We start from the raw sequence: 240,779 nt of genomic DNA on the forward strand, positions 1-240,779 counted from the left end.
TTCTTCAAGCGAATTATTTTTCGTTTTACGCCCTTTTGAAGGGCTGAAACTTTGGTAGGCCCTAGCAGCCGCAATAAATTTTTTTCGTCAAAACTGAGCTCAGATTTGGAATCAGAGACCTCGAATTATCCAGAAAACATTTACGGCACTTCAATATAAAGTCAGATTCTTTCATTTTGAACGAAAATATAAAAGTAGTTGTAGAGCACCTTGAATCTACTCGCATATGCAACACATCATACTCCTCTGCCATACTAAGCTTGTATGTGCAGTTGCAGACACTGGTTGTCAGGGGCTGAAGAATTATTAGGCAAAAACAGCCAAAATAATTTTTTTTCGTTGAAACTGAGCCCGGGTTTGGAATCAGTGACCTCGAATTATCCAGGAAATAAACACAGCATACCAATATGAAACCAGGATTTTTCATTCTGCCCAAGAAAAAATAAAACACTCTTATGTATAAATATATATTTACGTTTATTCTTAAAATAGTCATATTTCACATTAAATAATTATAATTCTTCGAAGAAGGCCACTCGTGACTTAGTCGAACCCGACTTGCTCTTTTTCAAGGTGGAATACTTATTCTCCCCCAACTTAATCTGTTCGTCGTGCAACTGATCGAAATCCGTCTGTTTGTCCCCCACTTTCAACACCGCAATCTCAGACCGGAGCTCCCTGAGTTGGTTCTGCAGATGCTTCGACTTCTCCAAATAATCAACCCTGAAAAACACCTCCACTCAAACCTACTTCCTTCCAAACCCCCAAACAACAAGCTCAAAAAAAGCCAAGCTGAAATAACACTTTACCTCTCTTTCTCGATCTCCAGAGACAATTGATCGGCATCTGCATTCTGCAAGAGGTCGTAGGAGTTCAAACTTAAATTAAGCATCGGCGAACTGTCCTGATCTAACAGATTGAGGTCTGGAGTGAGCGGTGGACTTAACGGTGGTGCGTATAAGGTGTTCAGCGACTAAAAACAAAAATAATCGAGATTCATGCGAAAACAATGATTTAAAACGAAAAGTGATTCAAGGATATCGAAAAAAAAGTTCAGACTCACCGAGGATATTGATCCAACTTTGTTATTCGACCCTTGGTAAGCGTTCCGGCTCAGGAACTCTAAAAGCTTCTCTTTGGCTTGCTTCTCGGCCTCTCTAGCCCTGATCAGTTCCTCTTTCAATTTGTCAGCTTCCGATGCCCTCCTTTCGGACTCCTCAACAAGTCTAGCCGTTAACATCTCGGCTTCTCTGGTCTTACGCTCCAGGGTGACCTAAAACAGACAAAAGTTAGAAATCGAAGGTTTTAAAACAGTTTCGGTCACCTTTTCTTCGTCCCTTTGCATAGCTGTCAGTCTTAAAAGTGCTATTTCTTGTTCGGCCTCTGCGGCTTTTTGGCTTAACAATATGGCTTCCTCAACGGCTATTCGGCTCTTTTCGGCTAAGAGGTCAGCGCTTTCCTCCGATCTCCTCTGAAAAACGAAATAACCAACAAAATTCTCCACCGTTCATTCAACAACTTACGAGAGCTTCATTAGCCGAGGATATTTCTTTTTGATACTGAAGCAGCCTCTGTTCCAAAGCTGCCCTTTCCTTCTCCGCTTCCTCTCTTAGTTTCTTCTCGCGTGCCAACCTATTCCTCTGTTCCTGCCTCCTTTGTTTCTCCTCTTTAGCTGCGGCTTTCATCTGCTGTAGCTCCATCGAGTCGGGCTTCCGTCTCCTCATGAACAGATCGTGATTGCCCATACACAGATCTAAAATCTGACCAAAAACCGTTAGAAATCCCCCCGGAACCAGGCAGACGTGCAACTTACCAACTTATTCATTCGAACTTTCTGACTGAAGAAGATGAAATTAGGGGAACTCTTATCCACAGGCTTGATCATGAATTTCTTATCATCGAAACTGATATGCCTGATTTCGGCCCATGTAAAAGTCGTCTTTGGCTGTAATTTATTCTCCTTCTCGTAAATATTCAACCCCAACGCAGTCACTCCCAGCCAAAGCTCAGTTTCTTTTTTATTCTGGAATAAATTTTAGACGATTCAACTTATCTACGAAAATAATCGACCAAACTCACAGCTATAGGGAAATAGTTTACGCCGTACATGTCTAGATCCTGAGCTATCTTCAAATATTCCATTTCTGCCTCGTCCCTCGACATCCCCCTGTGATCGGCATACCAGACTTTAATCTTGTCTTCCCACATGGCCGAGGTCATCTGATACTGGTCTATCACCCTTTGAGGTAGTAAATCTTCGCTGGCGAGCATACCAGGTTTGTAGGTGTCTTCATCGAAATCTCCAAACTTAAACACGATAAAATTGAAGAATTTACGGATTCAGACTGGGACTATGCAATTACCTTGGCTTGTACGGCATAACTTGCGAGCAGGACTGACGCTTCAGGTGGGCAATAAACATCCATGGATAAAATGGCTTGTTTCACTTGCAGAAATAGAAGATGTTGTGTAACTTCCTGAACTAGCTCTTCTGCAACTTCCTCAGGATAAAACTTGGCAAGAAACATAAAGGAGGCAGTACTGTGATGGTCTTTTTGAATACTTTGATCCTGCACTAGAAAATTCTCGAATAGAATATTTTCTTTTGATGATGGAGAATGAAAATTGTAATTGAGCAATATACTCTAACAGAATACCCTATTTTAGTGGAATAATAGGGCAAACCAACCTTTTTTATCTAATTTGAGCCATGAAATGAAGCCCTTAGAATCCTCATATTGTAGGCCAAAATACCAAGTTTCCCTTATTCCTGTTGTCCTGCAGACTAATTCGAAAAGATCCCTGCCAGTTGCTCTCCACTAGAATGAATCATTCATTAATGTTTTCGTGGAGTTGCAAATATTGGAAAGTGATTCTCACTTCCAAATTGAATTCCAGCTCTGCGTCTAACGTGCACACTTTCACTGGAAAACTTTTTCCGCTTTTTTTTCTACGGAAATGGGGCATCTTGTGTAACATTATTACTTGAAAGTTGTTGAAAACATCGCGGAAATAAACAAAAATTACAGAATCACATCAGGGACCAGTACACTGACAGCCTTCAGTGACAGCTCTTTGCCAAAGACAAAGGAAATGGTTGATTTGTACTACTCTTTGATTTTACTGCTGTGCATTTCGAAACAGGTTTAAAATGGAAATAAACCAATATGTAATTTATTCACAATAAAGAGCTATTTTTCATTCAAATTAATTTTGAATAGAGTAAGTGTCATTTATGTAAAACTATTACAGGTCGAAAGGCTGCCGCCATCTACTGGAATTGTAATGATCTACAATATTTCTAAAGAAGAACACTCTAAGCAAATCTGCAATTTCTAGCAGAACTTTGAGTACTCCAACAGAGATGGCGGTAAGAAATTGTTTCGATAGGAAACTGTAATTTTTAGAGAGTTTCTTTTTGCCATTATGAATGTTGGGAAAAGTAATAGGATTTTGCATCCAAAATAATTATTTTTTATCAAAACTGAGCTCGGATTTGGGATCAGAGACCTCGAATTATCCAGAAAACATGTACGGCACTTTAATATCTAAAAGTTGGATTTTTGATTCCGATCGAAAAAAACGCAAGACTATACCATCATGAAAATTTTCGACCAAAAATGCTTTTTTTTCGTATCGTCTTGAAATTCGAAGTATAGTTTAATTAGGCTTTTCTCTACTAGAAACTGCAATCGGTTCTTCTTCAAGTGAATTATTTTTCGTTTTACGCCCGTTTGAAGTGCTGAAACTTTGGTAGGCCGTAGTAGCCGAAATAAATTTTTTTCGTCGAAACTGAGCTCAGATTTGGAATCAGAGACCTCGAATTATCCAGAAATCATGTACGGCACTTCAATATCTAAAAGTTGGATTTTTGATTCCGATCGAAAAAAACGCAAGGCTATACATCATGATAATTTTTGGCCGAAAATGCTTTTTTTTTCGTATCATCTTGAAATTCGAAATATAGTTTAATTGGGCTTTTCTCTACCAGAAACTGCCTTCGGATCTTCTTCAAGTGAATTATTTTTCGTTTTACGCCCGTTTGAAGTGCTGAAACTTTGGTAGGCCGTAGTAGCCGAAATAATTTTTTTTCGTCGAAACTGAGCTCAGATTTGGAATCAGGGACCTCGAATTATGCGGAAAATATGTACGGCACTTCAATATGAAGACAGGTTCTTTCATTTCGAACGGAAATATAAAAGTAGTTGAAAAGCGCCTTGAAAACACTCACCCAGGCAACACATCATACTCCTCTGCCTCACAGTCCTTGTATGTTCAGTTGCAGGCACTGATTGTCAGGGGCTGAAAAATTATTGAGCAAAAACAGCCAAAATAAATTTTTTCCGCTGAAACTGAGCTCGGATTTGGGATCAGAGACCTCGAATTATCCAGAAAACATGTACGGCACTTCAATATCTAAAAGTTGGAATTTTGATTCCGATCGAAAAAAACGCAAGACTATACATCATGAAAATTTTTGGCCGAATATGGTTTTTTTTTCGTATCGTTTTGAAATTCGAAATATAGATTAATTAGGCTATTCTCTACCAGAAACTGCAATCGGTTCTTCTTCAAGTGAATTATTTTTCGTTTTACGCCCCTTTGAAGGGCTGAAATTCTGGTGGGCCCTAGCAGCCGAAATAATTTTTTTTCGTCAAAACTGAGCTGAGATTTGGAGTCAGGGACCTCGAATTAACTGAACACATGTATTGCTTTCAATATGAAAGCGGGATTTTTTTTAATATGATAGAAAAATCCAAGTAGGTAAGGAGCAACATTTCATATTGGTTGACCCTGTGGTTGTATCCTATTTGACAAAAGCAACGGAAATATATAACGAAACACAATTTTTTTTTCACACTTTATTCACATATCTCAAATTATATTCACATGAGCAATCTTACTTCACACCTATCCAATACTTAGCACAAATATATTTTATACACAAGAAATCTGGACCACAATTTTCTCTAAACCACCTCAAACTTTTAATCCCAGCTAATATCAATGAGAAGGTACTTAGTTGAAAAAATATCTGACAAATCTCAGTTTGAGCACTAGCAAAAACGATATATACAGCTTATATATAGGCAGTTTTCTTCAAACACTTCAGACACGAATCTTCACTAACAGAATAAAAGAAATAAATAAAATGAATAATTTCGATTATGAAATGATCGAATGAAAGATGAATTAAACTAAAGAGAAAACGTTACATTGTTGATAATTGATAATATTGTGTAACAGATTAGGACTAGTTGAAGGAGAGATTTAACAATATATCTGTATGGCCTTTAAAAGTAGAAATAACTTAGTCTATCTGGACGAGTCCATTTTATTTTCTTATTAATATCTCATTCGCTTCCTAAAATCACGTTCGAATTAATTTCGTTTTCGTTAGTGGGCGTTTTCTAGCCTTTTCAGCACTTTGGTAGGCTTTGAAAGGCAGTCGTTTATCCATTCTACGTCTGGAGCCACGTAACCTCCAATTTGGTTTTGATCCTTGCAGCCGGTATCCCACGAGAAGATACCAGAAAGGACATACCTGCTCTGGTCATTTGTACACGCCAAAGCACTTCCATAATCCACCTAGAAGCAGAAGAAACCAATCAGAACTGAATGTAAATCGAATAGAGAAGTTTTTATCCGAGCACATCTCTTTGGGAATTTTTCGTAGATCTAAATGTGATACATATTCTGAAAGAGCAACTCTTCTAGTTGAAAATCTGAAAATTTTATGGAGATCGATGCAGCCGTTCGGATTTGACGATTATTTAAGTGAGGCATTCCAATTGGAAACACCCTTTGGTCTTCTTTGGTTCATTACCTTGCATTGATCCTTCTCAGAGAACCCACACAAAGTGTTTGGGCTGTAATTTGGCATCATATCCTTGTATGTACTGCTTAGTGTCTCTCGGCATTGCTCGTTGTCCATTATATTCACACCAATAGATCTCATGACAGCACCTTTAGCGTGCACTGAAAAAAAAACAAGAAATGAGATGCTGCATTTCGGAAACTTGCACCGTCAATTCCTTACATTGCAAAATCCTCTTTCCCCATCCTGTGGCTATACAGTTCCTCGTAGGAATCTGGTTAGGTTCTGGCAAACAAATAGTACCGATGTTCTTGGCAGGTCTTAGTTTTTCCTCGAGGATCAAGAGCGCCAAATCATTCACCAAAGAGCCAGCCTTATATCCTGGATGTTTAACAATGACAGAAACTTTGACAATTTGGAATGGCAAAGGTTCCTCGTCGATTCCAAGTTTCCACTCACCACCCTTCACCAAGATGTCGCTGGTCGGAATTCTAAAAGAAACAAGGGGTGTAATCAAAGGAATCTTCAAAAACCAATCTTAACTCACCCTTCCACGCAATGGGCATTGGTAAGCACAGCGTTCCTCCTGATTATAGCTCCACCACACAGCAAACTCCTGTTGGAATCACGAAGGATCATTGCCTGCCATGGGATTTCAGCGAAGTTGGTGTTCAAAGGACCTGGACCCTTCGGTGAGGTATTCTAACAAGATAAAACGTGTAAAAATTGGACTGCAATGACCAAAAGTGACTTACTTGATGTCTAACACCGCAAGATTCTTCTTGGGGTTTTGCCAAGTTCTCGTTGGAGCCTACAGGTCCACTTGAAATCGCCCTTCTTGAATTTGATCTTGAAGGCCTGGATAGGTCCCTCCTGTATTGAGCTATATCGTTTTGAGCCACGTTGTATTGTCCTATACTATCGTCTTCTTTGTATTGACCATCATCGAAACCATTCACCAAATTCGCAGATGGCCATGGATCCTTGTAGTTTGGATCTCTGCAACACACACCAGTGGTACCAGACGGGATATCTCTGCAGACAGTGGTTGGTACCCTGCTCAAAGCTTGTTCTTTAGTTAGAACAACTGGTACAGGACTAACAACACCTTCAGCTGTACAATAAATCTCTTGGACACACTTCAAAGCAGCTGCACAAGCAGATGGTGGTACCACATTCTCATTTTGAACCGTTTGGTCAGGTCTAACATCAGGCTTTGGCCTCACTTTAACCGAAGTGTCTGACGTATCCGAACCTTCCTTGTCTTGTGGTGGTGGAATGTACTGATTGTTGTTGCTGGTAGGTGAACCTACATCTGGGTACGCAAAAGTAGGTGTAGGTTTTGGATAGTTGTACCCAGGAGTTGGTTGGGGTGTTGTTGAAGGTGGAAGGTACTCAGTTGGTCTTGGTCTTGGCTTTTGCTTGGTTGGGTAAGGTCTAACACTGGGTGAAACGTTTGTGGGTGATCCAGTTGGAAGGTTAAACTCAGGCGTTGGCTTGGGGTAGTCGTATCCAGCAGTTGGTTGAGGTCTTGGCGTGGTTGTGACTCTCTGCGTACTGATGAAGGTGGGCGATGGACTGGGCCTTGGGTACTCATACCCGTTCGTTGATGGTCTATAGGTGCTTTGTACGTTGAAACTAGACGATGGAATCAAGGGTCTCTGGGTGGTTTGTGGTCTGCGTGTTGGATAACCGAAAGTTGGAGTGGGTTTAGGGTAAGTATAACCTGGAGTTGGTTTAGGTTTCTCGTAAGTATAACCAGGGGTTACTTTGCTGAACGTACTTTGAGGTATTGAAGGACTTGGTTGGTAGATAACGGTTGGTTTAGGTCTGGGTGTTGTGGATGGAGGTTGATACGAATAACCTGGGGTAGGTCTGTAAGACTGCGATGTAAACGGTGATGGTTGGTATGGTTTGACCTTAGCCGGTGTCCTTGGCGGTAAATACTCAGAACTGGTGGTTTGAGGAATGAAGGTTGGTGGTGGACGAGGTCTTGAGGTGGACGGAGGACTGTATGGCTTTTGAGTGCTCGGGAAAGGTCTGTATTGGTTGTTGACGTTGCTGCTTGACGTTGGGACTGGTGGAAGGTATTCCCGGCTAGTCGTTGGTTTTGGACTGTATGGTTTTTGGGTGGGGAAGGTTTGGGGTGGGACGTATGGACTGTAGGGCTTTTGAGTGGGGAATGTTTGGGGTGGAACGTATGGACTGTATGGTTTTTGAGTGGGGAAGGTTTGGGGTGGGACGTATGGACTGTATGGCTTTTGAGTGGGGAAGGTTTGTGTTGGAACGTATGGTTTTTGTGTGGGGAATGTTTGTGGTGGTACATAAGGTCTCTGTGTGGGGAAAGGAGAAGAAGGAGATGGTTGTGGTCTGTAAGGTGGTGGTGTGGGTCTCTTGGTACTTGGAGGAACGTATGGCCTTGGAGTAGACGGCGGCAAATAGTCCTGGATGAATGGTTGCTTTGGTTTCGGCGTGACATACTGGTTATTTATACTGGGGCTAAAACTAGGAACGAAAGGTTTTGGCGTTGGTCTCTGGGTGGGGAAAGACGGCACGTAGGGTGACACTGGCACCTCCAAATCCGGAGAAGACTGAGTTGGCGGGGTCGGTCCGTTCAGAGGGGGTAGATACGCTGGTCCTTGTATAGAAGAGGCGAACCTTACATCCTCGAAGTTGTAGTTGCTGTAATCAGGCGTGCTGCCAAAGACGTTGTTGCTGCCGCTTCCTGATATCTCCCTCACGGGTTTCTGGGTGCTCTCGCCTTGGTGGGATGTTCCAAACTCACCAGCGTTGTTAATTTCGACAGGCAGGACCTGGATGAGACCCGGACTGAACCCTGCAACCCCACCGAATTTGATGAGGGACTCTGGAACGGAACTCTTGCCCGCTGTTATGAAAGTGTTGTTGTTTCCAGGTAGCACGACTTTTAACTGTTGAGAATTTTGGTTGTTCGTGATTTTGCAGCAAGCGTTGTTCCTTAGGTCACATGGCTCGTCCTGCAAATAGAGGTGAATGTTAAGATGGAGGCTGGGGAACTCAAAACTCTAGGAAATGATGGTGGTAAGCGAAGGACAACTCTTTGAATGAAACTAGATATATAATTCCACCAGTTTTTCTTACACAAAAGCATTTTCTACAAACAATTTTCAATATTTATACCTTGGCTTCCAAATGTTGGGAAAGAAAATCAATATAATTTTTCTAATTTTGGTAAAAAATGATTGAAACTTCTTCGTATAGTGTTGATATACGAGGATGCATTGATATCTAGTTATCCTAGACCAGTTCCATGAATGAAACAAAAATTGCTTTACCATAACAACGAACAATAGCTCATTAGAAGTGTCAGTGTGAAGTTTGAGGTCAAAAAAGTAAACCAGAGTTACGCAATGAATTAAAATAAAGAAGATGTCCACCGAAATTGTGAAAATCGAAAAATTGGAGTATCGAGCCATCATCAAGTACCTCTATCTAAAAGGGTTAAGAGGTGAGCAGATTTACGAAGATATGCTTAATACCCTTGGTGATCAATGTCCTTCGTATGCGACCGTGAAAAATTGGACTGCAAGCTTCGAAAGAGGTAAATTTTTCATTGAAGATGATGACCGATCGGGAAAGCCAGTTTCTGTGTCAGTCCCCAAAAATATCGATGCAGTTCATGAGAAAAATTGCTGCAAAATGGATCCCCAAATGTTTGAATGTTGACCAAAAGCGTGCAAGGGTAGAAGCATCGCGTTCGATCTGTGCTCGATTTGAAAACGATGTAGACTTCTTAAACCGAATTGTTACTATGGATGGGACTTGGGTACATTTTTACGATCCAGAAACAAAGCAGCAATTGATGGAATGGCGACACTCTGGTTCTACAAGACCTAAGAAGTTTCGTGACCAAAAATCTGCTGGAAAAGTTCTTGCTTCAGTTTTTTGGGATTGCCATGGAGTAATCAGGATTGATTTTCTGGATAAGGGTAGAACAATAACCAGAGATCACCATTCGACATTACTGATCACTCTACAGGAAAAAATTAAAGAGAAAAGACGAGGAAAGTTATCCAAAGTTGTTTTGTTTTTGCAGGACAACACCCCTGCGCACAAATCTCATGTTGCCATGCAAAAAATTCGTGATTTAGGGTTTGAATTACTAGGACACTCCCCTTATTCACCAGATTTGGCTCCATTAAACTATCATCCCTTTCCTCAACTGAAAAAAAGTTTAAAAGGTCGTAAATTTTTTTCCAACGAGGAGGCAATAAAAGCTGTGGAGGTCTGGTTAGCAGAGCAAGAAGAAACATTTTTTTTAAAGGTTTAAAGACGTTGCAGGTTCGCTGTCATAAATGTATCCAATTAAGAGGAGAATATGTTGAGTAGTAAAATATTTTGACATTGAAATTTAGTTTGGTTCTATAGCAGGCAAAAAATTTTTAATATATCCTTCAGAACCAAGTTTTGAGTTATTTCTCATAGATTTTATGGTCCATCCTTGGAGTCCTTTACAGGAGCAGTTCGACGTTCAAGAAATACGTTTTCCTTTCACCAGCGCATCATAATATCGAACTGGATAATTCTCGGTCGTAAAATTGTTAAATTATTAAGGTCGAATTGAATTCATGGCATCATCAAACTGCCCACCGACCAACATAAAAGAGGAATTTATGTAAAACCTCCCACAAATCGTGAGGAGGCTCTATATACGGCTGGCAAGAATTGGATTTCAAGAAACATCGCGTTTGCATCTGCAAGAACTTTCTCTCTTGCAATTCACAATGTCAAGGACGATGAGGATGGACAGACAGGATGATCTGGTTCGCAAACACTCTTTTTGAATCGAGAAAATGGTTCAGATCTTTGGTAGATTTTCAGCAGAGGATTTGATGTCCACAATTTCATATGCCAACGTTTTGGTGGACAAGGAAGGACAAAGGAGAGTAAAACAAGTTCTTATAGAGTATAAGAACCAGAAGGAATAACTTCTAATACTCGATTTTTGTGGATAGATGCTGTTTCTACTCCTGAGTCTTACTGAAAGGAACAAACTTCTGAAATCATCGATAAATCTTCGACTGAACCTCAAATTTCAATTGCTTCATATGAATATATTCCCGCTCAATCTTCTAACATATCGAAATACCCTTATTACCATCGGCTGACATTAAAACTTCTGATATTCCATGAGAAATTTCGCCTGTCTATTCATCAAACGACAATGTTGTCCAAATATTTCACGCAACTGAATATATCGGTTACAAAACTCCAAAAGAGTACCGTATACCAAAGGCAGGAGGTGTCAGAGGTCATCTCTTAACAAATTACCATCAGTTTCTAACACTCGACTGATGAAACTGTTGAATTATTTCGATTGAAATAAGATTGAACAATTTTGCAACTTCATCGTGTTAACACCTATCGAAAAGAATACGTTCAATCGAAGACTAACTTTATCTGGACTTTTGGCTAATTGTTAACATCGCATATAAATCTGGGTAATCTCTGGATTCATCTCGTATTTACGAGCTTTGTACTGTTGTAATGTAGACACAATTGAATGGTTACTACTAGAATAAATTTCACGGTACGTAGTTAATAGCTGATGCTATTGCTAAATTGTCTGGAACCCACAAGAAGAAGATGTCATTGTGGAAATGCGATAGCATCAATTACACGGATTTTTACAAGTTCCTTACTATTTATTCGTTTGTCTTCAGTTGAATCACGTTTTGAGCCATAGAAGAATGGTATCTGGATAATCTACGCCACTGGTGGAAACTGTAGCTTCAAAAAAACACCCACTCCAATTCCAACTTGCTTTCTTTCATTAAAACTTCAAAGAGCCAAGTGTTATAGTGTATAGAAGGCCATATAAGCAAAGACAGAATGGGCATTATGATCATGAAATTATTGAACTCTTCAATCAAAAATTATTCAGAAAGTTTGATACCAGATTTCGGCAGTGCTCCAAAATGATTCTGCATCTTCGAATTCTTTCATTTTAAAAGCAAATTAGAGGCTTTCCACCATCAATTTCCTAAAAATTTTCCAATTTTCAGCATCTTGAGCTATATTCCTCATAAAACTTGCAATTAGATTTGATTTTGTATCGAAAAAGCTTGAACAGTTATGTAATATTTTATTCTTTATATGACGATTTTCATTAATCACTGTTTTTCTTTGATTTACCGAGATTTGCTTGCTGTTTTCAGTGTGAATTTGATATTCCCTTCAAATGAACAACTAAGAACGTTGTAAGACTATCAAAAAATCGTTTTTTCTCACTCAGTACCAAAAATTAAGACGAACGAGTGCAAAATTCGAAATTAACAAAAGTTAATTTCCAAATAAATCCGTCCCAGCTCTACAATGAACCCAAGACTTCGTGCTGAAGAGAATGTAAAAGTGAAATGACTCTATCACAAGGAAAGTGAACAGAAAAAACCTTGGCTGTCAGTTACGTCCATTATTAAGCCTGGGGCTTCAAGAAGATAATAACCACCTCGTAAGATTTACATCTGTTCCAAACTTACCGCTGTCTTAATATTGATCTGTCACGAGAGAAGTTGCAATTGATATTAGACGGTCGTATCACACACCCGAATATAAATCAGGTCAATCTTCGGGCCATAACAAGAGGTGATTTCGAAATGCCTAATGGACGGATTTAGATAATATCGATTAACAATTCCTTAATGAATTATTGTTCGTTTAGAATAGCCCAAGCTGAACCTTGAGGTTGTAGTAGGTGTTGGATTTTTTTCGACACCTTTTTAAAAGTAGGTTACTGATGACTGAAGCCACAGACCTAAATTTGCAGATTTTATTTCGTGCAAAAAACAGCGAAGGGAAAAGAAAGAAGAAATCTCAATTGTATTTCAGAAAGATAAGATGAAATTTCTGCCCATATCAAGTTCTGCATGAAATTATACCGATTGTATCTTCGAAGAAGAATTTAATGCTTCAGTTCAGTAAAACAAGTATCTATAGATATCCATAGAGCGATCATAAGTCAAGGAGTACTGGAAAGTTTACATGGTTGATCATCTTCTTATATCGGGCGCCAATACACTGGCTGCAATTATTATTCCATGTAAACTTGATTGCGATGGAAGCTTCAAATGAGTTCGTTTATGCTCTCTTTCTTGAAAAACTTCAATTAAATTAATGAAAAACAAGAGGTCTGTGGTTTGAACATCTGTGTTCATCGTGACATAAGAGAAAATCCATGATTTCTTTCGAAAAAACAAAAAGAATAGAGCTCTAAAGAAAGATTGAGGCAGTATCTCAGAGTGGACTTCTTTAAGATGACAAAACGTATCTTTTTCCTGTTAAAAGAAGCAAAATTTTACACATAGACAAAGTGAGTAACCTCAAAATGGAGTTTTTCAAGTTTTTATTGTGATTCCTGCTCTGCTGTAATTTTTTTCTGATGAAAGAAGCACTCAATACTTTAGTCATCAGTTTTAGAAAGAAGAATCAGTACACTATAATTCTTATCACCTAAATAAAGCGTATTTCTGAATCAAAAATGAGTCGAATAGAAGACTAGTGGATTTTCTGGGTTATTTCGAATTTCAACCCTTGTATGCATCAAGATATACGTGAAAAACCTTCTAATTATATCCAGTTATCAATATGATGTTGTTCACGTGAAGAAATAGGGAGAAATCCAAGTTTATCTTGGAGACTTCAACTAGCGGTCAAGCGAGTAACCTCTCTATGTTATTCACCGAATTATTTTGTATTTCAACGCTTATATCCATCAAGGTATACATTGAAAGTCTTCCAAACATATGAAGTTATCAATTTGATGTTGTTTACGTGAAGAAATAGAGAGAAATGTAAGTTTAGCTTAGGAGACTTCAACGACCGGTCAAGCGAGTAACCTCTCTATGTTATTCACTGAATTATTTTGTATTTCAACGCTTATATCCATCAAGGTATACATTGAAAGTCTTCCAAACATATGAAGTTATCAATTTGATGTTGTTTACGTGAAGAAATAGAGAGAAATGTAAGTTTAGCTTAGGAGACTTCAACGACCGGTCAAGCGAGTAACCTCTCTATGTTATTCACTGAAATATTTTGTATTTCAACGCTTATATCCATCAAGGTATACATCAAAAGTCTTCTAAATATATAAAGTTATCAATTTGATGTTGTTTACGTGAAGAAAGAGAGAGAAATCCAAGTTTAGCTTAGGAGACTTCAACGATCGGTCAAGCGAGTAACCTCTCTATGTTATTCACTGAAATATTTTGTATTTCAACGCTTATATCCATCAAGGTATACATCAAAAGTCTTCTAAATATATAAAGTTATCAATTTGATGTTGTTTACGTGAAGAAAGAGAGAGAAATCCAAGTTTAGCTTAGGAGACTTCAACGATCGGTCAAGCGAGTAACCTCTCTATGTTATTCACTGAAATATTTTGTATTTCAACGCTTATATCCATCAAGGTATACATCAAAAGTCTTCTAAATATATAAAGTTATCAATTTGATGTTGTTTACGTGAAGAAATAGAGAGAAATCCAAGTTTAGCTTAAGAGACTTTAACGAACGGTCAAGCGAGTAACCTCTCTATGTTATTCACTGAATTATTTTGTATTTCAACGCTTATATCCATCAGGGTATACATTGAAAGTCTTCCAAACATATAAAGTTATCAATTTGATGTTGTTTACGTGAAGAAATAGAGAGAAATCCAAGTTTAGCTTAAGAGACTTTAACGAACGGTCAAGCGAGTAACCTCTCTATGTTATTCAATGAATTATTTTGTATTTCAACGCTTATATCCATCAAGGTATACATTAAAAGTTTCCCAAACATATAAAGTTATCAATTTGATGTTGTTTACGTGCAGAAATAGAGAGAAATCCAAGTTTAGCTTGGAGACTTTAACGAACGGTTAAGCGACTAACCTCAAAACGACATTTTTTGATTTTAACAAGAATCCCGTCTAATGGTCGTTTAGATTTTTGAAAGAAGAAAGCACTGAAGGCTAGAGTACAAGCACAAACAGTAATAAAGGGTTCACTGATAATTTTTCTCGGAAAATCATAGAGTTTCAGTGGAAGTTTGATGTATTTTCAACAGAAAGCTCCAAATTTGAACAATTTGGAGTGAGCATGAATCCAGTGAACCCATCAGCTACCAAAACATACAGAGAAACAGAATACACAACGTATTACATCACGATCGATGTCAAATTCTTTGGTCGGACTACAATCAGCGAAATATTTTCAGACAAAAGGATCTGATAAAGTACTTGTATACGTTATGCTTGTAAAAGAAAATTACCCTCCCTCTGTAATTGTAAAGTAGAAGTTGGTTTCGTAAAAGACTCGTTAAGAGAAGAATAGCTATTGAGATTCTTTCGACGTCGATTCAAGATATCGAATTGTTATAACATCCAAGATCTGAGATAGATGAGATCGTATTGCGTCATTTTGTTGTTGGTTTGGAAGACTAAATGAGTCAAATATTACGTCTTTTAATAGCAATCCATTGCTATATAGAAATATAGCAAATGAAGTATCTACATAGAAAAGTGATATTCTTGTGGCAAATTTCATAACTCAACCAAGGATCTTTGACCCTAAAAGAAGAAGAGCAGTGTCCTTCTAAACCCTATTTGATTTTGTTTGTTTTGTGTGTCAGACTTCCACTGATATTTTGTAACAAAAAACCAACATTTGGTTGAACTGTTATTGGTATCGCAACACTGATGATAAACCAATAAAATGAAAAATGTAAACTCCGATAATAAGATGCAAAGATATTCGACCTTACAAACAAACTTCTGATGCTACATTCCGATGGCCGATAAAAAAAATGCAAACTATTTATTCGACTGAATAAACTTGACCGTCCGATTGCACAAAATTGAACCGATACTTATGTAACGAAGAAGAACCAAACGTTGCACAATAACGAGCAAGACCAAACGTCAAACTCTTGACATTTGGACGCGTGTAATTCAATTTAAAAAAAAATGTGTCGCAACCCGAGAATAATGAAGTGGATGGTTAAGATGACATTTTTGACCGAATAACTAACAATTCGTCGGACGTATGGTCATGATGAGCTTGAGTTGGATTGACAGCTGAAGAAATCGTCAATTCCAACAAAGAATTCTCCAAAAAACTTTTTTTGTTGTTGTTAATACTAGTTTTCGTTCAGTTCATTCATTTTCTGTGATGGTTTAAAATTTTCGATGAAAAACAATGAACGTCTGATCTAAAATGACGAAAATATTTCTCAACAATGACCTGATATTTTGGCCTCTTCTATCAAAGTATTGGGAGATCTTTTGGGTCGTAGATCATATTTAATTATACATGTATTGATTCTTATAATTTATTAAATGGTGCTTTTAAACATTGCGAAATATTTACTGGCTTAAGATAATAAATTATAAACAAATCGTTGAAAGCCTTCACTCATATTGATCTTGATTTAGATGTAGCTTTTATTGATCAGAATTTAACTGATTTCAGGAACTAAACCAAGTATAGGGCACCAATTATGAAATTTCAGATAAGGAAAATGAGTTTATTAAATTGGTATATCTCTATACTACTCGTACTCATTCAATTTTCGTATTACATAATGATTTCTTTAATTTCGAACCCAAAGATGCTGAAGCAATCATCATTTAAATCTGGGCATTCTTTTAAATGTCAAAAATTTCACTATACATCATGATATTCTAATATACCAGTAACGATAACGATACTCATCCCAACTCTCAAAATACGTTTTATATAACACCTCGTACATATCTTGTCTAATTATAAGTAGAATTCAGGGTATTTTTGATGAGATAAGACGTCTGAAAATTTAACGTTTAACTACAATGACAAATAAGATAATTCTTACGACAATCTAGGAAGTGTTGATAATTGCAGAATTTTAAGGATGATGTACAAAAAATTCTTCAAGGTTAGCCTTTGAAAAGGATGTATTAACGAATCTTGAAAAACGTGTATTTATACGGTTGAGGAAAGAATGCAATTTTTATTTGTAATTTGAGTGGAAGATATAAAAGATTTGAATGAGGATATGGATAATCAAGTGCAAAGACAATTGTCTGTGAAGATTTTTTTTCCAAAATCTTTAATGTTTACTTAGATTAGGGTTCATCTGGAAAAATTGAGTTGATAATTCGTTCAAAAAAACCTCAAAATTATATGGACTACCGTAAAGTAACAGAATGTGTTCAACATCTTATGTTAAGGAGCATCATAGGTTTCACAATCTATTGTTCTTTGTTGGCAATGACATTAATAATTCAGCTAAATGCCATTGATTCTATTCATCTAGAATTTATTGTTTACACCTTAGAACGTTGTTCGTTTTTAGAAATAGCGTCTAAGGTCAATAGAGACTGGCGTTCGTTCAAAAAAAAAAAAAAATTGAACAAGTTGGAAGAGAACAAATCTTCAGCTTTCAATTATTTTTAATCGCTGATATAAGCGTCGAAAGCTCGCACAAACTGTGAATTAAACTTACATAAATACTTTCTCGAAAGCGAACAAGAAAAAAAGAAATTTTTCGTGCAGTCCATCCGCTATCTACCAAAGATATTGGGTAACCCTTCTTGTACATAAATAAACGACTTGTTCACACCTTATTAAACATCGTTCAGAACAAGTTGGATCGGAAACAGGAGCGTACCTACTTGAAATTTCGATTTTTTCAGGATAATACTCACTGACAAAAGTCACCAAAAAAATGATCTAATTTTACTTCTACATCTGTCCTATTCAATTCGAGATTTTTAAATGGATAGGCTTGCAGAAACGTTGATTAATATCTGAAAATCATGTTGAGATTTGCTGCAAAATTATGTATAAAAGTGTAGATCATTTAATGAAAATAATGTTGAAGTCTGAAGTCTTCAAACAACCGTTTAAAGGCCAGCATTTCACATGAAAAAAATTAAATGATTTCCAACTGCTTCATCCTTATATAGAGTGGTAATAAAATTTTTAAATGTGTGGTTTGATGAGGAAATAAACTTCGATTAGTTGTGATAGCAATTACGCGATTGAATAAAATTATAATTGGTTGAATATCTCTCATGAAGGATATGATTTATCTATTTTTGATTCATTACAGTATAATCTAACGTTATTATTATGCATTGCCATTTTGAACATATTACATACTTCTGTTGTCTCTGAATATCTATTCCTTATTCTGAGTCTCAAGGGATTCACCAAAATTAAAGAGTTTTCATCAATTGTGGACTTATCATAAAGGGTGAGTATGTATTAGGGAATCTACTCACATTTTTCCTTAATCCTTGAAGACCATTAGCGATATACTCTGGCAGGACACCATTCTGGCACTGACTCACTGGCACACAGACGAAATCATCCCCTTGACACTTCCTAGTGTAGCTGGAAGGGCTCAAAGTGTACTCATCATCGTCCCCGAACTTGCTGCTACCCTGCCCTTCCAAGGGATGCTTGGTGGAGAAAGGTTTAGGTTGCACCCCTATGAAACTATCCTTGGCAGACAGCTGGGAACCATTGGCGGCGTACATGTGCTGCAGGAAAGGGTTCTTGGAGAAGTCCACTTTTTGCTCATCCTTATTTCCAACAATCTGAGCTGGATGGGCTGTGGGAAACACAGGCTTTTGATCCTTGTTAAAGAAGGGGTTCTTGCTAAGGTCCACTTTCTCCCCCTGATTGGAGAAACCAGCGTTTGGTGGTAGTTTTTCGAAGCCCCCGTTGAAGAAGGGGTTCCCAGGGTTTACGCCAGTGTTGAAAGTGACAGGACTCTTGATGTGGGCACCCTTAAATGATGCTTTTTTGAATGGGGACTCTTGCCCCGTCCACCAATAGCAGTTAGGGTCGTTTTGGCATTTTGTTTTTAGGTCTGCCTCCGGGGTGGATAGTACTGGGGATATCATCAGTATCCCCACTAAAAAAAGTGGCGACATCTTCAGTTTACCTGAAATTAGGAAGTTGGGGTGAGTTTTTGCCAAAATTAAATGGTTTTGGAGACTTTGGGAAGACATAATTTGTTATTTACATTCAGTGGAGTTTGTGAGAAACACGGAAGACGAAGAATCCAACCAGCTAAACGAGATATACCTTGAAAAAATTATACAAACGATGATCTGATCGAGTGGGCGTAACGTTAAAAGAAAGGTCACGACATCGTAATATCTAGAATTTCATCTGTTGATCCGGTTCTGGATCGCGATCCGGGAACGTTAAACCCGCGTGCGCAGCCGCCTCCTGATGCTGAAATCGAAGCTTTGGAAGCCGGATCTACTTACCATAGTTTTTTTTTTTGGACGGACCGCAAAGTGGGCTTTCCCGACTTGAGTTGTCCTCGAAAAGGATCTTCTGTCGAATTTGCGCTATTTTTAGACGATGGGAATATAGTGGAAATTTATTCAGATGCGATAATTGATGACCTAAGAGAATGCCGAACATTATAATCCTTTTGGGTGTAAGTTTTTGGGTATCACGTGTCGGTTTCTCGCAAATTTGTCGTGGATTTGGTCGGATCTTGAAGGAATAATATTCTAGAGAGACAATGACGTCAGGAATTTAGCCATGACTGAATTTGAACAGATTTTTTTTTAGAAGAAGTGAACAAGTCACTTTATGTTATGAATTTATGTTCCTGAATATTCTTTTGATCTTCAGAACAGGTTCCTATCTTTATCTTCAGTCTTTATTCGAATTTTCACAGATGATTCCTCAATAAATCATCAATTTTCAACATTTACAGTCTAATTAGCTGAACATCCAAATAATTCCTTTGCATCCGAGTATAATCAGTTAAAGAAATACTATTTGCTTCAGGACATTCTTCACGAACTCCATAGGACAAAATTGAATTTGAAAAAGTGACATTTAATTCAAGATTATTTGAAATATTTCACAATTTAATTGTAGGAACACTATTCTAATGGTCACTCCTTTATTTCTAATCGAGTTTGTCAAAAAAAAACGTTTCTTTTTGTACTGGAAGATTATAAATGTTTTTTTTTCTAATACTAATACTCAAATTAATTTTTGAATATGTTATTTTGACATGTACTTAGTTTAGAATACCATATTTTGTTTCTGAAAATGATTTGATCCTTGATTGGTTAGTTTGTCCAATTTCTCTGACTAGAAGAATGAAATAGTTGAACTTATGGAATTCGAATTTTGGTTCTCAACCATAAAATTCAAAGAATTCGAAAGAATAAAGAAAAAGAACAGGAAAATCCTGATGAAAATACAAGACACTCATAGTATGATATATTATTTCAAAGGATTGCACACTATTTCAACCATTTCATATCAAAATCGATTTATATTTAACCGTTAGATTGAATTCAAACAGATTTTTCCCAGAAGAAGTGAAAAAGTCAATTTTCTCGCACCAAATCAATTAATTTATGTTCTTAAACATTCTATTAACCTTCGTAACAGGTTCATATCTATATCCTGAATTTTTCTTCGCATTTTCACAGATTGTCTTCACAATTAATAATCAATTTTCAACATTCACAGTCTAATTGGCTGAAAATACAAATAATTTCTTTGCATCCGGGTATAATCAGTTTAAAAATTACTATTTGCTTCAGGACATTCTTCTTGAACTCAATGCTCCAAGATTATTTGAAATATTTCACAATTTAATTGTAGGATAACTATGCAAATAGTCACTTCTTCATTTCCAATCGAGTTTGCCAAAAAAAATCGTTTCTTTACCTGCTTAAAATCGTAATTCTCCTGTGGTCAAGCCAAATGAATTAAATTCACGGTTATTACACTGTTTAATTATGAGATAATCACTGTTTTATTATGAGATAACAATTATTTCTCGTCGTCTGTTCCACTATGTTAAAGCGTTTAATTTAAAGGAGTGTCTGAAGCGTGTATACGAATTCTATAATGGAAATATGAGATATGATGAGCATATATTAATGTTGACATTACTTAAAAGCTGAAAATAACCTAACCGCGGTATCGAAAGGTCATTAGTGAGAGGTAACAGGGATAGAATATATCCATTCTTTATTCACTACCTAAATATGTTCATTCGACTCCAAATCAAACAGAAATAAACGATTTCTATTGCCTTTTTCGATGAAATTCTTTAATAAACAGCTCAAGTTGATAAATTCCATCGATAAAAAATAAATTACCCATAAAGAAGTTGATTTATATAGCTACAAATTTGCTCATTGCCTTCTGTAGCCTAAGGTGATATATTGAGGAAGAACACAACTTGAATTAGCCACCATAGTCCCCAAAAATGATGCATGGATGACATTATTATACGAATTATTCGATTGGCTATTTAAATTGTAAATTTTGAACGTCCACTGACCTCGCAAATGGATCCAAAGTGTGAAGATGATGTATACACATGTGAAAATGCCATAGAAGATGCTCACCTTGGGGAGGATGCTGCCTGTGGATGTTTGGAAGGAAATTTTGAGCGAGGAAGATCTCAATATCAACAGGATTTCACTCACAGGAAACCAATATTCAAATCTGATGTGACTTCGATCAATCAAACTACTAAGTTGCTTGTGAAAACGGGCAAAATATCATCTATTATTCGATGTGAACTAACTTTTTTATTCAAATGAATATTCAACAATATTTCCTGTGTTATTATCCCATATGATGTGGGCATTAAGCTAATACCTTCCCAAATGACTCATCAACGGATAAGTCTCAAATTCCGGCTTCAAGTGTCAAGATACAAACGAAATTCAAGGATTTCACGTATCGCTATAAAAATTATAAGCAATTGATGCGTCGTCATCAATTACTATCGCAGTTTGCTCTACGTATAAGAAGAATTTGCACGTTAAACACCTTCAACAACTACCGTTCCTGAAGATGACTGAAATAAAGGTACCCACACACATCCAGATAATCATTACATAATCATATGTGGGCTGATGGTTTACGTCTATCCGATCTACACTGAAATTCCACCAATTCGTATTGTACACTGGTCAGAATTGATATCTTAATCAGCTTGATCGTTAAAAAAGCTCTCCTCTTGAAATAACTCGAATAACTAACCTACATTACTATAAAAGTCTAGCGGAGTCAGTACTGAACCTTACGCAATGGATTCCACTTTCTTCAACCAGTTTTGAGACAAGAAAACACGAAGGATCTGATGTACAGGGAGGAGACACCAACCAGCCATCGAAGCAGTAACTTCATCTCGAAATTCTCTGCACTAGTTGGTAATTTCAGTGATTAAAACATATAAATCGATGAGAATCACAAGGGACATCCTGTGTACTGATGCTACCTACGCATCATCCAACAGAAAACCTTGACATATAGCTGATTCATAAAGCTATGATCTTCTCTTGCTCAAATTGTTGATACTTTTCACTTTTAAGGTTGTGGAATAGTGAATTAAATAAGGATCTTGAATTCCAAACAAATCTGGGTGATCCTCATTGAAACAGAGCAAAAATGCGTATAATTGATGCAGAGATGATTAAGAGGATTCTGGAATTCTTTCACGTTCTTGAATTCGCAGAACACATATTTTACTACATCACAAACAGCTATTTGAATTCCAACAAGATACCATGTGCAAACATTGAATTTCACGATGCATCTTGGATCTGGTATCAAATTCCAAGAACAATATCTGAATCTACTATATTTAATTGTTCAGTTATGTATAAAAATCCATTCTTTTTCGATCTAGTTTGCGAATTTCTCAGTATAGCCAAAAGGCCAATTCTAATGTTACAGCGATGTATTTGGTAATTTGGTATTTTGGTGTTATATAATAACAAGTTTTACAGCAACAAAACTAATGGGATCTGCTACATCTCAACCTTTACCGAGAGTTGTAATTATGTTAATGTTTATCTCTATTTGTGCCAGCAATTGAAAGCTTAGATTCATTTTAACAAGTGTTATTGTACGAATGAAAAATAGAAGTCATCAGTTTTGACAGGCTTTCTCGAAGAAAAGTATGTTTCTATAGCTTTCTATAAGTAGAATTTTAGTAATTAGATCAGATCATCAGAAAGAGATCCTAAAAAGATCTGTTCTCTATGAAAATTTCTCAGTTCTTGACAGTATCTCAAAACCAGACCTGGAAGCATCATCTATTTTATTTATATGCACACTTATTATCCTTATAAAGATGTTTTTGAAATAAAATTTATGCTGAATTTTAGATTCTACTTTAGCATTGAATCTGAAATGATTTTAGAGAGGACAAAAAGGCTTATAAGACAAACTCTAATCAACATCTCATGAAGATATTTGGAGGAAGATATATCAAATATTTCAGTTAATCTGGATGGTTAAAAAGACAAGCATCATATTTCCCAGAAAAGTTGCAAAGAGAAATATTGATATGATACCCAAAATGCAGGAATAAGAATTGGAGGATTGTTATCTACAGGATGTCTCAAAAAAATCTTCCTTGGCGCCTCTAACCTAGAATTTTTTTTCGTGTCGTATTTCAGGAGTACTTACAGGGTGTCGCAGTCCACCAGTCAACCAGGAAACAATAAAAAACAATACACGGTGTCGATCTGAAAGGATTCACGTTGTACTGAGTCGCGTCGAAACTGGACAGTTGCATTTATAGCGTGCGCATCAGATGATATTCGCGGATCAAAGCACGAGAGAGCCTATCCCACCAATATATACACGCCGATATATAATCGAAGAAGGCTATAGGGATCAACGAGACGATGGCACTCTCGATTGTGATATTTTCGTGGAAAATTAAGAAGGAATTTATGATATCGCAACTTTTTGGCATTGAGTCGTACTGACGCCTGTTCCTATAGTAACGGCAGAGAGAGGGTCAAGGAGGCTGAGGAATTCTCGACAATTTTCTCGGAAAATTTCAGCGTTCCTTGTGAATTTCGTTGGAGTTTTGTTGTCGTTTCGTGTCGGGTGAGTCATGGAGGTCTGTGGAGGCTTCAAGGATGCTTCTGAAATCTACTTTGAATGTATTGAATCCTGGAATTTCCTACACCTTCACAAAAGTGACAAATTAGTTGTGAGAAACTACTGATTCTTAAAATTCACCGAAAATACACTGAAAAACAGTTGAGGCAATCTCGAATTGACGCAAATAAAAGCATTTTTTCAAAGACCAGAAGAAATTTGAGCCATATTCTCAGATAGAATTTGAGGCATTTTCTCCGTTTGAAGGGCTACGTTGAAAGAAAAACAGTGTTCAATACACTAAAACTATAGTGTTTGACCCACCAAAGGCCTATTACATCTCAATCTTCCATTAGTAGTGTTACGAGATTAAAATAAATGAAGAAAATCATGTTTTACGTGGAGACTTCAACGATTGGTCAAGCGAGTAACTAGTAATTCTTATAATTCACTAAAAATCAACTGAAAAACAGTCAAGACAATCTCAAATCGACGAAAATAGTTCAATCTTATCACAAGAAGAAAAAAATGTTTAGTTTTGGCTTATGAAAGCATTATTCTGAAGAACCAGAAAGAGTTTGTCACATATTCTCAGTTTTAAGGGCTACGTAGACAGAAAAAAAGTGGTCAATACACTAAAACTATAAAGTGTTTGACCCACCAAAGACCTATTACATCTAAATCTTCCATTAGTAGTGTTACGAGACTAACATAAACGGAGAAAATCATGTTTTACATGGAGACTTCAACGATTGGTCAAGCGAGTAACTACTAATTCTTATAATTCACTAAAAATCAACTGAGAAACAGTCAAGACAATCTCAAATTGACGAAAATAGTTCAATCTTATCACAAGAAGGAAATACTATTTAGTTTTGGCTTATTAGATCATCATTCTAAAGGACCAGAAAGATTTTGGGGCATATTCTCAGTTTTAAGGGCTACGTAGGAAGAAAAAAGGTGATCAATACACTAAAACTATAGAGTTTGACCCACCAAAGACCTATTACATCTAAATCTTCTATTAGTAGTGTTACGAGTTTAAAATAAACGAAGAAAATCATGTTTTACGTGGAGACTTCAACGATTGGTCAAGCGAGTAACTACTAATTCTTATAATTCACTAAAAATCAACTGAGAAACAGTCAAGACAATCTCAAATCGACGAAAATAGTTCAATCTTATCACAAGAAGAAAATACTATTTAGTTTTGGCTTATTAGATCATTATTCTGAAGGACCAGAAAGAATTTGGGGCATATTCTCAGTTTTAAGGGCTACGTAGGAAGAAAAAAGGTGGTCAATACACTAAAACTATAGAGTTTGACCCACCAAAGACCTATTACATCTAAATCTTCTATTAGTAGTGTTACGAGTTTAAAATAAACGAAGAAAATCATGTTTTACGTGGAGACTTCAACGATTGGTTAAGCGAGTAACTACTAATTCTTATAATTCACTGAAAATCAACTGAGAAACAGTCAAGACAAGCTCAAATTGACGAAAATATTTCAATCTTATCACAAGAAGAAAATACTTATTAGTTTTGGCTTATTAGATCATTATTCTAAAGGACCAGAAAGAATTTGGGGCATATTCTCAGTTTTAAGGGCTACGTAGGAAGAAAAAAGGTGGTCAATACACTAAAACTATAGAGTTTGACCCACCAAAGACCTATTACATCTAAATCTTCTATTAGTAGTATTACGAGTTTAAAATAAACGAAGAAAATCATGTTTTACGTGGAGACTTCAACGATTGGTCAAGCGAGTAACTAGTAATTCTTATAATTCACTAAAAATCAACTGAGAAACAGTCAAGACAAGCTCAAATTGACGAAAATAGTTCAATCTTATCACAAGAAGAAAATACTATTTAGTTTTGGCTTATTAGATCATTATTCTAAAGGACCAGAAAGAATTTGGGGCATATTCTCAATTTTAAGGGCTACGTAGGAAGAAAAACAGTGATGAATCCAGTAAAACCATAATGTTTGACCCACCAAAGACTTATTTCATATCAATCTTCCATTAGGAGTATTTCGAGAAGAAATTAAACGAAAAAATCATGTTTTACTTAGAGACTTCAACGATCGGTTAAGCGAGTAACTACGAAATTCTTATAATTCACTAAAAATCAACTGAAAAACAGTCAAGACAAGCTAAAATTGTCAAAAGTAGTTCAATTTGATCAGAACATGAAAATACTACTTAGTTTTGGCCCATTAGAGCATTATTCTGAAGGACCAGATAGAATTTGAGGCATTTTCTCCGTTTGAAGGGGTACGTTGGAAGAAAAAAAGTGGTCAATACACTAGAACTATAGTGTTTAACCCACCAAAGACCTATTACATCTCAATCTTCCATTAGTAGTGTTACGACATTAAAATAAACGAAGAAAATCATGGAGACTTCAACGATCGGTTAAGCGAGTAACTACAAATTCTTACAATACACTTGAAATCCACTGGAAAACAGTTAAAACAATCTCAATTTGACGCAGATAGTTCAATCTGATCATAAAATGAAAATACTGTTTGGTTTTGGCTTATCAAATCATTTTTCTTGAAGACCCGAAGAAATTTGAGACATATTCTCAGTTTTAAGGGCTACGTAGGAAGAAAAACAGTGCTGAATCTACTTAAACTATAATGTTTGACCTACCAAAGACTTATTCTATCTCAATCTTCCATTAAAAGTATCAAAAGATTAAACTAAACGAAGAAAATCATGTTTTACATATGGGAGACTTCAACGATGGGTTAAGCGAGTAACCACTGATTCTCATAATTCACTTAAATCCAACTGGAAAACAGTAAAGGCAACCTGAAATTAATCAAAAAGTTCAACAACAGAACAACTGTTATTTTCCATTAAAAAATGCAGCAAAAATTCGATTGCTTATAGATAAGAACGAGAAATAACTAAATTTTTTTAATCTGCGAGAACTTCCTGGAATTATTTTGTTTATTCTCATGGTTGTGCTTTGTAAACAGTTCAGGAAAATACCAAGCCCAATTTCTGTCTAATATTCTATAATGAATCATTCGATTCTGTTTGTGAAGTGTGGTTATTTGTAAATAGAACATGATCAAACTTCAAACTGTTCTCTCCCCATCCAATAATCCCTTTTCTGAACCGGTTACTGATGACAAAATTAGTCGAATTCGTCGAAATCAATCTACCTCATATAAACATTCCAAAATACCGATAAATCCACAGACCCACCGCTGTGCGAACACCGGCATCAAAATACTTGAATATTCTTCATATCAGGTCCCACGAACAATTCAACAGAATCGTCCATCCGTATAGACCCGGAACTGTATATACGGATTTACAGGAACCGAATTATTTGCGAAGGTTCCCAACATAAAAAAAATAAGAAGATAGCTTAGAACATCTCCCGATTAATTGGACCAAGACTCGTTTCAGGAAAAATCACGATATCTATGGTTATATTCGGTTTATAATTGAATGATTACAACGTCGATTGTAACGTGTAGTCTTTATGATAGTTAAAATCCTATTTGTTAATGTGGTTGTTGTTCATTATAATTATCAGGATACAGCGGCATCCTTGTTTGTTCTTTTCTTGGAACGCCGAAGAAACTGGACGTGGTATTTCCTCTTCAGTCGGTCAAATTTTTCCAAACTTGATAAGTTATGATAAGGGATATATTAGATTAGAGAAAGATTCATCAATCCCTTCAAAAAACCTACGAAATAATCTTCGATGAGAAGTCTGGTTCTATTTCTCTATTATCAGATTTTTCTTCTCTGTTTTGGTTCTTCTTCTGTATTATCATCTTCTGCTCCTCTATTTCTGGTTCTTCTTCTCTATAATCAGTTTCTTCTTCTCTATTATCATCTTCTTCTACTCTGTTTTGGTTCTTCCTCTCTATTATCATCTTCTGCTGCTCTATTTCTGGTTCCTCTTCTCTATAATTAGTTTCTTCTTCTCTATTATCATCTTCTTATACTCTGTTTTGGTTCTTCTTCTCTATTATCATCTTCTTATACTCTGTTTTGGTTCTTCTTCTCTATCATCATCTTCTGCTTCTCTATTTCTGGTTCTTCTTCTCTATAATTAGTTTCTTCTTCTCTATTATCATCTTCTTCTACTCTGTTTTGGTTCTTCCTCTCTATTATCATCTTCTGCTGCTCTATTTCTGGTTCCTCTTCTCTATAATTAGTTTCTTCTTCTCTATTATCATCTTCTTATACTCTGTTTTGGTTCTTCTTCTCTATTATCATCTTCTGCTTCTCTATTTCTGGTTCTTCTTTTCTATAATTAGTTTCTTCTTCTACTATGTTTTGGTTCTTCTTCTCTATTATCATCTTCTGCTTCTCTATTTCTGGTTCTTCTTCTCTATAATCAGTTTCTTTTTCTCTATTATCATCTTCTTCTACTCTGTTTTGGTTCTTCCTCTCTATTATCATCTTCTGCTTCTCTATTTCTGGTTACTCTTCTCTATAATTAGTTTCTTCTTCTCTATTATCATCTTCTTATACTCTGTTTTGGTTCTTCTTCTCTATTATCATCTTCTGCTACTCTATTTCTGGTTCTTCTTCTCTATAATTAGTTTCTTCTTCTCTATTATCATCTTCTTCTACTATATTTTGGTTCTTCTTCTCTATTATCATCTTCGGCTCCTATATTTCTAGTTCTTCTTCTCTATAATTAGTTTCTTCTTCTCTATTATCATCTTCTGCTCCTCTATTTCTGGTTCTTTTTCTCTATAATCAGTTTTTCCTTCTCTATTATCACCTTCTTCTACTCTATTTTGGTTCTTCCTCTCTATTATTAGTTTCTTCTTCCCCAATATCATCTTCTGCTCCTCTATTTCTGGTTCTTCTTCTCTATAATTAGTTTCTTCTCCTCTTTTATCATCTTCTTCCACTCTGTTTTGGTTCTCATTCTCTATTATCATCTTCTGCTTCTCTATTTCTGGTTCTTCTTCTCTATAATTAGTTTCTTCTTCTCTATTATCATCTTCTTCTACTATGTTTTGGTTCTTCTTCTCTATTATCATCTTCGGCTCCTCTATTTCTAGTTCTTCTTCTCTATAATTAGTTTCTTCTTCTCCATTATCATCTTCTTCTACTCTGTGTTGGTTCTTCTTCTCTATTATCATCTTCTGCTCCTCTATTTCTGGTTCTTCTTCTCTATAATCAGTTTTTCTTTCTCTATTATCACCTTCTTCTACTCTATTTTGGTTCTTCCTCTCTATTATAAGTTTCTTCTTTCCCAATATCATCTTCTGCTCCTCTATTTCTGGTTCTTCTTCTCTACAATTAGTTTCTTCTTCTCTTTTATCATCTTCTTCTACTCTGTTTTGGTTCTCATTCTCTATTATTTGTTTCTTCTTCTCTATTATCATCTCCTCTCCTCTATTTCTAGTTCTTCTTCTCTATCATTACTTTCTTCTTCTCTATTATCATCTTCTCAATAGATTCCTATTCTCTATTTTCGGTTCTTCTATACAGGGCTCAAATTAGAGGGAATGGAAGGAAGAAGTTCCCCAATTTAATGTCCTCCTAACTGGATCGTGTAGAACGAATGGCAAATCCTGTTCGATCGTTCATAAACGCAGTTCCCGACGATATCTGACTCCGTTTTCGATCGAAGCTCGGATTCTCTAGCCTCGTTTCACACGACAATGAAAGACGTCCTTGCCAAGGCTGTTCTTCGAGAAACTCGTAAATGGCGTCTTGTTCGATATTTTTATGATACATCTGCGATTTATTCAAAATTATTCTAACATTGTTTTCGGTATTCCCGAGCGTTCATCTAGATGGCGGTGACAAATAGCGCTCATTACGTCATTGATGGCATTATATGCGAATGGCATTCATGGGAAATTGTTCCAAGAATACGTTGATAGTCTATAATAAGTGATCATCGATGTTTCTGATGAAGAATGAAGCTCGAAACAAGTCAGATCGATAATAAAATTTATAATGACGCGTTGGTATTGAAATATGACTTAAAAAACAAACAACAAGAGTCCTCACAGTTTATTCCTCCAATTAATTGATGAGAAATCGATTATTTTCGAAGAAATTGAACAATTGGCATCTTGTTGTGGCGTTATCTACCAAAAATTACCATATGACACCAGCAGGCAAGCCCTTCAAAGGTAGATACTGTTTATGATGAAATACAACACTGTCTATCTCCTATACAGGGTGTGAATGGACAGTTTGACATTCGTCACGTTAGTTTTCGAGGAAATTAAAAGCGATAAGCGTGAAATTTCAATCACATAACATCTCGAACCTCAGGCGTCATAATCCGATCTCTGAAATACCTAAATGCGGTTGTGTTCTCTCAACATCAGTAAAAATATTAATAATTCCCGAGGACTTGTAACCCAATACTCTCCCATAACACGTTTTTGGCATACCCACCTTCAATATAAGATGGCTGTTTATGTAATAACAAAATTTATAGCATTCTTATTTGCTTTCGCCGATTGTTTATTGGCAATTTCGGTCAAATAATGCATTTTAATCAACCTGAAACATGCGCGAAGAAGATTATTCATTTAATTTTGTTTTCGAGGAACCGCAAACCGCTCAAAGTGAAATTATCGGTGGTAGTACCGAAGACAGGCTGAAGTCAACAGCCTTCAGAGCTTGTTGTCACTTCTGAATTCACCACATAGATCATTTTTCGAGTATTATATATGATAGACATTACTGTTTATTGTGCAACATTACATGTCACAAAAAAGATTTTAAAAAATGTTCTGCTTTCACAGAGACACAATTTTTTCACATAGCACATCGGAAAGGCAACAAAATCAACATCACAAACTGCCAAAACTTTGCGTTTTCAAATCTGCTTTTCCTATAGGTACCATTTTTCTATCAAATGGACAGATCTCGAATAAATCTAGTCGATGTACAATAATTTTCGATCTTCTACTAATAGTTCGTCAATATTGTTTCGCAACCTCTATTACGATATAATCCCAATCCTCATTTTGACCGATCTCCAAACGATATTTCACTTAGATCTCCATTTACGACTCATTAAATCTCAATTTGAAATATTCAGCGGCTCTATTGCCTAAATATCAATTAAAAATTCGTCGTAGTGTTAAAATTCCATTTGTTGAATCGTTAGCTCGACTATATTACATTATGTCGGTAATTTCATCTGTCTTAACAAGAATTTTGATGCTCGTGAGAATTATCATTCACTCAATTGATTCTCCCTATGTATAATTTGAAATATTTTTGTTTCGATAGAGAAGTGACGTTAATATGTCATCATTCTATATAGGCTCAAACGGTTTTTATGAAACGTAGATGAGCAGATCTGTTGGAATTTCATGAAAACATGCAGACCAGTGTGAAACAATGGCAATCAGTAGGCTTGAATCGATTTCTTCTAATTTCAACCTCGAAATATTTGATGAATAATATCCACGTTCATCCAATTTGACTACGAAAATAGGTACATCTTCTTGAACAAGGTTAAAATCGAATATTCTACTTATATAGGTATAATTTAGTGGATAACGACAAGAGATTTATTGCCACAAAAACGTTTATTATGAAAACGAAGTTTCTTGGTATCCGTGAACAGTTTTTTATCAACAAAACAGGATGAAAATCTCGAGGATAATTATTTTTATTTCGGGAATTCTTTCACGATGACACAGACAGACGTCATGATAACTAATTACCAATGTTCAATCGATACAGAAAGAGTGGTGTCGTAAAATATCAATATATGTATATTGAAAAGATCTGCTTTGTTGATCCTTATTAAAATCTCCTCTCACTATAATCCTGTTCCTTTTTTATCGAAGTACAGCAAAATAATAGCATCCTGATCAATTTTTCACATCTTCGTGAAAATGCAGTCAACAACTACAAAACAAACGTGACTCAATCGTTTAATTAAAACTTCTTCACATCTCCATCATCTCCAACTTTGAATAGAAGGATAATTACCAAACAAATCGAGGAAATATAAGGTATCACGCTGATCACCATTAAACGTAATGTTCTTTTATTTCGAATATGCATAGATTATCTTTTGTTACGTTGTTTCGTTGACGTCTTGATGAATGACATCTGTCAAATTGCGTGTTTAGCCGCGGGTAGGCAAACAGAAGATTTGGGTACTGGGCTCAATTTCGCAATGGAGGTTAGAGATCTTTCACTTGAAAAATTTAGGGCTTCAAAGGATTGGAATGGTGTTCGTTCGAAAAATTGCTCGAAAAACAAAAATATATAAAAGATACACAATATTTTTTGAGAAGGACCAGAACAGAAGTTGATGGACCATGCAGGGAAACAGTTTCAGTGATTTTATTACTGTATAGACAGATCCTCTGGATGTTTTCTTGCAATTTCTCCTTATGATATCTTGTTTCAACTTAATCAAACATTCCAATCGACATTGCAACACTGCACCAAGTGGAGGTTTCGTAATAAACGAATTATTTGAATATTTGGCGCCTAAAACAACACTCCATGGCAGAGAATGTGAATAAATAAATATACAGTAGCCAAAATCGATTAGGCAAATACTTTTTATGATACTTGATCCCATTGTGATTGTGTTCTATATTGCGTGGGATTTAATGGTAGGTAATTCATTTGAAGCGTGGGTTTACCAGTGAAAAAATGCTCGATCTATATACTCCCACGATTCGTACATTTTTGTAGCTTTTAATTAACCGTTGACTGTTTTTCGGGCAGCCATATCTTCGTACTTTTCACGAGTGTTTCAAAATGATTGATTACTTTCTTGAAATTTATGGTCAGGATGAAAAAACTCGTTCTTTCATTTGAAGAAACTTAGAAAGTGTATTGGGGATTAGAAAATATTGAATCGATCCATATCTTCATCTAATACAGGTTGTGTCATTGACTCGTACAAATATTTTAACAGTAGCTTCTTGTGGTCGAAAGAAACACTTTTTCCTTTGGTATAGGAAATAGTGTTTTGTTTGACCTCAAGAATCTACTGTTAAAATACTTGTAAGAGTCAAAGATTCGCCCTGTATAATTGTTAGATGAAAGTTACTGATGCGTTTCTAGATATTTGTGGTAGCAATTTTTCGTTATATACAAAGTTCAAGGAAAACCATGAGTTTGGACTCAAAATCAACATATTCAACATATTATTCAGACATTCCAAATTCACCTGACCTATGTTGAAACACAATGAGTTGTAGGACAATGCGAACACAACAATATCAATCTAAGGATGTGCTGTTTCAGCAATCTAAAATCATCTATAAAGTACAAATTTATTGTTATCTCACAAATGGAAATTTGGCACATACAATTCGAATTTATTAATGTAACCGTAAAAAATCGGTTTAACAATGGAATCCATTGACATAATAAACGTGAATTGTGTAGAATTGATATTTTGCCATCGGATTCTCTTGAAATATATTAATAATTCATGTGGAATCTTTAATTCGGCATGTTATATTTCTAAATCAACACGAATTTGTTATAATCCTGCCTATATCGGTTGTTTATAATTTGTTTCTATGGCGTGTTGAAATCATGGATGATATGTTGGGTGTTTGGTATCATAAATTTGAAAATTATCATTACTATCCCTGATTGACTGTTGAGAAAATTGAGGTGAAACATAATTTTATATCCAGTTCGTTTTGAAACATATAACTATCAAAAAATACTGAAAATTCCATATATTACCAGTTATATCTATTCAGTTTTCTTAAATTGACTGAAGTTAAGAAGTTCAACAACATTCACTTGATTTCTTACCAAGTATTGATGAAAATAGAGAGCATAGTTAGAATTTAAATTCAGAAATAGGTACATGAATAGTTGAACACTCCTTACTTTCCTAAAAAAACCTATCAATCTTCTCATCTTATTCAATTATACCATAACTGAAACTAAAATGAAAATCATCGAGTTAATTAGCGAATAATACAAGCCAAAAAAAATACGCTGCTTGGAATTCTTCAAGCATTTATATCTATCGTACAAAAGAAGAAGCCTCTGGGCTAGACTTAATAGAACCTAATAACTTCTTCATTCTTCTAAATGTTAAGGTCTCCTTAATTGTTTTTTATTGGTCCCAGTTTGGCTACAGCGTATTTCGGTAACTACCAGCCTCAAACTTCCTCAAACAGAAGAATATAATCAGAAGATTCAATTCAAGATGAACAACAATTTTGGAATTTTCAACGAAGAAAAAACTGTGGAGAATTCACTGAATTGGTTAGTTTTTTAGCAAGTATTTTTCCAATGAAGAGTAGAAGAGCTAAATATAATATTCAATAATAACAAATGAGATGGTCTAAATGATATTTTAAATTATTCATAATATGTATTTACGAAGCATTCAGCTCATCTTCTTTTAATCAAATCAGAAAACCTGTTTGAGGTAGCATAAAATTTCATTCATTCTCGTCTCAAAAGAAGAGAAAAACATATTTACTTCTTCACTGACAGATTAAATTTTTTCTGTACTGAAAAAATTAGACATTACACATGATCACCAACAGAAAATATTGAATATTCTTTTTAATGATTTGAATAATGAATGGAAAGCTAACACACGTCTCAATAGGTGGATAAATGCTCAACTCAATATATTTGGTGAATGCGCCCACTTGAATTTCTTATTCAGAATAAAATTCTTTTTTAAATCATACTTGATGAAAATGAAATTGCTTTCGAAAATTAATCTCAGCAGAAAATGAATTCAAAATAGTAACAAATGATGTGATTCTAAAAGAAAACAGGATAAAAATTACAAGCATAAGTTAATTTCCTGATTTTTATGATACCATCTACATTAAGGTCACATGAAACGTCCAATTCGCATATTCTCTTTAAAAATGTATTGTAGGACCCTCATTTTCATCTGTCACAATTCCGTCATTTCCCACCAGGTATACATCCTTCAATTTTGGAGCTTTTTCTTGGATACCCCACAAGTTGACTTCCACCATTTGTTTCTTCGTCAAATAAATCTCGGTCAACTCTGGAAGATAGGTTAGGTTTACCCAGGAGAATTTGCTGAATCTATCTGTTTCCAACTTGAGCGTTTTAAGCCTTTTCAAAGGCGCCAAAACATCCCTAGGCAGTTCGTCCAGGTCGTTCCAGCTTATCGACAGCTCTTCCAGTTGGTACAAATCGTCAAAAACAGCGTTCGACAAATATTTGATGTTGTTATGATCCAGGGAAAGACACTTCAAATTGGTATTCCTAAAAATATCCTCCCCCAGTTGCGTTAAATTCTGATGGTCGATACTGAGTGTCTCCAATGGCAAAGTACCGATCCCTCGTAGATCCTCTTCTTCCATATCCTTCCAGTTTGTCACTCGTAACACCCTCAACGTAGGACAACAACTGGAGAATACATCGTCCTCAGTTTTCTGTATGCTCGAATCTGATATCGTCAAATTTTGCAACTGAGACAAGAGTTTCAGTGTACCCTTTGATAAATCACTGATGTTGCTGTTCTTTATCTTCAAATCTCCAACTCTATCAAAGTAGGTTCCAAGACTATGCTCGTTCAATGGTCCTGAATGGTTGGAGATCACGACACTTTTCAAAAGAACTGTTTCTTCTATAGGTTGGCAGAGAATGGGTGGAAGAAAAAGCAAGAGAAGGTTTAAGGTTAGAGAAAACCTGGAAAAATGAGAAAACTGACATAAAATCCACTAGTGGACTGAGATAAAGAAGATTTAGGTCAGGGACGATAAAATAAGTTGTAAAATATATCGTCATGGGTTTAATATTGAATCTGGTTCACAAAAAGTTGAAGAAAAGCATATTGTATAAGAAAAATAGATAAAATAAACAAAACAAAGTGAACTTATGTAAGAAAGAACTAAGCGAATATATACAAACAATTCTTTTTTGAACAAACAATCATTATATTCATTTCAAGTCATCTCCCTTTAAACTAAAATCTTTTTCCCTGGTGAGTTTGTACATTGATCAAATGATTCTTTCTCAGAAACTTAATTTAATCTGAATTCTGTCTAGAACAACAGATTTCGAATTGTAGGTGTAACAAAAAGAAACATTGTTGAAAAATTTATTTTGACAATAAAAAGGTTCATCACATAAACAACAGAGTCTTCATTAACCTATTCAGTGGAACCAAATCTTCATACAGAAAAGTTCAAATGAATAATAGAGACCCCTATGCATATAAATTTAATACTACCATAATCGATGTGGTGATCTATGAACTTGAAGAATTCGAATAATACTTACATAGCGATGAATATCATCGGTTTACAGGTCTAACAAGAGTAGACTATCGAAATTTAACTCACAATTCAACTCAAACAGTCCCTAGGTTGATAGTTTTAATTCTGCATGACCTGAGAATGTCCAGAAACAATAGACAATATCGAACTATATTCAAATCGAATCGCAATAGGTTAGAGTATGCGAAATTGGACAATTCAGTTTTATTTATAGAATCAAAGCTAGGAACAACACTCTTGTAATTGTTAAATCGCGAATTTTTTAGCTGGAAGTAATATATCAGATCGACTGTATCATCTTGTGTAGCTCTGGAGGGTGTTTATCTGGATTAATGACCACTTTTCCAAAACTACGATATACGTAGACTACAAAAACTAACAAAGTTACTGAAACAATGAAGGCAAACTGGTAAAAAATGAACCTCAACAAAGCTTCAGTTTTTGTCTCCATTGACGAAAAAAAGCTGGACATATTATAAGATGTTCTATTCATAATCAAATATTCAGGATCAAATATTGGTGGTGAGATCTTTGTGTCTGAGAAAGAATTTAAATAAATGGTTTTTTCTTGGATATTACAACAACTCGTATCTTTTTTTACAGGGATACATACTTCCCCACCTGGAATATTTATATTCGTATGCTTGAAGAACGACAACATATTTTCGAAGAAATCACAATCGAAATTGTTTTCCAAAACATCGATCTCCGTCAAAGATGGTGCAACTTGCTTGATCAACGTATAATTCAGACTTGAAATCAGGTTATTTCGTAAATTAAGCGAAATTAGCTTCTTCTGGGAGACTATTGAAGCTGCGTTGAATGTGGTTACAAAGTTATTGGAAATATCTAAAGATTCCAGCCTATTCAAAACTGTGAAAATTCCTTGTTTCAAGTTGGTTAATCTGTTACCATTCAGTTTCAATGTTTTGAGATTAGGGAAGTATACGAACGCATCTTCACTGATATCTTCGATCTTGTTGTGGTCCAAATGGAGCTCTTCCAGACTCCAAATCCCATCTTTGAATGAATTGGAGTGCAGTATTTGTAAGTCGTTGTAGCTGACTATGAGAACCATCAAATTTACCAGGTTTTCACAGCCTTGGAGATCCCTTAGATGATTCCCAGACAAATCCAGATATTTGATGTTTGTATATCCTGCTGAAACTTGGAATCCTGTTATATTATTTTCCTTGAGTAGAAGTGTTTCCAGGCCTACGAAGTGTGACAGAGAAGTTAGAGGTACTTCAGTCAATCTGTTCTGGCTTAAATCGAGTTCTTCTAAGTTGACGATCTTGTTTTGGACGAAGGAGATATTAGTGAACTTATTTTTCGACAAATCCAAAGCATAAAGACGATAGAAAATACTTTGTTTCTGGGAAAGTATCTCAGATTTCACTGTTGGCATCGGTATATAGTCCAAATCGTTCCCAGATAAGTCTAGATATTTCAGAGCTGGTTCAAAATTGATAAAATCCTCGTCTGATATCTTCAAACCATCGGAAATTTTCAATACGCTCAGTTTATATCTGGAGGATGTTCTGAAGATTTTCGTGAGATCTGGGGTCCAAATTTGGTTGGGTATATGTTTAATCCATAGACCGCATCGGTGTTCTAAACTCTTCGTGTAAAAGTGTCTGGTTGTTTTGGAGGTGAAGGAGTATAAGTCGATGGTTTTGATGGGTTCTTGGCACCAAATGTCCATGTATGTTTCTATATTGAAACAATTCGTTGCTGCTATGGACACAAAGAAGAACATCGCTTTAGTTGCCTGCAATTTAGAGGTGGCACTTCAGTGATTGGATGGAAGAATAATCAAAAGATCTTCAGTATTAGAGAAATAGAGTTTTCAAATGAAGAAAAACTTACCATATTTTTGTACAACTGTTTCGGGAACGTAAGTGAACTGCTCGAAAGACTGATAATGACTAAAAGAAGAGCATTGTTTTGTGCCGTTGTCTTAAAAATATTTCATAACAGGAAGACCTGGTTTTGTTGATAAAGCTTTGCAGATATATCCTTGAATATTTTGATACGAATGTTTAGGTAGATATCTGTGGTAAGTGTTACGTAAGGGCTTCATATGGATTGTGGATTAATTATCAAGAGTTTAATATGCGTTTTGCAACCTTCCAAGTTAAACGTAAAATGTAGCTTGGAATCACTCTCACCCTAGTAGAAGTGCTGATATACTCTTGGGGGTGGAGGGGCAAGAGCTAAAATCAACTCGTCTTGAAAATTTCAAATTCACTCTTTCAAGTTTAGTAAAAAAAAGTTGAAATAATCAGAAAAATGCTCAATTTTCAGGTCAGTTGTGTTGGTGGACGTTTTGTATCAATCACCATGTGTATTCGATGTTTCAACAACAGAAAATCACCCTATTCTGCATCTGAATTTCCTATAAATTCAGGACACGCCTCACATCTAGAAAGAAACCAATCCTATGGAATAGATGACTTTCTTGCCACTCCTACAGGATCTAGGGATATTTTTAGAATCTTTTATTACTTCATCATAGTCTCGGACTAGGATGGACAGGAATAGAAACACATTCTACTTTTGTACCTTGTGATAAACGTACATCTACGACAAAATTCCTGGGATAAGACAAACATCGTTTGAAGAACTTGACTTTCACATGATGATTTGACAATTTTTTCCACAATTTTTAATTCAATATTTCCCTCAGTAAACTGTTGTTGATTTTCTGTATATATTCCTGTTCATTCTATGACAGAGGTAAATCCAGGTGAAACAATACCATCTGATAAGATTCAGATTGAACCAAGGAAATGATAGAAAAAATGATTCACGTAAAATCTTACACTTCCTATTCACTACGATCAATGATTTTATTCTTACGCAGGCAGTCATTGAAATAAAAGCTGTTGTTCACTGAAAATCAGTCAGTTTTCTCAACAAACCGAAGATGAACATTGCGTTCATATTGTTTTTCACACTTTGGTCATTGCCCAATCTCCAAAGCAAGAAAAGGAAGTGTTTACCCAGTAAGATATTTCTTGCACCCAAAAAATCACTCTCCCGAATTCGTTTTGGGGCTGAATTGATGATATCTCGATTTCAGAGAACCACTATTGGAAACCTTACGTGGCAACTGGGGCATATCCAAGGTCTGCTTTTCCTGTTGGGGTACCGAAGAATTACAGCAGGACCTTTGTCGCAAGGGTAACAGTCCCTTACAAGAAATGGTCAAGGGTAAGATGACTTTCGCCACTATATACAATACCCACAAATGTTTTTAACTTGGTGGTATTCTATTGTGAAGATTCCATTTGAATAACTGTTGGTTGAATCTGATTTTTTTTGATGCAGGTGGTTCCAGCTCAGCTGTTTAATGATCACGTGGAATCTGCTTCTATGTATGGAGAAAATAAGACTGTGGAAAGATATACTGATGGTATAGAGGTAAGTTTTCTTCCCTTTTGGCTCTGATACTAATGTAGAACCAATGGGAACTTGATTGAGTGAAATTTACCCTTGAAATATTGTCCTGCAGGATTGATAGAGATTTCGTGGATACTTCTGGATAAAATCGACAGTAGACAGAGCAATAGTTGCGGTTTTAACGGTGAATCTTGGTTTGTCGCAACTTCCTGGCATTCGAATCAATTTTGGCTACAAAGCTGTTATCGCAAATAAATGCACGTTGACTGTTTCGAAATTGACCAACTCACTATTCTCTGATTATATAACTTCCTCAACTGAACGAATTCAAAAATGAAGAAGGTGAATTTGGAAGAATAGAAGGTGTGGAAGCTTTCCATACTCATATTCTTCAGAGGCAATTTTTGCCTCTAGAAATAAGGAATATTTCATAAGGACCAGATGGGATATTTGTCCAGTCGAGAATAAACAAATATTTGTTTGGAAAAATTGTATTTTTCGATGAATTTCAGTATTTATAGCATAGTAATTCATATCAGTGGTTTACATGCACAAAATGCAATCGAAATTGTTCTCCAAAACATCGATCTCCGTCAAAGATGGTGCAACTTGGTTGATCAACGTATAATTTAGACTTCCAATCAGGTTATTTCTTAAATTAAGCGAAATTAGCTTCTTCTGGGAGACGATTGAAGCTGCGTTGAATGTGGTTACAAAGTTATTGGAAATATCTAAAGATTCTAGCCTAGTCAAAACTGTGAAAATTCCTTGTTTCAAGTTGGTTAATCTGTTACCATTTAGTTTCAAAGTTTTGAGATTAGGGAAGTATACGAAGGCATCTTCACTGATATCTTCGATCTTATTGTGGTCCAAATGGAGATTTTCCAGACTCCAAATCCCATCTTTGAATGAATTGGAGTGCAGTATCTGTAGGTCGTTGTAACTGACGATGAGAACCATCAAATTTACCAGTTTTTCAAAGCCAAGGAGATCTCTGAGATGATTCCCAGACAAATCCAGATATTTGTATATCCTGATGAAACTTGGAATCCTGTTATATTATTTTCCTTGAGTAGAAGTGTTTCCAGGCCTACGAAGTGTGACAGAGAAGTTAGAGGTACTTCAGTCAATCTGTTCTGGCTTAAATCGAGTTCTTCTAAGTTGACAATCTTGTTTTGGACGAAGGAGATATTAGTGAACTTATTTTTCGACAAATCCAAAGCATAAAGACGATAGAAAATACTTTGTTTCTGGGAAAGTATCTCAGATTTCACTCTTGGCATCGGTATTTAGTCCAAATCGTTCCCAGATAAATCTAGATATTTCAAAGCTGGTTCAAAATCGATGAAATCCTCGTCTGATATCTTCAAACCATCGGAAATTTTCAATACGCTCAGTTTATATTTAGATCGAGTTCTTCTAAATTGACAATCTTGTTTTTGACGAAGGAAAAATTGTAATTTTCGATGAATTTCAGTATTTTTTTGTATATAAATTACAGCGTTTTATAGCATAGTAATCCATACCAGCAATAACAATTATCGATGGAGATATTGTCAGCTATTTCATGGATGATGAATATTCATTATACAAAGCTGTTTTGTTATGAATTTAATCGATTTAATATGCGGTTTTAATGATTGTTCCGAACTCCATTGTTTCCTGCAGCCAGCTTGTCTGAGGTAACATGAAATATTCCCAGATCTCCCATTATTCGTACTTGAATCAACTTTTCAATATCGCAGACCATACCATATCGAGGGGTTTACCTTTCAGCTCATCTCACACACACACACACGAACAAAATATGGTCCTCATACTCGACACCCAAACCTTCCTTCCAGATTCTCCACGTGACAGATCGCAGCAATTACGAATGGATGCCCATAGAATGGCACGATTGCCCACACCACGACTGTCCAGATCACCAGTGCCCAGAACATCCCCCCAAGTGTCCCACAGACTGCGAGCCCACCTGCCCTTCCAAATGCAGACCGGAACCACCCGCATCTCCAAAACCCACGAAGTGTCCCGAGGCAGCAGGCCCCCCAGGCCTCCCCACGAAGAAACCCCAACGTCCCCCCACCACGACAAAAACTAAACGTCCCCCAACCACCAAAAGGACGAAACGTCCCACCACGAGAAGGACCAAACGCCCCCCGACGCCCACGCGTTGTCCTGGGAAGAATGAACCCTGCGATTGCGATGATATGATAGAGGATATCTGCAAGAAGCTGCGCGAGTGCTGCTGTTTCGTTGAGGGTGGAATAGGGTGGGACGATGAGGGGGCTACGCAGATATACCACGTCGGCAGGGTTGTCGACCAGGGGCAGATCAAGATTGGAAGGTGTTTGACTAGGAAGTATAAGAAATTTGGGGGTGAAATCGGTATTTTTTACCCCTCCGGTATGAAGACGAGGAGCAGAAAAAACGGTTTTGACGTTCTCACTTACGATTGCGACAGAAAATCCCCTGAATGCCTCAAATTATACAGACGTCTGCAGGGGAATGCTAAACCGAAAGGGATGTTTTAGGAAGGGATGTTTGAGGCTATGTAATAATGATTCTACAGTCTGAAAGCTGTTGATTGATCGGTTTTTATATGTTTTTTAATGCTTCCATATGAATTATAATTCAAAATAAACTTTGGGTTACACATTTGTGTTTTTTTTTTTCATCTACACTGCTCAAAAAGTGGAAAATTTGCGAGCATGTATAATAATTAACAGGGTGAGTCTTTGATACGTACAAATATTTCAACAGTAGATTCTAGAGGTCAAAAGAAGCACTTTTTTCCTATACCATTTTTTTCTGATTCGGCCCTGATAAAAAGATAGAGCCATTTTAAGTTTTCAAAAAGAGCTGTGCCACCCCTGGATACACAAAATTACCTTCAGAATAACCAGCTAGATCTGTGACTCTACACATGGGCGTAGCCAGGGTTGAGTTTCGGGGGGGGTTTTAAATGAAATTTTTCTAATTTTGACATATAAAGTGAGACTTTTTGAAAATGATATTATGTATACCTATATCATTTCGGGGGGGGGTTTGAACCCCCAAAACCCCCCCCCTGGCTACGCCCGTGACTCTACACATCTGTGGATCTTTTAAACAGAATTGTATTCAGCCCCAATCTTTCGAATTTCACACATACTTTTTTATTTTTGAACATCAAATTACCCGAAAACGGCGTATTATACGAAAAACTATGAAGAATACTTTTATTTTACAAAACGTCCAAATATTCATTAGATAGCCCTCAACTTAGTTTCAAGAGTTGGGATTTTTTGGTATTTTTATGGTACGTAATGGTCATAATGAGAAAACTGGAAGAAGTGGGTGATATCTTGTGTTCGAAAAAGATTCATCAAATAAATCAAAAACTATATTCTGAAATTCATTTCATTCGATGAAATCTTTAGTGAGATAGAACTAAAAATAACATTTTCATGGTTTTTCAACAGCCTGAATCATTTAAACCAAGCTGATTCGGAAAAATTTTTAAAGGACAAAAGTGATCCTTTTGGTCTCAAGAATCTACTGTTCAAATATCTGTACGGGTCAAAGACTCACCCTGTATTGTGCCATAGAAAAAACCTCGAACCATCCATACAATATTTTCCAATAATTTCGAATACAAATTCTATGAAATTCTCATTCAAAGAAGGGAAAATAGACAATCATTCATTCGATGGAAAATAGAAAATGATTAAAAGGTTAAACCAGCATTTAAAACCCGAAAAGTAAAATCGAAGTTGGCTGTTTTATAAAAGCTTTGAGCCCTTCTAATATTGGCGATATCATTCCAATTAAAAATCCATTCACTTCATTTTAACTACCTACACAATACTATAAAGAAGAAGCTGTAAAAACTACAAAAAAGTAGCAGATAACAGAAAAAATTCTCTGGATCAGAAAAGCTCGTTAATTGAGAAAACGAAAAGACTCTTTTCAGCTAAAAAAAACACGAAAGGGAACAATAATAAGGTAAATGAGCATATTTTCAATCAGCAATCGTAATCCAACCCACATCAGAGTGATGTGAAGAAGCCAGCCATCGTCTGAAAGATAAAGATAGCAACAATCAGCTGGGACATTCGTAAATAAATTTTCAGAAATTCAGGAGCTCATTCCCGTGTAAGAATCCGTCCTCGTGACATATGCTAGATGAGCACATGTGCCCTAAACATCTCCAACTATAAACCCGTAACATATCCGTTGACATGCGAGGATGAAGTACCCATTCCCGAAAATACTAACCGATCTAAAGGACAACATGAACAAACCCCAACTGTGCCAGTTCATCCAGAACCCTTTCGAGAACCATCAGAGGAAAGAACACAAATTAAACGCTGAAAGTGCGCAAAAAACCAACCCTTATTTCCTGCAGAAAAGTGTGGATCTAGTCAAGTTCCAACGGGACGTGTACGGTGTCCCTAAAGGTTCAGTGTTCGGTCCGGTGGTTAATTACCAGGTGCGTTCCGACGATTTGAAGGACTACAGTTTTCGGTACAGCAACGATAGTTGCAATTACAGGGGAGATTCCAGTGGTGGAGGTGATAGTTGTTGGGACAGTGACGAGGAGAAGGAAGTGAACCATGTTTTTGAGCCCCATAACAATGGACCGAAGAAGTGCTTGGCTTGGGCTTGCAAGGCCTGCAAGAAGAAGACTGTGGCTGTGGATAGGAGGAAAGCTGCTACTTTGAGAGAGAGGCGACGACTCAGAAAGGTTTGAAGCTTTGATGATTTATTCGTCTTTTTTTTCATTTTGAACGTTTTTCTTTGCCTTTGTTTAGTCCTCCGATAGAAAAGATACAAATATACGAAAATTCAAAGTTGTAAAAAGCTTTACAGGTCTTTGTTAGCAGTTTTTACGTAGATTTGCTTCTAGAGTAATCTATAGCAAATACAAATTGAAAGGAAAAGTCTTCAGAAACCATTCAGAATTGATGAATATATTTCTATTGACTACTGAACAATAGGTTGAGCTGATATAATAGAGTAGAGAGGAAAAGAAAGTGTAATTTTGGGCATGCATACCTATTTCAAGTTTCATTACATCATTACTCTAATATCCACACTTTTTCAAGTGATCATTGTCTGATGAAACTTGAGTTCCATCCAATAGTTTACTAGGAAAATGATTCTATTTTTGGAATTAGTCTCCCAAAATTTTCTTGCTCAAACTTACAGGTCTGTTTTCAGAAAAAATTAAAATTAATGTGATTGAAACCATTATTCCTTATTCATAAGTTTAGAGCCTGATAAGCAATCAGTATTTTGGACCTGAAAATGCAAGCTTCTCTCAGTTCATTTGTTGCATTCAAAGTTCTTGACTTTTATCCTCAAAATATAGCCAAAGTTACGACATTCTCTGTAAGTGTAGGCACTTTCCATGAAGGAAAATTCTGGGAATTCTAAATACGTCTTTTGAAACTCTATTAGCTTCTTTTATCAAAGGAGGCTGCATTTTCCAAGTAACTACTCTACTATTGAAAATTCTTATCTTCTTTCACTTCATGAAATGAGCCAATATGATATAATCACCCACGAAATTTGCTAAAATACAATTAATTTCAATTGGAAATATAAATTCAGATGTTTCAGCTTGTCCACATCAAATACTGGCTCACCCTGTATGAAAGAATACTTTTCTCTTCGCTATTTGAAGAATCCCACGTTGACTATACGTCACTTGTCTATATTATTTGATTGAAAAGTGATATTTTGGTTCAGGTCAATGAAGCTTTCGAATTATTGAAAAAAAGGACCTGTAGTAATCCTGGACAAAGATTGCCCAAAGTGGAGATACTGAGAAGTGCAATAGAATACATAGAATACCTAGAAGAACTACTGCAAGGATCAAAATCATCAATTGAAGCTTCTACTAACTTAACAATCAATAACAATATTATGGTGAGTAGATTTCCTTCACAAGATTTCAAAAATGATTCTAAATTTTTCCTAATAAAAAGAAATCAATCATGAACGCCTAATGGAACGATCACTCTATGTCCAATTCCAACGACAAGCTTGTGACATAATTTTTTTTGGGGAGATAGATCTCTCAGTTATGTCATTTCGGTTAAACGAACTCCTGTCAACGCATGTTTGGGTATCAAAGTCCCGGTGTCATAAAGCTGTTGTCACACTTGTCCGTCCTATTCGTTTCAAGCTGTCTTCCACATCTGCACAGCTAGTAATTCTGTCATCTCCAAGTTGAGATTATCATTATGCGGTATCTAATGGAAAAACCCGCCAATTAATAGAATATATTGCGGTTTTAATGCCACCAGAAGACAATTGATGGTTTTAAACGAGTAATCAGTTTACGTAATACGTATACGTATGGAGAAAAAATCTGAATAAGCTTTTGAATTGAATTCCAGAGTTACAATCCAAAGACAATTGATTATTTCAATGTAATGGTTAGTTTACGTTTTACGTAAGCGTTTGGAAAATGGTAATTAAAACTTATTTTCTCCAAAGATAATTGTTATAATGTGGAGTTGCATTTCCTGAAACTTTTTAGGGTTTTCACTCCTAATCTCTGAAACAAAATCAATTAAAAATAAAATAAACGATTTGCTACTGCGTAAATTCTTGCACTAATTTGTCAGGAGCAAATCGGTTTACGTAATACGCATACGTATGGAAAAAAATCTGAATAAGTTTGTGAATTGAATTCCAGTCTTTTAACAAAGGTTACGATCCAAAGGTAATTGCTTATTTCGAACTACTGGTTAGTTTACGTTTTACGTAAACGTTTGGAAAATAGTAGTTAATAATTATTTTCTTATAATACGTTTACGTTTGGATAATAATGCTGAAAATTAATGTCCTGAGTGCTAAATAATTGAAATAAAAGAACAACTGAGAAAGGTATCAACAGAAGGACGAAAATGATTGCTTCAAACGTCTGATCAACTTACGTTCTACGTTTACGTCTGGAAAAAAGGGCTGAAAAAGTATTTTCTTCGAAGATAATTGTTATAATGTAGAAGGTTACACCATAATTATAATAAATATTGTTTCAAACAACTGATAATGTTCCCATAATACCTTTACGTTTGGAAAATAATGCTGAAAATTCATTTTCCTAAGAGATAAATAAATGAATAGAAAGCTTAACTGAGAAAAGTTACAGCAAGAAGACGATTTATAGCTTATACAACCTCAAAAGCCTGATCAGCTTAGGTTCTACGTATACGTTTGGAAAACAGGCATGAAAAATTATTTTATCGAAAGATAACTGAATTGCAAGTTTAACTGAAAAGGCTGCAACACAAAGAAGATTAATATTGCAACAATAACTGATCAGTGTAAGTTCTACGTATACGTATGGAAAAGAATGATGTTTTTTTTTCTCGGATGAGGATTGAATTGAAAGGCTATCAATATTGTTCAGTCTATCGTTACATAGTACAGTAATCAGTGTACACTTTCAATTTCACCCGAATTATGTTCAATTTGAATATATTTATTGCTTCTATGGATGCTTAACTACGTTATCCAGAAAATATCCAAGAAGCAAATTCAAATAATTTGGTTGTAGCAGAGTCGGTTAAGACTCGTGATGCAGACCTTACATTTTTTTGTCGAGAAATAGGACAGCCAATGATTAATGTCCTGGTCTTCCTATGAATCCTAGCGTTGCTCCCATTAATTTCATTATGGAAACTGTGTTTAATTTAATCTTTGCCGTGTAAGCTATTAATCGTACTTGTCCAGAGTGCAGATACGCTGAAAGTTTCTGTTGAACGGTATGGGAACGTAGCCAGAAGAATTTCAGGAGACAGAGGACAAGTTTTAGAGTCTTCCCGATGAAAATCTAATTCAGATTCAGAGAGTTTCTAGAAGGAATTTAATGGAGCCGCTTCATATCTGTCAGTGCCGAAGAATAATCTGCTTTTTTTTAATACCACAACATTTTGATCTTGTGTGCGTGTTAAAAGCTCTTTTTAGAAGTTAAAAATCTTCATCTGAAAGGAATTAACAGAATATTATAATAAGGAAGCAGCTCTCAGCCTTGAATGCTTCAGCCTACTTGGTACACTAGTCTTTCTTGGCCTAGATAAAGAGGTTCGTCAAAAAAATTTCAACCTTTCTGAGAGATTTCTCGTAGCAATAAAGGCAATATCAACGTACAACAATTACTATAAATAAGTTGTTATGACTGGAGATTCACAATTATTCGTTTTTATGAACAAGAAAAATAATATAAAATGTTTTACAGAATAGCCAGGGAAATCACATCCTAACAGAAAAATTGGGCAGTTTTTCTGAACAAACCAACAAATTTTCATCTGCAAATGGTGAGTGGACTTGAATACCTTCACAATAGTGTTTTGAGCATTTTAACTTGAGCAGTATACCTTGAATATTTCTTTAACTTTGCATCACTATTTTCTATCTTGAATCATCTTTGTGGGAATTGCTAAATTCTGCCTGTTTCTGGTACTTCTAGTCTATCTAACCTAGAAAAACCAGAAAGAGCCAAAATCAGGAATTTGGGACACCCTGTACAGTATCGACTTGGAAATATTCAATAAAAATAGAGATGATTTGTTGTAATAAACTCTGATTTATAGCCCTCAAGTACAAGGTGTAGTAAAACGCTTTCAGTTATATCCGGTAGCACTCAAACCCCAAAACCTTCTTAAGTACCCTATCGAAACCCAAACAAGTCAACAGGAGCGGATGTAATATAGTGCTAACTGACACCCAAAATGGGCGGCACTTTGAAAGGTAAAAGAAATTCGAGTCTAGCTATATCAAGCTATCAATGTCAGAGGGAAGGATCTATTTGGAATAGATTTATTGCCTCGGTTTTATATTATTATTTGGTCCATTAGGAAGGAATTTGATAGGCGATACTTCTCGACCATCTGTTGAATTCATTCGTGGATTTTGTTCCTAGCGAAATAAATAAAAAAAAGAGTTTTTTATTTCACCAGAGAAATTCAATGTTGTGTGATTTCAGCAGATACTTCAATCTCTTCATTTAATATTGAGATAAATATTGATAAAAGAATGCTATCAATTCTTTTCTGCAAAAATCAAGCGTTTCAATGGTCTTAGATGTGTTGCCTCACCCTGTATATTGAACATAACTCGATTCTGATCGAATTCGAAGAACACTTCTTTAATGGGAGTTCAATAAACCCCGCTTAATCCAACCACCCATTCTGCATCCATAAATCAACCCCCTGTGAAAGGATGAAATTTATTAGTCAGATTGTCATCTGAGTAAAGACACCAGATGTTATCGAATAGGCACGTCCTTAATGTCGATTTCGTGTTCTTGAACGCTTTCAGGGATCACCAGTCAAAATAAAACAGAAATAGACAAATTGGGCAGATAGTGTGACACACAAAAACCGACAGATGTGTCTATCGCACTGGATTCTTATTCTCAGGAAGATTTAAGATGATATCTTCGATACGAGAGGAAATAAATGAAAATAAATCGACTGAAATTGATAAAAAGTATAGGAAGTGAAATTTAAGGGAAGTATCAACAGGGTAGAAAATTTTTCGTATTCTCAGGATATATTTGAATAAAATCAGTCTCTCAAATCAATTGCTAGTTATTGGAATACCAATCACATTGTTGGAAATTGTTTTTCAAAGTGTAGCTTTACTGCATAACAACCTTTAATGCATGTAAGATGATTCTGAGCCAATTAAAATTTTTATTATGCCATCTCCGATCATATATCATTCACACTTTGTTCGAGTTAGATCTAATTATTGTGGATTCAACTGAGCATTAAAAGCACGGACTAAATTAGAAACATGGCTCCACTGGCTCATTTACAACAAGCTCAATCATTCATTCTCTTTGATCTCGAATTAGTTGTCTGTTTTAGTATTGAATAAAACAAAAATACGTTTAGGTACTGTTCATCGAGAATGAACTAGGATCATTCAGTATACGTATATTACAATTTCAGAAAAATTACGAAAAAATCCCGAAGACTCCCAATATACAGGGTGTCGATGAATAGTTCTGAAAATATTTGAAGAGGGTATACATTTTTAATTTTTTTTCTCAGAGAGCAGAAAATAAAAGCTCTCGAGTATATTCCAAACAATTTCGTGAGTCTATCGCCCTTCGTTTAGATTTTCATCTCGGAAATGGCATTTTTCAAAAATTGCAAATTTCCATCTGCGATATCTCCTGTTATATTCGTCTGATCCAATTGGGATTTTCGGTTCTATGATCAGCATTGCCAAGGCTTCAACCCTAGCAGAAAAACTCGATTTCGAAAATCTCGATTTTTTTGGTCAAAAATGAGCAAGGGGTTAGACCCCCCTGAAATGACCTCTTTGCCCCTCTGTCTCAAAATCAGGGTCTTCTATTACTGTCTTAGATTATGGAGGACATAGAATTTGTATTGAAGATTCTAAAAAACCAAACAGTTGATAATTTAATAGAGAATTGCACTCCAGAGAGCTCTTCAAAGTCAACTCGAAAATGAAAAGTGGAAAAACAAAAAAAATTATTTTCTTCTAAACAGTGTCAGATATTGAAAAGTTTGGTATGAAAATATAGGTTTTCGAACACGCTGAATCTATTGCGAGCAATTTCGAAAGCGTATCTCCGTTCGTTTAGATTTTCATCTTTGAAATGGCATTTTTCAAAAATTTGCAATTTTCAATCTGCGATATCTCCTGTTATATTCGTCTGATCCAATTGGGATTTTCGGTTATATAATCAGCGTTTCCTAGGCTTCAACCCTAGCACAAAAACTCGATTTCGAAAATTTCGATTTTTTGGGTCAAAAATGAGCAAGGGGTTAGACCCCCCTAAAATCACTTATTTGCTACTCTGTCTAAAAATCAGGATGTTCTATTACTGTCCTAGGATATGGAGTGCATAGAATCTGTTTTGAAGATTCTAGAAAACCAAACAGTTGTTGATTCAATAGAGAATTGCACTCAAGAGAGCTCTTCAAAGTCAACTCGAAAATGAAAAGTGGAAAAACAAAAAAAATTATTTTCTCCTAAACAGTGTCAGATATTGGAGAGTTTGGTATGAAAATATAGGTTTTCGAACACGCTGAATCTATTGCAAGCAATTTCGAAAGCGTATCTGCGTTCGTTTAGATTTTGATCTTCGAAATGGCATTTTTCAAAAATTTGCAATTTTCAATCTGCGATATCTCCTGTTATATTCGTCTGATCCAATTGGGATTTTCGGTTATATAATCAGCGTTGCCTAGGCTTCCACCCTAGCATAAAAACTCGATTTCGAAAATTTCGATTTTTTGGGTCAAAAATGAGCAAGGGGTTAGACCCCCCTAAAATCACTTATTTGCTACTCTGTCTAAAAATCAGTATGTTCTATTACTGTCCTAGGATATGGAGTACATAGAATGTGTTTTGAAGATTCTAAAAAACCAAACAGTTGATAATTCAATAGAGAATTGCACTTCAGAGAGCTCTTCAAACTCAACTCGAAAATGAAAAGTGGAAAAACAAAAAAAATTATTTTCTCCTAAACAGTGTCAGATATTGGAAAGTTTGGTATGAAAATATAGGTTTTCGAACACGCTGAATCTATTGCAAGCAATTTCGAAAGCGTATCTAAGTTCGTTTAGATTTTGATCTTCGAAATGGCATTTTTCAAAAATTTGCAATTTTCAATCTGCGATATCTCCTGTTATATTCGTCTGATCCAATTGGGATTTTCGGTTATATAATCAGCGTTGCCTAGGCTTCCACCCTAGCATAAAAACTCGATTTCGAAAATTTCGATTTTTTGGGTCAAAAATGAGCAAGGGGTTAGACCCCCCTAAAATCACTTATTTGCTACTCTGTCTAAAAATCAGGATGTTCTCTTACTGTCCTAGGATATGGAGTGCGTAGAATGTGTTTTGAAGATTCTAAAAAACCAAACAGTTGATAATTCAATAGAGAATTGCACTCCAGAGAGCTCTTCAAAGTCAACTCGAAAATGAAAAGTGAAAAAACAAAAAAAATTATTTTCTCCTTAACAGTGTCAGATATTGGAAAGTTTGGTATGAAAATATAGGTTTTCGAACACGCTCAATCTATTGCGAGTAATTTTGTGAGTCTATCGCCCTTCGTTCAGATTTTCATAGTTGAAATGACATTTTTCAAAAATTGCAAATTAAACTTGGAAAATCTTCAAGACCGAACGGCTGCATCAAACTCCATAAAATTTTCAGAATTATTACTAGAAGGTTTGCTCTTTCAGAATATGTATCACATTTCCATCCACGGTTATTTTAATTGAGAGAAAAATTACTCTAACGGTGACTATCGAAAAATTTCCAAAAAGATGAAATCACTTAAATGATCGTCAAGACCGAACGGCTGCAAGGAGCTCCATAAAATTTTCAGATTTATAACTAGAAGAGTTGCTCTTTCAGAATATGTATCACATTTCCGTCTACGTCCATTCAAAGTCAATTCGAATATGAACATACCACATTATGCACTAAATTATGATGAAGATTTTTATACTTGATTCTTTCTCCGATGAATTTCATAGTCCAAATTGGAAATTGATAAACATCGAAAACATTTATGGATTTGGTGCCACCCACGAACATTTTTTTTTGATAAATTACCGCATTTTGTAGCTGTGGCTTTGACGGAATAAACATGCGACTTGGTTGTCTTGAACTGTTTATTTTAAGACGTTCCTCAATATTAATGTGCTTCATTCATCAACGATATGGCTGTTGACTCTCTTCGTTATAGAGTTTGGCAAAAAGCTTTATTTGTTTCATCGACACCTTGGCAAAACGGATTGGCATGGCTCGAAGGACCAAGAGCGGAATACGATTGTCCTAACCGACAATCCAGATCCTGTTTGATCAGAAATGAAAGACCCCCATGTGTTCTCATCGCGTTGGACAATGAGGCCTTATTTTAGTCGGTGCTGCTAAAACCCACATTATTCAGAGGATGCCAGAGACATTGTGGAAACAGTTCCAACTAAATCATTCGACTGTCCCAGAGTGTGGCAGATCTTATAATGATGATAAGGAAATTATACAAAGTCGGTTTATTTATATCTATAAAATATCGTCCCTGGGTATTTTTAGAGGTTCAGACATTTACTGCCGTTAGGAAATATCAGACTAGAGATGTGCGTTTAGTGTAAGTGATTTTGTATATAGACAGACAGGACTGGTTGAAGGATTTTTTTGACGTAGAAAGAATTCTACTAGATAAATGAGTAAAAGGAGATTAGAAAGCTCTGGATAGTATTTCAGGACACAAAATTAATTGAGAAATTAACAGGATGATCAATTTGCCACACAGAATCATTCTTATGAGAACATCAACGACAGTTTCAATGAAAACTTCGCTTAGTCCTTTGGGAGTATCCCTTATGATTCAATCAAAAACAAGGGGGTAAATAACCTCTAAAATATTCGAGGTACCTACCTTTGGATTACATTTTTGAAAAACTGTGTATTTTGGCTCCATTTTCCAAACACAAGGGCCAAAAAAATAGCCAAAAAAAATTTGAAAAAAATGTTGTGGATATACAAAGAAACACGTAAGTAAAGCTGTTTTTTGGCTTTATCCTAAAAATATATCTTGTATTCTCAAATTCCACAAAGAAATGGGAACTAGTCCAACCCTGTCCTTCTCGACGTGTGAGATTGACATTTTTTCGTGTCACTTGCTTCCATAAATCGGCTGTAATTCCGTTTGTTTATGTGACATCATCGTATTTGTTTTATGCCGCAGTTAAAAATGATCTCGGTTATAACTGAGTGGAATTAATGGATTATTTTGGGGTCTTAATAATGTTATATTTCAGGGAGTTTACACCGAGACCCTGTTTCGGATACGAATATATTATTATTACCTCGTAAATCCCCATTTTAACGACGATATCGATGCGGAAAACGATATACAGGGTGTCCTCGAAGAAAAAGTTCTGTCACCAATGAGACCTTTGTCAATTTGATTTAAGCAAAAAGATTTGCAGCTAATTTCTCAAAATTTCAATACCTTTCATAGCCAACTGCCCAAATATCTGATTTCTGTTCTGCTACTTCTGACAGAAAAAGGCGAAAATTATTTTTCCTGATATACACGAATGATGCCATACTCATGTTTTAATTTTTTTTTCAGGGTTTGATCCAACATCTTCACCTACAACCTCAAGTCTGGACTGCCTGAATTTGATTGTCCAAAATTTATCTAATAATAAAATAACCGAATCTATTGAACCTACATAGTTAATAATAAATTATATTACATGTTATAAGCCAGACTTTTATTGAAAAACACTTTTCTTCTTCATTTAACTCATGTATTTACTCGCTAGATTTTGATAGTGTAAAGTTCATTGAAGGGGTTACCCTGAATCTTCCTAGAACATTGAAATAATGAAGGTAACTTCTTCCATAGATCTGCAATCAACAATCCTTTCATTCCCCTTTGATTTTTAACGATAAGAGTGAGAATACTACACCACTTGGGAGAATTTCAGGTAAATTTCTTTTTTTTTTTGCTCGAACCAAGTCCATTTCAAAAAAATATAATGTATCAAGAAAAGATTTTCTAATAACATTTATATTTATTCAAGATCAACAATAGTATAATATCATCCAATTCCATTGACATATATCATCTGCATGGTATACCTATACACAATATTTTTAGGGTTGCCAAAAAGTTGCTTAGTCTGGATACTTTAGGCCTGTTTTTCCATTCTGGAAATGAAAAACCAACAAACCCTATATGGATAATTCTTGAGGAATCACCTCACAATTGTGATTGAGCCAGCAACTGTCTCTCGCGTTGCAATATCTGGTGAGCAGCCCTATCCATCTCCTCCTGCGTCATCTCCATGGCCTCCTGCATCTCCTTGGAGGTGTATCTGATGAAATCTGGATCAGCATACTCTCCCAAACCTTGCTCGGTCAAAATTCTACCCACCAAACTCTCAGCTGAACCTACCACCTCGAAGGGAGGTGTTGTATCGTTGCTCAAGGCTAGATCTCCTGTTGTCACGTTCCCATTCGGCCTCCCTGTATACAAGAAACAGTATCAGTACCAAATCATATCGAGGTTTTCATGCAAACCACTGTTGATCTAAAAGAAAACAAGAAATAGGTGCTCCTTTCTTTTTTTGAAGTGGATAAGGGTTAGTAGGTGTTAGATTTTCAAACATCAAGTGGTGTTAACTACTGACCACACCCTTACCCTTGTAGATAGGCTGAAGAAAGTCTGGTGTCCTGAAAAATTAAATTTCATTACGTCTGAAAGCTCCAAGATACCTTTTTTATTTTTGGGCAATGGCAGAAGATACGCAAATGAAATATTGTGGGTATTAGAATTGTACCCTGTGGAATACCAATGCTTAATGATGATTTGCAAGTTTTAAAAAAGTTTTAAGGGATATTATCAGGTCTATTCATTACTCCTTACTCTGTGACACCAGGCACACTCCTCCCCAATGGACTAACATGGTTGATTCCATCTTTGGTACCTCTTCGAACTGCATTGAAGGGTAAAAACTCTATGCTGGAATCGATGGTAGCCTGTTTGGGTTTGGTAGAGTTCATATTCAAAAACTTCTCCCTAAAACTGGCACCTCTTCGCATGGACGACCAAACACTACCAAACAGCGTATGGTTCCTCTGAAAAAAAGACGTTTTATGAATCCGTATAGTTACAAGGAAGGTAAACAAACCCTATGCGTTGGTTCTGGTTCTATCATCTCATCCAAGTTACCAGATATGGCCCTCTTCAGTTCTGGTCCTGCCTCGTGGAGTGTTCTTAGACCAGCCTGTAAAGTGACGGTATGTTGAGTTTCCTTGTCACCCCCTTTAAGCTCCTCCTCCTTTCTCTTCTTGAACCTCTTGAAGTAATCCTGGATCAAGAAGGTTGCGTAGAATTTACCGACTGTCACTTCATCATCTACACCTGGTGGAGGTACCACCTGGTCTAGTAACTTGGGATCCGTACGTTTCCATATCTTCTTGATGACAGCCCTCAGCTCGGCATTCGCATCGTCAATATTACCTGAGGATTGCAGCTTTAGTTTAGATCCAATCAGATCAATGAGGAACTTACCCTCCGTTTTGATCTTTAGTGAAGTCCTTACGACGGCAAACAATGTGGCGTTGAAATAGACTGTTCCATCGCTGTTTAATGGCATGTTCATCGACACCAATCTCTTGCAGGCTATCCTGTAGGGGCAGAGCTTTCCGAAGCCAAGTGGTGGTGATATTTTACGCAGAAGGGTGACCACGTCCAGATGTTTTATCCTTCCTTTAGCGTCTGGATCGTATTCGCTCCATAACCTGATGAATTCGTCCAAATGGTGGCAACCCAGTATCGACCAATCTCTGGTTAGATAGTCGAAGTTGTCCATGATGACGGCCACGAAAAGATTGATGATCTAAGTTGAAGAAATACCACCTGAATTGAGTCTTTCACTTTGATTGAGTGGGAACTGGATTACTTACTAAGAACGAACATAAAACGTAGAAGGATATGAAGTAAGGGTAGGATATATCAGAGCCACAATACTCCTGACCAAGCCTACTATCACATTTAGCCTTGGAATCAGCACAATCCATCATGATCTCTTGCCAAGCCTCACCTAGATATTCCAAAGATGAAAAACCAGGATGAAATCTATATCAAATTCTCACCAGTTGCTGATCTGAAAAGGACCAAGATAGCCTGGAAGAATGTTGCAAAATTCGAGTTCCTATTGATATTCCCTTCGCTGCTCCTGGACTCTATCTTGCCAAAAGTTTGCATACCAATGACAGCGTAGATGAAGAACAGCATCAATACTAAGAGTGCTACATACGGCAAGGCTTGGAATGACTTCAGGAAGGTCCAAAGCAGAGTCCTTATACCTTCGCCTTTACTCAGCAATTTTATCAACCTCATGACTCGAAAAAGACGGAAGAATTTTCCTGTGAACTTAAAGGATCCACCACCAGGCTGGAAAAGAAACCAATCAGGATCTTTCGAATTATTGAAATGTGGGAAAATGCTTACGAAAACTTCTTGGTAGACTATATCGATGAAACCACCCAAGACTATCACAAAATCGAACATATTCCAAGCATCTCTCAAGTAATTCTGTAGGGAGAAGTTGACAATTTACAGAGAATCAATACTCATATTGTGATATACTTACTCTAACTCTGAAAGCAGCCAATTTAAAGATGAACTCCATGGCAAATATGGCAGTAAATGCCATATTTGATTCATCCAGTATCATCGTGTAAAGTGGAGATGGGTTGGGTATCTTCATAGCAAGAGTAATAGTGTTTATCAAGATCAACACGAAGATGGCATACTCGAAAGGTTTTGATGTAACAAACCACCAAACCTAAGAAGCAATAAGTGGGTACTTCGATTTTTTAATACTCATCATCTCACCTTGTACTGTATACGTTCCTTCGGTATATACCTCCTTACAGGCTTCGCTTTCAAGGCAAACTCAATGCAGTTCCTCTGGTTCTTATCAAGATCACAGTTCTTATATTCCTGCTCTCCTTCATTCTGAAAGGTGACAATGACGAAACCAACGAATATGTTGACCATGAAGAAGGCAATGATGATGATGTACGTGATGTAGTAAACAGCCACCACCGGTCTGAAGTTCAAAATTGGTCCCTTGTTCTCCTCGTGGGAGTCTATGGAGACGTGTAGAAGATTTGGCCATCCCTCAAAGGTTGAAACTGTGAATAATGTCAACATGGCCTTGGCTACATTGTCGAAATGGAAGCGATTAGTTGTCCACAATCTCTCCACAATTTTTGGTCGGTTTATGTCACCCTCTTGGTATATTATGAAGGTTCCACTAGAGGAAAGAGATGGTAAATTGTTGAAGGTGGAAGCCCTCAAAAGGATACTCACTTGCAGTGGGCTGCCTCAAGTTTGGAATGATCAGAACATACAGAAAATTTCCCCTAAAAAATCGAGATTGGTTACATCGTATTGAAATTATTGCAAAGCTTACCTTGAAGAGCTGTACACCAATTACTGCAAACATAAATTGCAAGAGACATGTAACCAGGACAATGTTACCAATGGTTTTTATGGCAACGATCACGCACTGTACCACATGCTATAAATAAGATCGAATGAATAGTTCATTCATCTATCAACCTATCCATTCCTACTCACTTTGAGGCCTTTAGCTCTGTTTATAGCCCTCAGGGGTCTAAGAACCTTCAACACCCTCAATATCTTGAAGACAGACATACCAGCTTCCCTGGAAAACATCCCCTTAAGCGGTTCTTTTTAACATCTGGATATCCAGGATACTCACCCACTCCAGATAGAAGTTAAAGAAACGCAAACAACGATCAAATCGAGCACGTTGAAGGCAGACCTGAAGAAAGCTCCTTCGTGAAGAATGCATCCGTATGCTATGGTCTTCAACAACAGCTCAACAGTGAATATAGCAGTGAAGTAAGGGTCACATGTTGCTGGAAGCTGAGGAATAACTGTTATCTAAGTACCAAGGGAGGAAAATTGGACTTACACTTGTGAAGAAGTCGTCAGAGTCTGTTTTAACGGGTTCCTCCAGAGCCAAGAGCGCAGAAGATACGAGAATGCAGACAAGGATGACGTTGCTGAAGACGCTGTGATTGCAGAACCAATGGCAGAACACCCTGAACCTGAGGAAATCAATAGGTTATCAAGATTTTGGACGAAAGTCTAAGACATCTTGGAGTTTGTAAATGTTCAATTGTTAATTGTGGGCTAAACACCACGTATCATCAGAATGTTACACTTTGAATAGGTGGAAACATCAGATGACAGAATGCAACAAAAAACCTTGTGCATTTTGCATCGTGAATGGTGAAAATGTGAAGATGATGGTTTGAAAAGTTCTCCAGAAACCAAGAGGAATACAACAAGCTCTGAGGTAATGCAAAATAAATATACCTTTCTAGTCTACGTTCAAAAATTCAAAAATTCTGGCTCGACTACTAATCTGTAGCCTGAAAGTCTGGAAAAATTAAAAATTCAAATTCACTCAATTATCAAACTAGGCTGGGAAAAAATTGCTTCAACGACGAGCGAGGAAACCTTCCTCTGTGAAATGAAAAGCTCCAGGATCATCTGGTGCTCAAGAATGATCTGGCATGCCAATAATTCTGAAAGTTTTAGAGATAGTTCAAATTGAGGATTAAGGTTTCCTCGTCTTCCTAAGCGGATATCAAAAACCAATTTGAAAGTCTTTGGGGGGCAACCATCATCTACCACAACCAGTTTCACCTGTTGGTCGGTGAGAACACGAAGAAAGAAGATGCTGGGGGTATTGGTAACTGAGAATTTGGATTATCTGACTCTGGAATACTTGCTTCCTCCTGATCTGTAAATATTCAAAATAGGGAAGGGTTAGTTTGGATGAATTCACCACATGGCTGCAAGATTTCTCCATGGAAGTGCTTGAATCTTTGACGAGAACTATGTCACTGTTTATAAACTGAAAATTTTACTTCTTGCAGCCAAGTTCTGTTCTTCGACTTACTTGTTTGTATGAGAGAAAATAAAAAAAGATGTCCCTTTCGGTATTGGTTTGATTTTGTTCACCACGTGTATCTCAGAAAACCTTCTTCTTGGACGTGGTATATCTTCGATTGCCTCTGAAAATCATCAACACAACTACTGTGCATACCCTGACCACATCATCAGTTTAAAGATAAAGGCCCAATCTTATGAAATCTCATAAAATATAATGAAAGACAACCTGAATAAAACCATCTTCTGTAATGAAGTCTCACCTTCTTCTTCCAATTTATCCTCTTCATTGAATTCATCTTCGTACACTTCATCTTCTTCCTCCTCTAAATCGATCTTTGTCTCTGAACCATTGTCTTTTTTGCTTCCTGATCTATTTCGAAACATAAATCATAATCGTAACGAAAAGCTATATGCTTCTTTGTTGTGGAAAAATGAATACCTTTCAGATCCATACTGTCCTTCTTCTTCTGTCTCTTCCTCAACGCTTTGTTCCTCTGCTCCTTCTTCTAAAATAGGAGTAACAGTTCGTGATCTATTTTCCTCCTCTCCTTGATCTCCTTCTTCTTTCTCAACATCACTCAAAGACTCAGCATCGGCTAAATTATCGACAGCAATGGCCAAGAAAACATTTAACAGTATATCTACACGATGTTAAGGTTTAAAAGCACTAAGACTGCTTGAAAGATGAAAGAACAGACGTTATAATGAATCAAGGATACAGTTACCACAAATGAAGAGGATGATGAAATATATGCATGCCAAAATTCCAGGGAATCCAACTCCACCATACGCCTCTATGCCATTGTACATAACCACATTCCAATCTTCACCAGTGAGAATCTAAAGAATGGGACAGTTTTAGAAGACAATTTCCAGAAACCTCATGGTTGATTTTACCTGGAACACTGTCAAAAGAGCCTGCCAGAAGCAGTCAAAGTTCGATCTTGGCTTGTCCTCGTATTTGTTGTAATTGAATCTTCCCCCAAAGACTTGCATGCCAAGAAGGGCGAAAATAACAATGAACAAGAACAGCAGCAGCAGTAGGGACGCTATGGACTGTATAGAATTCAGCAGTGAGACCACAAGATTGGACAGTGATTTCCAATACCTGGAACGAAGAGTAGATATCACTCCAGGGTAAAATAAACATTTAGGATCTCACTTTGTCACTTTGAAAACTCTCAACAAACGAACACATCGAAGCACTGAAATACCCAGAGGTGGCATTATGGATTTTTGGGTCAGAACTGTTTCTACAATACTGCCTATGACGACGAAACAGTCGAATCTGTTAAACTGGGACACAAAATAACCCTGCAAGAAAGAAGACTTGGTTAGTTTGGGATCGAAGGAATGATATGTGAACTTGCCTGCAAACCTAAACTGTACATCTTCACCAGCATTTCCAGGGTGAAGAGTGCGATGAAAAATATGTTGGTGATATCTGAAAGAAGAGATCTCAAGATGTCATATCTTGTTCTGTTTGATGATGATCCTCACCTTGAAACTGATCCAGCCAGATTGGTTGACCATGATGTTCAGAAGCCAGTACCAAAGTATTCAAGAACACCAGTATGATGATGAGCCAGTAGAAAGCCTGAGACTTCACGGCTTTCCTACACATTCTCCTACTTTTCCTGTTGAAACGATCGAAACACTTTTTTCTTTTCTTGAACCAAGACTCTTTTTGGCTCTCCTCCTCCCCCAAACGATCAGTGGATTCCATCTCGTTTCTGGTGTTCACCTTGGTGTCTTGTGCCTGTTGTTCCACCTCACCCTCAGGCTCTATGTCTTCAGCTTGGGTTATCCAGTCCAAGTAACCCCTCAGATCCTCTTCTATCTGCTGTTTTTCACGTAGTTTTTGGAAGTCACCTCTTGATTTAGCCTTTTCTCTCTCTTTGGAGAATTCTCTGAGGTTATACGATGAGTGATTGGGTAGGTTTAGCGTTGGTTCTCATACTTACCCACTGAGGACACCAAGAATCAAGTTCATAACGAAAAAAGCTCCTAGGATAACCATCGATACAAAGTATGACCATTGCCATGTTCTTCCCAGAGCATCTTGAATCTAAAAATTGGAAGAATCAATGCCATATAATATGGAAGGATGAATTTCCTATAAGATAAACTGACTAACTCTTGATTTTCGAACATCCCTTTTCCCTTGTTGATTCAACAAAGGCCAATCTAATCGAAATAACATAACTACGTTAGCATAAAACAATTCGCACTGGCAATAAAGCGATAAACAAACAATAAGCTCGTTCAGGCGTCTCTTGCACGCATTAGGGGGGAAATTTCACCCCTTCATCAATTTATTTTTAGCCCCTGGACCAATATCGATTAGTCACTATTACTCACATTATACAGGACGTCAGTCCAACCCTCAAGGGTGATGCACTGGAAGACCGTCAGCATGGATAGTCCAAAATTGTCGAATGTTGTGATGCCATTATTAGGTCCACTCCATCCTGTTTTACAGACGTAAGTCTCACCCACATCCGTACAGTTGAAACCCGATGTTTCATTTTCCATGGAGCAAGGATGGGGGTTCTCCATGATCTGGTAATCTGTCAGCATGCGATTTTTTCGTGAGTTTTTCCAAGTTAGGTTTTTCGAAATTGGGCCAGAATAGTTATGCTTTAATAATCACTTACTATTTGCTGCATCGTAGCAAGTTGAGTTGAGTTTATCGGAGAAGAGCTCCAGTCCTATGATGGCATAAATGATCATCACGAACAACACCAAAAAAGCGATGTGGAGCAAGGGTACCATGGCTCTCAAGATTGAGTTCAACACGATTTGAAGACCTGCAAAAGGTTTAATGAACTCTGCAACCTTTGTCCAATGATTTGGAAAGTTTTCAGCCATTCAATTCACCAAAAGCTGACAAGGCTAAGACTTAATCAAAGTTTCAATATAAATTTGTATCTTACTTGGCACACCGGAAACCAATCTCAAAGGCCTCAGTACCCTGAAGGCTCTTAAAGCTTTAACATCGAATGTTCCATCAGTGAACAGTTGGATTAATGGACTGACCATACTGCAAAAAGTTACAACTTTGTTAACGAGTCTTATATCGTGCTTGGAAGATCTTACCCTATGACTACTATGGTGAAATCGAGTAAATTCCAACCGTTTCGTAGATAAGCTCCTTGATGCATCAAAAAACCATAAGCTACAATCTTCATTATGCACTCAGCAGTGAAGACAACCAAAAAGATGTACTCCACGTCTTCCTGTAAAAGCACCCATAATTATCAAGGGAGAAACCATGGAAACATTGTGAACCACCCACCAAATACGCGTTGGTTTGGTTGGAATCGCCATTTGGAAAGGGTGTGAACAAAGCTAAGGCCACGCAGTTTCCTAAGATGGTCAAGAGGATGATGTACTCAAAGGGTCTAAGGATAAATTAAGGAAAACACTTTGTTCTTCATCGAAAAATTTTCTTCTCGTAAAAAAGGATACTTCCAGTCTATGATGCTGATGCAGAGCTTCCTTATGGGATTTTTCAGGGTCAGACAGAAAAAGGCGCGTGGTGGTTTTTCTGGTATTGCTTTTGGGCCTCTTCGAGCAGGTCTTTTTGGCTGAACAGTTGTCGAGTATGGTCCATTAGGTTGGGCAGCAGCAGCTTGACCAGGGGTCATGGTTTTTGTAACTGCTGCTTCCATTTTGGTCTAGAAGGCTCTTGAATTCTGATGGTCAGAAGGTACTGCTGAAAGCATACTTCTCTGGAAAAAAAGGAAACAGGTGAAAAAAGGAAGAGTATAGGAAAATAGGAAGAACTATATTCCCAAATTCATTTCATTCGATAAAACCTTTTGTGAGATAGAACTAAAAATAACATTTTTTATGGTTTTTCAACTGTAGATATATTTTAAACAGAGCCAATTGAGATAAAGTGGTAAAGGCAAAAAGAGTTTCTTTTGACCTCAAGAACCTACTGTTGAAATATTTGTAAGAGTCAAAGACTTACCCTGTATCTGATGTGTGGATATTTCCTTGGTTAGTGATGCAATACAATATTCTTTCTGAATTTTCGCAGAATTTCTCACAAGATGAACAGTGATTTCAAGAGAGAAAAAGCTAAACATGTGCCCTATACTATTCAACAAGTGGCTATTTTAGATTGCGAAGATAAAGAGAAAGTTCTACTCAAAATTCCTTTAGATCGTCATACTTTTGGTTCAATTATAGACGTAGTTTAGTGTGGAATTGCTCTGGGATTCACTTTTGAAATAAGAGAAGAAGTAGATTCGTGATAACTTTTGAAAACGTTTCATTTCCAATGACTTTCAATGGCAGTCCTTACCTACATCCAAATGAACACTTTCGTTGCCTAACACCTCACGCACGTTGTTCTATTTTTGATGCATCTCACCGGTTTAGCACCGTTTTATAGCTGAAATTCCGGATTATTTCTTCGCATTCACCGATTGATATCGAAATATTTACTCACAACCCTTTTCCTACACTTCGCTTCTACGTCCCTTCGAATATGTTAACGCGTTTTAACTGATCTCATTCGTGTGTAACTTGCCCAAAGCTTTGAAGCTCTGTCAACTGATTCGTCATCCCAGAGAGAGAGTTAATTTTGGATCGGATTATTGGGGATAACGTCAGTGCTGGGACCAGAAACTTATGCTCCATAACAGCTGTTTTATAGGGAGATTCCTGCACACGCTTCCTGTTTACCATTCCCGAAAGTTCTGAGAGTGCAGAGCTTATTGTGAAAGCTTCAAATTAACACGTCGAAACATTACAACTTTCGTCATCTTCAAGATGAGAAAAAATTGACCAGAGCTAGCCCCTAACATATCAGCAGTTGTACAAATGGGGTGAGAAAAGTGTGAAGACGATTAAAAAAGTTGGAAAGCAAAATTCCTACTCAAATTCACTTGTTTCGAAGTGAACAGGAAAACTTATAGGTACAGGAAACGTTGGAGTTATTCTCCAAAAATACACTGCTGTCGAAGTTTGCTCTCTATACAGGGTATTCACTGAAAATGCGCCAAAATGTTTGAGTGATTCAAGCTCCAATAACATTCCACATCAGTAAAAACCCTGTATAATTCTCAATATCAACCTTCCTTCATCTGGGTCTTTGGTGAATTCCTTGATATCAATGATTAATCATCATAAAAACGAAAAAACTTGCATTTGGTGGAAACTCACCACATAATTGGAAAAAATGGGAGAAAAAGTCATCAATAGAGAATTAAAAGCTTCAGGCACTTTACTTGAAAAATCGATTAGATAAGGGGAATGAAAATTTGTCATATTATGTCTATCAATGTGTAAACATTGTCCAATAAGCAGTAGGTATAATATCGATTTCATGATTCCCTCTCAAATGAAAAAATGATAAGAATGTAAAAAAAAACGATGGGTTCATATAAAAAACGATTTTATCAATTCAAAATATTTCGTAAAACTAAGGTAATTAAATAACTCAATGAGGAAGTGTAACAATAACAAATAAAATATTCAACAATATATATATAACAATTCACTTAGGGTTCCAGGAAGTTGATCACTCAGGAAGATGATAAGCCGAAAACTTCATTGATTATATCAGCCAATTCAGGGTTTTCAGCTATGGTTAAATGATTTCCCTCGAATACTTTAACGTCCTTGATATCAGCACAAAGTTTTGACAGTTGGTAGTCTTCAGCGAAGTCCAGAACAGTTGCAGTTGCAGCTTTGAAGAGTCTAACTGGTGATTGGATCTTTGGATAGGTTGCAGAATAGGTCCTCAACTCACTCAGGCGTGTTTTGAAAGCTGTGAACACCTTCCTCAGATATTGTGGAGAATGTGTTGAGACCGCTAAACCCATTTCTATGGCGACGTCCATACGTTCTTCGAAGTCTTTAGCTTTATATATTTTTTCCTGATGATTGACACGAATTAGAAAAATTAATCTCAAAGAATCACATCAAGACAACTCACCTTGTTCTTGAGAATTATTTCGTAGGATAGATATGTAGACATCAACTGACATAGTACGAGGATTTCAATTTCAGTTTCTGACCCCCCTTTAATCTCATTTTTACACATCTCTTGGACCATACCAGGGGAACCATCCAAACAAACAAGATTTGCCTTACGTCCCTTCTTTTCCAAGATGGCCATAGTTTCTAGTGCAATAACTGACCCCCAAGAGTAGGCAATGATATTTAAGGGCTCATCTGGCTTGACCAACTTGTTGATCGTCTGCGAAATTTAGTCAATCGAAATAAAAACGAACATTCAAAATGCATCGTAACCTACCATGATAGCTTCTTTCGCCAAATCCTTATAAGTGTAGGTGGGATTTTCGAAGCAGAACTGGAGACCAATAACCTTGGCTTTCAAATTGACAGCTAGTGGTTTTAAGGTTGTAGCGAAACCTTCGATACCTGGGAAGCATATGACGGTAGGAGCCTCTGAATTTGGTTCAACCAAACTGGGTAAAGTAGTGAAAGGCTTGGAGAATGTGTATTCATCTCCCAGATACCTCAATATGAGTTCGATTCCAGTTGGTAGCTTCTGGTCTGCTCCTTCAGATCCCTTATTGGACTCTTTGCTTTGTTGTATCTCTTCTAACCTAAAGAGTAAAAAATAGAGGGTACTTTGATGCAATTTACAATGGAGAAAGGGTAACCCACCTGGAGAAGGTCAATGTTCTTATATCCTGAGCTGTCAAGAAGACTTCAAACTCTCTCTCTAGGGTTTGCTTGATCTCAACAGCCGTCATGGAATCCATACCCAGCTCTGCCAGCGTTGTATGTGGTGAAACACTTTCTTTCTTTATTCCTGTGAATGATTTCGTTGAAACATCGATACATTTCGATGTATAGTCAACACACTTACCTAGAGTACTTGCTATAGCATCCACAATATTTTCCATTCCGCCACTGCCACTTTTTTTGTCAGCTACAACCATACTGGAAACAATCACAGCTTCTTTTTGCTTCAGGAATGTGTCCATAACTTGAAGACAGCTGGATATTCTCTGCTGAAGTGTTCCACCAATTTCCATTTCAATGTGATCTTCCATCGTCTCTGCTACTAAACCAACCTGAATAGGATAGGGATGTCAGGGATGTATGATTTTAAAGAATGTTGCACTTACGTCTCCAATTGCTCCCCATTGGATGGCCAGGGCTGGGTATCCATCGAGTTTCCTCTTTTCGCAGATCCTTTCCATGATGGAGTTGGACATTCCGTAATTGGTTTGACCACCATTGCCTCTACCACATGATACAGAAGAAAATATGACGAAATCTCTGCAAATATATACAAGTGTTTTAAATTGCACGAGGAACACGAGTGCTTCACAACATCTACCTCAAATCTGGGCATCTAACTCTGGTTATTTCATCCAGATATTTGGTAGCCACAGCTTTAGGGCCTAGAGAAGTCCTGAAACTTTCTGGACTCTGATTTTCCAGTAGGGAATCCTTGAGGACCACAGCCAAATTGAATATACTCTCGATTGGGCCTAGTTCTTGAGCTTCTGTGATGAGCTGTTCGCAACCTTCCCTGGTGGTGATGTCAGCTGTGGATATTTTGACCTCAGCACCGTAAGATTTCCAGAGACTGAAATGAAATATACAATCTAGGAACGTTCATTCTTCATCGATGATCTCAAACTCACTTGGTTCTATAACACTGGTACCCTGTTTTGATGCCACTTCTTGATGTTAAAACAATTTTCCTTGCTCCTCGTATTATTAACCAGTCTGCCAATTCCAATCCAAATCCTCCCAGACCTCCAGTAACGATGTATGATTTCTGCTCCTCGCATTCAAACCTACAGAAAATTTACTGATGGAATTCCGATCCAAATTGAGTTGAGAAAAACTCACCTTGGGTGAGCCTTAGTTAATACTGCTGGTGGTATTGTCTCTTTAACAGGCTCCTCTTTCCTAACCTGAATCATCACTTTACCTTTATGCTTTCCACTAGCCATGAATCGGAAAGCTTCTTCTACTTCGCTCATCTTGAATACATTAGTGGTCAATGGTTTCACAGCTCCAGTCTTGATTGCTACAGTTAAACAACAGATCAGAAGGCGTCAAAACATTAAAAGTAGTTGCCTACCGTCACCCATCAATTCTCCAATCATCTTCTTCAGCGAAGGGTTGGAAACGAACAGTTGATCCAACATAATACCATGGAAACAACATCCTTTGGCGAGAAGCATCAGTGCCAAGCTGTTGTTGTTGGCCAAATCGAATTTACCAATTTCCAAGAATTGTCCACCCTTGGCCAAACACCTAACAGAGGCAATAAGCTTCTCTTCGGCCAGAGAGTTCAGGACCATATCTACACCACGTCCCTTGGTTTCTTTCTTGATCAGTTTCTCGAAAGATATGTCTCTGGAGCAGCCAATGTGATGGTCTAACAAAAATCAAATATTCATTGGATTGGTAGTTCTAAGGGTTCATCATAACATTACCTGTGAGTTGAGGGAACAATTTCTTGATGAAGTCCCTCTTTTCTTGTGTACCAACTGTGGTGTAAACTGTACATCCATATGCTAGAGCTATATTAATAGCAGCTTGTCCAACACCTCCTGTTCCAGCATGAATCAAAATGGAGTTTCCTCTCCTGATTTTACCACGCTGAGAAAAACATGAATTGAAATCAACTCGTAGATGATTCTTGTTTATTACTCACCACAACAAGGGCATACAAAACAGTTCCATAGACTGCAGGAACAGTAGCTGCCTGCTCCATTGTCCAGGAATCTGGAATATCCCAAAGCAGATAGCTGTCAGCTGCAACAAGCGTTGAGAGAGCTCCATGAGTTACCATTCCCATTACTCTGCGTCCACTGAGAAACGAAAACGATTTTAAATCAACCATTGTCCCTTTATAGGACCTCAACATTATATACTTACGAAGAAGTTCTTCCAGCAAATTCGATTCCTTGAACACACTCTTGTTGGGTCCTATCCATGGTTATGACATCGGAATTTATACGACCTGAGGCAGTCATTACATCTCTGAAGTTCAACGAAGCGTAGTACACCTGAAAAAATTCCTCTGCTGGTATGCTTGAAGGTTTCAACGTCGAATCTACTAACCTGGACGAGTTTCTTCTCTGGTGGAAGGATGGTTTTAGAGTTGAGACTTCCTTCTATCCATTTCAAACTAGACAAGTCACCTCTGGTTAATGGATTAACGAAGCTATGTTCAGTTTCTACTTCTTCCAACTGATCCATCAGCAAGTGTCTGTATGTGCCCCATTGGCCATTCTTGTAGATGTTGACCGACATGTTTCTCCTCATCTGGGCAGCGTAGAAGGGATGTTTGGGATCAAATGGAGGAGCATTTTTATCGAAAATGATGAAACACCTGACGTTCATACCTGAAATACAATTGTTAATTCTGTTCTAACATCGATATGAAGGGCTTATACCTCCAGGTTCTCTCCTGATGCAGTTGAAAAGACCAAGAATACCGCTGTATTCCTCGTTTTGAGAGTAAATAATGACATGACTATCATTCTTCAATAGGTTTTGTAGGGTGGGTAACCAAGTGAATTCCTCGTCTTCTAGAGAAACGTTGATGGTTTTGAATTGTTTAGGTTTCAATGCTTTTCTGAAGTACACCAGTTTTTCTGTACCGATATCATGCACAGATAGAATGTCGATGCCAGCTTTTTCTCCTTCTTTCAACGAAGAGATATCAAAATCTGGCTCTTCTCTGGACAGAATGAAACCTTCTTCTTTCAAAGATCCGAAAGCTTGTTGTAAAAACTGAAAGAAAACTTTTAAACATACGTTCAACTGAAAGTTTGAAACATCCTTACGATTGTTCTTTGAAGAATTTTGCTACCAATGATTAGATGCAGATCAGTTTCGTTGTCCAATTGTTTATTTTCCACTTTAACTTTGTCTACTTCGAGATTTTCCTTACTGAAAATGACCATATTTGTTTGGATAACTGGTTGGTCGCTGAAAACTTGTAAAACTAAAGGACCCAAAGGTTGGCTTCCTTCTTGTGTGGATTCATCTATAACCTCGACTGCCTTGATCTAAACAAACAAGAATTATAATACAATTCGCTACAATTCACTCCATAAAATCACCTTGGTGACATAAAGATTTTCCAAACCTATCTGCATGTTAACACGTATGGATTTTTCAATGGGAAGCTTCAATTCGTTTGGAACAAATTCATATTTCTCCAGGACAGGGTCACCCAATTGTTTCCTCCTTGGTATAGAACTAGCCATAAGTCCTTTTATTTCAATACCTCCACACCTAAAAGCAGTGATGTTACTTACAACTAATCTAGATCTCTTCAAAGTTTACCTTATGATGTCTGCATCCCTGTAAACATAAACTGGCAGAACTGGATTATCACCAAACGATTCAACATATTTCAGATGCTTCTTGGGGTCTATTGTCATCTTCTTTATGCAAGTTGGTACATACAACAGCCTGGTGTCAAGCTGCAGGATTTTAATTTGAAGCATATTGTCCATAAATGAGACCCAGTTTCCATCCCACTTCAACCAAGCTACGGTAGCTGAATGGTTACACTCTTCAATACCCCTGAACATTCCCCTACAAATAATCCCCAATGAAACATTTCTGTGAAAATCCCCTTGATGAAATCACATACTTGTAGTTGTAACCCCTGAGACGAAGTTCTTTGTAAATATCCTTATTTTTCAAAGGAAGAACATCAGGTCTAGCCTCCTCGTGAGGTATGGGTAGATCCAAATACTCCCTGTTACCATCAGCCAAAGGATACACCTTTCCACTTACTACATCTGTACCACCCTCAACGACCTAAAATAGATGTAATTACAACATTGTAAACCAATAAAATCGTTTGAATAAGGGACAGAACTGACCTCAAAGTTACCAGAGTGCCTCTGGATCATAATGGTGAAATTTATTGTATCTTTGCCGACGGTGGTTGCTCTGTTAAAACGACAATTTTCGAATACCAAGGCACACTCTTCCGTCATGGTATTCTGGGTAAGAGAAATAGTTTCCCAAACTGCATGCAGATATCCTGTGGCTGGGAAAAGGTTGCGACCTGTCAAAAAACAAAGTTAAAGATAAAGATAGAATGTTCTTTAAGAAACCATACCATCGATGACATGTCCTTCCACGTACATCCATTCTTCTTTCGTGAGGGATACACTAAGAATTCTTTCACCCTCTTTTAGGGAATCCTCTTCATTGTAGAACATCACGTACCAATCTTGAAGATGGTTCCATTTGATTTTTGGCGATATCATTGGTGTTGCCCTACTGACTGGATACTGAATTCTTGGATACAAGTTTTGGATCTGTGGGTTGTAACCACATTGGTACAAACTGAAACATTAGGTATATCATTAGAATTGGTCCTTTTTGGCTGGAGTATAAACAGGAAAACCAAAGGAAATCACCTTCCAAGTACATCCAACAAAGCTACCACACCGTCCTTCTTGGAAGCATCTTCAAATTTCACAACTTCAACTCTGGGTAAAACAGAATTCTTCAGCAGTTCAGCAAAACCACCAATACCCAACTCGAAGACGACTTGGTTATCCACAAAGTGACCAGACAAGTCTAGGAAGTTGATTTGGGACATAAGAGCTTTAACGAAATATTCTGGAGAAGCAAGGGTTTCAGATGAAACCGATATCCATTTATCACTTCTCTGCTTCGGCAGTGGGATGATTTTCTTCAGATTTTGTACAAGAGTCGATTCTGTAACATGAAATTTTCCATCAGGACAACCTTCAATCAAGGATCTATCCATCGACTTACCAATTTTAGAGATTCTTCTGGTGATCCAAGTGACTTCGAGAGAACTTATGTGTTCCACTACCACACCGATGTTTTTAACAGATTCGACGAATTTTTGAGTGATTTTGGGTGGTCCTGATATGGTCACACTTCCCTCACTATTTTTCCATATCAGCTCAATACTTGGTGGAATCAATTTCTTCACCTAAATCCAGAAGACATTGGAAATCGTTTCTAACACTAGAATTCACCTGTGCTTACCTGTGCTTCTGGCAGATTAATTATGTAAACTGAAGAAGGTTCGTTCACAGTCCTGATATGATTAGCGATTTCCAAAGATGCTAGGACAGTCTGCTCAAGAGACAAACTACCATCGTAGTAAGCACATCCAAGTTCCCCAACAGCATATCCCATCAAAAAATCTGGGACCAAATCTAGATCTTTAATGATCTCTACGATACCTATTTGAAGAGCAACGTTCCCCAAAACATTCTGCACAACTGGATCCACCTTTTTTGCTTGGTTTTCAATAATCTCAGTCATATTAATACCTGAACCTGAACTGCGTAAGACATCTTGAATCCTGAAAACAACCTCTTGATGTTAAAGAACTCTTCATTCATCTGGAACATCATTTACCTTTGAATAGCAGCGGCAAAAACTGGAAAAGCCAACAATGATTGCATTAAAGGTTGCCAAGAATCCTCGAAACTTCCAAAGGCCAACAATAAAGTTGGTTTCACTCCCTCAAAATTCCTCACAGAAGTCTTTATCTCACCCTCTTTCGAAGTTATGGTATAACCTCGGTAAAGGTGGGTTGGTATGTCCTTCCTGCAAGGACACGTTGAAAGACTCATTGAAATTCAGTTGTTTTGGAAACTCACTTGAAAATCTCGTGAAGGAGTTGGACATGTTCAGCGTCAAGCTTCCTCGAGTTGACGTCTTCAGTAAGTGAAGTTATTGATTCTGTTGTTCTTCCACTGATACATACAAGACGTGGAAGGTTGTCTTTAGGTTGACCACCATCAACTTTGACTTTTGTGTTCCATTTGAGTAGAATATGGCAGTTTCCTCCCCCGAATCCAAAACTACTGGTGGCTGAAACCATTGTCATTCGTAATTTACATACCTATAAGTTCATATTGATATTTAGACCTCACCTACGAGACCTCTATCATCCTGAAATGGTGTTCTTTCAGAAACCACTTTCATACGGCCTTCTTCCAATGGAGGTACTCCCTTTTTGGGCGTATTGAAGTGCAGGTTGGGTGGAATATAACCTTCCTCCATGCCAATTATACACTGAAAAGTAATTATAGGTAAAGTCAAGACTTAGTCAACCTGATAAAGAGTCTGTTACTTTTGCGATTGAGCAGAGACCAGATGATGGTTCAGAATGACCTAAATTTGACTTCACTGATCCCACTAGAAGGGGTTCACTCCTTCCTTTACAGAAAACTTCATCGATGGCTGAGCATTCTTCTGGATCTCCCACTTTAGTACCTGTGAAAACAGTTATTGAGATTTTAGTTCATTCCCAATATTGATTGTTTGCTGATCTTGCAAATGTCTACATTGACCTCACCTGTACCATGAGCCTCAAGAAAACTTAGAGATCTTGGATCGACGTTGCACTCGTTGTAAAACTCAGTGAGGAGTTTCGTTTGTGTTTCCCCAGAAGGATATGTGATACCTTGTTCTTTGTAACCATCACAGTTGGTTTTCGCGTGTAGCATCTTAAAATTAGACATCAGTTCAATCTCATATTCAAAAGGCTCAGATGTTATATAAATACCGTAGCGTATATTCTCCTTGAATCCTTAGCTTTTTGCAGCAATATACAAGCAATGGCTTCAGATCTTGCGTAACCGTCTCCAGACTCATCGAATGTCTTGCACCTACCGTCATTACTGAGTACGCCCAATCTAAAAAAATGTTATTAACTGAGCTCTTTCCAGAGTGAAATATATGATTACCTTGCAAATTGTAGAGAAACGAAAGGGTGCAAAGTTAAGTTTGTGCCACCCACTATGGCCATATCACACTGCCCAGTTCTTATAGCCCTGTATGCATTTTCCACAGCGTAAGAAGAACTGCTGCAAGCTGTATCTGTTACATGACTGATACCTTTCAGTTTTAAATAATAAGCTAATCTACGTGCTATCATCGACCTCGTGCATCTGAAACGATACAAGTTCGTTGAATGCAATACTTTCATCACTGGTCCATGAGGAATACTTACCCTGTGATGGCAAAATTATTTGGTTCCAGTTCATTGTAAAACCAATATGCCTCGGACTCAGCAAAGCAGCACCCAATGAAGACTCCTGTGTTCGTACCCTCCAACTCAGATGGGTTCAGTCCGGCATCATATATTGCTTCTATGGCCTTTTCCAGGAAAATTCTCATCATGGGGTCCATGGACTGAGCCTGCTTATGATGGATACCTGCCAAAGATGAAGGTTACAGTAATAATCCACCAGTTCATCAGATAGGTATAGTTTGGTAAGGGGGTTACATTTCACTGGGACCTTAGGGTCTATTGTGTCCCCATCAGGGCCCTTTTCACAACTGTATCTAAGAGGGCTTCAAAGAAGATAATTCCTCATTGTTTCTATAATTTTCTTGTCCAAGACATTCCTTGCAATGGCATGTCCTCTGAGCAAGATTGTGAGCAGTCGTAACTTATTCTTGCTCATATCCAAATACTTCCTAGACCTTTTTGGAATTATCCATTCCTGGATACCACCAGAGTGTAGCCTCATAGGCTACCCTATCTATCACTAGATGTAGAGGGGTGAGATCTGTGATGACCTCAAGTGCTCTAGTTGGAGACGTTGGAGATTGATGCAAGCAAAGGCAAACCTTTGTACCATTTATAGGATTTTAATCGTGCTTCTCTGCTCTGCTTCAGCAAACCAGACTACTGCCTCGTAGGTTATTATGGGTCTCACGATCATGACGAAGATCCATTACAGTATTTTAGGGTTAAAATCTCAAATCGTACCGGATAGATCATGAAGGCTCTTATCACACTACAAGGAGTATTTCTAACATGCTTATACCACAGGGTCTAGGGTTATTTGCAGATATTTGACCATCCTAGGATATATCCACTCAACGAGATGGATTTCACAGCTGAAAGCTGTCTTTTCCGAGTACCTAATAGGAATTATCGTGGTCTTGGGTTCAAATCAGATTATACATACCGAAAAATCCAGCGTCGAATTTTTCTACGTCGTAAACTTTTCCTGTTCTTTGGGGAATCTCCGGATGGAAGGGTCTCCACCTTCTGAAATCACCGTCCACCATGTCGATTTTGTTCATCAGGTTGTCCCTGAACTCGTGGACATTCCTTGAATTCGGGAAGACACCAGACAAACCTTGAAGGGTAAAATGATAAAAATTTCCGAGCCTATCGATTTTCGAGGGTCTTACCTGTGATGCAAACTTCCTCCCCTGGAGGTGGACTGGCGATGATCCTTCCGTTCAAGATGGCGAAATCATCTGTGCCGTTTTCAGTGGCTTCTTGTACGTTGTCCGCTTTGTAATTTGGAGCCATTTTTCGATCTGGTTTTATCTGAAAAGGGTGAATCTTTTGCAGGAAGGGAGGTTTTTTCATTTCTCTTCAATGCGTGTTTGGTTTCATCCTATTCTTCTGAAGTAGGTATATACAGGGTGAGACTCTGACTTGCACAAATATTTCAACAGGAGGTTCTTGAGGTAAAAAAAAATACTTTTTCCCCAAACTATTTCTTTGATTCTTTGATTCGGTCCTTATAAAAAAATATGATATAATGAGTTGTGCCAACCCCAAAATTACCTTCAGAATAACCAGCTAAATCTGTGACACTACACATCTTTTAAACAGAGTTGCATTCAGTCAAAGTAACCAATTTTTCGAATTTCACAGTTACTTTTTAATTATTGAACATGAAATATTAAGAATACTTTTGTTCTACAAAACGTTCAAATATTCATTAGATAGCGTCCAACTTAGTTTCAAGAGTTGGGTTCTTTGAATTTTTGGTATTTTTATGGTACGTTATGGTCATAATGAGAAAACTAGAAGACGTGGGTGATATCTTGTGTTCGAAAAAGATTTATCAAATGAATGAAAAACTATATCCCGAAATTCAATTCATTCGATGAAGCCGTATGTGAGATAAAACTAAAAATAAATTTTTTTATGGTTTTATCAGGACCGAATTCGAAAAAATGGAAAAGGAAAAAAGTGCTTCTTTTGATCTGTTAAAATATAAGTACAATTAAAAAACTCAAGCTTCTATGCTTATACTGAGGGTAGCAGTGGAAAACATTTTTTATTGACTCTCCCAAGAGAATATATAGGATGTGATTTGAAGGGCAGTTTCTGCGTGATCTTTTAATACATAGTCTAAAAGATATTCCTTCTGAGGATTCTATAATTTCTAGAAAATACAATATCTATTTCTCAGGAAAATTCAGCCTCGAAATTTCCACAAAAAAACGTAAATTCGTGTTAAATTTGATTGGTTCAATCTCTAGTCACCAAGGGTTAAAATGGATATTTAAAAAATATGATATCATATGGAAATTTTTACCTAGGCTATCGGAAAATACTTTTCTCCCAATTGGTTTTACTTATGAAAGATGTGTTTCGGAAAAACCACGTTTATATTAAAATACCTAACACCACAGGAAATCTGGAAACTGGCCACTTATCCCACCTTAAAGACACAACCACACCAAGCGATCCAAACGACTCTTTTGAAGAAAAATGCCGACTGATGGTGAACCGTAACCTAGAATCTAATTTCATCTGCAGAGTGGCATATTTATAGATAATATTCGCAATATTTCCTGATCTGAATACAATAGAGACAATGGCGACACTTTGAAATTCAATTTTTATCCCCGAATATTATGAATATAATGATATAATATTCAGATTAGTCTAGTCCCATCACGCAGTAGCCATTGTTAAAATGCACTCTAACGTTGAAGCACCACACCAGGAAGTGGGCTAGTTGAAATTTGCAAATTTTCGAAAATTCATCAGATATGGAGCGTCATTTCGTCATAGGAGACTACACAAAGATGATATTGATACTTGAGGGCAACTTGATATTCCTGGAAATTTATCGTAGATCTGAATATGATACATATTTTGGAAGAGAAACTCTTTTGGTGATAAATCTGAGAATTTCATCCATTTCAGCACAACCGTTCGGCCTTGAGAAAGTTTTAACTGAACCCAACTTTTTGGGAAATTTTCGTAGGTCGTCTTTTGAGGAATTAATCTTCCAGGAAAACTATCGTAGATCTAAACGTGATACATATTCTGAAAGAGCAACTCTTCTAGTAATAAATTTGAGAATTTCATCCATCTCGGCGCCATCGTTCGGTCTTGAGAAAGTTTTAACTGAACCCAACTTTTTGGGAATTTTTCGAAGGTCAGCTTTCGAGTAGTTTTTCTTTCAGGAAAATAATCGTAGATCTAAATGTGATACATATTCTGAAAGAGCAACTCTCCTAGTAATAAATCTGAGAATTTCATCCATTTCGGCACAACCATTCGGTCTTGAGAAAGTTTTAACTGAACCCAACTTTTTGGGAAATTTTCGCAGATCGTCTTTAGAGGAATTAATCTTCCAGGAAAACTATCGTAGATCTAAACGTGATACATATTCTGAAAGAGCAACTCTTCTAGTAATAAATTTGAGAATTTCATCCACCTCGGTTCAACCGTTCGGTCTTGAGAAAGTTTTAACTGAACCCAACTTTTTGGGAATTTTTCGAAGGTCAGCTTTCGAGTAGTTTTTCTTTCAGGAAAATAATCGTAGATCTAAATGTGATACATATTCTGAAAGAGCAACTCTCCTAGTAATAAATCTGAGAATTTCATCGATTTCGGCACAACCATTCGGTCTTGAGAAAGTTTTAACTGAACCCAACTTTTTGGGAAATTTTCGCAGATCGTCTTTAGAGGAATTAATCTTCCAGGAAAACTATCGTAGATCTAAACGTGATACATATTCTGAAAGAGCAACTCTTCTAGTAATAAATTTGAGAATTTCATCCACCTCGGTTCAACCGTTCGGTCTTGAGAAAGTTTTAACTGAACCCAACTTTTTGGGAATTTTTCGAAGGTCAGCTTTCGAGTAGTTTTTCTTTCAGGAAAATAATCGTAGATCTAAATGTGATACATATTCTGAAAGAGCAACTCTCCTAGTAATAAATCTGAGAATTTCATCGATTTCGGCACAACCATTCGGTCTTGAGAAAGTTTTAACTGAACCCAACTTTTTGGGAAATTTTCGCAGATCGTCTTTAGAGGAATTAATCTTCCAGGAAAACTATCGTAGATCTAAACGTGATACATATTCTGAAAGAGCAATTCTTCTAGTAATAAATTTGAGAATTTCATCCACCTCGGCACAACCATTCGGTCTTGAGAAAGTTTTAACTGAACTCAACTTTTTGGGAATTTTTCGAAGATCATCTTTCGAGTAGTTTTTCTTTCAGGAAAATAATCATAGATCTGAATATGATACATATTCTGAAAGAGCAACTCTTCTATTAATAAATCTGAGAATTTGATTCATCTCAGTGCAACGGTTCGGTCTTGAGGAATAGTCTACCAGATCGACTAAAATTCCAATTTCGTTCATCGAATTACAGAAAATTTTTTCTTCTTCTCTCGCAGAAAAGAGACAACTTCACATTCTAACTAATTTCATATTTTAAAATCTGCATTCCAGTCAAGCAAGAAGGATATGGGTAAAAAACAACCCCTAAAAAATATCTTCCTGTGGATCCACACAACAGTTCTGCACCAAAAATCTCATCATCCATACAGCTCTGACTATATTACAAATTTTAACTGAAAATCTCAGTAATTTCAGAAGGAATGTATGGAAGAAAACTTGGAATTTCAGGTTTGCCAGTCTTATTGTGCTTTCACCTTGACCCTTAGATTACACGAGTGACCCAATATTCAAATAACACTGATAAACATTTTGACTCGTCTGTTTTTAATGATTCTTTTTCTAACGAAATTTCTTCAGTTGAACATACTTTTCCTATAACTTAGGAAGAGTTCTGAGTTTTAAGACTTCTGGTTTTCATTTCCAAGACAGAATAATCATTACATTTTCATAATTAGTGAGTCTAAAATGTGCAAAAAAACTCTCCAAGGGTTAAATGTTGGTCATTCTCATAACAACCCTTCATATAGGAACAATTTGTTCGCCCTTGAGTGTCAATAAGTTGAATCGATGTTAAGGGTACTTGAAAACCAGATCGATGGAATTTTTATTCAGTCTAAACCTGCGCAAACATTGTTCAGTGAGCGGCATAATATCGATTTCTTGATTGTATTGAAAACAATAAGATATTACGTCGCTATTCGAATGTTTGCACGTAAGTGAAATCATTTAAATTTCAAATTTGCTACTATGTAGAGAAAGGTCAGTAGAAAAAACACGAGATTCGTTTAAAAGGTGATTTTATTCAATTCAGTATGCTTAAAAAACTATAAACAGCAGAAGGATAAAAAAACTGAGGTATATGGAAAATAATAAGATACAAACGATATATTCGACAACATTCTAAAAGTTCTATACGAAAATTAATTCATGAAGCAATTGAATTAATTTTTTTTATTTTACAATGGTTTTTTACAGGCTTTTATGAAAATTCCTTACATATATTATACATACAATTATTGTATGATTTCCTTCAAATACTTTCACATAATTCAAAATAGCAAAAAGTTCTGCTGTCATCTAAGGGTTGACTATATGAAGAATCTCACTGAGTATTTAGATGTTTGGATAGTTCTCTGTTAATCGGTTTTAATTACACCATTTTCCATTTCATTGTGATCTTCGTCTCAGCTACTAAACCAACCTATAGAAGAGAGAATGTCATCTTTGAATAATTCGAAAGAGTCTGTAACTTACCTCTCCAATATCTCCCCATTGGATTGACAAACCTAGTTAACCATCAAATTTCCCTTCTTTCGAAAATCCTTTTACCAATTGAAATGGACAATCCTGAATTGGTTTGGCAGACTGCAGAAAATATGACAAATCTGCAAAATCCATGTATTTAAATGTGAATTAAATACTGGTTTAAATACTGGTCATTAGCAGAAGCTCTAAGGAGCAAGATGAAGATTCTATTATTCTTGCATTTGCAAAAAAATTAATGAAATTTCGTTTGTCAATAGATTTTTCAAGGTAAGTTTTAACCAGCTTGGTTCCATTCAATGCAAATATATTCCTTTCCGAAATTTGTCAGTACCAAATCGATTATTATTCATAAGAATCTTGGAATTACTGCATATATAATTTGGAGGGTATACGATTAGAAAATATTTCATTCAGAATATAAAACACGAAAGGTTTTAATGAAGCATCAATTAGGGGAGATGAATCTCCATCAACTAGCATATCTTTCCATCTACATTGTAAAAAGATATGATTATTATCAAACGATTTAGCTTAGAGAAATAACAACCCATATGATGAGGGAAATTTGACTCTCTTTTGAATTAAATCTACCATATACTATATACTCAATAATGCTGCAACATTTTGTACCCCAGAAATATTTTTTATGGCTCGTAAAATATCACTTAAAACATAAAAATCGAATCCCAAATTCAAAGGGAATCTCTTCTTCCTAATGTTCATCAACTTCTTCGTAAATCCAACCATCTACATATATGGTTATTTTTTTTAATAGTTCCCTAATCGACAATAGATATTCCACTATCTACAGATTAACTAACAGCCATCCAAAATACTTTCGAATCCCTTCAATCTTGAAGCTTCTATAGCCTTCATTTCCCAAGAAAATATCCAGGCTTCTTTCAAAAACCATTGAAGTAAACTCAATGGGATTTGGTACAATTGAAATCTAGTATCAAACTCACGATCTTCCACATTCTACCACTGATTTTGATGTTGAAAATCGAGTAATAAATGATAAGAGATCCAATTAATATGGATGCTTAACTGATGAAATTTTTTTTAATTTTTATAGCCCTTTCCTGCTCGAAAGAAATAAAATACTTTCATCCAAAACCAAAGAGCTACTCTATTAAATATACTTCATATTATTGGAATGATACCTCGATAAGACTTACCTTCAGTTAAATATACAACTCTTTAACGATACAAGATCAAAGTTAACAAATAAAAAACCATTTTGAACCCAAACACTTCAAGCAAACCAAACGATGACAGTAAAGAAGATTGAAAGAACAAAGTTATCCATAATTTTCTTACATCTACAGGGTGGGATATTCAAATTTTTTCGTTTTAGTCCAATTTAAATACAATTGATGATACCATGACAATGATTGTTTGAAATTCTCTTTTATCACCGAATATATTGATGAATTCATTTAAGTCTGGGTTTAATTTTTGTATGTTGTAATTACGACACTTCTGGAAATGTATTACAATAAGGAAGATTGAAAACACCTTCATAATCAAAAATATTTTAATTATCCTAATATCAATTTGATATAAGTCTCATTAATCTTGAAACATTCAAATTATCCATTCCATGTTTTCCAAATTCCTCTGGAAAAGACTAGATTTTAACAATGAAATGCAACAATTAAAACCAATTTTAAACATGAAAGGACATTCTGTGGAAAATCAAACTAAACTTTCACTAAAAAGTTCACAAATCGAAAAGTTCTTCAAATTTGCTTAACTTCAACCACTTCCTTGGTCACCAGACCTTCAGTGAAGCTTTCCTTAGCATAGGTTTCGCTAATTTCGACCTTAGATGACGTATTCACTGCTCTCAGACCAAAAACTCCATTGATAGCTTCGGCAACCTCAGCGTTTTCAACAATTGTTATATGATTTCCTTCGAATACTTTGACTTCGTTGAAATTAGCACAAAGATCTGAGAGTTTGTAGTCTTCTGCAAAGTTGTGGACGCTCAGAGTTGAAGGTTTGAAGAGTCTCACTGCTGATTGGATCTTTGGATAGTTTGGAGAATAGCTCTTCAGTTCCTTTATACGTGTGTGGAAAGCTATGGCTACCTTCCTTTGGTATTGTGGAGAGTGGGTTGAATCTTTGGAAGCTACCTGTTGAGCCACATCCAAACGTTCTTCGAAGTTGTTACATTTGTATAGTTTTTCCTGTGGGTATAAAATACGATTAAAGACCTTCCAACAAGTCATCATTCCTCGTAAACTTACCCTGTTCTTCAAAATGATCTCATATGGAAGATAAAGAGCCATCAAGTGGCAAAGTATGATGGTTTCGAACTCAGCATCAGAGCCACTCTTCATTTCTTGCTTGCACATCTCTTGAAGCATCTCTGGAGCACCATCCAAACATACAAGATTTCCTTTACGACCCTTCTTCTCCAACAAGGCTAAAGTTTCCAAAGCAATGATTGAACCCCAAGAGTAGGCAATGATGTTGAAAGGTTCATTTGGTTTGAGGACATTCTCTATTTGCTGAAAAATTCACCAATATAATGGTTGAAACTCAACATACAGCGTACGGCTTACCATGAAAGCTTCTTGTGCCAGATCGATGTAACTGTTGGTGGGATTCTTGTAGCAGAACTGGACCCCGATTACCTTGGCCCTCAAGTTAGCAGCTAGTGGTTTTAAGGTTGTAGCGAAACCTTCAATTCCTGGGAAGCAGAATATGTATGGTGCATCGGATGTCTCTTCGACCAAACTAGGTAGTTTGATGACTGGTACCGTTGAAGTTGCTTCGTCTCCAAGGTACCTCAAGATTAGTTCAATTCCAGTGGGCAATCTCTGATGAACAATTCCAGCCTCTCGGTCTGATTCCTTGGACTGTTGGATCTCTTGTAACCTGGAGTTTTGGAAATGTTTGGTTGAGTATAGGATGGATAAGTGCTTTTGAATCAATTTACCTGGCGAATGTCATACTTCTGATGTCTTGGGCTGTTAGGAAGACTTCGAATTCTCTCTCTAGGGTTTGTTTTATTTCAACGGCTGTCATGGAATCCATACCAAGTTCTGCCAAGGTTGCATGAGGAGATACACTCTGTTTTTTGATACCTGGAAAATGTTTGAATGAAAATACATCTCATTCAAGACACCTAAGAACCATAACGAGTTGAAATATTGATTATTCACCTAGAATATTGGCTACAGCATCCACAATATTATCTGCACCACCACTGCCACTTCTCTTTTCAGCTACAACCATACTAGAAACGATTGAAGCCTCTTTCTGCCTAAGGAATGTGTCCAACACTTGAAGACAACTGGTGATTCTCTGCTGAAGGGTTCCACCAATTTCCATCTCGGTGTGATCCTCCATCATTTCAGCTACTAAACCGACCTGCAAATTATAAAATGTTATATGGAGGAGTTTGGGCAAAAACTTTAAGCTCACATCTCCAATAGCTCCCCATTCGATTGCCAGAGCAGGATAACCATCGAGTTTCCTCTTTTCGCAGATTCTCTCCATGATGGAGTTAGCCATACCATAATTGGTTTGACCTGCATTACCCCTTCCACAAGATACAGAAGAAAAGATGACGAAATCCCTGAAATAAAAGATCAAAAGTTATCGAAATCCAATACGAAAAATCAATCAAGTACCCACCTTAAATCTGGACATCTAACCCTAGTTATCTCATCCAGGTATTGTGTGGCCACAGCTTTTGGTCCAAGAGATATCCTGAAACTTTCTGGACTCTGATTTTCCAGTAGGGAATCCTTGAGAACCACAGCCAAATTGAATATACTCTCAATTGGACCTAGTTCTTGAGCTTCTGTGATTAGCTGTTCGCAACCCTCTTTGGTGGTGATGTCAGCAGTGGATATTTTGATAATAGTACCATAAGATTTCCATAAGCTGTTAAAAATTGGAATTGTAGGTGTTGTTTGAAAGGATTGTATTTCGTACTCCTTGCTTACCCAATTCTGTATGACTGGTATCCTGTTTGAATGCCAGTTCGAGATGTAAGAATGATTCTTCTAGCTCCACGTATGATCAACCAGTCTGCCAATTCCAAACCAAATCCTCCAAGACCTCCAGTTATGATATAACATTTCTGCTCATCACATGAGAATCTAACACAAGTGAGAAAAATTTAATCAGACAATGGAATTCCGATAAAAAGCGAGTAGTAAAAATTACCTTGGATAAGCCTTGCTCAATACCACTGGTGCTATCGTCTTTTTTACAGGCTCCTCTTTCCTAACTTGTACCATAACTTTTCCCATATGTTTTCCACTAGCCATGAATCTGAAGGCTTGTTCAATCTCGTTCATCTTGAACACATTGGTGGTCAATGGTCTTACAGCTCCACTCTTGATGCCATCTTGCATCAATGTACCAATCATTTTCTTCAACGATGGATGAGCAACGAACAGTTGATCCAACATGATACCATGGAAAGAGCATCCTTTCGAGAGCAGCAACATTCCCAAGCTGTTGTTATTGGCCAAATCAAATTTACCAATTTCCAGGAATTTTCCACCCTTGGCCAAGCACCTAACAGAAGCTTGGAGCTTTTCTTCGGCCAAGGAGTTCAAGACCATATCTACACCACGTCCTTTGGTCTCTTGTTTTATCAATTTCTCGAAGGTAACATCTCTGGAGCAGCCGATGTGGCGATCTTAGAAATTTAAGAAAAAAATTTGAGATAAGTTCACCAAACATAATTAGATCCAAAGCCTGAATGGTTATATATATTACCTGTGAGTTGAGGGAACAATTTCTTGATGAAGTCCCTCTTTTCTTGTGTACCAACTGTGGTATAAACTGTACATCCATAAGCTAAAGCTATGGTGATAGCAGCTTGTCCAACACCTCCTGTTCCTGCATGAATTAGAACGGTGTTTCCTCTCCTCATTTTACCACGCTGAGAAAAACATCAAATAACTTTCAACTCGTAGCTGATTCCTGTGTATTACTTACCACAACAAGGGCATACAAAACAGTTCCATAGACCACAGGAATTGTAGCTGCTTGCTCCATCGTCCAACAATCTGGAATATCCCAAAGCAAATAGCTATCAGCTGAAATAAGAGTTGAGAGAGCTCCATAAGTAACCATCCCCATGACCCTCCGACCACTGCAATAAAAAGTTGACTAAGCTCCCTTCCAACTGTTTTTCTTGTCGAGTCTTACCAAGTTGTTCTTCCTGAGAATTCAAAACCTTGAACACATTCTTGTTCCCTTCTATCCATGGTGATAACATCAGCGTTTATACGACCTGAGGCAGTCATTACATCCCTGAAGTTCAACGAAGCGTAGTACACCTGAAAAAATTCCTCTGCTGGTATGCTTGAAGGTTTCTACGTCGTATCTACTAACCTGCACGAGTGTCTTCTCTGGTGGAAGGATGGTCTTAGAGTCGAGACTTCCTTCTATCCATTTCAAACTTGACAAGTCACCTCTGGTTAATGGATTAACGAAGCAATGTTCAGTTTCAACTTCTTCCATCTGATCCATCAGCAAGTGTCTGTAGGTACCCCATTGACCATTCTTGTAGATGTTGACCGACATGTTTCTTCTCATCTGGGCAGCGTAGAAGGGATGTTTGGGATCAAATGGAGGAGCATTTTTATCGAAAATGATGAAACACCTCACGTTCATACCTGAAATACAATTGTTAATTCTGTTCTAACATCGATATGAAGGGTCTATACCTCCAGGTTCTCTCCTGATGCAGTTGAAAAGACCAAGAATACCGCTGTATTCCTCGTTCTGAGAGTAAATAATGACATGACTATCATTCTTCAAGAAGGTTTGTAGGGTGGGTAACCAAGTGAATTCCTCGTCTTTCAGAGATACGTTGATAACTTTGAATTCTTTCTGTTCAATTGCCTTTCTGAAGTACACTAATTTCTCTGTACCAATATCATGGACAGTGAGTACATCAATACAAGCTAGATCTTGTTCTGTTAACGAAGAAATCTCGAAATCTGGTTCTTCTCTTGACAGAATGAAACCTTTGTCCTTCAGTGCTCCAAAAGCTTGTTGAAGAACCTGTCAAAAACCATTTGGATTAAAATGAACCCTGAAATTACAAAAGGTCTCACCATTGCTCTTTGAAGTATCTTGGTGCCAACAATTAGGTTGCAATCGTTCTCAGCCACCAATTTTTTATCTTCCACTGTAACGTTTTGTAACTCCAGCTTTTCCTTACTCAGAATTAATATATTTGCTTGTATGAGAGGCTGGTCACCGAAAACTTCGTAGACTAGTGGCCCCAAAGGTTCACTTCCTTCAACTGTTGCTTCATCCAACACTTCCACCACCTTAATCTTCACGAAAAAATTACAAGTTTGATTTTTCTGTCTTTAGATCATCCTTACCTTGATGGCATAAAGATTCTCCAGTCCTATCTGCATATTCACACGCAGTGATTGTTCAATTGGAACAGATTTGAGCTCGTTTGGAACAAATTCGTATTTCTCGAGTACAGGCTGGCCCAACTGTTTCCTTCTTGGTATGGAACTAGCCATGATTCCTTTGATTTCAATACCTCCACACCTACACAAGCATGAATGTATCAATTCTCTTTTATGACAGCTAGATCTTTCCAAGGTTTACCTTATGATGTCTGCATCCTTGTAGACATAAACTGGCAGTACTGGGTTGTCACCGTAAGATTCCACAATTTGAAGATGTTTTTTCGCATCTATAGTTAATTTTTTGATGCTAGTGGGGACATACAACAGCCTAGTGTCCAACTGAAGGATTTTAATTTGCAACATACTGTCCATGAAAGATACCCAATTACCATCCCATTTCAACCAAGCTATTGTGGCTGAATGGTTGCATTCTTGAAGTCCTCTGAAAGATCCTCTGGAAAAAAAAGGCATTAAGATACACACTGAAAAGTTAACCAGAATCAACTCACTTATAGTTGTAACCTCTAAGACGCAACTCTTTGTAAATGTCCTTATTTTTCAAAGGTACAACATCTGCCTTGGTAACCGCAGTTGGTTGGGGAAGATCAATATATTCTTCAGTCCCTTCAGCAAGGTTGCAGATCTTTCCACTCACAACATCTGTACCTCCTTCTATCACCTTAAAGATTGATATTGTTTATAACAGAGTTAAGAGTTTTAAGAGGATAATGCTCACTTCAAAATTACCACTGTTCCTCTGGATCATGATGGTGAATTCTGTAACTTCCTTGCTGACTGTGGTGGCCCTGTTGAAACGACAATTTTCGAAAACCAGGTACATTTCACTCTCCAAAATACTGGTTGTGAGGGCTAACGTACTCCAAACAGCCTGTAAATACCCAGTTGCTGGGAATAGATTACGACCTGTAAGAGAAAATTGTTAGAATAAAATTGGACAGTGATCCTTCGAGAAGGGTTACCATCAATGACATGTCCGGCAACGTATTGCCATTCTTCTTGTTTCAAAGTCACACCAAGCACTCTTTCACCACTCTTCAAGGAGTCAGTTTCTCTGTAGAACATCACAAACCAATTCTTGGAATGATCCCATTTGATTTTTGGTGATATCATCGGTGTTCCTCTACTGACTGGATACTGAATCCTCGGGTATAAGTTTTGTATTTGTGGGTTGTAACCACATTCGTACAGGCTGAAAATGGAGTTTATTATCACCCAATCATCTAATATTCAGGTATGACTAAAGTGATATTCACCTTCCAAGCACATCTAGCAGTCCAACCACACCATTCCTCTTTGAATCATGTTCAAACCTAACAACGTCCACTGGAGTACCAATGGTGTTCTTCAGGAGCTCAGCAAAACCACCAAGACCCAACTCAAAGATAACTTGGTTCTCCACGAAGTGACTGGACAAATCTTGGAAGTTTATTTGGGAAATTATGGCCTTGATGAAATATTCTGGAGATGCAACTTTTTCAGTTGAGGCTGACAGCCATTTATCCCCCCTCTGCTTGGGTTTGGGTATTATTTTCCTCAGTTTGGGTAGAAGAGCTGGTTCTAAGAAGAAATCGTATTGAAAAGAAGACCATGTTTTGATCCAGAGCGATCAACTTACCGATTTTAGCTAATTTTCTGGAGAGCCACGTGACTTCTACTGAACTGATGTGTTTCACAACAATACCGATGGTCTTTACAGATTCGACGAATTTTTGAGTGATGTTAGGTGGTCCAGATATGGTTACACTGTCTTCGCTGTTTCTCCATATTATCTCGATGCTTTGTGGGAGCAATTTTCTCACCTGGAAAACAAATTTATCAGTATTCTATCCAATGAAACTATTGTTAGACTTTACCTGTGCTTCTGCCTGGTAAACTATGTAAGTTGATGAAGGTTCATTCACAGTTTTGATATGATTAGCGATTTCTAAAGATGCTAGGACAGTCTGCTCAAGAGACAAACTACCATCGTAGTAAGCACATCCAAGTTCACCAAGAGCATAGCCCATTATGAAATCTGGGACCAAATCCAGATCTTTAATGATCTCCACAATACCAATTTGAAGAGCGATGTTGCCCAAAATATTCTGCACAACTGGATCGATGGTCTTTGCTTGGTTTTCAATGATTTCAGTTATATTTATACCGGTATCAGCGTTATATAGAACGTCGTGAATTCTAAAACATAGATCCAAGAGTTAAAAGACTCTATACGTAAGTAAACTCAAATTACCTTTGAATAGCAGCAGCGAAAATTGGGAAAGCACACAGGGATTGAGCAAGAGATTGCCAAGAGTTCTCAAAGCTACCAAAGGCAAGCACCAGAGGTGCTTTGACACCTTCAAAGTTCCTCACTGAAGTTTTTATCTCCCCTTCCTTGGAAGCAATTGTATAACCTCGATATGGATGAGCTTCAATGTCTTTCCTACAAATTGAAATCGAATTCGTAAGCTCCATCCTCAAGAAATTCATTTGGTACTCACTTGAAAACTTCCTGAAGGAGTTGAATATGTTCGGCGTCCAGTTTTCTGGAATTGACGTCTTCTGCAAGGGTAGTTATTGCTTCAGTTGTCCTTCCACTCAGGCATAAGAGACGTGGGAGTTCATCACTTGGTTGACCACCATCAACTTTGGTCTTTGTATTCCATTTGAGGAGGATATGACAGTTACCCCCGCCAAATCCGAAACTGTTTATGCCTGCAACATCACACAGATGGAATTAGAAGACAATTTCATCTTGGGTTTGTCCAAATTACCCATGAGTCCCCTGTCGTCTTGGAATGGCATCTTTTCTGAAACTACCTTGATTCTTCCCTCCTCCAGAGCAGGTACACCTTCCCTTGGTTTGGAGAAATGGATATTAGGTGGTATATATCCTTCTTCCATCCCAATGATACACTAGGGGGCCACAAATAGATTAAACACATCACCAAAGAAAAAATAATCTCGTGTTACCTTTGTGATAGAACAAAGACCAGATGCTGGTTCTGAGTGGCCAATATTGGACTTGACTGAACCGATCAGAAGTGGATCTTCTCTTCCTTTGCAGAAGACTTCATCGATGGCTGAACATTCTTCTGGATCACCGACTTTAGTTCCTAGATTAGAAAATATGGATTCAATTCGTCGTCTGAGATTCAAGACTTAATATTTCAACGTACCTGTACCATGAGCTTCCAGAAAACTCAGAGATCTTGGATCGACGTTGCACTCTTTGTAAAACTCTTGAAGGAGCTTCTTTTGCGTTTCTCCTGAAGGATATGTGATACCTTGTTCCTTGTAACCATCGCAGTTGGTCTTTGCATGCACAACCTGATAACATAAAACATCGAATCAACGTCTTTTTTAAATTATCAAAGAATTATAAGTACCGTAGCGTATATTCTCCTTGAATCCTTAGCTTTTTGTAGGAATATACAGGCAACGGCTTCAGATCTAGCGTAACCGTTTCCGGTAGCATCGAAGGACTTGCAGCATCCATCATTACTAAGTACACCCAATCTGAAAGATGAATTAGTGTTGTAGTCTCGGAAAAACATCCGTTTGTTGGTGTTTCACCTTGCAAATTGTAGAGAAACGAAAGGGTGCAAAGTTAAGTTTGTGCCACCCACTATGGCCATGTCACACTGTCCAGTTCTTATAGCCCTGTAGGCGTTTTCAACGGCGTATAAAGAACTGCTACAAGCTGTATCTGTTATGTGCGATACACCCTTCAATTTCAGGAAATAGCTGATTCTGTTTGGTATCATCGATCTCAAACAACTAAAATCAAATTTTAATCAGTTAAATTCACATTTTTTCTCTTCGGGAAACTAACCCAGTGATTCCAAACTGTTGAGGTTCCAAATTCTCGAAGAACCAATCTTTCTCGCTTTCGGAGAAACAGGATCCAACGAAAACCCCAGTGTTGGTACCTTCCAGCTCAGAAGGATGGAGTCCAGCATCGAAGATTGCCTCTATTGCTTTCTCCAAGAAGATCCTCACCATCGGGTCCATGGAATTGGCTTGTCTGTGATGGATTCCTGAAAATGGAAGGTTGGTTTTTGAAATTTCCACCAGAATTGTTGAATTTGAGGCATTTACCGAAAAATCCAGCGTCGAATTTCTCGATGTCGAAGATTTTTCCTGTTCTCTGGGGTATTTCTGGGTGGATGGGTTCCCATCTCCTGAAATCGCCATCTACCATGTCAATTCTGTTCATTAGGTTGTCCCTGAACTCGTGTACATTCCTGGAGTTTGGAAAAACCCCGGAAACACCTGTAAATAAACGACAAACAATGTTTCAAATTTTTTTTCAAGGTATCTTTCTTCCAGTAGTTACTGTTGATTTATAATTAGGTATGCTGAGGAAAATGCAGTTAGGGAGTAAGAAAAATTTTTGATAGATTACCTGATATGCATACTTCTTCTCCTGGAGCTGGATTAGCCAATATTCTGCCATTCAATAATGAAGGATCATCTATTATCTCTTCTTCAGCTGGTACATTATTTGCACTATAATTTGGTGCCATATTTGAATCGTCTGAAATATCTATAAGCAAAGTTCTAATGAATAAAACCTCCAAGAACCATAATTAGGAGAAAAAAGAATTAATTTTCAATATTTGATCGAAAAATTAGAAAGAGCAAGTATCTAAATTTTACCCTTCCTGAATTAAAGTTTTTTTCCAAAACGCAATTTTTTCATCGTGAAAATTATGAGAAGTAGAAGGTTAAAGGTTGCATTTTAAGTACTTGAATAGTTGGAAAAATAGTGTGTATCTTTCATACCTGCTGATAAATTTTTTTTTTTCAGAAACCGTTACTTCTGCCAAGAAATTAAAAGAAACCTGCCTTAAAAATTAATTTTTCAATTATGTAATATGAATCGAGAAAAGAATTGAGCAACAAATTTTAGAGGTATGGCTCTTTCTACCCCTTGTGGAAAACCAAATTTTACTGGTTTCGAACAAATACTGAAATTGACTAAATCATGAATTAAACTAGGTAAAAAATTGAAAGTTTTTAAATTCTTGTTTTGTCATTACTCTGGCTAGTTCTTCATGTTATTCCTTCATCTTTTTCTTGAAGTATTCCCTCAATCTTATTGTTTTTAAAAATCTTTGACAGGTTTCTTACACAAAAACTCACCTTACAACGAAAAACCAAAAATCCTCAACCAGATTTGTTAAAAATAAAACCGACCACAACCTCGACTTCAAAACAACAAAACCACACCAATAAAACTAAACTGATTATAGAAAAAAAAGGGGACACTAGCCAGTAGTGAGCAATAACTCGGAATCTCACTTGATCTCGAGGGGTAGAACTTTTATAGATTTTTTTTTGGCCGCTAGATCCTCATTTGCATTCAATAGGGTTCCTGAAAGTTTGTTAGGAAGCGATCGGATTTAATTAATTCATCGGGGATAATGAACCCTCCGCTCATTTTATTTTGATTATTGTCTGGTTTTTGAGCGGGGATTTCGTATAGGAGAATGTTGTTATCGTTGACGGAATTTTTCTGTTCACATGAAAATTCCAATCAGAAAAATGGAATTATGAAGTTTTGGCATGAAAAGTCACTTCATTTTCCTCATCAAAATTCTCTTTTCTGTTGAATAAAAACATCACTTCAATGGTTATAGATTTCAGTCATATCTATTCAAATATATACAGGGGGTCCCAGTTAAAGGTACATCATGGAATACGATGATGATGATTGGAAAGAATAGAATTTTCTGATGAAATCGCTGTAATCTATATGATTTTAATATTCTCAGACAATTTAAGTACCTATCTGCTTCATTCTTTTTTCGTCAAAACAATTCTTCTGTCTAGTTTTCCACAAAAGTTCTCAAAAATGTTATACTCCACTGGCCAACATATTTTCAATGAAGTTATGAAGGATTAGTTAGCAAAAAAGGTAGACATCATTTGTAAGGGAAAACACTACAATACACCTTGAAAGTAGAAGTTAAAAATATATCAATTGGAATATAGGTATAGATCATATACCTAGATCAAAAAAGCAATTCTAGAATATGTATTTATTCTTTCAGAAATATTGAAATGTCCAAATGAGATACCTACATATTGATTCAGGTGAAACATGGAAAGATATTTTGTGAATATCCTATCTTTTGGTTGGTTTTCTTTTGAGTTTAAAAGATACAATTTGTTGGGTTCAAAGTCCATTTTCATTAAAAAAAAATTCAATGTATTCATTTGAAACATCTTCATTTTATTTTCATATGTCTGTGTCTTTTATTTTCGTCATACTAAAAATAAACTTATTGGATGATGTTCAGAATCAAAATTCAATGATTTGGATCGTTTTTCAAGATGAACAATTAATATTCAATGTATACCTCTCGATTGTTCTTGATTTTTATCATAAGGTGAGTGTGGAGAGGTTTAAAAATGATGAAAAAATTATATCTAGATTTTGAATTCGTGTTTTCATTTTTTCTGCTGGAAGTATTTTGATGTCGGTTGTTTTTCAAGTTCAGATTTGATAGACGGAAAGAAACCTTCACCTTTCGAAAAGTTTGTCGATCTATACATTATGACTAAAAATTGAATACAATAGGAATTTTAATATTTCGGATCAACGACTGTTGATCCCAGATTATGATAATCAAAGGTATTTGTCAGGATGAAGGAACGAAAGGAATGAATCAGTGCCTATACGTGGAAAAAAATATTATTAGGAATATCTTGTGGTATTCAATAACAAGAAAGTGAACATATATGGAATGGACATTTTATTATTTAAAAAAATTTATTCGTGATTTTTATCGAATATAAAATTGTACTCGGAGAGGATAAGGGGTTGTTTCGTAGATTCCAAAAACTAAACATTCATGATTAAATAGAGAATTGCACTGTAGAGAGCCCTCCAAAGTGAACACGACAATGTAGAGTGAAAAAATTCGATTTTCTCGTAAAAAGTGTTAGATATATGAAAGTTTGGCACGCAGATATAGGTTTTCGAATACGCTGAATCTATCTAAAACAATTTCGTCATCCTATCTTCCTTCGTTTAGATTTTCATCTATGAAATGGCATTTTTTCAAAAATTGCAATTTTCAATCTGCGATATCTCTTGTTATATTCGTCTGATCCAATTGGGATTTCCGGTTCTATAATCAGCATTGCCTAGGCTTCAACCCTAGCATAAAAACTCGATTTCGAAAATTTCGATTTTTTGGGTCAAAAATGAGCAAGGGGTAGACCCCCCCTAAAATCACCTATTTGCACTTCTGTCTCAAAACCTGGTTGTCCTACTACTGTTCTAGAATATAGAGTGCATACAGATTGTTTTGTAGATTATAAAAAATCAAACAGTTCATGATTAAATAGAGAATTGCACTCCAGAGAGCCGTTCAAAGTGAACTCGAAAATGAAAAGTGGAAAAACAAGAATTTCGATTTTCTCGTAAACCTTGTTAGATATCCGAAAGTTTGGTATGAAAATATAGGTTTTCGAATACGCTGAATCTATTGCAGGCAATTTCGTGAGCCTATCTCCCTTCGTTTAGATTTTCACCTATGAAATGGCATTTTTTCAAAAATTGCAAATTTCAATCTGCGATATCTCCTGTTATATTCGTCTGATCCAATTGGGATTTCCGGTTCTATAATCAGCATCGCCTAGGCTTCCACCCTAGCATAAAAACTCGATTTCGAAAATTTCGATTTTTTGGGTCAAAAATGAGCAAGGGGTAGACCCCCCCTAAAATGACCTATTTGCACTTCTTTCTCAAAACCTGGTTGTCCTATTACTGTCCTAGGATATTGAGTGCATACAGGTTGTTTTGTAGATTATAAAAAACCAAACAGTTCATGATTCAATAGAGAATTGCACTCCAGAGAGCCGATGAAAGTGAACTCGAAAATGAAAAGTGGAAAAACAAGAATTTCGATTTTCTCGTAAACAGTGTTAGATATCCGCAATTTTGGTATGGAAATATAGGTTTTCGAATACGCTTAATTCATTACAGGCAATTTCGTGAGCCTATCTCCCTTCGTTTAGATTTTCATCTCTGAAATGGCATTTTTTCAAAAATTGCAAATTTCAATCTGCGATATCTCCTGTTATATTCGTCTGATCCAATTGGGATTTCCGGTTCTATAATCAGCATTGCGAAGGCTTCAACTCTAGCACAAAAACTCGATTTCGAAAATCTCGATTTTTTGGGTCAAAAATGAGCAAGGGGTAGACCCCCCTAAAATGACCTATTTGCTCTTCTGTCTCAAAACCTTGTTGCCCCCGTACTGTTCTAGGATATTGAGTGCATACAGGTTGTCTCGTAGATTAAAAAAAAACAAACAGTTCATGATTAAATAGAGAATTGCACTCCAGAGAGCCGTTCAAAGTGAACTCGAAAATGAAAAGTGGAAAAACAAGAAATTCGATTTTTTCGTAAACAGTGTTAGATATCCAAAAGTTTGGTATGGAAATATAGGTTTTCGAATACGCTTAATTCATTACAGGCAATTTCGTGAGCCTATCTCCCTTCGTTTAGATTTTCATCTCTGAAATGGCATTTTTTCAAAAATTGCAAATTTCAATCTGCGATATCTCCTGTTATATTCGTCTGATCCAATTGGGATTTCCGGTTCTATAATCAGCATTGCCTAGGCTTCAACCCTAGCATAAAAAATCGATTTCGAAAATTTCGATTTTTTGGGTCAAAAATGAGCAAGGGGTAGACCCCCCCTAAAATGACCTATTTGCACTTCTGTCTCAAAACCTGGTTGTCCTATTACTGTCCTAGGATATTGTGTGCATACAGGTTGTTTTGTAGATTATAAAAAACCAAACAGTTCATGATTAAATAGAGAATTGCACTCCAGAGAGCCGTTCAAAGTGAACTCGAAAATGAAAAGTGGAAAAACAAGAATTTCGATTTTCTTGTAAACAACGTTAGATATCCGCAAGTTTGGTATGAAAATATGGGTTTTCGAATACGCTTAATTCATTACAGGCAATTTCGTGAGCCTATCTCCCTTCGTTTAGATTTTCATCTCTGAAATGGCATTTTTTCAAAAATTGCAAATTTCAATCTGCGATATCTCCTGTTATATTCGTCTGATCCAATTGGGATTTCCGGTTCTATAATCAGCATTGCGAAGGCTTCAACTCTAGCACAAAAACTCGATTTCGAAAATCTCGATTTTTTGGGTCAAAAATGAGCAAGGGGTAGACCCCCCTAAAATGACCTATTTGCTCTTCTGTCTCAAAACCTGGTTGCCCCCGTACTGTTCTAGGATATTGAGTGCATACAGGTTGTCTCGTAGATTAAAAAAAAACAAACAGTTCATGATTAAATAGAGAATTGCACTCCAGAGAGCCGTTCAAAGTGAACTCGAAAATGAAAAGTGGAAAAACAAGAAATTCGATTTTTTCGTAAACAGTGTTAGATATCCAAAAGTTTGGTATGGAAATATAGGTTGTCGAATACGCTTAATTCATTACAGGCAATTTCGTGAGCCTATCTCCCTTCGTTTAGATTTTCATCTCTGAAATGGCATTTTTTCAAAAATTGCAAATTTCAATCTGCGATATCTCCTGTTATATTCGTCTGATCCAATTGGGATTTCCGGTTCTATAATCAGCATTGCCTAGGCTTCAACCCTAGCATAAAAAATCGATTTCGAAAATCTCGATTTTTTGGGTCAAAAATGAGCAAGGGGTAGACCCCCCCTAAAATGACCTATTTGCACTTCTGTCTCAAAACCTGGTTGTCCTATTACTGTCCTAGGATATTGTGTGCATACAGGTTGTTTTGTAGATTATAAAAAACCAAACAGTTCATGATTAAATAGAGAATTGCACTCCAGAGAGCCGTTCAAAGTGAACTCGAAAATGAAAAGTGGAAAAACAAGAATTTCGATTTTCTTGTAAACAACGTTAGATATCCGCAAGTTTGGTATGAAAATATGGGTTTTCGAATACGCTTAATTCATTACAGGCAATTTCGTGAGCCTATCTCCCTTCGTTTAGATTTTCATCTCTGAAATGGCATTTTTTCAAAAATTGCAAATTTCAATCTGCGATATCTCCTGTTATATTCGTCTGATCCAATTGGGATTTCCGGTTCTATAATCAGCATTGCGAAGGCTTCAACTCTAGCACAAAAACTCGATTTCGAAAATCTCGATTTTTTGGGTCAAAAATGAGCAAGGGGTAGACCCCCCTAAAATGACCTATTTGCTCTTCTGTCTCAAAACCTGGTTGCCCCCGTACTGTTCTAGGATATTGAGTGCATACAGGTTGTCTCGTAGATTAAAAAAAAACAAACAGTTCATGATTAAATAGAGAATTGCACTCCAGAGAGCCGTTCAAAGTGAACTCGAAAATGAAAAGTGGAAAAACAAGAAATTCGATTTTTTCGTAAACAGTGTTAGATATCCAAAAGTTTGGTATGGAAATATAGGTTTTCGAATACGCTTAATTCATTACAGGCAATTTCGTGAGCCTATCTCCCTTCGTTTAGATTTTCATCTCTGAAATGGCATTTTTTCAAAAATTGCAAATTTCAATCTGCGATATCTCCTGTTATATTCGTCTGATCCAATTGAGATTTCCGGTTCTATAATCAGCATTGCCTAGGCTTCAACCCTAGCATAAAAAATCGATTTCGAAAATTTCGATTTTTTGGGTCAAAAATGAGCAAGGGGTAGACCCCCCCTAAAATGACCTATTTGCACTTCTGTCTCAAAACCTGGTTGTCCTATTACTGTCCTAGGATATTGTGTGCATACAGGTTGTTTTGTAGATTATAAAAAACCAAACAGTTCATAATTAAACAGAGAATTGCACTCCAGAGAGCCGTTCAAAGTGAACTCGAAAATGAAAAGTGGAAAAACAAGAATTTCGATTTTCTTGTAAACAACGTTAGATATCCGCAAGTTTGGTATGAAAATATAGGTTTTCGAATACTCTGAATCCATTACAGGCAATTTCGTGAGCCTATCTCCCTCCGTTTAGATTTTCATCTCTGAAATGGCATTTTTTCAAAAATTGCAAATTTCAATTGAGCATTCGTCAAGACCGAACTGTTGCGTCAAAATGGATGAAATTCTCAGATTAATTACTAGAAAAGTTGCTCTTCCAGAATATGTATCACATTTAGATCTACGATGATTTTCCAAGAAGAAAAACTACTCGCAACTTGACCTTCGAAAAATTCCCAAAAAGTTGGGTTCACTTAAAACGTCCTCAAGACCGAACAGTTGCGTCGAAGTGGATGAAATTCTCAGATTTATTACTAGAAGAGTTGCTCTTTCAGAATATGTATCACATTTAGATCTACGATGATTATCCTGGAAGAAAAACTATTCGCAAGCTGACCTTCGAAAAATTCCCAAAAAGTTGGGTTCAGTTAAAACTTCCTCAAGACCGAACGGTTGAACAGAGTTTGATGAAATTTTTTTGACGAGTATGCTTACTAAATTTTGAGGAAAACTGGGTTTCAATATTCGGAAACGAATATCTGCTTAATCATCCCCTTTCCAATATAATTAGAATTATTCTCTTCAAAGAGAAATGTACATACTTCATCATAAATAACAACTGTGGAGAGCACTACAGTTACCAACAACTCGAAAGCTAAAACAACAGAAACAAATTTCGTATGGATCCTGAAGGATATGTAAACATTCCACCCTTATACACCACTCAGCAACCCAGGATTTCGTTCATTTCTCATTGATCCAAAGACGAAATCAAAGATGCGAGGGATTTTTCCATTCCTCTTAACAATTCACATATTCACTTCAGCAAATTTCCATGTAAAAATCGATGTTGAGAAAAAAATCCCTTCGGACGTTAGTGAATTTTACGATTGGTTTTTCCTAAGCGTCAGAACTCTTGAAGTCATCAATGTGATGGGTCAAAATAGCAGCAAAATCCACCAGAACCATCACATGGATTCCATGCTGGTTTCTCTTGGAGTCAATCGAAGAAATATGAAAGTTTCGCATATGATTCTTCAGGAAATTTTTCAAATGAACCCAGAAACTTCCAAGGAAACTTTAGTACCTGAAAGTAACGTAGGAAAATCATGGAAAATTGTGGAAAGTTATGAAAAATTGAGAATCTATGCAGATTTCAATAGAGGATTCGTTTTGATTGCACCTTCAGTGATATTAGCGTTGACTTATTTCCAAATTAGGTACAAATACAAGATGTTCTACCACAGGGATATCTCCCTAGTTTTTATATCAGACACATCTTGTCTAAACGAAAGACTGGAAAGCCAAATAATTCATCTAATGAAGATGGCATGGAATAAACATGGTCTCCTCAATATGGTAGTCCAAACTGTTTGCAATTTTACACCCAAATTTTACATATACCGACCAATGGTCCTCAAAAACGGTACTTATGGAAAACTTGATTCGTACTACCTTGGAGATGTCCTAAAGAACCCAACAGTGACACTGAACTCCTTGAAGAATTTAAACAATGTTTCCCTGAAAGTAAATCTTTTTTACAGGTACCCCACAGCTATGAAGGTCAGCGAATCTGTACCATCTCACGTTAGTACTTGTTACGATGTTCTCCAACAGTCAAATTATGTTGGAGGTGTTGAAGGGTGTACCCTAGGCCATCTGGCTAAAACCCTCAACTTCAAACCCATTATCGAAGACATAGATGGCCAAGGAATCAATAGATTTGGACACATCTTCCCTAATGGAAGCCTGACTGGAAGCTTGGCTGACGTCAATCAGAGAAGAACAGATATAGCTATGAACGGCGTGTTTTTGGACTATAAATATACATTATTCAATGTGGAATTCAGCAAGGTGACTCAAAGTGATCAAATTTGCCCTGTGGTACCCAAATCCACCAGAGTACCAGCATGGGCGTGCATACTCAGGGTTTTTTCGTTATGGACTTGGATCTCCATAGAGATTTTAGCATCCTTGATGTGTCTCTACATCGATATTTCTTCCTCCAAGACATCCAGAGGTCTTTATTACATGTTATTCAAGAATTCATCGATTAACACCAACAAAAACTGGAGGTATCGGTTAGTTGTAGCCTTATACCTCTTCGTTTTCCACGTTATTCTAGCAGGAATCTTCAATGGGCATCTTTTCAGGAACTTTTCCACGATCTCTTACTATCCAGACATCAACAGTTTGCAGGATCTCGCAGATTCTGATCTGTCGATTGAAACTACCTTGAACATATTCCATGATGACGAGAGAGAGTCTGATTTGATCAGGAAACTGGCAGGGAAGGTGATGAAAAACTACCATGGAACAAGTCCGGCGATCGAAAGGGCTGCCTTTCATAGAAACATCGTAGCTTTGGAGAGAAAAGAGGAGGCTATGCTCAAGATCTACACGAAGTATTTGGACCAGAATGGTTTCCCCCTTCTACACGTACTGGACGATTGTATCATGACTCAATTCATCTCTAAGATACTCCCTGAAGGTTCTCCATACTTGCCTGTTTTCAACTTGTGGTTCTCCAGGTTTGATGAGAGCGGTCTCAGTGGGAAATGGGCTTCTTCTTTGATGCTGCCACCCAGGAATAGAAGTGTTGTGGAGGGTGGGAACCCTAGACTTGGTCTGGATAAAGTGGTACTTGTTTTTCTGGTGCTTCTCGTTGGGGTTTTGTTGTCAACAGTTGTTTTTGTTGGAGAAGTATTATTTCACAAGATACAGTCGATTTCTAATTAAAATATTCGATGTGACTTTCAACAACTTCTTTATCTTTCGTGGAGGTACCAAAACAAACGTTTTTTAGTCAAAATGAGCGATTTGGTTCTATACAACCACACTTCCACACCATCAAAACATACAAATTATGTCAGTTATAACAAAACAAGTAAAATTTCGTATAGATTTATTAACGAATCCAATGTACAACTTCATGGCTTATTCTTACATATACAACTTAACTAGTATGCTTAATCATCTCTCAAAATAACCCTCAATCTCGCTAAAATTCCTCCCGAGCGTCTCTGGCAAGAAGAAGTAGATGAACATCACGCTGACCAAGTTCAAAATGGACACAACGCAAAATATAGAATGTATATCGATAGAGTCTAAGATGGCAGGGAAGATTTTCACGAAGAAAAACATCATGACGTAAGCCAACGACACTAAAACACCACCGATCAACCCTCTGACCTTCACTGGTAGCAGTTCCCCGATCAAAGTCCACGGTATCACCAGGAAACCAAGAGATCCAAAGGCGACGTAGCCCAGAACGAACAAAAAGGCGATGTTGTAGGTCTTATCGCTTGTGGTCAAGTTCATGGCTTCTATCTGTTCGTTCGATAATACTGTGAAGTAGATGTAGACCCCGGCCACAAAGCTGCAAAAGGCCATGCCCACCCCAGACGTCATCAGGATGGACCTCCTGCCGAAATTCTTGGAAACGAGGAAGGAAACGCCGGAAGCTAGGAACCTGATGACCCCTAGAAGGACCAAAGAGGCCATCTCCGTCATCCCTTGGTTTTGGCTCTGGCCGTCTAGCTTCCTGAAGATGTCAGTGGCGTAGAAAATGATGACGTAGCCTCCGGTTATCTGCTGAGCGAAGAAGATCAGGAAGAGGATCACCGTTGGCTTGTAGACTGTCTTGTGGGTGATCAACCTGACTTCTTCCTTCAGTTTTTGCAGCCTGGTCTCGTTACCATCCGATCTATTCATGGCCTTCCTCTTCACCAGTAACAGGTGGTGGTATTGGCTGTCGAAAACCTGAAAATCTTAGTGATATTAAGTATCCCCTTGAGTGTAAGACCAAAATTACCTCGTGGTTTTTGAAGAGAGCCCTTAAGGCTTTCTGAGCGCCACCATAATCATTCTTGAAGATGAGGCACCAATAAGGACTTTCAGGCAGGAACATCATGCCAACTCCTGATAAAATTGAACCAGCACACAACAACATCGCAGTGATTCTCCATCGGAGTATAGTACCAAATAAGTAGGTTAAAAGGACACCAAGGGACACAAATACACTGTTAAGGGACAACAGGGCTTGCCTTAGAGATGGATGCGAAATTTCTGATATGTAAACTATAGCTGCTGTTGTCAGGCCTGCAAAAATTGATTGTGAATACAATACGAAAGATACGAATTCCCCAAAAAGTCTTTTACCTCCAGTGAATCCAGAAATGACCCTAGCAATGTAGATGTGCCACAAATCTGTAGCATATATCTGGAAAATCCAAGCTACAACGAAGGGAGCTGATATCAGGATGCTAATCTTTTTTCTACCATACACATCCATCAATGGTCCAACTATTAGGGCCCCCATTGGTAACGCAATCGCTACTATACTAGCTGAAAAAAAGGGATGAAGTATTTACAAAACAAAATTTGACCTCACCTATCCATGAAGCGTCCGATCTTGTTATATGTATGGGACTGTCTTTTTCTGCCAATTGGGGCACCAAAATGGAACTGAAGGACATGTTGGCCCCCACTTGTATCACGATAGAGAAGGATATACAAGCTGCAATTATCTGAAAGTATCTTCGTTGGATGAAGATGGAATTTCTGGATTTTATGCAATGATACCTGTCGAAATGAATCTTTCCATGATAGTGCTACTACTCTGTCCTGACTCTGAGTAAAAACTGGTTCTTTTTCATCTGATAGACGATCCTCTGGATCATCATTCATCTGTGGAAAAAAATTTAAGGCTTTTTGAAAAATGGCTCTGCCCCAAATGAAATAATGGATATAAGTGGTTTTGTTGTACTTAAAAACGAAACTTCATTGGTCATTGCGGTGAGAGAGTCTTAGTTAACTATAAGAATTCAAAACACGAAAATAGTGTTAGAAGTAGAAGAGTTTGGTTTGAAAATATGGGTTTTCGAATACAAATGAATCTATATTGCATAAGTAAACTTATAAAACAAAAGTACGTACAAATCTTTCATAAACACTGCCATACATTTTAAATTCATCACAGAGAACCTTCATGTACTTATGTGTTATTATTTATCACAGCTTGTGAATAATTGCAGTTGATGATAAGAAATTATGATGCAGAAATAAATTTTGAGGGCAGTCCAAATTGTTGTGTTATTGAAATTGAACATATGATAAGGTTTCTTCAAGATCTTCATTGTATAATCATGACTAGGAAGTAATGGTCCATTAATTAACATGCTGTCTTTATAGTGAAACAAATTCCACTTAAAAGATCGACACATTTCTTAACACTACGTAAATTTAGAGAGATGGAAGGGTAACCTTTGCAACAAGAATTTTGATATCAATAACCCCAACTAACCTTTTTGTGTCTTCTATATGAAAAATACAAACATAGGTACAATCACTTATTTTCGAAAGACACTGAATTTTTAAATTATTTAAATCTTCAACAAACTGACGCCACTGCTTAGCTTTCAACTATCTACCTGCAGAAATACCTTTCACTTTGATGCATAACGAATGAGCTTTTGTGCATAGGGTGCTTTTAACAATGAAAGATTTCTATCAGTTCTGAATATACTTCAACGAGCAGTGTGGAATGCATTATTTAAATGTATCTCGTTAAAATTTTGAGAAAGGCCCCTAAATCAAATGTTAATATTCTGGGAAGAATTTTATTCATTCATGATATCTGATGGATTCATCTGGAGATCTCTTCGTGGAGTCACACCTCTAGAAGTACGTAAATCTGTGTCCCCCCTTATATCCAAATGTCCTTCAGTGTTATTTCTAGCGCTTGTTTGAACTGTCTACGATACGATTATATTATCACATTTTCCTATCGTGATTGAAAATGAACTAAACTCACCATTTTCAGCTGATTTTCAATTCCTTTATGCTATCTGTATATGACACAAATGAGGTTTATTTTTTCTGATAGGACTTTTCTGGGGATTTGAGAATGCTGGATGAAATAACTGACAATGGCTGCTAATATTAAAAATTATCACTGTCTGCGGTATTGTTTAGCATAAAAACTAATCGACTTGCTAGGTGATAGATGCTTTTGATAAACCTAGATAATTTCTATTGAAACAACGTGACGTTAGCGGAAGATGGAATCGCAAAAGCTTGAGGTAAACGCAAATTTTCTAAAGAAATTTTAATAGCCAGAATTCGGTTCATTTTCCACTTGTCGTTCCATTGAATAATGAGGACACATTATCTCTCTTCATTACAGATGGTTATTGCCCCACTATTATTATATTTTCTGCGAAATTTATGAAAGTACATGAAAAATTATAAGTTGAGGTATTGAAAAAAAATATCCCACAAGGTAGGCCCCGGAGGGATTCGAACCCTCGATCTCCTGTTTACTAGACAGGCGCTTTAACCAACTAAGCCACGGCGCCTTGTTGTAGGTGAAGGAATTTTAACAAATATATAACAAAAAATTATATTGTAGATAATAAAAAGTTGGTAACAACGAAATAATTATCAGTGTTATTTAATTGAAATCTATACCAACAAAAAGTGATTAAATTCAAATCATTATAAATGGTTATATGTAACATTTGTGTTATGATTGAGAGTAGTTCTAACGTATAGTTCGGAATAGTTCAAAGGTACCAACATTGAGGTTATGTGAACACCGGTTGCACTTTGACATTTATGTCACGATTTAAATTTTAAAGTTCTGATTGGATAAAAACGTACGCAAATTAAGTCATATTTAGTGCAAATTTATCAACTTCGATTATGAGCTGGTAGTAGGGAACATTATTATCATTCACATCACGACCTGTTGGTTCCTTATCGCAAATCCAACACTTTAAACCCAAGTCAAACAAACTGTACTATGTGGTAGCTAGTCTTAAAGCAATTTAACAAATTATGGGTCAGCACAACTCTAGGACTGATTTTGAATGGGTTTATACCGAAGAACCCCATGCCAGCAGGAGGAAAATAATTTTAGGTATGTTCCTAGTTATCTGAAAAGATGTGTGAAATTTCCCTGAATTTTGTATATTAGACAGCTGTATTTTGTGCTCTGATGAGTAGGTGAGCAGCTGAGATTGATACGAAAGTAAGAATCGAGAATTTGATCATTAACAGTTACCTGATGTCAGTCATTTTATGTTATCTATTTTCTTACAGTGTTACTATCTTTCGACATTGTTGTATTATCAGCTGAATTAATTACACTGATTATTTCTAATTATTACTTGCATATGGGTTATAAATTTAGATTCCACAGACAATAATTTAATGGAAGATAATGTTGAGAAGATTGTTAATCCGTTACTTAACGTTCATTGTATTTTTTCAGAGAAATACCCCCAAATAAAGAAGTTGTTCGGATATGACCCAAACTTCAAATGGGTGGTAACAGGAATGGTTTTGACACAATTCATGATGCTATTTGTCATGAAAGATAGATCTTGGCCGATAATACTCCTAGTCGCTTATTGTTTCGGAGGTGTTATAAATCATTCACTTATGTTAGGTAACTTTAATGTTCTCTTCTAATACGAATGACTACTGAATATCGTATGATGTTTTCAGCGATACACGAAATCTCACACAATCTAGCCTTTGGACATGCAAGACCTATGCATAATAGATTATTCGGATTTTTTGCCAATTTACCTATAGGTATTCCAGTTTCCATCAGTTTCAAGAAGTACCATTTGGAACATCACAGGGTAAATATCTTTGGTTTTTGTACTAATCATTGATTACAAATTTCGTTTTTAGTACCAAGGAGATGATAAGAAGGATACCGATATACCAACATATGTAGAAGCCAAGCTTTTTTGTAATACGTTTGGAAAGTTTTGTTGGGTATGTCTACAGCCATTTTTTTACGCCTTCAGGCCTCTAGTCACCTATCCTAAGCCTCCTACGACTATGGAGTATGTGAATCTCGTTATTCAGTTGATATTCGACGCTGGTGTCGTTTATTTCTTCGGTAAGTCACCTAACCTCAAATATATGTTTTGGAATAATTTCAGGGCTTTAATACTTTAAAATTTAGGTGGTCGAGTCTTAGGTTATCTGATAATTGGCTCGGTGTTAACCATGGGTCTCCATCCCGTTGCGGGGCACTTCATCTCGGAGCATTATATGTTCAAGAAAGGCTATGAAACTTACAGTTATTATGGACCGTTGAATTGGATAACTTTTAACGTGGGTTATCATAATGAGCATCATGATTTTCCCGCTGTTCCTGGGTCTAGACTTCCTGAGGTAATTTGATTGATTTCTGTTATTGATCTCACTGCATTTTGTCGATTTTTTACCAACTTTCAGGTGAAGAGGATAGCACCGGAATTCTATGATAATCTGCCACAACACCATTCGTGGTCCGCTGTTTTGTATGACTTCATAACGGACCCAGAAGTTGGGCCTTACGCAAGGATCAAAAGGAAATCGAGAGGGTTGTCGACATAAGACAAATTAAACATTGATTCATCGTGCTATAACTTGTTCACTAGTTTTCAGTATTTCTCACTTTGCAAGAACTAGGGAAGAACTCCAAAGAATCTCTTTATATATATTTCTTATATTGTATAATATGGATATTTTATTTTTCTAATCTCAATTCTTTACTCAGGGTTAACATACTCAATAGCGATTATTGTGACTTCATTTAGGTGGATCTGAATTAACATTTGTTTCTAGTGAGCTTCGCTTGGAAAAATTTCAGTTGATAATTGTATTTATCAAGATATTATATTTTGAATGGATCTGATTTTTAGGAACTGTGTTCGTAAGTATATTTATGGCTGGCTCGTGATATACTATTAGTTTTGTGATTTCTGCTAAAAATACAGTTATGAAGAAATGATTTTGATTTATTATTTGCAATCGGATGAAGAAAAATTTTTTTTATAGATATTTTATATTCGAGTTTTGGATATTGAGGTGTCGTATATGTATTCTGGATTATTCGAGGTCCCTGATTCCAAATCCGAGCTCAGTTTCTACGGAAAAAGTTTATTTTGGCTGTTTTTGCTAAATAATTGTTCAGCCCCTGACTACCTGCAACTGAACATACAAGGTTAGTATGGGATAGGAGTATGATGTGTTGCCTGGGTGAGTGTTTTCAAGGCGCTCTATAACTACTTTTATATTTTTGTTCAAAATGAAAGAACCTGTCTTCATATTGAAGTACCGTACATATTTCCTGCATAATTCGAGGTCTCTGATTCCAAATCTGAGCACAGTTTTGACGAAAAAAATTTATTTCGGCTGCTAGGGCCTACCAAAATTTCAGCCCTTCGAAGGGGCGTAAAACGAAAAATAATTCACTTGAAGAAGAACCGAAGGCAGTTTCTGGTAGAGAATAGCCTAATTAAACTATATTTCGAATTTCATGACGATACGAAAAAAAAAGCATTTTCGGCCAAAATTTTTCATGATGTCTTGCGTTTTTTTCGATCGGAATCAAAAATCCAACTTTTAGATATTGAAGTGCCGTACATGTTTTCTGCATAATTCGAGGTCCCTGATTCCAAATCCTAGCTCAGTTTTGACGAAAAAAAATTATTTTAGCTGCTTTTACTCAATTTTAATTCAGCCCCTGACAACCAGTGCCTGCAACTGAACATACAAGGTTAGTATGACAGAGGAATATGATGTGTTGCCTACATGGGTGTTTTCAAGGCGCTTTTCAACTACTTTTATTTTTTCGTTCAAAATGAAAGAACCTGTCTCCATATTGAAGTGCCGTACATAATTTCTGGATAATTCGAGGTCCCTGATTTCAAATCTGAGCTCAATTTCGACGAAAAAAATTTATTTCGGCTCTTATGGCCCACCAACTTTCTCGACCTTCTAAAATGCGTAAAAGGAATAAGATGCGATGAAAACAATTTTGTCACAAACATTCTTCTTGTTGTTATATAAGAAATACTTTCTACGTTGATCTACTTTGAAATTAGACTATTCTTTGAAAGAAAATTCTTTTGTGGCGCCATTTAGTCACACATAACCGAACATCAGTTAACCTTTCACAGGTTTCTACTATTTAGGGAATAGAACACCGTAATTGGACAACCTATGTTCGTTAAGATGCTACAAGAGGGAGACGCAGTAGAATTTGAAAAACTCCTTCAAGGAATATTTGAATTTCAGTGTTTCAGCAGCGAAAGAATCTGTTTTATAATAAAACTGAGTTGATTTGGAATCTGCTACCTCGAAATATCCAGAGTTTCTTCATTCTTATCGAAAAAAAAGGTTTCACATCAGGATAAAATAAGCAAGAGTTTTTTCTTCGAACAAAATTGAAAATCCAAGTTCTGAAGAATGGCATATGCGATTGAAAGTTAATGATTTTTCATCAACTGCATAACTTCTGGCCAAAACATAACTGTTTTCAGAATTCAGAGAACTGATCTCGTTTTTGTGGTATGAAATTTTTTTGAAACAACTAAGTCTCTTCAAATTTAAGCACGTGAAGAGAGAAAATTTAATCCCAGTGGAGAAAAAATCACAAATTCATACGAAACACTAATGGAATACTACTTTTCTGACTGCTGATATGCTTGTAGTCTATCTCTGTAGCGTGGATCTCGGTGGAATGACCATTCCCTCTACCCAGGTACCTGTCGTTTCTCACCTGACCGTGGTGGAATCACATCCCACCTTCTCAGGTGCTCAAAATGATCACCTCCCCACAGCCTCACCAGTTGCATTCCAACATGGCGTCTTCAAGAATGTTTGAATAACTGTTCGCAATGAGAATGCACTCTGCACTTATTTCCTCTTTTAATATCATTCACCTCACACGGTTTTCCAGCTAAAAACGCGAACTTCTCAGGAAGACGCCACGATTCTTGTGAAACAAGGTGCTGTCTAACACTTTCGTACGGGTTTTCTTGCGTTTCCTGGACCGAAACTCAGTTATTGTGGAAAAATGAGTGGTGTTGCTAAGTTTTACAGAAGAGATGTCCCATAGAGATTTTACAGAGGTGAGTTTGGTCCTCGAATATAAGAAACAATAGGATTATGTACGGTTTTAAGGTGAGCCCCTTTGTTTCATCCTCATATTCTACGTTTACAAGAACAAAAAAATTACTTTGATGTGTTGGTGACTTAAATGATGGACCTAGAAAGAAACCAATTGATGCATCTCGAGTTAAAATCCATTTAAAATTGTTATTTCTCCACCTGATCAAATAAATGAAATGCTTCGTCATTTTTTCATAAGGAAATTCGTTGGATATTCTCAATTCTAACATCACTTCAGAGTTTTTTCTGAAATTCACGAAAATTTCCAGAGTTTCCCTAAGAGGACCTGAGTAAAGCTTTGTATAAACACCTAATTCTCGTAATTTTGAAGTATATTAATCAGCATTCTCAACTAGAGGTATTTTAAAGTACTCAAATCTGATTAGGTACATGTTCATTACAAAAAACGAATGGAAAACCAAGTTTGAACTCTCTGAGGTCAAATTTCGTGGAAAATGAAGAAATATATCTTCACAAATTTCAAGTAACTTCAACAATGAGTTAAGAAGTGAACCTAGAGGTATTCCAGGTATGTCCCAAACCATACATCCTGGAAATTGATACCTCTATCTGTCCCATCAATCGACCTAATGCTCAGAAATTCCTTTCCCATTTTTAATTACCTTCGAAAAGTAATTAACCGCAAACCGGCAAGATTATTATTATTACATGGTTTACGTAGATCCAAATCAATCCACATACGTCACGACTACGAATCCAATACCGAAGAGTATCAACTCTTCAATCTCCAAAAGCGAAATCCAATTACTTCACACAGATATTTAGGGCTGGACCATCGGCGTAATCAAGATTGACTTTACCGGTGTTAAATGGCCATCAATAATGCATGAGAACTGACTATTAGGGACCTATGAAATTGAGAAGTTACCCAGTATCGGCTTTCAATTCATCAATACATTTTGAAGGTTGAAACACCTAACTTCTGGAAATTTCGCAGCTCGTTTTCTTGTGAATTCTACCTAGCTCCCACAATCTATTGTTAGTTTTCAGGTCACGTTTTGGTACAAGTTAATGAATTTTTTACCTACTTTTCAGAGGGGCTGTACGTGATCATTTTCTCTATTGATATTGTTCTTGCGGTTAAGTTATTCGAAAGAACTCCTATCTAATTACAGGCCTCGAAGGTTACCAACAGGAAACGGACAATTTTTGCTGGTTTAAATCGGCACATTCGGAGATTATCGAAGGTGACTTTGTTCTTCAGCTAAACCGCAAATGCAACAAGGGAAAAAAAAGGTTTTGAAAAGGCTAATTTTGTTTTGTAATCTGACCCAATCGAAGGCGTTTTTGTGGATATATTCATCTCACATTCTTTCTCCAGGTTCTAAAACAATATGTATAGATGATTTAGGAAGTTTCAAGCCACGATTTGTTATTGTAAAAATTAGACCACAACAAATTTCACGGTTTTCACTAGTTTAATTTCGAAGGAGAAATACTTGTTTATTATCCCAATATCCATTTTCTAAGATGATGATGTTTAATTTTCCCATACACTTCAGATTATACGAAAAGTTTTATGACCACAACGAGCTTCGAACCCAAGATCTGTAGTCGCCTTGATTTGAAGATTCACCTGCATTTGTCAAAAACTGATTGAGTGAAAGGGATGCAGTAAAAATTGTTTTCTTGTGTGACATTGTGGCAATTCATATCAGGAGTTTCAAGAGTCTAGCTTCAACAGTGCCAAAAATATATAGTTTTCATTAAATTGCCTTCGATTTTAAACATTTAGAAGAGGATAAGCGTTTCTTGGTTCAGGAGAAAGATCTTAGAGGGTGATCCCTAAGTAAAAATAGGGATTTTCTGTTCAAAACCCTTCTTCCTCCAAGTACAACAGCTTTTATTCTCAACTTTTGTGGAAAATAATGAGATAAATCGAATACTTGCTGACTGAAATGTTAACCATCAGAATTCTTCCATCTTCAGGTAGAACCAGAAGGCACAACTCAACTTTCAGCAGCGAACCGATCTCTATTTCTCGAAAAAGTCCGCCAGTCGAATGCTGCCTGTCAAAATGGCGACTTTTCCACCGCTGTCGCCCTTTACACAGACGCCCTACAGCTCGACCCTACAAACCACATTCTCTACTCCAATAGATCTGCAGCCAGATTGAAAATGGGCCTCTTCGCTCAGGCCCTGCAGGACGCCATCGCTGCCAGAGACCTCTGCCCTACGTGGCCCAAAGCCTACTACAGGTAAGTCAAGAAATTCTTAACCCAAACAACCTTTATATATGTCCTTTACAGACAAGGAGTCGCCTTGCAATGTATGGGTAGGCACGGTGAAGCCTTAGCAACTTTCAGCCAAGGTTTGGGGCAGGATCCCACGTCCCAGCAACTCCTAGCTGGGCTTATAGAAGCCTCCATCAAATCCCCCCTAAGGCACACCTTAGAGCCCACCTTCCAACAGTTGGAGGTCATGAAACTTGACCGTAGCCCATTCGTTTTGATATCAGTGGTAGGACAGGAACTCCTCGCCCACGGCTTGTACAATTCCGCCGTTACAGTCCTGGAATCGGCTTTGAGGATCGGTTCTTGCTCCTTGAAACTACGAGGATCGGTTTTTAGCGCCCTAAGCTCGGCTCATTGGGCTTTGAACCAACTAGATAAGGCTATAGGGTGAGTTATAAGGTTTTGAATGAAGTTGTGGGAGTGTTGTACCATTCATGTGATTTTAAGGTACATGCAGCAAGATCTGGCTATAGCTAAAAGCTTGGGGGACACTTCTGGGGAATGTAGAGCCCATGGGAATTTAGGTTCAGCCTATTTCAGCCAAGGTTCCTACAAAGAAGCTCTGACAGCTCATCGTTATCAGCTGGTTCTCGCCATGAAGTGTAAGGTGAGTGAAAAAATTTAGTGAACCCCTTCTAAGAGCGATTCTAAATACTTTTCTCGACTTGAAGGACACACAGGCGGCTGCTGCAGCTTTGACATCTTTGGGACATGTCTACACGGCTATTGGAGATTACCCAAATGCTCTGGCTTCTCATAAACAGTGCGTCCAGTTGGTGAAACAGATGGGTGATAAGTTGCAAGAAGCGAGGGAAATTGGGAATGTTGGAGCTGTTTATTTAGCGATGGGGGATTTTGATTCCGCTGTAGATTGCCATACGCAACATCTGAAGATCGCTAAAAGACTTGGGAATCAGGTATGTAGCTTCAGTTTCTAGAAAAGCTTGTTATTATTGATAATTTTCGATTTTTCTGTGTAGGTGGAAGAGGCTAGAGCTTATAGCAACTTGGGATCGAGTCACCATTACAAGAGGAACTTTACCCAGGCTATAGTCTACCATGAGAAAGTACTAAGGCTAGCCCAAGCGATTGGAGATAAGTACGTGTGGAAAAATCGTTTTGAACCACGTTAATGATGTTAAATTTCAGGTCTGTAGAGTCCAGGGCATACGCAGGTCTTGGTCATGCTTCTAGGTGTGCTGGAGATTTTGTTCAAGCTAAGCAATGGCACGAAAGGCAGTTGGACGTTGCCCTATCGACTAGAGATAAAGTTGGGGAAGGAAGGGCTTGTTCAAATTTGGGAATTGTGTATCAGTTACTTGGTGAGTGAACACAGGAAAAGTTATGGGGTATAAGTTCATCGCAGCGCATCCACCAAAATTTTCGAATAAAACTAATATCTCTCTTCTTTAGGAGAGTACGATGCTGCTTTGAAACTACACCAAGCCCACCTAAATATAGCCAGAAGTCTACAAGACAGGGCCGGAATGGGGAGAGCTTATGGTAACATTGGAAACGCATACTCAGCCGCTGGTTTCTACGAATCAGCTATCAAGTACCACAAGCAGGAACTGACCATCAGCAAAGAGGTTCACGATAGGAGTTCAGAAGCTAGCACACACGGAAACTTGGCTGTGGCTTACCAAGCCTTAGGAGCTCACGATATGGCATTGCTGCATTACAGAGCCCATTTAGGTGGGACATTCAATCAAAATTTAAAGTTCAAGTTAAGAATTGATCGTTTTCAGGTATAGCAAGGGAATTGAAAGATGCCGCTGGCGAAGCTTGCGCTTTGTTAAACTTGGCCAATTGCTTGAGCTCACGCTCTGAATTTTCTGAAGCCATACCTTACTACGAGCAATATTTGATGTTGTCGCAGGAGTTAGCAGACGTTGAAGGAGAAGCCAAAGCTTGCCACTTTTTAGGTAAGACAAGAATCGAGTAGGAAATAGCCTAAACTAACTCTCCCCCTTACAGGATATGCACATTATTGTATAGGAAACTATAGAGAAGCCGTTAGGTACTATGATCAGGACCTCGCTTTAGCCAAAGATTTGCAAGACAAGATGAACATGGGACGCGCCTATTGCAACTTGGGTCTTGCGCACCTGGCTTTGGGCCAGCTGGACACTGCGTTGGAATGCCAAAAATACTTTTTAGCTATAGCACACATGACGAACAACTCTTCAGGAAAATTCAGGGCCCTAGGTAACATCGGGGATGTTTTGATCAAGATGAACGAGATGGACGAGGCTGTCAAAATGTACCATCGACAATTATCCCTAGCTCGTAGTATAAGAGACAGAGAAATGGAAGCTGGGGCTTGTGGGGCCCTTGGTATGGCCCACAGAATGATCAAGAGACTGGACAAAGCTTTAGGTAACTTGAACACCCCAATTTTGTGACCCTCCAATAATTCCTCCCATTCCAGGTTACCACACTCAAGAACTGGCTCTCAGACAGGAGATATCCGATCTACAGGGTGAATGCCGCACACATGGGCACCTTGGTTCCGTACATATGGCCTTGGGAAACTACAACCATGCCATCAAGTGTTACCAAGAGCAACTTCAGAGGTCTCAAGAACAACAAGACTGTGCTCTAGAAGCGCAAGCTTACGGAAATTTAGGGATTACAAGGTAAAATTGGATCAATTTGGGTTCAACATAGTTTAAATACATTTTTGCAGGCTCAACATGGGTCATTACGAAGATGCCATAGGTTATCTGGAGCAACAATTAGCTACCTTGGAAAGACTGAGCACACCCACTGCCCAACTGGACAAAGGCAGGGCTTTTGGTAGCTTGGGAGATTGTTACGAGGCTTTAGGTGACCCAGAAGAAGCTTCCAAATGTCATGAACAATACTTGGCTATTGCGCTCAAGTTAACCAGTGCCAAAGATCAAGAAAGAGCTTATAGGGGTTTAGGTAAGAATATCTTCGACTTTTTCGAGATTCTTCATAATCTTTTGCCCTTAGGTCAATCACAAAGGTCTCTTGGTAATTTACAACAAGCCCTAGTGTGTCTGGAAAAGAGATTAGTGGTAGCCCACGAGTTGGGAGTACCAGAAGCTAAGGCAGCAGCCTATGGTGAACTTGGACAGCTTCACGCTACCCTTGGAAACTTGGAACAAGCTGTATCTTGTCTGGACCACCAGAAAAATATAGCTAGAGAATTGAGTGAGTGCTACACGTTAAACTTGCTCTTCTATCGAACAGTTCCTTTCAATTTTCTTCATTTCAGATGATAGAATCATGGAAGCAGATTCCATTTCTGGTTTGGGCTACGTCTACCAACAAATGGGGGAATATATGACAGCTCTTAGGTACCACCAAAACGACCTAGAGATCGCAGAACACTTGGAAATAGCTTCTTTACAATGTAGAGCTTGTGGAAATATTGGTAAACTATCTCTGGTTTTTTAAAAATTCATTATTATCCTATCCCTTCAAATATTGCCTTATAGGAGCTGTATATGAGAGCATGGGAAATTTAGAACAAGCTGTCCAGTACCAGGAGCAACACTTACAAATTGCAGCCAGTACGAACGACCAATTGGCAAAGACCCTGGCATACAGTTCCTTAGGCAGAGTTCACCAGCTTTTGGGTAATCGTAGCCAAGCTGTAGCTTACCTTTCTCAGGGTCTCTGCATAGCTGAAGCCTTGGGGAGGAGGGATGAAGAGGTTAGTTCTATTTTAAATTAAAATCACTGATGAATTAAGCATTCTTTCTGTTTTTTCTAGGCGAAGATTAGGCATAGACTGGGTTTGGCTTTGTGGGCCAACGAGGATTTGGAAGGGGCTCAGAAGCAGCTAGAAGCCACCACACACTTGCTGGAAAACATCAGGAGGGAGTCTAAGATAGTGAAGGACTACAAGCTGTCTCTGTTCGAACTCCAATCCTCCAGTTACCAAGTCCTGGAGAGGGTTTTGATAGAACTGAAACGCGAGGAAGAGGCCTTGGTTGTGGCTGAAAGAAGACGGAATAGAGCTTTCGTAGATCTTCTATTGGAGAGACAGGGACTTTCGGAGAGTAGGAACAAGCTGAAGAACGGAAGGATGGAGGAGTCAGTGAGCTCCATAGAACAAATCCAGGACATCGTGAATCGACAGAAGGCTTCAGTGTTGTATTACAGTTTAGCCGCTGGTTATTTGTACGCGTGGTTGATCGTACCCAATAAAGGTTAGTAAGCCCTCTCATTGTCTAAAATTTCGATTATATCAAGGTTTAATCTCTCTTTAGGTATAGTCAAGTTCCATTCTTCTTCCCTTTTGGAATCGAGCGAGGATCTTGTTAAGAATTCTGATCCAATTCCAACCGGGAGTGGTAGTTTGGAGAAATTGGTCTCTTCTGTGAGGGATAGTCTAGGCGTTGAGGTATCCCCGTGTACGACCATCGCAGAGGATCAATACAACGATGACACTCTGTCTGAAAGGACAGGTTTCTTGAGAATGGTCAACAGGCAGCATCTGATGAACTCTAGCAACTATTCATTGAGTTCCTTGTTCTCTCTGGGGAGTGTTGGAGGTTCGGTGGCTTCGTTGCAAGGTTCCACCAGGTCTTCAGCCAGCACACAGGGTTCTACTAGGGTCAACAAGAGGCAGAGTTGGAAAGGACCATCCTGTCTTCACGCTCTTTACCAGCTGTTGATTCAACCGTTCGAAGAATTCTTGCCAAATAAAGGTAGGGTAACAGTGACATTGAAATAAGAACACTTTCAAGGTTACGAACTCGAGTAATACTGGGTGTTCTTGATTGAATGTCACTTATTAACATTCATAGATGTCCAAGACTCAACCTTTATCTTCTTTAGCAACTTCATCCAAGACCGATACAAACCGTAGAGAACTGATACTCGTCCTCGAAGGTGACCTTTACCTAGTGCCCTTCCCAGTTCTCAGATCAGGATCGGACAATTCCGAATACCTCTGCGAAAGATTCTCCCTCCTAGTCATCCCCAATCTAACAACCCTCAGATCGACCAGAATGAAGAAGAAGGACCCCGAACAAAACGTCAGGAGTTTGATAGTCGGTAACCCCAAATTACCATCTGGAATCGTGAACCATTACGGCTGGAAAGACATACCACAGTCGGAGCAAGAGGCCACCATGGTGGCGGAGCTGTTACAGAGCCAGGTGCTCTTAGGAAACATGGCCACGAAGGAACAGGTGCTGAGTCAGATGGAGGAAGCTGAATGCATGCATTTCTCCACGCACGTGTCCTGGAAATTGTCATCTTTAGTCCTCAGTCCTGGAGAGGTAAAACCGTTTGATTTGGGCGTGGATTTGAATGATTTTGATTGATTTTCAGGTTTTGGATCAGTCACAATCGAAGAGGCTTTATATATCTGACAACGCAGAAGATGAGGAAGGTAGTGAATTATCAACGAGTGCTGAAATACCACCTTTATCAGAATTCTTGTTGAGTGCCGCTGATATACTATCGTTGAAGTTGACAGCCAAACTCGTTGTTGTAAGTATCTTCTAATAAACCTCTGTTCGAGGTTAAACGTTTGGTGTTTCAGGTCAGTTCTTCCCACACGAGGGACCAGCAAGGATGGGCTACATCAGACGGTTTGGTGGCTTTGGTCAGGGCCTTCCTAGCAGCTGGAGCCCAAGCCGTTCTTGTATCTTTGTGGCCGGTACCTGACACAGCGACCAAAATCCTCCTCAGGGCTTTCTATTCCGCCCTCCTTCAAGGTACAAGGGCTGCTAGGGCTCTAGCGGAAGCGATGCAGACTGTCCAACATACCAAGCATTTCGCACACCCTGCCAACTGGGCTGGATTCTTTTTGGTCGGAGGAAACGTGAGGTTATCCAATAAGGTAGAGTAACCAAGTCGTTTTGATCGATTTGGAAGGGTTTAACAACTTGGTTTCAGGTCGCTTTGATGGGTCAGGCCTTATGCGAATTGCTGAGGGTACCAGATAAATGTAGGGACGCTCTGAGGGTTTCCCTGCATTTGGTGGAGAAAAGTCTGCAGAGGATACACCGTGGACAGAAAAACGCTATGTATACCACGCAGAAATCCATTGAAAATAAGGTAGGTGGAAGACTGGATCAACTAAGATTTGTTTAACATCCTTTTTTGCTCAGGTGGGACTTATAAACGGCTGGAGGGAGCTCTTGATGTCAGTGGGCTTCCGTTTTGAACCAGCCTCCAACGGTATACCTAGCAGCGTCTTCTTCCCCCAGTCAGACCCCGACGAGCGTCTCACCCAATGCTCGGCCAGTCTACAGGCGCTCCTGGCCCTAAGCAGCACCTCCATACAAGCCCTCTCCAAACTGACGGCCACCTCAGACGTGGCAGACGATATAATAGCCGTCATCCAATCAGCCCTCTCCCAATTTTCCACCAAAGGGTCTGAACACGAGACTGTCGAGGTAGCCTTGAACGTTAGGTTGTGGAGGGTGCCAGGGTGCCACGAGCTTTTAGCTTCCTTAGGCTTCGATCTGTGCGACGTTGGACAGGATAAGGTTACCCTGAGGACTGGGAAACAGTCCAACAGGAGGAATATACAGTTTACGCACCAGGCACTGCTGGCCTTGTTTGGTGAGTGGGTTTTTGGTCTGAAACATCTCAAAATAGCTCGTGTTGAAACTAAAATCCTTTCAGATACCCAAGAGGCTCCTAAAAGTCTCACGATAGATTCCTCCAGTAGTTTAGAATCCTTGGCATCGGTGGACAACGATTTTTCCCATTCGGACAACGAGATGACCTTGTGTTCAACCTCTCCCTCCCCCAAGAAGACCTCGAGGATACCTCCGCTCATCTCCAGGTCGTTACTGTCCAATAAAAGACTTGGTGGAGCTTTCACGAGTTACGTAAGGAGGCGGGGAGAACCGGATGGTAAAACCTCGACGAATGAAACCAACAAGATGGTACCGACTGAATCGAAACCAAAGAAAACCAACATTCTGACCAGACCTGGTGGAAACGTGTCCGATCAGGCGTTCACGCCCAGTCCTCCGGTTGTGCTGCAGTCTGAGAACACGGCCATGGCCATGTCTTTGGCCCACCAGAGCAGGATCAGGAATTTATACTCGCAGAACGAGGCTAAGGGTGAACACAGACCGGACAGTTCTAGCAGCGCCAGTTCCATAACGGACTGGGACAGTGGACTCAACACGGTGCTCAGACGTCAGAACCAGAGCCAAAACCAAGGGGGGATGACGCAGGCGAGGGCTAAACCCCTGGTGGACCTGGCCATGTTCGCAAACCTCGGTAACGGTATCTTAGAGAACAGTTCCGACAGCGAGTTGGAGAAGATGGAAGCTAAACTGTTCAATACCAGGAGCAAGATGGCGTACAAGAAGTGCAGGAACATCATATCGACTTTGGACAGGTTGAGGTGTCGATCTGAGATGAGTTCTGGTCAGAGCGCTCTACCCCAGAACCCCAGGAAGACCATAACTTTGCCCAGCGAAGAAACATTACCGAGTAATGAGAGGCTGCTGTATTTTTCACCGAACGAGAAGGATGTCGCATCCAAGGTATTTAACAATCTTATTTTGGCTCCTCAAAGTCTTGCTACCACCAAGATATGATAATATGATGAAATGGTGGATGCGCAAATTCCTAATAACCTCCTCGTTCAAATTGGCCTAAACGAAGATTGTGTTTTGGGATTTGAGAATTGAAAATACAAGTATCACTGCAATTTTCACCAGGAACACTAGGAATATGGAAACGTGAATAGGTTAGGGGGTTAAAAAGAGACAATCTCATTGCGATTTAATGATATAAGAATGTGGAAACGGTTAGAGATAGGAATGATCCTTGGTTTCATAAATCTCTTAGTAGAACCCTACAAAGGCCTCCTTTATCTGACAATAAGTTTTTTTTGTGTAAAATAGATTTTCTCAATGAATATTGCAACCGCAAAAACTGGTATCGATTGAAATTTATTCTGGGAGGATTCTGCATTTCTTAATAAACTTTTTAGGGTTTTCACTCGCAATCTCTGAAACAAAATCAATTAAAAATGAAATAAACGATTTGCTCCTGCGTAAATTCGTTTATTTCATTTTTAATTGATCTTGTTTCAGAGATTGCGAGTGAAAACCCTAAAAAGTTTATCAAGAAACACAAAAACTAAGCTACAAATTTTTAATTTTTTTTCATAGGAGTTCTCACGCCTTTTCCAACGTTTACAATGCCTCAAAAGTATTGACAGACGATGAAATTACAATAATTGTATGATTTCGACCTGCAAACTTTCCTAGCATCCATAAAATTCGTAAATTATTCATTTGAGAAAATGGTGGATGCGCTCATTCAAAATTCGTAAAAAAAGGTTAGTCTTTGAGGAGCTAGAACGATTCAAGTTATCGATAAACCAGTTCGAATTGAAATAGGAATAGGGTAAGATGAAAAGAAATCCTTTCGTCTTCTAGGTCCACAAAAAATCCGAGGATGACCACATGCAAGAGTTCCCCAACAAAAAGACTGAATCCAGGCCGAACTCGACAAGCATCCACGACACCATTTTGGCCACGCAGTTAAGACACATCAACAGGGAACTAACTCCAACGATATCTGAAGTATACCACGAAAGGAACATAGGATTAGGGCTCGCACCCCCTCTGGCCAAACTACTGCTGAACCCCTCCTCCAACGCCTCCAAGGAGATAAACGAATCGGCTTTGGACAAAATAACCCTTGGTATCTTAGACGCCACCTTGGAGGACACGGCCAAAGGGGCCCCTTGCAGCAGATGCAAGATGGACACGTGTTGTTGCAACAAGGGCCCTAGTAAACCTTGGCTGAGCGAGAACGCCAGTGCCTTGCAGCAAATTCAGAGCTCTGATCTGACGACAGCGGATATTTTGGAGAGGGAAGTGAAGAACAAGAAAGGTCTAAGGTGAATATATTGATAATCGATGTGGTAATGTGGTGTTAACTATAAATTTTGTTTTTTAGAACCGACTTGAAGGTGAACGAAGAGAAGGATGTTAAATTATCTCAAGTATTCGCAGAAATAGCCAGAAGGGATGAGGGAGATGGGAGAAGCATAGCAGACTCCAACTGTTCCAGCTACAAAAACACCAAGTTCGGAACCTATCACTGTCCGGATAAAAGCAAACCTGTAGCGAAACTAAGAACCTTAAACCCACCGATTCCCTTACAGAGAAAGAGCAAACAAACGTGAAGAATCGAAGACTTCCAGTGTAAATATGGATTATTTTATTATTAATAAGTTTCGATATATTGTCTTATTGAACTGAAGCAATCGTTTGATTGTCTATTTATTTTGAGTCATATTTAAACTGACTTCCGGAACACTTGCATTCAGGATTTTAACGAAATGTGATCTAGAAATTATGCAATAAAATTATTATATTTTGTAAAAACCGTCCTATCCTTCCTTGATACTCATTATTAATAATACGTAGCCAAAACTTTAAATACTTCCTATTTATTAAAAAAAAAAACATACAGAAAGACTACATAGATGGTTCTTTCTTATCTCAGCATCTTTAGGAACAAACTATTACACTATTCTAGCACCAAATTTCTTTGAAGATTCCTTTTCCGCACACTGCGTCGAAAAATTCCAATTTTATAAGTTTCAATAATCGATATCGAAAATAAACATTTTTATTCTACTTCAATGACGAAGACTTCGCCGGCGTGTACCACATCCATGTATCTGAACTCCGATCTGCGAAATACCATACGGGTTATTTTGAAAAGATGGTATTGTTGAATGTATATATATCTTGGGACGCTTGTATTACTTTCTATTTCTGATCTTTCTTCTAACACTTCGTTCCTAGCTATGGAATTATTTTCTATTTCTGATCTCTCTTCTAACAGTTCGTTCCTAGCTTCTACACTTTCTTGACCGCGTTCCTCCAACATCTGAAATTATTGCAGGATTTTTGTGAAAACAGAACGGGGGAGAGACAACAACTACGTAACTACCAAAAAAATTGATAATACCACAACGTAACTTACTGTTCGGATGAGCTAAACCAAATCAGCTTCAAGAACAATGTTATATTCTCAAAAAAATTCAGATAAATAGTTGCATATACAATATAATGTCTGCAAAATATAATTGTAATCGAAGACACTTAAATTTCTCGATTCAGGATAAATTAAACATTATTTACACATGCAATAACACAATAGAAATAAGATTAGACATAATTCAAAATAATTTTTTTCGGGTATATAATATATTTATGGATTTAGGGAAGGGGGGGTTTAAAATTCCAATGCAATGATTGAATTTATATCTAATAACTAGTGTTTTAAGCTAAATCTTGCAGCAGGAATCCCAGAAACGGCAATTCCATGCTCTGAAAGAACCTTTGCCTGTATCTCTCGTAGTTACACTGAGGTGAAGTGTTTTCGGCTTCGGTCCTCTCTTTGATTGAAATTTCCCTTCGTTCCCTGCTTTTTATGTCCATAACCCCTTCGAGCTGCAACCAAAGACAGCAAGCCTTTACAAATTCGGAAACTCAATCTGGGCAAACCACTTTTACAAGTCTCCCTCACACACTGTTATAAAGTTCGTTTAATACTCTATCTACATCTACAGGGTGAGTTTTGACATATAGTAGGTCATCAGAATAAATCATTCCATAAAAAATCATATACAGGGTGAGCCTTTGACTCGTACAAATATTTCAACAGTAGATTCTTGAGGTTGAAAGAAACACTTTTTACTCTTGCCATTTTTTCATAATCGGCTCGGTTCAAAAGATACAGGGTGTTGAAAAACCATAAAAAATGTTATTTTTAGTTCTATTTCACCAACGGTTTTATCGAATGAACTATATCTTTTTATCAGAAAAAATGGTAAAGCAAAAAAGCGTTTCTTTAGACCTCAAGAATCTTCTATTGAAATATTCAAAGATTCACCATGTATATCTATACTAATCAATAACATTGGAATGTCTACCTGTATTTTTCGAATATCTGACTTTTTTAGGGTAAATTAAGTTGTTTGAAACTTTTTTAAACATAATCAACTCATTTCTAGGTATTATAGTCTCTAAATTTCGTTTTTATCGACTTGAAGATATAACTGTTGAAGGGAAACTTGTAAAGTGATTTATAAACTTCAAATTCTCTTGTATCAATTGTAAGTTTTACGACAATTCATAATTAAGGTAATGAACGTCTTTTTTTTAGTGTTTTTTGACCAAAGATCGATATCTCAACGAAAAGTGGTCACTTCAAGGTCTTTGAAAGAAAAAATCGAAGCTGAATCAACAACTAGTCCATTCAGAAGTTTAATCAGAAATTTTTTTTACAGTTTTTCGTCAGTGGTATTTTCAAGACTACTCCGAAATCGCTACACCTAAGAAATTCGAAAGTTCGAATATGAAAACTAGACACTTGTACCTACAATTTCCCTTCTTCATATTAACTGTACGACCTTTTGTTTTCAAGTAACAGCCTATGTGGAAAAACTTGAAATTTTTTTGGTCCCCCAAATTTTTCTACTAAAACTATACTATTATTTCATTTCAACGATTTCTCTGTGTTTCACACCTTTATCACAATATTTCCACCGGTCATCACGAGTCACAACGAAGAAAAACGCTTGAAAAATAATGAATATATATTTTCGAAAATAATAGTTCACCACGATATCTCACACTTAATTTTTCACAACTAATAATAAAAATCGTCGCTGAGTATTTCCGGGTAGAACTCTCCCCATGTCTCCCAACTGATTTCCTCCTCGTAATCATCATCATCCTCAAAATCCTCATCATCATCTTCATCGTAATCCTCCTCCTCCTCCAACTCATCCGAATCCGTCAAGTCGGTTAGGGAGTAAGTGTCCGGAGTTGGGGGCCCGGCGACTGGAATTTCATCCGGCCTGTCCTTAACTAACTTGTCTCTTTGTTCTCTAGTTTCATCATCCATCAACATCACAAGCTGTAATAAAGAACAGCGGTTCTTAACAACTCATCACTTTACATCACTGTAAGTCACATTGAAGCTGCTTCGTCGTTTTTCCACTATATTACATTATTTCCTCTGGCTATTTTGTTGTTCGTTGTCGGATACGACCCCCCGGCCAAAGGTATCTATTTTAAAATACTTGCGACACACACGAGTATGATTCACCGTTACTTTACATCTTTCTACGGCGGTAAAACACAGAGAAATCATTATAGAATGAAAATATACTCAATTTTTCCACCTACTCAATTATTCATCAACAATTTGCAGCTGCAATTTGACAATACAGCTGAAACCTCAACTACTACTACGCAAAATCAAAAAAAAATTCTTACCTTCTTAACAATATTATCCAATATCATGGAGGGGTTTACACTCTCGATAGGTCTCCTGCAAATAGGGCAATGGTTCCTCTGATTCTTCCACCTGTGTATGCACGAACTGCAGAAACTATGGGAACAATTCAGCGTGGCAGCCTTGATAAACAGTTCCTGACATATACTACATTCCAAGTCCGAAGACTCCAACACGCACTGAATTTTCGACTGATCCAGAGATTCATCCAATAACTTGTTCTTTTTCGAGGGAACCTCTTCGTCCCCAGCCGGCAAACTTCTTTTGGCGGCTTTGGGGGCGCCTGAAGTACCAGGGGAGCCTTCTGGAGATGTGAGATCGACCACAATTTCAGGTTCTGCAAAAACAATCGTATTTAAGTTCCGGTGAAAGTGTTGAATAAAATCGTATTTACCTGGTCTCAATTCTTCCCTTCTTTCATAACTGTGATCATTTGATACACTAGGTACATCGTCTCCGTTTGTTACAGAAACAATGAAATCTGGATTTGGTTCACTGTTGGTTGTGGGGGAGGGATTGGAGGGGAGTTCGAATTTCAGGGAGACGGAACCTTCGACGAAACGAATCATGTCCCCTGTTTTCAAAGTTTTAGATCTTGATTTTATGACTGTGTTGTTGACGCAAGTTCCGTTGGTACTCTGAAAAACAATTGGAAAAACCGTTAGTCTTGTCGTTCTGTTATGAACGGGGATTGAAAACTAACTGAAAAGGGACGTAATCCACAATGACTATTATGTAAATTTTACTTACATGATCGTGTATTGCCCATACTCCATTGGCTTTTTCGATCGAAAAATGTATCCGTGAAATAGCTTGCCCAGAGATAACGTAGTCTGCTTTCAAACTTCGTCCAACCAAAATCTGGAAAAAAACAGTAGCTTAGCAAACAACACATTATGAAATTTAGTTTTTTCTACCTTTTCTGTTGTGATTTGGATAACCTCATTATTGGAAAGATTTAGCAGACGCGGATGGACACTTGATGCCATTTTCCCATTAGTTTGAAAACAAGGAATCAAAACTGATAATAGATCCTCACTGGCTTAACACCTTTTAAAGTTCAGTTGCACTTTTCCTTACGAACATTACATATGATCTCCATATTATGATCCATTATCCCCATTTGTCAAAATTATCATAAAACTTAAGAAACCATAGAACATAAACAAAATTAATTTTTTTGTTCTTGATTTTTGATAGATCATAGAATGTGTGCTTTTTGATCTTTGTTTTGATCACAGCGACACGGTGTTCTGAGACACTAGTTATTATGAAATAAAAATTAACTTCTTATACATCAGGATAAATTTTCATGAAAAATATTCTTCTGTTCGTATTGTTTTGAAATTAAGAATATAGTATTACTTTATCTTACGAAAGATTACTCCTCTTTGATCTTACTCTTACTTGTACGCAGAGTACCCTTTCTCTATGCTTGTACGTGTTCTGTGATCTTACTAGCCCCAAATGCTTCTCCAATTGGCCGTGAGGGGGCGTCCACTAGAGTTCGCTGTCAATTTTTTAGAATAAGGCAGAGACAACAAGGTTGTCTCTGGAATAAGGGTTATGTTTCCATTACGTTAATTTTTTCGTAAATAAGAAATTTCTTATTTCTCGATTTATCACGCAATATCACATTATTGCTACATTTCTATACACAGTCAGGATCAATAAATAATATTCGTGAGAACCTCAATACAATGGATGAATCGAAAACAATCTTGGTAACAGGTGGTACTGGTTTAGTTGGAGAAGCTATAAAACAACTAGTTACTTCTCAAAAAAGGACTAACGAAAAATGGGTATTCGTTAGTAGTAAAGATGCAAATTTGTGGTATACTTTTGTTTCTTTGCTAAACCATATTCCTCAGATTATTTGTTTTTTAGTGATCTTGATCAAACGAGAGAACTGTTCAAGAAACACAAACCTACTCATGTTATACATTTAGCAGCCAAAGTTGGTGGTCTCTTCGATAACATGTCGAACAATTTGGACTTTCTAGTAAGAACAATCTGAGTCATTCTTTGTAATTCGTTCAAACTTTGAATTTTAGAAAGACAATCTTCATATTAACGACAATGTACTTCAAGCTAGTTATGAGAATGGAGTGAAAAAGGTTGTGTCGTGTCTTTCTACCTGTATTTTTCCTGATAAAACTAGTTATCCCATCGATGAAACAATGGTAAATTTTCAAATAAATTAATATTCATTGATGAAATTTCTGGTATTTTAAAGGTGCATAATGGTCCCCCCCATAACTCCAACTTTGGCTATAGTCATGCTAAAAGAATGGTTGATGTGATGAATAAGGCTTATCATGAAAAATACGGATGCCAGTTTACTTCAGTCATTCCTTGCAATGTTTTTGGACCACATGACAATTATAACTTGAAGTCTGGACACGTTATTCCTGCTTTAATAAGGAAATTTTTCGACGTTATTCAGACAGGCAAGTACATTGAGCGCCTTATTTGACTGTACTACTGGCCGTTTGCCGATTATTCTACATGAAAATCTTATTTGATTTTAGGTGGCACCCAATTTACGGTTTATGGCTCAGGAAAGCCTCTTAGACAGTTCATTTACTCGAAGGATTTGGCTAAATTGTTTGTATGGGTGTTGTTTGAGTATAACGAAATTGAGCCGATAATCCTTGCAGGTAAGTATTCGTTCCTTCTGTTCAACAGAAAATCGAAGATCTACTGAACTTACTAAGCCAGGAATTTATTTAAGTGGATGAATCGGACGAAGTTACCATTAAACAAGTGGCAGAAGAAATCCTCAAAGCTTATAATTACAAGGGAGAGCTAATATTTGATACATCGAAAGCTGACGGACAATATAAGAAAACTGCTAGTAACTCTAAACTGAGGAAGTATTTACCCGATTTCGAGTTCACTTCATTTGACAGTGCTGTAAAGGACAGTGTTGAATGGTACCAGAAGAATCATGCTACAGCGAGAAACTGAATATATAACGAGGGTATTTAAAATAAATTTTATATTACATGGGGTCTGTTTGGAAGATGATGAAGATAAATTAGATAGATATTATTTTCAAAGTTTATTACAAAATTATAAAAATTATAAGTCAACAAAACAGTAATAAAGTTCCGAACAAGAGCAGAGCATTTTCAATGAGCAACAATTATTGTTAGAGTTTAAACCAATATATTTAACATTTCTATCAGATATTCATTACTAGAAGAGTTGCTCTTTAAGAATATGTATCACTCTATCAGAAACTGCAATCAGTTCTTCCTCAAGTGGATTACTTTTCTTTTTACGTGCTTAAGGATGTTAGAAAAAATGGTAGGCCATAACAGCCGAAATGAATTTTTTCCGTCAAAACTGAGCTCAGATTTGGAATCAGAGACCTCGAATTATGCAGAAAACATGTACGGCACCTCAATATATAAAAGTTCTATTTTGGATTCTTATCGAAAAAAACGCAAGGCTATACATCATGAAAAATTTTGGCCGAAAATGCTTTTTTTTTCGTATCGTCTTGAAATTCGAAATATAGTTTAATTAGGCTATTCTCTACCAGAAACTGCCTTCGGTTCTTCTTCAAGTGAATTATTTTTCGTTTTACGCCCCTTTGAAGGGCTGAAACTTTGGTGGGCCATAGCAGTCAAAATAATTTTTTTTCGTCAAAACTGATTCAAGATTTGAAATCAGAGACCTCGAATTATCCAGAAAACATGTACGGCACTTCAATATGAAGGCGGGTTCTTTCATTTTGAACGAAAATATAAAAGTAGTTGAAAAGCGCCTTGAAAACACTCACCCAGGCAACACATCATACTCCTCTGCCATACTAACCTTGTATGTTCAGTTGCAGGCACTGGTTGTCAGGGGCTGAAAAATTATTGAATAAAAACAGCCCAAATAAATCTTTTTCGTCAAAACTGAGCTCAGATTTGGAATCAGGGACCTCAAATTATCCAGAAAACATGTACGGCACTTCAATATCTAAAAGTTGGATTTTTGATTCCGATCGAAAAAAACGCAAGACTATACATCATGAAAAATTTTGGCCGGAAATGCTTTTTTTTCGTATCGTCTTGAAATTGAAAATGTAGTTTAATTAGGCTCTTCTCTACCCGAAACTGCAATCGGTTCTTCCTCAAGTGTATTATTTTTCGTTTTACGCCCCTTTGAAGGGCTGTAACTTTGGTAGGCCCTAGCAGCCGAAATAAATTTTTTTCGTCAAAACTGAGCTCAGATTTGGAATCAGGGACCTCGAATTATCCAAAAAACATGTACGGCACTTCAATATCTTAAAGTTGGATTTTTGATTCCGATCCAAAAAAACGCAAGACGCAAAGATGAAAAAAGATAATTTTCTTTAGACATTCTTGAAAATATTGCGCCACGACTAGAGACCAAGTTGACCAAATGATCTTCAATCTAATGCAATCTGGATCAAGGATCAAAAGTACTCTTTCTTCAGACTTTCTTGAAAATATTGCGCCACGACTAGAGACAAAGTTGACCAAATGATCTTCAATCTAACGCAATCTGGATCAAGGATCAAAAGTACTCTTTCTTCAGACTTTCTTGAAAATATTGCGCCACGACTAGAGACCAAGTTGACCAATTGATCTTCAATCTAACGCAATCTGGATCAAGGATCAAAAGTACTCTTTCTTCAGACTTTCTTAAAAATATTGCGCCACGACTAGAGACCAAGTTGACCGATTGATCTTCAATCTAACGCAATCTGGATCAAGGATTAAAAGCACATTTTTCTTCAGACATTTTTGAAAATATTCCAACATGACTAGAAACAATCTATTATTATGATCTTAAATCCATGATGAAAAATTTTGGCGGAAAATGCTTTTTTTTTCGTATCGTCTTGAAATTCGAAATATAGTTAAATTAGGCTCTTCTCTATCCGAAACTGCAATCGGTTCTTCTTCAAGTGAATTATTTTTCGTTTTACGCCCCTTCGAAGGGCTGAAACTTTGGTGGGCCATAGCATCCAAAATAAATTTTTTTCGTCAAAACTGAGCTCAGATTTGGAATCAGGGACCTCGAATTATCCAGAAAACATGTACGGCACTCCAATATCTAAAAGTTGGATTTTTGATCCCGATCGAAAAAAACGCAAGACTATACATCATGAAAAATTTTGGCCGGAAATGCTTTTTTTTTCGTATCGTCTTGAAACTCGAAATATAGTTTAATTAGGCTATTCTCTACCCGAAACTGCCTTCGGTTCTTCTTCAAGTGAATTATTTTTCGTTTTACGCCCCTTTGAAGGGCTGAAACTTTGGTGGGCCATAGCATCCAAAATAAATTTTTTTCGTATCGTCTTGAAATTCGAAATATAGTTTAATTAGGCTTTTCTCTATCAGAAACTGCAATCGGTTCTTCTTCAAGTGAAATATTTTTTGTTTTACGTCCCTTTGAAGAGCTGAAATTTTAGTAGACCCTAGCAGCCGAAAAAAAATTTTTTTCGTCAAAACTGAGCTCAGATTTGGAATCAGAGACCTCGAATTATCCAGAAAACATGTACGGCACTTCAATATCTAAAACTTCGATTTTTGATTCCGATCGAAAAAAACGCAAGACGCAAAGATGAAAAGAGAAGGTTTTCCTTTAGACATTCTTGAAAATATTGCGCCATGACTAGAGACATATTTTACCAATTGATCTTCAATCCAACGCAATCTGGATCAAGGATTAAAAGCACATTGTTCTTCAGACATTCTTGAAAATATTGCGCCATGACTAGAGACATATGTGTAGAAAATATAGATTGGCAAATGTGTATGGACAATTGGACACGGCCCCACCATATGATCAAAGATTATATAATTTTTGCATATGATTCATTTGCTTATCTAACTAATTCGAAGCATCATACCTATATATGTGAGTGTTTTTTATAATCTTTTCGAGTAACCCATTCAATTTATGTTCAGTTACATTGATTTTTCGGGATAAGGAATCAGGCGCATACTCCAATTCGAGTGGGAGCAGTTTTTTGCATCAATAGGGTGGAAATTTGTGTGAAGTGATTGATTTTTCATGGGAATAGGACCTGAATGCTGATTATTGATATATTTACACTGAAATTACAATTATCGAAATCTTCTAGGTGATTAGTGAAATATTCTTGGCAATCCACGGTAAAAACGCTGCGGGGATCATTTATTAACGAAAAATCTGGATCTTCATGATTTTCCTTTGATTTTTATATAACCTCTAATAACACGGTGGCACAGAGTCGTACCATAGAAGGAATTCTTGATATGCGTGTCTATGTAAATGACGTTTTTTTTGTGGTCGTGACTCTATGTTCCTGTTCATAGATTTTTATTAATGCTCTATGTTCTTGAACATAGATTAAGGCATATAATTTTTTCTATGCTCAGGATCTATGTTCGTGACCATAGAACTATAAGATAGATACTCTGTGGTTACTGGGCATAGAATTATATTCTTAACGTCTTTTTGTGTTCAGTGGTTAGCATTCTATGTCTATTATCTTTAAGGTTATGTTTAGAAAGTATGAACTTTACTCAATGCTTTCTAGAGTGTTTTTAGCTTTTATCAATGTTTTTTGCCTTACAAATTCAGCATTTAATGAATGTTACAAATTCAATGTCCATATTAGTGAAGGCGAAGTGGCAATTGATCAGGGATTTTCGACAAATCATGTTTTCTTTCTGACGGAAATTCGTTTTTTGTTCTAGGTTCTAGAGACTGTAGTATTGAGTTAAAGGAAGAATGAGAATCCTCAGAAGAACGAATATGGTTGAATAGTGATTTCAACGACTTGCGACTCTGTATTGTTGAGCATAGATTAAAGGTTTGTACTAGATTTAGATTTCGAAAGTTTAATAATTAGATCCTGATCTAGCAGAAACTGAAATCGGTTCTTCTTCAAGTGAATTATCATTTGTTCAATCTCCCTATGGCCCATAACTTTTCACGTAATGTGAAAGGACATAAAACGAAAAATGATTCACTTGAAGAGGAACCAATTACAGTTTCTGATAGAGCAGACTCTGATGAAACTTTTTCTGAATTTCAAAACGATACAATGAAAAGAGTATTCTTCACAAAAAATTTTCCACCCTGCGAGATAGTTGATTCCAAATCTGAACTCGGTTACTTTATATGACAAATACTTTCGCGGGTTAAACACTTTTACTATTTTTACTCTTCTCTGGATGAAAATTTTATTGCTTCACCACCTAGTACTATTTCGCTCGATCAATTAAAAAGTTCTTGGTAGATTTCGAATCTTCAGAATATAGTTTTATCAGAAACTGCAATAGGTTCTTCTTCAAATGATTTATTTTTCGTTTTACGCCCCTTTGAAGGGCTGAATTTTTGGTAGGCCATAGCAGCCAAAATAAATTTTTTTCGTCAAAACTGAGCTCAGATTTGGAATCAGGGACTTCGAATTTTCCAGAAAATATATACGGAAATCCAATCTGTAAACAGGTTTTTCCATTCTGGACGAAAAATCGACAAAGGAGAAATGCGCCTTGAAAATATGGGCATAGGCAACACATCATATTCATTCACCCATAAATTCTATTGTAGCGCCATCTAGTAGGTGTTTAGCAAACATAGTGCAACTCATTACAGTTTTCTATTACAGCCAAAGTAGAAAACTGTTCTGTTGGAGAGACAGGTTTCTATTATAAAGGCAAAGAACACTGTAATTGATTAGTGGATTTTCGTTGACATGGTACTAGATGGCGGAGCAAATGAATTCGTGAAAATTTCATCCAAGAATGGACAAATTTCAAAGTGTTTAAACGGCAGAACTATTTGTTATATTACGAAACTGAGTTCAAATTTGGAATCAGGGACTTCGAATTATCCAGAAAACATGTACGGCACTTCAATATCTAAAAGTTGGATTTTTGATTCCTATCGGAAAAAACGCAAGACGCAAAGATGAAAAGAGAATGGTTTTCCTTTAGACATTCTTGAAAATATTGCGCCATGACTAGAGACATATTTGACCAATTGATCTTCAATCCAACTCAATCTGGATCAAGGATTAAAAGTACATGTTTCTTCAGACATTTTTGAAAATATTCCATTATGACTAGAAACAAACTGTTATTATGATCTTCAATCCATGATGAAAAATTTTGACCCAAAATGCTTTTTTTTTCGTATCGTCTTGAAATTGAGAATACAGTTCAATTAGGCTATTCTCTACCCGAAACTGCTTTCGGTTCTTCTTCAAGTGTATTATTTTTCGTTTTACGCCCCTTTGAAGGGCCTCAACTTTGGTGGGCCATAGCAGCCAAAATAATTTTTTTTCGTATCGTCTCGAAATTCGAAACATAGTTTAATTAGGCTTTTCTCTATCAGAAACCGCAATCGGTTCTTCTTCAAGTGAATTATTTTTCGTTTTACGCCCCTTTGAAGAGCTGAAATTTTAGTAGACCCTAGCAGCCGAAATAAATTGTTTTCGTCAAAACTGAGCTCAGATTTGGAATCAGAGACCTCGAATTATCCAGAAAACATGTACGGCACTTCAATATCTAAAACTTCAATTTTTGATTCCGATCGAAAAAAACGCAAGACGCGAAGATGAAAAGAGAAGGTTTTCCTTTAGACATTCTTGAAAAATATTGCGCCATGACTAGAGACATATTTGACCAATTGATCTTCAATCCTACGCAATCTGGATCAAGGATTGAAAGCACATTGTTCTTCAGACATTCTTGAAAATATTCTAACATGACTAGAAACAAACTCTTATTATGATCTTCAATCCATGATGAAAAATTTTGGCCGAAAATGCTTTTTTTTTCGTATCGTCTTGAAATTCGGAATATAGATTAATTAGGCTATTCTCTACCCGAAACTGCTTTCGGTTCTTCTTCAAGTGAATTATTTTTCGTTTTACGCCCCTTTGAAGGGCTGAAACTTTGGTGGGCCATAGCATCCAAAATATTTTTTTTTGTCAAAACTGAGCTCAGATTTGGAATCAGGGACCTCGAATTATCCAGAAAACATGTACGGCACTTCAATATCTAAAAGTTGGATTTTTGATTCCGATCGAAAAAAACGCAAGACTATACATCATGAAAATTTTTCGACCAAAATGCTTTTTTTTTCGTATCGTTTTGAAATTCAGAATATAGATTAATTGAGCTCTTCTCTATCCGAAACTGCCTTCGGTTCTTCTTCAAGTGAATTATTTTTCGTTTTACGCCCCTCTGAAGGGCTGAATTTTTGGTAGGCCATAGCAGCCGAAATAAATTTTTTTCGTCAAAACTGAGTTCAGATTTGGAATCAGGGACCTCGAATTATCCAGAAAACATGTACGGCACTTCAATATCTAAAAGTTGGATTTTTGATTCCGATCGAAAAAAACGCAAGACTATACATCATGAAAAATTTTGGCCGAAAATGCTTTTTTTTTCGTATCGTTTTGAAATTCAGAATATAGATTAATTGAGCTCTTCTCTACCCGAAACTGCTTTCGGTTCTTCTTCAAGTGTATTATTTTTCGTTTTACGCCCCTTTGAAGTGCTGCAAATTTGGTAGGCCCTAGCAGCCCAAATAAATTTTTTTCGTCAAAACTGAGCTCAGATTTGTAATCAGGGACCTCGAATTATCCAGAAAACATATACGGCATCATATGATTAATAGGATATTTTATTTTACAGGTGCCAATCACGTTGATGGAAATTCGCTAGTGCTGCCCAATTACGAAGAAAGAAACTGCCCACAAGAAGTCAGAAGTCATTCAGTTATATAACCCTCCCTTCTATTTTTGATTTAAACATGTATATTCATTGATATTTATGTGAAAAATTCATTTACACTACTATTTTTCCACTTATTCTATGACAAAAACTGTATGATTTCACAAAATAAAGAAAAAAATTGAAAAAACGAATGTTTTATTCCTTAAAAAACACCCCAGTTATGACTAGAGTTCGAAAAACGAACTTGTCTAGAGTAAAATAGAGACGCCCTGAAAATTCGGAAATAGGCAACACACAATACACCATCACGTATGTTTGGTTGCCTACCGCATGAATCAGGCGCTACTCCGGATACCTCCTCGCTCTCCTGTGATCCTAATACAAAATCGAAAAATTCGAAGATTTGTACCTCGAGAATTACACAAAAATCGGATTTTGTATCAGGATCACAGGAAAGCGAGGAGGTATCCGGAGTATCAGGCGGCCCCTTAAAAATTCGGAAATAGGCAACACACAATACACCAACCGTGCATGTTTGGTTGCCTACCCCACGTATCAGGCGCTGCTCCTGATACCTCCTCGCTCTCCTGTGATCCTAATACAAAATCCAAATTTTCGGAGTTTCATGACCCAAGAATGATACAAAAGTTGGATTTTGTATTAGGATCACAGAAGAGCGAGGAGGTATCAGGAGCAGCGCCTGATACGTGGGGTAGGCAATCAAGCATACACGGTTGGTGTATCGTGTGTTGCCTATTTCCGAATTTTTAAGGGGCCGCCTGATACTCCGGATACCTCCTCGCTCTCATGTGATCCTGATACAAAATCCGATTTTTGTGTAATTCTTGAGGTACAAATCTTTGAATTTTTGGTTTTTTTATTAGGATCACAGGAGAGCGAGGAAGTATCAGGAGTAGCGCCTGATCTCTTATTTAACGAGGTCTGTTTGGAAGATGAATAATAAATCCAAATATGACTTTGAAAGTTTTATTACAAAATTATAGAAAACATAACTCAACAAAACAGTAGTAATAATAAGCTCCAAACAAGAGCAGAGCATATTCAATGAGCAACAATTATTGTTAAAGTTTAAATCAATATATTTAACATTTCTATCTGAAACAAACAAATATTCCAACATGAACATTCAACATGGATAATAATAATACATAGATAAGCATATTCCTCGAAATCAATAATAATTTGATTACACTAATTTCGAATCAAATACCATCTTACTAGAAATACATATATCTACAATAGTTAAGGTAATAAGACCAAAATATATCTCTCTCTCACTCTCGTCAAGTCAAATCTCTTCAGTCGGCTTTTATTGCTATATTCCTCCTAATCAGTTCTTGATCTATAAAAATATCCTCGTCAGTCGTCGTATCGATAAGCGTCAGCTTCAACACTGGATCAGACTCGTACAATTCGTCCTTTTCTATATCTATCAATACTGATATCAACGCTTTCCCCTTCACTAGCTCAGAAAAAACTTCGCAATCCTCCATCGACCACTTGCTCTTCTTCGGTTTGATACCTTAAGCCACAAAAAAATTAACAACCCCGAAAAACCAAAAAAAACTAATAAATACCTGACAGCTTGGCTTTCAGAGCCTGATACGGTAACTTTGTGAATTCCGGATCCAAAGGTATCAGTTGGCTCACCGACAAGTTGGAATAATACCCGAAATCGCAGTAGAACACCGATATCGACCCAGAATGTATAACCTTCAACACGCTCGTCCTGCAACAACAACAAAAATTCAACGACAAACCGAAAAACACCACAACGATCACTCACCTATACCAAATACCATCCGTATGCCTGGCTGCGAAAATCTGACCAGGTACGATGTTTTTGATCTGGATAGGGCTGCAAGCGGTGTCCTTGTACCTCTCCTGAAGCTCCGTCATCATGCTGTCCAACTGATCTTTGGAATTGTACGGTTGGACCTGGAAACGTAACTCATTAATCGCATGAAACTCGACTAAAGCAAAAACCTCCACTTACGAAGAAATTCCAAGGGTTCACGGTGAACGGTATGTTCACCCCGAAATAGGCACCCATCTCTGGAAGTTTGGGACTCATCAACGAACCTCCGGATGGCACCTTCTCTTTCTCTGTCGAAAATCCATATATTCAATACGAAAATTATGCAACAAGGGAAAACTTCAATAATCGGATGATACGTAATGGAAAAGATCGAAAAATAAAACGTTAAAAGCTTCAAATCATGCTTATCGATGTTTTAAAACACTCCATTACGTCACCCCACAAAAAATTGATAAAAAAACAAGGATTCAAAGCGACAACCACTCCAACAATTAAAATTCTTCGTCTCACCCAAGTAAACTTCCTCCGGAGTTTCTGTCAAGCACAAATATCATTTAAAACACGACAAATAATCCAGTCTAACATAAGATAATAAAAAAATTGACTCCTCGTAACGAGAATCGAAAATACTCACCGACATTCTGCGTCAACTTATTCAATTTACTCTTGGTACCCTTCAAAGCGCTAGTTTCATTCTTCAAGCTTAAAAAAAAAGACAAAACTCAAACCGATCAATCTTCCGACAACTTCCTCAACTAACCTTATTTCCATTTCCATCGCAATCGACTTGTTGATGCACAACAGTCCTTCGTCGTTGGACCTCCTGTAAAATTCCCCAATCGGAGTTCCGTTCTCATCTTTACCTATCACTTTCATCAGTACGGATGAGCCAACTTTCAACAGTCCGCTGGCCAGGTTCACGAAATTCCTAGGCATCGAGTCCAGGGACAATCTGATCATCACAGCCTGCGGGGGGAACTGATAAACCACCTCGCTAATATCCTCCAAACGGAAGAAGACTTCTTCAGCAACCTTAAAAAAGCAAATCGATTCATCCAACACTAAACCACTGGTTAAAATCACAATACCTTGACGACTTTGTAGCTTCCAACGTCTATGAAGTAAATTTGAGCAAAGTCCCCCTCCGGAGACATGTCCAGGACTCTGCTCCTCAGCCAACGTCCCTCGTGGTTCGATAAGTAGATCTTGTTCCTGTTCGACTCCCATCTGGGCTTGTTCAACTTTTCCACGTACTCGCTAGAGGATACCTTATCGATGGCCCCCTCTATGTGTTGCATCAGGCATTGCAGGCTTGTGAATCCCTTCGAATGGATCTGGATGTACACCACTCCATCTTCGGAAAGATGGGAGACGTGGACAGTCTCAATCGTGTTCTACAACGATAAAAAACGATAATTTCCCACTTTTAACCTTCGAACCCTCAAACTCACCTGTCTGATGACTGGGGTGGCTATCTCGATGGTCAAAAACTCGAGCAACTGTTGATTTATGGATATTCCTTCGTTGACATCGAACATATCCACAGCTATCGTCTGATCGGTCTCTGTGGAATCTACAAATTCGAAATTCGTAAACTAGGTTAGAACCGGAGAAGAAATGTGGCTTACCGGAGTCAACCTGCTCTGCTAACAAAACCTCTCTACCAACGTAAGACATCAACTTCTCCAACGGTACATTGGCGTCGTATAGGTCTTCTAACCCGGCCAACCGACAAACGAAGGCCTACAAGTCAAATCACAAATCAATTACCTAACAACGACAGAAAAATCCTGACTTACCTGAGCTGGAGACATGGCAAATTCCCTCTTGATGTTACAGACCATGCTTTTCTGTATCAGATATTCGTCGCCGAAATCGATCAGGAAACAGTTGACACATTGCTCTTGCACCTCCAAAGCCCTGACCCTGTACCAGTTCGAATCATAGTTGGCCACGTAATAAGAACCAACCTGTATGTCTTTAGCCTGGAGCTTCGAGCTTTCCTCGTTGTAGTAATTCTCCATCTTGGTGATCATCTCGTTATGGGCATCCTACGTCGTTGGAGATATCGAGTGATTATACTTGAGATTTCTATTTGGGTCTACTTACGAATTGGGCAGTGTCCAACTGCTGGCACCACACCTCGTTCAGGGACATTATGCAAGTTATCTGAGCCTGCAACTTGTTATCTTCGCCGAAAAGTACGATGGTCGATGGTATCGAGACATCAGGAGGGAGTATCGAACCGAACTTCTCACCCTTCTGTAAAGCCTGTATTGTTAGGGAACAATTCATAACGTGTTAATGCACCTCAAGCAAACCAGTAAAGCGTCTAGCATCAAGAAACGGTGTACATGCTGAAATGAAGGAACTCGAAGACATGGAAACTTATTTTATCATCAGTCAATAACTAGTAGAATTAAACGAGTTCCATCATTTCCATGCGCAAAGCATTCATTTTAATTGGGAGAAAATAGCCATGTTATTATTGTTATACTCGCTTCAAGAAAATTCGAAATTTTGATTTCCCAAAGACATAAGTCTATGCACCGATCACAGATATTTTGAATGGACGAGTTCGAAAAAGCTAGCCAACATTGGAATGATTTTTTTTTTAATTCTATTTGTCCCTCATTAAAAATCCTTGGAATTGTTCCGGCTATCAAATCCAAGAGATGATAGGAAATTTAAATTGGCTTTCCGAGGAAAATTTCTACATAATCTGGGAGTTTCATTATTAAATTTATGGTTTGGTCACAGAAATCCTCAACATTAAACTGTTCTGTGGCAGAATCACAGATTCACCTCTATGTGCAGTGATTAAATTCTATGACGGAACCATAGATGAAAAACCACAGAAAATAAACTTCCACAGAGCACCGTAAAGGTAGAAATGTTCTGTGGCAGAATCACAGATTTATATCACCTCTATGTGCAGTGATTAAATTCTATGACGGAACCATAGATGAAAAAACCACAGAAAATAAACTTCCACAGAACACCGTAATAGTAGAATTTTCTGTGACGAAACCATAGATGTTATGAAAAAACCACAGAAAATAAACTTCCACAGAACAATGTAATAGTAGGAATTTTCTGTGACGAAACCATAGATGTAAGAACAACTTCCAAATAATGTCAAAACTGCTTTGACGGTTAATTCTTGAAGCAAGTATTAGTAAATTGAGATGTAAAAATGTGAAGAATAACAATTAGGAGATGATTCCATGCCATATTCCTTGGGGAAATTGAAATTTTTAGAATGAAAGTGTCTTCCACCTCTCGAAGAACATAAAAATCCTACAGGAGACTATAAAACAGAACTGAGAAGAATCTATTTTTATCAATCGATTGATAGGAAAAAATCAAATCGAAGACACATCTTCCTCTGTTACCAATTCCTTTCGAAGATACTGTTGAAAAATGAAATGAAGTTAATCATGCTCCTTTCACCATACCAAAACAGTCAACCGAATATCAAGATCAAACAGACTACAAGACACTCTAATTTCTGAATAAATAGGACTTACAAATCCTGATTTTTTCTAAATTTCTAGTCTAGAACACATAGAGAAGCATGTGCAACAGGAAATAAGTTGTTAAGGTGAATGAAATGAACCAGTCCAAGCTAGTTAACAAACATCGAATCTTCGACGAACAATCAAAGACGAAGAGCTTGCAATTGAAACATCATTGAGGGCATTTCGAATACATCGAAACAGGCAGCATTCTCCAAGTGTTATAAGGGAAAAGAAACATTCAACATTACCATCCCCGGTTGACAGTATCTCAGCACGTATCTGTCGTCTTGTATCCGTTCCACAGCTACGCACTCGCAGGAATCGATGATCTCCAACCAATTGGTCGGCAACTGCTCGAAATACAGATCAGCGTAGTCTTCCTCAATCCTGGAACTCCATATACCCTAAAAATTATAAATTTAAAGACTAGTTGTCTACCAAATAAATTTTCAAACCCTTACCTGGGCATGTACTTTCAGCATAGGGGGGATCCTGTCTTTGATATCTTTGCTGGTAGCCAACAACAATTTTCTCCGTCTGGCACACTTGGGTAACAGTTCGTCCAACGCTTTACGTGCACAATAAAGTTCAGCTGAGTTAGCGTCGTGAAATTCCTCAGGGTAACTGAGGTACGTTTGGCCATCAACCTGCGGAAAGTGAATTGTTTTGATGTGTCCCTTTTTTTAACAGTTTTCAATTGAATCGAAAGATTAATTGTTAAGTTCTCACCGTTATAGCGCAGTTGTACAGGGCCCTCGCGTATTTCTTCTTCGGCTTCATCTCGGTGTGGTTAACATCGATTTTTCCCAGTTTATACCAGTCGACGATACTCTTCAAATCCTCTATCGCATTTCCAGTCAACGTATCACTCATGGGGTTCTAAAATAGATCGATAAAAATCCGTATATCGATAAATTGACGAAAATCAAACAATTTACCTCGCTGGTGGGACTGCTGTTGCCGCTATCCCTGTCCAACGAAGCTTCGGACATCATCTTGCTCAGCCGCTTTCTGGAAGAGTTCACCAGGGAAATGGAGAAGGTTTCCAGATCCACAGGGCTCCTAGTCGCTTCCTTGACGTTCGTAGAGCGTAGTCTGGTACCGTTAGTAGGGCTGTAAGGATTCGCAGTGACCACAGGTTTCATCGAAGTTATATAGTTGGTCCTCATGGGGGTGTTGCACAGCCCCCCGCTGACCGGTTCGGGCGCCTTAGGCTGTATCGTAACCTTGTTATTGTCGCCCGTCGGAACTGGCTTCCTGAAACACCACAAACGTCCATAAAATTCCGCTGGAAAAATGGTGGAGGCGCCATTTCTCCCCTTAGAGAGCACCTCCGCCATTTTTTTCCCTTAAAGTGCACTCACTTGAACTGTTCACCGTTTGTCGCAGGTTTGGGCTTCGGAGGAACGTTGGGAACGTTGGCAACGTACGACTTGGGCTTCGCAGGGCTCCTGTTGATGAACTGGTTGTGTGAAACGGCAGCTGTCCTCTGGGAAGTGTTGAAATTCTTCGGTTTGTACTTGGCCGTTATCGAGTTCCAATTCTTCGGTGCTGTCATGTTGTTATTTATCCGGAAGGGTTTGGTCGGAGCCCTAAAACCGAACCAAAGTGAGAATCGGCTAAAATAAGGGTTTTTAATGATCTCACCTCACTATCGGCTTCTTCTTGCCGTTCTTCTGCTTGCTGACCATGTCCGTTATGTGGACGGATTTCTCGGACACTTTAGCGTCGACAAAATATTCCCCGGCTGAGGTTTTAGTCAGGGTCAATGTGGGTATTGACGATATGAAATCTTGTACACTTCTGAAGCCCAACCGGGTATAGGGAATCCTCTGTCCGCATATCACCCTGTAATCGGCTGGAAAGATACACATATCGATGAAATTAATCAAATAATTCACAATTTTAAATGCTTACTCTCGAGCTGACGTAAAGAAACACTTCCTTTGATGGAGATAAGACAAGCTCTTATGTTGGATATGACTTCATTCCTCTCTTTTTCCTCGTCCATGTTCAAAAGATCTGAAAATAAATGTTAAAAGGTATCTAATAGTGGAAACACACAATTATTTCATTCCAAATGCAGATAAAGACGATTTTTCTGTAAAAATCTCTAAAAAAAATCGAAAAGTTGAAGGAAATTATGAATGACGCAACTTGGCGAACAAATTATTAGTTCACAGTGTTTATAAACGGCGAATTCAAGGTTGAAACTCGATAAGATAAAACAGGGGAATCACCCATCAACAATCAGTGCATACAACAAAGGCAATGAATAATTCAACTTTTAATGATATGAGAATTTACTCCAGACATTTATAAATCGACGAAATTCTTTCCAAAATGAATAAATTATTTAAAAACGCAACTTACAACCCATTTCGCAAAATCACTTCTGAAACTTTTACTACACAAATCACAGACAGACGAAAACTACACTAATAGCTGCTCAAGGTTTCAGTGGCTAATATGAGGCTAAAGGTCCAAGTTCGGGGCTAAATACTGATAAGAGGCCCCGCCCATAACGTATCAAACAGGGCGTGGCTTCAGCTTAGCCCCTCCTCCTATATACACACGGCGGTCGTTTTTGAAATGCAAAATCGACCAAAACAGGATTGTGGTTTTTTCAGAAATATGCCGAACATCTGGTTCTTCATTTTATTGCCACCGAAAACGGTTTAACATTTGTTGGATGACGAGGTTCTCTTTTTGAGAAGGGTATTGCCGACGTAAAATGAAATATCCATGTATTACTCGAAGATTTTTTCAACATAAAACGACCTTCAACAGATCTTTCGAATAGTGAATGAGATCAGAATACGCAGATCTCAATTTATTCATGTTTTTCTAGCTCATACGTTAAGTAATAATGATGGAATAGTTGGAGTTTTTTAATTCAGAAAGTGTATCTCAAACAATTTGAATCTTTTTCGTTTATATTCTTGGATATCTTCTGAAATATACATTTCAAATTTTGAAGAAAAAAATCTTTACTATACAGGGTGAGACTTTGACTCATACAAATATTTGAACACCAGATTCTTGAGGTTAGAAGAAACACTGTTTGCTATGCAATTTTTTCTAATTCGGCTCTGGTAAAAAGATACAGGCCTTTTAAGTTATCATAATGAGCTGTGCCACCTCTGTAAAAACGAAATTATCTTCAAAATACACATCTGTTGATCTTTCAAGCAGAATTGTATTCAGCCAAGTACCCAATTTTTCAAATTTCACAGATACTTTCTAATTTTTGAACATGGAAATTACTCGAAAATGGCGCATTTTACGAGAAAATATGTAGGACACTTTTATTTCACAAAACATTTAAATATTCATTAGATAGCGTCCAACTTAGTTTCAAGAGTTGTGTTCTTTGAATTTTTGGTATTTTTATGGTACGTAATGTTTATAACGAGAAAACTGGAAGACGTAGGTGATATCTTTTGTTCGAAAATGATTCATCAAATAAATGAAAAACTATATTCCGAAATTCATTTCATTCGATAAAACCGTTTGTGAGATAGAACAAAAAATCAAAAAATCTTAATGGTTTTTCAACAGCCTGTATCTTATAAACCGAGCCGATTCGGACAAAATGGTAAAGGAAAAAAGTGTTCCTTTAGACCTAAAGAATCTACTGCTGAAATATTCTAACGAGTCAAAGACTCACCCTGTATAGTGCAAAAATTGAGAAAGTTAGATAACATTTCAGAAAAAAAAATTAGACCTGAGAGATCCTCAAACCTGTGGAAAAACACCAGACTCATCAGTGATTCATATACAGTGTGTAAATCTCAACATTGCCAAAATTTTTCTCAATTCAATTTCTATCAGTTTTCTGGTTCCTAAGAAAAAATTAAAAATTGCTTCTCAGGTGCCATGTTTATGAAGCTGTATCTAAGCAGGGAGAGCTCAGAAAAAAATTTGTATTTGACAAAGAATCATCCCTTAAATGTTTTCGTCACCAACTATTAATTTACACCCTGTATATCGTGAAGCGAATAAAACGAAAAAAGTTTCGATATCAAAACTTGCTTAACACACTACAACTGAGGCAGCTTGCTCTGTATGTGTTCCAAATTCACGTAGATTCGGAAAAAATAACAATTAAGACATCAAGCAGTTACAAATATTGGTGTTTCCTACTCAGGTAATAATTGTATTTCCAAATACGTTGAGATTATCTTATATGGTCACCCTGTAAAATAATTCCATCCCCAAATTCGAATTTTCAGGATAATAAAAACAGTCACAACATCCCTTTCATAGAAAAATTGGTTGAATTCAGAACCCTCTCAAGTAAAACCGACAAGAATTTCGCCTACCTTAAAATGGTTTTCCCAGACTGCAACAGATAGCCTTTCAAGAGTACCGGTCGGTTTTTCCAGTGTATAAACGAGTAGATTTCTTCTAGAATTATTCAAAAACCTACAATAAAATAAACATTGTAAGGAACCATTGTGTTGAGGGAACAGTTGCAGTTGTCATAAAACTATCCTAAACCACCCAATAAAACATGAGAGGGTTTTGAGGAATTATGGTTTTACAACAGTATAACAGACCCAAATCTTGCAGAAATTCGGAATTGAAAAAACGTAGGAGGTAGGTTGCAATTTTTGTAACAAAATAATTATTATTAGCCAGAATGACAAAAATTGATTGAATTGAAGAAAAAACGCTGCAACATCGAAGTCTCTTCTGAAGTATATTTCTCAAGTGATTTTAAGAAAAAAAGTCCCACAAACATGGGACGTTTTCGAGATACAGGGTGTTGAAATTTGAATTTGAAGTTTCTTCTCACAGTATCTACAGTTCCCAAGATGTTCAACTGAAATTTGGCAGAGGTAATATAGATATTGAAATACACCATGTGACATGCCGATTTCGATAGCAAATCTACAGGGTGATATTTTTTCTGGAACAATGTCCCCTGTTTTCCTCAAGAACTTTTTTCGGTAAGTCACTGTTAATTGGAAAAAATAAAAAAAAGCTTTTTTGTTATACTAAACTTTGCGGTCCTATGTTTATGGAAATTTTTTTTCTTAAAATCACTCAGGGAATTTCTATTCGGTTGTACCTCCAATTCAAGAACATCCTGTATAAAATATATAAATAAAAGTTGAGAATGAATCATATTCTATAATTTGAAAACATAATTTTTTGCTCCTGAGAAACTTCGAAAATAACTAAATTTTAAAGAATACTTCGCTTTATGTTAACAAAAAACATCTTCGGACTCCTTTCTTTTATTGCAACGGTAGAAATTTTGGTTTTCAACTTCAAAGAGAGGACAGAAACAGTTGAAAATGTTATTTACTCCTTGAATAATTTCTTAACAATTTCTGCAAGCATAATTTTTGTGACAAGAACATGATCCAGGGTATGAGCCTTGCATTACGGGACACAAACATATATTGGTGACTTCTTCGAAATACCGCTCAATAATTTTCACTCACATTGTGATAAAAGCATAATTATTTGATAGTGGAGTTATTTAGAGGGTCCATAGCTAGTGGAGAAGAATGTTGATATGCTCAATCAAACAGATGAACCACCATGGGCTTCGATTTACATTTTTAAACATTTTAAATAGCTTAAATGCATAATATGCATGGTTAAGTACTCACACAAATAATAATCGTTATATCAGGTAACAATATGAAACTGTTAATTGGTTAATGAAGAGAACAATTATAATTTATCCAATAAATCTATTAGCAACATGGGTCATAAACAAATCTTCTGAACTGAACAATTCTTTTATTGTGGATTGAGATCAATTTAAAGGTAAATTATTGTTCACAATGATCTAGTTGTTCTTCCATCCCAATACACGAATTTGTTGTAAGTAATTGTAATTAGATATGTTTGAAAATTGCGAAGTAATCATGTTTCCAAGTGTAAATGTAGAATGTTATTACCTCTCCCAATTGTAACACTTCTATAGGACAATAGTAGCACACAGTTTATGGTTAAAGAATGTACCTAACACCTTAAAAAGTGAACAGTTTCAAATATTTGGCCTGATTACAAACCACAAACTTTTAGATGATAAAATCGTAAAATTAGTATAACACACATAAATGTTGAATGGAATCGACAAATAAGTGCAATTTCGACTTACTCCAAAAAAATCAAACAAAATCTCAAATGAGAAACTTGTTAATTGTAATTTAACTTATTTAAATTCACAGGTTGACAGCTGTTTGCAAATTTGCATTAAATGCAATCATAAATCTTTATGACACTTTCACTGCGAATCATAGATAACAGACAACAAAGAGTTTAATGTTTTTATTGGTCTGTGCTTTTAACCCGAATTATCACAAAACACTAATATTGGATATTGAATAATCATTTCGAGTTAACGCATTAAAGTTTAATAAACTTTCGTTATATAACAAATAGTCCTGCCGTTTAAACACTTTGAAATTTGTTCTTGGATGAAATTTCCACAAATTCTTTTGCTCCGCCATCTGGTACAATTTCAACGAACATTCATTAATCAATTACAGTGTTCTTTGTCCTTCATAGTAGAAACCTGTCTCTCCAGCAGAACAGTTTTCTACTTTGGCTGTAATAGAAAACTGTAATGAGTTGCACTATGTTCGCTAAACACCTACTAGATGGCGCTACAATAGAATTTATGGGTATTGAGTATGATATGTTGCCTATGCCAATATTTTCAAGGCGCTTTTAACCTTTGTCGATTTTTCGTCTAGAACGGAAAAACCTGTATTCATATGGGATTTCTGTACCTATTTTCTGCATAATTCGAGGTCTCTGATTCCAAATCCGAGCTCAGTTTCGACAGAAAAAAATTATTTTAGCTGCTATAGTCTACCAAAATTTCAGCCCTTCAGAAGGGCGTAAAACGAAAAATAATTCACTTGAAGAAGAACCGATTGCAGTTTCTGATAGAGAAAAGCCTAATCAAACTATATTTTCAATTTCAAGACGATACGAAAAAAAAAGCATTTTGGGCCAAAATTTTTCATGATGTATAGTCTTGCGTTTTTTTCGATCGGAATCAAAAATCCAACTTTTAGATATTGAAGTGTCGTGCATGTTTTCTGGATAATTCGAGGTCCCTGATTCCAAATCTGAGCTCAGTTTTGACGAAAAAAAATTATTTCGGTTGCTAGGGCCTTTCAAAGTTGAGGCCCTTCAAAGGGGCGTAAAACGAAAAATAATTCACTTGAAGAAGAACCGATTGCAGTTTCGGATAGAGAAGAGCCTAATTAAACTATATTTTCAATTTCAAGACGATACGAAAAAAAAAGCATTTCCGGCCAAAATTTTTCATGATGAGTCTTGCGTTTTTTTCGATCGGAATCAAAAATCCAACTTTTAGATATTGAAGTGCCGTACAGTTTTTCTGGATAATTCGAGGTCTCTGATTTCAAATCTGACCTCAGTTTTGACGAAAAAAATTTATTTCGGCTGCTAGGGCCTACCAAAGTTTCAGCCCTTCGAAGGGGCGTAAAACGAAAAATAATTCACTTGAAGAAGAACCGAAGGCAGTTTCGGGTAGAGAATAGCCTAATTAAACTATATTTTCAATTTCAAGACGATACGAAAAAAAAAGCATTTTAGGCAAAAATTTTTCATGATGTATAGCCTTGCGTTTTTTTCGATCGGAATCAAAAATCCAACTTTTAGATATTGAAGTGCCGTACAGTTTTTCTGGATAATTCGAGGTCCCTGATTACAAATCTGAGCTCAGTTTTGACGAAAAAAATTTATTTCGGCTGCTAGGGCCTACCAAAGTGAATTCATAAATATTGGAGTAAGAGTTTTAGTCCAGACCGTCACCGAACCGGTATGCTGTGATATTATTCAGCAGATCGGCACCGGTGGCGGTATGGTCAGCACTCATTCATCTGTTCCATGGTATTGAGGTCGTGGAAGCAAGCAGGCCATTCTAATATGTTTACTCATCTTTCAGTCTCCAATAAGGCATATCATCCTGCATTTAACAGCTAATTTATGGGTAAGTTGCATTGATTAAAGTATTAAGTAATAATCTTCATTTTAATTTATTACGAAAAAGTATCTTCTCGCTCTTGCCAGGACACTTGGAAATTTAAGTTTTTCCTTGGATTGCGGGAAATCTTCTGAAATCTACTACAGCGACATCTAGTTACATACTACGGAACATAGAATGTTCGTATACAGGTGTTTATATGTTAGATAGTTGGCGGTCCGTCTATGTTCTCTGGTGTGTGCCTAGATGGCGCTGTGTTAGAATTGGAATATTTTATATTCAAAAATATTTATCACTCGCTCGAGTAGTTCTCAGAGTACTTAGATAGTCTTTCAATTTAAATCTTGAAAATCTAAGTAACTCCATAGCATAAAGTTATGACGGCTAAAAAATAAAAAAATTTTAGTCCATAGACATTAAATTTGTTTTTCTATGTATGTGTGTGTAGTCTATGATCTAGCTGATAAATAACCTTCGTTAAAGATTTTTAATGAAATTTACACAAAAAGTAATGCAAAAATAACTTTAAAATACACATTATTGTCATCCACTGAATATTCCGATATTAAAATGTCTGCAACTTTGAAGCCTTATTTGACCGCAGTTAGACACACCCTAACTGCCGCTATGTGTCTCAAAGATTTTTCATCTCAAAGGGTAGAAAGGCATAACAAACCAGAAGTTGAGGTGAGATCCAACAAGGAACTGCTACTTACACCAGTCGTCATTTCGAGAAACGAAAAGGAAAAAGTATTGATCGAGTCATCCATCAACTCTGTCAGAATAAGCATCGCTGTTAAACAAGCCGATGAGATCGAGAAGATACTCTGTAAGAAGTTCATGAGATTCATGATGATGAGGGCCGAGAACTTTATCGTATTGAGGAGAAAACCCGTAGAAGGATATGACATAAGCTTCTTAATCACGAATTTCCACACCGAACAGATGTACAAACATAAATTGGTCGATTTTGTCATCCACTTCATGGAGGAAATCGACAAGGAAATATCCGAGATGAAATTAGCTGTGAATGCTAGAGCTCGAATTGTATCGGAAGAATTCCTGAAGAGATTTTAATGTAATTTAATGATAGCTCTAAGTTTTTATACGATTCTGCCTTTATAATATATATTTCACAAATTTATAAGTTATTCCCATTTTAATGTATAGATTATGTTATAAGATTAAATTTTGTTTATTTAATGTTGATTGATTATCTTGAACCTCTTTACTGGTATCCAAGTACCTAATTTGTGGACAACTTGTCGGAAATAAAATCTTGGTGCGTAGGAAATTTGAATAATGTATTTTGCGTAATAAAAGTGGAAAAAAAAGGGATTTTTATTCAGTGAAATCAATTATAAATTCAACAAAGAAAAATCTTAGAAATAAAATTAAAAACACACTAAAGTAGAAAAAGAAGGAAATAAATGGGTAAATGAAAAAATTCATTAACATTATTCATTAATGTAAAAACTTAACTAAGAGATGTAAAATAATACTGATGGTAAAGCATAACTATTAGGGTTTTATTAATAAATTAATGCTTTTATTCAGTTTGTTTTTGTTTATAAAAACAAGTCACTTCTTCCTTTTGGTACAATATTGATCCTTATTATAAGCCTAAAGCCTCGTATCACATTTTTCTCACCTTGTTTTGTAAACTAAACGAAATCTGCTTTGAATTAAAGCATTTTAGAATGAACGACTAAACAGTCTTCGCTCACCCTGTCATAGGAACATTTCTTGAAATAATTCTTCTTGTTGAGGATAAAAATAATCAAACATATTACAAAACTAACAAGCAAAATGATCACAACTACAATAGTGATGAAACTACTAGACGAGTTCGAAGAAACACATATCTTTGGTGAATTATAACTTATCGTTACTTTACAGTTCGCTTCAGATCCTTCTACAACAGTTTTATCCTTGTTACATCCCAGCGAAACTTCCACAACTCTTCCATCTGAGGAACCTAAATAAAAAAACATTCATAACAATATTAACAGCGTACTTTCATCCAAAATATCCAAGAAAAAAGTGTAAAGTTACCTGAACCATTAGAAACGCAATGTCCAGCAGTTAAATAATTCAGAACGACACGCTGGTCCTCATAAGAAACATCGGGGCATTTCTCGATGAAATCCAACAAATTTCCACCGTTCTTACATATCCGACCTCTGCATTTCGAGGAGCTGCCATCGAAGTTAACGATGAAGATATCTTGGCCAACCTTGAATTCCTCCGATTCCAGATCTGTCAAATTTATGGTTCTTCCTTTCACACGCAGGATGTCACAAGGATTCGCAACGCTCTGTACAACTTCAGTCTTCTCGTGGACTTTGGTAAGCTCCACTGTTTGGTTGTCGAGATTCTCAACCGGGGTAGACGGTTTGTATTCGATTTCTACTTTTTTCCACGTAGAATTGAACGATTCGTTCTTCTTTGGTGTTGGTTTTTCCCCAACGTCCACTTCGTGACTCTGATCGACTTTTTTCACTTCTGGAACGGTCTGTTCCTCGGGTTCCGGACTCAATGGCTCACTTTTATTTTCTTCTTGTAACGTATCTGCCTCAGTTTTGGATTCAGGTTTATCGGCATCCCTAGTGGCCTTGTTTCCTGCCGTGAAAGTGATTCAATAAATAGGACAGTTTCAACATGGGGGCTAAACAGTGGAAGTACCACACTGAAAAATCCTGAACGGTTGTCCGACAACCTCATAAAAAACAAAAATCGAATCAAATTCCGGAGTAAAAGCAACAGACACAGGTTTAGTCCAATGGGAATAAAAATGATAATGTGGGAAATAAAGTTTCCCATTTTTTTTAAACGTACATAGCTTATTCCACTTTGATCGTTATTTTCTTAGGTTTCCACTGAAAAATAGAAATATTTTTTAGGCACCATTGGTAATCGAAATCTGGAAAACAAATTGGAAAGGTTTCCTGTACAGGGTGGGCAAAATACGTCGTCTACTGGGGGGATCTCGGGAACTATAAGAAAACACATTCTCGAGCTCTTTTTCAGAGAAACAAAGAACGGCGAAAACCGCAGCCTCCTACGATTCTTCGTTTTTGAGTTATTGGCAAAAAATTAGATTTTGACGATTTCGAAAAGTTCTCGTAACTTTTTTGTCTTTGAAGCTACAGATCTGAAACTTGAACCTTTGTAATCACTTTTATACGTAGAATTTACCGACAAAAGATTTTCTCCAATTAAAAATTAAAATAAATTCAATAAAAGCACTTAAAAAAACGAAAGTTCACCTAATGATTCGAAAAGAAAATATATTTTGAGCTCGTCGGTGGATTCAATGTAAAAAAGTGCCTAAGAAGCTTCAAATCCAGATCTGTAACTTCAAAGACAAAAAAGTTATGAGAAATTTTCGAAATCGTCAAATTTTTGCTAATAACTGAAAAACAAAGAATCGTAGGAGGCTATGGTTTTCACCATACTTTGTTTCTCTGAAAAAGAGCTAGGAAAAGTGTCTTCTGTTTCCTTCTAGCTTCTATAGTTCTAGAGATCACTCACTAGGCAACGAATTTTGCCCACCCTGTAGACGAGTATGAATATTGTGAAATAATATGTGAATTAAAGACGGACTATATTTCAATCACCTTATAAACATTTTAAAAATTGTTAATAACTAATAATTATGCAAACAAAGACACATAAAGCAGTAAAATAACATAATGAAAGAGTCTAACCTCTCTAGTTCTTTGATTTTTTTTAATTTCTAATAAAACCTACGTGATCCAAAAATATATCATATAAAACAAGAAAACTAGCAAATATAGCGACATACAAAACATTTAAAAGCGAAAAAGCTCAGCGAAAAGAAAATTAAGCGAATAATCCAACAAAAACAGGCAACGAAAGATTGAAACCCACCACCTTAACGTTAAGAAGCACAAAATTCTTCGACATCACATACCGTTCTGACAGGACATCCTAGTTTTCACGTTAATGTCAAAATGATCACCCCTCCTGTATCCGTTGGAGAAATCCTGCCGTTTATAAGGGTCGCACTCGACTGCCACACTGACAGTTCTTAGCGGTGAACCAACAGACTGATCCAGGGTGTACTGGACGTAAACCACACCGTTCTGGATTCGAGCATTTCGAGATAACCCCCCGGTCAGGCAAGATCCGTCCCTCCTGCACCACCGATACTGATCCAGGCACAAACTGAACTGGTAGGTGTTCTCGTTGTCGATCTTCACCTCCATAGGGTCCCCCGGTACCTGAACGCTGCTATTTCCTGCCAGAATTTAGGTTAAATTAGGTTGGGTTGGGTCTTGGGGGGGTAGCACTGGGTTTACCTGCGATAAAAGAACAAGTCCCTCCTTTTTTCATGGTCAGACAGGCGAACTTGGTCCTCCACAGGAAATCGACATTGCATTCCTCGGTTTTGAGAACTGTCGGTGATCCTTCCTCAGTCGAACACTCGAAAAATATCGTACTGGTGTGAACTTTATCTCCGTCACCACAGGCATCTCCCTTGGCTTCCACGACCAATTTACCATCCCGAACCTCTGGATTCGATATGCCTCCCAAAGAAGTGAACCTGATGACAATCGGTCGATCAAATCAAGCCGAAAAATGACAATAAAGATACTCACTTGTGTAGAATCGAAGGGATTGAGGAGTTACTCATATACACCATATTGTTCGGGAAGAATAACAAGTTTTCCTTGGGTATAACTGGAGCGCACAAGTTCAAGTAATACGTGATGTCATTATTTCTACCGTCCTTGATTTGGTAACTCTCGTCTCTTCGGATCAAAGGACTGAGGTCGTATCTGTAGTTTTCGGCTTCGAAAATGCAGCTTTTTATCTCCCACGATTTCAAACAGGCAGACGTGGTCGAGATCCAGGCTTCGAAAGTGCATTCGTCGACTTTGGTTACTCGAGAATCGATGGTACCAAAACTACAAATAAGGTTTATGGTAAATGTATACGGTTTTAGCTGCCTGCCACATTTTTCTCCGCTGTATTTCAGTTGGATTTTACCGTTGATGAACGATAAAGTCGGTTCGTTCCAGCCAACAATTTTCTCTTGATTACCGTCCATCAAACAGGCTGACACACCGTCAGATTTCGAACAATTGGTTTTGAGTCTACCGCAAATGTTGTAAACCAGCCTCTGATTCGCAGAAATTTGCGTGACGTAATCTTCGCTGCTGTATAGCTCGGTCAAGTTCAACCTACCATAAAAAGACGATAATACACAACTTTTTTGCTTTATCTCCAACTTCGGACATGCCCTCGGAGTTTCCCACGATAATTTGGTCAAACATCCTTCTTCCGACCTGAACACAGGTCCGGTGTCTACGAAAGAACACCTAAAATCGATGGTAGTGGCAAACGTTTCATTCTCGTTGCATTCGTGGCCATCCCGAAAGGATGCTTCTATCCCGTTTTCGTGTACTTGAAAATGTGGGATACTTCCTGAAAAAAGATACGAGATTGAAATTCGGTTCGACAGATCGAAAAAAAAATACGAAAACCGGTTTTCAATCGTGAAAGCCCAGACGAATGTTACGCCCATGTCTTTGCCGCAACTTCACGTCCCTTCGTACGACGCGAAGTTGGCCGATTTCCGAAAATTCTATGGTTTCTTCCGAAAATCGCTTAGAACATAGATGAATATATCTATGACCATTTGTCAAAAAGGAAAACATTCGTTGACTTTTCCCGATTTTAGGCTATTTCTTGTATTCATTGCAGATTGAGAAGTAATTTTTAAAACATCTTTCCACCATGCACCAATCGAAAGCTTTATTCTACAACTACATCTACAAAATCCCACGTTGACTCTTCTTCTTTCTGGGTTTCTCAGAATTTCCGAGATATCTTTTCAACAAATATTTCGACAGAATCCTCACATGACCCGTTTTCAGATAAATAGATAGTAAAAACAAGAAATAAATAGACTTTATATTCATTGAACTGATGAGTAGAGACAGACTGTACCTCTATTTATGTATCCGTTCCTTATTTCACAGACTTGTGATTTCTCCGAATGACAGTTGTTTTTTCCCGACCCAGTCAACTTCAAATCGTCACAAATACTCAGCCTTATATCCCTAGCAGTATTGGATACAGCTGATCCACTGCTCGGTGTCAATCCCCTAAGATCGAAAGTCAGATGTTTATTTTCCTCTGTTAATACACAACTCTTTGGCATTTTCACACATCCATAAGATGACTGCACTTCGAATTTATAATTTGTGATGTCATTTGAGACTTTGGGATTTGGCAATTTGGCTCTAGAAAATTTCGGTACATTCCAGTTGCATTTGACAGTCAAGGTCATGGTTTTTTTTGGCTGAAAAGAACGAATAAAAACAGGACAGGAGTTAAGAATAATAAGCTCACCTTGTTGGTTTTTGAAAATACAGTAAGCATGTTGCTTGAATCATCAAATTTCACTTTTAAATTTTCTAATGTACCAAAAATTGTACGTTCATTTCCTTCCATTTGGCAACCTGCTTGTTGACTACACTCTTGTATTGGACCACACACAGAAATTTTGAAAGTTTTTCCCTCATGATTTATGGTGATTGGTGGTTTACGACGCAATGGAGACATGTCTATAAACCATTTACCACTGACATGTTGCATACAAGGAGGATGATAATCTGGGCTTGCCATTTCTATTCCAATTACACAATCATCTTCCAGGTTGACACGAGGTATCTGAAACATATCATTCCTCAACCGTCTTCATATTTACTCAATATTCCTAAATATGTTTACCTTTGAATTAAATTTTCCCATTTGGATAAAAAATGAGTAATTTTCATCTTCAGTACATTTGATTTCGTTTTGTAAATTGATTAAAATGCCATCTACAGTATGTGTTGCTTGATAAGGCTTCGGTGCACTGCTATCATATAAAGACAGTTTAGAGGTTTTATTATACAAGTGCACTGTTGAAAAGGTGAATTGATCACCCGGTAAATAAATATTTTCATTACACAGGGTAACATTCACTCGAAGATCTCCGTTCTGGGCAATTATATAAGAAGGCACCACATACTCTTCAGTTCCATGGGGAGTTTCAACTGATACTTTACACGTACTTATCTCGTGGAAAATTTGTGGAACCTGGTGAGACAACGTGAGGAGGAGGGATATTCCAAAAACATTATAAAATGAATTCGACATTTTCTACTGTTGATTAGCAAGTTTAACAATTTAAATTTACGACGCGTTGTTTATGATCGTAGGTTCTCAATGACACATGTCACTTAAGGAGACGAATTAGATCAATTACTTTTAATTCTCACCCGGTTTCCACACCACGTTACGATTCAACGAAATACTTCTCTACAGATAACCGGTAACCTTTCCATGTGTCTCTTATCTCTAGATTTGATTTTTTATTGTAAATTAGGTTGCCTATATTCCAAACATCCCGTATGGATAAATAAATAAAAATCTTTAGATAAATATGGAATTCCCCGAATATGAGTAATCCCCATAGAAAATTACAGACATAAAAGGAAATTTTGTTTTTCATGCTGCGTGGCCTTGGTGCTCCTACTAGACCACAGATGACAGATTACTAGATTACGAGGAGTGAACCTGAGTTACTCTTAACGAAAGTGGAAAATTTTTTAATATCATTCAGAAATCGATGTATTTTCTAGTTATTATCGTTAGGGATTGAAAGAAAATTCAAGGCTTGACCAACTATTATTTTTATTTGAAACAATAGGTACCATACTTAGTTTTGAAATCCAGAAAAGAATTATAAAATCTTCTGGTTTTTAAATTAATAAGAGTACATAATATAATTTCCTATATCACACTCCACAAATTATTCTGACTAAGTTAGGCACTTTCCCGTAAATTTTCATCCATTGAATCAGTTTTCAATAGAGATACTTTCTTCAAGTCATAATAAATTTCCGTTTCCTTGGAATGTCTGTCCATTAACTTACAAACTCTTATTTTTTTATTAATTTACATGATTTGTGGTTTCTCAAAAACATTCCAAGAAAATATGGAAGAGATCCTCTGTAAAATCATATATTGATGCTATTTACACAACAAAAAAATCATAAATTTTCCAATTTACTCTTGTAAGATTAAACAGACTACAACAACTGATAGATCGACGTAAAAAATATTAATAATGGAACTCTTTTAGCAATTTATTTGGTATAAAATAAATGTTTTCAAGAAACCTAAAGGTTCTTCTTCTAACACAAGTTGTAGCCGTCGAGGATAACAAAGAATGTTCAATATGTTGCAGCAACAAAAGGATATTCACAGAAAACTTAAAAAATCAACAATGGCTTATCAATCCACAAAAATTAATATAATTAAATCATTGCTATAACTTTGAATTAATTTTTCAGATTTATTTGGTTTTGTAGAATTATGAACAAAAAAGAAGACAAATGTACAAATATATACAATTAAAACAGTGTGTTTAAATATTGTTTTTTATTTTACAATAGTATAACATTCTCTGTGTGTTGTTGGGAATCAAAAGTAAATAAACCGTTACTCTGGATTTTCCTATCTTAACATCTTCATTTTTCGATTTAAGCTTTGGGATTCCTCAATTTCAAACAACCGCAATACATGCACCCGATTGATTTCCCACAAATTTTTTTAAAACAATACGATATCAGTGGAATATCAATCAAAAGTTGGTGTATAATCGGTCATTTCCATTAAGGCTCGAGTGAAGAACAGTGTTTAAGGCAAAGTTTTTCTTGGTCGCTCAAGGTACAAACATAGCAGTCCGATTTACCAAAATCTATCAATAACTATCAACAGCTTATAAAATTTTCCTCCATTTCAGTCACATCAAGAAAATTTTCAATTACAACGTACACCCAACGTCGAGGATGTAGAAAAAAAAAGATATGAATTTGAAGAAAACCAAAACCACTTTTCTCGATCGTATACTTTCTATTCGTCCGAAATAGAAACTGAATGTCCGATATTGTCGAAACGTTTAACGAGATTAGCCTTTTTATCTGTTTCATCCCAACATAACATAAACGAAAGACAATTGGCGAAACTAATAGAGTAACAGAGGTCGAATTAACTTCGATCAACGAACTAAAAATAATTAAAAATATCGAATAAGGTGTACACCTCTGCGCGATTGAATTATTTTTTTTTTTGATTAGGAACAGCTCCCAATTGCTCTCTCTCTGTAATAAATAATGAATCTACAAATAATTCAGGTAAAATAAATAAATTTTCATATCATAATCATTTCTAACATCGTACTCGTGATTGGCAGCTTTGGAAATTCCAAGAAACAACGAGATATCACTTGGGGATCACCTGAACCCCCCCTTCAATCGATCTGGTTTCTATCTGAGGATATTTAGGAAAAGAAAAACTGTCAGTTTTATGGCACTCTCAGCTCAGACTGAATCTCGGAATCTTTCAACGATTGTGAGTAAATCTTTACCTGATATTTTTCAGGGGGTGTGCTATCCACCATTTGTTCAGTAGAAATAGATCTTGAACAAGCAGAAAGCCAATTTCAACACGACTTACAGCTTGAAACGTTGACTTTTCCTGGAAAATCCTAAAACCGCCAAGCACTCACATTAAAAAATCAACTGGAGATAAGGAGACAAACATAATCATCTCAAACAGTTCAACTAGCGAAAACGGTTTGGTCGATCGGTATTAAAAAAAAATCAATAATACCAACCGTCCGGAATTTGGTTCAAAATCAATGGATAAAAAAAAAGGAAAAACAGGGGGGGAACGATCTCGTATAAAACATATAAACTGATCGATTATCTGGATGCGGACTAGGTTTTTTTCAATCGATAACGACGTACGGCAGAATCTTCAGGGTGTCTCCGTTGTAGGAGGGCCTCTCGATGCACTCGTGCCACTCTGCGAAGCCACAAAACTCACTGTCACCTGTCCGTTCGTCGGCCGGGGCCTCCCCCGCCTCTGAAATGCTGTACTTTTTGTAGTTCTCTTTGGGCAGTTCGCCCTTCAACTTGCATTCGCTATATACATTAGGCACTACGTTGACGTAAAGACCGCGATCGTCCTTCTCCACGACTTCCTCGTTAGGTACGGTCAGGGGGTTGCCGTTGACGTTGGGCAGATAAGTCTGGCCGAGCTGCTGCACCCGGCACTCGTCCACATCGTTCAATCGGTACTTTTCCTCGTAATGAGTCTTCGCGGGGCACGTTTCGTCTTCCACGAACTCGAACTGGCACGGGGGCTCCGGCTCCGTCTCGGCCGGCGCCTCCTCCACCGAGAAATCCGTCTTGTTCTCCCTCAGCACGCAGGTACAGCTCGGTTCCTCTGGTTCGGGCTCCTGAAGGAAGGACAGGTCCACCGGAGGCAGCTGGGCCAGTATCTCGTCCACCGTAAGGGGCGGCGGACCTTCCGGTTCCTGCGGAACGTCCCTGGCGGGCTCAGATTCCTCCTAAGAAAGACAGTTTTAATTCGAAACATACTTGCAAGCTGAGAAAAAATTGCTAAAACTCTGTGTCTCAATGAAAGGAAACACTGAATTCAAAGAAATTGCATAGAACACTGAAACAAATTGTTACAATTCTGTGTTAATGTAAGAGAACACTGAATAATGAAATCACAGAACAATATTGTTAGAACTCTGTGTCAATAAAACAGACACAGAATAGAGCGAAAGTGCATAGAAACATTCAGACATAGAAAAAAATTGTTAGAATTCTGTGATGATGAAAGAGAACACTGAATATAGAAAAATCGCATAGAACATTCCGCCACCGAGAAAAATTGTTAGAACTCAGTGATAATGAAAGAGAACACTGAATAGAGAGAAATCGCATAGAACATTCTATCCAGCAATCTACGTCTTGTCAATGAAGATGCTGGAAAAACCTTGATGTTTTCTCTTAAAATTGTAGCAGAGGAAACTAACCTTCTTATCACTGGGTACCACATCGTCCACGACGATGATCTCTTCTTCTTCCTTCACCTTGGTCGTGGCCAGGCTCTTGTCGTTGATGACGGAACCCGACTCGATCACCCTGTCGTTCTTCTCGACGTTCAGCTTGGCCGTGAACCTGTTCTTCTGCTTGGACCTGTTGGAGTTGGTGTACAGCCTCTGGTCGATCATGGACACCCGTTCCGTCAGCTTGGCCGCCCTCTCGTTCAGGTCCTCCTTGGGCCTGGAGTTCAGTGGCGGCAGGCCGAGAACCGAGGACGTACCCTTGTTCTGCAGTCCGGCTATCAATTCTTGGGTGGTCTTCACCTTGGAATTGCCCCGTGACATGCAAAGACTACTGGGCACTTTAGAAATAGCGCGTAACGATCTGTCGACGGGTCAAGGACATGTCAGATTGGTTCTTGGGGGTCGGGGTGGAATTTTCACTCCACCCGTCCGAGTTTGATCTACGATACCTGTCAGTAATCTCCTACTCATGGTCACTCGACGAATGGTTTCACTCTCCAATTTGAAAAGTTACGAATGATGCAGACAGAGTGTTTCAAACAAGATTACATTGAATTGATTTAATAAACACTGCTTCTGTATCAAAAATAATGGCATTTTAATTGCTTTAGTAATTATTAACACTGAAGCAGGCCTCGAAAGTCCAGAAGAAGCTTAGTAGCTTCTTCTGTGGCCAAATGTTCTCTGGTCTAAAATTTTGTGAAATATCATAGAAAAAAAATATAACCTCGAAAAGTATTTGAACTTGTACAAATTTTTAGTAGAGAATTTTGTATCGAAACACTCTGTACATGCAACAGAGAAATTTGAAATAATTCCACTGGTAATTTTTCAAGTGGGAATGAAACCAGCCAAGAGAAAACCTTTGGTTAAAGTTCAAAAAACAGGTACTGAAGTAGTTACCTGTCATCTATGCCTATGTAGAACTGTTCTTCAAGTCTATTCAATATGTGTTAGTATTAACATCGATAGTAAATATGGTGAATATAAGTTGAGGCCTTCCTAAGGGACCCTCAAAATTACTTACTGTTTTAAATCAGACATTCATTCGATACAGTAAAACATTTTTTGAGGATACAACAGGTTATGAAACTTTGTTGGAAACTAAAATAATGTTTTTGCAGGCTTGTTTCAACTTCATAGCTGGAATAAAGTTTTCAACACATACGATGGAAACAATACATCTTGAAACGTTTTCAAAAGGGTTAGTACTATCTCATTCTAAGAATGAAGCCTTCAGTCTAACGCGATTTCCTACATCCGGAGAATTAAAAGTCTCATTAGATTCTTCCGGGTAATAAAGCAGCATCTAGACTCACCTAGAAACTGCCAGTTTATTAGCTAAAGAAGACTCAGCATCGTCCAGTAAATTCCTGTGGTTCTTGGAACCTTTTTTCCGGCCCCTTTTCTTGGGCAATTGCTGTTCCAGCGGCGGATCTTGCCGTAGGGCATCGGGAAGACTAGAATTGGAGTCCGAATTGATCATTATAACTGTGGAATTTGCCCTCAATTCGTTTAATTTGTTCACGTCTTTGAAACTTGAGTTGGAATTGTCTGAAAAATCGAAATCCGTCGATTGACCATTGATTTTTGGCCTCTTCATCTGAGATATGTGCTCCGGGGCTTCCCTGGCAGGCCTCTTCCTGCCCTTGTCCAAGTCTGTTCTCTCTGATATCTGTCCTGCCGGATAAGCCGGTTTCACTTGACCATTTGTATCTGGCAATACCATGTTCTTCCATTTTTTCACCAACTCTTTGGCTCTCTTTGACAGGGATTCATTAGAGGTCTTCTTCCTTAACTCATTAATGTATTTCCCCAGTCTGGTGGTCTAGAAAACCATTTTGATTGAAACACAAGCATCTTTGTAGAAAAAAAGACCTTTAATGGTCATGCATTAATTTCTACTGTTAAAAATATATTATCTATACCAGTACTTGAATTTGTGTATTAATTACTACTAATTTCAGCGTCTTTTCATCAAAAATAACCCATTGGGGTTATTCAAAAAGACTGTTGGATACATTTTTCCAATCCAGAAGGTGTAAGTTGATAATGTCAGAAAAAAAGCTTACATTTCAAAGAATTTTTTATTTTTCTTCTACACCTCAAGAAATCAAGGTGAAACAATTATTAATATACAATACTTTTTCCAAAATCATTAGTTGAAAGGCCACTACGATTCCTGAATGTTGATAACTTTATTCAAGATTAGAAAGGTATAAATATTATTGCAAATAAACGATAGAGGTTATTCAAACAGTAGTAAGAAGCAATAAAATAAGGCAGGGTTCTAGAACTCTGCTCCTTAGTGAATAATTTATGTTGAGAATACATGTTGAAACAGCTGAAAGACATGAAAGATCACGAACATATTACAAGTTATGTGCTCAAATACACCTATAACCTAAAATTTAGGAGATTAACCTCATCTTCGACAGTAAATAACAACTGCATGAAGTACGCCACAAGAAAAATATAAATGATTTGGTAAATACAAAAGCAATAACCAAAAATTTGTATGAAAAACAATCAACATTCAACAAAATAAATGGCATACTAAACTTTGCGAATAATTGAATTCTAAATTACACTACTGACCTAAACTGAAACCTCACAACTACTTTTTGAAAAATCAACATATCTTACCTCCAGTAATTCTTTGGTAATAGAAACTTTTTCCAGAATAGATATGATTTCAATGACTGCAGGCATGTCGACGACCTTAAAAATACGAATAATTACACAAAACGAAATAATAACTTTGAGAAATTAAGATAACACTCTGTATAAAATGGAGTTTTAAGGTGGCCAATAAACATTGTTAAATACAACCATGAGAACTGTGCCTTAACTGGTTCCTTTGGCAAAAAAATAGGGTGAAAACCAGGAAAGAATCCCTCGAAACACATTATTAATGACTTTTCATACGCTAAGTTATAAATTGACGAGGACTATTTGACGTTGCGAAACAAATAGTTACATATCACTAGATTCGAAACTTCCACTTCGAAATGAAGAAGTATTTACTAGTAATTCGTGATGAACATCAATTTCCACCACTTGAAACACTAATTTTGTGAATAATATTGAAATTCGGGCACATCACAATCCACCTGGTTGGGAAGCTCATAATGGTGAACACAAAATTCCTTATATTTCACAATTCTTAGTATATTCTTACATTGTAATTGTCATCCAGTGATCGTAATAATCTCTGAGTTAATTCTATTACGTTATTCTGCATTTAAAGTTGATCTGTAACGAAAAAACCGAATAATTTTTGCCAGAACTTTGAGTAGCTCTGTTCCACAGTAATGGCGGTGGTACATTGCGCTTTGTGCAGTTCTCGAGTCTGCACTGTGTAAAGGGGAACATGGTGTACCCGAAAAGACTGAGTGGGGATTGGAAGAACGAATCCGTAGATACATTACTGCGCATGTGCAGATACGACTCCTTCGGTTTAGGGAAATAAATTTCCCAAATTAATTTTTTTTTCCTTGGAATATCCGTTCTTGTGTCATTTAATGACGCATCCTATGCATCAAAGTTTAGCTAACTTGATAATTTTGTAGATTATGGTATCACAAGGCGATCTTTCCAGTCTTCAAAGGCTTGAGAAAAAACATAATCACAAACAAGTTATTTTGGTTTTGTAACTAACCTGTTATGGCGGCAAATTTGAATTATAACTAGAATTACCTAAATGAAAGTTTTTCATGGATTGCTCACATTCTTGTCTTCGTTCAGAGTTTTAACGGCCATCAGATCCCACCAAACTTCCGCATTCGGATAAATATGTGATTTTTCAAAGGAATTCGAATCGCTTGCACTCAAAATTGATATCTAATAATTATATCATTTTAGAATATTCAGAATGCTTCTTGAATTATCATCAGTATTGTATCGAAGAGTTTTCATTCATTATTTCAATAGCAAATACTCAAATCGTGGCGAAAACGAATTAAAAAATAAATTGAATCTACGCGACTTTTTTTAACATCCACAGAAATGTATGATTCTTCATAAATATATTTTAGGTAGGAATAATCAAGGCAATGCAAAATTTACTGAATAATTCGTGGTAATTTCTTTAAATTAAAGTAGAAGATAATTAAGAATTAATGAAGAATGCTGTCATCGTTAAAAAGATTCTCTGAAAGAAAACTGTAATCTACATTCTGTGCTCGCCTCTCTGTAGTCTCTGTTGTCAAAATAAATAGGTTATGAAATAAGAAAGGATGTTTATATTCAAAGAATTATTAGAATTATTGAATTGACTAATATAATTCGTACATAAAGTAGAATGGAATATTTCAGTGTTTACCCTAGAGATTTTCCTTGCATTAGTTGATTCATTATTATTCGAGGATTGAGGTAATTCTAATAAATCAAAATGAAAAGGAGTCCAAATCCACTGGAGGAAATTTGTCTGGATAAAATATCAGATAACATTCGTATGTATATAAACTTTCTACACATGCCAGACACCCAACGGAGTGAAGCTTCAAAATGCCAATGTGTTTTCAAAGATCCCAATATATTTCTCATTCAACGAATGTCCGAAAAATTGATGAGCAAGTTACACGAGAAGAGATTCCTTACAAATTCTACTCTGAGCTTGTTTTCTGAACAAAATACAAAACTGAAAAGAGTGAAACTCGAAGATATTACAGTAGATAAGGAGGGTATGATGTTCTTGAAAAATCACAAAATTACCGATTTAGAATGTATCAATATAAAAACTATTAGTATTGTAGATATTATAGGTGAGTTTTTATATATTTGATTGATCATTAAATGATACTAATCGGATCACATGTTTTCAGATTGTTTAGATAGTTGGTCTGTACAGAATTTAATTAGTGCCAATTTCACCAAATGTAGTTTCATGGATTCATTCAACTATTGTTATATGGTGAAAATCCTGGCCTTTAAGAATCTTAGAAGCTTAAGTTTGGCATATACAGAATTGAATCAGTTTTGTTTCAAAAGGATCTGTACAGATTTGAAATTACTGGAGAGATTAGATTTATCTGGTACATATATTACTTGTCTAGAACCCTTGAGAAACCTTCAGCATCAATTGAAGTATCTAAGCTTAGCGGTGGGTATCTATTTATCCCCTGATAATACTCTCTAAAATGAAAATTTATACAGGATCTACCGCATGTGAATAATTTAGTTCCTGTCGTCCGTGATACCTACAAATTGAAACACCTAGATGTCAGTTTATTCAATAAAAAACTTGATGAACTAAATATAGAAGCGGGGCAATCTCAGGTTGCTCAATTGCTAGAGTTCAAAGACGATATGCCTGGTTTGGTATCGTTGGATATATCTGGATGGAAAGATCACATTTCCAAAGACCTATTGTATAATTTTATGCTTACGCATCCAAAATTGGAGTATTTAGGTATCGTATTCAGCGATCTTATGTTCGAACCTGCTTTCTGTGAGACACAGTACTTTCAATATCCCAGACATGTGGTTATTGGGGGACTTGGAAATAAAGACCAAATTGCAGTAAGTACCAACTTTTACCGATAGTTTTGAGTTCATTTAGGCGATATATGAAAAATCGAAATTTTAGGTCACCTTGCAGAGGTACAAAAACAGGGCGAGTTACATTCAGAAGGCCCTCTATCATCTGTTCCAGATAACGAACAGGGCATCCCCGGAACCCTGCCCGGAGATGTTCGAACTCGTTCTGCCCGTCATGGCTCATCACCCCCTGGTTTTTGGGGTACAGATGGCAGCCACGGCCTGCCTTTACAACCTCACCAAGGGGGAACTCTCGAAAAACATACACCCCAACCTGCTCAGCAAAGGGATCAATCTGACGCTCAACGCCATGACCAATTTCCCCAAGGAGTACCAACTCCAGAAGAATTCCCTCTTGACCTTGTACAACGACCGTATCTTGCTCGAGGTGAATTTCGACAGATCCAAGTGTGCCGTTCTGGTCTTGGACGCCCTGTGCAAATTTTCCGACGACAACGTCAGCAGGATGGCCGCGGCGATCTGCAGCATCCTTGCCTCGAAGATCACGTCCAAGGAGACCTCCCAGCTCGGCTCGAAGGTGAAATACATGAGTAAACTGTTGGAGATGGTGGCCAACAGGGTAAAGAATGAAATGTCGGACATAACCTTGAAATTCACGCTCAGCGCCCTCTGGAACTTGACAGACGACAGCCCTGATTGGTGTACGGTCTTCGTGATCAAAAAGGGCGTTCTGCTCTTCCTCAAAGTCCTGGAAAAGTTCAAAAACGACAGTACCATAGAGCCTAAGGTGTTGGGTCTGTTGAATAACATTGCGGAAGTGACTGAACTCAGGAAATACTTGATGTTGGACGAACTGATGGAACAGCTTTATTTTTTGTTGAAGTCGGAAAATATAGACGTCAGTTATTTCGCTGCAGGGATAGTGGCAAATCTTGCGTCTGATGGCGAGGAGCCCTGGATAGCCACCAGTCACGGTAGAGAAGAGATGTTGGCCGAAATGGAGGATGCTATAATTCAGTGGGAGGTGCCGCAGAGCGAGATGGTGGCGTATAGGAGTTTCAAGCCTTTCATACCTTTGTTGGCCGTTAATATGGATTATAGAGTGCAGCTTTGGGCTTTGTGGGCCATTCATCATGTTTGTACGAAAATACGTAAGTTTTTGTCATTTTTTTGGGTTGGGGTCGTTGAAGTAATTATTTCGTTTTATTTTTTCAGCGAAACGTTATTGTTCAATGCTCAAAGAAGAAGGTGGTGATGTATTGTTAAGTATTTTGTTGAAAAAACCCGATGTTCACGAAGTAATCAGAGTAATCGCAGGAAAAATAATGGACACATTAGAAAACACACAAATCATTTAGTGATACAATGACTAATTGATTTTAATTCGAAAATCGGAATGGAAAACAACATTCAGACGTTTTATACATCCGAATTGATATTAAACTTGTTGCACTGCAATAAAATGACTCAACCATATTGTTTTCAAACGTTTTATGGGCTATTTGGAAGTAACGATTCATTGTTGGAGAACTTTTTATGTGTGCACGTTTCTTGAGGCTTGAAAACTTTCAGCGCATTGGTGACGATAAAGCAGAAAGGAGTGCCAAATAATCATGGAATTTTCAAGATTTACTCTGTTCTCTTTTACCAAAATGTATATGTGATGTGAATAATTCTCATGTTAATCGTAGAAAGAATTAATTTTTGCTTCATCCATATTTTATTTATGAGATATATACTCAATCTATTGTATAAAGTAATTATTGCATCTATCATTTACCCTATTAGCTCAATTATTGATATTATAAATTGTGGTATATACAAATATTTAATAGAATAGTTTGTTGAATTTTTTTTATTAATTTCTTCCAAACTAAATATACGAAGTAAACAAAAACAGGAAATCTTTAACTGTACAAAACAGAAAATCGAGTAATCTTGAGATAAAAGGTTTTATTTATACCATGGAATAATTGCAAAATTTCTGATAATTATACTTCTTCCCCGAATAAGGCTTCAGTTTCGGGGCTAGGGTTAACAGCTTCTATATTATAAAACGCAGCGTGCAACATGATGACCATGAAGGAGGCACCAAGAACCCAAAATATTGCTGCATGTACACCAACCAAATACAATATCGGCATAGTCAACATCCCCACAACCAAAAATCTCTGATTCTTCGAGACTTCCAATCCAAACAATTTCAAGTTTTTACTTTCGTAACACCTATTCACATACCGATTAATGTAAAAACTGCCTGCAAGGGCAAGAAGAATCAACGGCGAAGTAATTCTAAAAATACACCATTAAGAATACCCTTAAAAAAAACCAATCACAAAAACTCACAGGCAATATATCACTAAGCCTAATGACACAAATATATAGTTCCCATAAAAGTACTCGATATTCTTTTTTATTCTCTTAGCTGTTCTTGGAACAGATGGGGCAGTTTTAAAGTTACCAGTGTTGAGGAATTCCATCCATGGCCGTACCTTTTGGCTGGACTGTTTTATTAATTCTTTAAAATCTGGAATTTCAGTTGGAACATGGAAGAGTCTGGAATAAAGCGTGATTTTAAACCATATATTTCTTCCTTACATTGATGAGAAACCTTTGAAACTGCGACACTTTCGAATCCACCGAGATAGGGGTTGCTTCTATATGCCCTGATAAATCTACTGCTGTTTCCCCCATTTTAAATTGTTTTAAAATAATTTTGTGAATAAATGAAACATGAGAATGATTTCGTGAAGAATTTGACGTTTATCATAGAAATTTCAGGTTGATTCAGCTGGAAGAGATATTTTGTTTTAGTGCAAATTTTGGCATATTTTTGTTTACATGTAACGTAGATTGACAGCTCAACAGATGACGTGACACATGATTAACCTTAAAAATGTGACAGATCTTTGACAGGGAGCACAGATATTATGACAGAGTATTGTTCTTTTTCTGGCAAAAAATTGTCATTCTTTGTTTTTAGCGTATGGATTACTTTATGAAATCTAAAAAAAAAAAATGTGTGTAATGTAATTTGATGTAATAATGAAAAGAGAACTATTTATGTTGCCAATTAATTAATTTGAAAATCCCGTTAATCAGTCGTCGTAAGCAAATTCGACGTGCACCAATAGGATTGCGCCAAATGTAATGTGACGTAAGCTGTCAAAAATCTGGAAATTTGAAGGCGGTCAGAATACCGAACTGAAAAGTCTGGTGGAAAATTGGATTTAGGATCATTTTTACTGTGAAAAAGGGGAGGTAAAGTTCCGAATTCTCAAGTTTTTGAACGTTACTACTGATTTTCCAATACGAAATTGTTTTCTTCTATCGGATTTGCATAAAATCTTGAAGTTTAATAACCTATCAAATCATTTGCAGAACGAAAATTTATTGAAAATGAATATTTTGGACGTTATTCTCTCATCATTGCTAGTATGCGTGGTTTCCGTAAGCAGTCTGAAACAAGGAGAATGTGAAGGTAATGCATTATCACCTATTTAAATAACTTCGGTCAACTTCATTAATATCATTTTCAGTTTGTGTGAAAACCTTGACCAAGTTCTCAAATACCTTATCAGACGAACAAAAGAAAGACCCAAAAAAGATTGAAGATGAATTCAGGAAATTTTGTAAGAATCTGAAGAATAAAGAGAATCGATTTGTAAGTGATTGTAACAGTTGTTAACGATCCAATTAACATTCAATTTTCCAGTGTTATTACCTCGGGGGCTTAGAAGAAAGTGCGACTGGAATCTTAGGTGAAATGTCCAAACCTTTATCCTGGTCTATGCCAGCTGACAAGGTATGCGAGAAACTCAAAAAGAAGGACGTTCAAATCTGTGAACTCCGTTACGATCCCGAGATCGATCTCAGAACCGTAGACTTGAAAAAGCTCAAGGTGAGGGACCTCAAGAAAATAATCAACGATTGGGGTGAAAACTGCGATGGATGCGTAGAAAAATCAGAATTCATCAAGAGGATCGAAGAGCTCAAACCGCAACATACCGAATTGTAAAACAACGAACCTCCGTAATACCGGGCCAGTTTTAAATGGTTTAGAAGTGATTTACAACCTCGTGACGAAAACTAGAAACGCAACAAATTTGCAAAGTCACCTCGAGAACAGAAGTTACATTGATTTCCAAGACACTTTTCGTTCCGACGGATCTGTTCCTGTTCTTAAAACGATCCAAAGATTTTTTATAATCGTCAGTTTCTTCAGTATGTCTAGAAATATTTTCGTAACCCTTTAATGTACTGGTAACTCAGTTCATAACTTATTTATTGTGATTAAAGTAATTGATTTCTATGCCGGATTTTTTATTTCTTACCTGATTAAGGAGATACTCTTCCCTAGATATTGAAAGGGGAAAAAATGATGAGAATTTTCAGTTTGATAAAAAATATATATACTATGGTTCATTAAAAAAGTGCAAAAATTACTGGTAGACGAAAATTTATCATTTCTCAATCACTTTCATCCTCATCGCTGCTTTCTTTCTTTCGTTTGGCCCTTTTTGTCTTCCCTTTGTTCGGCTGTGTTTTCTTTGTACTTTTTTTGTTGATAACTGGACGAGGCGGTGGTCTTTGATCCCCTTCCATTATTTCGAACACGCTTTCAATAGCTTGCTCGATTTCGGTGATAATCGGCTAAATAAATAACAAAAAGATTGGAAAGAAATTAAAATATTGTAAACTTTGTTAAACATACCTTCAAATCGGTTTTTCCAATTTGTTGCTTGTTGCAATTGGCTAAAATCTGTTTAACATGAGTGTAAATTTCGTCATCGTGCACCAGATGTTTGTACAAGGGGAAATTCTCCTGCAACTTCTTCAAAGCCTTCTCGTTGTACGTGATCAAAGTCAAACAAAACATGATATTCCTACAGATGTTCACGTTTTCGGTCAGCTGGAACTTGCAGCAGAACCTCTCGACCAGATTCTCCATATACTTCTTTTTATCCATCAAATCGAACAAGAACCTTCAAAAACTCGAGTTACCTAAGTCAAAACTTCTCCCAAAAACCATTTACCTCATTATAACCCTCAAATCCTCGGTTTCCGTAGTCTCGACCAGATGCGAAAAAATATCCGGTAGGATATTATAAAGGTTATTTTCTTTGTGCGATAGTTGAACGAAGAAAGTCCTGCTCATCTTGTTCAGGTCCACGTCTTGATCGATGATGCACTTGGCCATCGTCGAAATGTGCCCCTGTATCCTAATCATGTCCCTGAGGATCAGATTGGAGAGGGTGAAGAACGTAGCTTTCCTTATATCCGACAAGGGGTCCACCAGGCTAAAATAGCACGAATAAATCGAAGGGATCATCGTTTAAGACACCTTCACTTACCTTTGGTAAATTCTGGGGGTCCAAGGTTCTACGATGTTTGGAAAACGTGTCAACAGGTCCGAACAATGATATAAAACGGTGCACTTCAGATCTGCATGGGTGGTCTTCTCGAAAATTGTGAACAGGAGCTGTATGTTCTCCTCGCAGAACCTGCTCGACACCAACATATACCTACGGGACATTTCCAAACTTAAAATAACATTCCGGAAGAAATAAATAACGTTTTCACCTGATTAGGGCTATAACGGCAGCACCCTGAGTCACTGAATTACTGTACAGGTCCGGCCTTTGACAAATTTTTTTTATGATGAAAGACAGCTTCCCCAACAGACCTGAACTGTTAACAGTGTCATTCTCCAGAACGCTCAGGATGAATTCAGCGTCGGAATCCTCAGCTTGGGCCCCTTCGAGGATGGACTCTTCGTGGGGCTACAAAATGATAAAAATTAGATTGTGCAAGATAAATTACTGACGATAAGCACTCACGTTGGTTTGATTTAGTACGGATTGGTTAATTTTGGAAGAATTCCTTGATTTATTCAGGTCGCTCTTCTTGTTCTTCTTCTTCTGCTCCCTGATGTTATTCCTCCTCTTCAATTCTTTATACAGGGTGTTGTCCATGAAATCCAGATGACTGACGGCTATGCAACCGAGGAGTTGACAGAACCTGACCAGTTGGAATTCCGACAATTCCTTCTCGTTTTTACCGGTCAGGGTAACGATGATGTTCCTCAGTAGATTCTCGCAAACTGCCTCCGGTTTAGAGCACACCTTGAAGGAACAGGGAATAATTGAGTAGTTCAAATGTTCTAAACTCTCCAGAGCTTACCTTGTAGATGAAAGTGATAACGCTGGGTATGGCACTGCTGTAATAATGCACATTCTTGAAAAAATTGACCGACATGATCTCCAACAAAGATTGGAACACTTCGTCCTCTGCGTTTATCTTGAACGGTGGAGTTTCGGAGTTCATATCGATCTTTTCCCTTCCTACCACCCCGAGGGCCTTGCAAGCCGTTCCCACCAGAAGCATGTCTTCCTGCACCTTGTCACCTTTCTCTAACGAAGCAAAAACATAAATAAATACACAATGCAAACTAAATCCACAAAAATTTACTTTCTAAGGCTATCGTTGAGATCAATTTGATGTTTTTCTTGATTATCGACACTCTTTTGATGGAAGTCATACGGAGGAGTTCCAGAGAGGCCCTTCGGTCTTCCTCCGAGGTGGGCACTTTGTTGGTGAAGAATTGCCACAGCATATCGATCACACCGTTGTCGATGAACCCTTTTTTGGCCCATTCCGCCAACACGCTTTGCAAGTCCTCCAAGTTATGGACGGGGATGTATTTCAAGAGAGATATCAACCGTTTAACAATGATCGTAGTGTGCTCCCTGAAAAATTGCCAAATTTCGATACCAATCGATTAAAATCGAAGAATTTCTTGAACTCACGTCAAATTCTCAGCGTCTGTCTTCAAATAGATGGTTTTAAAAGCGTTCACTATGACATCCTTACGTTCCTGCTCATTCCTTTGCATAATCCTCAACATTTCTGGAAATAACCGATAAAAATTCAATTCGAGCCCAAAACCGGATGTTTCAGATCAATTCACTCACCAACGATACCCTTCTCGTTCCTGTCTATGTTAAATTGATAAGCAGTGGTTAAAAATTCAACAGCTTCGTGCAATTCCCCGATAGTGGGCGTCTCCAGCAGTTTAACCATGTGTTCGATGGCCGAATCGACCAGAGTTAAAAAGGTGACAGTGTCCCTCAAGAATTCGGCTTTTACGTTCAGTTCCCCCATTCTCTTGTACAACTCCTCGGTCTTGCTGTTGGTGGGTTTAACGAAGGTGGTTTTCAGGAGTTCCAGGGTTAGTTCGACTTTACCGTAACCGTCCAGTCCTTCTCTGTAAAGGAAGAAGTCAAGACGGATTCGATTTAACAGTAATATACCCACATTATGTTCTTCCAAGTGGGTAACACTTTCTCGGCTGTCCTACACAGTTTAACCGCGCTTTTATAGTCTTTCGCTTCCAGGTACATCTTGATCACCTCCGAAACGTCGTCTATTTCTCGAGGGATATCTTGGGCTTCAGTCTCTACCAGGGAAAAAATTCAAGGTTAATTTCCAGACCAAAACAGAAAATTTCCACAATACCTTCTTCGAAATCTTTTTCTAGCTCTTCCTTTACATCGTTTTTAATCAACGCCCACTTAGCCTCCAATTCTTCACTTACTTCCGTGAATACCTTTTGAATTTCTTCCTCCAATTTCTTAATTTCCCCTTCGACTTCCTCCAAATTCTTCTTGCGCTCAGCGAGTTTCAACTAAAACCGGATTTTGTAACCATAAATACTAACATGGTCACAGCACCGTCATACTTACGTCATAGCTGTAAGCGTTGTGGGACAAGAATAAAGTGACCAAATTCGCAGCGCATTTCCTGACCAAAGAGCCCTTGTCTCTCAGGTGCTCTATAGCCATTTCCAAGATTTCATTCTGATTCACCAGAGGGATCGAGTTCTCTTTTTGAAGCCGTGCCCAGTGTTGAAAAACCTTGAAAAAATTGCTTCAAACCTGAAAACTATAGATGAAACGACCTTACCTTAGACCGCACCAAAGGTGAGCTATCTCCTATGTGTTCCTTCAAAATAGCTATGAATTCATCACGGAACTCTTTTTCTTCCTCAGTTAGATCGTGTTTGGTCAAAACTTTCGAAATAACCTCCGTTATTACGGATAACACACAATTCCTCAAAGTATAAGACTAAAAACAAACTAATTAACACTTAAATCCCAAAAAAAAACGAAAAACTCACATCATAATACAAATATCTAGTTAAATACATCACTTCTGGAAGCATTAGATCCGGCATAAGTATCGCCATTTCAACCAAGAGAGAGGAACAAAAACGAGCACCCTAAAAAAAATTATTTAAAGAATTTATGGATAAACTTTGAGTGTAACTCACTTGGGCATCTTGATATTTCTCATTTGTTTGCCATTCCGTCACCTCCTGTATAATATTGTGCAGCATAGCTTTACAATTGTAATTCTCTACTAAAAACTTGAAACCTTCAGGTAAACATTGAACAAGATGCTCATGTAATTTTATCAGATCCACGATCCTTATCACAAATGAATTTCCATGGTTATGATCTTTTATCAATGTACCTATAAGAAGGACATTAAAGTCTTCAGTAACTAAATAAAGATTTATTTAACACACCAAGAAAACTCCATATTTCAGTTAAAACATTTTTGTCTCCCTTTATCGACGAATTTTGAAGAAACCTGTAGCAAACTTCCGATACCAAATTGATGAATGATCCTTCCACTATTGGTGGACTCCAGAGGCTCTTTATATTATGTTGTATTAAAGTATTGAGCTGTACAACTATCTGTTTTTTATCTAAACAAAAAGGGCTATCATCCTTCTTTTTACTCTTTTTTAATTGTAAACTTTTCATTTGTTTCTCCTCTTCCTTAGATTCGAATATGAAGATGATTTGGGTATAACAGTAAAGATGGATTTTAATCATATTCAGATATTGTTGCCGTAAAGACTCATCTGCGTCTTCATCGTCCCAACTAGATAAAATAGGCCCTAAATCCTCATTCAACCTTTTCAAACCTAAAATTCAATGGGGAATAGACAAGAATATTTGGATCATTTCAACGTTTTTACCTCTGTGTAATTCCACATACACTGAGTGAATTATGTCAATAGGAAGGATATCGCTATGATATATGGCTGAGAAATAAGCTTTGCACTCCTCGATAATATACCCTGTTCCATTTTTGTAATTGCTTTTGGCCTCTACGAAAACAAGAGGATTATAACAAACATACAATTATTTCAATACCACTAGTACCTTGAAGATAGCTTATAATGTCGTTTTTGGATAAGTCTTTATCTACGTTTAATTCACTCCTATGTGATGGAATTTCAAAGGACTCCATTTCTTGTTCAATTTGAAATAGTTACCAGAGCCCCAAAACCACCTTATAAACTCACAGAGCTCCTCCAGGAGTAAATTAACTACAATTCCTTATTTACAAAGTGTCATTTACAAATTTAAAAACGGGAAATTCATTAAAAAGACGAGAATAATCAACAAAAGAAGCGAATTAAAACCTCAAAATCAAAATTTTTCAACAGTCTTATTTGAAATGAACCATAGAATCAGCTGAAGGTAACACAGATTCATTCTGACAATAATTATTATGGAGCTGTTTAATAAAAACATTATTTTTTAATATTTATGATTCTCGGAAGAACTGAGTCAATCTCAAGAATTATTTAAATATAATTATCATTGTATTTTTTCAAACACAAATTATCTGTTCAGTCTTTCTCAAACGACTGAAGCGCTGTTTGTTAGTGCGGCTATACGAAACTAGATGTCGCCTAATATGTGAATTCTAAAATTTTGAGAAAAATTAAATCATTCTAGTACACATTTTTGTTCAGTTCGCCTGCAAGACTTTTCAAAATCATAATTGCAAAATTTATGATGAGTGCTTCCGGAATCTATACAAAACGGGAAATTGACATAAAACCTCATTGAATAATTTCAATTCTCGCATCCACCATTTTCAATATACAAATTCAAAACGAAGTTGCGCATCCACCACTTTCATATACGAATTTTCTTTTTTCTTTATCACAATTAGCACCCTAATCTGATGAAATTTTCAATCGTTTTCATATCCATATTCCTCAAATATTCGTAGGAAGGCAGTGTTGCAAGAGGAAGTATCGAATTTCATTGATGGAACGTTCAAAATTGTTCTAAGGGCGCCACGCATGCCTAGAATAGGATCCTCGAGAAAGGGGCTGAATGAGGGAGTTGCGAAATCCCCCTATCTCTTATCAGTGTAAAATAACCGGAACATTTCCTATAGTTGGCCCGTCTCTGGCTACTGTATTCGATATGGAGTAAGCCGTTAATGGCAGGCTCTGTTGTCGGAGTTACGAAATTTTCCTTTGATGAATATATAATTGGTAAAAGCACCCTTGCGTCTAGATCGGTTGTTTCCTAAAGACTCTAAAGAGCATGGGATTTTGAAACCTTCAATAGGTGAAGATGATTTATTTCATTTGTCCATATCAATCCATATTTGTCTAAATAAACCAGACATAAATAACATCTGCAAGCCTTACCCTGTAGTCTCACTAATACGTGCGAAAGCATTCGCTTCGGTATAGAATTAGGGCTTAGGAAATGAGTTTTAATCTAAGGACAGTGGGTAAAGTTCAATATTATTATTGAAGTAACCCAATAACCATTTCGTAGGAAATGTATTTCGGGTTGCAGCTTTCCAAACACCCTTCTGACCATCTGGAGCAACTAGTAAATGTTTTCAGGAATAACTATCCCACTTTTAAGATGTTCCAGAAATGAATACTTTCATTTCAACAAGAACATAGATCTTATTTCATAAATTGATAAAAACCGATTTTTTTTTCGAGGAAAAACCACCCGCCCCATCTGGCAACGTCGCCAGTCAGCTAGCTAGACGTCGCTCAGTACGCTGGCCCGTTCTAATGTCACAATCACCAAAAAGCAAAGTAGGCTGGGGAATCCTAGCTTAAACCATGATTCATTTCAAGGAATTCGCGTTTATTCCACAAAAAAAATCGCTGAAACTGTACCACGTCGCCGGTTGTGCGTGAAGTGTGGCGTAACACATGTGACCCAGGCTGCAAAACATTGATTTCGGCCCCGCTTGAACTGTACAAGTAGGGGTGCTTCAGGTGAGTGAAGAAGCACGTAATTTCAACAGGAAAAACCAGGGGGGAAGGCCTTTAACGATAGATTTTATGAATGAAAACATAGTAGATTGCGTATTTCACAAGGTCCGAATTTCCTTCCTGGAGTTTTCCTTACGTTTCCAAATTGTTACTCACTCTTTTTCATTCATGAAAAAGAGGAAAAGACTTCAATAACCTCTTGATTTCGACTGGATGTGATAATTCTTAAGTTGATTCACATTACCAAATTCGTCTTCTCAGATCGAAAGCTAAAATAAAGAAAAACCAAAACTTTGCATAAATTAATAGAGATAATTTGTTGTTGAAAATTCAACCCCTGCTCTGTGCTCCATTTATAGAATATAAGATCGCATAGAATTTTTGATTTTTATCATAGAGATTTCGATTATCAAAAAGGCACAGACTTTCCGAAAGAGCATAGATAAAAATTTCAAAACTGTGTCACCGGCGGTTCAAATAAAATATACGGTGCGGATTGGAATAATTTATCGAAGATCCTTGAAAGAGCAGCCTCTAAATTATTAGGATACGAAACGACCTCGGAGACCTTTTCCTATCGTCAGAAATGCCAGTTAACGATTTCGATTGTTCGCCTTGAGGCTCGAAAATTTAAAGGTGACCATCCACGACCGGGTCGAATGACCTATTCACACGCCGCGTGTTTATAATAATAGATGACGACTGACAATATACTTGCACTTCCACGTAGTTATTCCGAAAATTTTGTTTACGTCCGCCGTTCAGTTTCGTCACGGTCAACGTCTCGGAACCAGAATCATTCGAAAACCGACGAGTTAGAACGCATTTTCATTTTTCATTGCTTCCCATTAGTATGTAATGTAGCGGTTGTTGTTCTTGAGATATGAAAGTTGAATTTTGACGGTTATCCGATGCCTGAATAATGAAAAGGAGGTTTCAGCTTCGCATTTTACATTGAAATGTGATTCTATACAAAGGAACATGCCCCTAATGATAATCTGGGAGTAACTCTTGCCATAGGAACATAGAATGACATATTCGTCAACTCCATGCTTCATAAAGCAGAGAATAGTTATCCTGGTCTAACTATTCTATGTCTTTGGAGTGGTGCAAATCATAGATTAACTGTTCATTTAATCTATGGTGCAAATACCGAGAGTATTTATGGTTTGTGCTCTAAGATTCAACTGGACCACAGAGGCATACACTGAAACTGTAATAAATATGAATAGTTACAGTAATATTTTATGCAATACTTTTTACTGGATAATTTCAGACTTTTTTTACCTTCATTAAAGACTTGAATGTCTGAAAAACATTGAGGACAACAAAAATTTTAGTGGAATTTTCATCGTTTCATCGATGTCATAGAAAATGAGAAAGTTTGGACCGAATACTTCCATTTAAATAAAAATCAAATCCGACTGTAGATTACCTTCGAAAATACACACATTCTCTTTTAAAATCAGAAAACAATTAGCAAATTTACAAGTAAATTTAAATGACAAATTTGACGGCCTTGACATTCTATTTAAAATGCGATCAACCGTCCCATTAAGCCTCATATCTATTCTGTGATCGTTAAATTCTACCAGTCCGGTTCTGCACAATCGCAAACAGATAAATAAAATAATTTATCTTCCACAGTTCCAGACATAAAATTGCATTGTTTGTCTGCAGATCTAATCGCCACGATGTGTCTCAAGTGCTACCCGCAAAAAGGCCCGTGAGGCGGAGATCCGGCTCGTCTACAGGGTGTCCCTTGCGATCTTGAAAAGGACAAGACGCGGGCAGTTTGACAGCAGACGATATGTGCCGGTCGGTTTTGTGCCGTGTGAACGATAGACAGTGCGTTTCGGATAAGCCGCTCACTCCTGCCAGAATTTCCTAAGACTTTTGTATACAGTGTGGCACGAAAATGCCGGGATTGGTTGCTTTCAGAAGGAGGTGGTCGGTGGGGTCGGACGATCTGGTGGTGCCCGGCGTGTTTCTGTTCACCATGCACCTTATTTGGTAAGTTCAGGAGAGGATCTGTCAATTTTTCCAGACCTGACACCAGTGTACAATTTTTTCGGAACATATCCAGCGTGGAATGATATCGAAGAAACGTGATAATTTAACATTTTCGAGATGAATTTACGCCCTGTTATCAGTTCCAGTCAACATTTCATTATTCAAATGGATCAAACCATTATCTTCAGAAATTGAAGTGACTCACTTCTGTTTTATTGCACCCATATTTCACTGTCTTATTTTTAAGGGTCGCTTTGAAACCACCCTAACTACACTTTGTTGCAAGGGATTAACACTCACCCTCGTAATCGGTTGCTGAATTATTGAATTCCCCAACCCCCTAGGGTCATACTCGAAGAGCATTGAATGCCATTACATTTGATGCAATCACCCACGTCATTTTTTCGAGATCTCCAGTTGAATGAATGGAAATTGAATAGACTTGTTAGATACTCCATGCAAATCCTTCATTAAACTATTATGGACTTAAATTGAAGGACACAAACAGCGCTCTTGGTCTTTATTGTCCTGTCTACGAACCTGAAAATATTTATCTTTACGCAAATATTTGAATTATACACAGAATATTATTTTTCCTACACAGATTAAAGAGTATAGAAATCATTATTTATTTCTATGCATCAAAGCTGAACCAAAGAGAGGACCTTTGGCGAGCATAGAAATCGTTATTTATTTCCATAGACATGTCTCTATGTCTATTTCTTTGCTCCAGAGCAAAACCAGAGAGCCAAATAATACACCAGAGAGTATAATAATTCTGTGAAATATGCATAGAAATCGTTATAACATTGAAACATAGACATAGAGACATGTCTCTATGTCTATGTTTATTTCTTTGCTCCAGAGCCAAACCAGAGAGCCAAATAATACACCAGAGAGTATAATAGTTTCTGTGAAATATGCATAGAGCCAATTAAAACGAGAGCGCCTCATTTAAATATTAAATTCGGCCGCAGCAGGTCCATTTTCTTGATGGACCGGGGGGTTGAAAATTTCCGTCTTGGGAAATATGAAATTGAGAAATTTACGAATGGCTGGGGCGAAGCATGCAGAATTGAATTTGGCAGAGAGCGTCTCCATGAAATTGCCCCTTGGACTTATCTCTGATTGAAATACCGCTTCCGGGGATTAGGAGGTGGCGAGGCGGGGGGTGGAATAATTGGCAGGGGGTTGTTCCAGCGACACGACTTCGTCTCGGACAGTCGCATAGAGTTTGAGAAGGGTTTTTATCGGTTGCGGTTGGCGGCGTTCGATCCGTCTCGATCGGGTTTGAATTTACATAGAGACCACAAATTATAATGGGATACATTTTCTATGACGTTTGGGGAAAATAATGGAGGAAATTCAGTGACTTCAGCTTTTCCGGTTGTAGATAACAGAGTTGTCATCGGAAAATTATTCAACAATGAGATAAAATAGGAAACACGTTAGATAAAATATGACGCATCAATTGTTATCAATCTATAACACATATGATTCAGGTCCATTCAGCTTTATTCGCTAATAAACTATATTTATGTACGTTATGAGCGATAATCTTATGACATCAACGTTTGGTATTTCTATGATGTTTTATGACTGTAAACAAGGAAAAGGGAAAATATATATCAATATGTTACCGTTTCCATTCAAACTAGACCATTAATAACCGAGAAAAGCCCATTTTTGGAAAAGTTTTGAGAGGAAAACAAAATTTCCTAGCCTCCCTAGTTAATGTGACATTTTTTAGGGGCATAGTACTGACCGTCCTGCTGATTTTGGTCCATTTTGATAAGAAGGAAGACTGCGTTTTTTGGCTATGGTGGTTCATCATAGGATACATGATTATTCTAGTCTTTTCAATGGTTCTCGAGTTAGCTGTAGCAATCATAGCGTTAAAAGGTACTATTCTCGATCAAGAACCAAGGGAATCCATGCAGTACGTCCTCTATGTTAGAGTTGGTGAGTGTATACAGTGTGAGCAAACTAAAAACTTGTTTTCTCAAACAATATTTCATTGTTTCAGTTGTGATGTCCATAGAAGGTGGATTGTTAGGTGCTGGAGTCTATTGGCTTGTCACCTTCTACAAAACCTGCCAAATAGAGAAAGCCAAAGAGTATATTTTAGGTCTAGTCATTTTCAACTGCTGCTTGTTACTCTCGGTACTTATAACAGTCTGGTGTACATACGATGCAGCTGGTAGATCTTGGGTCAAGATGAAGCAGTACCAAAAATCGATGAGGGAGATGGAATCCAAATACCAATACAAAAGGTCCAACAGCACGAGGAACTGGAGACAGAGGTAAAAGAGACTTCATTTAACCACCACCAAACCTTCACCCTTCAATATTTCCCTCAGAAAAGTACTGAGGGCCTACCAGGACCGGTGGCAACAGAGGTGCAAATTCCTATTTTGTTGTTACTCAGCTTCAGACAGGAACAGGAACTCTTTCTCGGACATAGCCAAGTTGCTGTCGGACTTTTTCAGGGATCTGGACGTCGTACCTTCCGATGTCCTGGTCGGCTTGGTGCTGTTGAGGAAATTCCAGAAGATAGAGAGGAAAAACATCATTGAACAGGTACAGAAAGAGAAGTTCGACAAGAAGTGGCTAAAAACTCGACTTAAATTCACTCGAAAGACATATGACGTTAATCATACGTCACTCAAATGACATATGACGTTAATTATACGTTACTCGAATGACATATGACGTTAACTTTAGGTTAGGAGTGTATTTTTTGGGAAATTATGAGATTAAATTGTAATTTCTTCGCAGAAGTTGAACGACACTTACGAGTACCTCTCAGGGGTGCCCGTTACGCCCCGCACCCAATTCCTGTCGCTCCACGAGGGCGGGCAGGACTTGGAACTGTTCCAGACTGTGATACACTACGCCCACTACGCCGTACACGCCTACGGCTGGCCCATGTACGTCATGAGCAACAAGCTCGGTTTCGTCAAGGTGTGCTCGAACTTGACCTGCTGCTGCTTCCCCTGTAGCAAGAGCGGCGAGCTGACAGTCGACCCCGAGATCATAAACGACAACTGTTGCAAGTGAGTAGAACTGGAGACCCTAACCTCAAAGTTTGACGTAACGTCAACCCGAACTTCCAGATGTAACTACGCCGTCTTGCAGAAGTTGTGCAAGGAGGGGGACATAGAGATCGTCTACGCCACCTACCACTGCGATGTGGGGGAGACGCCGTTTTTCATAGCTTTGGACTATGACAGGAGGAAGGTGGTCATAAGTATCAGGGGTACTTTGAGTATGCAGGTGAGTTGTTGGATGAAACTTAAGGGATGTACTTGATGAGTTGAGTTTCGCAGGATATACTGACGGATCTGAACGCTGAGGGTGAGACTATACCTCTGGATCCCATCAAGGAGGATTGGCTGGGGCACAAGGGGATGGTCCAAGCGGCTCAATACATCTACAATCATCTGGAGAAAGAGAGACTTATCGAAGCGGCTCTTCAGCACAATTTAGAGAGAGGAACCAACACTTTTCAATTGGTCCTTGTTGGACACTCCCTTGGGGCTGGTAAGTCCAACTTCTATGGTTTATTTGTTAGGTTAGGTTAGGTATTCTCACTAGATGGCGCTGAATCCTTGTTTTTACGTAGGTACCGCTTCAATCCTTGGGATTTTGCTCAGGCAACATTACGAAAACCTGGAATGTTACTGTTACGCCCCCCCAGGGGGTTTGTTGAGTATGCCAGCCGTGGAATATAGTAAAAAATTCACGATTTCAGTCGTGGTGGGGAAGGACGTTGTGCCTAGGATAGGGCTACATCAGATGGAAGCCCTAAGGGCTGATCTCATAACTGCTATCAAGAGGAGCGTGGATCCCAAGGTGAGTTCATTATTTGGAATCTATAAAATCAAATTTTATAGGTTTTATTTTAATGTTACTTCAATTTATCCTATGGATTTCAGTGGAAGACCATAACATGCTCGATAATATGTTGCGGATGCATCCAACCTACCTCGGTGGTGGAAATGAGTGAAAGAGACACGATTGTTAGCGAATATTCGAAATCTAAAAAGCGGGCAAGAAAGGAGAGCCTACACCCTAGCGATTCATCGATAGCCCTAACTAGTCATCATCCCCTATACCCCCCAGGGAGGATAATCCACGTTGTGAGGCACCATCCAACGAAAGGAGAGTAAGTGTTCGGTTATTCTGTACGGTTAAGGGAAAAATTCAGTTCAAGGTACTTTTTCGAATGTTTTTTAACCACGAAATGTACCTTGAATTCTTCATTCTACTTTAATTTCACTAAGTAGTTTAACCGATGCACTGCTTAATGGAATGATTGCAATCTAAACTAACAATCTGTACAGAACTAATAACCTATCTTTTCTGTATTAATTTCAGACAAAAATATGACAAAAGTTGGAGGTAACTAAGTCTTGAAAGAGCCACTCTTGGTTTTTTAGTTAGAACGGTAGAAATTGCATGGTTCTTTCTCTCACTGCTCCCGTTTCCTCTCTCTGACCCTAAGTAGTGTTTGTTTGAGTGATGTGTGAATATAGGGGAATGTTTACGCAAGAATTGAATGATTTGATGTCCCCCTTTTCGAAAGAACTGATCCATTGACCCAAATTATACATTTTACATTAAAAAAAAATCTAGCAGGAGTACAAATGAGTTTCACTGCATGATTTCTCAAAAAATCACTCATTTTTACTCCTTTCAGAGCCTTAAAGGAATGCAATCCATCGATTGGACATCCCCGATTGAACATTTTAAGTTCGAAACCTTCCAAATTCCCAATATTCTATTTTTCAAGCTTCTTACTATGAATTTCTTCGCAGGCAAGCCATATCGAAGAGGCAACCTGTCTACCAAGCCCTGTGGGCCCAAAACGTGGATTTCGACGAAGTGATCATCTCCCCGGTCATGATACAAGACCACATGCCGGACAGGGTGTTGAGCGCCCTCCAAAAGGTACGTTCGAGAGATGAGAGCACAGTGGCAAGTTTAGTCAGTGTTTGTGAGGAAATAGCATGATAGAATCAGTGTTTGTTGGTTTTCCAGTTTATTTTATTGATCGATGTCGAAGAATCGATTGTTAAGTGTTGATCTGCTGTTAGATTTACTGGATTTTCATCGGAAGGGACTCGAGGAGCTTTTATTATTTACGAGATTTTGTATTGGATTTATATATTTTAACTGTTTTATCGAATGAAGTATTTTTTTATCTTCGAGCCCCTTCCCGGACAGAATCCCTAGGTTGTAAGACTCAAATCGGTTCCGAATGAAGGCCCAGTAATTTGTTACCCGATACTTAGATATTAACCCCTCGATTTCTGCATGTCGACTGTATTTATTTTGTATTACACCCCCACCGATCTGTCAATATACCTTTTTTATATTTTTCGATTGTTTTATTTCATTTTCCATTGTTTCTTTTTTCCATAAAAACCAGGTGGTGCGTTGTGGGACGGTAAGAGGAAGGAACAGAAGCAAAACGTCGACTTCGTCTCACGACTCAAGAGCTCCACCTCATGACATAAGGTATCGGGATGTTTCGGTGACCCAAAAATAATCACCAAAACGCCAATCCTTGAAACTTTCTCAAGTTCAGGTGTACCCCCTTGATGTGGTTCCTCTTGAACTATAAGTTGCTTCAGATATTTATCCAATGGATGATTTAAACATGTCAATATTTATAAATGAACGATAAATTGAGTAACGGGCAATTTCTAAGTTCAAGGGCCTCAAAGTTACAATTAAAAACCTAACAAAATTCTCAGAGAACCCACAATCATTATTTAAGACTCTAAATGGTGAAAATCTCTTTGAAAACACTCAAGTCCATTGATGAAGGACTTCTCGGATAAGAGAACCATGATATTGTTAAATATTGGAGCATCTTATACACCTTTACTGTACCCACTTGCACTACCTTGAATGCTTATCATGTTTTTTGATTTTTTCCTTTTTTTTTTCTTCGAAATTAAACCGAATCGAACACAAACTGAAATAAGTCCATCACAATACAAGTCCAATAGATAAAAAACAGTGAAATAACATCCCTCCTCAATTTAAACCCCCAAACAAGGTGTCCCACCGTTTAAAACCAAGAAAAACGCTATAAATTCACAAATAGACCAAAAATCATCGAAACAACTCGAGAAAACCCAAGACCAAGCCTTCCTCGAACCTTAAAGGGGACACCCTGTATGGGAATCCGCTTAGTTTCGAACAGACCCCCCTCCAACAATCATAGTTTAGACCAGTACCTCGCTGAAACGGAAACGGGACGAACCATACGTTGAATCTCTTGAAATTGTAGGTTATAACCACCCTAGGTCCAAGAAAACCTCAACGGATATCCAGCATATCGTCCAACAACTGCGGAACGACAATGAACGAGCTAACATCGCCCTCCTCCGAATCCAGCCCCAAGACCAGACTTTACCTAGAAACCAGTTTCACGTCCCTGCAGTCGCCCACCCTAGTGGGCGGAGCCTTACCGAGCAACGCCTCCTCCGTAACCAACGGCTACCACTCGGCCAGATCGCAACCGAGTCCCCTGCAGATAAACCACGTGTTGACGATGCTCGGTAACGACAACATATCCGATTTCAACCTGAACATAGAGCCGTCCAGGCACCCCAAGAGTCTGAGCTTGAACATCAAGACTACCACGTCGCCGGTTACCAAATTCGATCTGATACACGACGATTGGTTCGGACTTGCGCCGTTGGCGTCGCCCGAGAGCCTGTCGGAGATATCTGTCATATCTTCCAGGGCCAGCTTGATGACGAGCTCCGTGGGTGAGAGCGCATGTCACACGCCTAAACTGATGAAGAGGACTTTGAAGATCGTTGGGAATTTGAGCACTTGCGCTGATGACGTCGTGAATGTGGCTAATTTTCAGAAGGTTAAAACGTTTGAAAGGTGGGTGTGGATTTGTTCATATCGCAGTTTTTATGGTATCTTATGTATTTTAGGAAAAGATCTGTGACTAGTAGTCCCTCCACTAACTCCAGTTTTGAATCAGCGATCAATGAAGTGCCACGTTTGAGGGAATGCGATGCTATTTTAGAGACTGGGAATGTTCCAGATAAAAATTCCTCAGATGATTTTCAATCAGCTGAAGATATCCTTGATAACGTCATGATATCTGCAGGTAAACACCTGCAAATTTATCTAATTGAAATTTTTGAGCCCTGACAGTAGTTCTATTAATTTTCCCTTGTATTCCCAGGTTGCAAGGAGTTCTTCAATAGCACCCCCTCCTTCCTAGAGACCCACTTCGATTTCTTCGAGTCCGACAAGCAGCAAGACAGCCCCAAGATGTGCAGACTGGTCTACCAGAGCACCCCAACCCTCCTATCACCCAACAGCCCCGAAGAAATCGACCAGGACCTCCTGTCCAACCTGGCCATCGACCTCAACCTCCAAGAATCCAACAGGTCGATGCAGATCTACAGTTCGAAGAGCAACAGCGTGGACTCCGGCAGCACCTGCAGGACCCCCTCGGACAGCAAGAACGTGACCTTCAACCCCCAAGTGATAAACATTGAACACATACCCCTGAGTCCGAGGAAGAAGGACAGGTGGCCTTTTTTTCGCTCCAAGAGCAACCCTTCGAAGATGAACGTGGAACTGTCGTTGCCCAAGCCTACTAGGTTGGCGGAGCCACCCAAGACTATTCTGTGCACCAAGCGGAGGAACAGCGAGGAGGATTTTTTCGCAAGGACTGAGGCCCTGCCTCTTCTCAGTGGTTTGAGTGGGAATTTTAACGAGAGGAGGAAAAACCACGTTTTTCCTTCTGATGTGGCTGTTATGAACAAACCGAACGAGAGCAGTGTGTGAACCGTTGTTTTGATGTGAGTGAGCGAGGAAATTTGTTCAATTAATAGGATAGTGAGAACTAAGGTCAAAAACAGAATGAGTCTTCGACTTTTACAAATATTTTAACAGTAGGTCAAAAGAAACACTCTTTTCCTATACAATTTTTTCTGATTCGGCCCTGATAAAAAGATATAACATTTTAAGTTTTCATAATGAGCTATGCCACCACTGGAAAAACAAAATTACCTTCAGAATAACTAGCTAAATCTGTGACTCTACACATCTGTGGATCTTTTAAACAGAGTTATATTCAGCCAAAGTAACCAATTTTTCGAATTTCACAGATACTTTTTAATTTTTGAACATCAAATTACTTGAAAATGGCTCATTATACAAAGAAATATAAAGAATACTTTTAGTTTACAAAACGTTCAAATATTCCTTAGTCTCAAGAGTTTGGTTCTTTGAATTTTTGGTATTTTTATGGTACGTAATGGTCATAATGAAAAAACTGGAAAACGTGGGTGATATCTTGTGTTCGAAAAAGATTCATCGAATAAATGAAAAACTATATTTCAAAATTCATCCAATTCGATAAAACCGTCTGTGAAATAGAACTAAAAATAATTTATTTATGTTTTTTCAACAGCCTGTATCTCTTAAACCGAGCCGATTCGAAAAAAATGATAAAGGAAGAAAGTGTTTCTTTTGACCTCAAGAATCCACTGTTAAAATATTCATACGAGTCCAAGACTCACCCTGTATACCTGAATCACCGCGAAAATCAGTGATAATTCCATATTTTCATATTTTGATTTCACGTTTTACTCGGGGAGTATGAAAAAATATCAATTTGTCCCTCCTTTCGTAAACTGCATTAGTCTAAAAAAATATTTTATAAAATAGTATTTTCTGATGGATTTCACCAAAATCCAAAGCGAATTTTGTACTCACCGACTTCTCCCTCAATCGTATGTAATAAATTCATCATTTACCTTTGAATGAAGCTCGAAATAACCAGTGATTTTAACCATGAGCACTGCAAACGGTGAATCAACTAAAAATTAGTTAGATAGGATATCATACTGTGATAATAAACGTTAATTTACAGTACCGACTTTTTATAGAAGAATAAAATGTAAAACAGAAATAGTATTTACAAGAATCACATCAATTATGAAGAAATTGTAAATTGATATAAATATATAAGAGGAGTAGATCTTCAGGGGGCCGTTTTGAAATTTTCGAAAACCTATGTCGAAATAAATAAACCTTGTGAATTTTTCGATATCAAAACGGCTCTCTCAACCTGAATTCCTAGTTCGAAAACGTAGAACTTTATCGAGAAGTTGCTAAATGTCGTAGAATGTTTGGTGAAAATTATATGAATTGTAAGATTGGACAAATTTTAAATAGGAAGATTTATAAATGATACAAATTGTTGTTGAGATTAATACGATTTTTAACAGAGAGAAATTGTGTTCGATTTCCTACATTTTGTGATAGATTAACTTGAAAACTGACAACCGGCCAATTTCATTGAAAATTCAAAACTCATTCCTTCCCTACGAACAATATCGAACGATTTGAAATTGTAACGAACAATAAATAAGATATTAATTAAATAATAAAGTGTATCAGATTTCATTGAAAGCCAAAAATGATTGAAAAAGTTTGAGTTGTTTTTTCTGAATGTATAATTGTAAATTATACTGTAAAAAAATAGGGTCCAACGATGTAGAAAACTGAAAAATAAAGAAAAAAAATCTCTTGAAAAATGTATTTCATTTATAGTGTAGAAAATTAAAACGGAAAAAAATTCATACAGTCGAACCGAAATACTATTTACAAATACGTAAAATATAAATTTTCCTTATGATATAAACTTCACTCATCAAGCAACTATACAGGACAGTATTTACAAAAGAAATCAACAAAAGTGTATAAGTCAACAATTATTTATAATGTATAAATTCGTGTCAATCATGATAAAATAATAATCCTCCTGTCGATAACCAATTCCAAGAAATAACGGATGATTTACAATAGTCAAAACGAAGTATCATCCGTGTTATAACTTTTACTAGTATCCAACTCCATTTCATCTAAAAAAAATTAGTAATCGTAGAAAATAAGTTCAAAATTAGAAGTACTAAACCAAGTACTTACCTTTATTGTCCGGTTCAAGAACGACCTCGAGGAAACTTTCAATATCCCCAACTTTATCTGAATATTTCAGTTTTTTACTGGGACTGACTTTCGTCGGTCTCTTCCTTTTCGTTTTGACACTGTTGGTTTCTTCCATCGTTCCGTACAGACTGAAAGTTTTATAATCTTTTTTCACCCCTTTAGTCGCTCCTCTCGTTCTTATTTTACTCGATTTTTCCTTCGTCGAACCACTTGGCTCTTCCTCTTCTTTATTGGTGTTTTCTTCCTTTGGGATTGGTTCTAAAAGAATTATTTGCCTCAATAATCAATTTTTTTAACTCAGGAATTATCGACATCACATTATTTTTATTTATTTCTCAACAGAATCTGCTTCGATGTCAATAATTCTCGAGGTGGAACATGCTCAGATCTTTCGTGAGAAACTGCACATGCTCCGATGGATCCAAAGTCAAATTCCGATATAAATTGAAGAAAAGACGTTGTCAGTATAAAATAGACATTTTCTCACCTGGTTTATCCAACAATATCGGCCTCAGGATGGTTTTCCTCTCGATGGGCTTCTTCCCCTTCTCGTTGTCCATCACCAACCTCCTGTTCTTCCTGAACTTGCTCCCCACGACTGACAAAGCCCTCAAAGCGGGGTTCATCTGTGAGACGGGCATTTTGAATAATTTCCTGGAACGTGAAGTGGACATCTTCAGAGTTCGTTTCTTCTTGATCTCTTTCCTTCTGTCTTCCAACGTTTCGGACAGTTTATGGCTCTTTTCCTTCTGGTTACCCACCACGACAGCCTTAGTGGTCCTTTCCCTGGTATTCTTGGCAGTTTTTTTTACGCTCGTCGAGCTAGATGCCTTCAAATCCAGCGAGTCTTTCGATTTAATCGATTTCGAGGGTTGCACCACAACTTTCGGCTTCACAGGAGTAGCAGCGTTCCTTTGGGTGTTTTTGGTATTCGATTTGTTTTTACCTAGATAGGTTTTAACATCGCCAGCTTTGTTGATGCCTGTTAAACAATTTTCAAGCAAAGAGTTCTTGTTGTTGGACACTGTAACGATGTTGGAATCTTTCTGATTCTTCCCGATTCTTTCCAAGTTCGGTTTGACCAGTACAGCGTTAACTCTGTTGATCTTTTCGCATTTATGCGTTACTTTTTTCGAGTACAACCTGGGATCTATGTTTTTATTGGAGATGCCGATACTGACGTTCATACCGCTCAATAAAAGGGGATCTTTACAGGAGATGGACGATTTTCCAACAACCGCAACTGTCTTCTCCTTTTTATCACCAATTTGGGGTTCGAAATGTAACCCGCATTCCTTAAGCACATATTTCGTGCCCAACACTTCAAAACTGAAGTCTACAATGTACTTATTGATGAGGTTATAAATGTCGGAGAAACCAAAGGGGACATCATCCGAGATATTTTCATCTTGGATGGGTGGTAAATCGATACTTTCACTGCTATCGTGGCCTTCTTTAGGGCCCTCTTCAACACTCCCGTTCCTTAGGATATCACTGATATTTACATACTTAAAATCACTGCTAGGATCCACTCCACTTTCTTTTTTTCCCACTTCGTCATTTTTCCCGGTGGAACTGTTCTTTTTCTGTACCCCTTTGGGCTTGGGAGACTGTACCTCCTTCGGGTTAGGGATTAAATGCAATGGGGGACCAGGGGAGTCAGTTTTCGAAGGACCACATCGATCTTCCTTGTTTCCTTTGGTGAACGGTGGGATTTCGATTACACGAATCGGTTTACCAACAATCGGTACAGTTTTGTCATTCGTCTTGTCCTCTTTGATCATCGAAGCTTGTAATACGGCTTTGTGTTGAAGCAGCTGGGATAGCTGTTTTTTCAAGGCTTCGGAAACGTCCGCATCCGTCAGCTGGGCCCCCTTTTTTCCCGTGAAAACTTGCATCTTGTAAATGGGTGGTTGTTTACCGACTCTGATCTTTTTCATGTCTGGAATTTTGACGAATTTTTTTGGGCTCTGCGATGTCGAAGGTTCGTTGATGAGTATCGGAGATAACGCTTTTAATTGTCCTGTTTTGGTAGCAGCTTGAACGATGAATCTTTTACCCTCGGCTGTTATGATTCCGGATATTTTTTTCCCGTTTTGTTTACTGGGGTCTTTGTTTGGTGTCTTATCTTGATTTACAACTTGGGGTTCATCTACCCTTTTACTGTTAGTAGACGGGGATTTATTTTCACTGAGGATGACCTATGAGCACATAAGACAAAACCCGTCAATTCAGTGTTTAGAATTATGAACTTAACTTTTTGTTTGAGTAATGGTGAGGAAGAAACATTGCCGAAAATTCCGTTTGAATTTTCATGAAGGAGGGATATTTCCCTAAGAGACAATATATAAAGCAGTACTTACCCTCACTTTCGGCAAAAGAGTCTTTTTCTTCACAGGACTGCTCTCTTTCTCCTTTTCAATGGTTAAATTAGATGGAGGTAACAAACGAATTTTCTCGTTAACTATCGTAGGAATGGTATTATTGGTTGAAACGTTTTCTCCTGAAGCAACCTTAACAGATATAAAAATTCAGTTTTCCTTGCATATAATAGCAATAGCTTAAATGTTACCTTATTAGGGCCGTTATCATCATCACAATCATCATCATCCAATGTGATAATTTCCCTATGAGGTTCTATAATTTCAATATCATCATCGTCGTCATCACTTTTCTCCACTGTTTCTATTTCGTTTTCGTTACAGTTTGTGCTCTGGAATTCAAGAGGGTTTCTCAAATTTTTCATAATAAATGTTTTCAGTTAACTATTGGTTCAACAATTATGAAGATCGAAAATTTAAAAAAAAATCTTCTTCATAAAAGTTCATCATTCTCAATATAGATGGCGCTGAAGCTCCAATTTTTCTTCTGCATTTTCTGTAGGTTAAGAAATCTTCAAATGTCAAAATCAGACAGCAATTAATAATATTCAATTGGGTTATTAAAAAGTAAATCTTGCTCATAATCAGGTACAGTGTTATTACTTTCATATGAAATATATACAACTGTTGATTCGTAGAAATCAATTTACCTGGCTTTCGTTGTCACCAATTTTGAAAACATCAGCATCTGTATCAACTTTTGCAGGCAAATTTTGGGAAGGCACAGCATTTTCTTTCAAAGACGCCTTACCTTAAAAGATAAAAATAAATAGTAAAGACGAACTAACAATGAGTTACTCATTATATTGATATTTCGGTTTACTTACCTCCTTCCGGATCCTCAAAATCTTGATCCCCAAAATGTAACGCACAGACAACAGCATCCTTTTCCAAAAATGCATCATCAAGACCCAAACTATTCAACCAGAGTCTACGTCTACTGAAGTAAACAGTTTTACCACTTACAACAGATGAAATCAAGGAAGTACTGTCGGGAATACTGAACCATCTCACACCAGAGCTAGGCACTTTCACACCACATTCAGGAACTGCACATATTTTTTCCGAAGACATGGAGTATTAATAGTTTTTTCAAGTAGAAAAAAATATTGTCTTATGCGTTCGAAACTTTTTTCATCCGTTTGTTGTTTTTTGATTGTTGTAAAACTTTTTTATTCTTCGGAAAAGTTTCACTGGGCACTCTGGATAGTGGAATTTTCAGAAAAAAGGTAAATTGCAAACCCACATTGAGTAAACTGAAATTAATCGTGCATTTTGGAAAATTCTATGATTCTTTTTTTTCTGTGTTCAAAATCCATAGTGGAGAAATTAATATTCTATGATATATTGTTCTGTGGTTCAACCATAGAGTTTAATGAAGATCTGTGGCTGTCAGCGGGGTGTTCTCTGGCCTTCATCTTACTCTGTAATCTGTGGCCTTCGTCGATGAAATAATCAGAGCAGTACTAGGAAATTTTCGATTATCAATGTGGATGGTTCATGAGGGAAGAATAAAGATAGGGCGACATATTTGTGTTACACATAGAAATCAATAAAGAACTACAGAAAAAAACACAATCGCTGTATGATTTCCTGTCAAACTAAAATTTTAAAAGTCTGAAGTGATTTTATTCAGATACAAAAGATATGCTTGACATTTCTACGTTATGGATATTATTTTTTTTTACGTCCATTCTTTACCGAGCTTCGAATCAGATGAACATAGGAACTGTTCTGTTCGTGGACGAGGATTTAAAAAGGAAATGCTGGTCGCCTGCTAGTACGAGACTTTTACTAACGAGAATGATAGTGGAGGACCTGCTTCCTTGTCCGTCAATATTAAACATGATTGACGATGAGATTGTGTGCAATTTGTTAGATTACATAAAGCTGGTTTACCACACCATCAACAAGGAAACGACTGGAAATAAGAGACACACAATACTTCTGGCGTTCAGTGACGCATTGGGTAAGATGATTGTATTTATTCCTAATATCGTTTTTAATGCGTGTCGGGTAAAGGTACATGATGAAAGTGTTACAATTTTATCGTTTTAATTTCAGGAGGATACATGCGACATGTAGTCCTCCCAAACGTCAAGTACTCCTTCTATGCCGGCACTTTAGATTACTCAAGCGTCGAAAAAATGCAGGATCTGTACAAAGAAACTAAAAATCTACTGAAGACCAACGGTCATGGATGGGCGGAACCTGTTTGCGATTCATGTGAGAACTGCAAATAGTTTTTTTTTAACTTCTGATATCATTTGGTGATGCACAATGAAACCATCGATCTTTCAGGTTGTAAATGCGAACCCCACAGCTTCAGCATAACATGCCCCAAGGATTGCAAGGCATGCGAATCTCTCACTTTATATTACGGACCCCGTTTTGAGAATTTCGACAGGGCCATTCCTTCTCCCTTTCCTGATGTAGCCGTGCCTATACCGTACTTTGACAGGCTGATCAAACCCACAGTGCTGGCTGTGCCGTTAAAGAGCTACCCTCTGAGGGGTATGCAGGCCCCGTGGGGCCTGAACCTGGTAGTCAAGTATTACTTGACTGGCTACAAATGCCTGGCCAAAAGACGCAGCACTAGGGCCATGAGAATGTTCCAAAACGGCGTGTATTCCTGGATGATAGAGGAAGTGATACCTCTTCTTGGAGACGAGGAAATTTACACAGTGTTTGGAGGAGTTTTGAGGGTGTTAGCCACCCTGAAAAGGCTTGGTGAGTTGCCTTTTTTAAACTTCGGATTTCCTTGAAACCATCTGTTCTAGGAGCAAAACGTATAGATCTTCACGCATTGCGCAAGCGCTACTCGCATATGGCTGACGCCTACGTCAGGAGGACTTCGGTGATTCACCCTGTATATCAACAAAGGCCGTACTGACCCAATTTTCTTTCAGATATGGACTTTCACCAAACACAAAAAGATTGCCGTTGCCATTCTGATATTCCTCTTCATCTGGTTTATGGTAGGGTTCTGCTTCATTTGCTGCAAGTTGCGAGGTGAGCATTTAACTAATTTTGATTTCGTAATTAAAATTCGAATTTTATAGATAGAGGTAGGAAAGGCGCTTCTGAGGATGGAGGGTAATGTTGTATTTCTTTAGTGCTAATACGGCGCTTATAACTTGTTATATTTCAGGTCCAGAAGTAAGTATAAATGAGAAGGCCAATCGTTAGAAAATAATGATGAATTTTCCTTCTAGAGGGCTGCAAGTGTGAAGGGACCTTTAAAGGTAAGAAACTCGATTCTTCTTCTTCTTCTGCTTGGGATTGTCGTTTCCCTATTGTCTTTGCTGATTAATCATGAGAAATTTCATATGGATGATATGTTTGCTGAAATGCAACCCTATTAAATTGATCATAACAATTTTCCACAACTTTTTCATAATCGTTTTGATCGGTAGGAGCGATTAGATCAGTCACTTGTGGCATCAAAAAGACGATTTCCACATTTACCGGTGGCAGAAGTAGAAGTAGAAGCAGAAGTGGCAGCAGGAGTGCTTCTCCTGGGAATAAAAGGGTAAAATTATTTCTGAACCTACCCCTTTCATATTTGACATTTGATGGATCCAATTTCTCGCTAAAATTTCCTGTAGAAAGAGAAATGATTATAATTCTGTTGTTTCACGATAATGATAATTCAAAATCAATATCTTTTCCATATTTTCTAGGAAATTTGTTGATTTATCTCCAGTTAATCATCAAAACCATAGAATATATAAGTTATTTAATTTTATTCTATGGTGTAATCCACAGAACTACATCATAGAAATATAGTGTATTCACAGAACTTGTTCTTTTTCTTTATCTGGCGCGGTCGTTTTTTTCCTGAAATTTTTTTATTCAAATATGAAGATTTCTCATCTAAGAATGCAATTTTTCAATGCGTTTTGATGTTGAGCTGATTCCAAAAAGCAAATTAGAATAATGTCAAGGATCATCAGGAATAGGAACTGAATTTCGAAAATGTTCAAATTTCGAAATTTTTCTAGGATTGCATGTGCTTCAACGTGAAACCAGAAGTATACAATGTGGAAGAAACGGAAGAGGAATCATATTTAGAGGATGAAAGCACTCAAAGGTGAACTGCAATCATTTAAATTGAGAATCTTTGTTTCAATTTCAGTCTTTCAGAAAAATTGGGTTGGATGAAGGAGGTTCAAGCAACTTACAAAGACCTATGTGTGCCCCATCGTATTCTTTTGGATACGATTTTCAAACTTCCACTTCCGAAAGTGTAACGGATTCAGGTAAAGGAAACTTCCGTTAATTCAACCTACTTTATTCACATATTTATTTACAAATAAATATGAATAAAAGTGAATATTTACAGATGGTGAGCTAGAAATGAATAGTCAAACTCCTGAATCAAGGTCAAGATGAATACGAGCGATGTTTTACACAAGTTAACTGCATATACAATTATTTTTATGATAATAAATTGTTTAAAAGAATAACCCTTTCATATCCTACCTGTCCTTTTGAAAGGTGAATATTTCAAATAATCCTGACATATTATTACTATTAGAAATTCTACAATTGCTTAAAAAATAAATTCAGGACGAATTTTTATTTGAATGTGAAATAAGAAATAATTGCACCTTTTTTAATTGTTTCATTTACCTTCAGACAGAAGACACAGGTAAACGAAAATATTTGTGCCTTGTAAACGTGGCTTCAAATGTCACAAGTACGCATGCGTTAGCAATTATTAATCGTAGTAGCCATATTAGTAATCTGTCTATCAGAAAAATTTAAGTAAGTAAATACAATTTATTAAATGATTTTACCCAAATTTCCAGATCAGTTCTGTCGATTTCGAAGTTTATTGATGAATTTTGCGTAAGTAAGCAGCATGTAGAAAGTGTTTGTTTCCAATTTCAACCGAAATTTGGGTTGGAATACTGATTTTTGTTGCATAAATCTGGACAATGAAAGTTGCAATATTTTAATGTAATTGTCTGCCGTTGGTATGATTCAAAATTTCTCCAATTGTGGCTCATGCTTTGTAAAGAAGAATGGCCTAATTCGTTTTTGACTGCCTATCTGTGAAATGGTCTGGAAATATTAGAAATTTTCGTTCTACCCAGCACTTGACAGATGTTCTATTTTTTTGACGTTTTTTTCCAAACTTTTGCTGAAAATATACGTGCCTAACAAAGTTATAATATTGTTTTTATCATCGATTCTTCGTTGGGCAAGATCAATCTCAAATAAACCATTCTTGGCCTTTGAAATAATCAATTACTTGTCACAAAAAAATGAACAATATGTATGTAGAAAACGTAATCAATATTATTCAAGCAGTTACTAATTGTTGTTTTCGTTCGTTTCAGGAAATATTCAAAGGTAAACATGTCTGTACTCAATCAAAGTGGTGAAGAGCAGGTGGAATGCCCGCTTTGTATGGAAGCACTAGAAGTTGATGATCTGAATTTTTTCCCTTGTACTTGTGGATATCAGGTAATCATCATGGATAATTTGAAGGATTTCAGTTTATCTTTTATTTTATAGATATGTAGGTTCTGTTGGCATAGGATTAGAACCGATGAAAATGGGTTATGTCCAGCTTGCCGCAAGGCCTATAGTGAAGATCCAGCTGATTTCATTCCCTTATCCAAGGAGCAAGTGAGTAGTACTCTGCATACTGATGGAAAATGTATTAATATACCAATTTCCAGGTGGCGAAATTGAAAGCTGATAAAAGACATAGGGACCAACAGAGGAAAGCAAAATTGAGTGAAAATAGAAAACATTTGGCTAGTGTTAGGGTTGTCCAACGTAATTTAGTGTTTGTGGTGGGTTTACCAGTACGTTTGGCAGATCCTGAACTCCTAAAAAAACATGAGTATTTTGGAAAGTTTGGTAAAATCCATAAGGTGGTTATAAATCAGTCTACTTCCTATGCAGGATCGCAGGGACCCAGTGCAAGTAAGGAAGGATGTTTAGGAAGTCTGGAACAATGACTGACCATGTTGTTTTCTAGGTGCTTATGTGACGTATATGAAAAGTGATGATGCTTTACGCGCTATCCAAAGTGTTAATAATATCATGATAGACGGCAGAATGCTTAAGTCAAGTTTAGGTACCACCAAGTATTGCTCCCATTTTATGAAGAATCAACCTTGCCCCAAGGCCGATTGCATGTACCTTCATGATTTCGGTGAGTTTAAACTTTGTCATTTTAACGATTTGAATAGTGGACAAAGGTTTTTTGAATAATTTATAAGAATAACTGGGAGGAGGGCATTATTTCAAGTTAGTGCTCTATTTTGCATGGAAGATTACTCATCCTTAAACATGTTTTGGTTCAAAATTTATTGAATTTCATTTTGCGCATGCTCTTTAAATCAATTTTTCTTGGTTGAATCTCAGAATTTGTCCTCATTTCTCTCTTTTTTTTTCTTTTCCAACACCACTGCGGTACCTCAAGATGCCCCCCATATGATTCATTACGAATTAACAGTGAGCTTATTCTTTTCCGATCTCTCTACGAAAAGGAGATCCCGAGGCCAGTTTCACTAAGGAGCAGATGCACGCTGGTAAACATCAGGAGTACGAGAAGAAATTACACGACGCGTTCACCTCACGTCAAAGTACTACCTCGCCCCCAAGCAACATCGGTCAATGCGACAAGTTGTCCAGCTGTAGTTCCAGTCCCCCGTCTTCGCAACAACACGAAGGCTTCCCCAAATCGGAACCAATTAGTACGATTGGTTCTAAGGGGAAGGACGGTTTGGCACATTCAAGTGGAAGTTCCAGCAAGGTGAGGATTGTTTGGTGTTGAATATCGTTGGACGATTCTCTCATACTTTCCCTATTTGAATTTCAGGATAGTTGGCCCCAGTTAAGTTTAGAAAAAGGCGAAAAAACAACAGAAGCGAAAAAAACAGATCAATCTAAGGACAAATCGAAATCCAACAAGGCCAAATCGAAAAATTGCCCCGGTTCCCCATCCAGTGCGCAGGCCAGTGCAACAGAGAACGCGACTTCTAGTTGTAGCGGTCTGTTTAGTGATAATATTACAGTGAAATTAGAGAATAAAGGACACGATAGAGAAAATTTCGATATGGAAGATCACAATAAGAACGAGATAAACGGCAAGTTAGATTTGGAACAAATTTCGAACATAGGAGAAATACACAATAAACAAATACAGAGGGACAATTTGGAAAAATTCAAGAACGGAGTGGAGGGACAGAGCATATTCGGATTGGGAGATTCAAAATTAGGATTAACCAGTGACAATTCCAGTTTCTTTAGTCAAGGTAAGAAGAATACGTTATTTTTAGATCCAAAGTTTATCTATGGTGCGGTATTATTCGATTCAGTGCTTTCAATCAAGCCCAGTTCTGTGCTTCTAGTCAAGCACAATTCTATGCTTCCAACAATCATAGTTCTGTGCTCCAAACAACCCAGTTCTGTGCTTCTAGTCTAGCACAATTCTGTGCTTCCCGAAAACCCAGTTCTGTGCTTCTAGTGGAGCACAATTCTATGCTTCCAACAATCACAGTTCTGTGTTTCCAAACAACCCAGTTCTGTGCTTCTATTTGAGCACAATTCTGTGCTTCCAGCAATCATAGTTCTGTGTTTCCTGTCAAGCAGGAATATTTAACCTCTACATAAATAAAATGTTATAAACTTTTTTCAACCAATTTCGAGCGTATAACTATGAAAAAGTAGAATTAGGACGTGAAATTTCCCGATCTGACTGAATTTCCCTTTCAAAAACAGGTTTTCAAACCGTAAATCACACATTAAACGGTCTGACTTCGTCTACGGAAGAGGACCCCCATCAGGATCATTCCGCCAGGGAGAACGACCTGAACACACCCACGGGCGGTCTGTCGGACACCTTCCCCTCGCTAAACACATCCGAGGACTGGGTGTTCGGCTTCGAGAACGACCACTTGGAAGAGCTGGCCACACAGGCGACCAGGACCAGGCAGGCGGCCGTGCCGCCCAAGGATTCCCTCGACACGTTGGTGAACGGCATCAGCACGTCCGGCAACATCTTAGGAAATATACACCAGAACGTGCCCAGTCAGAACGGCCCTGGGGGGGCCCTTCTGACCGGTTACGGGGCTAGCAAATTCTTCGACGATTTCGAATCATCCAGGAGGTATCTTGATGGTAGTAAATTGCACGAGAACACAATCATGGACAGTCTGATCATAAATAATTCCAGTAAAACAAACGGTTTCGTCAATACGCAACATTTCGGTGAGTTGGTTTTTCTTTTAGAAAGTGAATTCAGTGGAACCAGAGCTATCATGCAAATTTTTACATATATGTGTCAAGCTGTTCTTCATACCCTGTATGTAAAAGCTTAATTTTAGATTTTAGAGGGTGTTTCAGAAAGCCATGAAGGTTCTAGACTATTTCCAATTGTTATATTGTATTATTTTCTTCCGATATAAGATTTAGTGCCTTATTATAAATGGTCGTTTGTCCTACAGGCGGTCTAACAAATAAAGAGGTCCTACAGAAGGGTACGAACGGTCTGAACGGTCTAGATCACAACATGTCGAAATTCTTCATGGACTTCCACAAGAACCAGACGCAGTTGAACATGCTGAACGGCATAAATTCCCTGATAACCCCACCGACACAACAACAGAACGGCTACTATCAGCAACAACAGACGGCAGTGCAGGAGCACCTCCTGTTGCTGCAGCAGAAACAGCTGGAGGAACAGCTGAGGACCCTGAACATCAAACAGCAACAGAACTACCAGTATCAGAACGGTTTCTACGGCGGCAGGGAGATGAACAGTTCCAGTCCCCTGCCCTTCGGGGGTAGGCACGTGTACAACAACATGCCGGTTCAGGGGCAGACGCAGGGTCTGGGGCAGGTGCAGCCGCAGCCCATCAGCATAGCGGTGGGACAGGGACAGAACAAGATCAGGAATCCGGAGGACGAGCTGGACTTTGACCCTTTCCAAGAGACACAGAAGGGCTTGGCGGAGCTCATAGCCACAGAGAAAAGTCAAACACAAGGTATGTGGAGATTTTTTATCCACGGCTGTTGCTTGAAGCTATCATAACCTATCCTTCCCTTGAGCATTACGACGTTCATATATCATCGCTTGTGATTTATGATAACTCATTATTCACTGGTCTATCAAACTACTAAATCTAGGAGTGACTAAAAATAGACTCTGAACATATATAGAGGGTGTCTTTAACATGTATGAATATTTTAACAGTCTATTCTTGGGGTCAAAAGAACTACTTTTTTATCATACAATTTTTTCCCATTCGGCCCTGATGAAAGGATATGTTTTCATAATAAGCTGTGCCACCCCTAGAAATACAGAATTACCTTCAGAATAACTAGCTAAATCTGTGACACTACACATCTGTGGATTTTTTTTCAAATAACTTTTTTTATGGTTTTTCAACAGCCTGTATCTTTCAAACCCAGCCGAATCGGAAAAAATGGTAAAGAAAAAAAGTGTTTGTTTTGACCTCAAGAATCTACTGTTAAAATATTTGTACAAGTCAAAAACTCACCCTGTATGAACGGGTTTAAGAGTCACCCTGTAGATTAACCGCATGTTTAGTAAAGATCCTGTACAATATGCGTAAGACCATCCTCTCTAACACTTTCAACGCTATCCAAAGTAGAAAAATCCTTCCTCTTCTCGCTTGCACGATCATGAGAAACCACTTGTTGTTTTTGTGATCCCTCGGTACCAGATTGGTCTGGGGGTTGGTCGAGACACGACAAGTGGCTTTTCGTGATTTTCGCAGTCCCTGTGGGGATGTGCTAAAATTTTTCAATTCGTCACGCAGGAAGACCACACATGACCACGCAAGGCGTTCACATGAACGGTTTGATACACAGTCAGTCGAACCCTGGTCTGGGGCACATGCCGCCACCACCACCGGGTTTCGTACAGCCCCAAAATTCAACACACATGAACTCGTTTGGTAAGTACTGCAGGCTTTTTTAGTTGAGGGAAAAAAAATTGTTGATTTGATTTTTCGTTTGCAGGTAGTAAAATTTTACCATTCCTAAATATGTCAAATAATCCACAGTCCTTAAATAGCCCCACACATAACTGGCCTAACGGCTATGTAAATCCACAGAAAAGTAAGTATTTCGTTGAATTTCAATCGTTTGGAACACACTGTATCGTTTTGCTTATTTTTCAGATATATCGACAAATGTGAACGATTGGAAGAATCTAGATCCGGCGATCCTGAGTTCCAGTAGACATTTCCCACTAGCAAATATAACGGCGCCACCTATCAGAGAACACAGCACCTATCAGAACCTAACACAACAGTCCCTAAACGGTCTGGCCAATCTAAATCCCCAAACATCACCAACGACACAGACACAGAACGTCAGACCACACAGTTACATGAACGGAAGCACAGATTTCAGTACAGCGAACATATTCTCCAACTTCACACAACAGCTCCAACAGCCAAATCTAAACGGTTTCACGACAACACACACGAACCAACTGAACAATTGGTTCACGAACGAGGCATTCTCGAACACAAACATAACGAGCCCCCCAGGTTTCAGAAATTCACAAAGTAAACAGCAGGAATGTTGAAATTAAATATATAATATATAGTCATTTTTTCCGTCTTTGTTTTCCTCATTTTTTCGGATGATTTTTTTTTCTTTTCGATCTCGATCAGGTATGGGTTCGTCCTATCAAATCTGGAAAATGCAGTTGGATTTTTATCGTTTCGGCCGAAATGTGCAATATTCTATAGTTGCAGTTTTTTTTCTTTCGCTCCTTGTGTCGTGGTTTGAATTTGTCGGGTTTTTTTTTTATTCGTCAGAGTCTAATTGTGAAAAATCTACTTCAGATCGGTTGTTCTATGTTTTTGGCGTGTTTTCTTTCGAAATTTTACATCGAAAATCCATACCTGTCAGGTCAAAAAAAAGAAAACGATTTTTCCGCAGTATGAATAAAATGCTATTCATTATGATTTCTGTCTCCATCTTCAAATTGCTAAATAAGGGGTGCTTGGAAAAAACTCTCCTATTATTGATGATTACTGGAAAAATATTGATTATATCAGAAACAGCTACATATTAAACAAGCAAAATTAAAATGTGTTTTATTTGTTACATGATCGTACTTCTAATCTCCTTCGATTTGTGCTTGGGTAAAACAGACTCAAAGAAACGTACCATTTTTTTATTTTTTCATACAAATAGGTGACAAATAATCAACGAGTTACGTATTTTATCTTTAACACAAACAGATGACGAACAAGATGTATGTACAATAAGTTACATAATCCGATGAGTCATTTAGATCTTCACAGTTCAACAATTAGTACAGTTACTCGATGGATCAGTGCTGAATGTTTTCCACACAAGTGCTGTAACGAGGGAAATAGACAATTTGTTTTTTTGAAGTGAAGGAAACGGTACATTCACGATAATTTAATCACAGATATTTGATAAAAGGTTCCCTCTTTGGCACAAAATCTACATTTTTAGAGTTGTCTAAGACGATGGGGGAAAACAACGATTCAGAAGTATTTTCTCTTTCAGTTTATCCGAAAGACTACAATAACTGTCTAACATACCAAAATTAAATCTTTGATTATTTAATAGTGTTACTGTTTGAAAATATACAAAAAATTCATCACCAATATTTTCTTCAATTCCTTTCGAATGATCACACTTGAATCGATCAGTCAAAAAATTGACAAGTTACTGGTAATTCTTTTGATTTGTTCAGGTCTTACAATAGAGATTGTCTTGTGGTAGAAATAATTATCCTATATATCTTTTGGCACCTTCAAAACATCATTTGGACTGATAAAGTCGTCTAATCGAAATAAAAAGGCAAATATTCCTGCTCTGAATGAACCAAGAAGACATTCTAATGTGAAAATTTTTCCTGGAGAAACTACATACTTTGTGCTTTGTTACATTTCCAACAATAACAAACATCGCCGTCGCCCTTCTACCAATAGGTTCAGCAGTGCGCCACCTACATCCTACCATGATTCACCGTTCCACCACAGGCCTACCAGTCCTCTTCAGGAACTCCCTGTATCACCACAACACAGTCGACGGTCATAACCTGGAGATATTCTTCAACTTCTTGATGTTCTCAAGCCTTATATCCAGATAGGTAAAGGTTACCACAGCCGCCAACATGAAGAAAGTCAACCCGTAGACCTTGACGTAGTTGCACAGGTAGCCGTGGAAGAGGAAAGCCACGCCTATTCCCAGTAGGCGGTAGAATGACGTCACCGCGAAGGCCGCCTCCCACCTATCGGTAGCGTATTGACAGGTCAAGAGGGCTGAAACAGATGCGAAGGGTAAAAATTGAAATTTCGATGGATTGGGTTTACTCACTGAAGCCCAGCATCTCCCAGATGGCGTTACAAACGCCCCACGCTGCTGATATCACGAAGAATAAGGCTGGGTCGTCTTCTATCGGCTTCCAGAGGACCAGGACTAGCATTAGACAAGAGTGGAAGGTAAAACCAACCCCTGGAAGGATGCTAAACTAAGTGCGATTGAACCAAGGGTAAACGACGTATTTCTCACCAACTATGTAATATCTCCTGATGGATCTTAGCAGCATACTCAGCGTACAGGCTGCTATAGACTGTAACGACCCCATGGCCAGATAAACCAAGTTCAGACGGTGTATACCCAACGTACAAACCACGTACGACTAGAAGAAAGGGTTGAATTTCACCCTCAAACCAAACTCGAGTAAATACCCACCTTCCCAAAATCCGAATAGATGAAAGCCTGCTCCAGACCGATGAAGAACATCATGGGGGCCAACAGCTTCATCCTGGCGTCCCTGAAGATCTCCCTGACGCACCTGAGGGAGGCCATGAGCTGCGGCTTGTCGGAGCCCTCCTGATGGGCGTAGAGGTTCAGGGTGTCCATGCCTACGACGATCAGCGCAGTCGCGGCCGCCGAAAGGAAGGCGTAAAAGCCGGTCAGGGCTTGCGTAGAGCCTACAGGTAGCACAGAGTAGTACTGGCCGGGTAGGGAGTCGTTGAAATTCAGGGGGTACTTGGAGGGGCAGGACTGGGAGCCGCACAACCTGGTGCCTTCGACCGTGTCGAAGATTGCGTCTAGGAAAGACGTGTAGTCGTAGGTTGGCGACACTTGCTCGATCAGGGTTGTGGTGCAGTTGGAGGTCGTGTTGACGAAGGATGTCTGGAGGCAGCTGTAACATGGAAAAGTTTATAAATGAGTAACTTCTAGGGGAAATGGAGAAAATACAGCTTCTTTTTCATCAGCTATTGTTGGATGGAAGCCTTATTTTGGTCACAAAATGGTTTAGGTCCTGGAGGTACTTACATAAGTTCCGTGGTATTAGTTAAAACGTCTGTACTTAAATTGGTGTTTCCAATGGTCCAGGAAATGATCAGGGTTGAAGCTATAGAGCCGAAGATCAATCCAAAATCATGAGCTCCTCTAAAGGCCCTTGCAGTTCTTCTTATAAGGCAGGTGTACCTGAAAGGAGATCTTGTGAGTTTACATTTCAAGCAGATTTTTTTATACCTACCGGATGTTCTTCATTTCTTCATCTTCATCCACCATCCTGTATACGTTGGACAATTTGATGGCTATCGTCATCAGGCAGGTAACCTGAGCATTCACCATCAATCCCAAGGCTACCCCGAAGATGATACTGGATGGTATCATCAGGTACAAGACAGGATGGAGGTTTATTATGAAGTGTACAGTTAACAGCAGATAACTGACGGCCAAAATGATGTTTCCACCGAATCTCTGATTGACCGGTAGCGTCACCAGGCACACTAAACTGGCCAGTACATGACTCTGGAAAATATAGATCGATGTTTACAGTTTAATCGTCTTATTCCCACTTACCAATCCTAAGAACAAGGAGCCAACGTTGATGTCCAGAGGTACCAGATGGTCTGGCATCGACCAGACCGACAGGGAGCTTTGCAACGCCAAATATGGTAGATATGTAGCTGTTATGGTCAGGTGGGAGACGCACAGAAGTACCACGTTGACTATGAGGGCGTGTTTGCTGGGTTCCGAGGTCCTGTGCGCCCTCTGTCGGTGGGAGGGGCCGTTTCGGACTACCGCCAGGAGTCTGCGCACTGACGTTGCCCCGATCGAACTGCTCAGGGAGTCTTTCCTTCGTATCTGGTGAAATTGGCGGACGGATCTGTTGGAAATTGGGGAGTAGCCAGCCATGTGCTAAAAAAAAGAATGTTCACCACCGATAAGCGCTGATTCTGTTTATTTTATTGCCTGGTTGAACAACTTACTTCTAAAGTTGTATCATCCACGATAATTCTGTTGGGTTCGCATCCATAGCTTCTGGTCTTGCCCACTTTGTTGTGGCGGTGCAAGATTTTGTTTCTCTCGTGTTCGGATAGGACGTAGCCCCCTTGTCCGCCGCAGAGGTGTCCTAGGGCTGTTGTGGGCTTGAAGGCCCCGCAGGTGCTTTCTTTTCCTAGCTCGTGGAGGTTTGGTAGGCTTCCCATGTCTCTTAGCAGTTAAACATGGTCAATTCGGTCCTAAATCCGTCCCTGGATCTTTGGCACTCTCTGGTTTACATTTAGAAATTTAGAAAAAAAATTTGTTACCCTAGCGAGCCTCGAACCCGAGGCTTTTAGGTTCTTTATTTCGATCAACCAATTTTGAAGCTTTAAAATCGAGAAAAAATACTCAACTATTGGAGCTTGACTCATGAAACTGGGGATATTTATTGGCAATATGTTGTAAAACACATAAATTTTCCCTGTAAGAGTTTAACTCAAACATTTCTCGAATAATGGTACTTTGAACTTTAAATTTACGAAATATTGGACTGATGTATGCTGGTTCGAAGCTCGCTTAGGTGATAAAACTTTTTGCATGGTTTGAGGTGTAGCGAAAAATAAAAAGTGTTTATTTCACAAGGTTATTCGGAAATATTAAGTCATCGCCTGTTTTCTGCAAATATGAAAGGTTTCTTAACAATTTTGAAAATCAAATTGGTATTCAAGGTCAAAAATTAACATAGAGGCGGGAAATTAGAAAAATTAAACTTCGTATAAATTAGATTTCGTGTTCTTGATGCACAGGTCATGACCACTCAGTCGAAATTGATTTTTAAATAATTTAATTTGTGCATTTTGAAGAATTTTCGTATTTAATTCAACTCTAAGTACACAGAACATACGGTATAAGAAGTAAACACCTTGTTTTTAAGCCCTTCAAAGCATATGTATTTATTATGCAAGCTTTTTAGCTTTTCTGCTTCTGCAAATATTTTCTAAACGAAACCCATTACTCACTCTCTTGTGGAAAAATCTCGAGGTAGAATAGTTTATTCTTTCAACACTTGTTTACACAAATACAAAACGTTTTATTCACCATTTCAATAAACTTGCGTTTGATTCGTTCATCATTCGACTTTTTGAACTGATAAATGAGCTCAAAACCTGCCACTATCGTCAAGAAAGTATGAAAAATATGCTGAAATCAAGTGACAAAAAGCTCTTACAAAAACGGGAAAACAACCCCTTGCAAATTCAGGGTTGAACCGTAACTCAGATAGTGGGAAGATGGAAAACTGTAACGGGAAATCATTATATCAATTTGGTTTTCTGAGAACTAAGGAAAATTCTTGATTGTTTTTCTACAATTTTTATTTTTGCGTTTTTCTTGTTCGAGTGTTTCTGTTCTGATTCTCGAGTGAACGTTTTTCGCTGGATTTATTGGTGGTGTGAAAATTCGGGAATGATTTCAGTTGCAGTAAACCGTTGGATTTCCGTCATATTTGTGAAAAGCCAGTATTTTCATGGAAACCAGTTCATGGCCAAATTGTCTGCGCCGTGGAAACTGAAAAGGCTCGAAGGGTGGGAGAAAATGAATTAATCGATACTTATTTGTTGTGAAAACAATAACACCGTTATAACGTCATGTTTTCACGAAAAAACCGGGGGAAAAAAAGGTATTTCCATTGTTCCACACCTCTATTGATGAATGATTCATATTCGAAAGTCTCGGAAAAATTACATCACTCCTTCTGTATCTTGGGTTGCCGGAAATCTCGCAATTTTTTTAAAATTTATCACAGGCCATAGAAAATTATTTACATGGCTCTGTGATTGTTCTTTGATTTGAAGCATAGAAATTTTATTATTTCTATGCATTGCAATGCATAGAAAATTCATAGATCTGTGATTTTCTATGATTTGAAGGCGCATAGAATTTGTACCTAATTATTTCTATGCCTTGCAATTCACAGAAATAAAGATAACATCTCATTAAACTTTCATCTATGGTATTTGTTGACAGCAGATTAATTATAAGGTTATTTCTGCCTCATTCTATTTGAATTTCTTATAAATCAGCTTCACTTATGATTGGGAAAAAAGAAAAAACAATTATTTTACGCATATTATTCTTGACAATGAAAGGAAACTAGTAATTATCACAGCGAATGGAGTTATAAGAATGAAACACTCAATAAAATCTCATCAATAATCCAAATTGAGATCTAGAAGTTCATCGCTTGTTAGAAATCTAACATCGCTTGCGCTGCCTCCTCGAGAGCCAGATCTATATCGTATAGATGCGTTCGCTTTCCTCCTCCTAACAGCTGCAAGAACCAAACCCATAACAACAACAGCAAGACTGACCAGAATGTAAGGAAGAGTAGAACTTTCTTTTTCTTCAAGCTTCGAAATCACTATTTTTTCTTTGGTGTTTTTCCTCAGATGGGCTACATCCTCTATTGGTGGAAATTCCCTGTGGTAATTTGGGATTTCGTTGGACTTATCAGTTGTTATATCCCAAAGTGGTACGAAACCTTGATCATCTGTTATTTCGTCTATTTCGTTCTCTTCTGTTGTTGTTGTTGTTCCTCTCGATGTTACTCTTATTGTTATTGTTTCTATTATAGTTTTTCTTGTTGTTAATGGCTCGTTGGACGTTGCTTTTGGTTCTGTGAAGTGTTGTCGTGTCGTTTGGGTGGGTTGGTGTGTAATTGCTTGTTTAATTTCTGTTGTAGTCTGTGGTTTAGACGTTGTGGTTGTTCTTGTTATGGTTGATGAAGGTTTTCCCGTGGTTTCCATGGTAGATGGCGGTTCGGTGAATGTTGTGTCTGTCGATTGGTCAGTTGATCCTGAAAATGTTTTAGTTGGGTTATATGAAAAGTGAAGATGGTTTATTTACCGTGCAGTAAACAGAAATCTATGTAATCTGGGCAGCATTCGTTCCTGTCATAGCAATTTTCGTCGCAAGCACATGTTCTATGTTTTCCCATCTGGATATCGCTGAAGTCGCATCTTCCTTCGCACGAATATAAATCGTCCGGCAAGAAATCCGTAGTGCTGTATTCTCTGTAGAAACGTAGGTGTCGTAAGGGTCATAGAAATGTCTGAAATAACTTACTCTGCCTCTGTTGTAGTCGATATTTCTCGATCTTCGAAATCTGCCATGCTACAATTCTGCACTATGGACACATCGTCTATAGCTATATCGCTAACGTAGCCATTTCCTCTGACTGCTTCTATAATGATCTGAAAAATGAATACAATGAAGACAATATACGACAGATGGCGCTCTAAAATGTAAACCATAGACAGATTAGTTGAGGTTATGTATCTGTCATGAGTGAAGTCGATTCTCACCTGGTAGTCTTCAGGTATCGTATCGAAAAGATGAACAGACCTGATCCATCTATCCCCTTGATTGCCCTTTTGCTCGAAGAAGGCCTTGGATGGTCGGAAATTGCCGGTTTCGTTGATCATTCTGAGGTACGCCCTCAGGGTGCCTATGGTAGACCCGTACATGTGATAGTAGAAGACGAAGCAGGTGTTTTCGGTCGTTTTTTCATAAACTGGAGACACGAGTCTGGCTGTGTCGTTCTCGTTTCTGGATGAAGACTCGATATACATGTAATAACCTGGAAAAAGTTGAAAGTTAGTCGGCTTATACACCGAGTTTTTTTGACTTGCCTCCTTCTCCCTCGCCCAGCGTGTGGTCGTAGGAGGGCCCCGTGCCCATCGCTCCGCTTGGTGTGTCAAACTGAATTCTTCTCCACTCGAAGTCGTGATTTAGATCGTGCGTCCATCCGCATAGATCTGGCTTTTCGAAATCGCAACTCAGAGGAGGTTTTGTGTTCGAAGCTGAAAAATGAAGATTGTTCACGCGTTGGAAGTCTAAGATCAAGGTTTTACCTACGTAAACAGATGGGCCCGTTGGTACTCCAAGTAGCACCATCGCAATAAGTCGCATCGGGTCCGTGGAGTTGGTAACCGGACTTGCAATAAAAATGCAGCACTGCCCACACGTGCGATGGATATATCAGTCCATTAGTTGGAGGATCCACCTTTTTACATCCAGGTCCTAAATTTCAACAATAATAATTATTTGTGCGGAATATTTTATGACAATGTACATTTCTCTATGTTTGTGTCTATGATACAATTAGGCTGTGGTCCGTATATACACTTTGGTTTCTTCTGGTTAGTAAGTGGGCGGTCCGTATATGCCGAATTCCGGACAATTCGGTTCAATATCTGTCACCAGAGTAACAGCTCTGGTAACTTTCGGTTACCAAATGTGTATATACGGACCATATGCTTATTCTCTGGTTGGAATAGAAGAGAATCAGACCATAGAGAAAGGGAAAGTCTCTGAATCCATTGAACTCTATGGAAACCATAGAGTTCAATGTCTGAATCAGACTTTATGGTGCGAATAGAGTCTGTGTCTTTTATTAGTGTTCTGTGGTTAATCTATGAATTTTTTTAGGTTGAAATAGAAGTTTTTTTTAAATTGAGGTCTAAGATTTTATTCTAGGTTCTAGAGAATAAACTTGACTACTAAAAAGAGGGATTTTATTCGCGAAAACTGTTTAATGCTGGAAAAGTATGAATAAAAGAAAGGTATATAGAGGCGCCATCTTCATGATTCAATTAGAACTTTCCACCCACATTAATGAATTTTTTCACTTACGGACACATTTTGGCGGAGGACCGTCCCATTTTCCGTGATTGCAATTGTTGTATCTGTCCCCATACAGGATGAATCCTACATTACAGGTGTATTTGACGAATTTCGCCCTATGCCTATATCTGTATCTTCCGTTCTTGATTACTGGCGTTGGACAATCTGCGAATTTATCGTAAACAATATTCTCCAAAGTAATTTAGGCTGAATGGAGAAGTTTCTGTGGAAATTTAGAGGATGCGAGTTTATAAAAGGCTGATGTACTCACAGGATGTTATCCTAGGCTGTACGAAATCCAGAGACAAACTCAAAAGCAACAAAGTACCCGACAAAAACTTCATTTCGACACTGAATCACGTTTCGGGCATTAAAGAGGAGGCATATAGACTCCAGTCGAACCAAACCATACTGAAACAAGAATAAAGGCCAGTGGAATCTTTGAAATTTCGATATTATCAATTTGACTTCCTGCGGAAATAGTTATCAGTCCCGAACGCTATCCTTTAGTTGCAGTTTCTGAATGACCGTTTGTCGTTCGGGTATATCTCGTAGATTACAATTTTTCTCCGAAAACAATGCTTGGTAATCCCAAGGGAGTCTTTTTGAATCTCGGAAATCGAAAGAAAATGCTTTCCAAAATTTGGTTGCAGTGTGTGGTCACAAGGTGGCGCCTGAGCAATTTTTCAGGTAGGGTAGGCAACAATCGTTTCATTTTTCAAGTCAGTTCTAAATTTAACCTTCTCGGACTGATTTGTCATATATCATTTTCCCAATATCCTTCTGTTTTTCATATCGGAACAAGTTTTGCAAATTTGAATACGGTTCTATCACGAATAAAAAGTGATTTCCATACATCGAATACCTTAGCGATCATCGAATTTATCGTAGTGCGGTTCGGAAAATTACTGTGGTGTTGTGTTTGAATTTTTTCCGATTTTCCTATAAATATGCCCGTGTTTCACACAAAGACAATCGAGTCTATTTTAGACCCAGTTGCACAACAGGTAACTCATATTTATTGTTCTACGACTTCATTTTCCATTAAGAACATGCATATAAATAAAGATGATCTTATTGCGTTAATTGATGTAGAAAATTGGGAGCCTTGGTTCTAAGACAGGAAGTGTAAATGAAGATAAGGGTATTCGTCATGCTACCTCAGAAACCCCATCCTGCTATTTCCAAAATTACATATTTTCTGAAGGTGTAGGCGTTGTCAAGCCCAATTTATGCGCTAAATTAAATGGAAATTTATTGGGTCGTAAATGTAACCCAGACATTGTTTACATTCGACACGTTTATTTTTAATCAAACTTCCAAACAATAATCGCACTTTGAATATTTTGAATACACATCGTCTTGCTTTATTGAAATTGAACGAATACTTCCATAATTATCCTCGCAATTGAATGATAACCGTTTGTTTACATTCGTTCCTTTCTCCTTATAAGGAAAATGTGAACTTATTTCAACCGATCGTTGGATTCAACCCACCGCATTTTATAGATTTATAAGTTGATTATGCGAACTTTTGACACCTACATGAACTACTTCTCGATCTATAGAAGGAGAGAGTTATTGGAAATTTTTTTCATTCATGATTTCCCAATCAGATGGAATGAGAATGATGAAAACTGAAATTTTAAAGCAGGAGATTCTCATGAACATGAATTTAGATTAAACTTTTCCATTCACAACAAAATTTATGTTCTTTCTTTGCTATTTGTCTATTTGAACGATAATAAGAAACCTAAACTTGAAATCAAGGTATTGGTGCCTTTTCTTGTTTTAATTCAAGATTATAATTGTGTACTCAGTTTTTGTGAAAATGAGGTGAGCCATAAATGAAATTTTTCCAAGTCTTCTGTTTTATTTGTGGAACTATGGAAGGAAATGCTTGTTCTGTTCACGCACATGTGTTTTTAGGTATCAAAATTGGTCATACTCCATGAAGAAGCTGAAGATGGGCTTCCAATGCCAGACCTTCAACAACCAGTCAGATCGGTTAGCAATGCAGTCCTTAATTTAGTGAAGGTGAGGTTAATTTAAACTTAATGGAAGTTAGCACTTTCCTTGCCAAATATTCCTTTAAAATTTATGGTTATTAGGTCGGTAGAGAGACAATAAACAGTTCAGATGATCAGATACTGAAGCAAGACATGCCAGGAGCTCTGGTTCGTGTAGAAAGATCATCTAAACTGCTGGAAGAAGCATCTAGAATGCTCAAAGATGATCCATACAGTTCACCAGCCAGGAAACGATTGATAGATGGAAGTGGGGGCATTTTACAGGTTTGTACGATGTTTGGGAAGGGTTTTGATGGGTATACTGATGATTTTTACTTTCAGGCTACCTCAGCCCTTTTGTTATGCTTCGATGAATCTGAAGTTAGGAAAATAATCAGGGAATGCCACAGGGTGTTGGATTACCTTGCCGTTGCTGAAGTTATCGAAACTTTGGACGAACTGGTACAGTTTTTGAGAGATCTGAGTCCTTGTCTGAGTAGGGTATCCAGAGAAGTCAGCGCCAGAGAGAAAGAGCTAACCCATCAGGTGAATTATTATATTATATATCAGCTCTGGTTAATGGTAATCAACGTTATTGGATTTTAAAGGTACATGCTGAGATCTTGGTACGTTGCTTGGAACAAATAAAAACCCTGGCCCCAATTTTGATCTGTTCGATGAAGATCTACATTCATATCGTCTCTCAAGGGGGTAAGGGGGCCGAAGAGGCTGCGGAGAATAGGAATTACCTGGCTATGAGGATGACGGATGAGATAAACGAGATTATTAGGGTACTCCAGCTGACGAGCTATGATGAAGAAACTTCGGAACTGGACAATTTGACTGTGCTGAAGAAATTGCAGAACGCTATTCAGAATAAAATCAACACCGCTAACGATTGGTTGCTGGTAAGTTTGGTTAATGGAAGTTTATACATAATATATACCTTTTTTTGTAGGATTCCAATGCGGTTAAGGGAGGAATTGGGGAAAAATCGGTTAGACAGATCATAGAAGACGCCCAGAAAGTTTCCCAGAGGTAATTGATTTTTATTGAATATTCGTAACTCCCAACTGATGTTATTTCCTAGATCTTTGCCCCACGATTCAAACGCAATCAACAAGCTGTGCTCCGAATTAACCACCATGACGGATGCCTTGTGCGAGCTAAGACAAGATGGCAAGGGTAACACGCCCCAAGCTGAATCGTTGGCCAGGGGCATCAGGGAGAAGTTGGGAGATTTACAGCAGGCCGTTCTCCATGCTGTCGTTGCAGTCGACAAGACGGGTCTGCAACAGACTGCTCATACCGTACAAGGAAGGTGAGTTTTTGCCTTAAAAAAAAAACAGGAAGGGTTTTCATGGTTTTAAATTCATCCGGCAGGTTGGAGCAAGCCAGGAAGTGGTTATCGAACCCCGGACAGGACGATAAAGGTTTGGGACAAAGGGCCATAGCCTTGATCGCTGAGGAGGGAAGGAAAGTGAGTATGGACTTGCTCTAAAGTCGAAAACTGGTTGAATTATATCAAAATAAGTACTCGATACATGTTTCTTAAGCTGAAAGGAGTAAACCGTAATTTTTACGTCAATCTTGACAGGACAGGAACCTGCGTTACCGACCTTACAGATTCCTTTTTTCCTTCAGGTCGCGAACGGCCTCCCGGGCGTGCAGAAATCCGAGGTGCTGCAGCTCTGCGACGAGGTGGAGGGCCTGTCCCATCAGCTGTCCGACCTGTGCGCCCAGGGCAGGGGAGACGGCCCCCAGGCCCACGAGCTCGCCCGCCGCCTGTCGCAGAAGCTGCACGAGCTGAAGGAGAAGATCAACCAGGCGGTGGTGAACAGGGTGGTGGAGGATTTCATCGACATCGTCACGCCCCTCAAGCAGTTCACGGAGGCGGTGCTGGCGCCGGAGGGCACCCCCAACAGGGACCAGAATTTCTCTGACAGGGCAGCGAACCTGCAGCAGTTCTCCAATAGGGCAGTGAAGACGGCCAAGATGGTGGCTGCCGGTGAGTTTGACGTTTATCAAACGTCAACTGTCGAAATTCCGTAGCCTGCTTGGTTGTTAAAGTGATTTGGTGGTTTTAAGGTGGTAGCGGGGGTAACAAGAAGCTGGCTGAGTCTCTTCAGAGCGCTGCCAACCAGGTGGAGAGCCTGACCCCCCAGTTGACCTCGGCGGGAAGCATCAGGATGAACTACCCCTCTTCCAAGGCAGCCGATGAGCACTTTGAGAACCTTAAGAATCAATATGCAGACACCCTGACCAAAGTTAGGAATCTCTGCGATGAAGCCACGGATTCAGCAGATTTCGTCAAGGCTTCAGAGGAACAGATGAGGAAGCACACTTTCCTCTGCGAGGAGGCCATTAAGAACAAGCAGCCCCAGAAGATGGTGGACAACACCTCGGCCATAGCTCGGCTGGCCAACAGGGTGCTACTGGTGGCCAAACAGGAGAGTGACAACTCTGAAGATCCCAATTTCATCGATGACGTGAACAGGGCCTCCGACAACCTGCAGAATTGTGAGTGTGTGGTTTTTGGTGCTCTTTTCTTGGATTTTAACCTCTATCGTGTTTGTAGGCGTACCACCGATGGTTCAGGACGCAAAATTGGTTGCCATTAACCCATCAGATGCTAACGCGGCTTCAAGATGGAGAGAATCGAATAAGATCGTAAGAAAATGTTACTTCTCAATTTTTTCTTCAACGTTGTGATGAATTTCATCTTCCAGTTGTTGAATGCGGTGGGAGATGTGCGTAAGGCTGTCCAGATAAACCCAGAACTACCCCCATTACCCGATATGAATTCCCTTCATTTGGGTAAGTTTAATTTATTCAAAGGTGAAGGATTAACTTTGTAACATATAAAAAAATTTATTCCAGTGTACATAATCGATTTTTTCTTACAGAGCCCCCTGCACATACATACTTTGTCGATAAAGGTACTAAATACAGCTTACGTAATCTTTTAATTTGGTGCGAAAAAAAATTGTAAAGTTAGATGATCTCGAGCCTTGTAAATTCGTCTTATCTCGCTGTAGATCTCTTAACGCTTGTAACTTAGCACTTGCCTAAAATTTTTTAGTGGGAGAATCGATGAGGAGAACGCCGACGCCTGGAGAAAGAAATTTGGGGACCCTGAGCCCCACTCAGCCCCACCAACAGGGCAGGGTTAGCCCTTTGCCCAAGTGGGCCAGAGGTACAGAAAGAATATTTTCAAATTTAAACATGAATACCGTGTGGTTTTCAATGTTCAGATCAAATCGTTGTTCAAAATTTATTTTCCTGTTTTTGTTTGTAGTTTAATTTACGTTTTTTTTTTTCTGCAAATTAGGGGAGAATTCAGATTTGCTCTGCCAAGAACTTTTACCGAATCAGAACGAAAGAGGTAATTTTGGAAAAAGAATCGTAGGAAGACGTTTTTGTTGGTTGTCGATGCAAAAATGTCTGGATCTACTGCATGTTAATACTTTTATAACTGTTATCATTGCTGGCTTTTTGCTAGGACGCTAACTGCTTACAGAAGGTTCAAATTATTAATTGGGATGTTTTTAAGGTTTGGTTTACTAATTTTTAATCATTTCATGCTTACTAAGGATGTTATAAATTTATTCCGGAGTATATATTGGAAGATGGTAATTTCTGTTTGATGTTGTTTTTTTTTTCTTTATCAGTTCGATTTGTTGGGCATTATCGCCAACGTTTTTCATAGCAGTGCCTGTTCAATAATACCAATGAGTCATTAGAACTACTTCAAGTTTTTAGTCCTTCTAAAGAACAAAACTGGTCATTAATGTTGATAAAACGTATCTTCCATGGACTTTATTTTAGAATACAGTGGAACTCCTCTAATTCAAACTTTTCTATCTCGAAGAATTCTATAATTTGAATATTATTCACAAACAAAGACGTTTTTACAACATGACTGTATATAACTATGATTTTTTTGGATATTTTTCGATAGTCACCGTTAGAGTAATTTTTCCCTCTATAAAACTAACCGTAGATGGAAATGTGATACATATTCTTGAAGAGCAACTCTTGGAGATTCGAGTTAGAGAACTTCCACTATATTTCGAAGAGTTCAGTAATAACCAGACTGCATGAAATTCACATAGTTTGCCCTGGAATCGGACGAAACGAGGAATAAACCAGGATTCCTCGAAAACCTGCTTTTTCTTCTCGATTCCACGCATAACATCAAATACTCGACTCATTTTGCACGGTTTTTCCCCCAAACCTGACCCCCGTTTCACCACCTTTTGTGTGTTATCAGATGAGGCGCCCCCCAGGCCCCCACTACCCAGGGACGGGGCCCCAGTGCGTCCACCTCCCCCTGAAACAGACGACGAAGACGACGTCTTCAAGCACGCTCCAAGTTCCAGCCAACCCATAATGGTAAGTTTGAGGTTTTCGTGTAAATCCCCAGATTTACCAATTTTTTTCTTTTAAGGTGGCTGCTCACAACCTACACAGGGAGGTGAGACAGTGGTCGGCTAAAGATAACGAACTCATCGCTGGTGCTAGAAGGATGGCCGTTCTGATGGCCAGGTTGTCGGAGCTGGTCCATAACGATGACAAGGGTGAGACATTTGATCTACTCACATATTGATTTTATTCGGTTGGTTTTTGTAGGGAGTAAGAGGGAGTTGATAGCCACCGCCAAGGCTATAGCGGATGCCAGTGCTGATGTCACTAGGATAGCTAAGCAATTAGCTAGAGAATGCACGGATAAGAGGATCCGTACTAACCTGCTGCAGGTATGCGAAAGAATACCCACCATCGCTACCCAGTTGAAGATTCTGAGCACCGTCAAGGCCACAATGTTGGGGGCCCAAGGTAAGAAATCTGTCAATTCGTTTATAAAATGCTTCTATACGTTTTGCAACTCGTTACACGCTTAGTGAGGAGGGGGATACCCTTTAAAGGTAAGATTTACCCCCTTTTTATGGTTCTCCACATCGTGGTAGTTCGATTTTCTCACCCCCTTGGTATTTTCAGGCTCCGAGGAGGACAGAGAGGCGACCGAAATGCTGGAGGGTAACGCGCAGAATCTCATGCAGAGCGTGAAGGAGACGGTGAGGGCGGCCGAGGGCGCAAGCGTGAAGATTCACGCGCAGACTCACGGCCGTCTGCGATGGGTCAGGAGGCAACCGTGGTACGCCTACGCCTAAGACCAGAGATCCGAACCAATTGAACATTTGCCATGTTTTCTATCTTAAGGTAGCGTTTTTTAGCTGTTTACAAGAATTGATTCAAAGTAAGGGATCATACTGGACCTTTGGGATTAAGGTCCGTAATATTATTGAACAATAACGTTGTTGGCTGATTGTTGAATGTTCAGTTGGTGCATTTTAGTTTTATTATCAATGTGTTCAGAGTTTGATGATTTTTTTATACGGTCTGGATTTTGATTCTACAGGTTGAAGGCTTTAAAAGCTTATTTATTTGAGTGCTTGCTTCGTCAGAGTTTAGATTATACGTTGTAATCACTTATCCGCAATAAAATTCAGTCGTAGACCGACTTCAACTTGTAGAACGACCGGTTTAAGAGCCTTGTTGATAAAAATATTTTACAGACTTAAACCAAGTACGTTTCCTAATTTAAGCCTTTCATAACATATCTGTGACATTAATTTTTAACGATTTGGTTTAATCAATAACTTTTTTGATGATTTTTTCGCGATATATTAAATGTACGAAATGTTAAAGAAGATAATAAGCTAGAAAAACATAGAGACTTAGAACTTGCCTTGCTATATTTTATAGAGATATTTTTATAAGCTTTACATATTCAGATGGAAGTGCAATAGGTGCCAAATTATGTTTTTTGAAGGGTCCGTAACGGCCACTTGAAATGTACAGGGTGGGCAAAATTCGTTGTCCACCAAGGGGATCTCAAGAACTATAAGAGCTAGAAGAAAAAGGAAAACACATTTTTGGAGCTTTTTTTTTTCAGATAAATGAAGAATGGTGATAACCGTGGCGTCCTACGATTCGTTGTTTTTGAGTTATTGGGAAAGAGTGAGATTTTGACGTTTGAAAAAAGTTCTCATAGCTTTTTCGTCTTTGAAGTTACAGATTTGAAACTTCCACCTTCTACAGGCACTTTTATACGTAGAATCTATTGAGAAAAGACAAATTCAATAAAAGTTCCTAATTATTCGAAAAAAGTGTCTGGAGAAGGTTCAAGCTTCAGATCGGTGACTTCGAAGACAAAAAAATTATTAGAACTTTTCGAAATCGGCCAAATCTTATTTTTTGCTTATATAACTTAAAAACCAAGAATTGTGGGAGGCAGATCACCTCGGTAGACTAAGAATTTTGCCCACCCTGTACTGTTTTTATCGAGGAACACCAATCGTTACGGTCCCATTTGTTTCAACGCTGTCTTTGAGAGGATCTAAATATTTGTTGGGACATGCTTTTTTATATACACATAAATATGTTTTAAATAGTTAATTGTCCGTTTTTATATTAATGATATTTACATGTATTTTATTTATATAAACGAATTGTAATTGGAGTGAAACTTATGTAATTTAACAAATAAATTAATATACAATACGTCACAAGTTTTTATTGGGACTTCCAGATTAAAAGGCTGATTGTAATTTTCACGATAATTTATTTCGAATCTTATATAATTTATTGTATTTCAAAATGATAAAGCTTTCAAATAAAATCTAACAGAAATTAACTAATAATTTAGGTAACAATTTCCTTTCGTTCCTTCACAGTCTAGGCAGGAGAGAGAGCAGCAACTCCGGGCAATTCTTTACCTTCCAACAGCTCCAAACTGGCCCCACCACCAGTGGAAACGTGGGACACCTTGTCTTCAGTATTCCATTTCGCGCAGCAAGTCGCTGTATCACCACCACCTTCAAGGAATTTTTTTAATCGGACTCTCGAAGTAATCAAGAATGAAAAACCTACCTATGATGGTTATACATCCCTTCTTGGTGGCCGCCACAACTTCATCCATGATGGACTTGGTACCCTTCGAGAAATTCTCGAACTCAAACACTCCAGCTGGCCTAAAACAGAACGAGAAGGAAATCAACCGAAGAACTTGTCCTACTATGGACTCCTGAAGGTTTATATTCTGTGTTCTGATACACTGTCAATAATCTTCTAGTGGTAGTAGGTGCATAACCTTCAAAATTCCATAGCCTGCTAGATGACGAGTTCTCAGAAAGGAAATTTACCCGTTCCACACGATGACCTTGGCCCTCTGGATGGGAACCTTGAACAGCTCGTTGGTTTTGGGCCCGACGTCCAAGCCCATCCAACCGTCGGGGATGCCGCACTTGCCATCCGCCTCGCCCACCTGCGCCTTCTCGTCGAACTTGTCGGCAGTTATGAAATCGACCGGTAGATGGATCTGCACGTTGTTCTTCTTGGCCTTGGCCATCAGGTTAGGCACGATCTTGGCGCCCTCTTCGTCGAACAGAGAATTGCCGATCTGCAAACAGTTCAAGATCAAGATATCTCAAGTTGACAGTTCGAAATTCCCAAACGTCATCCGTTTAAAAAAAAAACCAGCAATTCATGCAGAACATTTTCGATTAACGTAACACAAAATTTGAATTGAAGACCTTGAGAAATGGTATAAGAAGCTGATAAAGACGTAAAGATGCCCCTGTATTCGTACATACCGTATCTGGATCCGGACATCGACGAAAAGGAGAAAAAATCGTTTTCTGGTCATTTCCTAGACACCGACGAGGAATCGGACGCGCCGAAGCTAGAAGACGATGCCGCCAAACGTGAGTAAAAGGTGATCACCTTCTTCGAAGGACCAAAATTGTAAATGAACCTTCTAGTACCGAACAAGACGCCCGTGGACTCGTTCAAGAGGAAGGTGAACGAAAACCTGAAGAATTTCAATAACAAAATGACGGATCTGCTCCAAGACGGCTTGGGAGGCGTCGATAACATCTGTAAACAAGTGAAGGGTCTGATCCACCACGATACCAAGCAGGTTCACTCGGAAAAATTCATCGAGAAGTGCGCCAGAGGTGACGTGTACGATTGTACCGAGGAAAAAAAATACAACTCCCCAGGTAGACCCTTAAAAACCCTCAAAACCTCTTGTAACCCCCCTCTAACAGCCACAGATCCCTCCCAAGACACCCTATACTTCACCTGCCAGGAAAACGAGGAGAAAATACGAGAATTCCAACGTGGAGAAGGCAGCAACGCTTTCACCACCACCAAAGAACAAGACGACATCCCCCCAAAGAGGAAAGTACGCTCCAGACCCACCTCCAGAAGCCTCAGGTCCAAGAAGAGCGACCCGAAATGCAGCAAAACCAAGCTATCCTCCAAATCCTTCAACGCCACCCCCAAACCGTCGGACACCAAGAAGAGCGCGGAGAAGATCAAGTCCAAGACCAAGACGAAGGCCTCCAAGTCCAGATCGTTGACGCAGAAGGATTCGAAGCCGGTTGACGAGGCTAGAGCCAAAAAAAGACTGGGACAGATCGAGAGGGACTACCAGAAGGTGGTGGAGAACCTGGGGATGGTGGAACGGATGATGGCCTGCATCAACGAGAGGGTGGCCAGTCAGAAGTTGAAGGAGGACCTCACGTCCCAGGAGACCGTCAAGAGCGAAGGTTTGTTGCGATAACGCTCTTAACATAACCTGAAAATCCGATTATTTCGCAGAGAAGGGCTTGAAGATTAAGAAGAAGGCTACCAAACCGGCTAAAACCAAATCCACCACACAAGAAACTGGGGAGGAGTCAGTGTCGCAAACTGAACGAGAAGACGAACGTAGGGAAGAGGAAAAAAAGATGACCAAGGAGGTAACCCGACGTAAAGAAACAAATCAACAAGAAAAAATACCTAATAAAGAGATAACCATCGAGGGTCAAACTGACGCAAAGACTAACCATAAATCGGACCAGAACAAGACAGCGTTGATGAGCGAAAGCCTCCAAAACCCCAACAACCAAAACCTTTTCTTCCAAAACCCCCAGAAGAAGATCAAATTAAACGAGAGCCTAACAGACATAGACGCTCTTATCGACAACGCTGTCATGGAACTTGGAAGTCTCGTATACACAGACTTCGACGTCTCAACCAGCAGCTCGGACGCCAGCTTCAAGGCAACGAACGATGAAGGCGCCCAGATGAAATACGAAGAATGCAACTCCATCACCAGGTACCCCCATCGAAAAACCACCGATTCAACCTCACCCAACCACATTTTACAGCACGTCCACTAGCACCGACAGCGAGGCTGTGTTGCTGGGGGAAGATTCTGAGAAATTCGAGATATCCAGGTCCTTCCAGGAGCTCAAGGATTCATACGTGCAGAAGATCAAGCAGGACACCACCGGGAAAACGAAGAAGAATAAACCCAAGGGTAAGTTATGGGTTAAACTGGATTGGATAACCCCAAGACTCGATTTCAGTCCAGAAGAAGAGCTCTTTTGATCAGCTGCATGAAGAGATCTTCAACGATTCCAGCTGGAACAGGCTGGATCCTTCATCCTTCGAGGGTACCTTCTTGAAGGACAACAGCAGCGACCAAGAGACTGGGACAAACTGGAACCCAGAGGACAAGCTTGCGGAGCCTAAGAACGATCAGGATTTCGCTGTGTTGGAAGCGTTGCTCCACCCCAAAACCGAGAAGGTGCAGAAGGAACCGGTCACCGAAGAAATCATCACGATATCGCTGCCATCCGACAAGGAATCCAAGAGGTGAAGAAACGTCCCTTTTAAGAGGCCACATGGGCATTGATGGTTCTTTTACAGCTCCAAGAAAACCAGGGATTTCGTATCGAATATACGCAAAGTCGACACAGAGCACTTGGACGAAGAGACCCTACAGATAACTGTAACATTGACTGGGGACGAAGAAAAGACCGAGAAACCGAGGGAAATCTCAGATACCGAGGAGAATTTCGAGGCCAATCGCAGGCAAGAGAGGTCGCTGAGGAAGCAACAGAAGAAGAAGAGCAAAGACAAGAAGATGGCCACGAAGGAAACTGGTAAAACGGAGAAGGTTACCACCCATTCGGTCAAAACGCCCAAGGAAATCCAACTTGAGGACGATATCACGACGGTGGAGGTGTTCAAGAGGGAGAGTACCGAAGATACCACGGGGGACACCCCCAAAACCAAGCCCAAATTCAAGAAGAAACCCAAGAAACTCCCCCAATCAACCGATACGGTCGAAGTAGGACCCAAAGACTTCACCGAGATAAAAAAGATGGAGAGCAACTTCAGCGTGTGCTCCAGCTACTCCAGCACCACCAGTTTCGACGATACCATCGTGTGGTCGAAGGAAGACCATACAAAACCCATAGATCCAATGAGACAAGTATCCATACAATGCAAGAAGTTAATAGGAGACTTAATGGTGGAAGAAGACACGATCAGTCTGGATAAAGTAAGCTCCAAACCTTCCCTCAACCCAACTCCACCGTGTCTTTTCCAGATGCTGGACGGGTATTTCAACACCCCCTTGATCCGAACCCTGGCCGGTCGACCGAAGAGACCTAGATCCGTGAGGATACACACCCCAATCCAAGACCCGGACCTGAGGTCCATAGTACCGGAGGTACATCGTAAAAAAGCCATATCGGACCTTCACGAACGCATGGAGTACCAGATAAGACAGACGGACAGCTTCGACGGCTTCCTGACCCTCATGAACAAGACCAGGAGTAACCGAAAACCTCCCTTAGCCTACCAAACCTCTAAATCCACGCGTTTCAGGAAAAGCCCTGATAAAACAAGCCGAGAGGCAGGACCACAACTTCAGGTGCCACATGAAGACGTGCTTCCGGAAGAGGTACCCTTTCAAGGTGGTGACGGCGTCCGTACCACCCGCCTTCGACAGCAAAACCAAGGAGAAGAAGGACCCGGAGAAGAAGTTCATCAACAGCCTGTGGTTCTCGCCCAAGGACTTCAAATTGAGGAGGAACAGCAGGATATTCAACAGGAAGAGGATGGAGATGTACTGCCAGAGTCTGCACAAGGGTCCCATGGTGCCGCGGTGTAAATGCGCAGACGCGTCGTCCAGGGAAGCAAAGAGGAGCGAGAAAGGTCGGAGATTCCAACAGTTCGTCCAACAATTCAACCTGATCGTTAATTTCTTGTACAGCTTCAAACTACAGCATCTTGGTACGTAGCGGGACTCCGTTAGGTCGAAGACCCAACACTCCAAGACGCTGGATCCAACTTAGACCTCCGACAGCGGGAAGCGGCAACACCCATCGTCCACGGCTGCATCACTGCGATATACTGGACGACCTAACGCTCAAAGACCTGGCACCCTTCAACGCCGAATACCCGAGGAACGATGAGAGACACATTCAAGAGGGTCTGCAGGGGAGCCTCTTGTACAAATTGGCCTGCGGGGGGCACAAAGGCGACGCAGACGGGACCCTGATGGAACTCATAGCCCCCAAGCTGAGCTGCACCCAGACGGACTGCAAGATATGCAAGACGAAATCGGTATATCGACCTCTCAACCCTAGAAACCCTCCCTACATCCCCTTTCTTCCAGAAGACCGACAAGAAACCGCCGAAGAAACTCAGAAAGAAGCCTGGAGACGAACCTCTCCTAGCCTCCTCCAAGACCAACGAACTCCAGAACCTATCGCCCAAAGCTGCCGCCCAACTGCTGATCCAGAACATCGGCGAGATAAAATCGAAGAAGAGCTCGACCAAGTCGCAGGTCAGCGAGAAGAACCTCAACCGGTACAGGGACGCGAAGGGCAAGCGCAAGAACTCCAGGAAGACGCTGGCGCAGGACTCCAGGCTGGCCATACACCAGCGACTGGAGGAGAACTTGGTCAAGAAGATATTCAACAACAACAACAACCACCACGTACCTCCCATGGACTTCGTGACCAAACAGGCCGCGGTCCAGAAGCTGGTGCCGTTCAAGGATCAGTTCCAGAGGGCCCTGAAAGCGCCGGAACTGTACCCGAGGCCCAAGAGGTCCAACGTCACGCGGCTGTTCCCGTACATCAACGATCCGGACAACAAGGTCTTCCAGAACATCACCGTGTTGCCCGTGAAGGTCTTTTACGATTTCGAGCCGCTGAAGGACACGTCGGAGAAGAAACTGGAGGAAATGGACCATGTGGAAGGGTCCAGGACCAAGCAGGGGAACCCCCCGGTCAACATAACCTCTTTGTCGGAGACGGACGAGTTGGAGGTGTCGACAGTTGAACGTCCAAGACCTTCGACGGCCGGCGATAAGAATTCCAAGAAGAAGATGGCTGGTAAAAGACGCACAGGTCGATCAAGGTCAAAATATCCACCCATATCCACTAATATAGAACGAAACGTTTCAGGTACCCCCAAAAGTCCAATCTACGGCTCAAGACAAAGCCCTAATAAATACGCAAATCTACCTCCAAGCCCCATGGGGCAACCCATCGATGTGACCCTGACTCGGAAGAGCAAAGAGATCCTCTGCGTCAACCAGGACCCTTGCAGGACACCCCTGAGACGGCAGAGGTTCAAAAGATCGAGCAGCCTAGGAAAATCCACCGAAAGCGACAACCCAGGTTAAACCTCGTAAAAAAAATCGACAACTGGATAAATTGATTCCTCTTACAGTCAGCCAGTACTCGATCAAGAAACCCGGCAACCCCACCCCTTGGAAGCCAGCCTCTAGGAGACCAAGGACGCCGAAAACCCCACCGGTACCCAGATCCCCCATCAGTATACGATCCAAGGAGTGGACGCCTTCGAAAACCAGGATTTCTCCAAGACAAAACTTCAAAAACCGCGAGACATCCTCGGATAGCTCCAGATTGCCGAGGGAGACCAAAGACCAACCCCAGATGCAGGTGCTGGTCAACAAGGAGAAGAAGTTGAGGTTCGAGGTGAACCCCACGAGGACCTTCTACGACGTCGACATGACCGAGAAAAGGCCCCAAGTAGCTAGAGGTAAGACAACCGGGAGTAAAACAACAATTCCAACAGAAAGTTTGGTTCCAGCTCCCATACAAAGATGCCGACCGCTGAGTCCCAGCCAAAAGGTGATGGTGGACCATCTGCACATGCTCAGACAAAGAAACACGAAGCTCCAAGGGAACATACAGAAGGCCATCAACATAATCGAGGAGAAGATGGTGGACGTGTTGTCTACCAACGACCAGAGCTACAAGAAGAGGACCATCGACAGGATGGAGAAGGAGATCAACAAGGTGCTCAGGATGATTAACGAGCAAAACTGCAGGAACGTCGTCGAAGCTTCTAACACCAGCCTACAAAGAACCACCTTCAAAGATGACGGGTTAGAAGAGGCTGAGGTTGACCTTATCCAAAATGTTTCCAGCCCGACCAAGGCTCTGACAACCCCCGCGCAAGCTGTCAAAATGCCGAAACCGCCGAGGAAACGTTCCATATCGAGGGTCCTGAAGTTCCACAGCAGACCCAGCACGGTGGAGGAAGAGAGGAGTAACGATTTCGCCGAAGAGGCACAGCTGTTCAGGATAAACGAAGGGATGGCCGACGACGAGGTGGAAGGGCGTATCTACGAGTCTCAACTCGAAAACAAGGACCCTGAAGAGTTGGAGACCAAGAACAAGTGAGGTTAACGATCTCCCCCAGCTTAAACTAACCCTTAAACCCCACAGACGCGTCGAGCTGTATCCCTCTCCAATTGAGGTGGACGAAACGCCACTCTGCCCCGTCCTAAGATGCCCCACCCCCAAAGCCTCCCTCGCCGACTTGAGCAGGAAGACCAAGAAGGTCATGAGGAAGATGTCCAGAGAGGCCTTCGGTAAATTCGCCGACGTGGTCAAGACCAAAACCAGACTGATCATAGACATGACGGAACGCATCGACATGGAGGACGCTAACCTACTACCAAGCCCCAAAGTGGCCTCAGCTATACCAGGTAACTTAACCAGCGTCCAAACCTCAACTCCCCAACTTCAACAGCACCTTATTCAAGCCATCCTGGCCCGTTCCAAACTGCCGGTCATCACCACCATCCACCAGCCCAGGGCAGCCGATCTGATGAGCACCACAGTCTCCTCCATAGTCAGCGTGCATCCCTCCCCCTTCGAGAACACGTTGAACGCAAGCGCGGACGCGCTCAGCGCCGCCACAACGGAGATATCGGAGTTCGCCAACGGCTGCGCAGAGCGCAGCATCACCAGCTTCAGCGAATCGTCGAGCTACACGTGGCGGAAGTTCGAACAGTGGTGAGTGGACACCCTAACACCTTAAAACCGGATATAACCTATTTTGCGCAGCTCCCAACCGATGGAACTGGAATGTTCGACCTGCTCCCTGCAGAGGAAGATTTCCCACGATCTGACGCCGTTCATGAGGGCCCTGAACAACCTGAAGGCCGGCAGGCTGTTCGAGAAGCGTCACCATCTGTTGCCCATCGAAGAGACGTCGCCCAACTTCAGGAAACTGATGGGTTTCCTGGAGGGGCTCTCGAAGGTGAAGGAGACCTTCAATCAGACCACCACGAGGGACCAGCTGGTCTGGAACCCGGAGAAGAGGTGTAGCTTTCACAATTCCATAGCTGGCTTCAGGAAACTGAGGTTCAGGAAGAATACGAAGGCCATTTCTGGTGAGTTCTAAGGTCTAAGAGTCCAAATGTTAACAGATCATTTACAGAGCATTCCATTGTCCAAACTACTGCATCCAGCTTTTCCGAACTTATTTCCCACATGAAAATCGAGGAAAAACCATCAGAGACTAACATCTCGATAGTGGAATCGAAGAAAGAAGAGGGTGAAAATAAGGAACAGGAAGAACAAACACAAATTGATAAACCTACATATGCTCCGAAGGAAAAAGAAGCTAAATTAGATCATAAGAGTGTAAAACTGGTATTTTCAGAAGTGCAACTTATATCAATCTCCAACAACAAAAATTCATTGAAAAGGAATAAAAAGAAAACGGTGGTAGACTTAGATTATGAAGAAAATCTATTGACGCTGAAGGATGACAGATATTCGATTTTCCTGAAATTTTTTTATCTTATTTTTTATACCCTGGTGTACTTTTGTATGACAGCAATGAATTTCTCTTGCTAGTATCTAATCGTTACAGAAAATTATCAATAATATAGAAGTGTAATGTCAATAAATTCAAGTAAGAATTGTTAAATGTTGTTTAACTCTATTAATGGCGAAAAAACAACAATATTTCAAGTAGCTCAAGATTAAATCTTACATTTTTGATCTTTTCAAAAATAAAAAAGGTTTTTTCACCATAAATAGAATACCAAAAGTGTTACTAAGTAAAATAGAAAAGAAAGTAAACTCACTTTCATATTCTCTGTAACTTTGAGGAATGTATATGCCATACCACCTCCGATAATCATCTCGTTCACTTTATCCAACAAATTCTCAATCAACTGAATTTTATCAGCAACTTTAGCTCCACCAAGTATAGCAAGGAATGGTCTACAATTGTTAGAATTTACAGTAAATACATACAAACACACATAATACTAACCTTTCAGGATTTGTTAAAGCTTTTGCGAAATAAGTTAATTCTTTCTTCAACAAGAAACCAGCACATCTTTGCTCATATCCTAAAACCCAGGTTTCAAGATAAAATTTCATAAAATAAGGATCTGAAGAACCAACCTTCCCCCATCATTGAAGAATGAGCACGATGGGCAGTGCCAAAAGCATCATTCACATAGATGTCACCCAATTTTCTCAAACTTTCCCTGAAAGCCTTCACTTTGGCAGGATCGGCTTTGATTTTCTTACCAGCCGAATCAACGCCCTTTCCTTCTTCTTCGACATGATAACGAAGATTCTCTAGAAGTATTACTGAACCGGCAACAGGATTGGCACATGCACTCTCAACTTCTGGACCGACGCAGTCTTTCAAAAAAATAACATCTCTGAAAATATTACTCAATTAGTCGCTTGACAACTTTTTCATTGGGATACCAACTTGTTGAGTAATTTCTTCAATTCGTCAGCAACCGGTTGCAGGGAGTACTTGGGAATTGCTGAACCGTCAGGCCTTCCCAAATGAGAGCCAAGAACAACACTTTTCGCTTCATTATCTAGAGCATATTTGATAGTATCTAACGCAGCAACAATTCTTTGATTATTAGTTATAACACCATCCTTCAAAGGAACATTGAAATCAACTCTGAAAATTTATTAAAATGCTTCTTTTAATGAAGGTGAATAAATTAAAGGAGTTGGGAGCTTACCTCATGAAAATTCGCTTTCCCTTGATATCTACTTTATCAATTGATAATTTGTTTAATGCCATAGTGGAAGAATATTATCCGTTTTTTAAATTTGCAAAAAAAATTTTTTAAATGTCAGATAGAGGTCGAATTTGAAATCTTGATCATAGAAGTACTTAATTATGGAAGTTGACTCAGATTTTTCATCCCATTGTTATCGGGATAATAAATATAATTTATTCTCTTTTTAGGAAAGTTTTAGAAAAGGAATAAAATAGTAATAAGTTTCACTGTTCTATATTGTTTCACGAATTCTTGAGAAAAAGAGGAAAAACTCTAAATAAGAAAAACAAAATAAGTTATGAAAGAAAAAGAAAATCTGACAGTTGTCTGTGAACGATTGATAGGTTAGTTTTGTTACAAGGCAAATGGCGTTGTTTATAGTTTCTCTTGAATGTTGTGCTTCTTAAACCTTAGTGCTTCGCTTGTGTTATAACTATTTCGTCAATAAAATCAGGATATAATTGTGTTGTGTGCAGTTACTCCATTACAGTGCTGTAGCTATCGAGACGTATAATTCATCTCTAATAATCGGGGAGAATACCAAGTTTACTTTCTATACGAAACATTGTACACTTCTTCCGATTCTAGTGGTATACAGTTAATGGTACGTTCTTGAAAAACAGGCAGTTTCTAGAAAAATGCTGAGTACCCTAATTTTCGCAGAAAATCTCGCCTCATTCGATGCAGTGAATATGGAATCTGAATCAAGCAATAATATGGCTGTGTCTGGTATTGAGAAAGGAAAAGAGTCCGAGGAAATGATGGAAGACGATACGAATTCTCAAGAACAAAATTCATCTTTGGATATACCTTTGATTACTGATACACCAACCAATATTTCATTTTCTGATGCACCAGACAACACATTATCTCATACTGCTACGAATCCCTTGACTTTTGATACAGAACCCGATTTCTTGATTCCTGATACCCAAAACAATCCCTCGATTACTGATCCACCTACAAATTCTTCGTTTTCCGATACACTAACCAATACTTCAGTTCCTGATGCACCACCTCATCTATCGTTTTCCACTACACAAACCAGTACAATTATGTCTGATACAATAAACACTGCACCAGTTTCTGATACTAATTCAGCTATTAAATCTTTCTGTGAAGTTGAAGAATTGATAGAGCAGTTGGTAAGTCATTTGAGAAATATCATTAACGGTGGGGTGTTCAACATTTTTGTTTTTAGCATTCTGATGAACCTTTCAAAGTTGATGAGAAAATCCAGCCAGATGAGACAAAATCAGAATGTTCGTCTCCTCCGTCAGTTAAAAATGGTTCAGTCAATGATGAGACCCTACTAACTGAATCAAGTGAAGGAATTGGGGAATTGAACAATCGCTGTAAAGAGGTTCTAAGATCATACAACGGAGTTCGTAAGGATAATAAGGTAAGTCCTTCACCATTATGGATATGATGGTTATTATTTGCAGTTTATGTATTTATCTTTGAATTGTAGAGTTGTCAGTTTTATCACAATTTTGTCAAATTTTTAGGAGGATCTAGGAAGAGGGTTAGAATTCATCGATAGAAACTTGATGAACATGAATTTCAGAGTGTCTGACACTGAATATGTAATAAAGGAGTGTCAATTGAATTTTTCTCGTGTGAAAAAAGGGGTTAGGGAGGATTATAATGAAGAATCTGGTACTATAGTAATTACTAAAGATAAAGTACAGTGTGATGACGAACGTATTCATAAATTTCTTCAGGAAGGCTTGCGTTCTTACAGGTAAGATTCCATTATACAGATCGTTGAACTACAATTTATGTGATATTACACATTTTTATGTTTGGTGCTAACGATATGTTTCTTTCAGAGTGAGGCTAATGAAGGAACTGAATACTGAAAGAGAAATAGAATATGTGTCTGTGGGAAGTCCATCTCCTTCTGAATCAAGCAAAAGTAAGTTAATATCCTCTCTATTTATGAATGAATCGACATCAATCTGAGTGTATTAACGTAAAGGTTTTTTTCAAGCTGTATCCAAACCGCCAATTATGGAAACTGTGGTGGAACCACCACATCAAGCCCCAGCGCTGGCACCAGGAAACGGCAAACTTCTCCAGGTAGCCGTACAGGAGTTACCCTCGCACCTCGTCAAGCAGATCCAGTACAGATCCAGGGGACCCAACAATCAGACTGCCTTGTCCGATTCGGACTCGGTGGAGAATCCAACACCAACCATCAACGGAATGAAAACCGTTCCTCTCAAGATTCCCCCGTCAAACAAGATAGCCGGCCACTTATTTGTATCCCTGCAAGTCCAGTCGAACTTCCTGTATTATTACTCGAAGGAGAAAACTTTGGATCAGATTTTGGCCGCGACCAATAGTTCCCCCACCAGTTTGGCGTCGGCACTCTTGGCATCGGAGACTGTCAGACTAGGCCCTCCGAGTAATTCATCAGTGCACAGTGGTTCCTCTGTTATCTCTACCTCGCCGGGGAACAAGAAGCCGAACAGTGTCTCCACTCCCAATAGGAATTCTTCGAAGAAAGATACTTTATCTTTGATGGATTCACCGATTCTTGGTCGTACTCCAGAGAAGAAGAAGATTGCCTCTCGGTTCGACGAGTACGAAGACAACAATGGTTATAAGAACAGGGGCCATGTGTGAGTGTTTTAAAGTTTTGTGGAAGAAACTGAGAAAAAAAGTTGTAAAAATGAATAATTATTGACGGATTTTTTTTTCCAGTTGCGAATGTTGGTGTAGTAAAGTTATACAGAAGGAGCGAGTAGAAGCTCAGCCGGAGGTTGAAGAGACGAGGGAGATAAAGACCATCAACATAATGGTGGACTGCGACGATTGCGGTAAAACGTTCAAGGACGGAACCAATCACAAATGTTCAAAAAAGAAGGGAAACAGATCGGAAGAGAAGGTTCTCGTTTGCGAAATATGCCAAAGGACGTTTTCCAGACAGGCTCACTTGTCCAATCATATGAGGTCGCACAAGGACTATTTGAAGGCTACGGTTAAATGCGAATTGGTGAGTTGAACATTACCTGAAATTATACGCAGAACTACAAAGGCCATAAAAAGTTTTCTTCCTTCTATGAGTCGAAATTTTACTACCCACCCCTATCTGTGGTCTCGCTTATGTCAAATTAATGTTGATCCGTCAAACGGGGGATTATTCTGTGACCGCGAATTTGTTTACATTTTCGTTTGAAAATCTCGATTTTCCGGAGCTTTTTTTGGTAATTTCAGATCTGACTGCAGGTCCGAAATTACTGTGTATCGATTTAACTCCGAGAATTTTCTACATAAGAATTGAAGAACAATGTTTTACTATCGATTTGATAATTTTCAAAGTGAAAAACTTGTAGTACAGTCCGTAATCGAAATTTCCGATTCCAGTGCAACAGGAGGTTCCAGAAAAAGGGAGAATTCGCCAAGCACAAGGCGGAATGCCACCCGGAAACCGTCAAAGAATACTCCTGCGACGAATGCGGTCAACTATTCCAAACCCAAAAAAAACTGACCATGCACAAAAGGACCCACGAGGCGGAGAGCGATTCCGAGATGGACGTGAGATGCGTCCATTGCAACGGTAGTTACCCCGTACATTATTACAGAACGCGCCACCTGAAAGAATGCACCGAGAACAACCCGCAGAACAACAACTCCAGGACGAATGGCTCGATCGAAGTCACCATGAGGAAACCAGTGGCTATAAGGAGCGGGCCCCTCTTGCACGACGATTCAGATTCCAGCGAAGACGATTACATGGAGGTGCAGATGCTGGAGGAGCACTGTGTGAAGTTGAACAAAAACACAGGGACCGATTCGGAGGAAAGCATAATGTTGCCCAAATACAAGGCTCCGATGACGAAGAAACGAAGGTTTATGAATTTGGACGCACCGAGTACGGATAGCGAGGCGGATGAGCCCCCAAGGAAATACTCTGCGCTCAGGAGCAGGCTTAGGGGAACTTCGAGTGGGGAAGAATCGGAATATATTGGAGAGGAAGAGATTTATTATATGGAGGAAGACGAAGAAGAAGATGAGGATTATGGACGAAATAACGTGGATGTTGAAGATATGGCGGATTACGAATCTGCATAGTTTGAACCGTAATCGGGATCCTTAGAGAAGAATTTGTATTTTTCAGACGGTTTGTACATATTCTTGATTTGGGCTTTCTGAAGAATGCTGTAAATAATCAGTTTTATGTAATTATCGAATTTTTATAGAATTATCAGTAGATAATCCAGTGGAATATTTTCTTATCAATTTTAAATTAAAGTTATTGAAAATATTTTGGACCTTTCCCATTTCCTCACACTTTTTTCCCAACTAGACCTCCAAATAAAGAGGAAACTTGAAAATAATTAAATAAAACCATGATAAATTTGAAAAAATTCCTTCAAATCATTTTCTTGCTTCACTATCTCTTACACAAGCCAACACTAATCATAAATTATACACTAGTATTCAAAATTATATTATTTCCACTGCCGTTACATAACAACGCAATTTTTTGGATCCACCTGATTCACTTCCCCCACCAACTCAACTGGCGGCTGACCGTAATCTTGAAGCTGAAAATAACATAACATAAACACCATAAAACTAAATCGTAAATTGGAAATGTTAGACTTACCTTAATCATAAGTTCAAGCACCTCTTCGTATCTCTTATTTTTGACATCGTTACTGTCTGAATCTTGCTCTTTCTCCAAAATACCACAAACTTGAGATATCAATTTTTCTTGTGTTTCGTACCTCCGATAATCTTCCGCACTGATTTTTTCCTTATTATTCTTCAACCAATCTGGGAACTGATCCAAGATCTCCTTCAAAGCAGGATGAAGCACCTGTAAAAAACGATGTCTAAAATTGTTGCAACATATTTCATGTGAATTTCACCTCTTTGGACAGTAAACATTGCATCATATTCTGATTGAAGGACGAGAAAAATGCATTAGGATCACCTCCGGCCATCACATCGTTCAGTTTACTCTTATCCAAGCCCTGAGTGAGCTCTTGTACAGCCTGCGAGATTGTTTCTTCAAAATCCGGGAACATTTCTCCCCCATCTTGGTTTAAAAACACTTGGCCGCTAGCTGAAAGGGTTCCAGTATCACTTGGAGCAGTTCTTGGGGTACTGAAGGATTTAGTTTTACCAGCTATTTGCTTGATTGCATCGCCGATATCCTTTTCGGACATTGATGGTGCTCCCGGACTGAACATTTTCATCATATCCGAATTGTAACATTGAGTTAGTGTTTTTATAAGTTCTTCGTTCCATTCACCTTCCAAATTTTCATCTTCCTCCTCTTCCTTAGTGCTGCTCGAAGCAGATTTTGCATTGTCTTTTTTGTCCTGGGAGCTGGAGAAATCCTTGAGAGCACCTGAATCAAATTAAATTCCCTTAGAGAAAGGAAAGTATGAATGATAGCTCATATTAGGCATTTATGTGATGGTGCAATGAGATGATGAATTCTACACATAAAAGTGCATACATAATGGGAGTTTTAACTTGAAGAAAAGTTCCAATTATGTAACATTCATAAAATCTAATCTTACTATCTAATAAGTCGGACAATTCTTTGTCCTCATTAGAATTGGTTACTTCTGGATTTTCAGCCATTTCCAATTCTTCTCTGTATTAAAATTTATTTGTCTTGTGTTATTAATTATTAATTGTAGGTTACACTTCTGTCAATCATTGATATGGGGTAACGTTGCCATATCGAAGAATTTCAGAAAAATTTTTCAAACGTCACTTGAAATGAATAATAATAATGAGCAATTTATTATAATTTAATGTGTATGCGACATCGACTGAGTATATTATTTATTTTTTCATTATAAATATTTGAATATCAAAAGGATATAAAGCATACTCTTCACAAGTGACCCCTTGTTAGATTCATATCAAGAAATTCAACGAAATTTTTCCAAATCTGGCAACATCCCTTATCCTTATCTGTCAATTTGAAAGGTTTCAACGTGTCAATTTGGTTTCAGTTGCAGCATCTATTGGAATTTTGGGGTACTATTCTTCAGGGAATAGAGATATCTATACTCATATTCAAATCTTGAATTTTCAAAATAGTAATGCAAAAATAGTTTTATGCAATTTGTTCTGATTTATGTATCGAAAAAATCGATATTTTCGGTCAAATTATTTATATTACCGTAATTTCACCACCTATATTATTATGTAGTCTGATCGGTTGACATGCAGTATATCGATTTTCAATATCTCCTTACCGTTGAAGATGTAAATTCCATAAAAAATATAATTCAATATGAGTTTCATCACCAGGAAGCTGTGGATTTCTTCCAATCAATTGATAATTATCTATTTTCGGTAGTGAGAATATTGAAAACCAGCCCTTGATGGATTTCAAGAAGACCATTATGGTATTGAAGTAATTGGAATTCTATTAGTAACTTATAATGACTTTCTTATATTGAAATATCTGTATTCAAAGAGATGATTATTTGAATGTCGAAATTCAAATTATTCCCGCGCTAATTTGCGAAATTTAGTTCGCATTAAATTCTGTAGGTGGCGCATGTGTCCGATTCGCGAATTCAGTAGGCCAGCAGAATCGTGTTCGCGATATTCTGCAAATCTTCGAGATTTTCGTCGATTTTCAAGTGAAATCCTGTAGAAATTCGAAGAAGAACATGCATAAATTGACTGTGGATGTGAGTGCCGACTGATAATGGTCAGAACGCGATTTTTGCAATCTCCTTGGCGAATTCTTAAGGTATGGCAAAATAAGTGACCTAGTTTTACGAAATCTACTTGAAATATAATTCTCTAACACAGACCCAACGTATTGAAATAAGAGACTTGTACTCCTGAAAAATCCGTTTGGTATAACGGAATATCCCTCTGTTCTTCCCATTATCGTTTTTTCTGGAGCTTTGTAGGTTATTTTTAGAAGGAATTTTTTAGCAGTATACAGCGTGTTCTCGAAGTTTGTGCTTAGGATTTTTGGGCGTTCGATTCGTTAGCTTCATGCAGGTAGTCCCGGCATTATTTATATAAAAAAAACCCGCATTACAACTCTGTTATTTTTATATCACATCAGATATTCAAAGCCATATTTATTTTGTTAATATTCAATGAATTAGTTATATAATATAATCAATCTGAAGAGCAAGCTTTCAAGAGCATCATTTAAGATTCAATTGAACGAATTTCCTTGCTTCTCTCGTATTCAGAATATCTCAAATGCAATTCGAAATGTTAACACTCCTCTATTCTCTTTGTTTTGGGAAAAACTGAGAATTCGAATTATATTTCGCAGCACATCGATTTTCCGTACCTACGGTTGAGAAAAAACAATAGTTTTATTGAATATTTCGTATATACGCACTCAATAATATTTTATCAGCTTCCTATCGAAATTAATTATTCTTTTTCATGTGATTCTTTTTACTTTTATTGAGTACAGTGATAATTCAAATAAATTGAACCTTGTCAGAGGAAAATGCCTGTTTAATATTGAAAAAACTTTTTTTTTCTTCATATTATTGTTGATTTGACAATAATTTTTGTGCATAGACTTATAAATGACAATGTATAATAATTCTATGTTTTGAGTTAGACATTTTAATTTCATAGAATTCTGAGCTTTCAATTTTTAATAATTATTATTCGTTGGTATTTGTGTTTCTATGCTCAAATTAATCATGGTGACCACCTGCATAGCGCTAAAGTTTCATAAATTATTTCAGAACGCAGCCATCTCTCATCCCTAGGCCTATTCAACACCAGACCTGATCTAGATCCAATAGAACCACTATCTCACCCCACCCATTGTAGACATAATCTGAAATGGTATTCACACCACCCCTAAACCTTCCTAGAACGCTGCCCCATTGGATAATGCCCTTTCCGTAATTTTTACTCTAGAGAAAATAAAAATGGACGAGTTGGACGAGAGGGAACCTTTTTGTCGGAGTTTCGAAATCATTTGTCGCAGGTAGAAGCTCGGTAACTTGTTCAGGGTGAATTTTCGTTTAAGGGGATTTGTATTGATTTTTTAAGGAAAATAAGAGGGGTCGTATTTTTAGCGACGACTTTTGTCCCTCAACTGACGGAGGGTTGAAAAGAAAAATTGTTTCTTGGGAAACGTCATTGGAACAAAGCGGATTGAATGTCGAAGGGGTGGGCAGAAGGAAAATCTGTGGTCACTCTAACTGAATCAAATTTTGATGAGCCATACTACGTAAATTGATGCCTTTTCTTTTTATGATTATATTAGGAACACGTAGAAAAAAGTAGAATTTTGAATGTGTTCTGTATAGGCAGCTTTTTTGAATTTATTTCATATCAATCACTTCCATTTTCAAGTGAGATTTTTCTATGGACATGTCTACTGGATAGTATCACAGAATAATTTGAATAACTGTTAGATGATTATTCTGTGATATAGTATTCTCGTATCAGTGCTTAACCTATAATTGATAATAATAAAATGTAAGTGATTGAGTTTATTTATGCGGAAAACTTATTTTAATTTTCATGATTATTATGCCCATTTCATTTCTCTTGATTTGTATTTGATTGAAGGCTTCAATTTGAAGCCTGCCCATCAGATTGATTTCAAATCGTCAGAAGTCAGCAGTTATGGGATTTCACGTTTTTTTTATGTCCTGAAATACAATAAGAATAGTTCTCAATTTCTTGCTCTGAAACTGGTGTATAGTCTCAAGGAGTTTATGTTTGATTTCTCATAATGATGTAAAAAATAGTAATTCGTTGACCTTGAGTTTTCTTCTCTGCGAATTCAACCCCTGTCTGTGACTACAGGATTCTGAGTCCGATGTGCTCTAGCTGTTGAATTTCTTGTAGGTGCTCCTTCAAAGTGATTAATTATAGCAATATTGATAATTGCTCATCAATATGACAATATGTGGCTCAGTCGAAGGTACAATTGCTCATTTACCAATGGATTTAGAGAATTTTCATTCCATCTCGCTATGTCTATGGCCTTGCTCAGGTATGTGCCACAGAATAATCTGTGAATGACTATCATAGACATATTAAACAAACTTGTCTATGATGTCTATTCTATCTATGCCCATACATAGAATGCGGTGAGATGTATCTTCTTCTTTTTCTTAATATTTTTGAAGTTTTTTATTTGGCAAGAAATTGTATTCGTATTTTCTTTCATTATTCTTAAATTAAATTTTCTTTTGTATGTGAATTAAAAAGGGAAATTTTTGCCTTGTTTTCGGCTGCTATATTTGCAGCCCCCATGCAGACCCGCATTTTCGCGGTCTCCCCGAAAACTAACCCTTTCGCGCGGGGATTCCCTGACGCGCGCGCGGCAGCGGTATTGATCGTGTCGCAGACGACGGCGGTTCCCCGGCAGCGTCTAGACGCCGTCCAGACGTCCCTCGAAGTCTGTGCACGTCCCCCTTCGCTCCAACCCCCCGTCGTCGCTTCCCTGCACCACCGGCGAGAAGAAATCCTAGCGTCGTCGTGAAGATGGGTCTTTGAAGCTCACATAGGGGGAAGCGGTGTCGATGAACCCCAGCAGACGGCGAGCGGGCCTTGCATTTATCGCGGGACACCCGGTGTAAAAGTCCGAGCTGTACTCGGCCTTCGCATGGGGTCGAATTTGCCAATTTGGTGCGTGATTAGCGATCGGTTTTGTGGGACAATCTTTTCTTTGTTTTTTCGAGCAGGGATTTTCAAGTAACATTGTCGAAGAATGGCTCGTTCGAATTATTTTCGGAGCTTCTCCTTTTATTTTCTTCTTTTGAAATCTCATAGAAAAATTGCTAGAAGATATAGGCTAGAATCATAGACATAGTCTCTATGTCTATGACTAGAATAGGATGCTCTGTGTATCTATGATGTGATCTTTGTCTATGGCATATTCGGGAAATTTGACATTCAATTATCTGTGGTCTATCTACGGTATTAAAAATATCACTTCGATCATAGACTTATTATATAATTAATCTATGGATGAGATGTTCTCATTTTTGTGACCGCAGTCTATGGCCGGAATCTATGGATTCTTGTCAGAATCCTTTGTCTATTTGATATCTATGGTTCATAAACAAATTCTTGTGGATTTGAGGTTATTGAAAAAATACACAAAAGAGTTTTTTTTTCAGATTAGCATATAACTATACGAGTGCTCGGATGTGAACCTGAAAAAGAATAAAAGATTGTGTCTTTTCAAATTGGACATAATTAATTGTTCAGCTTGTATTATTATTTGATAAGTCGTGAGCATCATACTTTCTTCTGGAATATAATGGAGTGTTCACAAAGTTTATTCTAGGAATTGTTTCGTCGATTCGAATGAAAATTGCAAGGAGAAATATCACAGTCGAATCGTGGAAATTCCCCTCATTCATCCGAGAATTATTGAAAGAAGAAAGGAAAATCATGAATGGTCCACCTTACATAATGCGAACATCCCCGTAACCATGGACCTAAGACGGAAATAACGAGGGGTTTCGACGTTTCCACCCTCTTATAGACTCTCGGCATCGCAATCCACCGGAATAATGTTCGCGTTTAAAAGTTACGCAACGACGACCCTCCTTTCATTCAGAAATTGGGAAATTATGCGAAACCGGGGTCTTTGAACCCGTTTGCGTGAGTATTCCTACTGTCTGAACGGTGGTGGTGGTTTTTCTACACCTCTGGTATTTCAGATTCCCGAACTTTATGGGATCGAACAAGAAATTGACGAAATTGTCGTGATTTTCATCATTTTTTGTGTTATGAAAGTTTGCTGTTTTCTGTGGTTCTTCCGAGTACCGTTTGTGTTTGCACAGTTTCATTCTTTTTTCAGCGAAACCAAATCAATCCTGATTCTTATGTATGTAGAAGTTAAAGAATGACCCAGAATACAATATCCAAGCTGTTGAGTTGAGATTATAATCAGCAGTGTCAGGAGATTGTTGATAACAATGAAATGACAGTTTCAATAAGGACATATTCTATGCTCGTTAAAAAAGTAAGCTGTACGGATAAAACTCAGAAAGCAAGTTGAAGAAGATCGTTGGAGAGTACCATTCAATACGAGAGGCCCTTTAAAAATAATCACATTCGAAATTCATATAGGTATGTCACTGATTTTTGCTCAATCAAACTTTGTCTACTGACCTACATTCAACATTTTGAATTTGATACCTTGTCATCAAGTCGTAGTCTATATACTTATTGGAGAGGTGCAAAGAAATCTATTTCCTATAATAAATCTAAATCTAAAATATACGCTGGGATTTTCGCCCCACATTTCTTTTATAGATGCTCTTTTTCAGCATTCGTAAAGACAGGTTATTTCAGAGCATCGGCATACTCTCTCCTCGTGGTTTTCTTCAGATAAATTCGCGCCTAAAACATTTCTTCAAACATTCCCAGATGGAAAGGATGTTTTATGGCACATCGCAAGAACTATCGGATTAAGAATCTTAAGTTTTTCTTGTATTTTTTCCACCACCGTTCCTACAATTTGAAAACAAACGCTTGTTTATAGCCGAGGAGGTACGAATTCATCCGATCTCATTCGTATACGGTTGATATCGATCTCAAATTCGTAAATCTCCTCTAGATACGGAAAAAAGTCATCATATATTCAACATCCTGTGAATTATAGTTTTATTTTACATACATTCATTCCCATTTTGGTTATGCCATAGATTAATCTAAAGATTTTTCTGTGTATAAAATGAACATAGAATTTGAACAATTCGAGGCATAGAGTTATTATAAATCTATGATAAGAAAATAATCTAAATTTAATTTTCAGGGTAGGTTTTTCTTAAATATTGATGTATCATTTTGTCGAAATTCAATTCAGGTCCATTTCCTCAGCGACAAGGCATTCGATTCCAGGATGGCAAAGATAAAAAGGGTTACGTCCATGATCGCCAGTTACCGAACGCGCCTATCTCTCGACACGTTCAAAATCCTCGTGCGATCGGCCCTAATTCACCGGCAGGCCACACAGATGTCGCCTCCTTACCCCGGCCAGTCATAGAATCGACGTACGTCACGTCGGGAATTGCATTTTCGCTGCACTTGAAAATGCAACTCCGTACCGCATTTCTGAGTTCGTACGCTACAAAAAAAAACAAAATGTCCGTTTCGTGATCACTGGGCAAGCGTTGATGCTCGTTCGGGCCCGTGCGTTCAGTGTAATCGAGGCACAGTTTGGGTAAAAGTTAGTTTGAACGGTTACATTTCGTTTACTCTGTGATTTTTCAGATTTTTCGGTGGTGCCGCTGGGGAAATTGTCAGGGGTGGATAAAGAGACGGATAGACGTGGAGGAGATACGGGTATTTGGCTGTGTTTTCGATCACGCGGTATGAGGAGAGAAGACGATCGGAGAACTGGTGAGTAATACGATATTTGGTAGGCTCAGTTTTCGAAAATTTGCGACATCATCGGTTTTGAACCTTCCCTAACATACGGACATCGGGATTTTAGCTGTCCGATGCGTAGCTGTCAGAGACGCATAGTAATTTTGATTTTCCTGTCGTACGATGGTGGTTCGCATTTTAATCGTTGGAAAAATCGATCATTTTTCTTATATTTTCTTCGGTATCTTGGTGGTGCTTCTCTCGAATTAACGGAAGCCATGCAAAGTCCCCAGGCTCACTCGATCCGATAGGATGTCGGCCATTTTACCAATTCTATCATGAGACATGTAATTTACCCGATAAAGATAAATTGGGTTATTTTCATTGAACTTTTGTTCGTTGAAATTGTCGAATTCATGACTTTGATACGTTCCCTACGTGCTACAAGTCGAACGAGGGGACAAAAAAATGTTTTGGGTTGTTGTGCGCGCTCTCCACAATCCGTATTATCTTATATTATCGCTTCGGATTCAGTTTTTTACGCATATACCTCCCAGATGGAGATGAAGTACAAAACATCAATCTTCCACGAGTATAGGCAAAAAAACTGTTCGAAAACATACAAAGGGAGGCTGAAATTCCTCCAGCTCAATGAATCAGAGCTCAAATCAGACCTTATTATCAATTTTGCTAGCCTCACATTCATATTAATAAATGTTGAACATCATTGAAATGCTCTATGTTTATGCTCACAGAATTCGTGCAATTTTTATTCATAGACATAGAGACATATCTCTGTGTCTATGCTTTTATTGAACTTTTTTCATAGAACATTTTTTTGTGCGTATCTATGGTGAATTTCACGGTATAATCCCAGAAATTTCTATGTTCCTAGACAGCCACTGTCAGTTTTCAAAGCTCAAAAATGAAAAAATTACTGTTAGGAGTATGTTCCAACTCGATCTACATGAAAAAATGTAAAATTCGAAAGCTTTTTCACAGCATCAGTCTATATTTTTACAGTTCATCATTTTTTGAATGGGTTTAAGCAATATGTTCAGTCCACAGGAAGATCTTTTTTTTGAGCCCGATGTAAACCCTTCAAACTTTTGTAATTAGATGAGATGTAGCTGTTTTCGAGATCCGTCGATAATAATCTCTATGACGGTTGAAATTGACAGATAAGTGACTATCTCTCCGATCCGGTCAAGCTCAAAACATAGCCAACTATTTATAGTTTATTTTATGTCTAACGATAAGATATCCTACGAATTTCAATGCAATACCGAAACTATTTATTATTATAACTACTACCTCTATTATTTATACGCATAAAACAATTGTATCAAACTCTACTATCACGGTCTAAATCTATGTAACGTATAAAATTTTTCCCGGTATATCTATGGTTTGACGTGGGTAAGATTCTATGATGAGAAGTCAGTTTTTCTATGGTCGAGAATTTTTTTAATGATAATGTTCCTACGATGTCGTTTAGGGGTTAGCAGAGTGCATTGTTCGTGGTTTCTGACCATTGGGAGATAATAGAATGAGTTGAGGGGTGAATTACCACGTGCATCGGGGTCCCATATGGCTTATGGTATTCATGAGTGCACGAGTAAGGGGGTCGAAATCTCTATTGAATCGCGAGTCTGACGTTAACAAAGATGTTGTCAAGAAATTTGTCAACGTGTAACAACGTAATACTATCTTTTATTATCGGGATCATCATCAGTCTATCTTCTTCTCTTCAGCCGATATTTTTTTTTTTGACGTTTCCCAGTGTGTCCGAGAGGTTATACCATATAATTCTTCGGGTTATAGTTACCACACTCTCATAGAATCATTAATCACAGATAAAAATCTAAATTGTTGAATTTCCTTCAAAAACGTTGGCCCACTTGACGTGACACCGCTGGAAAGTCACAGAAATAGAGTTAATTTTATGTCTGTGACTTCTACGGTGACATTTCACTCGGACCATTGAACTCCACAAAAAATTCGAAGAAAACTATTTTTCGAACATTAATTCAAGTATGATGAATAGTGGAAGTAAATCTGTAGGTTTCATATGTCTTCTAGATCTAGATATATGTTATTGGTGTATCCTTTGGTCGACTAGTGAGAATCGACGTAATATTCCACAGAAAACAATAATGTTCTTTCCTAATGACATCTATGTATTATCCATGCATTTCTGTGACTTTTTAACGGTGACACGCTAAGTGGACCAACGTATTTGGTCAAAATCGAAGGATTTTATCTCGGAATACAATTCGGAAAATCTATTTTGTGTGGGGAAGTTTGATTCACTATAGTATTGACAGAATTGTTGAATATTTTTTTGGAGACTTGATAGGAACTATTCGAAATATGCTGAACTATATATTGATGTTCATAAGAATTCACGAAAAAGTTCAGTGTCCAAAATACGAACATAAATTGAGTAATTCAGCTGATTGTTTACACTAAGGAACAATGGGAGAAAGTTTTATTTCATTCCATAAGCTTGATTCACATTCTGTAGTAAATAAAAAATGATACGCTTCGTAGCAGGAACATTGTTTTAGTTTTTGTCTTTTCTAACTAGCGGTATGTATATTTCGAAAAACTAACACAAAAATCGGACTATCTGTCGTCCTTGTTGATGAATTTTCCAAGTAGTTATAGACCAGGAGATCCATTTTTATGGATTTGCCTTAAAAAAATCATAATAAAATGAATTTCATAAATATCAAGGCCAAAAATACTATATTCTATCGAATTGGTAATACCCACCCCTGTCTGTGATTCGTGTCAACCATAGACTAATTATATTATTAGTCTATAGCGAATTCTATTGGTAGCACTGGTGCTGCACTAGATCACAGAATAGCAATTATGTCTATGTCCACTACTGACGAAATTTTCTGTGCGCCTCTTATATGTTATTGACAAGCATGCTCTTTATTGGTTGTCAGTCACCTGCCATAGAAGAATCATATATTTTTCATGTCATTTGTTACATGTGACACAGATATTTATAACGGACTCATAGATGAAAATCAAAAACAATAGGGCATTTCAGATAAGCTGGATTCGACAGAATCGTGTGTATTTGAATAACACCGAAGAAAAAATGTGATTCTGTGGTAAAAATTAAGGTGGGTATTTGGTATAAATTTTTTTGGAAAACATTCCCCCGGAATAGTTACACCCTTCCGAAGGTTCTTCTTTTTTATTTTCCCTGTATATTGAGCTAAAGACACGAAACTTTGTAAATAACATTTGTCAGTAAAATTACACATGTTGGAATTTTTTCAACCCTGAAGTATGCTCAGAAACTCAGAAAGGTTTGAAATAGTAGACCTTTAAGATATTTTTTCCCACAACTTTTTTCTTGATGAAAATTTCCTCTTCAAAAAAAACATGGCTGGAAAGCCCAATTCATGTACTAACTTTTTTATTTCTACGAGTTTTTCTGACAACTCTAACGTTTACGAGAAAAAATGCAATGCGTTTTCAAAAATATGAGCTGACACGTATATTACCTAAATATCTAGTAGTTTGCGTTTTTCAACAAGTGTAGATAATTTCATTGACAAATGATATTTACCAAGTTTCGTGTCTTTAGCTTAAAAAAAAACGACTTTTTTGTCAATCTTCGAAGGGATATAACTTTTCCGGGTAGAGGTTTTTCGAAAAATTCTATACCAAATACCCATTTTAATTAGTGGGATGATTCATTTCCATTCTTGATAATATAATATAGCCACGAATTCTCAAATTCAATACCCATTTTAGTTTTCCTCAAAAAATCACCCCTTTCATTTTTCTGTGTCATTCAGACTATGGCCTGATGTTCAGTTTCTCCCTGTCACTCGATGCTCAGTCCATTTCTCTATGTCTATGTGTCAAGCATACTCTGTGCTTGTTGTCAGCCTTCCACCACAGAAGAATCAAATTTTTCACGTCATTCGTGACATGTGGACATAGATGTCCATAGACTGCCTCATAGACGTATTGGTGCATACTCTATGAAGTAAAAATTCAAATGACGCATGTTTCAAAATCTAGAAAATTTTCCGAATAAGCTCGCGTATAACTTTACAGCCGTTTTTTCCTTGTTTTCGAGAAAATCAGCTCCTGTTCTCATCTCATCGATCGTTGAAATCTCCAGACTCTTCCAAGAGAAAAAACTATCCAACAGTCTAAAAGCGATATTCTCTCGTCGATGTTCCTATACACATTTCTCTGGCTGGCGCAATATTATTATTATACGCTAATCGAATAATGTTTTTGTTATGGTATATACGTTGGTACTTATTTATTCGATATTTCAGCGTGGCATTTCTTGATGAACGTCAACATGAGATGAGATACGAGAAATTGGCTGTATTTAATTAGTCGGCTAATGAAGTTATCTCCGAACATTGTTATCGCAAAGGACAAAGGATTTTTCATTTTAGCTCCGCGGGTGGAGAGTTCAATACGATCACAGAGATCGGTCGTGGGTTTTTAAATGGAAAAATTCCTGAATCTTCTTGAAACATCGAAATACATAAATTCTTCGTAAGAAATTTGTCTGCATATCGGTAGTTCGTCAAGTGACAGTATATCTGTGTTCTGCATAGACCAAAAATGTGATCTATGCTCGACACAGAATATAATATCAATCATAGACTTACTCTATGGTCTCATAGATGAACCCATTCTTTTTTTCAACAACCATTGACTCAACACCAACAAATATCGTGAAAGATACGCTGGCACGCATCTATCCGTGTTAGAAAGAGAGGGAAGAACAAAGACCGGTCGCTTTCG

General features: G+C 38.0%; 34 protein-coding genes, 1 long non-coding RNA gene and 1 other non-coding gene across 57 annotated transcripts; 16 read left to right on the top strand and 20 right to left on the bottom strand.

Annotated features, from left to right (window-relative positions):
- Window positions 1–453: 453 nt before the first annotated feature.
- Window positions 454–3,211, bottom strand: LOC123319794 (merlin). The gene is made up of 10 exons (XM_044906734.1): window positions 2,881–3,211; window positions 2,690–2,819; window positions 2,364–2,575; window positions 2,080–2,307; window positions 1,814–2,023; window positions 1,524–1,760; window positions 1,325–1,471; window positions 1,064–1,273; window positions 810–973; window positions 454–723 (listed from the first exon to the last, which is right to left on the bottom strand). Exons 1-10 carry the CDS (start codon window positions 2,977–2,979, stop codon window positions 513–515), a joined length of 1,848 nt encoding a protein of 615 aa, XP_044762669.1. The 5' UTR covers window positions 2,980–3,211; the 3' UTR covers window positions 454–512.
- A 1,823-nt stretch (window positions 3,212–5,034) lies between these two features.
- LOC123319793 (serine protease filzig-like) lies at window positions 5,035–23,457 on the bottom strand. Its single transcript, XM_044906733.1, has 7 exons — window positions 23,304–23,457; window positions 18,104–18,771; window positions 6,574–8,814; window positions 6,366–6,520; window positions 6,041–6,309; window positions 5,828–5,979; window positions 5,035–5,589 (listed from the first exon to the last, which is right to left on the bottom strand). The coding sequence occupies exons 1-7, from the start codon at window positions 23,410–23,412 to the stop codon at window positions 5,398–5,400; spliced, it is 3,786 nt and encodes a 1,261-aa protein (XP_044762668.1). The 5' UTR covers window positions 23,413–23,457; the 3' UTR covers window positions 5,035–5,397.
- A 10,123-nt stretch (window positions 23,458–33,580) lies between these two features.
- LOC123320493 (leucine-rich repeat and immunoglobulin-like domain-containing nogo receptor-interacting protein 3) lies at window positions 33,581–36,147 on the bottom strand. Its single transcript, XM_044907826.1, has 2 exons — window positions 35,974–36,147; window positions 33,581–35,379 (listed from the first exon to the last, which is right to left on the bottom strand). Exons 1-2 carry the CDS (start codon window positions 35,988–35,990, stop codon window positions 34,578–34,580), a joined length of 819 nt encoding a protein of 272 aa, XP_044763761.1. The 5' UTR covers window positions 35,991–36,147; the 3' UTR covers window positions 33,581–34,577.
- Window positions 36,148–36,243: 96 nt separating this feature from the next.
- Window positions 36,244–38,004, bottom strand: LOC123320491 (connectin-like). Its single transcript, XM_044907824.1, has 2 exons — window positions 37,839–38,004; window positions 36,244–37,740 (listed from the first exon to the last, which is right to left on the bottom strand). Exons 1-2 carry the CDS (start codon window positions 37,839–37,841, stop codon window positions 36,250–36,252), a joined length of 1,494 nt encoding a protein of 497 aa, XP_044763759.1. The 5' UTR covers window positions 37,842–38,004; the 3' UTR covers window positions 36,244–36,249.
- A 640-nt stretch (window positions 38,005–38,644) lies between these two features.
- On the top strand, window positions 38,645–42,029 carry LOC123320492. The gene is made up of 4 exons (XM_044907825.1): window positions 38,645–38,977; window positions 39,055–39,185; window positions 39,303–39,395; window positions 41,219–42,029. The coding sequence occupies exons 1-4, from the start codon at window positions 38,899–38,901 to the stop codon at window positions 41,906–41,908; spliced, it is 993 nt and encodes a 330-aa protein (XP_044763760.1). The 5' UTR covers window positions 38,645–38,898; the 3' UTR covers window positions 41,909–42,029.
- Window positions 42,030–43,492: 1,463 nt separating this feature from the next.
- On the top strand, window positions 43,493–53,637 carry LOC123320128 (transcription factor SUM-1). Of its 2 annotated transcripts, none has more exons than XM_044907318.1 (4): window positions 43,493–44,103; window positions 45,111–45,290; window positions 47,611–47,689; window positions 53,502–53,637. In XM_044907318.1, the coding sequence occupies exons 1-4, from the start codon at window positions 43,606–43,608 to the stop codon at window positions 53,606–53,608; spliced, it is 864 nt and encodes a 287-aa protein (XP_044763253.1). In that variant the 5' UTR covers window positions 43,493–43,605; the 3' UTR covers window positions 53,609–53,637. The 2 variants fall into 2 exon arrangements, with proteins under 2 accessions (XP_044763253.1, XP_044763254.1); XM_044907319.1 differs by having other exon boundaries at window positions 47,616–47,689.
- A 297-nt stretch (window positions 53,638–53,934) lies between these two features.
- LOC123320059 (muscle calcium channel subunit alpha-1) lies at window positions 53,935–63,462 on the bottom strand. Of its 3 annotated transcripts, none has more exons than XM_044907218.1 (31): window positions 63,196–63,461; window positions 62,352–62,614; window positions 62,179–62,284; window positions 61,980–62,119; window positions 61,817–61,923; window positions 61,538–61,690; window positions 61,242–61,450; window positions 60,845–60,948; window positions 60,381–60,790; window positions 60,251–60,324; window positions 60,043–60,194; window positions 59,778–59,988; window positions 59,600–59,720; window positions 59,320–59,521; window positions 59,141–59,250; window positions 58,632–58,728; window positions 57,892–58,027; window positions 57,676–57,842; window positions 57,531–57,618; window positions 57,364–57,471; window positions 57,261–57,313; window positions 56,781–57,204; window positions 56,536–56,730; window positions 56,394–56,477; window positions 56,036–56,336; window positions 55,847–55,983; window positions 55,452–55,779; window positions 55,069–55,400; window positions 54,804–55,015; window positions 54,579–54,610; window positions 53,935–54,403 (listed from the first exon to the last, which is right to left on the bottom strand). In XM_044907218.1, the coding sequence occupies exons 2-31, from the start codon at window positions 62,552–62,554 to the stop codon at window positions 54,138–54,140; spliced, it is 5,262 nt and encodes a 1,753-aa protein (XP_044763153.1). In that variant the 5' UTR covers window positions 62,555–62,614; window positions 63,196–63,461; the 3' UTR covers window positions 53,935–54,137. The 3 variants fall into 3 exon arrangements, with proteins under 3 accessions (XP_044763153.1, XP_044763152.1, XP_044763151.1); XM_044907217.1 differs by lacking the exon at window positions 58,632–58,728 and adding an exon at window positions 58,888–59,002; XM_044907216.1 differs by lacking the exon at window positions 58,632–58,728 and adding an exon at window positions 58,888–59,002 and having other exon boundaries at window positions 56,036–56,477; window positions 63,196–63,462.
- Window positions 63,463–64,273: 811 nt separating this feature from the next.
- LOC123320890 (fatty acid synthase-like) lies at window positions 64,274–75,424 on the bottom strand. Of its 2 annotated transcripts, none has more exons than XM_044908379.1 (35): window positions 75,212–75,424; window positions 74,067–74,208; window positions 73,838–74,011; window positions 72,871–73,075; window positions 72,605–72,808; window positions 72,424–72,553; window positions 72,214–72,364; window positions 71,989–72,131; window positions 71,789–71,930; window positions 71,513–71,726; window positions 71,268–71,459; window positions 70,890–71,211; window positions 70,650–70,833; window positions 70,286–70,589; window positions 69,982–70,211; window positions 69,740–69,927; window positions 69,505–69,674; window positions 69,192–69,446; window positions 68,966–69,140; window positions 68,687–68,911; window positions 68,294–68,633; window positions 67,959–68,242; window positions 67,773–67,903; window positions 67,549–67,705; window positions 67,328–67,493; window positions 66,970–67,269; window positions 66,735–66,915; window positions 66,524–66,679; window positions 66,214–66,465; window positions 65,999–66,152; window positions 65,737–65,944; window positions 65,532–65,679; window positions 65,155–65,470; window positions 64,834–65,097; window positions 64,274–64,774 (listed from the first exon to the last, which is right to left on the bottom strand). In XM_044908379.1, the coding sequence occupies exons 2-35, from the start codon at window positions 74,188–74,190 to the stop codon at window positions 64,421–64,423; spliced, it is 7,143 nt and encodes a 2,380-aa protein (XP_044764314.1). In that variant the 5' UTR covers window positions 74,191–74,208; window positions 75,212–75,424; the 3' UTR covers window positions 64,274–64,420. The 2 variants fall into 2 exon arrangements, with proteins under 2 accessions (XP_044764314.1, XP_044764315.1); XM_044908380.1 differs by having other exon boundaries at window positions 75,297–75,421.
- A 4,685-nt stretch (window positions 75,425–80,109) lies between these two features.
- LOC123320891 (fatty acid synthase-like) lies at window positions 80,110–90,289 on the bottom strand. Its single transcript, XM_044908381.1, is given in 33 exon segments — window positions 80,110–80,778; window positions 80,839–81,102; window positions 81,157–81,472; window positions 81,534–81,681; window positions 81,760–81,967; window positions 82,022–82,175; window positions 82,235–82,486; window positions 82,549–82,704; window positions 82,772–83,252; window positions 83,333–83,498; window positions 83,555–83,711; window positions 83,768–83,898; window positions 83,954–84,237; window positions 84,289–84,628; window positions 84,682–84,906; window positions 84,958–85,135; window positions 85,196–85,450; window positions 85,506–85,675; window positions 85,733–85,920; window positions 85,977–86,206; window positions 86,271–86,537; window positions 86,539–87,192; window positions 87,248–87,439; window positions 87,498–87,711; window positions 87,771–87,912; window positions 87,970–88,112; window positions 88,176–88,326; window positions 88,386–88,515; window positions 88,573–88,776; window positions 88,832–89,036; window positions 89,098–89,271; window positions 89,405–89,545; window positions 90,145–90,289. Coding segments are annotated over 32 exon segments (7,350 nt in total). The 5' UTR covers window positions 89,526–89,545; window positions 90,145–90,289; the 3' UTR covers window positions 80,110–80,328.
- An 8,556-nt stretch (window positions 90,290–98,845) lies between these two features.
- LOC123320026 (solute carrier family 2, facilitated glucose transporter member 8-like) lies at window positions 98,846–102,109 on the bottom strand. Of its 3 annotated transcripts, none has more exons than XM_044907166.1 (6): window positions 101,773–102,109; window positions 100,542–100,646; window positions 100,351–100,486; window positions 100,119–100,304; window positions 99,772–100,058; window positions 98,846–99,719 (listed from the first exon to the last, which is right to left on the bottom strand). In XM_044907166.1, the coding sequence occupies exons 1-6, from the start codon at window positions 101,773–101,775 to the stop codon at window positions 98,931–98,933; spliced, it is 1,506 nt and encodes a 501-aa protein (XP_044763101.1). In that variant the 5' UTR covers window positions 101,776–102,109; the 3' UTR covers window positions 98,846–98,930. The 3 variants fall into 3 exon arrangements, with proteins under 3 accessions (XP_044763101.1, XP_044763100.1, XP_044763102.1); XM_044907165.1 differs by lacking the exon at window positions 101,773–102,109 and adding an exon at window positions 100,896–101,012; XM_044907167.1 differs by lacking the exon at window positions 101,773–102,109 and adding an exon at window positions 100,879–100,990.
- Window positions 102,110–102,242: 133 nt separating this feature from the next.
- Window positions 102,243–102,316, bottom strand: Trnat-agu. The gene has a single exon. It is a non-coding gene; the product is annotated as a tRNA-Thr (tRNA).
- A 232-nt stretch (window positions 102,317–102,548) lies between these two features.
- On the top strand, window positions 102,549–104,754 carry LOC123319990 (sphingolipid delta(4)-desaturase DES1). Its single transcript, XM_044907097.1, has 6 exons — window positions 102,549–102,879; window positions 103,234–103,410; window positions 103,470–103,609; window positions 103,662–103,875; window positions 103,942–104,153; window positions 104,217–104,754. The coding sequence occupies exons 1-6, from the start codon at window positions 102,798–102,800 to the stop codon at window positions 104,355–104,357; spliced, it is 966 nt and encodes a 321-aa protein (XP_044763032.1). The 5' UTR covers window positions 102,549–102,797; the 3' UTR covers window positions 104,358–104,754.
- A 1,760-nt stretch (window positions 104,755–106,514) lies between these two features.
- Window positions 106,515–118,530, top strand: LOC123320397 (tetratricopeptide repeat protein 28). Its single transcript, XM_044907712.1, has 25 exons — window positions 106,515–106,879; window positions 108,870–109,138; window positions 109,190–109,561; window positions 109,622–109,781; window positions 109,846–110,091; window positions 110,155–110,273; window positions 110,324–110,496; window positions 110,588–110,869; window positions 110,923–111,099; window positions 111,152–111,553; window positions 111,606–111,813; window positions 111,864–112,102; window positions 112,154–112,354; window positions 112,419–112,577; window positions 112,642–112,859; window positions 112,920–113,358; window positions 113,419–113,859; window positions 113,990–114,435; window positions 114,488–114,649; window positions 114,702–115,001; window positions 115,058–115,219; window positions 115,273–115,729; window positions 115,793–116,670; window positions 117,574–118,040; window positions 118,100–118,530. Exons 1-25 carry the CDS (start codon window positions 106,856–106,858, stop codon window positions 118,326–118,328), a joined length of 7,230 nt encoding a protein of 2,409 aa, XP_044763647.1. The 5' UTR covers window positions 106,515–106,855; the 3' UTR covers window positions 118,329–118,530.
- Window positions 118,531–119,202: 672 nt separating this feature from the next.
- Window positions 119,203–122,591, bottom strand: LOC123320615 (E3 ubiquitin-protein ligase CHFR-like). Of its 2 annotated transcripts, none has more exons than XM_044907977.1 (5): window positions 122,377–122,590; window positions 122,210–122,320; window positions 121,854–122,097; window positions 121,441–121,796; window positions 119,203–119,607 (listed from the first exon to the last, which is right to left on the bottom strand). In XM_044907977.1, exons 1-5 carry the CDS (start codon window positions 122,446–122,448, stop codon window positions 119,437–119,439), a joined length of 954 nt encoding a protein of 317 aa, XP_044763912.1. In that variant the 5' UTR covers window positions 122,449–122,590; the 3' UTR covers window positions 119,203–119,436. The 2 variants fall into 2 exon arrangements, with proteins under 2 accessions (XP_044763912.1, XP_044763911.1); XM_044907976.1 differs by lacking the exon at window positions 119,203–119,607 and adding an exon at window positions 120,743–121,078 and having other exon boundaries at window positions 122,377–122,591.
- A 429-nt stretch (window positions 122,592–123,020) lies between these two features.
- LOC123320731 (GDP-L-fucose synthase) lies at window positions 123,021–131,312 on the top strand. 2 transcript variants are annotated; one of them, XR_006538788.1, is made up of 8 exons: window positions 123,021–123,293; window positions 123,347–123,461; window positions 123,514–123,642; window positions 123,696–123,909; window positions 123,991–124,119; window positions 124,194–124,442; window positions 128,170–128,285; window positions 131,122–131,312. XR_006538788.1 is itself a non-coding variant. In XM_044908135.1 (6 exons), the coding sequence occupies exons 1-6, from the start codon at window positions 123,160–123,162 to the stop codon at window positions 124,427–124,429; spliced, it is 957 nt and encodes a 318-aa protein (XP_044764070.1). In that variant the 5' UTR covers window positions 123,021–123,159; the 3' UTR covers window positions 124,430–124,582. The 2 variants fall into 2 exon arrangements, 1 of the variants encoding a protein (XP_044764070.1); XM_044908135.1 differs by lacking the exons at window positions 128,170–128,285; window positions 131,122–131,312 and having other exon boundaries at window positions 124,194–124,582.
- An 824-nt stretch (window positions 131,313–132,136) lies between these two features.
- Window positions 132,137–142,802, bottom strand: LOC123320694 (tudor domain-containing protein 7A). Of its 4 annotated transcripts, XM_044908083.1 has the most exons (21): window positions 142,649–142,802; window positions 140,850–140,952; window positions 138,442–138,546; window positions 138,172–138,382; window positions 137,889–138,116; window positions 137,463–137,781; window positions 137,254–137,403; window positions 136,986–137,171; window positions 136,773–136,928; window positions 135,113–135,274; window positions 134,803–135,054; window positions 134,632–134,746; window positions 134,455–134,576; window positions 134,092–134,397; window positions 133,764–134,035; window positions 133,638–133,705; window positions 133,514–133,537; window positions 133,181–133,290; window positions 132,971–133,122; window positions 132,762–132,913; window positions 132,137–132,706 (listed from the first exon to the last, which is right to left on the bottom strand). In XM_044908083.1, exons 3-21 carry the CDS (start codon window positions 138,533–138,535, stop codon window positions 132,483–132,485), a joined length of 3,303 nt encoding a protein of 1,100 aa, XP_044764018.1. In that variant the 5' UTR covers window positions 138,536–138,546; window positions 140,850–140,952; window positions 142,649–142,802; the 3' UTR covers window positions 132,137–132,482. The 4 variants fall into 4 exon arrangements, with proteins under 4 accessions (XP_044764018.1, XP_044764017.1, XP_044764016.1 ...); XM_044908082.1 differs by lacking the exons at window positions 140,850–140,952; window positions 142,649–142,802 and adding an exon at window positions 138,898–138,949 and having other exon boundaries at window positions 135,113–135,265; XM_044908081.1 differs by lacking the exons at window positions 140,850–140,952; window positions 142,649–142,802 and adding an exon at window positions 138,898–138,949.
- A 2,138-nt stretch (window positions 142,803–144,940) lies between these two features.
- On the top strand, window positions 144,941–145,714 carry LOC123320747 (actin-related protein 2/3 complex subunit 4). Its single transcript, XM_044908156.1, has one exon. The coding sequence runs from the start codon at window positions 145,082–145,084 to the stop codon at window positions 145,586–145,588; it is 507 nt and encodes a 168-aa protein (XP_044764091.1). The 5' UTR covers window positions 144,941–145,081; the 3' UTR covers window positions 145,589–145,714.
- Window positions 145,715–145,816: 102 nt separating this feature from the next.
- On the bottom strand, window positions 145,817–151,956 carry LOC123320693. The gene is made up of 8 exons (XM_044908080.1): window positions 151,277–151,956; window positions 150,896–151,216; window positions 150,491–150,845; window positions 149,137–149,965; window positions 148,837–149,081; window positions 148,449–148,775; window positions 146,567–147,133; window positions 145,817–146,489 (listed from the first exon to the last, which is right to left on the bottom strand). Exons 1-8 carry the CDS (start codon window positions 151,685–151,687, stop codon window positions 146,197–146,199), a joined length of 3,348 nt encoding a protein of 1,115 aa, XP_044764015.1. The 5' UTR covers window positions 151,688–151,956; the 3' UTR covers window positions 145,817–146,196.
- A 251-nt stretch (window positions 151,957–152,207) lies between these two features.
- On the bottom strand, window positions 152,208–158,863 carry LOC123320711. The gene is made up of 5 exons (XM_044908111.1): window positions 158,641–158,863; window positions 158,106–158,180; window positions 156,779–157,287; window positions 155,427–155,787; window positions 152,208–154,949 (listed from the first exon to the last, which is right to left on the bottom strand). Exons 1-5 carry the CDS (start codon window positions 158,701–158,703, stop codon window positions 154,326–154,328), a joined length of 1,632 nt encoding a protein of 543 aa, XP_044764046.1. The 5' UTR covers window positions 158,704–158,863; the 3' UTR covers window positions 152,208–154,325.
- An 813-nt stretch (window positions 158,864–159,676) lies between these two features.
- LOC123320702 (protein zyg-11 homolog B-like) lies at window positions 159,677–162,810 on the top strand. The gene is made up of 5 exons (XM_044908101.1): window positions 159,677–160,225; window positions 160,286–160,563; window positions 160,617–160,982; window positions 161,050–162,112; window positions 162,177–162,810. The coding sequence occupies exons 1-5, from the start codon at window positions 159,853–159,855 to the stop codon at window positions 162,317–162,319; spliced, it is 2,223 nt and encodes a 740-aa protein (XP_044764036.1). The 5' UTR covers window positions 159,677–159,852; the 3' UTR covers window positions 162,320–162,810.
- An 89-nt stretch (window positions 162,811–162,899) lies between these two features.
- On the bottom strand, window positions 162,900–163,834 carry LOC123320741 (prenylated Rab acceptor protein 1). Its single transcript, XM_044908148.1, has 3 exons — window positions 163,573–163,834; window positions 163,308–163,517; window positions 162,900–163,253 (listed from the first exon to the last, which is right to left on the bottom strand). Exons 1-3 carry the CDS (start codon window positions 163,653–163,655, stop codon window positions 162,953–162,955), a joined length of 594 nt encoding a protein of 197 aa, XP_044764083.1. The 5' UTR covers window positions 163,656–163,834; the 3' UTR covers window positions 162,900–162,952.
- A 239-nt stretch (window positions 163,835–164,073) lies between these two features.
- Window positions 164,074–165,273, top strand: LOC123320745 (mesencephalic astrocyte-derived neurotrophic factor homolog). The gene is made up of 4 exons (XM_044908153.1): window positions 164,074–164,222; window positions 164,343–164,442; window positions 164,501–164,625; window positions 164,677–165,273. The coding sequence occupies exons 2-4, from the start codon at window positions 164,361–164,363 to the stop codon at window positions 164,977–164,979; spliced, it is 510 nt and encodes a 169-aa protein (XP_044764088.1). The 5' UTR covers window positions 164,074–164,222; window positions 164,343–164,360; the 3' UTR covers window positions 164,980–165,273.
- Window positions 165,274–165,340: 67 nt separating this feature from the next.
- On the bottom strand, window positions 165,341–170,495 carry LOC123320690 (condensin complex subunit 1). Its single transcript, XM_044908076.1, has 19 exons — window positions 170,198–170,495; window positions 170,011–170,142; window positions 169,552–169,956; window positions 169,294–169,496; window positions 169,141–169,242; window positions 168,927–169,088; window positions 168,707–168,877; window positions 168,480–168,648; window positions 168,279–168,420; window positions 167,936–168,228; window positions 167,771–167,870; window positions 167,433–167,710; window positions 167,145–167,374; window positions 166,802–167,086; window positions 166,545–166,744; window positions 166,316–166,486; window positions 165,998–166,261; window positions 165,676–165,946; window positions 165,341–165,614 (listed from the first exon to the last, which is right to left on the bottom strand). Exons 1-19 carry the CDS (start codon window positions 170,283–170,285, stop codon window positions 165,432–165,434), a joined length of 3,849 nt encoding a protein of 1,282 aa, XP_044764011.1. The 5' UTR covers window positions 170,286–170,495; the 3' UTR covers window positions 165,341–165,431.
- A 1,358-nt stretch (window positions 170,496–171,853) lies between these two features.
- LOC123320692 (diacylglycerol lipase-alpha) lies at window positions 171,854–181,984 on the top strand. 2 transcript variants are annotated; one of them, XM_044908078.1, is made up of 14 exons: window positions 171,854–172,083; window positions 173,761–174,093; window positions 175,844–176,055; window positions 176,120–176,396; window positions 176,454–176,673; window positions 176,872–177,149; window positions 177,210–177,369; window positions 177,423–177,636; window positions 177,719–177,948; window positions 178,032–178,261; window positions 178,914–179,046; window positions 180,398–181,005; window positions 181,059–181,237; window positions 181,316–181,984. In XM_044908078.1, the coding sequence occupies exons 2-14, from the start codon at window positions 173,999–174,001 to the stop codon at window positions 181,924–181,926; spliced, it is 3,447 nt and encodes a 1,148-aa protein (XP_044764013.1). In that variant the 5' UTR covers window positions 171,854–172,083; window positions 173,761–173,998; the 3' UTR covers window positions 181,927–181,984. The 2 variants fall into 2 exon arrangements, with proteins under 2 accessions (XP_044764013.1, XP_044764014.1); XM_044908079.1 differs by lacking the exons at window positions 181,059–181,237; window positions 181,316–181,984 and adding an exon at window positions 179,528–179,616 and having other exon boundaries at window positions 171,857–172,083; window positions 180,398–180,520.
- Window positions 181,985–183,670: 1,686 nt separating this feature from the next.
- LOC123320697 lies at window positions 183,671–187,768 on the bottom strand. Its single transcript, XM_044908093.1, has 7 exons — window positions 187,304–187,768; window positions 187,127–187,227; window positions 186,668–186,808; window positions 186,459–186,608; window positions 184,583–186,296; window positions 184,075–184,353; window positions 183,671–184,010 (listed from the first exon to the last, which is right to left on the bottom strand). The coding sequence occupies exons 1-7, from the start codon at window positions 187,548–187,550 to the stop codon at window positions 183,955–183,957; spliced, it is 2,688 nt and encodes an 895-aa protein (XP_044764028.1). The 5' UTR covers window positions 187,551–187,768; the 3' UTR covers window positions 183,671–183,954.
- Window positions 186,984–187,280, top strand: LOC123320750. Its single transcript, XR_006538792.1, has 2 exons — window positions 186,984–187,064; window positions 187,115–187,280. It is a non-coding gene; the product is annotated as an uncharacterized LOC123320750 (long non-coding RNA).
- Window positions 187,769–187,949: 181 nt separating the features above from the next.
- On the top strand, window positions 187,950–190,940 carry LOC123320716. 2 transcript variants are annotated; one of them, XM_044908115.1, is made up of 12 exons: window positions 187,950–188,445; window positions 188,541–188,702; window positions 188,778–189,206; window positions 189,257–189,333; window positions 189,386–189,488; window positions 189,539–189,572; window positions 189,628–189,635; window positions 189,692–189,721; window positions 189,893–190,008; window positions 190,481–190,569; window positions 190,623–190,738; window positions 190,822–190,940. In XM_044908115.1, exons 1-12 carry the CDS (start codon window positions 188,124–188,126, stop codon window positions 190,869–190,871), a joined length of 1,536 nt encoding a protein of 511 aa, XP_044764050.1. In that variant the 5' UTR covers window positions 187,950–188,123; the 3' UTR covers window positions 190,872–190,940. The 2 variants fall into 2 exon arrangements, with proteins under 2 accessions (XP_044764050.1, XP_044764051.1); XM_044908116.1 differs by lacking the exons at window positions 189,893–190,008; window positions 190,623–190,738; window positions 190,822–190,940.
- Window positions 190,941–191,098: 158 nt separating this feature from the next.
- LOC123320695 lies at window positions 191,099–197,572 on the top strand. Of its 4 annotated transcripts, none has more exons than XM_044908088.1 (12): window positions 191,099–191,246; window positions 191,825–191,951; window positions 192,003–192,116; window positions 192,170–192,419; window positions 192,475–192,651; window positions 192,989–193,254; window positions 193,321–193,756; window positions 194,223–194,711; window positions 194,948–195,487; window positions 196,286–196,423; window positions 196,488–196,586; window positions 196,649–197,572. In XM_044908088.1, the coding sequence occupies exons 2-12, from the start codon at window positions 191,844–191,846 to the stop codon at window positions 197,059–197,061; spliced, it is 3,030 nt and encodes a 1,009-aa protein (XP_044764023.1). In that variant the 5' UTR covers window positions 191,099–191,246; window positions 191,825–191,843; the 3' UTR covers window positions 197,062–197,572. The 4 variants fall into 4 exon arrangements, with proteins under 4 accessions (XP_044764023.1, XP_044764020.1, XP_044764021.1 ...); XM_044908085.1 differs by having other exon boundaries at window positions 191,208–191,330; XM_044908086.1 differs by having other exon boundaries at window positions 191,208–191,330; window positions 192,992–193,254.
- A 72-nt stretch (window positions 197,573–197,644) lies between these two features.
- LOC123320707 (UNC93-like protein) lies at window positions 197,645–202,076 on the bottom strand. Its single transcript, XM_044908105.1, has 9 exons — window positions 201,767–202,076; window positions 200,753–201,034; window positions 200,343–200,681; window positions 200,014–200,291; window positions 199,806–199,961; window positions 199,215–199,671; window positions 199,032–199,161; window positions 198,837–198,974; window positions 197,645–198,781 (listed from the first exon to the last, which is right to left on the bottom strand). Exons 2-9 carry the CDS (start codon window positions 200,969–200,971, stop codon window positions 198,552–198,554), a joined length of 1,947 nt encoding a protein of 648 aa, XP_044764040.1. The 5' UTR covers window positions 200,972–201,034; window positions 201,767–202,076; the 3' UTR covers window positions 197,645–198,551.
- Window positions 202,077–202,860: 784 nt separating this feature from the next.
- On the bottom strand, window positions 202,861–205,918 carry LOC123320709. Its single transcript, XM_044908109.1, has 8 exons — window positions 205,702–205,918; window positions 205,440–205,595; window positions 204,663–204,827; window positions 204,437–204,607; window positions 204,110–204,384; window positions 203,871–203,998; window positions 203,652–203,818; window positions 202,861–203,601 (listed from the first exon to the last, which is right to left on the bottom strand). The coding sequence occupies exons 1-8, from the start codon at window positions 205,772–205,774 to the stop codon at window positions 202,955–202,957; spliced, it is 1,782 nt and encodes a 593-aa protein (XP_044764044.1). The 5' UTR covers window positions 205,775–205,918; the 3' UTR covers window positions 202,861–202,954.
- Window positions 205,919–206,152: 234 nt separating this feature from the next.
- On the top strand, window positions 206,153–214,003 carry LOC123320696 (vinculin). Of its 4 annotated transcripts, XM_044908089.1 has the most exons (19): window positions 206,153–206,437; window positions 207,360–207,467; window positions 207,542–207,724; window positions 207,782–207,985; window positions 208,048–208,347; window positions 208,398–208,477; window positions 208,530–208,760; window positions 208,823–208,919; window positions 209,084–209,447; window positions 209,528–209,959; window positions 210,018–210,109; window positions 210,169–210,256; window positions 210,346–210,378; window positions 210,522–210,635; window positions 210,771–210,824; window positions 211,713–211,834; window positions 211,890–212,019; window positions 212,072–212,275; window positions 212,438–214,003. In XM_044908089.1, exons 1-19 carry the CDS (start codon window positions 206,381–206,383, stop codon window positions 212,608–212,610), a joined length of 3,066 nt encoding a protein of 1,021 aa, XP_044764024.1. In that variant the 5' UTR covers window positions 206,153–206,380; the 3' UTR covers window positions 212,611–214,003. The 4 variants fall into 4 exon arrangements, with proteins under 4 accessions (XP_044764024.1, XP_044764025.1, XP_044764026.1 ...); XM_044908090.1 differs by lacking the exon at window positions 210,771–210,824; XM_044908091.1 differs by lacking the exons at window positions 210,522–210,635; window positions 210,771–210,824 and having other exon boundaries at window positions 206,154–206,437.
- Window positions 214,004–214,048: 45 nt separating this feature from the next.
- LOC123320722 (phosphoglycerate kinase) lies at window positions 214,049–223,755 on the bottom strand. Its single transcript, XM_044908126.1, has 8 exons — window positions 223,617–223,755; window positions 223,349–223,552; window positions 223,030–223,295; window positions 222,896–222,974; window positions 222,705–222,843; window positions 214,645–214,901; window positions 214,373–214,473; window positions 214,049–214,317 (listed from the first exon to the last, which is right to left on the bottom strand). Exons 1-8 carry the CDS (start codon window positions 223,676–223,678, stop codon window positions 214,178–214,180), a joined length of 1,248 nt encoding a protein of 415 aa, XP_044764061.1. The 5' UTR covers window positions 223,679–223,755; the 3' UTR covers window positions 214,049–214,177.
- Window positions 214,909–217,417, top strand: LOC123320713. Its single transcript, XM_044908113.1, has 6 exons — window positions 214,909–215,205; window positions 215,263–215,502; window positions 215,551–216,054; window positions 216,107–216,605; window positions 216,658–217,147; window positions 217,202–217,417. Exons 1-5 carry the CDS (start codon window positions 215,073–215,075, stop codon window positions 216,878–216,880), a joined length of 1,599 nt encoding a protein of 532 aa, XP_044764048.1. The 5' UTR covers window positions 214,909–215,072; the 3' UTR covers window positions 216,881–217,147; window positions 217,202–217,417.
- Window positions 218,752–219,898, top strand: LOC123320737. The gene is made up of 3 exons (XM_044908144.1): window positions 218,752–218,908; window positions 218,961–219,699; window positions 219,757–219,898. The coding sequence occupies exons 1-2, from the start codon at window positions 218,893–218,895 to the stop codon at window positions 219,629–219,631; spliced, it is 687 nt and encodes a 228-aa protein (XP_044764079.1). The 5' UTR covers window positions 218,752–218,892; the 3' UTR covers window positions 219,632–219,699; window positions 219,757–219,898.
- A 257-nt stretch (window positions 223,756–224,012) lies between the features above and the next one.
- Window positions 224,013–227,931, top strand: LOC123320698. Of its 2 annotated transcripts, XM_044908095.1 has the most exons (8): window positions 224,013–224,262; window positions 224,322–224,803; window positions 224,860–225,060; window positions 225,167–225,402; window positions 225,491–225,576; window positions 225,652–226,285; window positions 226,368–226,659; window positions 227,031–227,931. In XM_044908095.1, the coding sequence occupies exons 2-8, from the start codon at window positions 224,351–224,353 to the stop codon at window positions 227,736–227,738; spliced, it is 2,610 nt and encodes an 869-aa protein (XP_044764030.1). In that variant the 5' UTR covers window positions 224,013–224,262; window positions 224,322–224,350; the 3' UTR covers window positions 227,739–227,931. The 2 variants fall into 2 exon arrangements, with proteins under 2 accessions (XP_044764030.1, XP_044764029.1); XM_044908094.1 differs by having other exon boundaries at window positions 224,013–224,803.
- A 91-nt stretch (window positions 227,932–228,022) lies between these two features.
- Window positions 228,023–229,365, bottom strand: LOC123320735 (peroxisomal biogenesis factor 19). Of its 2 annotated transcripts, XM_044908139.1 has the most exons (5): window positions 229,202–229,365; window positions 228,799–229,026; window positions 228,542–228,738; window positions 228,277–228,489; window positions 228,023–228,214 (listed from the first exon to the last, which is right to left on the bottom strand). In XM_044908139.1, exons 1-5 carry the CDS (start codon window positions 229,263–229,265, stop codon window positions 228,134–228,136), a joined length of 783 nt encoding a protein of 260 aa, XP_044764074.1. In that variant the 5' UTR covers window positions 229,266–229,365; the 3' UTR covers window positions 228,023–228,133. The 2 variants fall into 2 exon arrangements, with proteins under 2 accessions (XP_044764074.1, XP_044764073.1); XM_044908138.1 differs by having other exon boundaries at window positions 228,542–229,026.
- Between the last annotated feature and the right edge of the window lie 11,414 nt (window positions 229,366–240,779).

Source organism: Coccinella septempunctata, chromosome 9, assembly GCF_907165205.1.
Source record: "Coccinella septempunctata chromosome 9, icCocSept1.1, whole genome shotgun sequence".
Taxonomy (NCBI): Eukaryota; Metazoa; Arthropoda; class Insecta; order Coleoptera; family Coccinellidae; genus Coccinella; species Coccinella septempunctata.

What these genes read in the sequence shown, in the direction of transcription:
- LOC123319794 (XM_044906734.1), bottom strand. Translation starts at nt 2,979, where the DNA reads ATGTTACACAAGATGCCCCATTTCCGTAGAAAAAAAAGCGGAAAAAGT. An exon ending in GTTATGCCGTACAAGCCAAG is followed by an intron (nt 2,308 to 2,363) that starts GTAATTGCATAG and finishes ATCGTGTTTAAG; the next exon opens with TTTGGAGATTTCGATGAAGA. An exon ending in TGCAAAGGGACGAAGAAAAG is followed by an intron (nt 1,274 to 1,324) that starts GTGACCGAAACT and finishes TGTCTGTTTTAG; the next exon opens with GTCACCCTGGAGCGTAAGAC.
- LOC123319793 (XM_044906733.1), bottom strand. Translation starts at nt 23,412, where the DNA reads ATGCAACTGTCCAGTTTCGACGCGACTCAGTACAACGTGAATCCTTTC. An exon ending in CTTGCGGTGTTAGACATCAA is followed by an intron (nt 6,521 to 6,573) that starts GTAAGTCACTTT and finishes TTATCTTGTTAG; the next exon opens with AATACCTCACCGAAGGGTCC. An exon ending in GGGAAAGAGGATTTTGCAAT is followed by an intron (nt 5,980 to 6,040) that starts GTAAGGAATTGA and finishes TTTTTTTTTCAG; the next exon opens with TGCACGCTAAAGGTGCTGTC.
- LOC123320492 (XM_044907825.1), top strand. Translation starts at nt 38,899, where the DNA reads ATGAACATTGCGTTCATATTGTTTTTCACACTTTGGTCATTGCCCAAT. An exon ending in CTTACAAGAAATGGTCAAGG is followed by an intron (nt 39,186 to 39,302) that starts GTAAGATGACTT and finishes TTTTTGATGCAG; the next exon opens with GTGGTTCCAGCTCAGCTGTT. An exon ending in GATATACTGATGGTATAGAG is followed by an intron (nt 39,396 to 41,218) that starts GTAAGTTTTCTT and finishes CCTTCCTTCCAG; the next exon opens with ATTCTCCACGTGACAGATCG.
- LOC123320128 (XM_044907318.1), top strand. Translation starts at nt 43,606, where the DNA reads ATGAAGTACCCATTCCCGAAAATACTAACCGATCTAAAGGACAACATG. An exon ending in AGAGGCGACGACTCAGAAAG is followed by an intron (nt 44,104 to 45,110) that starts GTTTGAAGCTTT and finishes ATTTTGGTTCAG; the next exon opens with GTCAATGAAGCTTTCGAATT. An exon ending in CAAATTTTCATCTGCAAATG is followed by an intron (nt 47,690 to 53,501) that starts GTGAGTGGACTT and finishes TTTTTTTTTCAG; the next exon opens with GGTTTGATCCAACATCTTCA.
- LOC123320059 (XM_044907216.1), bottom strand. Translation starts at nt 62,554, where the DNA reads ATGGAAGCAGCAGTTACAAAAACCATGACCCCTGGTCAAGCTGCTGCT. An exon ending in ACCAAACCAACGCGTATTTG is followed by an intron (nt 62,120 to 62,178) that starts GTGGGTGGTTCA and finishes GTGCTTTTACAG; the next exon opens with GAAGACGTGGAGTACATCTT. An exon ending in GGATAAATTGGAAGAAGAAG is followed by an intron (nt 59,003 to 59,140) that starts GTGAGACTTCAT and finishes GATGATTTTCAG; the next exon opens with AGGCAATCGAAGATATACCA.
- LOC123320890 (XM_044908379.1), bottom strand. Translation starts at nt 74,190, where the DNA reads ATGGCTCCAAATTACAAAGCGGACAACGTACAAGAAGCCACTGAAAAC. An exon ending in TTTGCCGCTGCTATTCAAAG is followed by an intron (nt 71,212 to 71,267) that starts GTAAATGATGTT and finishes GGTTGTTTTCAG; the next exon opens with GATTCAAGATGTCTTACGCA. An exon ending in CAGAAGAATCTCTAAAATTG is followed by an intron (nt 70,590 to 70,649) that starts GTAAGTCGATGG and finishes TTCATGTTACAG; the next exon opens with AATCGACTCTTGTACAAAAT.
- LOC123320026 (XM_044907165.1), bottom strand. Translation starts at nt 100,949, where the DNA reads ATGAAGGTTCTCTGTGATGAATTTAAAATGTATGGCAGTGTTTATGAA. An exon ending in GCAGTGTTTATGAAAGATTT is followed by an intron (nt 100,647 to 100,895) that starts GTACGTACTTTT and finishes TTTTTTCCACAG; the next exon opens with ATGAATGATGATCCAGAGGA. An exon ending in CATTTCTGGATTCACTGGAG is followed by an intron (nt 100,059 to 100,118) that starts GTAAAAGACTTT and finishes CAATTTTTGCAG; the next exon opens with GCCTGACAACAGCAGCTATA.
- LOC123319990 (XM_044907097.1), top strand. Translation starts at nt 102,798, where the DNA reads ATGGGTCAGCACAACTCTAGGACTGATTTTGAATGGGTTTATACCGAA. An exon ending in TGGTGTCGTTTATTTCTTCG is followed by an intron (nt 103,876 to 103,941) that starts GTAAGTCACCTA and finishes TTTAAAATTTAG; the next exon opens with GTGGTCGAGTCTTAGGTTAT. An exon ending in CTGGGTCTAGACTTCCTGAG is followed by an intron (nt 104,154 to 104,216) that starts GTAATTTGATTG and finishes ACCAACTTTCAG; the next exon opens with GTGAAGAGGATAGCACCGGA.
- LOC123320397 (XM_044907712.1), top strand. Translation starts at nt 106,856, where the DNA reads ATGTCCCATAGAGATTTTACAGAG. An exon ending in ACGTGAGGTTATCCAATAAG is followed by an intron (nt 115,002 to 115,057) that starts GTAGAGTAACCA and finishes ACTTGGTTTCAG; the next exon opens with GTCGCTTTGATGGGTCAGGC. An exon ending in AGAAGGATGTCGCATCCAAG is followed by an intron (nt 116,671 to 117,573) that starts GTATTTAACAAT and finishes TTCGTCTTCTAG; the next exon opens with GTCCACAAAAAATCCGAGGA.
- LOC123320615 (XM_044907976.1), bottom strand. Translation starts at nt 122,448, where the DNA reads ATGGCATCAAGTGTCCATCCGCGTCTGCTAAATCTTTCCAATAATGAG. An exon ending in TCCAAATCACAACAGAAAAG is followed by an intron (nt 122,321 to 122,376) that starts GTAGAAAAAACT and finishes GTTTTTTTCCAG; the next exon opens with ATTTTGGTTGGACGAAGTTT. An exon ending in TGGATAATATTGTTAAGAAG is followed by an intron (nt 121,079 to 121,440) that starts GTAAGAATTTTT and finishes TCTTTATTACAG; the next exon opens with CTTGTGATGTTGATGGATGA.
- LOC123320731 (XM_044908135.1), top strand. Translation starts at nt 123,160, where the DNA reads ATGGATGAATCGAAAACAATCTTGGTAACAGGTGGTACTGGTTTAGTT. An exon ending in TTTCGACGTTATTCAGACAG is followed by an intron (nt 123,910 to 123,990) that starts GCAAGTACATTG and finishes ATTTGATTTTAG; the next exon opens with GTGGCACCCAATTTACGGTT. An exon ending in TGAGCCGATAATCCTTGCAG is followed by an intron (nt 124,120 to 124,193) that starts GTAAGTATTCGT and finishes AATTTATTTAAG; the next exon opens with TGGATGAATCGGACGAAGTT.
- LOC123320694 (XM_044908081.1), bottom strand. An exon ending in AGTTGGACACTGCCCAATTC is followed by an intron (nt 135,055 to 135,112) that starts GTAAGTAGACCC and finishes CCAACGACGTAG; the next exon opens with GATGCCCATAACGAGATGAT. An exon ending in GAAGCTACAAAGTCGTCAAG is followed by an intron (nt 134,036 to 134,091) that starts GTATTGTGATTT and finishes TGCTTTTTTAAG; the next exon opens with GTTGCTGAAGAAGTCTTCTT.
- LOC123320747 (XM_044908156.1), top strand. Translation starts at nt 145,082, where the DNA reads ATGTCTGCAACTTTGAAGCCTTATTTGACCGCAGTTAGACACACCCTA.
- LOC123320693 (XM_044908080.1), bottom strand. Translation starts at nt 151,687, where the DNA reads ATGTCGAATTCATTTTATAATGTTTTTGGAATATCCCTCCTCCTCACG. An exon ending in GACTTGTTCTTTTATCGCAG is followed by an intron (nt 148,776 to 148,836) that starts GTAAACCCAGTG and finishes AAATTCTGGCAG; the next exon opens with GAAATAGCAGCGTTCAGGTA. An exon ending in TTGCGTTTCTAATGGTTCAG is followed by an intron (nt 146,490 to 146,566) that starts GTAACTTTACAC and finishes TTTTTTATTTAG; the next exon opens with GTTCCTCAGATGGAAGAGTT.
- LOC123320711 (XM_044908111.1), bottom strand. Translation starts at nt 158,703, where the DNA reads ATGCAGAATAACGTAATAGAATTAACTCAGAGATTATTACGATCACTG. An exon ending in TTACCAAAGAATTACTGGAG is followed by an intron (nt 157,288 to 158,105) that starts GTAAGATATGTT and finishes ATGGTTTTCTAG; the next exon opens with ACCACCAGACTGGGGAAATA. An exon ending in AATAAACTGGCAGTTTCTAG is followed by an intron (nt 155,788 to 156,778) that starts GTGAGTCTAGAT and finishes AGTGCCCAGTAG; the next exon opens with TCTTTGCATGTCACGGGGCA.
- LOC123320702 (XM_044908101.1), top strand. Translation starts at nt 159,853, where the DNA reads ATGAAAAGGAGTCCAAATCCACTGGAGGAAATTTGTCTGGATAAAATA. An exon ending in TAGTATTGTAGATATTATAG is followed by an intron (nt 160,226 to 160,285) that starts GTGAGTTTTTAT and finishes ACATGTTTTCAG; the next exon opens with ATTGTTTAGATAGTTGGTCT. An exon ending in TCATGTTTGTACGAAAATAC is followed by an intron (nt 162,113 to 162,176) that starts GTAAGTTTTTGT and finishes TTATTTTTTCAG; the next exon opens with CGAAACGTTATTGTTCAATG.
- LOC123320741 (XM_044908148.1), bottom strand. Translation starts at nt 163,655, where the DNA reads ATGGGGGAAACAGCAGTAGATTTATCAGGGCATATAGAAGCAACCCCT. An exon ending in AAAGTGTCGCAGTTTCAAAG is followed by an intron (nt 163,518 to 163,572) that starts GTTTCTCATCAA and finishes GCTTTATTCCAG; the next exon opens with ACTCTTCCATGTTCCAACTG. An exon ending in GGCTTAGTGATATATTGCCT is followed by an intron (nt 163,254 to 163,307) that starts GTGAGTTTTTGT and finishes GTGTATTTTTAG; the next exon opens with AATTACTTCGCCGTTGATTC.
- LOC123320745 (XM_044908153.1), top strand. Translation starts at nt 164,361, where the DNA reads ATGAATATTTTGGACGTTATTCTCTCATCATTGCTAGTATGCGTGGTT. An exon ending in GAAACAAGGAGAATGTGAAG is followed by an intron (nt 164,443 to 164,500) that starts GTAATGCATTAT and finishes TATCATTTTCAG; the next exon opens with TTTGTGTGAAAACCTTGACC. An exon ending in AGAATAAAGAGAATCGATTT is followed by an intron (nt 164,626 to 164,676) that starts GTAAGTGATTGT and finishes TCAATTTTCCAG; the next exon opens with TGTTATTACCTCGGGGGCTT.
- LOC123320690 (XM_044908076.1), bottom strand. Translation starts at nt 170,285, where the DNA reads ATGGAGTCCTTTGAAATTCCATCACATAGGAGTGAATTAAACGTAGAT. An exon ending in ACAACGCTTACAGCTATGAC is followed by an intron (nt 168,649 to 168,706) that starts GTAAGTATGACG and finishes ATCCGGTTTTAG; the next exon opens with TTGAAACTCGCTGAGCGCAA. An exon ending in ACCCCCAGAATTTACCAAAG is followed by an intron (nt 166,262 to 166,315) that starts GTAAGTGAAGGT and finishes GTGCTATTTTAG; the next exon opens with CCTGGTGGACCCCTTGTCGG.
- LOC123320692 (XM_044908078.1), top strand. Translation starts at nt 173,999, where the DNA reads ATGCCGGGATTGGTTGCTTTCAGAAGGAGGTGGTCGGTGGGGTCGGAC. An exon ending in ACGAGGAACTGGAGACAGAG is followed by an intron (nt 176,397 to 176,453) that starts GTAAAAGAGACT and finishes TATTTCCCTCAG; the next exon opens with AAAAGTACTGAGGGCCTACC. An exon ending in AGAGGAGCGTGGATCCCAAG is followed by an intron (nt 177,949 to 178,031) that starts GTGAGTTCATTA and finishes TATGGATTTCAG; the next exon opens with TGGAAGACCATAACATGCTC.
- LOC123320697 (XM_044908093.1), bottom strand. Translation starts at nt 187,550, where the DNA reads ATGTCTTCGGAAAAAATATGTGCAGTTCCTGAATGTGGTGTGAAAGTG. An exon ending in ATGATAACGGCCCTAATAAG is followed by an intron (nt 186,609 to 186,667) that starts GTAACATTTAAG and finishes ATATCTGTTAAG; the next exon opens with GTTGCTTCAGGAGAAAACGT. An exon ending in TCTTGAACCGGACAATAAAG is followed by an intron (nt 184,011 to 184,074) that starts GTAAGTACTTGG and finishes AATTTTTTTTAG; the next exon opens with ATGAAATGGAGTTGGATACT.
- LOC123320716 (XM_044908115.1), top strand. Translation starts at nt 188,124, where the DNA reads ATGCTTGACATTTCTACGTTATGGATATTATTTTTTTTTACGTCCATT. An exon ending in GTGTGAAGGGACCTTTAAAG is followed by an intron (nt 189,722 to 189,892) that starts GTAAGAAACTCG and finishes TTTGATCGGTAG; the next exon opens with GAGCGATTAGATCAGTCACT. An exon ending in CTTCTCCTGGGAATAAAAGG is followed by an intron (nt 190,009 to 190,480) that starts GTAAAATTATTT and finishes AAATTTTTCTAG; the next exon opens with GATTGCATGTGCTTCAACGT.
- LOC123320695 (XM_044908085.1), top strand. Translation starts at nt 191,269, where the DNA reads ATGATTTTACCCAAATTTCCAGATCAGTTCTGTCGATTTCGAAGTTTA. An exon ending in TTCCCTTATCCAAGGAGCAA is followed by an intron (nt 192,117 to 192,169) that starts GTGAGTAGTACT and finishes ACCAATTTCCAG; the next exon opens with GTGGCGAAATTGAAAGCTGA. An exon ending in CAAGTGGAAGTTCCAGCAAG is followed by an intron (nt 193,255 to 193,320) that starts GTGAGGATTGTT and finishes TTTGAATTTCAG; the next exon opens with GATAGTTGGCCCCAGTTAAG.
- LOC123320707 (XM_044908105.1), bottom strand. Translation starts at nt 200,971, where the DNA reads ATGGGAAGCCTACCAAACCTCCACGAGCTAGGAAAAGAAAGCACCTGC. An exon ending in GAAGAAATGAAGAACATCCG is followed by an intron (nt 199,962 to 200,013) that starts GTAGGTATAAAA and finishes ATCTCCTTTCAG; the next exon opens with GTACACCTGCCTTATAAGAA. An exon ending in TCTATTCGGATTTTGGGAAG is followed by an intron (nt 199,162 to 199,214) that starts GTGGGTATTTAC and finishes CCTTTCTTCTAG; the next exon opens with TCGTACGTGGTTTGTACGTT.
- LOC123320709 (XM_044908109.1), bottom strand. Translation starts at nt 205,774, where the DNA reads ATGAAGTTTTTGTCGGGTACTTTGTTGCTTTTGAGTTTGTCTCTGGAT. An exon ending in CAACGGGCCCATCTGTTTAC is followed by an intron (nt 204,608 to 204,662) that starts GTAGGTAAAACC and finishes TTCATTTTTCAG; the next exon opens with CTTCGAACACAAAACCTCCT. An exon ending in GCTGGGCGAGGGAGAAGGAG is followed by an intron (nt 204,385 to 204,436) that starts GCAAGTCAAAAA and finishes AACTTTTTCCAG; the next exon opens with GTTATTACATGTATATCGAG.
- LOC123320696 (XM_044908089.1), top strand. Translation starts at nt 206,381, where the DNA reads ATGCCCGTGTTTCACACAAAGACAATCGAGTCTATTTTAGACCCAGTT. An exon ending in CTCCGACAACCTGCAGAATT is followed by an intron (nt 209,960 to 210,017) that starts GTGAGTGTGTGG and finishes TCGTGTTTGTAG; the next exon opens with GCGTACCACCGATGGTTCAG. An exon ending in TTTGCCCAAGTGGGCCAGAG is followed by an intron (nt 210,636 to 210,770) that starts GTACAGAAAGAA and finishes TCTGCAAATTAG; the next exon opens with GGGAGAATTCAGATTTGCTC.
- LOC123320713 (XM_044908113.1), top strand. Translation starts at nt 215,073, where the DNA reads ATGCCCCTGTATTCGTACATACCGTATCTGGATCCGGACATCGACGAA. An exon ending in AGAAGACGATGCCGCCAAAC is followed by an intron (nt 215,206 to 215,262) that starts GTGAGTAAAAGG and finishes TGAACCTTCTAG; the next exon opens with TACCGAACAAGACGCCCGTG. An exon ending in GGAGACCGTCAAGAGCGAAG is followed by an intron (nt 216,055 to 216,106) that starts GTTTGTTGCGAT and finishes ATTATTTCGCAG; the next exon opens with AGAAGGGCTTGAAGATTAAG.
- LOC123320722 (XM_044908126.1), bottom strand. Translation starts at nt 223,678, where the DNA reads ATGGCATTAAACAAATTATCAATTGATAAAGTAGATATCAAGGGAAAG. An exon ending in GGAAAGCGAATTTTCATGAG is followed by an intron (nt 223,553 to 223,616) that starts GTAAGCTCCCAA and finishes ATAAATTTTCAG; the next exon opens with AGTTGATTTCAATGTTCCTT. An exon ending in AAGTTACAGAGAATATGAAA is followed by an intron (nt 214,902 to 222,704) that starts GTGAGTTTACTT and finishes AACTGTTTGCAG; the next exon opens with ATCGGCAATTCTCTGTTCGA.
- LOC123320698 (XM_044908094.1), top strand. Translation starts at nt 224,297, where the DNA reads ATGCTGAGTACCCTAATTTTCGCAGAAAATCTCGCCTCATTCGATGCA. An exon ending in GAGTTCGTAAGGATAATAAG is followed by an intron (nt 225,061 to 225,166) that starts GTAAGTCCTTCA and finishes TCAAATTTTTAG; the next exon opens with GAGGATCTAGGAAGAGGGTT. An exon ending in GAAGGCTTGCGTTCTTACAG is followed by an intron (nt 225,403 to 225,490) that starts GTAAGATTCCAT and finishes TGTTTCTTTCAG; the next exon opens with AGTGAGGCTAATGAAGGAAC.
- LOC123320735 (XM_044908138.1), bottom strand. Translation starts at nt 229,265, where the DNA reads ATGGCTGAAAATCCAGAAGTAACCAATTCTAATGAGGACAAAGAATTG. An exon ending in ATTGTCCGACTTATTAGATA is followed by an intron (nt 229,027 to 229,201) that starts GTAAGATTAGAT and finishes AATTTGATTCAG; the next exon opens with GTGCTCTCAAGGATTTCTCC. An exon ending in AATGTTTACTGTCCAAAGAG is followed by an intron (nt 228,490 to 228,541) that starts GTGAAATTCACA and finishes CGTTTTTTACAG; the next exon opens with GTGCTTCATCCTGCTTTGAA.